At 35.6% G+C, this 287,310-nt stretch overlaps 8 protein-coding genes and 1 long non-coding RNA gene across 20 annotated transcripts; 7 read left to right on the top strand and 2 right to left on the bottom strand.

Moving 5' to 3' along the window:
• Positions 1–9,149: 9,149 nt before the first annotated feature.
• Positions 9,150–11,648, top strand: LOC123525145 (uncharacterized). The gene is made up of 4 exons (XM_045303932.2): positions 9,150–9,285; positions 9,674–9,736; positions 9,962–10,063; positions 11,483–11,648. Exons 1-4 carry the CDS (start codon positions 9,244–9,246, stop codon positions 11,606–11,608), a joined length of 333 nt encoding a protein of 110 aa, XP_045159867.2. The 5' UTR covers positions 9,150–9,243; the 3' UTR covers positions 11,609–11,648.
• Positions 11,649–19,634: 7,986 nt separating this feature from the next.
• Positions 19,635–21,361, top strand: LOC123523595 (uncharacterized). Its single transcript, XM_045301257.2, has 4 exons — positions 19,635–19,755; positions 20,079–20,141; positions 20,639–20,740; positions 21,195–21,361. The coding sequence occupies exons 1-4, from the start codon at positions 19,714–19,716 to the stop codon at positions 21,318–21,320; spliced, it is 333 nt and encodes a 110-aa protein (XP_045157192.1). The 5' UTR covers positions 19,635–19,713; the 3' UTR covers positions 21,321–21,361.
• Positions 21,362–22,613: 1,252 nt separating this feature from the next.
• LOC123525146 (patched domain-containing protein 3-like) lies at positions 22,614–55,269 on the top strand. 5 transcript variants are annotated; one of them, XM_045303936.2, is made up of 21 exons: positions 22,614–23,173; positions 26,137–26,347; positions 29,634–29,748; positions 30,785–30,916; positions 31,845–31,918; positions 32,557–32,676; positions 33,622–33,745; positions 34,888–34,988; positions 36,873–36,993; positions 41,629–41,752; positions 42,519–42,691; positions 43,068–43,319; positions 43,515–43,692; positions 44,465–44,647; positions 44,974–45,092; positions 48,971–49,132; positions 49,271–49,396; positions 49,758–49,902; positions 51,274–51,395; positions 51,712–52,074; positions 53,875–55,269. In XM_045303936.2, the coding sequence occupies exons 2-21, from the start codon at positions 26,160–26,162 to the stop codon at positions 53,971–53,973; spliced, it is 3,021 nt and encodes a 1,006-aa protein (XP_045159871.2). In that variant the 5' UTR covers positions 22,614–23,173; positions 26,137–26,159; the 3' UTR covers positions 53,974–55,269. The 5 variants fall into 5 exon arrangements, with proteins under 5 accessions (XP_045159871.2, XP_045159869.2, XP_045159868.2 ...); XM_045303934.2 differs by lacking the exons at positions 22,614–23,173; positions 36,873–36,993 and adding exons at positions 25,700–25,945; positions 39,199–39,319; XM_045303933.2 differs by lacking the exon at positions 22,614–23,173 and adding an exon at positions 25,701–25,945.
• A 23,720-nt stretch (positions 55,270–78,989) lies between these two features.
• On the top strand, positions 78,990–84,290 carry LOC128555872 (uncharacterized). The gene is made up of 2 exons (XM_053539652.1): positions 78,990–79,812; positions 82,903–84,290. The coding sequence occupies exons 1-2, from the start codon at positions 78,990–78,992 to the stop codon at positions 82,977–82,979; spliced, it is 900 nt and encodes a 299-aa protein (XP_053395627.1). The 3' UTR covers positions 82,980–84,290.
• An 11,871-nt stretch (positions 84,291–96,161) lies between these two features.
• LOC123525149 (calreticulin-like) lies at positions 96,162–102,187 on the top strand. The gene is made up of 8 exons (XM_045303941.2): positions 96,162–96,320; positions 96,626–96,727; positions 97,465–97,668; positions 98,068–98,162; positions 98,383–98,706; positions 100,063–100,206; positions 100,629–100,809; positions 101,251–102,187. Exons 1-8 carry the CDS (start codon positions 96,224–96,226, stop codon positions 101,322–101,324), a joined length of 1,221 nt encoding a protein of 406 aa, XP_045159876.2. The 5' UTR covers positions 96,162–96,223; the 3' UTR covers positions 101,325–102,187.
• Positions 102,188–110,628: 8,441 nt separating this feature from the next.
• On the bottom strand, positions 110,629–148,693 carry LOC123525150 (disabled homolog 1-like). Of its 7 annotated transcripts, none has more exons than XM_045303945.2 (14): positions 148,645–148,693; positions 140,465–140,663; positions 137,672–137,889; positions 137,068–137,202; positions 136,262–136,411; positions 135,208–135,219; positions 124,336–124,386; positions 123,884–123,964; positions 122,984–123,382; positions 121,508–121,669; positions 118,961–120,323; positions 118,149–118,171; positions 114,557–114,596; positions 110,629–114,349 (listed from the first exon to the last, which is right to left on the bottom strand). In XM_045303945.2, the coding sequence occupies exons 2-13, from the start codon at positions 140,616–140,618 to the stop codon at positions 114,558–114,560; spliced, it is 2,787 nt and encodes a 928-aa protein (XP_045159880.2). In that variant the 5' UTR covers positions 140,619–140,663; positions 148,645–148,693; the 3' UTR covers positions 110,629–114,349; position 114,557. The 7 variants fall into 7 exon arrangements, with proteins under 7 accessions (XP_045159880.2, XP_045159877.2, XP_045159878.2 ...); XM_045303942.2 differs by having other exon boundaries at positions 148,523–148,660; XM_045303943.2 differs by lacking the exon at positions 148,645–148,693 and adding an exon at positions 148,292–148,310.
• On the top strand, positions 125,120–133,515 carry LOC128555544 (uncharacterized). The gene is made up of 2 exons (XR_008370151.1): positions 125,120–125,498; positions 131,039–133,515. It is a non-coding gene; the product is annotated as an uncharacterized LOC128555544 (long non-coding RNA).
• Positions 148,694–153,356: 4,663 nt separating the features above from the next.
• LOC123525151 (glycine dehydrogenase (decarboxylating), mitochondrial-like) lies at positions 153,357–240,290 on the bottom strand. The gene is made up of 24 exons (XM_045303950.2): positions 239,890–240,290; positions 237,819–237,897; positions 223,595–223,730; positions 219,306–219,470; positions 210,782–210,859; positions 202,781–202,928; positions 195,232–195,428; positions 189,570–189,666; positions 189,127–189,232; positions 188,428–188,567; positions 188,043–188,123; positions 185,554–185,654; positions 183,407–183,533; positions 182,799–182,941; positions 181,970–182,045; positions 181,098–181,223; positions 174,468–174,547; positions 173,931–174,113; positions 168,982–169,241; positions 167,482–167,577; positions 166,694–166,801; positions 166,089–166,153; positions 165,472–165,552; positions 153,357–164,953 (listed from the first exon to the last, which is right to left on the bottom strand). Exons 1-24 carry the CDS (start codon positions 240,124–240,126, stop codon positions 164,792–164,794), a joined length of 3,072 nt encoding a protein of 1,023 aa, XP_045159885.1. The 5' UTR covers positions 240,127–240,290; the 3' UTR covers positions 153,357–164,791.
• Positions 240,291–248,553: 8,263 nt separating this feature from the next.
• LOC123525152 (FAS-associated factor 1-like) lies at positions 248,554–280,612 on the top strand. Of its 2 annotated transcripts, XM_053538137.1 has the most exons (19): positions 248,554–248,611; positions 255,439–255,507; positions 255,991–256,102; positions 257,964–258,167; positions 261,478–261,569; positions 261,957–262,054; positions 262,676–262,784; positions 263,103–263,186; positions 267,806–267,898; positions 268,219–268,351; positions 268,613–268,676; positions 270,791–270,872; positions 271,602–271,756; positions 272,152–272,288; positions 275,123–275,211; positions 276,019–276,099; positions 276,897–277,007; positions 278,200–278,415; positions 279,022–280,612. In XM_053538137.1, exons 1-19 carry the CDS (start codon positions 248,570–248,572, stop codon positions 279,103–279,105), a joined length of 2,055 nt encoding a protein of 684 aa, XP_053394112.1. In that variant the 5' UTR covers positions 248,554–248,569; the 3' UTR covers positions 279,106–280,612. The 2 variants fall into 2 exon arrangements, with proteins under 2 accessions (XP_053394112.1, XP_053394113.1); XM_053538138.1 differs by lacking the exon at positions 279,022–280,612 and having other exon boundaries at positions 276,019–276,098; positions 276,895–277,007; positions 278,200–278,337.
• Positions 280,613–287,310: the final 6,698 nt, after the last annotated feature.

Raw genomic sequence — 287,310 nt, 5'->3', positions numbered from 1 at the left:
ATGAAATGCTCTATAAAGATAATATTCCAAGTATACAGTATGACCTCAAGTAAAACACCTTTAAGGACAAAAACGGATCCTATTCTGTAATAACAGAGGTCTGTCATGGTTCCCTGCTATGCCGAGTCTCTGGAGAAAGACAGTGATGCCAACCTAAAAAGCAAATTACTTCTTTCTAACTTGTCCAATTTCATTGTTAATTAAGCCGTTCAGAGAAGCAATCTATGATAGCTGATTTCTGCCCTTTCGTGCTGGCATGTTGGCGCCGACAAAAACCGTACTTGTTGCATCGGCGCACTAATTTGTCGTTTGTGCGTGTTGGCGCGTTTGAAGAGCCAAATCAAAATGGCGAAGGGCCAAATCAAAATGGCGGAAATCAGCCACCATAACAACCTCTGTACACAAACTAAAGCTCAGCCTTCCGAGCAGAGTTAATTTCAGTTGCAGTCTAACTAAAACATGCAATTTTTGACATGTATATTTGAGTACCACTTTGTTGTTAAATACTTGTATGTCTGCTGGACGCTGATACAAGTTTACAAGTTTATTCAAATAAATTCCAGAATGTCTTAGACCCAAGAGAACATGGTGATACATAATATGGTGGTACATATAACACAATTGTACACATAAAATTTGACAAATATAAATTACTCTATATTATATCATTTTATGCCTTTAATATCCACAATAAAAAAAATATATTAAACAATCTCTGGAAATGACACTGGATATTGACAATGACCTATGATAATGAAATTTATATTCCCTTCGATCCTTCTCGAATTTACATTCACGTATACTGACTCAAATTGAGATCTTGCGTTTACCATATTTGTTCTGTTCAGGTCTGACTTATCTCGTCTATAAATATTTAACGTTTTATAAAATGCTAGGCTTTTTTCATACCATTCTTCTGTATACCATTTACAACTACGCCAGCCCTTCAATGATATTGGAAAATTCAGTTATACCTGCATTAATGTCATTCGAAGGATTAGCCATAATAACATGTTTCATCACAACAATACACTTCGTTTAAAACATCACCAGATGCCAATTTTTCAACAAATTCTTCTTTTCTATCACTGCTCCATACGTATTTAAAATTTTCGTCTTGGTGTGAACTAGTATTACCACACTTTTGCACACAATGCTTGTGAAAAACCAGTGAAAATCAATGAGACAATGATCTGATAATATATTTGGCTCTGAAATCTCAAACTTATCTATAAAATGAAACAACTTCTGAGTGCTAAGAACCTCTGTTACCAACAAAAGTAAAAGGCCATTTAAAATCCGTAGACCAGTTTGCTTACACATATCTAGTAATAGTTAATATGTATTAATATATTTTGACGTATCAAAACATTAACTGGTGTCATTTTATGCCTAGTTGTAAGATACAGAAGTTGTTAATGTAATAAGTCAGAGGGATTGTGGTTTATGATAATTTATTTTGCGAATATATTGAATAATAATGCCGTGTAATGAAGTATTTCGACCTCCATAGAATAATGACCCCCGGTCATTATTCTATAGAAAAAGTGACCCTCGGTCATAGTATTATGACCTCCAGATCATAGTCCTATGACTCCCCCACGTGAAGTAAACTGAACCTCACGAAGAATATTGACTCCCATAAAAAACGACCCCCGGTCATTTGGTCAAATTTAGTTATAACTCATGTATCTAAGGCCTAATTGCTGCATTTTATACCATCACTTGACACAGAAATCAGAGCATTCCGCCACGGGAAAAGGGATTCTATTTCTAGACGCTGTATCTTGGTGTATACATTTTTTCAGGAAAATAACAATTCACAATACGTTCACAAAACATACCAGTGTCAATAATCCCTGCAAACTTCGGTATGAAGTAATTCTTCAGAAGAAAACTGCACAAGAAACTGCTAGCATAGAACGTAGTATTAATAGAAGTTGCAATACTAAGCAGTGGCAGTAAAGTACGGTAGCGGCAACAATAGAAAAGTAGTAGTAGTAGTAGTAGTAGTAGTAGTAGTAGTAGTGGCAGTGGTAGTGGCAGTTGCAGCAGCAGCAGCAGCAGCAGCAGAGGAATAAGTGACAGCAACAACAGCAACAGGAGAAGAAGAGGTAGATGTACAAGACGTATTAGTGGAAGCAGGTATAGTAGTATCAGTAGTAGCAGTTGTAGTAGTAGTAGTAGAAGTAGTAGTAGTAGTAGTAGAAGAAGAAGAAGTACATGTAGTAATAGCAATAGAAGTTGCGGCACCAGTAGTAGTAGTACAATCAAAATATTAACTATTGGCAATGGAGGGTATTAGAGTTGTAGATCTAGTAAAATTGTCCTTTAGGTTTGGTGAGGATCACTTTTTTATAGATATTATCGTCGAAAGTCTTTTTAGGAGCCGGTGTTTTACACAAAAGAGTAACTTTTTTAAATAGAATAATGTCCGGGAATCGATATTGTATGAGAGTTCGAATGTAGTAATTTCGGCAGTGAGTATTTTACATGGAAGGAGTCACTTTTTCTATAGAATAATAACCGGGGTCGTTATTCTATGAGATTCGAAGGGAGTCGTCTTTAGGGAGTCAGTATTTTACTTGGAGGGGTCAGTTTTTCTATAGAATAATGACCGGGGGGTCGTTATTCTATAGAGTTTTCAAAGGGAGTCAGTGTTTTATAAGGGGAGTCAATATTTTACAGGAAAGGAGTCACATTTTCTATAGAATAATGACCGGGGGGTCGTTATTCTATGGGGGTCGAAATACTTCATTACACCGGCACATGTGCAATTTATAGATGTATTTCTTATGTGATATATTTAGTTCATATAAAATCAATGCTACGGTGAACAAATGTCCTTAGGTTTATGAAAAATGCTTCTGATAAACTTATTTGACTTAAATAATTGTCAAACTGCGAGTGGCAAATACTTTTGCCTTATAATTATGCATTGAAAAAATAATGAAAACACTACTGTATAATTAATCATGCATGCATCCGATGAAATTGAAATTAATCTCAGAGATTTATGTATTGAAACAAATGCTGGTCATTAACAGGCATTGGAAATTCTGTGATACCTCCCCTAAAATATTCACAGAGCATTTGCCATGTAGTTTAGAATAGCCGACGACCTTTGACTTTATTTTATCAAAGTCATGACTATACAAGTTCGATTTGTACTGTGATGTAGACATATTCAGAGTTAACTTGGTAATGTGAACATTTTGTGATTAAAGGTACTTCAACTTAAATTGATAAATGTTACAATGACCTTTCTCAAAATTGTTTAATCAGTGAATAGAAAGTATTTTACAGCTAGATTCTATGTATGTTACCGACGTCGATATATTTCAAGAATTTGTTTTCAAGTATTATCACAGTAATAAACCGATTAGTAACAGACTTCATTTTGATTTGCACCACTGCCTTTAAATTTTAATGTCAGTACAAGTGATAAGAACTGACCTCTAACAAATTTTACAAATTTCAGAAAATTTCATTCACAGAGTTCTTTGGTTTCACAAAAATGGTTGGCCTGTTTTCCCTTTGTCTTGCCCTGTCTCTTGCGGCAGATACTGTGTTGCTGGTATGTGCAGTTTATATTCTTTCATTACATTTTTTTTAAAAAGTAACGAAAATATAAACAACATTTTCTATTTTGTAAATATTTTGATTTTTGGTAATTTTTAATGCTGAAATATTTCCATAAGTATGATATATAAATGTAAAACATATTTATGACTTAAATGACTCAACAAATTATAGGTATGCAGCATTTCACTGGGAGAAATGAAATATATATTTGAAATGATGACATGTTAGAATTGCGAAGATGACCATCATCAAGTAAATTCCACCTTCTTCGTGATTGAAATATCTGCTCTGGGTTGCTTATGAAGCTCTGAAAATGCACCAGCCTATAAACTTCGTTACTAGTTCATAATCTTTTTTTCATTTTATATTAACAAATTTTAGTTATTGCGTAAATGTTGTCAATATATGCATACATGTACCATTTGTTACTATTTAAATTTTTTAATGCCATCTTTATGAGTGTTGCACAGAATTTATATACATTTCTCATACAGGTGGATGCTGAAACCACTCCATTACCAGGCAACCACACGCATCATCATCATGAGCAAACAGAAATAGAAAATTTCTCTTTCAGTTATGATGGAACCACAGTAAGTATAATGGCCCTCGCATATACAATAGTAACCCTTACACTGCTAAATTTCTATAATGAATTTGTCCATCTTTCAATTTGGACAGTACCATTAACTGTTAAAGGGGGTGCTTACTAAAAAGATACTGACTGAATTGCGAACAGTGCAGACCATGATCTTGGTCTGCGCTTGTCGCAAAGGCAGAGTAGGCTAATGGTTAAAATGAAACACAACTCCAATGATGACCTGTTCATAAAGCATCTTAAGTATAAGTTTTGACTTAAGTTGAAGATTTTACTTACGTTTATGGTGATTTCAGCTTAAGTCTAAGTAAAAACTTAAGTCCTATTCATAAAACAGCTTAAACTTAAGATACGGAAGAAATGACTTAAGTCAGAAAACAAAATGGCGTCGTAGTACGATTAAAGTGTTGTTTTTCAGATAAAAGCACTTTAAACATAATAGTGCATGTTGTATCTGTCTGGAATTAATGTTTTTTTTTTAATGTTTTCGTCCACAATAAAAGCCCAAAAATACTTATTAACTTGTTTTATGAATAACAAATATACTTAAGTAAAATAAATTTCTTACCTACGTAATACTGAAGTAAATAATCAATATCTTATACTTATACTTAAGATGCTTTTAGAATACGGTCCCAGAGTTGCATGTCCTCGACGTCTCAGTCCTGGTTTAGCTATAGCAATCGTTTTTTTTTTATTGTATACAACGATCTTGTTTACTGGAAAGATATGAACCGCGAATGGTTAAAAAGCGCAAAACGTTCCGTGACACTCTAGGACAAAGCTATGACGAACATTTAGCGTTTAAACTTCCAAAATGTGATAGTATGTATAAAATATTCTGCTCTAGTTAACAATAAGGTTCACTTTTTCAGCACATGATGATGGTTTTAGCCGACACCAAGTGTTATATTTGGTCACTGACTCACAAGCAACAACAAAACGTACATACAGACGATGGCCTCCGTGCTATTGAGGTTAGTGTTTTAAGTATTCGAAAGAAATAGCTTGGGAAGACTTTAGTCATATAATGAAGAATGGCCTTTTAGATCGCTTACTATTTGCTGATGAGCGAAGAAATCTATTAAGTTTGAGAAAAAAGTTGAAAAACAAGTATGGTGTAAGATAACACTACTTTGAAACAGAGGATTTCATATTTCCTCAATGTCTTTCATTTATACGGACTTTGCTTTGAAAGAAATGTCGTATAAATGTGTACATATCTGTTTTATCTAAACCAAAATATGTTCAAATGTGTATTTATATAATGTATTAATATGAAAGTTACTTTTTAAAAGTTTTTACACAGAAATTTACTACATTGTCGCAAGTTAATCCTGAAATGACTGGAAAGGATATTTCTTTTTCTAAACTTATTTTCAATGTTAAAATTTCAAAACATTATTAATATTACTACCAAATTCTAAAACTTGATTTATGCTGCAGTTGCAGGTATTGGGCGATATTGATAAGGCGATGTATACAGTCGTACCCAAGGCAATCTTGGCCAGCACCATACAGAGAGCATGCGGAAAACACACCAACACGTTCTACCTTGTTCACTAAATGATATTAGTGCCTAGCAAAATAAAATATCAAATATACCTTTGTCGCTATTTTTTACAACTGTCGTGCGGATATAGAAGGCATACAGGAATCGTTTAACGTGTAAGTCCAAACATAAGCATTAATAGTTCTATTGTATCAAGTAAGAGAAATCTTACAGTGTCAAACTGTAACTATGTATCGTTTGTGGTAAACGAACATATATCAAAACAGTTTGCTTCGAATTACTAGAAAAAAATCACCTTTAAGACTATGCCCTTGGGTCTAAGAATATATACATGTACAAACAAACATTGTAAATATCATGACTCTGTTAATTGCTCATTTCTCTCAAATATCGTTAATTCCAATGTTCAACGCTACGCTTTGTACAATCAGAATGAGTTTAGCTTTGAAAAGCTTGCACGACATAACTAAGTCATATTTTTCATTGAAGGCATACATGCATGCGGGTAAAGGTTGTTTTAACAACAAGCGAAAGTATCATGACTACCACATCAGACTGCATTTTTACAATTGCTGTTTCTACCAAGTCAAAGATGTCGCAAGGAAAGAGCGTATCTATACGGTATCATCAATGCATACAGCCGTTTGTGAGTCTAAAAATGTGATAGACTTTAAAATTCTTTTTGCTACGAAGTGTGCATAAATGTTTATATTGGTTGTTACCAGTTTTTACATAGCACTTATGTTGATTACTTTAAGTGGAGATTAGACTCTGTAACAGAAGATGAAATTATATGATTACATAATTATAAGGTAAACCATAACTTTGAAGATTCATGTCTTGATTAAATCTTTTTACTGAGGGAGAACTTGTGTTCTTTATCATGGAATACGCAATGACTAATTTCAAGATTTTTAAATATTATCTACTCTGTTATTCAAAATCACATTACAAATTATACTTCCAATGTTCAGTGCTCTCCAGAAACCAGCAAGCTACAAACATAATGTCCAAAAAGTTGTACTGCAAGGCTTTTCTGAAATACTTCCAAAGTTTCCGTTGCAAAGTCTAGACGGGTGTGTGGTCTGTGACTGTCAGCTAATTTGACTGCTCTCTATTTGTCCCTGAAATTTGTGACATAATGGTGAAGTGCCAGTGGAATGGTCGTGTTTTTTCATCAGATTAAAACATGACAAAGATTTTGGTCAGAGTTTTTATACTCTGGAATACTCCATGTTTTAAGGATATTCCAAATTTATCATGTTATAACTGCAAATTGCTATTTCATCGAACTCTATTGTAATATGAGGGTCAGTCTATCGTTAAACCAGGGGTCTGTTTCACTGTTACAAAACAGCAATATATTATGTTCTGGTGAGTTTTATTTTACAAAATTCTTCTGAAACTGACAAGTTAATATGACTAAATTCTGTGACAGACAGTTCAGTAACACGTTATAGAAACATTACCAGTCATAAATATCGCTACCTAAATATGAGATAAAGTGTATCTGCCTTTACTGAAATGTTATTAATGAAGATTCTTAATATTGTATTTGTTAAAATTAGAAATGGCTTTTCCAAAATAAGTGTTGACATGACAATCTCGAGACATTCAGCCCATTTACTAGTGATGTGCTTATCGATAATGCGTTGGCTCGTGAATAAATGAACCATTACGTCATTGTCGCGAACATTTTCATTGTAGACGAATTTGATGTCCTACTACGAGGGCCAGTCTAAAAATAATGACAATCTAGCCGGAATATGGTGCACAGTCTGTGTACAGATTTCAAATTTACTTTATCCCTTCAAAGTATTCACCATTGCGTTGCCTTAATTCCAGAATGACGTAATGCAATTTTTTGCAAAATCGAGATTTTAGTGTCATTAGGTACTAGTATGTCTCTATGACCTCTGTATGATGGTGAATTTGTAGCCTTGTAGAAATAACATAAACAGGCTAAATTTTAGATCAACAAGGCTGTACGTTGTTTAAAGTCACTGACACTCAAATCTTTAAACGTCGTTTCCCAAAACTATCAAATAGCTAGTTATAGCATTGTGGAAATAAGGTGATGAAATTTGGCTTCCACGCACTTCCGCAGCCAAGTGATCCAAGAGATGAACGCTGCAGAGTAGTCTCCCCTTGGTACGGTTTTAAGTAACTGGAAAACCCACTCCCAAGCGCTTTATTCGATAAATATTGCGCCTAGCTAGCATCTTTTTCAGGCTTAGAAAGAGGCAAAAGTCACCAGGACTTAGATTTTCATCTCTCAGAAACTTTTGAATGATGGTACATTTGTGAGCCGCAGCGTTGTCATCTTCAACTGGAGACCGCGAAGACCAGTCCTTTGGCGATTTTTTAAATTTTCTTTTAAAAGCTTTCTGTACTTTGTCTTTAAAATTTTTTTCCAGTGACTGGCTTTCTTGACATTTTAGGAATTTGTACAACAATATCCCTTTAGTTAAAGAAGATGAAATACAAAACCTTGTGACACTTTCAATTCTTTTTGCAGTTACTGGTCTAAGGTCACCATTTTGCGGCCACATACTGTTGTCAATGCGACTCTGGCTCACAAACGTATATCCAAGTCTCATCTCATGTTAGCAAATGTGACATTTTGCGATCATCTAAATTTAAGAATTTTATCTGCGTTTCTTTGGCACATTTGACCCTACTGGCCTTTTGCTTCTCGGCTAACTCACTTGGCCTGGGCACAAACCTTTCTTTAACCCAAGTGCTTGATGAGAATCTCATGACTACATGATAGCTTTGCCCTTTTTTCGAGTACATTATGGTTTGTTTTTTGGTTGACTTTTTAAACATTCATGAACACGAGCATTTCTGCGTTAAATGTATATATAGCTTTATTTCTATTGCATGTGTTAGGGATTCAGCTAAGCTTTAATTACGCTGTCCTGTGACCTGTAAGGTTGTGTACACATTGGCCAGTTTAATCTCCGGTGGTGCATTTACCTATGACCATTCCAAGGTGTTGTCACGTTGTCTGTAACTTTATATCGTGTTTATACTTTGTCTTCTTTAAATATTTTACTGGTCCGAAGTATTGGAAGCACGTCGTCGGGGTTAGTTATAATTAAATGAGAGAACTTTGAAAATTGGGGTAATGTTGAAAACTAAATTGGGTTAAATGATGGTGCTGTGATCAGCTTTCTGACAGAACTGTTTTCTACGAAACCTTTCAAGATGCATATTGAAAGACTTGATTCTGTGTAACCTAGAATGGCCTTGGTTCAAAATGGAACATTAAACAAAAAGAATTTAAACCATTTATTTCTGTGACTGAGCTGATATACCGATCCGTTTTTAACTAATTAACAAAGTCACGTTTGTTCATATGAAATATATTCAACTACTGTTAATTTATGATTAGTTGTATAAATACAAGATTTAATTTCAGAAAAAAATGCTGTTTCTAGTTTAGGCACTGAACTGCTTATCTCAATAATATCTAACGAAAATGTAACGATAGCTCTATATAGATTTCATCGTGTTCAGATCTACGAGTTCAATTTGAAGGAACATGAAGTGCCTAGCTCTGTTCTCGTTTTATGTACTTCTACAGGTAGGAATTGTTTTGTTATATATTATATAACTGTTTAACTAAGATGTAAAACCATTTCAAGAAATACATGAATAAAATAATATCTTTTTTTTAATTTCCTATGTTTACTTTGTAAAGTTATATTTTGTTGTATGTTAGAATTTCATCAGTAAATGAAATATTTCAGGTAATCTCTCATTAACAGAGAATAAAATACAAACTGTTCAATAAATATTATAATATGGTTTGTTTCCATGCAATGAACAATTAAAAATTTTGATGTAAAGCATCAATACATTTATATTATGTTCTATTCAAGAAAATGTTTCTAGCTTATAATACTTTTGGACAAGGAGATTGTGATGTATATTTGCATGTTGCGTTAATACATTGTTATCGCTCATTTCAGGGGTGCATGCTTCAAGAATCAGGGGAGACAGAGAATATACGATTCTGTTATGAACCTCATACGGTAAATGTATAAATATCCTCATAGATTTAGCTAATAGAACGAGACATACAAATTCAAAGAAATTGCATATTATTGAAATATGTGAGATCTAGAGTTACAGACATGCGAATTTCATTTCACACCCTTCAAGCAATATCTGTTATATGTAATAGTGTTCACTATTTTCCTTTCATATTCGGATTGTTAATTTAATACTTACATGTTAAAATGTTGTTCTGTTTGAAGCATATGATGGTTTTGACCAGACAAGCCACATGTTACATGTTCGTTCTTACTTCTGATGAAAAGGCAATGGTCCATACAGACACCCTCCTTCGTAAACTGGAAGTAAGCAGTCTTGAATTATATAATTCATATAAAAGAGACGAACAAAGTATTGAAACCGATGTAAAACTTCTAAAGAAGATAAATTTTGCCTTTAAACTTATTGTAGAATCTCATTATAGTCCTGAACAATAAGTAAAAATTAAATGTAGCATAGAAGCATATGCAGACAAAATAGTGCTGAAGCTTATGTAGAAAACAGAAAAAGTGTATAGGCTTATGCAGAAGACGAAATGGTGATGGGTATTATATAGAAAATATAAATAGTGCTGTGGATTATGTAGAAGATAAGAATAATGTTGATGATTATTTAAAGACAAAAATATTGTCACGATTTATGTAGAAGATGAAAATAATATTGAGTTTTATGTAGAAGACAAATCTTGTATTGAGGCTTATGTAGAGGACAAAAGTAGTACTGAAGATTATGTAGGATACTAAAATATTGTTGAAGTTAAAGACAAAAATAGTGTTGAGAACTTTGTAGAAGTTAAACAAAGAGCTGTATCTTATAATACGAATAATTACTAAAGTTTACGCAAACTAAATAAATTTAAAGTCGCCATTAGTAGATTAGTAGGCAATATGGGCGATTTCTCCAGAAGAATTTTAGTGATTTTATGGGTTTTCTTTTCTGGTGTGGAGGGGGGGGGGGGGGGGGGGGTACACGATATAGGTGATACCCGAATTCCAAAAGTTTATACTTGTTCCTAAATGTGTTAGCTATATAACAAACTACTTGAGACTTCTGTATAAGGTCATACCCGAAAGATTATTACTAATTTTATCTGAAAAGTCCGTTTTGGCTAGGATTGAACTCATGACCTTCCGCCTGTGAAGCCAACTGCTGAGCTATAGAGTATATGTTATGATTAATTGATAACTAGAATATCAAAGTTGAGGGCAATTATTGTATTGCAGCAAACATTATATTGTACATGCATAAATAGTATTTTACCTTATATAGAATACAGTTATAATACTGAAGGCAATGTAAGGCAAATATACACACATGTTGTAGAAGACAATTATAGTTTCATAACTTATGCAGAAAGTAGCTATAGTTCTGAAGCTTATGTTAGTGACACATATATTAAAGCTGATATAGTACTTATATCTCGAAAAGAAGACAAATACAATATTGACACTTCTCTAAAAGAAAGGGCTAGACTCCTATATGATATTGGAGATTATGTAAAAGGTAGATACTACCATTTAATCATGTAGAAGACATGTGCAATGCATGTTGCATGTTTTCTTATTTTTTTCTGGAATGGGAACATGTCAGGTTTGTACATAAACTGGATGTATTTTTGTTATATATTTCTAATCAAAAGCAATATTGTAAAACCTTTCAGAGTAAACAGAGAATGAAAATCATATCATTTTGCATGTTGTATACATTGTAAATTCATTGTTCAGTTGCAGCTGCTTGCAAGAGTAAACGATCCAGCCACACAACTAACTACTGTGCCACACTTCTCTCTACATCAAAATCTACATAAGCAGTGCGGCAAAAATATGGCACAATATTACATCATTCAGTGATTTGTTGCATTAATTAATACTAATAAAATGAAGTATCTGACCCTTGTGACTTAGATATTTTACAACTATTATTACAGAGGTAACCTTTCCAAATTGCCACAGAATATGTCCGTCACGTCAGACCTCATACGTTTGACATTCAAAACACTTTCGGAGAGACTTCGAGGATTCAACTAGTTAACTTGCCCGAGATATTATGGCCATAATCTCTGTGGCAAAATTTGGTGTTTATTGGATAGGAGCTTATTAAGTTAGAGAGCGGACAATTTTTATAGAAACGCCGCCGTACCGCCGTACCGTCTCTGTTCCCATAGTAAAAATACACCGTTTATCTATGGAACGCCGGAGCTGTCTAATGCTAGATGTTATCATGTGGACTTGCCATGCCATCATGTTTAATGTACGTACTATTTTGTCAGAGTGACGTATTATTATAAAACGACCATCCTGTTTTCTCAAAGTAACATGATATCATGTCCAGTGTGTATATTATCTTGTCAGAGTGACGTACTGTTTTCTTAAACGACCATCCTATTTTCTCAAAGTAACATGCTATCTTGTGAAAGTGACGTACTATTTTCTTAAAAGAGCATCCTATTTATCCTATTTTCTCAAAGTAACATGCATGTGAAAATAGGATGATCCGTTTAACAAAATGATACGTCACTCTGAGAAGATAGTAGTATGTTCACTGGACATGCTAGCATGTTGTTGCTTTAAGAACATAGACTGGCCGTTTATTAAATACTATGTCACGGTGACAAAATAGTACATACGTCAGACGACGTGATAGCATTGGAAGTCAACATGATAATACAGTAATTAACAAGACATAACAGCATCTTGAGAAGACACTGCTCTAAATAAAAAAGATACATCGCATTCATCTAACATAAGACAGCTCTGGCATTCCATACATATCAATGGAAATCTTTAGAGTAAAGTTGTTTCCTCTCGATAAATGATGCAAAATAATGGTTTGCTAAAATCAAACTTTACGTTTCGTTTTTGATGTAATTTTCAAAATTTTCTAGGTCCTTCTGAGAAGTGAGACTCTAATATTATTATACCACATTTGTATAGCACTCTATGCATATATACACGTTTAAAGGTCCTTTATATATTATTGTCATTGCCACTGATATTTCACTTGTAACCATTGCTTTTTTTTTATTTCGGTCGTCAATACGTCAGCTGGGCCAATGATTTATTATTATTTTGATGTCCTCTATCGTCAAAGGATCTTCTTTTTGACAATTACGTCAAAAACGAAATGTGTTGATGTATAAATCAACCATAAGATCACTGTTGAAAAGAATTTCAAAAACTAAAGACACTTACTCTTACATTAGTAAATAATTATTAAGTATGTATATCACATACCTTAACTATTACATATTTACAGTATTAAAAAGTAAAATCAGTAAAGTTCTGCAAGAGGTCTTCAATTATTACTTTTATAATTGAACACTAGAAATCTAACTTTATAAAATACATGCATTAATATTTCAAAATCTATGCATTGAACTGTTTACACCATTACAATATCTTATATCTTATATGTATACTTTGGTTCTAAAACTCTTAGTTTACCCGCGAAAACAGGTGACATATTAGAGAGCAGAGTGCTTGGGCTTTTGAAAATTAACCTTTCACATAACAATATGAAAAAGTGGTTATTGACTTCGAATATATCATTTCATTCAGCTGATGACCATATGTTATTCGTAATATTTAGAGTTATTGTGCAAAAGACTAAGTAACAGTGGAAATGAGAAAATGTTTCAAAACTGACGTACTACAGTAATACATACTGTTTTTGAGCCAATCGCTTGTATAATCTAAAAAATCAGTTTATCGACACCAATGAACCAATGACAGATACCAGACAAGTAAGGGATTCTCTGTAAGGGAGTAAAGCTCTGACAAATTGCAGAATTGATGAATTCAACACTGCACAAATTAACAGACGAAGTTCAACGGAAGTTCGTGGAAGCTGTATAAGTAAATGTACAATGGGTTATTTCAAATACTTTCTTGGACTTTTTTGTTTTGTTTAACGTCGCACCGACACAGTATAGGTCATATGGCGACTTTCCAGCTTTGATGATGGAGGAATACCTCAGGTGCCCAATCGTGCATTATTTCATTACGGGCGAGCATCTGGGTAGAACCACCGACCTTCTGTAAGCCAGCTGGATGGCTTCTTCACATGAAGAATTCAACGCTCTGAGTGAGGCTCGAACTTACATCACAGATGGGCAAGTGATTTGAAGTCAGCGACCTTAACCGCTCAGCCACGGAGGCCCCCTTTCTTGGACTTGGTGGAACTATGCTATATCGTAACGTGACAATGATCATGAGAAATGAAATTTCGTTAAGACTGGTTCTTTATTTCAAAACTAATTGCTTGTCCTGGAGTACCCTTTGTTGCCCATTAAATAGCAGAATACCCCTACTAGAAATTTATACTTTGCTGTCTTAAATAAAACGTTGCAATTATCTCGCTTTGATATGAAAGTTGTGTATCCATTTTGATTTAATATAGTTTCCATGTGTTAGATATCAGGATATTTTAACAAAAACGAACCAAAAATCAAGTTTTTAAAACTGCTTGTAGCTTCAATTAATTTAATACAAGTCTTTGAAGGCAAGAAAGAGTTAATTATAATTTATAAACTTGTATTTCTAATAAACTTCAGCTGTAAAATAGTCAATGCAAATCTTTGACATACGTAATAAAATTATTAATAAAATGGTATATTCAAACCATTCCTTATGCAAAGTATATTTATCACATATAGACTTACGTTATTCTATATTGGTTGGGTAATTAGAATAGAAAACTATCTGAATTTAAAAATATTTACAGTAAAAGTCAAACAAAAGCCCATTGGATATAAATAAATGTAAATAATCAAACGTAAACATTTGAACAAATCTATCACTTGACCAAAATCAGATTGATCAGTTTAATTTTTAAAATAAGGGTATAAACATAAGAAACGGCAGAAATAAGATTATAAGTATGTCCTTGTTATAGGTCCAGAAATGTGTGTTGCAATTATTGATACTAAGGTCTTTCGGAAGCATACATGCCTTTTCTTGCTAAAATCTATGTATGTTTCACTAGCTATTGAAAATAAATCCAATTTTCCAGAACGTATACTACATCAAATGGATATTTTTCTCGTAATCATTTATAGATCTTTCATTGTTCATGAAGTTGTAATATGGTATTATCATATATGTTCAGTGGAAATGCTAAAGAAGAAACTCGGGGCCCATATGACAGGGGTGGTAATGACACTGGCTTCTAATCACTTGCCGTTCGAAAACCTCTCTTGGGTGTAAAATTCATTCATTGATGCAGCAGTCCAGCTGGTTTGCGGATGGTTGATGGTTCCAACCAGTTGCCCACCCGTGCCTGCAGTAACGTCCGGGGATGTACCTGACATCAAAAACTGAAAATTCGCCATATAGCATATAATTTAGCCGATGTGACGTTAAACTTAACATATGATATAAAATACAAATAGTCGATTGCATTTTGAAAAGGTTTAAGTGACTGGTGCATTTGGCTTAAACTCTTTATGTAAATGATACTACATTTGATTTGATTTTAATCATTATTGTTTCTTTAGAAACTACACTGAATGCCTACAAAAAGTGTATGCAATTGTGGTAATGCAATAAATCATGCCGTTAATAAGTTGAATTTTCTTTTAAACCTGGTTTTCGTCGGTAATTTTATATAACATGTGAGGTAATCCTTAAGAGGCACTAGCACGCATGATCTGTCCTTAGTTCACTTTGGACCAAAAGCAGTTTCGACTTTACCCATTGTCCCGTGTAACCACTAACCAGTTGGAAATACCACAAAACCACATCAGTGCATATTACATTATCCCTACATCAGAGAATGGATATAAGGTAAGGCGTATTGATAACATAAAAAATGGTAAAACGATTATCTACATTAAAATATGAATATGTTTTTTTTCTCGATATAAAATTGGGGAATGACACGATGAACATCACCACTGATGAACATGTTACATTTAGGCCTACCATGAAAATTATTTTGCATCCATGTTCATAATTTACTTTATATATCTTCCCAACACGGTTTTAATGAATACCTTCTTAGTCACTTTCTACTAAACTGAGTGGACTTTTGCCATGAACTGAAATACAAAAATAAGTTATTTGATACATTGTTTATTCACTTTGAAACGCCATGGTTACAGACAAAGTTTCATTCATATTAAGATGTTGTTCAATTCAACATGTCCTACAATCTATTTTTGGATCGAAATAAAACATTAAACAGTTCTCGGTGTGTTTTTTTTTCTTGATGAACACAATTATAATTATAATTGTGAACAAAATAAGAGAACTATGTGAATCTTTTACAAAAGAAAAAAGAAAAGGAAAAACAGAAGAAAAATAACCCCGATTGTTTGTCGAAAAGTATTTCCCCTTAAATCTACCCGTAATTGCTGAAATAATTCCTTTGCCGTACCGCTTATTATGCAAAATCGATGTTACTTAATAAGCACCAACTATTATGTCTATCAATAAATGTCTGAAAGTGAAAGCAGACAAAGATGATGACTCTGTAAGCAGAAGCAGTATGATATCTTGTAAAATTATTTTCTTTTATCCATTACGCTCCTATTACATAAATGAGCCGTGCCATGAGAAAACCAACATAGTAGGTATGCGACCAGCATGGATCCAGACCAGCCTGCGCATCCGCGCAGTCTGGTCAGGCTCCATGCTGTTCGCTTTTAAAGCCTATTGGAATTGGAGAAACGATTAGCGAACAGCATGGATCCTGACCAGACTGCGCGGATGCGCAGGCTGGTCTGGATCCATGCTGGTCGCATACCCACTATGTTGGTTTTCCCATGGCACGGCTCAAATATTATCGTGTATATGAAATGATGCATCACGCGGAATCTTTAGTAAAATAAAACCACAATAAAACAAAGTAAAGGAAAACACGAGATAGCAAAGAAAAAATGTACTTGAGCGATCCTTTCCTATATAATAGGCCTTTCTTTTGCGGTTATAATGAACAGTTTTAAGTGTGTGGAAAAGTGCCATTCAAAATGACCTTTTGATGAAATATAAATTATTACGATACTATTAAAATACGAAAAAAAAAAAAAGAAACATAATGTAAACGAAGTGACAATTTTAAAAATTCCAGTCTTGAATTTTAATCATGCATTATAATGCATATAATTCTGACATTGAAACGATTTCCAAATATACTTGTTATTAATAACTTTTCTGGACCTTTGGGGTCATCGCGTACACTCATTTTTACTGTGATAGAATTCCTCTGGACATTAATATGTTTACTACCGTATTCTGTGATTATATTATCACCTTCAGGAACATGTATAGCAAGTTCTCGTGTTCTCTAAGCCTAAGTTGCGATAAACTTTAAGTTACATTTCTAAATAGGCTATAAGCATATGTGTTATGTTTTATGCTGAATAAATTTTTGTATTGTATTTGTAAATAAGGGTCTATGATCGCGTCTGTACTAAAGTTTACATTTGGATAAAGGCTTAACCTTCAAATTTCCTGTTTTTCGCCTTTAGTTTTTCCATACAAAATCTGTATTGAGACACAAAACGTTAACAAAAGCCACGTTTTTCACTTTTCCACAGGGCGGTTCAACTGAAGTCACTATTACAAAAATAAATGGGTGCGGTGTTCAGTAAGGTAATGTATTATGACGACTTAAATATTTTGAACATGATAAGTATTTGATAGAAAAATGACTTGACTGTGATTGACTTTGCAGTGAAGTTCATTGCATGTAGCCTAGGAAAAATGTCTCTCCGATAGTTATATTTCTCGTCGTTTAGAATCGCAGATCCCTTTCAATGTTCCGCTAAAGCTGGTGCTAGCGGATGTGAAGGGTGTTGCAAATTTCATTACCTCTCATTAATATACTCAGTTAAAACCGGGTCTTCGAATTATTTTACTCGATTGTGTGGGTCCTTTCATAGACTGCTTTGGAAGAGCAATTCGTCAAAGTTCGTCTTTAGCTCAGTTACATTAAAAGCAACCTGTAAATAAAGCACCTGTAACCAGCGTTAGTTTAAAGACCTATGTTTTCTTACTAACAGACATACACAGGGAAAATTCTAAAATTCTTTCTGTTATTCTCCGTTGAGGTTATACTGACATAAAAATATAAAGGACAAAACATTGTTATTGTAACAGGAAATATTGTAACAGGAAATATAGCACGTGATTTTCATAGTTTTCATGTTTTCAAATTCTTATACCTTTTGCTTTCCAAATAACCTTTTCGTGTTAGCATTGTCGAAGGCTAGAACGCATATTTGTTGCTAAGGAAATATTCGAGTTCAAAATAAATTTTAACATCACCTTTTCAATGCAAAAAATAGAACGATCAAAATTTGGAATAATTCTGAAATCATATCATGGTCTCTCATCCTACCAATATTATAAGACAAAGCAAGAAGATTACTTTAAAACAGCATGTGAAAACCTAACTTCGTGAAATAGTGTCAGGAAAACTTGGAAATTTATTATTATATCAGGATAAAGTAGAAATAAGGTAATCGCTGGAGTATACTTGTCAGCTGTTTAGTTTTTAAAATACCATCCCATACTCTGCAGGGGGGGGGGGGGGGGGGGGGGGCTCCGTGGCCGAGTGGTTAAGGTCGCTGACTTCAAATCACTTGCCCCTCATCGACGTGGGTTCGAGCCTCACTCGGGGCGTTGAATTCTTCATGTAAGGAAGCCATCCAGCTGGCTTACGGAAGGTCGGTGGTTCTACCCAGGTGCTTAGATAATGCACGGAGGGGTACCTGGGGTCTTTCTCCACCATCAAAGCTGGAAAGTCGTCATATGACCTATAATTGTGTCGGTGCGACGTTAAACCCAACAAAACAAATACTCTGAAGAAACATCTTTTACATTCTGTAAGTTGTGGAAAAAATGATGTAAAAGGGAAACTGGCTTCTCTCCTGTCATACCCTCGTGGCCATGGATTCCATCAGGAATGAGGTGTCGAGAGTGATTAATATAAGTTGTAAAACTTACTTGCTTCACAACCCCTCAGTAGGTAAGAGCGTTGGTCTACGGATCGCGGGATCGTGAGTTCGATCCTCGGGCGGGGCGTATGTTCTCCGTGACTATTTGATAAACGACATTGTGTCTGAAATCATTAGTCCTCCACCTCTGATTCATGTGGGGAAGTTGGCAGTTACTTGCGGAGAACAGGTTTGTACTGGTACAGAATCCAGGAACACTGGTTAGGTTAACTGCCCGCCGTTACATGACTGAAATACTGTTGAAAAACGGCGTTAAACCCAAAACAAACAAACAAACATCACAACCGACCTAAAAATGTTAGTATAAACTAACTGATGTAATGCTTTTACAATCTCGTGACTCAGGCGACATCTCAGTAACCATATGAATTAATTGACTACATTTTTAATCTATGGGGGTATTCTCCAGGAAGAGAGTTTTCAACAGCTTAATGCAAAACTCGCACAAGTAGATGTTCTGGATATACCACTGCAAAGTTGTAAGAACCATCAGATGAAGAAGCAAATGGTGCAGATCCGGCAGTTGATATTGATCCAGCTGCTCAGAATCAAGGACTTCTGGACGAAGTATTTGAGAGTCATGCATGACATGAGAGCCTGGAACCAGAGAAAACAGCTGTAACAGGTACCATTAGATTACCAAAGATATAACCTGCTCATATGTAAGTATAGTTTGAAAACCTATCAAATTCTAATTCAATTCGAGAGAGTGAAAGTATGAAATGACAGTACTCTGAAATAGGAAAGTTTGTTCAGCCTAGTTTAGTTATTCTAACATTTGTTTTAGAAAACCTGCAATTAAAGAAAGAGATGTTCACTGTCACCCTCGACATAAATGATAGAAGTCTAATGCATTAATACTTGAAAGTCTGCCTTTAATAATATGGACAAGACGAAAGGTTACATAAGAGCAATTTCTTATCTTAAGGAGTACGCAAAATGAGTTCAAAATACGAGTGATATACTACACGATAAGTATCTATATGAGGAGAAGACATGAAATGCTTAACTCTTTGTACGTTGTTGATAATATTAAAGGTAATTAAATATATTGTTTTTAATAATTCAATAGATATATGTCATTGTGAGATAAGACGGTCTGGTGCATGAAAAATATTGAAATAACTCCATTTACATAATACGTTTTTAAACATGCACTCCGTACAATTGCACTTGACAGCTATATTAATTAGTGTATTTTTATATTTCTCATTATTTTAGTAAAACGAAGATATTATCTGAAAGTTATCAGGTAACAGTAAATGTATCAAAGATCATTTGAATAATTCCAGATTCTCTCATAAAATATCGTACATACTTCTGATCTGTCTTTTAACTTTTTGCTGTATTTTTCATTTCAGGGATGTATGTTTCAAGAGTCCGGGGAGTCGGAGTATATAAAGTTTCACTATGAACCACATACGGTAAACCAATAAACATTATATGCGGGACATCAATAAAACAAATTCCTAGCAGAAGAAGTATTCAATACCGAGTTAACCCTCACCTAAAATACTATTCATTTGATTAAGAATGTACTTATTTATTTTTTTTTTTGGAAATATGTTTAGTGGTTTAACTGGTTAGTTTTCTAAATGTCTAAAATCATACCCTGCACACGGTGTCTTCTTCCGCCGGTAGCGGAAGCTGGAAAGACACAGATGTGATTTGGACTCTATAAGTAACGAATGTCGTATTGTTTAGTTTGTACTCGTTTTCTAATTATTTAACACCGTATGTACTTAAATGTACATAATTTATGTACACATTATACTACTGTAGTCTTTCGTTTTTAGTGGGCGGTGTCTTTTTAACTTGGCATGTATCGTTGGATAGTTGTCCTTGTTTTAAAACCGAATACAAGAAACGACTCTAACTGCATTGATGACTACTTAATAAAATTTATGAAAATATTTTAAAGCATATGATGATTGTAACAAGGCAATCCACGTGCTATATGTTTGTTCTGACGTCATCAGAAATGGCAATGGTTCATGAAGACAGTAGTCTCCGTACATTGGAGGTAAACTGCTCATAATAATGTCAAAATCCTAAACACAAATATTGTCTTGAAATGTTGCATGTATTGTACTGCAATTACTTTTCACATAGGACATAGAAAGAACATTTTGTTAAATCATCTTAACCCTAAAATAAAATAAATAATAATTCTCAAATATGCAGCGGTTAGGCTTTCTAGATCTATATGTAGATAAAGACATATAAGAGTTTATCAACTTAGTACTATTATATTTCTGGTCCTTTTGGACAGTGGATTCAATTTAATAAATATTCAGCCGTCGTTAGGCTTGAGGTTGTACCTCTCATGGACAGATTCAGTCTAACCGTGTCTGTTATTATTTTACTTGGTTGCATTCTATGTTTCAAAATGATCTACTTACTTATGGACTGTTCAACCATTAAAATTAGTTTCGTAAACAAGATGTATAATATTAACCTGTTTTTTCCAATTTTAGTTGCATTTGTTGGCAAAAATAAATGATCCATCCACACAGCTTACAACAGTGCCACATTTTTCTCTACATACGAACCTGCAAAGACAGTGTGGTAAAGATATGTTGCACCATTACATAATTCAATGATTTGTTACAGTTTGGAAAATAAATATTCACAAAGAAATGATTCACATATATATGTTCTATACTTTCCCTGTCTGGAAGATGTGTATGTAAATATTACCCATATACCAGTATACATTAAATACATATTTCAAGTATGTAGCTTCTTCTGTAAACATGACTGTGCTCCAAAGTCACTCCAAACACTTGCGGTTCAAAACAGTTAAGAGCGTAGAAAAGCTGATTTCTCAGTCTGTCTGTAATGTATTTGACACAAATAACTGCATGTTTTTCCTTAGCAATCTTGTAAAACATACGTAAAATTCAGCTAACGTGTTATAACCTAAGAGAACTAAGAGAAGAAAGTTCTAGATTAAGTGCTTGAAGCAATAACAGGTGTTTTAGCTAATCTAAATAAAACCTATAAATATATTTGTTATTTTGCTGCTGATGAAGTTGAATTATCTACCAATATTTGCAGTTATGATATATCTAAAAGATATTCCAAAAGATCTAAAAATTGTATCAATGATTTTTATATACTAATTTATATGTAACGTGATTTGCCACAAAGAATATACAGATACAGTTTGGGCAACGATTTTTAAACGCTTTAAATACAATAATTATTAGAGAATCTAATTTCAAACAAGATCTCTAAAGTTACGCTGACGGCACTTTTACCAGACAGACAAGGGCGGATATGTGACGCATACGTTAATTTCGTTTTGTTATTTGCAATTAAAAGCTAAAGGCTCATTATTAATGATTATAACTAACACTCGGGGTGCGATATTCATTATGTATATTGTAAATTTTCAACACATGCTATGGCGGACTTACAAGTATAAAAGCGAAATTTAATAGCATAACAAATGTTCTTCTTGCTTCCTTTGTAAGTCGTCATTGTAACTGATTAACTGATACCACAATGGCAATATTCCTATGAAACTGAAAGCTTAAAAGAGCAATCAAATTTTGCTCGTTCCGCTCGCAAATCTTAATTACATAACAACCACCTAGGATAAAAATCCATGCAACAAACAAAAACTTTCTGCTCACTACCATGATAATTATTCATGGGGATAGATATTCCTACGCAAATGAAACATTTTAACCTCGCTTCACTCGCATGTCTTGATTTAGTATTAATTTTACAACAATGAGTGGACAGGGCAAAAACTTTAAAAGTACCAGAAGTTCACGCCTGCTAACTCTGAATCCTGCATACGTCCCTTGGGCGGAAAAGGCTAATCATTTAATATAGTTCTCTAAATTCCGTTGATGGCATGTTTGAGGGTAGGGTTTGCTGGAATGGCATAGGGCGGGAGATGCGAATAATTTTATACGGTTCTCTAAAGTTCCGCTAACGGCACTTATACGGATACGGCTTGCCGGGACTGCATAGGGCGGGAGATGCAATACGGACTATTGTGGGTGATAGAAAATTCATCAACTCTTAATATTGTATTTTACATCATTCTTTCTCTCTTTTTTTTTCGTTTTTTCTTCTCTAAATTTTCTTCTCTCTTTTTTTAGTATTATCATTAGGACATATGACTTTGCATACGGTCTTCCTACCTATCGAACTCGTTCTCTGTGAGCCATTAGCACATGCTACTGTGCTTAAAATCGATTGGGAAACTGTATTGATCTGAGAATGTATACACTGCTTCATTCAGTAATGAGCCATGCTTATTTATACATATAACACTACGTGCAAAGACGTCGTTAAAAGGAGTTCTAGAAAGTGTCATTTCTAACAACTTGGTAGACAAGTTTAATCAATGAGTTTGTTTATGTTAATCGCAGTACTGGGGATAAATATGTGGAATTATCTGGTATATTCTAAACGGGAGTGCATCTTGCTTTAGTGCGTGAGTATAAATATAGATTAATGTAAGTGAAACATTACGTAATTCCAATGATTATACTGATGTAAAGGTTACTGGAATCATCAACCCAATGCACGTTAATCAGTCTGCTGAACAATGTTTCATATGGTATACGCTTTCAAGGCCAGTCTCGCGGGGTTATATAGCATTTTTACCTGCAAATATTGTCTGTTCATCATCAAAATAGAGGGATATCGGTTATGCATCGTTGATAAGATCATACTAGCAGTAATAATTGACTTTTTTAATGTAGGAAATCGGTAGAATATTGTTTACGGGTAAATGTTGAGAATACCACTCCTTTCATACTGTTATTGAATTTAATGTAGTACAAACATGGGTTCGATTGCCTGCGAATACTAATCTTCTCACCCGTAGAGTCGATGACGGTCGTGAAAATTAGATACAGTATTTTACACGGTTTTGATACATAGCTGCTGTACCGTACTTGAATAACAATATCATTCAAATGGTGTTTCTGTGTCAAGATGCCACAAGGTATATATGCCAATATACTAAATAAATAATTCATCAGGCAATGTCAATACAAGGGGCACTCGAGTGCAGTAAAAATTCGATTTCTCTTCCAACTGTTGAGTGCTCTTTCCGCACTAACAGACAGTTTGTTCAATATTGTCATTTCAATATATGATGTCATGTTTACAGTAATGATTGTTTAATTCTTCAGCGTAACTCTTTCAAGAGGCACCAGAGGCATGTGTTATTGCAAAGGTCCATTCGCATCACCTCTCGTCTTCCATAACATTTTAGTTGTCATTTTGGTCTGTGAAGCTGATGTCAGAACAATTTTGACAAATACCGAGCTGGAAATACTGAAATGAAATCATAAATGCCCCCCTCTCATCCCACACCCCCGCTCCGCAATATTTTTTATTTAAAAACCTGTACCAACAAATACTTTGAATATTGCTTGTTGACTTTATGTGTATATTAGTATATTTTCATTCAGTATGTCAATACCTTTTATTTGACAATGTCGATTTGTTAGAAGTCTTTTCACACTGCACTTATTTTCAGACATACACAATTCAGTCAACATTGCTCATGTTTTAATGGTTTTTGAGTTTCACTCATTTAAGTACAAACATAAGGAGAAACCGATAGGAGCTGGTTATTGGTTGAATGGCTGCTTGGTTGATTAATTATTTATTTAGCTAGTTGGTGTTGGTTGATTGTTTGGTCGGTCGGTCAGTTGGCTGTTTGGTTGGTTGATCGGTCGGTTGATTAGTTGGTTAGTTGCACGGTTGGTTCTTTGGCTAACTGGTTGGTTGATTGTTTGGTTGGTCAATCAGTTGGTTTGTTAGTTGGTTGGTTGATAACTCGGATTGTCCGACATCTAATATCCACTGATACCTAGGTATCTGAATATCCTGTCGCTATCAGGGAGTGTAGCAGGTTAGGTTTCAGCACTAGCGATATTGTTCGATTCCCGACCGCGGCTGATATCCTGACTGGTGTTCAGTGTGAACTGGCTCTTTTTTCCAGCAGTTTCGGTTTCAGCTTGGTGCTGGGTTGCTAAATATGACACCTGAAGTGGACTCGGCTGCAAATAAGTTGCCCGGGGAGGGGGCGGGGAACTATGTTGAATAAGACATTTTTATCACAACATAAAATTAATTAATAAACTTTATGACAAATGCAATGCTTTTCATTTCTATTGATTATTAATTTCACAATTGCTTAATAAGTTAAAAGCAATAGATCTAAATCTAAATGACAGCGACGCAGACATATTTCATATAAACAATGTGTACTTTTAAGAGAAAAAATTCAACGCACGAGAAGGTTTTCCTAGTTTTGCTGAGTTAATCAGATTAATCAAGTGCAACTCTACATTATGCCTCTGTATCAGATTAATAAACAAGTTTGTTAAGTGTTCCAGTGCAGCTATTTTTCATTCTTTGTACCCTACAAATATTCTCCCAATGGTGCTAAATTATTTACACCCGGAGTGTACTACCCATCCTCTCCCGCACCAGATGACATTCTATAACATTATTTTGTCAATGGGAAATCCATATGATGACTGTGTAAGTATTCAGCAGTAGCAGTTCTCTCCCACATTTAAAAGATATCAATCGATCCGATTGAGGTTAAAGCGATCTGTTCGTGTTTGAAAAAAAAACCGTTATTGCCTTTTTTTAAAGCAGTATTTTGCGAAGGTGGCCTTCAGCAAAATGTATTGTCGTTTCAGTTTTTTTAATTAATGTAAAACAATAAAATATTCATCTTTTATAAAGGCTCAGAATCATTACAACTTTTTTTAATCAATATTTAGGATGAAAATCACGATTATGCAGTAGTATTTACGCGTCTTTTGTACTTTTTATTTTTGTATGTACACTACATATTTCATATGAAGAGGTGGGTTAATGAGTACGTTTAAAAATCATTGTATCTGTGAGTAAGTAGCTTTAATATATGAAGTGCACTCTTCCCCTTTTAATGATGCGGCGGATTAAATTATAATTAGCAAGGATGAGAAAGTTGTGAAGTTTAACATCTATATAACCTCTGTGCGATTTCTCTCATATAATAACAAGCCTGTGACTAAACATAACTTTGCATGTTCATCTGGTTTGAATGTTAAATGATGTGGTGTGTTTAGTGTGCAATTTGCTTTTTATGACAAATGGATACATTTTTAACAGTCGATTCAACAATGAAAATCATACCTGCATTATGATTTGTTTGGATTGGAAGTGAATAGTTCGCTAAGCGCTGTTAAACAAAGTATGTGAAACGTTGAAAACCGAATTTTCATAGTGTACATAAAACACTGTTAAACAGACTAACTCGAATCTGAAACTTTCGTGACATTTACTTGACAAGGAAATTATTTTAAAATTGTTAAAAGTCAAAGTACAAAAAAGGACAAAAAACCATTAATTTCCGGATATAAATAATTTATTCTTTTTTTGTAGCGTAACTTTCCCTATGGTTAAAGATGTCAACGAACAAAGCTTTATTAAACGGAGGAATGGACGTAAAACGAGAGAACGGAGGACCAAATCATTTTTCCGCACACGGAACTACAGTGCACGAGAAAAATGATGACAAAGGATGTTGTGGTTGCACGTGCTTACAGAAAATAAGCAATTCCATTGTTGGTGGATTAGAAAAATCGTTTTACAGGTAAGGCTATAAGATAGTGGGTGTCTACTATCGATCGTTGATATATGTTTTGCAAATACTATCTTTATTAATGTTCTATCCATCAAATCCACTACAAAGGACGTATCGTATATTATGAATTGCAGCTGAAATATTTTGGTTTCTATAGTTACTTGAATATTAAATTATGACTGTTTTAAATTTATTGTAGAAATAGTTCCCAAATCATATCGACTGCTTTCAGAACTCCTGACCTGCACTGTCACAAAATATAGGGCTGAAAACCCCGGTCATATACCACCTCGGACGATATTTTGAACCATGGCTTTGCACCCAAAGTTTAGATGATTAACCCAAGCTCTGTATCAGAAATTGAAAGTTCCATAACATAAAGCTTGATATATAATCTGAGAAAACAATACCGACGTTAATAAAATGGCTTTTTTGCTGTCTCATCAACCGAACTACAAAAGAAATGTTTTAAATAAAACATATTGTACAGTAGTAATAGTATATAGTTGCACTAGTGATTTAAACAATTTACTCATCTTTGATATGTGAAGCGGAAAGACCAAGAAAACATAATTTGTAGTTTATTTAATTCCATATACAGACTGTTTGTGATTTATGGACAATCCCTACTTTGAAGTAATCATAACAGATAATTTAATAGGCATCTCACCTGCGACAAAAAGGTTTTCATTCGAAGTGAAGCCGAACGAAGTAACTTTATAAATAAATGCTACAATATTAGTTTTATTCATCTTAACGGAATATTTTATATACATAAATTGAAAGATCCATTAAATCTTATTATATTGAATAAAATTTTGCTTTTAGAGTCCTAAAATTTATATATTGAAGTATCAGCTATTAAGAAATATTAAGCCATTTCTCAAACAGGTCATTGATCCATATTTCGCAACAACTTGTTTAGTTAAGCTCTAAACTTATTTATACAGTACAAATAACGAAATTGAATTTATAATCGATATTCTAAAATCAATTTTGACAAAATTAATAAGATAAAAAACGGATTTAAAGACATCGTGGAGAAAAAAAAAACAATGACAAAATGAGGAAAGATAATTATAAAAAGAACGCGTTTATAAGATGATAATTAGCCTGCCTATGAGCGTTTAGTTTGATAAATGACTCTCTTATTAACTTCCACAACAATTTTTTGCATTATGCATGTGATATGAATAAATCATAATTATAATTATATGTATACGAGGGCTGTTCAAAAATAACGTAGACTTTTGCTGTCAAATACTGCTTATTTTGTAAATAATAATGTGAAATATATCGTTGTTAATCGGAATCTTTCTGTAATTTGGTCATATATTTTTTGTAACATTTTTGCTGATAGGCGAAGCGCGTCGAACGTTTTTATTACCATAGCTACGCACAACCGGCGCAGTCGCTTTTTGTTCTGTCGCGATTTGAATTCGATCGCTAATGTTCGCAGCTAAAAGTACATTTTTTTGCTAAGAAATACCACTAAGTGCAGCAACACGTCAGTGCGACATGTACTTAGAGTATGGCGTCATTCCGACGTGGGAGACGGAAGAAAACAGCGTTTGAACTAAGTGAGTATTACTGTTTATAATGCATGTAATGTCGTCATCGACTAACATGGATGAAAAGACAGTTGCTTAGTTATGGCAAACAGCAACTGCAAATCATAATTCAATGAAGCAGACGCAACAACAATGTTTAGTCATCTGTGTCTTTACCTTAAAGTGGTATAAACGATTCTCAAATGGTCCAGAATTGCTTAAAAACAGCGGAGATCGAGGGAGAAACGGAAAAACTGCGAATGGACGTTAACGCCAATGTATGACGCCGTAGATAAAGACCAAGTACTCACGTTGAGTACCCTGTCTGAGATACATGTTGTAAGTGTTCATACATATTTAGTATTGTTACCAAACAACTTGTTTTGACTTAAGTATTGCTCATGAAAATTTATGAAATAAATTTATAAATATGAATTAATGCAAACTTAATGAAAGCATCACAATGAAGGCACTACGTCGTTTACGTCGTTAAAATATGATCGCCGTGCGCCGGGTCCGTGTAAGTAACTGTTTTCGAGGAAGCGTAATTCCTGAATGCATGATCATAATCACGTCAAACTTGCAGTGCAGTTAGTAGAAAGACTGCAAATCATGATGGTATATTTCTTGTTTTGCGTCATTAAAGTATATAGATCTAAAAGCTAGAAAAAAAGTCTACGTTATTTTTGAAGAGCCCTCGTATATATAACTTTTTAACATACTCTACAAATGCACACACATTTATTAATTAATATTAAAACTCAAAAGTAGCATTGCATCATTAACTTTTTTTAAATTTGTACGACAGCTCATAATTTCTAATTAATAATTTAAAATGGATTAGTCAGAATGCATTAGCCGGCTGAGCGATAATAGAAACTATCTTTGTGGTTAAGTCCATTACTTATGCCAGACGAACGCACTGAACTAACCCCAAGGTCCCCGGTGCACCAATAAGCACATTTAATAAGCGTTTCTTTGTTTAATGAGAGTTATATGCAGATCGTTTGATGTTACGAGATCTTTATGATAAGATAAATAGATTTGCACTACACACACAGTCCCATCCACTTCTCCATAATTTCCTTATTTCAAGTGGTTCGTGCATTATATTGCATGTTCACCATGTGGACAACTATGAATTGTTGTATTCTAGTTATATATAAGACCTGTTTTTTGTTTTTTCCAACAAAAATCATAACAAAAAAAAAAACAAACAAAAAAAACACAACATGTTGATGTCATCTTTGTTGTATTTGTAAAATAGTTTGTTGAAAAAGCGGGGGCGGGGGGAGGGGGGGGGGGGGAAATAGAAAAGATATGATGATTATGTACTTTAAACCTAACCTGTTGAAACCGTCCTGGTAAATTTCAACAATAATGCGTTGCTGGCTAGAATTTTATTACTTTAGCAACGGTTATTTTGATGATGGAGCTGATGGTAGGAAGCTAGCAGTATATTCTCATACAGACAAAAATAAAACTTTTTCTTTTTCCACACATTAAAAATGACATTACTGGTATGCTTTGTCATCAAATGAGCTTAGAGATGCTTTGGCTGCCGACGTGTATAATTATATATGCCTGTTACATGAAGACATCTCATATTCTCACAACTTATACATGGCCGTTGCCATGTTTTGGCTAACATTGCCTTTTGCATGAAACAGTAATGTTTCTATAAAGCTCTTTCATGTTATGCCTATTGTAATGTATAATTAGGCACTTCTATTTTAACACTTTAGACTTGGGAAATTGGTTGCAAGGAATCCATGGAAGACAATTTTCGCATGCATGTTGGTGTGTGGTATTGCTGGGGTTGGGCTGATGAGATGGCACGAAGAGACAGAATATGTCAAGGTACGTTATCCATTTTTAAATGGTATAAGTGAAATAGTTATCTGTTATTATTGAGGTAGATAAGTACAGAAGTTGAAACGTTTTAGGAGTTAAGGAGTGCACAACATTTGACCAGCAGACTTCGTATCACTTGATCCACTTTCAATCGTTTGAACATTTCTCAGGGTTGGAAAAATATTTTACTCGCGGAATCTATCAAACTAGCTTCGTGGGAAGGTTTGGGTCTTTAAATGTCCGATAGTCACATTTTGGCCTTCTTTTACCGTAAGAGTGTAGATGTGATTCATAACAACCACAAAGTTATATTGAAATGTTGTTTACTGAAAAAAATTGATATAAAATAGCACTCCTTATCTCCGCTATGTAGGGACCATATTATTGCCTTTTCATTATAATCATAAAAGCAATAAATAATTTACCGAAAATATTTGAATCACAGGGGCAGTTTTATTTATCAGGTTAGGACTATGTTAATTCACTTTATAAAAAATATATTACCATCACAATATTTCGTTTTCAGAAGTTTTCTTAAATGAGTAATATTTTCTCTATTTGACAGTCGTACGCGAATTTATGAGATAACCAAAAGCATTATGTCATCCTAAAATTTACGACGCAAATTAGTGTTATTTTTCAGTATAACAATCCCACAAAAATTGTTATATTCAGTATGCAATCTCAATTTATCCGAAATGATAAACAATTTTTTCTAACAAGTAAAGTTGCATTGTCATGTAGAAGTGTTTGCTTGAGAAAATTATTTGATATAATGTTTGTTTTACCTTCGTATACCAAAAGACGTTTTCAGATACTACATCAAATGAGTACATAAGCAATCCCAAAAGTTCTAGAAAGTGCACTTATTGCCCTGTTGATGAACGTGTTTCTCGCACAATTTTGTGGCCTCATCAGGGGCAAACATTGCACACACATCATTTTCTGGATCTGTTATCCTCGTGTATGCGTGCAACGCCTGATACAACATAAAAGTAGTAATTATTCGCATATCAGTAATATGTCTTATCGTCTGCTTAAGGTATGGTTGCCACGTGGATCAAGAATGTATGAAGAAGATTTATGGGTGAAAGAGAATTTTCCAGAAAGAATACGGTATGAGGCTGTTATAGTGGAAGATGAAAATGTCCTGAGTCCTCAGACCCTGAACGCTGTAAGTACATGTAACATTCTATATATTTTGAGTTCTAAAGACTTCTAACTTTTAGTGAGTCTTCCCAAAGAATGGACTATATGTATTAGAAATACTGTGGCAGTGACATCTCTTTGTTCACTGTCCGTTGAGTATATACTAGTAAGTGGGAATGGTTGTGCCTAAAATATCAATGTAAAATAGATATTAAAGTGGGGAAATTGTGAAAATATAGCCACTTGATAACATTGTTAATACATATGCAAAATAAACGCTGAATATATTTTGTACGTTTTCTCATGAATGTAACTAAAGGAGAAAATACATCTTGAAATGAAAATTCAATTCTTAAGACGGTTTGCAAATGCATTTAATTTACTTTTCGACGTAGCATTCCACAGCTTTTACGACACAGTGGATGTATTTAGATTTCCCAACCGTATTCTATATGTAAATTACATTTTTAAGCAGATTGAAAATAAACAAATTGAGCATAGAAAATTTATTGCTATAATTATATATTACACAGCCATGCGATGAAAATCTTTTATGCTTTGTAGTTATGTTACATGCTTTTCTAAATCTGCATTTAGATCATATTTCAGACATTGTAATTTCTTTTTCGGTAAATTTAATTGTCAGTTGAACCAAACGTTATAAAGGCATTGACGCATTTGAGTAGTTTAATGTTTCAGTTTACAATTTTGAGACAAACTTAGAGTTTACTACCCGGGCCATGTTTATTTTATACATTTAGCGTATCTTCCTTGCAAAAATGTGTCAGTATCAGCATCAGTTTACGAACACCCGTTGATTTTAAAAGCATTGTTTCAAAGTTAAGTCTAATGCAACATTAACTTAAACCTTTACAGTTGACTTACTTACCAAACTGCTCGAATGCTACTGAACCAGACTGAAGAAATCAATCTCGAGTACTTTTCTTTTTCAGATGTATGATATATTTAAAACAGCTCAAAATTTTAAAAGTGATGATGACGCAACTTTGGATAATCTTTGTATAAAGTGAGTAGTTTAGTCCAGTTTTGTTTTCATCTGAAACACCTACTGAAATCACCTAGATCTACTAAAATCACCTACTAAAATATATGGTTTTCTGAGAATTCTAAAACGTTCCAGACTTCAAAACCTAATGTGTGTTGCATATTTAGTTACCTCTCACGAACAGATTATTTCCAGGAGAGTCTTGGCTGCGCTTTATGTTTCCAAAGGATCTTACATGAGCCGCACCATGAGAAAACCAACACAGTACATTTGCGACCAGCATGGATCCAGACCAGCCTGCGCAACCGCGCAGTCTGGTCAGGATCTGTGCTGTTCGATAACGGTTTCTCTAATTGCAATAGGCTTTGAAAGCGAACAGCATGGATCCTGACCAGACTGCGCAGATGCGCAGGCTGGTCTGGATCCATGCTGGTCGCAAATGCACTATGTTCGTTTTCTCATGGTGCGGCTCAATTATATTGATCTACCACATACAGAAAGATACCAATATGCCACATCAACAAGGACTGATATTTATTGAAATAAAATCAGAAAAAAAAATAAATGAAATGTTTTAATTAAGAAATATTACTTATAGAAAGCCATTTTGTCTTCAACATTCTTGACGTATTCAGTAAACAATCTTTTATGGATTACAGGGCAGGTCCTATATGCAGAGTAAACAGTATTTTAGAATTATGGGGCTACAACGAATCAGTAATAAGAAGTCTGACAGAGGAATCTATATACGGAACAGTGAACCAAGATGTTATACAAAGGTAATATGGTCAAACTAAAACTCGGATTACTGATCCTTTTAAAAACTATAAACATTTGATAATAGCAGACAAAAGAACACGTCTTTGCTGAGTCATATATATTGAAAGGTATTATAAGGAAATACAACCTTTTGCAAATCGCTTTATTACCCTTGAACTGTGGTTAAAGTAGATAATGTACGAAATAAATTTTTCTTGAACAAAGTTGTGGCTCGATGAGTTGTCTAGAATAAATAGTTTCCAAAAACAGATTGTATACAATTGGACAGGTGGCGGACTCTATGTTAGGCAGTTTACAAAGCTCACTAAGACTGGGCTGCTTTGATAATTGCAATTTTTATTGGCCCTTTATGGTGTTTCTTTTGTTGCTTATCCTTCCGAAGTGTCATTGAGTGCATGTGTATTTGCTTCGTTTCTTTTTCTGTTATACTGTTTCTATGGTTTAAATGTTGCCATTTTGTGTATTGGTGAGTTGGGGATGTAACTTATTAATAATGTCTTAAAAGTTTGGACCATGGTAGGCATTAAGAGTGAGGTGTTACAGTAAGCCAGTTTAGACTGCCAAGTGGTGCCTTCCATGTTTCGGACTGTGTTCCTTTCCTTGTCCGTTTATTGAGAGCTACAATTATGAAAACAGTATTATCTCTGTATTTCTACATTAACCACTGTATCAGTTTATACCATGTTCTTTCAGCAGTATTATAAACTCGTTTCTGAATTACTATATTGTAAAATCAGAAATTTTAGCTACTGTTTTATTTTCGTTATATTCGCTAAATGACACTATTAGCGAAAATAAATAATTGAAAAAGTGATGTTAAAGTTATAAAAACAATATATTTTACAAGTTTTGCTTGCCTGGTGGAATGTTCTACCTGAAGAACTTATTTTCAAAAATATGATATTTCATCATCGTGATAAAAACTGCTACATATCTGTTTACAGCCCTCTGTATCGTAATGTAATGGACCTGGACAAAATTCTGGGCGGGGTTCAACGCGACAACGAAAGTAGAATTACAGGTGCTCGTGCAACCACGTTCTTCTGGTTTCTCAAACGAAATGAATCTGTAAGTGTTTACTAGTATCTCTTCGCAATCCTCTTCAAAATAATGTAATTCTGCTTAGAGGGTGTCTGTTCCCGTTCAGCAAACAGCTTTATATAGCACTGATATGTGAAATTCACGCTGTTTGCCTAGATCGTGATTTGGGTTTTACTACTGTACAACATTGCAGAATAAAACACTTTTTATGAAAGTTTGCTTTTATTGTTACAACGTTGAAGAATACAGTAACATTCGCTTTCTTTTATATATCTATATAGGGTTGGCCTATTGCTGACTCTACAATCTCAATGTACAACACTTTATATCGAATAAGTTGTGACATAAGGTGCGTTTAGATAAATATACATTTAATGCAGATCTGATCTAAAATGTTAGGGTTATGATGTATGAAGAAAGTTAAATTTGGTTAATTTCAAAAGTTGCCATGTTCTAATTTTAGTGAATCAGAATACATGACTGATTTTAGTAGATCAGAATACAGGATTTTCTTCATTAAAAGATTCTAGAATTACACAACTTCACAATTTGCCAACATAATACTTTTTGAATTATACATGTATTACTTTTAATGTTTTTGCAACACTGGCTAACATTCCTTCTGTGAACGAACTTTTTAAGGGAACTGTGATTTATCCAAAGTAACAGTTAGTAAACGAAATAAACAGACACGAAATGAATTTGAGTCGCACATGAGAAAACCAACATAGTGCATTTGCGACCAGCGTGGATCCAGACCAGCCTGCACATCCGCGCAGTCTGGTCAGGATCCATACTGTTCGCTAACGGTTTTTCTAATTGCAATAGGGTTGAAAGCGAACAGTGGATCCTGACCAGACTGCGCGGATGCGCAGGCTGGTCTGGATCCATGCTGGTCGCAAATACACTATGTTGGTTTTCTCATGGTGCGGCTCAAATGGAATTTGGAATTCTATAAGCTAATAAATTTCAAAATAAACATGAAGCGTTTACGTTTTGGTAAGCATTGTATGTACTGTACGAAGAAATATGTAACTTGGACATGTAATACTTACTTTGTTGCTCAATATGAAGTGACAATAAAATATGTTATTGTAAAATTTATTGAATGAACGTTTGCTGAAATATTTATTTGTTCTCATTCTCGAACATTTACACTACTTTTTCAGTCAAGGGCTGCAGCTGAATCCTGGGAGAAGCAGCTAATAAATCTTATTAATGATGTCGGCCATAAACATATAGACAAACTTTATATATATACAGCTAGAACGTAAGTGGTTTTATATTTATTTGGCAACCACTTCCACATTTGGTAAGGGCATGATAATTTGAGCCGTGCCATGAGAAAACCAACATAGTGGGTGTGCGACCAGCATGGATCCAGACCAGCCTGCGCATCCGCGCAGTCTGGTCAGGATCCATGCTGTTCGCTTTTAAAGCCTATTTGAATTGGAGAAACTGTTAGCGAACAGCATGGATCCTGACCAGACTGCGCGGATGCGCAGGCTGGTCTGGATCCATGCTGGTCGCAAACCCACTATGTTGGTTTTCCCATGGCACGGCTCTTTTGTTTTTCATTTGAGAATTCTTACTTTTCACATTTCAAAAAAGATTTTGAAGACAAATACATTATTGCATTGCCAATCAGCATTACCTTCCGGTCAAGTTAGGATAACACAAAATATACCAATCTTCCTTTTTAATGTGACATAACTGTATCGTCGACTAGAATAACTTTCTTAAAATGGGACGTGTTGTAACAATGCGAGCCATATAGCAAGTTGTTTGTTAAAATAACTATTTTTATGTTTTGCTTTTAATAAATATTGTAGAACATTCGTATCATTATAAATAATTGAAAAAAAAACATGAAGAAAACTTCTACTCTCCTTACCAAAAGCGTCTATGGTTGTAATGTTATACACAGATCAAAGTCAAGCTTTCATCAGCTGAATCGTACTATATTTAAGCAGATAATTGAAATAATGTACATGAAATTCCACTGATATAGTTTAATATTTATCCTGCAGGCGGCAAGTGATTCTGCCGTTGCAACCAGTGCAGACCAAGATCAGCCTGCACGTCCGTGCAGGTTCATCATGGTTTGCATTAATTGCTATTCAGTCAGTAAACTTTCAGTGACCACCCCTTCGAATAATGAATGGTATTGCCCAAACTGAATTATGGACCAGTCCATTTTAGAAATTTAGCAGGCTAAAGGTTAATGTAGAAATGTGCTTATATGATATGGGTTATGTACCTTTGCCAATATATTACGAATATTCTGAATATGTACCAACTGGTTCTACGGTGAAAAGCGAGTCTCAATCTTCTAGCATCTAAATAGTTGTTCCTATAGCATCTGACTGGATCTTCTGTGGAAGCATTTTATTGGCTGTTCTATAGAAGCATCTGATTTTATGTTCTGTGGTAGTTTTTGACGGACTGTTTCATAGCAGTCTCTGACTGACTGTTTTCTTTAGCATAATTAGCCAGTAGGTGGTCTTTAAAATGATACTGAAAAGGTTTCTGTAATTGAAACTATCTTTTTTCAAACGCCACAATGCTATCTTAATATCGTTGATTTGATGTGTTTTGTTTTGTTTTCAGATCTTTTTCCATGTTAAGTTAGCAATAATCTTATCCATTAAGGGGAATCATTGTTTTAACATGGACGCATATTTTCTGCTTAGTCACACATTGGTTTTTAACTTCATATTCTCATAGCAAATATATTCACAGTTAGATCCTAGTCAGTTGTTTCCAGTGCTGTTTCACCAACGTGCGTGAAAATCGTATAATTGCTATTATTACGTGGCCCCTTACATAAAGTCGCTGGCCTATAGTTCGTGCTATCCTAGTTCAACACTTAATTTTGTTGGACTGAACTCAAAACTTGGACACAAAAACTAAGAAAATTTATTTCTGATGTCATGTAAGTGTATACTGTAAGTGATTACAAACCTTCTGTTTTTCTGGCAAGATGTAACATTGAATAGCTTGCTGGTCAATATTCAAAACTACTGACTGGTAAGCCATCAGTAAGTGTTTTTTTCTGACAATATGACACCTTTTGGAATAGTTGCACAGAGTACCATAGAGATAATGTCATAGAATATATTATCATCACACTGAGTGAATTTATGATTTTCAGTTTTGATGATGTTATTTCTGGAGCAGCATCACATGATGTGGGACTACTAACTATAGGCTTTGCCTTTGTTTATTTGTTTTTAACATTTAGCATCGGCAATTATAGCCTCCTAGAGCATAAGGTATCCATTTATCGGACAACTTCAAACGCTTTGAAACTAATGAAGATCACTGCTTATTGAATGGATTGAAAAAATGTAGTTATTTTGTAGTTATTTCTTCGAAACCTTATGTGTTGCTGTTTTGGATTTTTTAATCAGATTGTTTTTAATTATCTACAACAAAATAATTTATTTCAATGCAGTTACTCCAAGTACTCATGCTATACGTAACTGAATACATTAAGTATATTATCCATTCAATTTGCGATCAAATATCATATATATTCTAGGCTTTAACATATTGTTTTGTTATCATATTGCACAAGGCTTACGACTTTAGATACATCAACAACAAAAAATGTAGATCACCACTAACATGCATTGCAGTCAGGTAGGCAAATGACTGTGTTTTGATCTGTTTCCTCATGAATACCAGCTTGAATGTCATCAAAAACGTGTCTATACATATTTACTTGTGTGCATTAATGTTAACCTTAGCTGCTGCAGGGAATTTAACAGCCTTGCAAACAGCTTGGACCAATCAGACGCGATTAATCGGCGTCTGATAGGTCCAAGCTGTTTGTACTCTGACAATATTTCTTCATTTTGGAGCAAATGGAATGAACTTTACAATTTAGCGAACATTTCCAGCAGACGACAATTTATCTAGCATGCTAAAGGTTAAAGATATTAAGATTGGATGTGCGGACCCTAAGTTTTCGACCTTTGTTGACAGCATGCATTATATAACAGCTTCTGTATCAGTGTATATCTATGTGCTAACTTGACAATTAATGATATTTTACAGGACTAACTCAAATATATTTCTGTTAGCATTGAAAATGCGTTTGATTCTTTTGATAGTTATATAGTGCAGATGATTGCTGTAGTCTAAAATTACACATAACGCTTAGCTGTAAATTGCAAGTTGTTTTTGAAAGTAAGGTGTGTAATAATCAATGGAATTAAAGGAACATTTTTCTTTACTAAAACTTAAAATAATCATTGGAAACAATTGGTCAAATCCTTGCATTTTGGAGAAAAAATTCGATTTACAATACAAACTAAAAAAAAAGACTGTTAACTTTCGATCCTAATAGACATTACATTACACACCTTCTACTTTAATATATAGTCCTCAAAAACAATTCAGATAGTTATGAATTCTGTTCTAAGCCGAGCAATTTTAGGCACTGTCTGTCTAAATCTGGGCTACATAATATAGTGTCTGTATAATAATCTGAACCAAACCAGTCCAGAAAGTAATGGATTTTTGTTTTTATTTTTCTCTGAACACTTTTGAGGGCTGTATTCGATGTTTGAGGGAAACTAAATTGATGTCTTGAAAAACATAATCATGTTATCTCTATCTGCATACATCTATGATGTGTCCAGTGTGAATTTACGGTAGTAGCAAACTACTGTTTGATCATCCTAATCCGTATTGAGTATTTGGGTGGGTTCCGGTGTTATCCTACAAGATCAAGGTATAAAAGTCCGTCACTGTAAAGATCTCCAAGGATGGCAGTAGGATTTAAATTATTTTTAATAATGTCCAATAATGTTATGGCCAAAATGTATTTTCCCATTGTGAAATCAAACACAATCGCAATTTTAAAGACAACATGATTTAGAAATGTTACATTTTTACATAGAAGTATTGCTGTTATGCTAACTAAGATATCCTGAAATTTTTATAACAATCCATTTAAAAATAAATGAGCCGCGCCATGGGAAAATCAACATAGTGGCTTTGCGACCAGCATGGATCCAGACCAGCCTGCGCATCCGCGCAGGCTGGTCTGGATCCATGCTGGTCGCTAACAGTTTCTCTAATTGCAATAGGCTTTGAAAGCGAACAGCATGGATCCTGACCAGACTGCGCGGATGCGCAGGCTGGTCTGGATCCATGCTGGTCGCAAAGCCACTATGTTGGTTTTCTCATGGCGCGGCTCAAATTCATTATTGATCTCCTTTTTTTGTCAAAGTGGCTGAAACTTACTATGAAAACTACACCAAAATTATTTTTGATGATAGATTCAAAATAACAAGATGTTTTGAAAATTAAAAAAATATATATATATTACCAACCTTGAAGTTCTTTATTATGATGTCAATGGTTGTTTTAAACATTTGTATTTTAAGAGAATTAGTGAAATCATTGATACGGAAAAGGTGATCAAACAGTAGAACGAAGAAAAACAATAATTTACTTTTTGTTTGCAGCTTTGATGATGAAGCGATGGGTGCTCTTTCCAGCGATGTAAATGTTTTAACTGTTGGCTTCAGTCTTGTGTATCTTTATCTCGCATTTACAATGGGCAAATATAGCTGTATAGAGCAAAAGGTATCGTGCTGCCGTGACAGACACAGTTTCTGTACCTGTCAGTCACCTAGATATTTAGAGAGACGGTTAGTTTTTCAGGTCCTTCACATTTAACTGAAAACTTTATCAGGGTATATTCTTTTTCTGTCTTGATTTTTCAATTTTGTTTTCTGATTATCTGAAGTTTTGTTCATCAGTTGGTGGCACCTAGGTTCATGGTTAGGAATACAATCTTGTTTTGAAAGGAATGCTATTCTAGATTTGTTTTTTCCATTTTTATTTCAATCGTTTTAAGACTGTTCCAAATTTTCAAAAATATGATACATACTTCCAACGGGCCTGCTAAACAAATCGTTAAATAATAGATTTTATTGTACAGTACAGTGCTTTGTGTTTTTATGTTGGACAGTCTTTGCTTGGTTTAGAAACCAATTGCTCAGCACAATATCGTCACTTTGTCAATGTTTTTGCATGCTTTTGGTTTGAAACTCTTCTCTAAGACCTAAGTAATGTTCCTTTTCATGTTTCACAAATAATTGATGATATTAACGATATATACTTAGCTAAGTACTACCAATATTCAGTGGTAGAGTTAACGCAAACGACATTGCCTATCAAAGAAACTTGCTTTGGGCATATATATAGGCAGAGAGCATTCACAGGAACCACTCGCCCCATACCAATTACGGCAAAGCGCTAGCGTACATATCCCACGGCAAATCCACTAAAACAATTATATTAGTTTCGACACGCCCGAAACTGCACTACACATTTGTAATGATGCAACATTTGCATATGTACTCAAATCTCTGTTATCACGTCTCGCAAATCAGCAGTGACATTTCAGTCTTTTCCACTGATTGGGAGCAGTTAAGCAATACCTTCTTTGTCTGAAGTTAATATGTATGTATCTGTTGGAGTTAATTTCACATCAACACAATATTTAAGGATCATACGACGACTTTCAGCTTTTCATCGCGAGGTGCCTCTCCTGACATTATTCACGAGTTGGCACTTGGACAGAACAACCGACCTTTCATAAACCAGCCAAATTGCTTCCTCACATGAAATAATTCTATAACCCAAGCGAGATTTTGAAGCCATAGCTGTTAGGGTGAATTGTAGACAAATTTTCTGTTCTGGACAATATTAATATATTCGTAATTTAAATGGAAATTAATCAGAACGAACGAAGTTATGTATACAATTAACATGAAAATTTAATTGATTGAACAGGCATCACGGATATGGCATGACAAAGGTGACAAATTCGACATTTAAGCACAGCTTAGTGGATAAGAACTTAAATTAATCAAGATGACATTTAATTAAATACAACGATAGACCTTAACTGCGGATAAAATATTTATATATTTATATAGTATCTTGACAAATTTGGGCAAAATATTTATATTAAATCATGATACGCTGAATACATCAATTTGTAGTAGATGTCAAAGAAAAATGGCATAGAGCTACAGTTAATATGATAAACAAGATAAGATAGTGTGGACTCAAGAATGAAGTTGACATAGAACTAATTTTCTTACACAATAATAGTGGCAATTTGGACAAAATTTTAACAAATATATGAAATTGTCACTAAAGTACAGTTCTTGAATAATAAATACAGAATTTTGGAGAAAATTTGAACAAACATATGAAATTGACATTGAACTACAGTTATGATATGTTAAATAAATCAATTTGATAAAATTGGAACAAGAAATATAACGTTGAAATAGAAATATAGTATATGAAGATGAATATCAAAGTTTACAGAACGAAGAGAAATTCCTATGTTTACATTTATCCATTTAAAAGCCAGATAATGTTCACCTTAAACACATATTGAAATTAGAGCTTTCTATAACAAACTAACACACTTGTTAATCCATAACGTTTTATGTTTCTGCGAATATTAGAAATTAGCAGAAATAAGAAAAAAACTAAAATTAACTTGTATGATACTGCATGAATATTGCATGCTATGTTACTAATTTTCCTATGGGTTTTAATTCATATTTGTGCCTATTACATCTATTGCTGTTTTCTTTTATATCAAATACATACCATAATAGAATTATTTTTTGTTTAACATTCTTCATCCATATATTTGACTCTGCTGCTTATTATAAATCAACGCATTTACTTGCAGAAACCTAATTTATCTTCGAAAGTTTGTAAAAATATAATGAAAGTCTGGCTACACACATAAATATTCTGTATTACATGACCATGGATTAATAGTTTGTGGTGTTTCCTTTTTCGGTAACATATACAGCTTTAAAATTATATAATTATATATATAATTTTATTTTACTTTTCAGATATTTCTAGCAATGTCCGGGTTGTTAAGTATAGGGATGGCCATTATATTCACGTACGGTGTTGGTTTGGGAACCGGAATCATGTTCGGTCCAATCCATCAAATAACACCTTTCATGCTGCTAGGTATGTTAATGAATCAATCACTTAAATCAAAACAGTAAAATAATATTCTGCATTCTTCTATATGAGCCGTGCCATGAGAAAATCAACATAGTGGGTTTGCGACCAGTATGGATCCAGACCAGCCTGCGCATCCGCGCAGTCTGGTCAGGCTCCATGCTGTTCGCTTTTAAAGCCTATTGGAATTGGAGAAACTGTTAGCGAACAGCATGGATCCTGACCAGACTGCGCGGATGCGCAGGCTGGTCTGGATCCATGCTGGTCGCAAAGCCACTATGTTGGTTTTCTCATGGCACGGCTCATATGGAAATAATTATAATTATTCTAATGATATTTACATGTTTATGCATAACAAGTAGTTTGATACCATTGCCTTATACGTCAATGTTCCTTTCAGTTTGCCTTTTTAAAGATAAATTACAGTTTCATATAATTACCAGGTGCACATAATTTGTTCAAAGCAAATGTACAAAATGTCAAACTTATGTACAAACTATCAATACCTGCCTTTTTTCTTTGTCTGTTTTTTTCAAATCAGTTCAAACATATACTGAACTATTGTTCGAAGTGTTTAAATTTTCTCCGATATTGCAAATATTGCACGCCAACTCAAAGCAGTCGTGTATAAAGCCTTTTCAGCAGCTTCGAAACGAGAATTCTTACTTCTCTCGGATGTTTGGCAAATTTCGAAATAAAAGATGTTTGAAATATACCCAAATATACAGTAAGTAAATCGTCTAAAACTTATATACTTTAACATTTATTTTAGGGATTGGTGTAGATGACATGTTTGTGATTGTCGAATCTTTGCGACAACTCACGCCGAAAGAAAGACAATTGCCAGTACAAGAAAGGATTGGACTGACGCTAAAACACGCTGGAGTTTCTATTACCGTTACTTCAGTCACAGACATAGTGGCCTTTGGAATCGGCGGATCTACGGTAAGCCTCTTACAGTTGTTTATGGAACTTATTGGAGTTTCTGCATCTTCTTCATGCATGAATTTTTTCATGTTTGGTACCTAGTGGTATTTATACCACCAGTTCTATTAAAATCAATTTAGCAACGGTAGTAGCTGCTGGAAACGACGTTCTATCTGGTGATAGAGGCCTTGCTACTTGTGATCTAAGATGTTTTGGTAGCATTCAGTGATTCAGTTATATAAAATCATTATCTAAATGTTGTATTCCCTGCAGGAATAATTTGCATTTCTCTCCCGTATCCTTAAAACAACAGTATTTCCATACAACAAACGCTTTCTCTCATCATCTATGGACAATGGTACTTATTTCTAAAAATATTTCAAATTGTTTTCAGGTGATTCCATCACTAAGCACATTCTGTCTTTATGCAGCTATAGGCGTTTTAGCTTTATACATATTGCAAGCTACGTTCTTTGTGGCATGTGTAACGTTAGATGAGAAACGAATAGATTCAAAGAGGAATGCCTGTATTATGTGTTACAAACATGACGACAATTACAAACCTGGAAAATATTACAGCTTCAGCCTACAGTATGCATTTATGAGAAACATTTGGGGTCCACTTCTTACAAAGATTCCAGTGAAGGTAATTTCTTATTCAAGCTCAAAATGTACTTTCCAGTCTTAATCTTAATCACTCATAGCTTTATGACGCTCTCCTTTATTAACAAAATATGTAATTGTGATCAGCCTGTTTCTGGTTATTTGACGTTTGTAGAACTACGCGTTTAAGACATACAATGCAACGACCTTTTCTAGGTTGTTTTGTATCTTATTGCAGGTGATTGTCATATTGGCCGCGTTTGCCATGACTGGTGTAAATATTTGGAGTTTTATCAGAATAAAACACGACTTTGATCCTAGCATGTACCTGCCAAAAGATTCCTACTCCCAGAAATATGTAGAGGCAGACAGAAATTACTTCCCGAACGATGGAGCATTTGTGCAGATGTATTGTGGTAACTATCTGTTACTTGTGTCATAATGTCAGGGCGATAATCAGATATTTCCATACACTGATTATTGTCATGAGTTGTCATTCTTCACTTGATTGTTTTTATTATTATTATTTGTTTGTGTCCATGATTTGATTGTTTTCGTGCCTCTAGTTCCTCCCTATATTGTTTCCAAGACTTGTTACTGGCATGCGTTTTGGCAGGAAGCTGGGGATATAATTTTACTTGGTGCATTGTATAAAGTCATCCTTTGGAAGAATAGAAAGCAGCCAATCAAATTACAACCGAATTCCGTATTCGGTAGAGGTAATGAAATGTACGTCGTCACCCACAGTTCCTGTCACAAGATTAAGCAGAATTCTATTATCTTGAAATATAGCGTAGACCCGTTGGTTTAAAAGGGCCAGGAAAATCCAAAGAGACATTTTGTGGTCGACTTCCGAAGCTGAAATGCTACTGTTAAGATAGATAAAATCTTACGATATCATTTGGAAGCATTGAACGCAACCAAACAAACCCCGGGCTTGAATCAGGTTGATATTTATTTTACGTTTCTGAAACGGATTATCAAGGAGTTCCTTTACTTTTCTCTTTCTGCAGTGATCAGTCTTTTCACTAGATAACCTACTGATTAATGTATTAGGTTTGTGATAGAGATGAGACTGCTCTTTTAAAGGATTATTTCTTTTCGTTATCAAACATTTCAAGGGTATGCGTATAACTGCTTCTCTTGTAGTATACTGCAATGAAAAATCTATTTTGTATATTTTCACAGGAAAATTAGATTACAATCAGAATTTCGACCGATTGTTTGAACTGTACCATCTCATCAAGGACAAACCATCGGTCCAGTCAACAACAGTAGATTTCTGGTTGGCCAGTTTTGTGAAATGGCAAAATGAAACTTCTAATGTCGCAATTTCTCACGCAATGACAAACTTGTCACAAGATATATCAGGTTTGTGTTTACGTTAAAATGATAAAGTATGATTATATTGCCAGAGAAAAAGTGGAGAAAAGTGAAACATATAACTGAATAAAACATGGGATCAAATATGGAAAATACTAATCCCGATTAGCATTGTTCAATTAATGTAAAGAAAACACTTTTTACACCTACTGGTGCCTATTATTGACAAAACAAATGATTTAGAATGTCATATATCCCGTAGAAGAATATCTGCTTTTTATATTTTTCTATTGTACATTGGTAATATATTTGATCTATTCTGTTCGACATCGTTTATCATTTTGCACAAACCAGTTGTATTTACTGAATTTCAGTTGTACCTTACCAGCAGGATTGGTTAAGCCAGTTGATGCAATTCCTGATGACAAAGGATGGAAGAGTTTATTTGAGAAATATAAAGTTTGATAATGTTACTAGTCCTACAAAAATAACGGTAAGTTGTAGATAATTACTTATCACAATCAAAGCACTCAGAGCATTGATGGTTGTTGCAATTGTTGCTAATCAATTTGTAAATTACTTGAAAGAAAGTGACATCTTGGGAATTCAGAATATAAATTAGAAGAACAGATATTTTTTTCTTTCAAAATAAATATTTTTTTTCACTGCCTGTCATTGTTTACATACACACTGATTTAGTCTTTACTTGTCACTTTTGGTCTTCTTTATTATTTGTAATAAAAGCAATAATAAAACACCAGAGAGTTTTTGTATCGTGAATAAGAAGAAAAAAAATCCCAAGTTATTCAGCAGTTTAGATTTCTTTTGCCTTTGAACATTGCCTGTCATTGATTATATGCATACTGATTTAGTCCTTGTCAGATAGCTTTGGTTTTCATGAGATTATTGTGAAAGAAAGCACCATAAACATGCACCACAGTATATGCAATAGAACAAGTGATGATGCAAAATTATCACCCTATCTATTATAACCGAAATTCTACTATATATAAAAACTGACTTCTCGAATTTTCTGGACATACTGCCTGACATCCGGTCAGACAAATTTCATCTTACCCAGAAAAAAATCGAAGATTCGATACATTTATATATCTGTGACTCATAGGACATGGTCGTAAAATGTGCAAAATTATCAGACGGATTAAATTTACTATATTTTACATTTGCATTATAATTTTCTAAACGTATGGCAAGTTTGAGATTTGTATCTTGGATAGCGTTTATGATATTGGGGAAAAACTAAGCTTTAGAAGATTTGTTTATGCCATTTAGAATTTATTGACAAAGTGTGTTTAAAGCAACACGTAGGAATATTATCTCATTTTTAAACACAACGAAGTACATACTCCTTACTGTTACGTGATAAGTCCAAGCTTGCTATTATTTTTCTTGGTTACGTTCTATGCTTTCAAAATGATCCTCTTACTTATATATATATATATACTCATATATTCCTAGTATTATGTGTGGGAATGCCTCCGGACCAAAAATATGATTTTGTAAATGAACTTTGATTTGTCGTTGGTAGACTGACTAATGTATAAGACATTGCCAACATTTTGTCTCACGTTAAAGGTTATGTGAGTTTGATTTTACGGTGAATTGACATAAAACAGCCAAATGACGCTATCATGTCAAGGTTAAGTTAACTATAGGTCAAAAGATTTCTACAAATGTACTTGACAATCTGCGTCTGGAATACTTCATATTATCATCAACAGTTTCTTAATCAATAATTTTATCAGTTCATTTGGAGTGCCCCGCTCTCCGACATCGATAGCATTATCAGAACGGTTGTTGCAACAAGTAAAGTTTGGTGAAATCCTATATTATCATTCAGTTTTCTGAAAATGCTTTTACCTGTTTAGGCATCCATATAATCTAACGTCCATAGCGGACCGTCTTCTCTCTAGCTTCACTGTAATGTGCCATAATAGATGGTTTCACGAACATGCATCATTATATATTCTAAATATTGTTTTACTTTGTTTAAATTGTAAGAAACAAGCATGAAATATCTGTGTATTACCTTCTCTGCTTAAATTATACAACTGTTAGGCGTAAATTTTATTTTTTATTCATTTTGCGGTTTATATTCAAAATCCTTAAAGGGGCCTCTGTGGCCTAGTGGTTTGCTGATTTCAAATCATCGACGTTGGTTCGAAACCTAGCTTAGGTTGTAGAATTCGTTCATTTGAGGAAGGAATCTAGCTGACTTACGAAAAGTCGATGGTTCTACCCAGGTGGCTGCCTGTGAGGAAATAGTGTCCCATGTGGTACAAGGGGTCTTTCTCCACAATAAAAAAAACTGGAATGTCGGCATAATTATGGCCTATAAATGAGTCTGTGTTATATTAAGGCCGACCAAACTTAATAAATGAATGGCCAACTTCACTCCAAAAATGATTTTGATAGTTCTTTATCCCTGTAAATGATAATAGATTGTACTGTATGATCTTTACTCGACCATACGTGTTCATTTTACAACGTTTTTTTGTGCCTCCCCCCCCCCCAACCCTTCGAAGACGGAGGGAGATGTCGATCGGTCTGTCTGTCTGTCTGTCTGTCGGTCGGTCTGTATGTAGACCAATCTGTTTCCGGGTGATAACTCAAGAACGCTTAGGCCTAGGATCATGAAAGTTGATATGAAGGTTGGGCATCACCTGCAAATAACCCCTATTGATTTTGAGGTCAGTATGTCAAAGATCAAGGTCATAGTGACCCGGAACAGTTAAACGGTTTCCGGATGATAACTCAAGATTGCTTGGGCCTAGGATCGTAAAAGTTGATAGGGAGGTTGGCATGACCAGCAGATGACCCCTATTGATTTTGAGTTCAGCAGGTCAAAGATCAAGGTCACAGTGACTAGGAACAGTAAAACGGTTTCCGGGCGATAACTTAAGAACGCTTAGGCCTAGGATCAGGAAAACTGATAGGGAAGTTGATCATGACCAGCAGATGACTCCTATTGATTTTGAGGTCATTAAGCCAAAGTTCAAGGTCACATTGGCCAGGGACAGTTAAACGGTTTCTGGACGATAATTTGAGAACACTTAGGCCAAGGGTCATGAAAGATGGTAGAGAGGTATATCATGACCACCAGATGACGCCTATTGATTTTGACGTCAGTAGGTCAAAGGTCAAGGTTACAGTGACCCGGAACCGTTTAAACCGTTTCCAGACAATAACTTGAAAACGCTTGGGCCTAGGATCATGAAACTTGATAGAGAGGTTGGTCATGACCTGTAGATAACCTCTGTAGATTTTTAGGTCAGTAGGCTAAAGGTCAAGGTCACATTGACCCGGAACAGTTAAACCCTTTCCGGATGATACCTTGAGAACGCTTGGGCATAGGATCACTAAACTTAATAGGGAGGTTGATCATGACCAGCAGATGACCCCTGTTGATTTGAGGTCAATAGGTCAAAGGTCAATGTCACATCGAACCAGAACAGTAGAACTTTTGTTTACAGTGAGCAAATTATTTCTGTTCCTTGTGCAATTACTGAATGCATCAAGGGTGGCATTTCGTGTTCGACGAGCTCTTGTTCTCTCTGTATTTGTGTTTCTATGCGTTTCACGATCAATTTCATGTCAAAAGATTTATGAGAGATTCATTCCCGTCTGAAAACCCTATATAGTTTAACATTTTGATGACATAAATGTTTCAGTCCATTCGCTACTTTCATGATTGTGTTGATTCAGCGTACTAAGGCCCGATGAGAGTATGTACTGCTTAAAAATTTCTATAGAAATAAAGATGAAATTTTTTCCTTTTCCTGATTTTGATCTCTAACTGGATAAGTATACAGGACATTTGGAATTTAACGACCATATTCATTGTTGTCTTATAACAGCTTGAGGAATAAGAGGTCTCGTTCTGTTACATTAATTAAAATGAAAATAAATGCATATGTATTTCGTGAAGTCATCTAATTAATACATGTAGTCTTATATATCAATATTTCTCTCCGATAATGAGTATAATTCAGTCTCGCAGATAATGAGCATAATCCAGTCCCTCCCATAATGAGCATAATACTGTCTCGCAGATAATGAGCATAATCCAGTCCCTCAGGTAATGAGTATAATTCAGTCTCGCAGATAATGAGCATAATCAAGTCCCTCACATAATGAGCATAACTCAGTCTCGCAGATAATGAGCATAATCAAGACTCTCAGGTAATGAGTATAATTCAGTCTCGCAGATATTTCAAATAAGGAGCATAATCCAATCTCCCATATTATGAGCACCATTCAGTCAAAGCCGTGTCTGACATTTTATGTCAGAATTTGCTCTTTTGTAAGCTTTAACATGTGCGTGTAGGTATATGTCTTTCCATTATTCAGGGCTCTGTTTTAACATTCCGTCACGTGAAGTGTACCACATCTATCTGCAATATCAAAGCCATGGATGATATGAGAGACCTCGTGGATGGCTACAGCCTTCCTGGTGGGGGCACCTGTTTTGTCTACTCAAATCCGCAGTACATGTTCAACGAAACTAATAAGGTAATTGCTTGTTCCTTGTGATTTCAGAAGTAATTTATGTACGATACAGCATTTATATCTGGTAAGGCGAAAGTCTTAAAAAATCTACGTTTATTCTTGATAGTGTTACTCTAGAAAGTAATATTCATTTTTCTTCAGGTATTGAAGCTAGAGTTGTACCGGAACCTCGCCCTAGCCGCAGTTTGTGTATTTGTTGTGACCTTGATTCTAATCGCCAACTTCTGGACCAGTCTTCTTGTGTTCTTTTGTGTCGTCTGCACAGTTGTAAGTTTACCTGTTTACATTACAATTGTATCTCTATAGATACCTTTTGTTTGAATCAATCTTCTGAATCTGGTCTTATTGTTGACTAGACATTTCAGTCCGCCTCTACTGATTGTTTTATTTTTGTTGTATTTAGACTTTACTGATCGATTATTATCGATTGAAAGCCCTGCAGACAGATTCTTTTGAAGAATAGAACGCAACCAAATAAAACAATTGCAGGCTGAAGTTATTTTTCCATAAGGTCTCCCTTTCTTAATATTTATATGTTTTGCTGCATTTTTCTATGTTTTTTACATGAGTACTGCATTTTTTTATTGTCATTGATGTAAAATATTAACGACGCTGTTTGTTTCTGTAGATTGATGTCGCTGGCACCATGCAATTCTGGGATATTTCTGTTGATACAGCATCCAGTGTTCTGCTGATCCTTTGCTTTGGACTTGCTGTCGACTACTCAGCTCATATTGGACACTCGTTTATGACTCATACTGGAAATAAGAATGGTATTTAGAGATTTTATTATAGGATGTTAATGGGTTACTTTGTTGAAGATATGACAACTTTCTTTGAATGTGAATATGCCTGTCAAATATTTGTAATTACATTTCTAAACCTTGGTCATCAATATGTAAACGCATAGACATTTAAGATGCATTTTCTTATGTGCTTGCATGCTACTACATTTTTAATCCCCCGCCACAAGTGGTGGGGTCATAGGAATGGTCTCCGTCCGTCCTTCCGTCCTTCTGTCCTTCCCTCCTTCTGTAACATTTTGTGTCCGCTCTGTATCTCTTAAACCCCTTGAAGGATTTTCATGAAACTTGGGTCAAATGATCACCTTATCAAGACGATGTGCAGAACCCATGAGTCAGCCATGTCGGTTCAAGGTCAAGTTCACAACTCAAGGTCAAAGGTTTGAGCCTTCCATTTTGTGTCCGCTCTGTATCTCTTAAACCCCTTGAAGGATAATCATGAAACTTGAATCAAATGATCACCTCATCAAGACGATGTGCAGAACCTATAAGTCAGCAATGTCGGCTCAAGATCAAGGTCACAACTCAAGGTCAAAGATTTGAGCCTACCATTTCGTGTCCGCTCTATATCTCTTAAACCTCTTGAAGGATAATTATGAAATTTGGATTAAATGATCACCTCATCAAGACAATGTGGGAACTTATGAGTCAGCCATGTCAGCTTAAGGTCAAGGTCACAACTCAAGGTCAAAGGTTTGAGCCTTCCATTTTGTGTCCGCTCTGTATCTCCTAAACCCCTTGAAGGATTTACATTAAACTTGGGTCAAATGATCACCTCATCAAGAACTTCTGAGTCAGCCATGTCAACTCAAGGTCAAGGTCACAACTCAAAGTCGAAGGTTTGAGCTCTGTATCTCCTAAACCCCTTTTAGGATTTTCATGAAACTTGGGTCAAATGATCACCTCATCAAGATGATGTGCAGAATTGATGAGTCAGCCATGCCAGCTCAAGGTCAAGGTCTCAACTTAGAGCCAAAGGTTTGAGCCTTCCATTTTGTGTCCATTCTGTATCTCCTAAACCCCTTGAAGGATTTACATTAAACTTGGGTCAAATGATCACGTCATCAAGAACTCATGAATCAGCCATGTCAACTCAAGGTCCAGGTCACAACTCAATGTTAAAGGTTTGAGCTCTGTATCTCCTAAACCCCTTTTAGGATTTTCATGAAACTTGGGTCAAATGATCACCTCATCTAGACGATGTGCAGAATTTATGGGTCAGCCATGTCAGTTCAAGGTTAAGGTCACAGCTCAAGGTCAAAGGTTTATTCCTTTCACTATCCATACCGATGGCGGGGGATTTAGCTGTCTTTCAGACTGCCTTGTTATTATTTATTTCAGAGCGAACTCGGAAGACATTGGTAAGTATGGGACCAGCTGTGTTTAGTGGAGGATTTAGTACGTTCCTTGCCTTCTTACTTCTAGTCAACAGTATCAGCTATGGTTTCACACTTTTCTTTAGGGTAAGTAAACTACCACGCAACTACAGCTTTACAATTTATTTTCTTTCCTTTTTATTGCATCGATGTAATTTAGTTCAGGAACCATATAAGTATATTTTTACAATGTTTGTTTTGTTCGTTCGCTTTGTCATGAATAGAAAATAAATCGTACTTAAATTTAGCAATTACTTTGAAGGACAGAATAGGAAAGCATATTCATTTTACGAAAAGCATCTGATTGTTGAAAACTTGGATTTGTTGAAACCATTATATTTGAGATTATTAGCGCATTGTAAACATTGATATGATTTATTTATTTTTATTTATTCATTTTCAGATATTTACATCGGTTGTGATATTTGGTCTGTTTCATGGATTAGTTTTCCTTCCTGTGATACTCAGTTTGATAGGCCCTGAGCCATATAATACAAACTTCTTGTCAGAAACAGACAAATTAGAAGCCAAATATTTAGAAGCAGCTGACATAGCAATAAATGTACACAATAGTGATATGGGTGATATACAAATGACAGAACTGCATCCATTAAAGAAAACAGCAAATGGCAGTATAAAAGACGATAGTTTATTCTGGAAGGAGTTTGATAGCGCTCTTCCGGGAAACAACTATGACCAGTGCAATAGTTTACCTAACAGTCAAGGGGTATTAGACATTGCGGTTAACAACGAACATAACCCGAGGGTGAGTAATGGTATATAAGATTCCCATTTCATCTATAAGATGTAGACATTTTACATTGTATGCAATTACACATTTTCTGAACTACCTTGATCAAGAAATATGCTCGAGTATTTTTTTTAATTGTTCTCATATTGACAGTAATTGTACAAATACCTTAGAACCGAGTTGCTCAAAGCATTATCAAGTTCTTAAACTGAACATTTGCTGCAACATTCCCTAAATAAATACGTATTTTTATATGTTTTAATGGTTTTATAGCTGTGTTTCTACATTGGTATTAAATGATGTTGTAAATGTTCTCATTTGGTAAATAGTTTGTTTGTCACATGACAAATGTAGCAAAAGATTTGGAAAACAATTCAATTGGGTAAATTCTTTTGAAAACTTCATAAGTCAAAGAGTAATTGCTAATGTATACGACCTTTCAACTGGCCCACCTAATTACAACTTTAATACTGCTGCTGTAATACGGAAACAAGCACAAAGCTCCAACAGAAACAGCGAACAGCTAAGTTCAAAGAACGCACCCCTCTACTCTCTACTCGGAAACCCGTATTGATGTGTACATCTTGAAAATATGGACAAAGTAAAACCTATGACAAACGTGGACAAATCAAACATAAATATGAACACAGCGGATCACTGTCACAGAACGTTCAGTGGCAAAATCACCAATGGGGAGTTTCAAATTTACCGAACTGTGTTCTAATATGACTTATATATTTTAATTGACTGTCAACGTTGACCTTTTTCCTGTTCGGCACCAAGCTAAAGTGACCGGTTTATTATGACAGCTGAATGTTGTGACTTCCTACTGAAACTTTTAACTTGCACCTTCTTTTGGTAACTCTTGCTTCTTGTTTTGACAAGAGGTATCTATATGCAAAATAAGGAACAAAATGTATGTCTCATGCGTCCTGACAATATAAGAATATAAAATGCAGCAGGGACAAATATCCAAAGTAATATCCACATTCCAAGAATGTGTACTTATTGTTTTTGTTGTTTTTTTTGTTGTTTTTGTCTTTATGTAGTTATGAATTATTACATAATTAAATTGTGATTGTGTGTCTTTTGTCTGAACGTTGACATTTTGTTTCAAGGCTAACTGCACTGTACATGCATAAATGCATACGTTTTTCAGTTTGTTAGTCTTCATTTCTTTCTGTCCTATGTTTTGTAAATGCTATTTTTAAAACTTCCACATTCGTATATTTTATTACTGTTTTGCTCTTTAATAAAAGAATTCACATAATTATAAAAAATAAAATCATTAACATGACAGCTTATCTTCTAGATAAAGTTTTGAGCAACTCGGACCTGATCTTTCCTAACAAGTTATCTATCATAAAAATAGTACTTAGTAATTCTATTATTTTCACTATTTAAATTCGGATACAAAATTTAGCCTCACGAATTGTTTGTTACGTAATTTCCAGTGGTCGAACATTTGGCGCATATTAAATCAGTCGAAATATTTGTAAATTATAATAAGAAGTCCATAAACCACTAAAAAACGGACTGAAATACGGACAAATGCTTCTTATACTCAATTTAGCCAATGATAATCCATTTCCCTTTGATTTTCCCAAACTATTTAAGTACATTCTTAGAAGATGTAATATTTTGTAAACTTAACAACATCACAGTGTTTGTACCGCAAACCTCATCTTGAACATGGTAGAGTTTGTCCCTCATTCTGTTTCAATGAAATGATATACACTGTATTACAAAATTATGCAACAATCCGTTTGTTTACTTTGCGTCAATTTTATGCAGACACTGACTGTATATTTTCAGTACTCGGGGTCGTATTATGAACAAATGTCCAATGGCTCACTGGTGCAGATTCCATTTCCCGAGCCCCATGTACCATACACGAAGACTGACAATGTATAACAGCCTTCAGAGTTGAACTCATATTTTTGTTATTTATTAAATTGTGCAATCAAAATGCTGCAAGCATGCACAGCCCTTTGAACAATAAATACATACAAAAGCTGGTGCAATTACCAAGTTTCCTATTTGTTTAATGAGTATATGTAAATCTTGTTATCTTTTAGTTGAGCAACACTCCAAACTCGTGAAATGAGGTAATTAGAAACATGTAAACCTCGTGTTAAGGTAATTGTTCAAAGAGCATCTTGTAAATCTTGTTAACTGTTAATCGAGCAACTCCTACAAACTCGTAAAGTGAAGTAATTAGTAACGTGTAACAGTCATGTAATAAGATAATTGTTCAATGAGCAACATGTAATCATTGCTATCTTTTGATAGAGCAACACTCGTAAAGTGAAGTAATTAGTAACATGTAAAGTGCAAGTAATAAGACTTTTTTTTTTTCAGTGAGCAACATGGAAATCTTCTTAAGCTTCAATAAGCTTATCGTTATATTTACACACACACCACTCAAAACTTGTGTTGTAATGTCATTGAACAAGACATTCTAGACTAGAGTCATAATAAACTATATGTTCTGTTCTTTTCATTCATTATTTCAACTAAACTGTACGACGATCAGCATGTAAAATTTGCGAAATATGTTAAAGAAGCTCTTTGATCAGTGTAAAACACGTGAAACTCATGCACCTCTTTGTTCAACCAGCCAGTTGCAAAACTCTTGTGATAAATTTTGTTCATTTTTTTTGATGTTTTGCATAAAATAATATTCAATGCTGTACAAGTATTTTATTATTTACTGTGAATGTTACTCTTAAAGTGTTTCCTGTAAACGTTTTGATGATGCATGGCTGCATGCGGAGACTGTGGCCGCTGATCACGCCTCTCCACTGGGATACTACTGTGCAAAATTACACTACTTTTTGTCAATCGTCTGAGATTTTACTTTAACATTATATAACTTTCATATAAATTGTTCATCAACTTTTTATAGATGTAGCTAAAACGTAGATATTATATTTATTTTTCGTACTACTTAATCAACATGCAGAACCAATGCAAAGTATTGTGGATGCTATATAGGTGCATTCAGCATTTGTGAGAATATCACACATGACTTTCTTGGTGTTATGATTCTGTAATGATATAAATTAAAAGATTCATGAATGAATGATTAGATAATAATTGTGATATTGTACTATTTATTATGTATCGATTGTTACGTCTATTTTCAATGTTTTGAATTGTTATAAACTGTTGTATTTAAATACAAAATAAAATGAAAATACGAATTAGCATGTTCTTTTGTAAATTTGTACAGATTCAAGTGGTAATACGCTTTCGTTTTAGCTCACCTGAGCACGAAGTGCTCAATGTGAGCTTTTGTGATCGCCCTGTGTCTGTCGTTGTCCGTCGTCCGTCGTCAACAATTTGACTGTTAACACTCTAGAGGTCACAATTGTGGCCTAATCTTAATGAAACTTAGTCAGAATGTTACCCTCAATAAAATCCTGGACGAGTTTAACATTGAGTCATCTGGGGTCAAAAACTAGGTCACCAGGTCAAATCAAAGGAAAAGTTTGTTAACACTCTAGAGGCCACATTTATGATAATATCTCTATGTAACTTGGTCAGAATGTTAGTCTTGATGATCTTTAGGTCAAGTTCAAATCTGGTTATTGTGGGGATAAAAACTAGGTATCAAAGGAAAAGCTTGTTAACACTCTAGATGCCACATTTATGGCTATATCTTCATGAAACTTGGTCAGAATGTTAATCTTGATGACCTTTAGGTCAAATTTTAATCTGGGTTATGTGGGGTCAAAAACTAGGTCACCAGGTCAAATCAAAGGGAAAGCTATTAACACTCTAGATGCCACATTTATGACCGTATCTTAATGAAACTTGGTCAGAATGGTAATCTGGATGATCTTTAGGTCAAGTTTATATCTGGGTTAGGTGGAGTCAAAAACTAGGTCACCAGATCAAATAAAAAGTAAAGCTTGTTAACACTCTAGAGACCTAATTTTAAGTTTGAAACTCATGAAAATTTATCAGAATGTTTGTCTTGATGACCTCTAGATCAGCTTTGAATCTGGGTTATGTGGGGTCAAAAACTAGGTCACCAGGGCAAATCAAAGGAAAAGCTAGTTAACACTCTAGAGGTCACATTTATGACTGTATCTTCAAGAAACTTGGTCAGAATGTTAATCTTGATGATCTTTAGGTTAAATTGGAATCTGCGTCACGTGGGTCAAAAACTAGGTCACCAGGTCAATTCAAAGGAAAAGCTAGTTAACACTCTAGAGACCACATTTATTACCATATCTTAATGAAACTTGGTCAGAATGTTAATCTTAATGATCTTAAGATCAAGTTCTAATCTGGGTCACGTGGGGTCAAAAACTAGATCACCAGTTCAAATCAAATGTAAAGACTATGTCTTCATAAAACTAGGTCAGAATGTTAATCTTGATGATCTTTAGAACAATTTTGAATCTGGGTTATATGGGTTCAAAAACTAGGGCACTAGGTCAAATCAAAGGAAAAGCTAGTTAACACCTAGAAGCCACATTTATGACCATATCTTAATGAAACTTGGCCAGAATATTAATCTTGATTACCTTTAGGTCAAATTCCAATCTTGGTCAGGTGGGGTCAAAATCTAGGTCACCAGTTCAAATCAAATGTAAAGATTGTTAACACTCTTAAAGACCTAAGTTTAAGTTTAAAACTCATGAGAATTGATCAGAATGTTTGTCTTGATGACATCTAGGTCAAAGTTGAATCTGGGTCATGTGGGGTCAAAACCTAGGTCACCAGTTCAAATCAAACGAAAAGCTTGTTAACACTCTAGAAGCCACATTTATGAATATATCTTCAGGGAACTTAGTCAGAGTGGTATTCTTCATGATCTTTAGGTCAAGTTTGAATCTACATCATGATGGGTCAAAAACTAAGTCTCCAGGTCAAATCAAATGAAAAGCTTATTAACTCTCTATAATCCACATTTATGACCCTATCTTCATGAAACTTGGTCAGAATTTTTGTCTTGATGATCTTTAGGGTAAATTCGAATTTGGGTTATGTTGGGTAAAAAACTAGGTCATATGCTGAAATCACAGGAATAGTTTGTTAACAGTCTAAAGGCCACATTTATGATCCTATCTTCATGAAACTTGCCCAGAATGTTTATCTTGATAATCTTTGCGCCATGTTTGAATCTGGGTCATATGTAGTCCAAAACTAAGTCACCCGGCTTGAAATTTGGATGACGTGTACAGTTTTTCACACCAATCTTATAACTTACTTTTAGTGACCATGAATGTGACCTACTGACCTACTTTCTTGTTTTTTAAGATACACGCTTGAAATTTTTAATCGTGACTTACTGACCTACGTTCTTGTTTTTGAAGTTACAGAAATGAAATTTGGATCACGTGTATAATATTGATATCGTACTTTTCCAATTTAAAACAGCACCCTGCTTTTTTGAGCGCTAGAATAACACTCATATAAAACTCTAGAAGTCACATTTCACATTTTCTATTTGATCAGCCCCATGTGGTTCTGGGACGATCTGTGTATGAAAAGAATTGGAACCACTGCCTTACCCCTCGCATGATCGTAAGAGGCGACTAATTGGATCTTAACACTTGGTTTTGCTGTAACTCTGTGATTCCAGCAGGGATGCAAATTTTGATTCCATACCTCATGTTTTTATTTCGACGTAAATGAGATGTGAAACCAGAACTTGTAGTCCTGTTTGGTGCCATATGAGCGAGGCCCCCCTTGTTTGAAGTTGGCCCTACTCGTAAAGGAGTTTGAAGTTTCACATACCACTTGACTCTGATGAATCATCTTTGCTGATAAAATGGAGTCTTGATGCGTATTGTATTTGTGGATCAAGTATACACATGTATATGAAAGGTAGATAATTCTAAATTTTATATCAGTAAACAAATATGCTTTTTTACTCTGCAAGAGCTTGCAATTTCTATGTATTTAAGGGTGAGTACAGGCCCTTTCTAAATGAGGCATTTTGCATAAAGCAGTCGCACTTATCGTATCTATTTTGCAGTATAAAAGATAATAGAAAAAAGTGTGGTTGGATTATGAAAATACCTCCCAGTTTTCCACAAAGAGCGTTATTTTAAGCACATTCTTTTACATTCAGCATAGTTTCTTGCCTAGTCATTACTGTCATATTTTTTAAAAAGTTTATCTGCTGCTAGTTGTTGCTATTAGTCCTATTATTGACCCTGTGCATATGTATGTACAATTTAATAAAATATGGTTATTTTAACGTTACCTTGATCTGCATTGATGTATTCGGGTTGGGTGGATATTTGCAAGCAAGGATTCCACGTGGCGTTTGTGCGGAGTGTTATCCGGTGTGGAAAAATCGACTCGAGCCGAATGTATCATTGCTGATCAATGTTCTGCTTTAATGACCCTTTTATTATTTTTAGTGTTATATTAGCCAAAATTGACAATAATTTTTAAAAAAAATACGGTTACAAACTCGTTTTAAACGGAGAAATATTTGACGCATGGAAGGTCAAGTATCCGGTATCCCTATTTTGAACATGCTTGTTTTAGTACCGTTTTATATGTTATGTCTTTCGTCTTGTATTGTTTATTTATTTATTTTTTTTTTTGCATCTTTTACATTCTTTACTTGAGACTAGAAATGTTTCTTGTTGTCAGGTATTTGAAGCACTCCATTTGCTATATCTTTCCACTACAGTGCCGGTTGCCTTTATTGCACTGTCTGGCACCGGTTGCGTTTGCTGTGCTTCAAGAGATTTTACTGTCTTTTTTTCTACAAAGTTAGAGTACAGACTCTGTCATATCCAAGTTCTGTTCCACACTTGTTTAAATATATTTCTGAGATTTTATTCATTTTCAGGTTATGGTGTTTTTATCAACAATATAATATGTCAGATTTTTTTATTAACTGAGTACAATGATACAGTACGTACCATCAAAGTAAGTCAAGATGAGGTCATATGCTATGATTTTCTATCAACATCTTTAAAAAAACAGAACAGACAAATATAAATAGTAAGTTATATATTTCTCAATTAATTCGGTTTGCCAGAGCGTGTACTCATGTCAAGCATTTCAATGAACGTAACCAATATATTACAAGTAAACTTCTTCAGCAAGGCTACCGTTATTACAAATTGCGTAAATATTTTGCTAAATTTCACTATCGTAATTCTGATATAGTTTTAAAATTCAATAGTAATTTAAAGACACTTCTGCGAGAAGGTATTTCTAAACCCGTTTTTTATGGGGATGTGGTTTACAAACTCCGTAAGATCTTGGGTCATGGTAATTTTCCAAATGTATTTGGTAAAATTATAAAACGTTTTATTAAAAGAGGTTTCGACCCAACTGTTTTGAGACATACCGCATGTTTAGTGTTGAACCCGTTTACAGTTGGACACTACGCTTCCCTCTTTGATTGTGTCTGACGAAAGAGGGGGAGGACTCTATAATAAGCAGTATTTAAATCCTACCAGGACTGAACTGTTTTGATAGCTGTCTTCTGGCCTGTTTCGTCGGGCCCTTACGGGTGTTTCTCTTGTTGCTCTGTCTTCTGAAAAGGCATTGAGTACATACGTTTTTGGTTCTAGAGGTTTGCTTTTTATATATTTATACACGAGCATTTTTGTGTTTTACATGCCATGCCTTTTTGTTCCATTACGTGTGTTAGAGATTCACCTGGAGGGGATTACTTTTATTTACACTGTCCCGTGTCTTTGGAACATGGTGGGGGTAAGAGTGAGGTTGGGTGCGCACTATAAACCGGTTTAAGCTCCCCAGTGGTGTTTTTGCTACTGACCGTTCCAAGGCGGTGCCCCACAGTGTTCCTTTGTTTGTTCGTTTTGTCCTAATGTGTTGACTTTGTGTGTTTGCGCGTGTATGTGTGTGTGTGTGTATGTGTGTGTGTGTGTGTGCGTGTGTGCGTGTGTGTGGTTGCGTGTGTGTGTGTGTGTGTGCGTGCGCGCGCGCGTGTGTGTGAGTGTGTGTGTGTTTGTGGTCTGTGTGCTGTGGGTTTCGTTTGGGGGAGGCGGCGTTTTTGGTACGTGGCATTCCCTGTTTGATATTTGTCTTTGATTTTTTTACAGAAAGAACATCTGAATGTTAGAGATTCGATACCATTTTAGATATACACAGATATTAGTATTTTAACGGGCACTCCTCTTGTTTCCGCCTGAAATATAAATATAACGACAGGCTATATCAAGGATTCATATCAGCGACTCAATACTGAGAAGTAGTTTCATTTTGTGGTTTTCATGGAAACGCACCTTACATTCTGTAACGTGACTAAATAAATATTTGCAAAGGTTTTGAGCGTGAATAGAAAAACGATCAAAACAGGTTATCAATATGATAAGGATCCACTGATTCCAGTTCACTGGTGATAAAAGCCACACGATCTTGAACAGGAACTAAATATTGTTTGCATTTTTACAACTTCAATTGTTTTTGTTTCAAATGGGTTTATAAAAAGTTATGTAATCCCGTTAAGTCTATTTAACCAGTTTTCTTGGATTCAGTACTAGCTCTGACATGTTCTGATGAGTAACTGACAACTGCCAAACATGAAAAACACGTAGCACGAAAATATATTGTCAAGGATGTAACGTTCGCAACTCCCTGTATCTGTATGTGCAGGCCGTCTGCAGTGCATGCTGGATAACGATTTGAAAATTGCTCTTATCTCACGTTTGATAGGCTGGTACGAAGGTCACATTGAAACAGACTCAACTGAGAAATTAAATTCACTGTTTGAAAAAAGCAACAATACAAACTCACCCTTATCTATTACTCATTCCTCCTTCCGTTTATACCCGCCTCCACTAGGTATGACAGACAGGACAAACTCTGCTTAAATGATAACACCGGAGCAGCTGGGACATTCTGATTGCAAACATTGGTTTATAGTAACCGAGTATTTTAACAGTTACGGTGACAAACATGAGGTCTTGTAACATATTAGTTTTGGGTTTTTGGATTAATTTGATAATCGGTAAATATACATTTTCAATTAAAACTGTTATCTAAATAAACTAAAGAACTGATTTGTAATACACTCGAGGTGGAGATCCGAGTTAAGTCGAAGAGTGGATAGAAAATATATTTCTGCTTTAGGCCACACAAAACTGAGAAGTTGTTCATCGGTCATCGGATTTCTTTTCAAAACATATTGAAGCGTCTAGCAAAAAATATTTTTAACAGGAATGAGCGAAGAAATATATTTTTCTTGTTTAAACCCCCTTTTTGTCTAGAGAAAAACATAAACCAGAAAGTACAATCCTAACAATAACATAATGGGATTGGCTTCAAACCGACGTCAGGTGTACCCAGTCGCGATACTTTCTTACCGTGCCTTACCGATTATCGTTAGAATTTATGTGTACTTCCCCTTGTGTAAATACAATCACAATGTAAAAATTATACAATTTGACGTGGACGTATCTTCTTTTGCTGTTATATTTAGATATTGAAAATATCGATATCCTGACATATATTCTAATTTGCTGACACTCGTGGAAAGCAAACCAGTTACTGTTTGCTGTAAGAAAAATGAATGCAGCTTTTGTGCGTTTAGACGGGTATAAACCATATTGGACTTCTTGCAGATCATCGAAGAATCGCTAGCGCGATTCATAGATGTGCAGTCCCGAAATATAGTTAATACCCGTCTAAACGCACACAAAAAAGCAGCGTTCAATGCGGCTCAGTACCGGACTCAATAAGAATAGTAGCAATGTTAACGAAATTAATGAATATACAAAAAAAAATATCTAATTATACGGAAACGTTTATGGGCCTCGCAATGTCGTGTAAGATAACGCAAATATCAACATATTTTCGCGAGAAATCAACATACTATCACAACAAGGCGTTATATTTTATTGACATATTGCATTCATTTTTTCAATGTTTAATCATTTTTTTCTCGAGATCCGCGTAAGCTGTAATGATATCTCGACATTATGTCGATATAAACCATCCATTTCTTGATTTTCCCGACTATATGTATACATAGTCACTTCAATGACAGTGAGCAGGAGTGTAGGAAAGGTGTGTTTGGTTAGGATTCAGTATGTATGCGTGAATCAGGGGTCTCGTCAAGCAGATTATACGAATACACAATGAACATAAACATAAAATAAAAACGTGTAGTATCTCTAGAAAAAAATACGGATTCACGGTATAGGCAGTTTACGAGTACTTAGGCACCAAATTTTCACTCGGCGGATCATTTGCCTTTCTATAAAGAGACTCGACAGAGCCGCTAGTAATAGCAAGACTAAAATTTTATTTCTGGTTTACGGCAATTTGTAAGTGCCTTAATGCTATTCGTTGACAGATAGTATGAAGCAGAGAATAACTTCATACACAGTTTGGTTTGTCTGTGAACAAATAACATATCACTAGCACATAACACATTTGTATCAATCTTTTCTGAGTGCATTTCTTTAAAAAAAAAAAGCAACAACTAACAAATTAAACAGATGATAAAGAAAATTAGAAAAAAAACAGCCTCACAGTAAAATATCCACAGTTTTACTTTCACAACAGACGTCAGGTGTTGTGAAAGTGAAACAATTCTTCGATTTCTTTTTCTATTTTTATGGATTTCATAAATGAACACCAAGACACTTTTATATTAAATAACAAAAATGTTTTTCATAAAGGAGATCTAGGTTAAACATGGATTTCGTAATAAAAAGTAAATATTCAAATTAAAAAAAAAAATACAATGATTATGTTTTGTGAATGTACTTTATTAAAGAACGTTCGAAAATAACAACACTTTCTTAAACTAAAAATATTAACAAGTTTTAATATTTTTAGGAAGTACATCTAGAATACAGTCGGATTTCTTTAAAAAGGTGATTAAGGGAAATAAATAAATAAAATGTTGAGTTTTTTATAAAGTAGATTAAGACTGCTTGGGTTTTCTAAAATATCTGTTGCATTGCATTTGACGGACCAAAGTGTTTGTAAGACTATCTGCTATCTATGTCATCTCACATAGATTAGGAACTTACATACTATTTAGATGTGAAAATTATCTTTTATTAGACTTAAAAAGACACGAGAGATCCATGTTTGCTCAATTCAGGTGTGGAATTCTTCCACTAAGAGTAGAGACTGGTCGATATGTCGGAGAACCCGCAAATGAAAGACTATGTGCTATATGTAATAGTGGTGAAGTCGAAGATGAGAGACACTTCTTTCTAATATGTCCGTTATATGATGCTACCAGAAGCGTTTTGTTTAGAGACATTATAACAAGTGTAGAATATATTAACCATAATGATAAGTTCAAATATTTGATAAACAACTACCCAAGGAAAAGCGCAAAATTTGTTGTTAGAGCTTTCATGATAAGAAAAAGCGTGCTATATAAATAGCATAACTTGTACGTAAGGCTTATTCTGTAATATTAGTAGAAAGCACTTGTTTTGAAACACTTCAGATAACAAAATTATGAAATGCATTTACATATTCTTGTTATGTTCCCATGTTTATTATTTCATATATTAAGAAGATGATATAGCATGATATCATGTTATTAGATCTAAATACTTATAATATTATGTTTCTGTGTAAATCATATGACTATGTAAAAACATACAGGCAACAACATTTATACTATGCTTTCTTTGACTGACATCTCTACATTTTCATGTCAAATATATATATAAATGACGTACAATAGCTCACTAACAATTATTTGATCACTTTAAATTTGAAATATCCATGTTCATTATTTATTCTTTTAGGGTGTGTATCCGTGAAATATTGTTAAATAGTTCTTATAGGTGACATATAGGCCCGTTGGGCCGGGTGTTTATAATTCATATTGCTTTATATGTATATATCAATACTATACACATGTCACTATAATAAAAGATTATCTTATCTTACTATAAGTGGTCAGCTTGAATAATGTATACTTTTTCATCGATAATTTCTGCATGTTTTATTCATGACAGGAAAATGGAAGTTGTTTTTTTTTTTGTACATTCATATATCTTTTTTGTGTTGTCAGAATTCAAAGGAATTATGGTAACGTTACTGTTGTTTTTAGGAACCGCTTTTTTAACACATCGCGCTCCCAAAAATTGCAAACGAAGTGCTGATTTATAGTTGTAAAAGTACAGTCTAACCTGCCCTACGGTCACTTGATACTGGCGGTAAGCCAGGCTTCTAGGAACAGGGTCAGTGCAATAATTCCCGAAATAATTTCCAAAATTGCGTTTATTCTACTGATTAAACTTCCAGCTAGTTGATTTGTCTTACTGGCATGGTGTTGGAAATGTCCATCCAATATGAAAATACTTCGTACGGGCCTGTAAACCCAAATTTCATATTTCAAAAGAGAGCAATTACTATATATTACGAGAACTCACTTTAGTAAATCAAGAAAGGGTCGTTTCATATCGTCATAATATGTCGAAATATCTTTATAGCTTACGCGGATCTCGAGAAAAAATGATTAAACATTGGAAAAATGAATGCAATATGTCAATAAAATATATCGACTTGTTGTGATAATATGTTGATTTCTCGCGAAAATATGTTGATATTTGCGTTATCTAAAGCGACATTGCGAGGCCTATAAGTAGTATAGGGGCCGGTTTGATTGTAAACAAACGGGCGCCATCTTGGATGACCTAGTTACTATAAATAGTAACTCATTTGCATATAAGAAATAAATTCACTGCACATGCGCGGCGGCCATCTTATTTTAAGAATGACATCATCTTCCTATTTTAAGAATGACCTCACTCTACTATTTATATCTCCCGGAAGTATATAGAGCTGACTTATATACCTATCTAGGGCATGTTCGCGCACATTGAGGGTCAGGTGATCAGCCCTAGACGGGGAGATGAAAACAAAAACTATATATTAATAATGTTTAATTAATAATCTTATAGATTTATCTATAACGTAAATGAATAAATACATTATATGATAAACAAAGAACTTATTAAAAATAATTTAAAGCAAAATATTTATTATATCTGTAATTAAAAACATTAAGCTTTATTTAAGATAGCTACGTTAGAAATAACGTTAACTGAAAATTAAAGACTACTTTTTTGCTTACGATGTTTCCTCATTGGCGTCTACTGACAAAATGACTCCAATCATAAGCGTATTATCCCTAAATGCGCATGCTCGGACCTATTTTTCATAATGACTTCATAAGCTATATTTAGATAAGGTCATGTGTGCATCAAACGTGATCATGGTCAGAATGTCTAGCGTGTGTTGATTTAAGGCCGGATAGACGGACAATAAAAAGTAAACATGTCAAAGTTAATCCCTTTAAAGTCGCCACAATGTCTGGCGTGTATTTATTTAAGAGCGGATGCGTTAACAATAGCGTATTCAACTGTCAAAGTTAATCCCTTTAAAGTCGCCACAATGTCTGGCTTATGTTGATTTATGGACGGATGCATTAACAAAGGCCTATTGATCTGTCCAAGTTAATCCATGTATTGAGTACGGGAAGGGAGGTGACATCAGGTCTGGGTCGCATATGGACCGAAGTGCCTCTTTCATACCATCAATGATATGATGTTAAAGAACATTTTTCTTAAACAATTGCCAACATTTTTAATGACCATCCAGAGTTTTAGAACCAGTAAAGGACTTTTTAAGAAAGTTGCTAAAAATCATCAAAATAAGACGTTTTATGGTCCATTTTTACATTTTGGGTATCTGACATTTTTGAAAAGCCCAAAGGGTGCACTTTACCATAAACTAGGTGCCAACCGGAAATGAAGTCATTAAAATTTCAAAATCATCGTACAGGCTCGGGACCGGTACAGTTAGAAAGATCTCTTCGAGTAGGTTCAGAAAATATGTACAATTACGTGTCTGTCTCTATCCGTTTTCCAGATATTGAGGTTAAAACCAGAATCATTCATCCGGAAACACCCGGCTTCATGCCTTTATTATTAAAGATAACCTAGGCATGTTGGGTATCTAACCGAAGGTCTCGGCTAGTACTATAAGTTGGTACACTCAAACCGGAAATCAATCACGCGTAAAATTCACATTTTTTTCGCGCGTTCCTAGACTCGAACCTGGTCAAGTAAGGTACCATTGGAAAGGTCTATACAAGACAATTCCACACACACACACACACACACACACGCACACACACAAACACACACACATACACACGTACACACAAGTACACACACATACATACGTACACGTACACACACACACACACGCGCGAACACACACACGCACAGGCGCATACACACACACGCACACGCGCACACACACGCATACACACACACATACACGCACGCTCGCTCACACGTACGCGCCATTAAACAATATATGTAACATCATCAAAATATTCAAAATTATCAAAATCATTCGAGCCTATTACCCTAGTACACAGATTGTGTCTGCAACTTCATTAACAGGTATCACAATAATATCTTCCTTTGTAACTTTACATTTGTCATCTTTAGTTATTACAACAACATCATAGTCTCCGAAATTGAACATGCCAGTTCCACTACGGTGTAGATACTCCAACACATTACACAATATTTCATATATATGATTTGGAACATTTTTCCAGAATTTTGAATTAACAGAGTATACACTTCAATATAATCGTACAAGTCTATGCATGAAATTCAACCTTCAGCGGATTTTAAGTATTAATATTTCTTGACTTGAGACCGGCTTAAGATAATGTATGAAAGAGAACTGGCCAATGTTGACACTAATACTTTGAAAACTGTAAAAGCGGATTAAATTTCGGTCAATTTTATGACTTTTAGGAGAAACTTAAAGAAACGAGTATTTTGTGTTATAAAACTTTTATAGTCCTTTAGGATACTGTCTTAAGTACAGATAGGTTTTAGAAAGCCTATTTCGACCATTCTAGGAAATCGTCAAGATTTTCAATAAACATAAATACTGTTAACATTGAACAATCAGTTTTCCCCATTTCGTGACACACTTTCTATTCATCAATTCTGAGATGTTAATTTCATGTGATAGAATTCATAAAAATCTTTCATTTACATCCCCCATTCTCGATTCGATTTTCAACCGTTATCGAGTTATGACGTAACAGCGATTTTTAAACCTTTCTTAAACTTTCAAATAAACTCTTGAAACAGGTAGCATTGGAAAGATCTCGTCGCATAGGTTCAGAAAATGTATAGATATTTACCTCTATCTTGATCCGTTCCCAAGATATTGGCGTTTAAAGATTGAAGTGACGTCACCTTTTGGCGGTAAATTCAAATTTCGCAACCAAAATTTTCAAAATGTAATTTCTCCTCTATTTGTGGACCGATTTTAATGATCTTGGTGTCAAACCAAAACGCTTGGCGAGACCTAAGTGTTGGTAGCACACAACCGGAAATGAAATCACTCATGCGTAAAATATCGATTTTCTCCTTTATTACTCAACCGACTATACCCGTGTTTGGTATCCTACGAAAGGTTTTGACTAGTACTATTCCATTGTTTGCACTAAAAGAATATGGGGTCACTCACGCGTAAAATGCGTCAAAGTAAGCTTACCTGATCCTTTCACTTTGAGATCAAAAGTGACAATGAACGAATTCACAGGGTAAAGTAAAATAAATAGAGCCAAAGCAACGTTCTGATTAGTCAGTATAATTTATAGCAATGCTCTGATTGGCTAATGATATGACGCATTCTGATTGATCACTCAGGGATCACACGTCATATATAAGTCGTAAAGTAAATTTAACCATGATTGAAGGTGTTACGAGTTACTGTATATACCAACAACTCCTCCTCCACATCTCCTCCTCCTCCTCCTCCTCCTCCTCCTCCTCCTCCTCCTCCTCCTCCTCCTCCTCCTCCTCCTCCACACCTCCTCCTCCTCCTCCTCCTCCTCCTCCTCCTCCTCCTCCTCCTCCTCCTCCTCCTCCTCCTCCTCCCTCCTCCTCCTCCTCCACCTCCTCCTCCTCCTCCACTCCTCTCCTCCTTCTCTTCCTCTTCCTTCTCCTCTGACCCAAGAAAGCGTAAGAATGGCAAACAGAATAAAGCAGTGTCTTTTTGATAAAAAATACTTACATCGGTTTCACAAATGCATCAGTGTCCTGTTTGTCATCAGTCTTTCTCTCGGATTGACAACATGCGGAGACATCAACGTTATGTCCACGGAAATGACGAAGCCAATGACAGTTTTTCACCGCCATCACAAACATGGGACATCTCAAGAGTGACGACGTTTCAACATCCATTTTCTATGGTCGTTTCAGGACCAAGTGGTAGTGGAAAAACTGAATGGACAAGAAAACTGCTATCATCAAATCTTGTAAGACCTCAGCCTCAGCGTATCATATGGTGTTTTGGACAATGGCAGCCATTGATGAACTTCAGCGTGAAATCCCCGGTGTCGAATTTGTACACGGTATTCCAGACTACTTGAATGATTCCCAATATATAAATGTTAGTCAAAGGAACCTGCTGGTCTTTGACGACTTGATGACTGAAGCTAAATGCGATCAAAGAATTGCTGATCTCTTCACCAAGGGAAGTCACCACAGGAATATATCTGTCGTATATCTCACCCAAAATTTGTTTCCTCAAGGTAAAGCCTGCAGAGATATCGCTTTGAATACGCAGTATCTGGTGCTATTTAATAATCCTATTGATAGACAGCAAGTAGCTACATTAGCAAGAAGAATATATCCTTCGTCTAGTAACATCTTTATGAAACGGTTTGAACGAGCGACATCAAGACCTCACGGTTATTTGGTAATAGACTTAGAATCGAGCACCCCAGAACAACACCGTTTACGTGAAAACATTTTTGAGGCAACCACTCCAGAAAAGAGAAAACGAACAGATGATGAATATAAACAAGAAGACTATTTCAATGGTGAAGGATACTTATCTGATAAAAATGATGACAAGGTTGAAGATGAGGAGGAAGATTCTGATGACCATGATGATGATGATAGTGATATGAAACAGAAAATAGAAATAATGATACTTTTGTAAAGAAACGATCTTTGATCAAGGGACCTCTAGGTAAACGTAGAAAAGTTGAGATTATAGAAGAGCGATCACGCCGTGAGATATGGGATAAGCGTTTTCATGATCCTCTCAGACAATCTATTAAAGAACAATTTAAAGCTAAAGTTAACAACTATACAGAACAAGGGCTCTCTTTTAAAGAAGCGTACCGTCGCACTGCTAATGATGAATTCCCTCAATTAAGAAAGAGACTGAGACAAAATTATGCCCGATTTCTAATTGACTTTTATGAGCTACAAAACGACCCTACTCAGCAGCAGATTCTACAGTCGGCTAAAAAACTAAGAAGTCAACACGGCATGACTGTCAAAGAATCTGTTCGGCAAGCCATTGCCCTTAGAAAAGACCTATTTGATGAGTTGTGGCCCGATCATAAAAGCAAAGAAGAATATTCAATGGATGATAATAAAGAAAGTGATGACGGTCAAGAATCGGATGATAATGAATAAACGTTGTAAGAAGGATTGGCGTGCTTTACCTTTCATCATGTCAAAATGGGTTCCATAGAGGTATACGATTATAAACAAGAAAAATGGGTACCGGATAAACCGGACCCGGAAAAATGGATACCACACTTCAAAGACTTGAGGGACGGATATGTGTATCCTGATCATATGGGCCGTTACATCGTGGGTAGCGGTGCTCATCTTAGAAAAATGGCTGAACTAAAAGAGAAACAAGAAAGAGAAGCACAAGAACAAAAAAGGGAAGATCTTCCCGTAGTAAAACTTGTGACACCCGTAGCCCAAGCAGTTGATATTGCTAGGTCGGAAATAAGACGGTCACGAAAGCATAGTGATCTAAGGCGACATAGGGATACATTGGACACACCTATGAGTCGTGATTTAGACAGCCCACGACGTAAAAAATATCGCCAACATATGACCCAAGATACTCTGGATTGGAACACCTATACATTTTAAAATGAATAACTATGAACTCGAGGAAATGTTAAAAGAGTACCCTGTGACAATATGTGCTGCGGATCAACTTCAGATACGTAGAGGACAATACGTCATCTCAAATATAGACACGAGCCAGGGATCAGGAAAACATTGGGTGGCCTTTTATTTTCCAAAAAGGGGACACGACGAATTTTCGATTCACTAGTTAATAGACCAGAGCACTACAAAGTTCATTTTGAGCAAGTGTTAAAGAAGCGTTACTGGATGAACTTCAGTCAAATACAGGATACAGATTCAAACATATGCGGGCTGTATTGCGTATATTACATTATGAACCGATGTTCTGGACGAAAAATGAAGGACATTGTAAAACCGTTTGATGTGTATTGCAAGAAGTTGAATGATGACTTTATTTTGTCTTATTTTAGTTGATACATGTAACCTGTATTAGTGATAGAAGCTTTGGCAATAAAAGATTGAAAGAATAACATGTCTTTGTTATTTATAACCCATATGTTTGAATTTGATTTGAAAGAAAAGATGAAGCGTCAGTAGGTGTTGTGGTGTACACAAATAAAACAACATATTTCTTTATTGTATTTGATTTCTTCAACATCGCTTCGCAAATTGATATTATGCTTCGCAATAAGGGTCTCTAGCAGTTCTAAATGAAGAATTACATCAATAATATCTACAGATTTCGTAAGTAAAATAAGATTATGTTTATTATTCTTCACTTGGACTGGAAACCAATCGTATTGAAATTCTTGGCCACCACCTCGTATCGCATCGTTGACATAAAGCACTATTTCCTCGTTCTCAGGAATATGAGTCATCCAGTTACTTTCACTGATCGCCTCAATACTCAAATTCATCTTATGAAAACGAATCATGTCGACCAAAGTGTCTTTAAAAGATATAAAAGTGCTCTTTTGCTTTAACCACTGTTTTGTGCCTTCTTGGGGAAAATTTTGTGCTGTTATTTTACTAAGAACCATTCTATACGGCTCATAGTCCAACATGTAATATAACGGTATGTAGGGTCTTTCTACACAGTCGGAAAAATTTTTCTACAGAGATCCGATGGTTACACATCCATCCTTTATTCTTTATAAAACTGTTTCTTTAGTCTGTCCTTCATACACATTTTGATGAACACAAATCAGCAACGAATTCAAGTCTGACACGCTTTTAAATGCTTAGCTACCAATTTCTGTTTGCATGATGATCACAGAGCATAGTAAGTACATCTATGTAGATATTTTCGGGTCCTTCAGGTTCCGTACTAATGTTACAGGGGCAATAGGAATTTGGTTGCCAGCTATGTTCGCACCACTTGAGTTCTATTTTCGGATGATATTTGCTCATATAGTTTCGGAGCATGTACATCCATATGGAGTAATTCATATCGAATTCAATTCTCGTTTTTGTTATGTCCTTGTACTTAACATAGATACACCCTTTCGCTTCCAGAAAGTCGCGTAAAGCACACTCAATGTCTACCAAATAATGACCACCAGGCAAACTGTCCCACATCTCCCTTTATGGATCATCAGTGTGAATGATGGAGAAGTCTACATTTAAATTCGTCCTGTTTCTTATATAGGCTGTTAATAATTCTACAAAAGTGTCTGTGGAAATCCCAAGATGCACTTTACTGAAATGCGCTTCATAAATCCATACTTTGTGATGTACTGGACACACTTCCTTTAGGTCAGCAGCGAAGGAATTCATCCTATTCTCGAATACTCCCGAGCTATTTTCCATGATTTCAGTTCTGAGGTCAGAATGATTTTGTCTGATGAATGCTCTATTATATACTTATCATTGAGGTATTTTTAGTAAGAACGTCATTTATCTCAATTCTGATTGGTCAATTGAAAATAGTAATACCGGTTTAAACTAGTCAAACTTGAACCATCAAAGAATGGACAAGTTGGGAAAAGTAAAATTCCCTTTGTTAGAGGATTAAATCTTAATGTCAATACTTTTGTTGACAAAATCAATATCCATTATACTGCGTCCGGCCTTAAATCAATATAAGCCAGACACTACGGCGACTTTAAAGGAATTAACTTTGACATGTTTACTTTTTATTGTCCGTCTATCCGGCCTTAAATCAACACGAGCTAGACATTTTGACCATGATCACGTTTGATGCACTCATGATCTTATCTAAATATAGCTTATGAAGTCATTGTAAAAATAGGTCCGATCATGCGCATTTAGCAATAATACACTTATGATTGGAGTCATTTGGTCAGTAGACGTCAAGGAGGAAACATCGTCGACAAAAATGTAATATTTTATTTTCAGTTATAATGTATTTATTTTAAAAAATGTTTTATGTTTTAGTTTAAATGAAATAAATATTTCGTTTTAAATGATTATTTATTTGTGCATCAGTATAGTTCTTTTTTTATATAAAATGTATAAATTCAATTAGTTGATAGATAAATCTATATGATATTTAAATAGTATTCATATATAGTTCTTTTTAATTTCTCTATTATTTAATTAGACATGTTACAATTATTTTGTTTTAAAGTATTTTTTTTTCATTTTTTACTAATACTGTTAAACTATTATTTATTCGTTCTTTATTTACTAATGCTGTTCGTTTTATTATCAAATGTATTTATTCATTAAGGCCATGGATAAATCTATATATTTTTTCAGGGTATCTCCCCGTCTAGGGCTGAGCACCTGACCCTCAATGTGCGCGAACATGCCCTAGATAGGTATATAAGTCAGCTCTATATACTTCCGGGAGATATAAATAGTAGAGTGAGGTCATTCTTAAAATAGGAAGATGATGTCATTCTTAAAATAAGATGGCCGCCGCGCATGGGCAGTGAATTTATTTCTTATATGCAAATGAGTTACTATTTATAGTAACTAGGTCATCCAAGATGGCGCCCGTTTGTTTACAATCAAACCGGCCCCTATACTACTCCAATAAACGTTTCCGTATAATTATGATGCCATAAAGCAGACAAATGGGTCACAAGAGTAACGAGTTTGTTGCAAATTAGTATGGAGGGTGGATAGATAATCAAACTTCAGACAGGTAATATACCTTACTTTTAAGAATCATATGCTATTTGTTTGCGTTTATTTGGGTATGAATCACATGGAGTCTTCTTGCAAATTTATATATCGCGTTAGCGATTCTTGGATGATTTGCAATAAGTTCCAATATGGTTTATACAAAAATGACATTCAATTCTTATATTAACATTTTTACGGTAGCTTGATACAAAAAAAGAGTGGTTTGCTACGGAAACGTTTATGGGCCTCGCAATGTCGCGTTAGATAACGCAAATATCGACATATTTTCGCGAGAAATCAACATATTATCACAACAAGTCGATATATTTTATTGACTTATTGCATTCAGTTTTTCAATGTTTAATAATTTTTCTCGAGATCCGCGTAAGCTATAAAGATATCTCGACATAGTATGACGATATAAAACGCCCCTTTCTTGATTTACTAAAGTGGGTTCTCGTAATATATTCTAGCATAAAACTGCTGTTCTTGTCACTTTTTGGGGGTGTTTTAAGAAGACGTGTGTTAACAGAGAGATTTTCGCGCTCACGTGCTGTTATAACACCTTTTAATATATGCGCGTTACGTGGCAAAGCGTAAACGTATTACGGCTTCAAACGAATAATTCAAATAGAAATGACGTCAACGTGAAAAAACAACTCGGATATTCCCGCGCATTTCATGAAAATTTAATGACGTTGAGGGATAATGTATTCATTTATGAATGTTTCTCATTGCAGAGTTGGTGCAGCCGTTCGGCGCATGCGCGGAATTATTATCAAATGGAACGCACGGCAAAAATACTCATTTTTTGCATGTCCGCATGCATTTAGTGTATAATGTGCATAATATATTGACTAAAGGTTAGGGTTAGAATCACCATAGTTACAAAATATATACATTTAAGGTATTTTTGTTCAAATTTAGTTAATCCGGTATATACCGGAGTCTGTAATATATCACGGGCGCACCAACTCCGTATTTAGTCACAGCCTTCATTTATTAGGTTTTTCCCGCGTTTTATGCTAGAATAGCGTTAGCGCATGTTCATTTCGTGTTATAAAATCTTCAGAAACCCTCGGGATACGTTGGTACCCTCGCCCTACGGGCTCAGGCACCAAAGTATCCCTAGGTATTCTGCAAACGTTATAACACGAAAAACATGCGTTATCCCTACATAGTAATTGCTCTCTTTAGAAATATGAAATTTGGGTTTACAGGCCCGTAGGAAGTATTTTCATATTGGGGTGGGGGGTACATTTTCAATACCATGCTAGTAAGACAAATCAAATAGCTGGAAGTTTAATTAGTAGAATCAACGCAATTTTGGAAATTATTTTGGGAATTGTAGCACAATATAAATTGACCGTAGGGCAGTTTAAACTGTACTTTAACAATTACAGCACTTAGTTTGCAATTTTTGGGAGCGCAATGTCCTAAGAAGCGGTTCCTAAAAACCACAGTGACGTTACCATGATTCCCTTGAATTCTGACAACACACAAAAGATATATTTTCGGACGTTTTTTACTGAAATCCATTCATAAAACAATCATTGTATTTTCTTTTAATTTGAATATTTACTTTTTCTTATGAAATCCATGTTGAACCTAGATCTGCTTTATGAAAAACATCATTTTTGTTATATAATACAAAGGTTTCTTGGTGTTCATTTATGAAATCCATAAAAATAGAAAAAATAATTTTCAAAGAATTGCTTCTCTTTCACAACATCTGACGGACGTCTGTTGTGAAAGTAAAACTATGGATATTTTACTGTGAGGTTGTTTTCTTTTTTAATTTTCTTTATCTGTTTAATTTGTTTGCTGTTGCTGTTTTGGAAAAAAATATGCAATCAGAAAATATTTATAAAATGTGTTATGTGCTAGTGATATGTTATTTGTTCATATATATAGCATGCAGAACCAATGCAAAGTATTGTGGATGCTATATAGGTGCATTCAGCATTTGTGAGAATATCACACATGACTTCCATGTTGTTATGATTCTGTAATGATATAAATTAAAAGATTCATGAATGAATTATTAGAAACTGATAATTGTGATATTGTACTATTTATTATGTATCGATTGTTACGTCTATTTTCAATGTTTTGAATTGTTATAAACTGTTGTATTTAAGTACAAAATAAAATGAAAATATGAATAAGCATGTTCTTTTGTTCAATTGTACACACTCGAGTAGTAACATGATTCTTTTTCGAAGTTGATCCTACTCGTAAAGGAGTTTGAAGTTTCACATAGTACTTGACAATGATGAATATGTTATCGTTGTTGATAAAATGGAGTTTGTTTATAGTGGTTTTGTCAGGTTCAGTGCAGGAAATTTCTAAATGTGACATTTTGCATGAAGATCACACACTCGTATCTACTGGTAGTATAAAATTTAGAAAAAAAAAACAGACAAAGTGACTCCATTATGAAAATACCCCCCAATCTTCCGCCAAATTCGTTATTTCAGGCACACTTGTTTTACATTATAAAGAATTTATATCAGTAAAGTTTCTTGCCTAGTCATGCTTTTAAAAGTTATAACTTAATTAGTCAGAACGTTACGCAACATGACTGTCAGAGCAATTATAATTAGTGTATTGTCATCTAAAATGAGTTTGCCTATAATCTGAAAAAAGGCTGCATTTCAGTCAATAAAACGCAAAACACAGGAAATAACCAATTATCTGAAATACATATCAATAAAATTTATGATCCTGTGACATAGACTACATGTCAAGTCTCCATGGGTTTTATGGACCTTATCAGACTGGACCAAACAGGATCCTGTTTATTGGGGATTAAAATGTCTGGCATTTAGGGGGTGGGGTCATTATATAGGAGATTTTCTTTGCCTTTAACTTCAGATGATACACGTAAGTTATTGAGTTCACTGGTGCACTGCAACTGCAGTCAAAGTTTCTTCGTCACATAGACATGCTGCCGTTTGATAGAGTAGCCGAATTCACTTCTCCATGTTATGATCTACTGCTACTGGTATTAACCCTATATCTGTGTTTAAGTTTATACAATTGCCACTTACTGGCCACTGATGTTAGAGCTTAGTTCAATGAGAATTGGAACCCGACTCGTCTAAATGGCTGAATTTATGGTTAAATGTGATGTTGGCTAGCCATATTCCCCTTCCGTAATGATAGGGAACGATTACCTGATATTGTCAATCATAACTGACTAACTGACAAAATTCAATACACCTAGTTAACGTAAGTGAATATGTGGATGGAAGTAATGGGCACCAACAGGCAATTTTGTCCTGTTAAGATACTTATGTGGATAGCATGCAGTTTCGTCACTTGCCAGATAATAACTGAAGAAGTGACATTTTTACGAAAATATTTCGAGATAAATAAGTGGATATGTGGTTGGCAGAAATATGCCAGCATAATCATTACCTGTATTAACAGTAGTATTTAGTAGGTCGTGGACGGATGCTGTTTGCTTTGTATACATGATCTTGTTTTCCTTCAAGAGATTTTCCGAAAGAATGGAAGAGAAAATACGACTTCAAATTTCCATACACTGCCCCTGATAATAAGAATAAGTTAATGAGCCAAGATAATTATACACGAAAACACAGAAAAACATGATAGAATTATCTGTATGATGAAATTTAAAGCAATAGATCCATTTTATTAGAGCCACCCGACAGGGAAAACAAGTCAGTTGTCAGCGGATTGTCACGCTGCCCTACGGGCGGCATGACAAGTACCCACCGACAATCTACACTTGTTTTCCTTCAAGGGATTTTCCCGAAGAATAGAAGATAAAATCCGTCTACAAATTTCCACACACTGTACGGACAGCGTGTCAAGTACCCACCGACAGCCTACTCTTTCGACACGCACGCGCAGTCCTATGTATTCACACTTGTTGTAACGCATATACGTACAAGTGTTGTCACATGCTCCTTAAAAATTAATTTTCTCAGTTTTAACAGTGCTTAGTAATGTATGGTATACCATTTGGGTCGAAAGTCTGCTTTGCGTTCGCGCATATTTCAAAATAGACGTGCACGTATGTGTGCACGCATAAATATATACGTCCGCGTATATATGTTATACATGCATGCGTAAAAAGGTAGGTGCACGCTTATATAGACCTGCGCGTGTAAATATACGTGCACTTGTCAGTGTGCATGCACGTATAATATTTCGCGTGCATGCGTAATTCTGGATGCTCGTGTACATGTATACGCTTGTGCACCTACATATTTACCATTGTACGCGTATGATTTTATGCGTGTATGCTTGAGTCTGGGTGCTTGTATATGTACAAATATGCATGCATGCCTAAAGTTATACCTACACTTGAAATTATAGGTACACGTAGAAATACTCCCTATTCTATATAGAGAATGTGTATCTTTTAGCGTCAAAGGTTTGTAACTTTTAGCAAGCCTAAATATTTATATGTTGTATCATTTAGCGTAAGTTTTTAACATTTAGCGAGCCTCGACTCTGTATCATGTAGTGTTGGTTACATGTCATTTACTGTCAGTTATATCATTTAGCGAAGTTGTATCTTTTAGCGTTCCCCTGTTAGACCTAAGTCGATTGCGCCTGAAAGCTGCACGTACCTCTATACGACCGTACATAGAACTGTCCGTATATTTATGAAATTCAGAAATTCGACGCTTCCATCCAATTAGCAAGATTATTGCACATATCTTTTGTATATCTAAAAAGACATGTAAAATATTATCAAGAGCAACTTAATCACGTTGCATAGGCCTTTGCAGGTCATGTGACGGCTGCGTTCAAGATGGTCCGTGAAGCTCACTTGTGCATATAGTGTGCGTTTGTTGCATCTATCATTGCATAGGATTTGCGTTAATTCTTAAAAGTGTTCTTGGAGCCAGTAGGGATAAGCTTCTTGGAGTATTTCTCGTCAAATCTAGTTGAATTTTTTATCAAGTATAGTTCAGAAGAAGTTGTTAGCCAGTTTACTTATGCATGTAAATACTTTGGGTGACAACACCTTGTGTGAATTCTATTTACGTATTTAAGTTAGCGAGAAATGGTTTTTAAAAAATGAACGTCTACACACAAGAGACATTGCTTTTAAATTCAGTTAGAATCACGACGGTTAAATGATTTGCAAGGCCTAATTTTAGTTAGTTCTGAAAAGGAGTCGTTTATAACATATGAGCCGCGCCATGAGAAAACCAACATAATGGCTTTGCGACCAGCATGGATCCAGAACAGCCATGCTGCGCATCCGCGCAGTCTGGTCAGGATCCATGCTGTTCGCTTTCAAAGCCTATTGCAATTAGAGAAACTGTTAGCAAACAGCATGGATCCTGACCAGACTGCGCGGATGCGCAAGCTGGTCTGGATCCATGCTGGTCGCAAAGCCACTATGTTGGTTTTCTCATGGTGCGGCTCATAACGGTTGTCCTCAGAGCAGCTAATGTCTTCAGATCATAATTCTAGAGAATGCCACCATCGAATTGGGTTAAATTTTACTCTTTAGACTATGTAAATATTATAAGTCAGCCCAAATACATTTTACGGGCTCGCAGTCCTACCTTCAATGGTCCAAGCCTTATTTGTCCGAATTAGATTTTCTACTAGTACTCTCCAAGGTGAACACATCCGAAATCCGTCAACTGGTCCAAGATAAAAATAAGTTTTAGAAATCTTCCGGTAAAATTTGGCTAGCGTCATTTAATAGAAATGTTGACGGACGGACGGACAGTCGTGCGGAAAACAAGTACAATATAGTCGCTCTTTTGAGCTTAAATTATAATTTTTTACATTTGATTATTTTCTATGACAACAACGATATATATGAAGTAAAAAAAACTATGAAATGAATTGTTAGGCTACATAGACAAGTGATATAAACCGTGACTATCTTAAACAAAATATGCAACATGAAAACGTTTATTCTCTTATCTTTCTTACTGTAAAACATGCTACATAAAAATGTCATTTATTCTCTTATCTGTTAAAGGTTTTTCAACAACAAGACAAACAAAAGCTAATACGACGAGTTCAGTAACAGCACCACCACCACCAACAACAACAACAACGACAACAACATCACCACCAGTCAGTACAACAACAACAACACAACAGTCAGTCTCAACAATTTTTTCTACGGCAAAAACTATAAATCAAACATGTGATAAGGTGAATTTAACTTCAATAACATTACCAACATTAACAACAGACAATACGCATGCATCCTCACCATCTTATTCAGCAGTAACAAATTCGAAACATGAGACCACAGACAAGACGCATGCATCCTCACCATCTTATTCAGCAGTAACGAATTCGAAACACGAGACCACAGACAATACGCATGCATCCTCACCATCTTATTCAGCAGTAACGAATTCGAAACACGAGACCACAGACAAGACGCATGCATCCTCACCATCTTATTCAGCAGTAACGAATTCGAAACACGAGACCACAGACAAGACGCATGCATCCTCACCATCTTATTCAGCAGTAACGAATTCGAAACACGAGACCACAGACAAGACGCATGCATCCTCACCATCTTATTCAGCAGTAACGAATTCGAAACACGAGACCACAGACAAGACGCATGCATCCTCACCATCTTATTCAGCAGTAACGAATTCGAAACACGAGACCACAGACAAGACGCATGCATCCTCACCATCTTATTCAGCAGTAACGAATTCGAAACACGAGACCACAGGCAAGACGCATGCATCCTCACCATCTTATTCAGCAGCAACAACGGAAAGATCAAGATCGAACAAACTATCCGGTTTGTATAAATTTATTTTTACAAAATACTTATCCAATTTCTACAGTTCACCTATTTCCGAAGCATGGTATTCTAGTCAGTCTCTTTTTATAAGTATGTTAAAACTTTATGCAAATTTTAATATTATACACTTAACAAATCTTCTACCGCAACCTTTGATTTTTTGCCAACATCATTTTAATTGAGTGATCAATATTTAAGAAAAGTTTATTTACTTAATTCGAATACGATTTATTTCTCCATCTCATGTTACATTCTGGTCTTAATATGACCGAAAATATACCGTGCGCAGAACAAAAACCATCAATTAAAAAATCAGTTAAAATAGACTTGAGTTCCACAAAAATAGACATCAGGGTCTAACGACAGATAAAGAATGTGAGTGTAGAACACCCCACCCCTATCCGAACCCCAGCCCCCTCTCTGCTAAATTTGACCGCTGTGGTCACTACCCCCACCTGTTTGATATTGTTAAAAGATACGACAATTTTGAGATGATAATTATTTATTTGTATACGGAATAAACTGATCGCCTTTTGGATATAATTGGATAACAATCGAAAATCTTTAGTATTGAAATTCTGAAAGTACATGAACGGAAATAAAATACTCATTTTTAAAGTCGACTTTTAATGATATATTCATGTAAGGTAATTGCGATCGGTTGTAAGTTCTGTCAGATCATATTATGAAATGTTCATAAAAACATAAGCTTTAAATTGATGGATATTATCATTTTTCCATTTTTTAACCTTAATTTGTCCAAATGAAAGCCAGTATAGCTGGAAAATAGTTTATTGAATCCCTAATCATCAGTTGTAAAGCGCATTCGTCAAAGTTGTTTATTTTGAGTGTCGAAGTTTTTCATTTTAAGCAAGGTAGTTGTGGATTTGCAAATGAAATAATTACATATATCTTTCTTTGTCCTGTACTAGTAATTTATCAAAATACAGACTCATATTGACCAGATTGATTGCAATATGATATAACTTTAATCTAGTCATGTCTTTGGTCCTACCACGAAATATTACTTCCGTTACTACAGAAAGGAGCAGAGTATAAACAAGTAAAATTTTGATGCAGAACATCAAGTCGTCGGAGAACTGAATTTATTTTGCATAACACGGAGTGCAACGCGAGTTACTTGTGCTGCTACTGTTATAAATCTTTTTTTGCTAGTTTAACAATGAAAGGCTGAAAACGTTGCATCCTTGATGAAAGTTAGCCCAAAACCCTCTTACCATCTCGATCTTTTTTCTTTCTTTACAAAACACACGCTAAGCTTCGTTCCCATGCGCCCAGCATCCTATCGATTAAAAACGGAAATCTACGACGGCATATTATATTTTTCACATTTTCAAACAATAAATGCAATAAAAATTCTTATAACCGAAACATTTCAACAATCAAAAGGCCCATAGTTTGACAATAAAGTAAACAAAACATCACCCTTGTAGCGGGAAATTTCCTGCCGAAGTTTTCTGGCATATATGACGATGTTACTATAACGTTTTAGTGTCATATACTGGCATCCACACGGACAGACACGCACAAATCCCGTCGGTGAAAAGCTAGCTCATCACCAAAGGTGATTTATTGCGCATATATACTGTCATTTTACTCCAATGACAATTGACAGGTTTACAAATTTGCATATTAATGGAATTACTTCCCTTTATGCATTAAGTAATCGTTACATTATATACAGACCTACAAGGCCACCAATAAATTTCGTTTAATTGAAAATACATAAAGTTTAACCATGTATTAACAATGTTTGAAACTTTTGTTTTGTTCAAATTAAATAGTGATCCAATTTCGTAGTCACCTTTGTTCTGACGCAATTTCATTAAAGTTACAAACAGCCGATCGCATGGCTTTAGTTTGCATTTCTTATTAAGGTGGTCAACTGCAGGTCCTATGTATGAAACATCATAAAGTGCTCGTAATCGTCAAAACCAGTGTAATATTTCATAGCAGTTGGATTCTTTCTAAAGTCTACTGGCAGTTCACATTGAATGGCAACATTTATTGTTGCGGGGCTCAAAACTTCCTCTATTATTGTTTCACTGGACACTTCTACTTCTATCTGAACATCCGGTATTTTCAATGAATCCGGATTTTGGTGTGAACATTCTGCAAATTATTTGGTACATATAACGCATAAAGGCCTGACTATATATTCTTAAGGAACGAGTGCGGGAGCCATCTGGTCTAGTCGCGTAATTTATCAGTTGTGGTAGCCACAACGGTCTAATCTAAAGCAGTTTTTTTTTTATTTAAATTTCATTTTGGTTGTATTTTTGACATTTTGGTAGACAAAAATGGGAGAGAAGGTTGTATGTGGTGAAGTAAAAGTCAATTTTAGTATGTTTAGTATGACTAATACTACTATGTCACAGCAGTGTGATTTTGATGCGAGTAAGCAAATGTGACAACAGAAATCTCTTTCAGAAGATATCTGACCCCTACTTTTGTCTTCATTTTATATCAGCTTTATTATAATTCTTAAAAAATGAGGTAGGATTTGTTCTCTGAAATGGATCTATAGCTAAGTATGGCAGATCTGTGAAAATTGTCAGTTTTATATAGAATATATAGGTATACTATTTAAGCGTGTGTGACCAAAATACGTTATATGTGTCCAAAAGGTATCCTACTAAAACTGATTATAAATGATATATCTATGTTGTCAAAATCTTTAACTGTGGATCTTTTCGAACAAATGGTTTCTTTTGCACTTTATCTCAGTTTCTGAGATAGATCGACCAAGTCATAACCTACGTCGAATATGTTCTGAGTTCACCTAGCTCGGCATACGGCTGACATATGGCCGGCAAGAAAAAAAAATCACCCCGCCTTTTGAACAATCGAAATCTTCGGCGCAAGTCTGCCATAGGAAGAACAAGTGGTAGGCTGGTGCTCCTATGCCAATAGCCAAATGTATAAAATCATGATTATATTGTTACTGGAAATCGTACGGCCAACATATTGAACTCGTTGCCTACATGTTGATCAAGTGGTGACAAAAGTTAATGAAATGTTAACGATTTTGCCCATTGGCTTACTTGGATTTCTCTTTCATTTCAGAATCATTACTTTGTCAGTGCGTAATTTTGTGTGTGGTTGCTGTCACTACCCGATTTTGGAATCTTAAAGTGTGCTGAACAGTGCATTCATGGAATTTCCGGAAGCCATTACGCCATTGAAACAGATTTGTATGAAGTATACACTTAACAAATCTTCTAAAGCAACATTCGGCCAATATCTTTTAAATTACTTAATCAACACTTCTGGAATTTATACACATTTTTAAAGATTAATTGTTAATAATATGTCAAGCCCCATGTGGTTCTGGGACGATCTGTGTATGAAAAGAATTGGAACCACTGCCTTACCCTTGCATGATTGTAAGAGGCGACTAATTGGGTCTTAACACTTGGTTTTGCTGTAACTCTGTGATTCCAGCAGGTATGTAAATTTTGATTCCATACCTCATGTTTTTATTTCGATGTAAATGAGATGTGGAACCAAAATTTATAGTCCTGTTTGGCGCCATATAACCTATACTGTGTTGGTGCGCCGTAAAACCCAAATAAATAAATAAATAAATAATATGTCAAAGTTTAACCCTTACCCTGCTGAATTTCTATAATGAACTTATCAATCTTTCAGTTTGGACAGTACCATTAACTGGAGTGTTTACCAAAAAGATACCGACTGAATAGCGAACAGTGCAGATCTTGATCAGACTGCACGGATGTGCAGGCTGATCATGATCTGCACTGGTTGCAAAGACAGAACCAATCGTGTCCAGCATGCTAAGGGTTAAGGAAAATGGAATGATGCAGTTACATAATTTTATTTATCTTAATATCTCTACATTTTGAAAAAGTTGCAACATACGAAATAATAAAAAGCATTGCATTTATTTAGGTGAATCACTCATATATCTTTTATGGTAAATTATACAGAAAACGAATTTCACTTCGTTTAAGAACGTCCATCTTATAACCAGTACAGACTACAGAAATGTATATATTCCAAGATTGTTTAGAACATGCACAAGTATGTCTAATGCATTGCATTGCTTAATTTAGATCAAGAAGTGTTTTGCATTAAATGTTTCAAAAATAAGCAATGTATATTGTTGATGTATACATAGAGAATATTTGTTTATTTCAGTGTAAGATCGAAATATATTTCACCATTTTACTTAAAAGCGTCAATAATTGTAGGTTATTAGATTTGTATCGAGAAATATGCACGTGTTCCATTGAAACTTAACAGAGTTTTAAAATGGGTATGTAATAAATATCGATAACTGACTCCGTTAAAAGGTGATCACTCCCAAGTTCCTTAATTGCAGATATAAATGTATGAAGTTGTAAATAGATTTAGTATGACATGAAGTATAATGTTTTGTAAAATTGTGACAGTCATGTTACGTTTAATGTTCTGATGATGAGATGTATAAAACATTTGTCTGTTCTGTTTTGTTCTGCTTCTTACCGCACCTGAGCACTAAGTGCTCGGGATGAACTATTGTGATCATTAACCGTCAGTCGTCCATCCGTCTGTCGATACTTTTCTTCCGATGACATTACATCTGAAACTGCTGGTCAGAAAATTGCACCAAACGTGGTCAACAGCACCTCTATATCATGTTTAAAAATTTAATGACTTCTTCTAATGAACCGTTTGATGGATCTTCATCAAACTAGGTCCGTAGCGTCATTATGAAGTCTTCTACCAAGTTTTTCTTTTCAAATGGGGGCGCTTAGTCCATTTCAGAGGCCGTTAATTAGAGCTAAAGCAAGAAATAACTTTAAAACACTTCTATTTATGAACCGATTGATGGATCTTCATCAGACTTGATATGTACCGTCATTATAAGGTCCTCTCCCAATTTTGTTCGGATGATGACACTTGACTCCTTTTAGGGACAAGCAGTGGTAAAAATAGAAATACCTTTAAACAGCTGGTTTAATCTTCAGACTTGATTGTAGCATCATTGTTTCTCTCCCTTTATTCAAATGGGGGAGCGTGGTCCCTTTTAAGGGCCACTAGAGCTACAGACAGAAATACCATTAACCACAACTTCTTCTCATGAACCGTTTGGTGGATCTTTATCATTGGCATGTGGCATAATCATAAGGTCCTTTCCCATTTGTTCAAATGGGACATCTTGTCCCTTTCAAGGGACGTTAGAGTTAAAACTGGAAATATCTTTAAACTTCTTCTCATAAACCGCTAGATGAATCTTCATCCGACTTAAGCTGAACTGTCTCATTATTTTGTAATTTACTATCATGAATATTGACAGTTCTATTACACCCAAAATTGTCTGTTATATTTATGCTTAATTAAATTCATATTCGTATTTAGTACAATTTTGAATTCGATTTTGATTTATCTGTAAAATCACCTGGCTTTTTCATAATCCGTTATCGTAGAAACTCGCATGCTATGTCGTTAAATCACTTAAACATTGGAAAAGTAACAGCATTTAGACTTAATTGGTCCCCGATATAACCAAGATGATTTGCACTGGTTAGTCATCAAGGCAAGAATTAACTTTAAGATTCTAACTTATATGTACAACTGTTCTGTTGGAAATGCCCCTCAATACCTGACTGATCTTTTGTCTAGTAAAGTCCAAAAACGCACACTGCAATCTTTCAGAATCATCAGTTCCTTACAACAAGAGAAAGACCTTCAGTGACAGAAGTTTCAGCACTGTCGGACATAAGCTCTTGAATGAACTGCCTTTGAACTTAACTTGTAGTCATAGAAGAGCAATGACATTGACATGAATCCATAACGGTTTTTTTTTGTGTTTTTTTTGGTCGATAAATTTGATTTGATGTCTGTCTATTTTTAAATATCACTGGCATAAGGATAATGAATTTCTGTAAATAATGTACTATAATATAATGTTGTGCATTTTAGCTTTGACGACTGATTATTTGAGGCTTGCATGTGTATCAATGTTATAATTCTTGCTTTATTATCGTTTAACTGTTAACTGTTTATTATTATACAACGCCGCTGAATATGTTTATAAAAAAAAGTTTCAGGTTTCAAGATAAACTATTCATCATTGTCTCTGTATGCATTTATAATTTAGTTACCTCCCTTAGTTTGAACAAGAAATCATAACGCGTTCAGATTATAACAAATTCGAGTTCAGGAAAAAAATAGAAGACAAAACAAAGTTCTTGGCTCAAAGTAAAATACAAGTCTACTACACCCGCTACTACCCCCTTGATCTCTAAGTAGGTTTGTAGTGACTTTGTTTCCCTTTTAATGGAGATGCAATAGAGAGTAATATTTGTTTGTTATAAGTGGTGTTTTTTTTATAGTTGCCACCGGTAACCCATATGCCACGGGCGACTCCTCTAAGAGACTTTTATCAAATCGTCACGGAGAACATACAGCCCGCCCAGGGATCGAACTCGCGACCCCACGATCCGTAGATATAGGCGCTCTCCCTATTGAGCTAAGCGGGCGGGTTGCCTTATATCTGTAAGTAATATATTTCGTGGAAAGCGTTCATGAACCTTCAAGGCTGACTAGATTGTAAGGGTTTATGAAGATTTTGAACCTAAATTAGTTATTCTAAGGACAGCATCTCTTTGATCAAACGTTTTTATAAATGAATGATAAAAAGATTAAATAAGAATGTGTATCAGTTTGTGTCGTGATGACACGTATCTATCTGCCTAGTGCCTACACGTGTACATCTGATATTGAAAAAAAAACACCACCACATGTCACCAATAGATCTACATCACCATCATAATTATATTTGTCATTGATTGGGTTATTACTACGAAACAATACTTGAAACACTTTCACAAAACATAAGCATAATACACGGCAAAGTTCTTTTTATGCGATCATTGATATTTTGAGCTCTATATAAAAAGTCTCATAATGCCTGCTGCCACATGTTTCGTAATGAACATAAAAGATATTAATTTCTTGTAAAATTCTAATTCATATAACTGTTTTCTCTAATATTTATCAAAGATTTAAATACTGATTAACATCTGGTTGTAAAGGTTTATAGTATTAATCTCTCTTTATGTATCTAACTATAAAATATTAAATGCAGTATTTTGTGATTATGTAATTACGCATAACATCTACTTGGACAGCTGTTTTAATTGTTTAAGTCTTACTATATAAGTATCCCCACCGCCAAATCCCCAAATCCAATAAACAACTGTATTATTATTATTATTATTATTGTTATTATTATTATTATCATTATCATCATCATCATCATCATCATTATTATTATAGTAAAAATATAATAATAATGGTAAAGTGAAAACTTGAAGTAATTTCTTTGTATTTGCAAACAATATCTGCCAATATCATAATAATGAAAAAGGTCATAGCTGCGTAAGTGATCTTACCATTTTATATATATGCTTAGATATTGGACAAATTTACTTAAACAGTCTTACTTACTTCTCAAGTCTGATGCAGATACTGATCGCACTTACTGCAACAAAAATTGGGCATTTTCTATAAAGGGTATTTTGTCATGTCATGGTTTTATGTACATCTGGGATTATCAGTTTAACAAAAGAATAATAGACACATTTTTGTAAAAGATGGTATACTGAGATTAACAAAGTGTATCAAGAAGTGATAAGGGAAACGGTGTATTTTATTTAATGAATATGTGATAACTGTAAAAGTCATACCTATTTTTGGCATTTTTTATTAAAAGAAAAAATGTTTGTCGACCAAACATAATAATCAAACAAGAGGGCCATGATGGTCCTATATCGCTCACTTTAGTTAGTTGCTTGCTTGAACAAAATTTTTTGCTAAAGCTTCAAAAACAAAAAAAAGTAGGTGAGTAGGTCATGGTAAAGATTATTCAAGATAAGTACTGAAATCTGTTAAAAAGTTATACAGGTAGTCCAAATCTCTTTGCTGTAGCTTCAAAAACAAGAAAGTAGGTCAGTAGGTCAGGGTTAACAATCTTACAGATGAGTATTGAAATCTGTAAATAAGTTACACATGAGGTCCAAATTTCTACGCTGTACCTTCAAAAACAAGATCAGTAGGTCAAGATTAAAATTATTCAAGATCAGTATTGAAATCTGTATCAAAAATTATACAGGTGGTCCAAATTTCTATCTTGTAATCTTGTAACTTCAAAGGTTTTTCGCTATACAAGTCTATTTAAACCATGTCCCCCACCCCCACCCCCAGGTGGGCCCAGTTTGAAACAGGGGACAATTTGAGCAATCTTGGTAAAGGACTACTATACAATGCTACATACCAAATATCAAAGCTCTAGATCATGTGGTTTTGTACAAGAAGATTTTCAAAGTTTTCTTATATAAGTCTATATAAACCATGTGACACCAGGGCATATGTACAAAATATCAAAGTCCTATGCCCTGTGGTTTTGGGCAAATAGATTTTCAAACTTTTTCCCTATGTAAGTCTATATAAAAAACAAATAAAAATATCAAACAGGGAATGCCACGCACCAAAAACGTAGCCTCCTCAAAACGAAACCCCCAGCACGCAGACGCGTGCAACACACACACATACACACACCCAAAGCCAACACATAAGGACAAAACGAACAACACACACGCACACAAAGCCAACACATAAGACGAAACGAACAAACAAAGGAACACAGTGGGGCACCGCCTTGGAACGGTCAGTGGCAAAAACACCACTGGGGAGCTTAAACCGGTTTATGGTGCACCTAACCTCACTCTTACCCCCACCATGTTCCAAAGACATGGGACAGTGTAAATAAAAGTAATCCCTTCCAGGTGAATCTCTTACACACGTAATGGAAACAAAAAGGCATGGCATGTAAAACACAAAAATGCTCGTGTATAAATATATAAAAAACAAACCTTAAGAACCAAAAACGTATGTACTCAATGCCTTTTCAGAAGACAGAGCAACAAGAGAAACACCCTTAAGGGCCCGACGAAACAGGCCAGAAGACAAATATCAAAACAGATCAGTCCTATATATAAACCATGTGGCCCCGAGGGCAGGGCCATATTTGACCTTAGGGGGATAATTTGAAAAAACAATATTGGTATAGGACTACTAGATGATGCTACATATCAAATATCAAAGCCCTAGGCCCTGTGGTTTTGAACACAAAGATTTTTAAAGTTTTTCCCTATATAAGTCTATATAAACCAGGTGACCCCCAAGGCAGTGCCATATTTGACCCTAGGAGAATAATCTGAACAATCTTGGTAGAAGACCACTAGATGATGCTACATACTAAATATCAAAGCCCTAGAACCTGTGATTTTGGACAAGATTTTCAAAGTTTTCCCTATATAAGTCTATGTAAACCATGTGACCCCCAGGGCGGGCCATATTTGATCCTAGGGGGGATAATTTGTACAATCTTGACAGAGGACCACTAGATGATACTAGATACCAGATTTCAAAGCCCTAGGACCTGTGGTTTTGGACAAGAATATTTTTAAAGTTTTTCCTATCGGATGCCATGGCAAACAGAGTTTTGTATGGAATTCATTTTTTTTTTAATAAACTAGAAGACAATCAAAGGAACATCCCTGTGAAGTTCCATCAAATTTGGCCTTGTGGTTTAGGAGGATATGTTGTTTAAAGGAAAATGTTGACGGACGACGGACGACGCACGACGAACGACGGACTACAAATGACCACAACAGCTCACCCTCGAGCACATTTTTAGGAATATATTACAAATTTCATTATGTTTTTAGGGAAAAAAGCGAAGTTTTTCAAGTTCTGTCTGAAGATATGCACAAGATATGCACAAATTCAAATTTGATATTTAGAAAAAAATGTTATATTCACTCATTTAAAAGTTTTGTCCAAGATTGAAATCCCAATGTGCATTTCAGTGTTATAAAATGATGATGATCATGATGATGATGATGATTATTATTATTATCATTATTCCACATTCACTGAAGGAAAATTGATTTCTTTCAACTCCAAATCTTCATGATGTGATGGGGACCCCTGCTGTGCTAATTACCCTCTAATTAGCTACTGTTACATAATCACTGATAAGCAGTAGATAAGACGGGAGATGTTTATTGGATTTGATGGGGTGGGGTGGGGGAGGGGCACTTACATAAAAGTGGATCTAGGCCTCTAAACATAGGTAGATGTTTGATACACTCTCAACTACATCCAAATGGGGAAGTTTAAGACGTCAAGGAATACAATGGTAGATTTGCATTTTAAAGATCCGAGGGAAAGTAACTAAAATGATGAACTGAATCCTTTATATGTGGAATGTTTAAAGTCTTGTTTCACGGAGCTTCATAGAATAGCTGTTAACTGGAATCTACATTCCATACGCACACAAAACAATTCTGAAACACCGGATGGAAAGCCTGATTTAATTTACTTAATTCCCGAAGTATTTGTTGGTCATGGTTTCAGCAAGAAAGTTGACTAAGAAGATATCAATATATACTGTGAAATGTAAGGTTCCTGTTGAAAGATGTGTAGTCGAGACTTTGAATGTCTAGCAAGATTGCTCAAACCTAATGTTTAAATTTCCATAAATGTACAAGATGCTATACAGAGAGCTATTAACACTTTTTGAAGGAAACTTTAATTGATATCACTTGTTGACATAAATTGAAAGATCTCTCTTTTCGTCATGTTATTTTTCATTGCATGACAATGATGACTGTGACGCACAGGTTTCGTAACTGTGGTATTAAGATGTTACAAGTGTTATTTTTCTTTCAACCGAAAAGTACGGAAGACCATTAGTGCCAAGGGCGTTTTATTTATTGCCTTTATATTTCGAGATACTACCTCAAAATTTCGAGTTATTAAGTTGAAATTTCGAGTTACATAACCCGAAATTTCGACTTACGTAACTCGAAATTTCAACATAATAACTCGAAATTTCGGGTTAGAACGGACCGACCGGCCGACCCACAGACCGACCGACAAGCTCACTCCTATATATAATGATTTCACAGTATGTTCTAGCCTATCTGAGGTACCCCAGTTACTAAGGTCTAGTATGTGGTGAACTTGGCCTTTGACCTAATGACAGAGGAAGTCATCTATTGAGCACAGAATATCAAATGTGTGTGTGTTGTGTGTTGTTTTTTTTTTTGGTTGAGTTGAACATCACAACCACACATTTATAGGTCACTGGTGACTTTCCAGTTTTTCATGGTTGAGAAAGACCCCCAGGTGCCCCTTCGTGCATAATTTCGGACATGGACAGGCACATTGGTAGAACTGCTGACATTCCACAAGCCATGCTTCCTCACATGAAAAAATTCTACTCCCAAAATGACATTTCAAGTCCACATCAGCGAGGTGTATGTGACTTGAAGCCAGCAACCTGAACCATCGGCCACTGAAGCCTCTAAAGATTTTATTTACAGTTTCATTTATGCAAGTCCAAGAAATCTCAAATAACTGACAGAAGAACCGTCTTAAACCCAAAGGCTATTGTACGAGTTAGATTTAGAAAAGAGCTCTTGGTAGTGTTTGAAGTAGTTAAAGTGTGTATAATGCCCTACTCGATTTGTGATAATAGTATATTAGAAGGGACATTACCAGAATGACTTAAGAAGCTGTTCAGAGTGTCGGAGATAAATGTTTAAAGTTTGATGTAATTGCCACTTGTATAAACCTTTTTAATCGTTTTTTCTTTTTTATCATTTTTGTAAAATGGGCATACATCTGTCAAAGTAAAGACAAGACTTATGTTGTGGCAAATGTTCGGATGGGGAAACACTTATGTAACGTTTCATAACATCAGTCACTAAATCAACATTTTTAATTTGAAAAGGGCATAAATCTGTGAAAATGAAGACAAAAATTTGCAGGTACTATTGGATAAGATGCATATTTGGTTTGGGGACATGTTTATGAAGTTTGAACCAATTTCTTTGCCTTAAAATGGAGATACAAAGAAACTGAATATGAATTTAATCCGGGATTCCGGGTTTAAACGAAACATTGATTTATAGCAACAATCACACCATTGATAATGGTGAAGTTATACATACACTGGAAGAAGCTCAGGTGCTTAGTGCGGCGCGAAATTCGACTTCCTACTAACATTTTATTTATAAGATACATATAATACGTAATTTCGCATTAGGTATTATACGGAAGCCGTAGTGTCCACTTTTGTGTTTTGGCCAAAGAGCTACAATTTTTATGCTTCTTTGTTTTGACTTAAAAGCGTTTTTGACTAATAACTTTTACTTATGACTTTTACAATATGACTTATGGCGTTTGGCTTATTTCTGAGCATATTTAAGCACGTGTTCTAGAAGCCTAACATTTTCAGCAAAAAGGCAACTTCGTTGATCTCAGGTATGTAATAAATGTTTTAAAATGAGCTGTTTGGTGAGGGTGGAGAAAAAACTATAAGATCTATAAGGATACACACCATGTACACAATTGCAATATTGTTACCTCCCTAACCCACTAAGATGAAAATGGTAGATCACAGAGTCACGAAGTTACGATGGTAAAAACGCAATATAAATTCGTCTTCAAGTTAACAACATTCGTCAACCATCTTCGTGGTTTCGACTTTCATCTTCGTGGTTTCGGCTTTCACCATCATAGTTTTGATTTTCGTCATCTTGTTTCGTGATTCCGACTTCTAGTGGCGTGATGTCGGTTCGTATCCAACAACAGAAACACGAAACGCGAAGATCAAAACGGAACACAGGTTCGTATATTTTGATCATACGTATCCCCTGGCCCCGAGACTCCCAGAAAAGGTCTAAGCCTAAAAGAACTATGTAGGTTTACAGAAGCTTTGTTTTCCCTTTGAAACAAGATACGACTTGTAGACTTTCGGAGACCCTATCCACATTTTTAATTGTCATTTTCACATTCATATTTCTTCGGTTGTCAATGTGTCAACATTTTTTCCATGTCTAATATCTACAAGTAATATATTTAGTTCCTGTACTGAATGAATGATAAAAAGATTAGATATGAATTTGATCAGTATGTGTCGTGAAGGCAGGTGATGACAGGTTTCTTTCTGCCTGGGCTTACAGGTGTACGTTTCTAGAAAACACATGTCATCAATAGATTTACATCACCATCATAATTATATTGTTTGTCATTGATTTAGCGACTACTACGAAACAACTGTTTTTTGTGCGTTTGTGAATAGTGTGAGATTGATCGATATAATTAATGCTCATAATGCCTGCTAATATTGATTTCTTGTTAAATTCTAATTCAGATAGTTGTTTTCTCTAATATTTATCAACGGTTTAAATACTGATTAAAAGGGAATCTTTATGTCTCTAACTGTAAAAGTTCGTATGCAGTATTAAATGCAGTGTTTTGTGACTATGCAATTACGCATAAAATCTACTTGGACAGCTGTTTCTATGGAACTTATGGAGAATTAAAAGAAACGGGGCAGTTCAAATCCACAGTTTTCTTAAAGCTGCAATATTGCGTATGCTAATTTTAAAGGTTTTCTTCATCTGCTGAATGTTATGCTTACCTGTATTTTGAAAATCGGAGGCTTCTTTTATCGTTTTATATCATCGTTTCAACATACATTCAACTGAAAAATTGCTTACAATCTTTCAACAAAAATATCCAAGTACACATAATAACTTCTTAATACCACTCTGAACTAAATAACAGCTAAACGACATATATGGCCCATTTTCTGTCCAGTTTGCCAGGAACATACATATAGCAGAAGAGGTAGAGGACCTGAAAAGGGCTAAGTTCCCGGCCTTTCGTAGTAAGGATTGTGCGGTAAGAATGTAATTTTGTAAGTGGCGAAATTGGAAAAATATGAAATTTTATCATGGATCACAAAACAAGGGGAATATAAGGGGAAGATGGGTGGTAGGAGGGGTGGAAAGGGGCTTTCGTAGTAAGAATAATTTTGTAGGAATGTAATTTTGTAAAAGGCGAAATTTGAAAAATGTGAAATTTTATCATGCATCATAAAAGAAGGGCAATATACAGAAAAGACGGGGGTTTGTAATAGATGAAAAGGCTCGAGGTAGTCCCCGGCATTTTTGCAGTCAGAATTGTTTTATAAGTGTTAGAATGTAATTGATTATTGCTCACACTAGGGGAAGATGAAAACAGGGAGATTCAATGTGGTACATGTCTCTATCGTATGTACAGACAGACTCGAAATGTTAAGTCTGGACTTGGATACCGATTCAGACTCGAGACGGATGGGCTTTTACAACTTGTCATTATTGGTTTTTTTTTTTTTTTTTTTTTGTTTGTTTGTTTTAAAGTCCATTGTAAGTAATTCTTACAATATGCGGTCTTCTGGCGAACTGTACAGATAATGAGACACATGAAACGAGCAGTAAAGTCAGACACCTATGACATTCCATCTCAGCCGGCGTAGAGTTCAGGTAGGCCTATTATAGGTCTGTTGTTGTGTGTGCGTCACAGTGTGCTCGCGCGCGCGTGTGTGTGCGTGTGTGTGTGTGTGGCGGGGGGGGGGGAGTGGATTCTTTATCCCGTAACGTTCTCCCTTTCTTCATTGAACTGTTTATCCCGAAACGGGTTCCAATGTTCTACAGTATACTATTTTTTTTATCAAAAATACTTATAGCTTTATCCTTATCCTGGGGCACACTGACCTGCGGATTTTGACTAAAATGATCCCTCTTTAAAGGGAATTCCTATAGTTTTTATGCGACACTTTCTATGGAATACTGACTCAGTATTCCATAGAAAGTGTCGCATAAAAAACTATGTGACTGAAGTCAACATCTGCTGAAACATGTTACAGACAATCTTAAATATGACATATCTTGAATGAAATAACATTTTTGATAAGTTTTATTTATCAGTAATCAAATGTTGATACTGGTTTATGTTGTATTGACAAGTATCATGCCTGACAGGTATTTTGCTAGTTTTGTGGTTGTGTTTTCACATCGCATTTTAGTACAAAGACAGTGTTGTTCATAAAATGTAAGATAACTGACTTAGTACTGATAAGACAATATCACCTTTCAGATTATTTAGCATTCAATTATAGAAAGAATTAAGAATTTTAAACTTTTTTTTAACTTCTAGCAGACATACATGTAATCAATTTGGCCAGGTTCGCGCCATTTTCCGTCCGAACAGGTGTTGTATTCTAGCGGTCTTAACATAAAATTTAGCCTGGTGACCCATACATTTTAAGCCATTTTTATGCTCACAATACAATTATCTATACACAAAAAAAAAACAGGAAAAAATTCTATGAAAGAGTTTTTTTCAAAATTTAAAAAAAAATATTCTTCACTATGGGTATTTTTCATTGAAAAAAGTTCACAAAAGTAAATATGAAACAACATTTTTTTTTTTCATTTTTACCCATTATTGTAAGGATAGAGTATTACAAATATGACTATGATATCAAATAAGTATATAATAAAATCAGTAAAAAGAAAAAGGCCGTATTGTGCTGTCATGATGTATATTTTGGTTGGTATTTATAAAAAAAAAAGCAGAAAATGTTGAAAATGTTGAAAAATCGCTGGCAGTTTCAGCAACAGTGGGTGTGTTCAAAACAATTTTTCACAAAAACAAGCCTGGTGACCTATTGTTTTTATTTGTTCATTGTTTTCAGCACAAATTTTCATATCATATAATATGTGAATTTAAAAAAATTCTGTGAAAGGAAAAAAACTATAGGAATTCTCTTTAACAAAGTAGTTTGGTCATATTATGAACATTAGAACAAGAGTGTGTTTTCCTTAACTATCATAGAAATGCTAAAATCAAGAGAGTCGGGAATTTAACCGGGCAGCCTCGACAATATTTTTTTCCCCTCCACACCAAGGAGGTATCTTGTAAAGCTTTATAAGTAAGGCAGTTTACCACCGGTACCCCGTTACAAACGCTTTTCAATTCTGCATGGAAACATTAGTAAAAACAACTAAATCTTATGTTTCCTTAACATATAATCTGTCAGTAAAAAGGGCCTTTAGAAGCATCTAAAAATGTTCTCTTTTTCGTTTTTTTTTTTTTTTTTTCTTTTTGTTCTGGACTGGAGGCCAATTACTCGAACCGGTTGTATGACGAATCCTCAGCTCAAACACCCCGCTTGCTTAAATGTTTTATACATTGACAAGGGATTCGTGCATGGGTATATACCAGAGATAAGTGATAAGTTATTCAGATCAAACCGAAAGTACACGCCCACCGCTTACATTTCGGAATTTAACGGAAACAACCGAACTCTACAAATTACCCGGATGAAGGATTTTCTTCTCGCTGGGAAACTCCAATCGCTGCGCGTGGTGAGATTTCATTGGTCCACTTCATACCCCTTAAACCAATGAAAAGTTTCCATCTGTCTAATCACGTGGTATTTACCGGCATATTGCAGTTGACATCTCTCCAGTAAATGGTAAACATCAAGATGAAAATTCTGTGTTTTTTTGCCGTTCTCGGCTTTGCATTTGCCGAACCAACAACTTATTTTGAAGAGAAATTTGATGAAGGTACGTTATTTATTATTTTTACTGAAATCGCAATTTTACTTTTGTTTTCTCAGACTCGGAAAATTTGGTCATTTCCATCATGAGTGACGACGAAGGGTCCTGTCAAAACGGGCCTCAAAACGTTAGGTTGTGATACTTGAAACATTAATTTGTTGCATTTTAGAATTTACAGAAAATCCGCCATGGTTGTTCTTTGTTCCTGCGGAAAAAGATAGCTGACGGTGCAAAAGTTGTTGAATGCAAAGATGAGCATGTACACGTAAAATTTTTCACCTTTACTTACGCATATATTTCTCAATTTGTAGGATGGGAAGGCCGATGGGTAGAGTCTACACACAAAGGCAGTGAAGCTGGAAAATTTGTGTTGTCAGCTGGCAAATTTTATGGAGATGCAGAAAAAGATAAAGGTAAATGTTGGTTCTAAAAAGCTTAAGTAGATCTAGTAATAATGTAAAATGAAATGTCAGAATGTTGAATGTCAAACTTAAATGACAACTTTTTCATGTCTCATTGTAAATATAAACATGTTTGAAGGTACTGTCTTAAGATAGGTTTTGACAATAGGTAAGCTTTTAAGTGAATTCATTGAAAATGGTAATTAACATGAAATAAGCAGCAATGTATAACTTCAGTTGATATTTGGCAAAATGTGAAAAAATGAGCACCAAAATATATACGCATATAGGTAAATCTACTGCTCTGAAAACTTTTATTAAAATTTAAAACGTAGCAGTATATAAATTTCATCAAATGCCCATATTGAAATTTTACCTAAGGACAATATAAATTTTAAATGGTTGGAAAAAAAATCGAGCAAATCTTATTGTTGAATTTACTTTGGATACAATGATGCATAGAAAATAAATGGTTTGATAAAATTCTACATAGTAGAGCATTTGTTTCGGCATGTAAAATTAAGTTCTTTCTTGTGTTTGTATACTTATATTATTTTCAAGCTTCTTGCATGAAAATTATCTGTAAAACGTACAGTATTAACTTTGTGTACATGTCAAAGATTTTTATATGTATTCACCAGTTGTTAGCTAAGCAATTTTGATGGAGTAGAGTGTACTGCCAAAACTAAAGTAATTCAATTTCATTTTGTTATATGAATTTAAAATATATTGTGTATTCTCTTAAACAGGTATACAGACCAGCCAGGATGCAAAGTTTTATGCTTTGTCTGCAAAGTTTGACAAGTTTAGCAATAAAGACAAAACCCTCGTCATTCAGTTCACTGTAAAACATGAGCAGAACATTGACTGTGGTGGTGGATATGTCAAAGTTTTCCCAAGTGATTTGGACCAGAAAGATATGCACGGAGACTCTCCATACAATATTATGTTTGGTAAGGAATTTATGTACAGAATATACAAAACTGGTTTAAAAGTCTTTATCAGAATATGATGACATAATTTTTGCATTAATTCACTTTAAACTTACATCATGATCATTTTATATTGAATTCCTGTCACCTTGTTAATTTTTTTCGAGTTGAGGCAACAGCAAAAAGGACCTACCTCATGTAACAATATTAATGCTGCACAGTAGTTTATAATGTATATATGAAAACAATTGACTTACATTAATATGAAAACAACTTGGTACAAAATATTTTCAGTATATACAGCATCAATAGGGGATGAAATAGTTTGTCTTCTCATTGAGCAACTGTGGGATTGAATGTAGAATGAGTAAATCAAATGACAAGAATGATGTACTTATTTGATATATGACAATATTTCAGGTCCAGACATTTGTGGACCAGGTACCAAAAAGGTTCATGTTATCTTCAACTATAAAGGAAAGAACCTTCTCACTAAGAAAGACATCAGGTGCAAGGTAGGTCTATTGTTAAATCAAGCAGGTTAAGGGCTATTTTCTGCAGTGTTAGGCTTCTAGTTTTTTCTGCGAAATGTTTTAAATAACTCTTCAGTCAGAAGCATAATTGTTTTTTTGAATTTGCAATTAAAATACTTTAAAGCAGGTTTTGGCTATTAACTGTGTGGCTTCAATTGCCTTGAATAGCAGTAGTTGTATTATTACCTGTACATTTTAACAGGATGATGTATTCACCCACTTGTACACATTGATTGTGAACCCAGACAACACATACGAGGTCAAGATCGATAATAAGAAAGTCGAGAGCGGCTCACTAGAGGACGACTGGGATTTTCTCCCTCCCAAAAAGATCAAGGATCCTGAGGCTAAGAAACCAGAAGACTGGGATGATCGTGAGAAGATCGATGATCCTGAAGACAGCAAACCAGAAGACTGGGAGAAGCCAGAGCACATTCCCGACCCAGATGCCAAGAAACCTGATGACTGGGATGATGAAATGGACGGAGAGTGGGAACCACCAATGATTGATAACCCAGAATACAAGGTATTTTCCAGATTTTTTGATAATTAGCATCCTGGTTTTGTTTTTAGCTCATCTGATTTTTTGAAAAAAAATGATGAGTTATTGTCATCACTTGAGCGGTTGTCGGCGTCGGCGTCTGCGTCGGCGTTGCCTGGTTAAGTTTTATGTTTAGGTCAGCTTTTCTCCTAAACTATCAAAGCTATTGCTTTGAAACTTGGAATACTTGTTCACCATCATAAGCTGACCCTGTATAGCAAGAAACATAACTCCATCTTGATTTTTGCAAGATTTATGGCCCCTTTTGTACTTAGAAAATATCAGATTTCTTGGTTAAGTTTTATGTTTAGGTCAACTTTTCTCCTAAACTATCAAAGCTATTGCTTTGAAACTTGGAATACTTGTTCACCATCATAAGCAGACCCTGTACATCAAGAAACATAATTCCATCTTGCTTTTTGCAAGAATTATTGCCCCTTTTGGACTTAGAAAATCAGTTTTCTTGGTTAAGTTTATGTTTAGGTCAGCTTTTCTCCTAAACTGTCAAAGCTATTGCTTTAAAACTTGCAACACTTGTTCACCATCATAAGTGACCCTGTACAGCAAGAAACATAACTCCCTCCTGCTTTTTTGCAAGATTTATGGCCCTTTTGGACTTAGAAAATATCAGATTTCTTGGTTAAGTTTTATGTTTAGGTCAACTTTTTCTCTTAAACTATCAAAGCTATTGCTTTGAAACTTGCAACACTTGTTCACCATCATAAGCTGACCCTGTACAGCAAGCAACATAACTCCATCCTGCTTTTTGCAATAATTATTGCCCCTTTTGGACTTAGAAAATCATTTTCTTGCTTGAGTATTATGTTTAAGTCCACTTTTCTCATAAACTATCAAACCTATTGCTTTAAAATTTGCAACAGTTTTTCACCATCATATGTGGACACTGAACATCAAGAAACATAACTCTATCCTGCTTTTTGCAAGAATGATGCCCCTTTTTAGACTTAGAAAATCATGGGTAGGACAATATTTCTATTACACAAAAAAAAATCAGATGAGCGTCAGCACCCGCAAGGCGGTGCTCTTGTTTTTATTTATAGCAGTTGATTCTTTTCAATGATCATTTTGTCGATACACATTACAGTTGTTCAGCAAACAGTTGCGCTGACAGTGAAAATACTTAAAAAAAATCATTGCAAGCAATGCATCATCTACAGCAGTGATGAGAGGTGTAATGCTTGTCAAAATGGTGCTCTGTCAGTTTTGGATGAAACAACTTGTCAGCAATTTTTTTTCTGGCATTTATAATAATTACAGCCAACCACCTAAATATAACACAAATAAAGACTTTGTTCTCAAGTATTGTTCAATCATTTCCAGGGTGAATGGAAGCCAAAACAGATTGATAACCCAGCATACAAAGGAAAATGGATTCACCCAGAAATTGATAACCCAGAATATGCAGCAGATGATGCATTATACAAATATGATGATATTGGTGTTATTGGTTTTGATTTATGGCAGGTAAGTGGACCAGAAATTTTAAAATTCTCTTGTTATATTAATTTGCCTACTTCCTCACACTTCCTTTATGAAAGAAATATTGGGACTATGCTGATCATTTGTTAAATACAGATCAGCTAGATTTGTTACTGTTAGAATTTTATTTAGAAGTGACTCCATTAGCATGTCCTTAACATTTTAAATATATTTACTATTTAGAAATAAAGTGGGATCCCCAGGCCATTGCATTGTGAGGCTTAATTATAATTAGTAAAAAGTAATAAAAACAAACCTTTGAAAAACTTCTACTCGTTTTATGGACAGATTTGTCATTCTGTCCTATGGATTTCAGTGCATAGAATGAATACTGTCAAGTTGTGTGCATTTTGCAGTTTTGTGCTTATAAAACTTATTCACAAGACAGATATTTTTTACCTCTTCAGGTCAAATCTGGAACTATTTTTGACAACGTCCTCATCACAGATGATGCAGCTTATGCAGAAAAAGTTGGCGAAGAGACATGGGGTCAGACAAAAGATGCTGAGAAAAAGATGAAGGATGAGCAAGATGAAGAGGAAAAGAAACAGAGAGATGAAGAAGAAGCAAAGAGAAAGGAAGAAGAAGGTACATAAGTGTCTGTTTATACGATTCGATTGTAGGAAATCTGCTAACCCTGTTCTAATATGAATGCTATCACGTAGATTAAATGTTGGCTGCAGTGAATTAATGTGTTATTTAGATAAGCCAGCATTTTTAGTCTCGAGGGTGCCTGCTTTCATTGACACATTCTTTAAATAGAATTTCTAAAACTCTCCTAGTTTAAGGCTGCATAGCTTTAGTTACCTTTCTGGGAAACACAGCTTAAAATCCAAATAGTAAGTTAGGTTTATTCTTTTGTCACAAGATTCACAATTCTTTTACTGCAGTTAAGTGTATTTTGGGCTGAAGCAATGACTGTGAGAAATGAGGCACTCTTTAATTTTGTTTTCTTCTGTAAATCTGCTGCAGATTTCATGTGAAATGTCTTGTTAGCCGTGTTAATCTCTACATTAAATGATATTCCAGGTGACAAAGATGATGAGGGAGATGAAGAAGAGGAGGAGGAGGAGGAGGAGGAAGGACTCCATGACGAGTTGTAACCACGCCCATCATTTTTAGACCATGTCCATCATAGAAGCCATTATCCAGTCATTGCTCACCACCCATCTATCAAAACTAATCACATGTGAGAGCGTGTATTGATTTGATTGAAGCATTTACTCATGACATTGTTTAAACCATTCTTGCATTCTCCGTTAATATTAGAGAAGTGCATTTACATTAAAATTCTAAAACACTTACAAAGAAATTATAAGGATGGTGTATACTTGTAAATCCAAAGTTGACTCGATGTCTTACATAAAGAAGAATATCTGAAGACACTTTAGAAACATATAACTTGGTCCTAATATTTTTTAGGAATATGTTAGATATGACATTAATTTGAAAAATAGATATTTTCACTTGGATAGTGAATACCATGTTTGGATTTGTTTTTACTGTGATAGTACATCAGAAATGTAGAACTCGCCATATTCTCGGGAATTCTGTTCAAACATAAACCAAAAAGTATCCTGTATGCTTGTGAATACAATGTACATTTGTGTATATTTATGTTTTGTACAGTTGTTATGGATGGATTAGGGACTAATTAAGTTAAAATTATGTTTAATTGTTGTCATGGTGACAACAAGCAATGTTCATGATCAGTTCTGTTGCTCAAAATGGCATAGGTAATGTTTAGTAATATTTTATTTGAATTTGTTAGTGATATTGTTCATATGGCATCTTCATGTGTAAATGAAGTTTGAATTTGTTATGAATGTGTTTTATGTTGTTGCTTGTAGTTTTGTGTAAACAAAGGACTGATCTGAATATTGCCAAATGTTTTAACAAGTGTTTATGCCGTTTAAGGGATATTGTTGGTATTATAACTTGAATGGTATAAAAGTTTTATATAAAATATCTGTTACATTTTTCGTTTTTCTTACGTGGCCCTGAAACAATGTGTTGTGGGATAATCTGCAGCGGGCAGGCTGCATGCAGCATCCACGGAAGTTGTCCTGTCTCTAACTTGAGCAGTTATTATCCAATAATATCTCAACCATGTTTAATAAATAAAGGGCTTCGCCATCTGGCTAACGTGAATAGGCATATTATCTTGTGCCAAGTTTGATAACCAGCTGTGATGTCCTAGTTGCTTGAATAATGATGGCCCTGGAAAAAATAATGGCAGGATCATTTTCTGAAAACAAGTTATTTGAGCAAATAAAATACTTGGTAAAAATAGAGGCAACTTTACTGAAATTTTATTATATGCATAGGTGGTTAGGTACATCTCTCCTTCAAACTATGCAATATTTAGCTTACCTGAGTGTGTCTGTCAATGATATTTCTGTCGTCCACACTTTCTTCAAATGACGTCTCTGAAACCATTTGATGGAAGTTGATGAAACTTTGTCTTTATGTTCCATGGGTAAACCCCTACCAGAGTTGTTCAAAAAAGTTCCATCCATGGCAACAAAAAAGGAAATCAATCTTTAAAGCCATATGCCCAGTTAACACAAATATTCCTTGGTTGACCCTCTACAAAGGTTTTTTCCTCAAATGTTGGAATATTTTAGGGCTGATCACTTTTTCATATATGTACATAGTGGAAACTTTAAAAATCTTGTCAAAGACTGCTGGCCAGATTTTGAAATGATGTTCCTGGGGTGACCGTCTACCAAGATCATTCCACTTTGTCAAAAAACGTCCGTCTAGGGATGTGATCACATTTCCTTTCATGTGTATCTTGTCAGAAACCTCATGCTCAATTTCGAAATAATTTCACACAAATATACCTGGGTATTGTTAAGACTGTTTTAATTCATCCAAAAAAAAACATGGTCGAACTTCGGTGACCCTCTACAAGATTTTTCAAAACAGATTTGTAAAAAGCATTGCAGCCAGATCGAGCCGTCTCTTCCTTCTAAAAATCTCAGAAACTGCTGGTCTGATGTTGCAATAATTTCACATAAGTGTATTTTGGGTGATTCTTGATCGTAACTATTTGATTCTCTATTCTGCTGGCGGCAAGTGTTTCTGCCTTTTTGACCAGTGCAGACCAAGATCAGCCTGTACATTACATCAGTGCAGGCTGATCATAGTCTGAGCTGTTCGCTATTGTCTGTAAATTTTCAGTGAACACCCTTTTGAATAACAAATAGTACTGCCCAGACTGAGTGATAGACCAGTCCATTTTAGAAATTTAGCAGGGTAAAGGTTAAATAACGTAGCTAGAGCTGCAATATAAAAATTGTCAAACAAAATCTAAACAACTTTGTCAAATTTTAAGATAATTTCATACATATGTTCCTTTGGTGACCTTAAATCATTTAAACCAACTTGATTTGTCGAAAAAGCAAGGCTGCAGCTGAATATGCAGGCCAGTTTTTAGCTCACCTGAGCACAAAGTGCTCATGGTGAGCTGTTGTGATCACGCTGTGTCCAGCATCCATCAAGTCGTCCGTCCGTCGTAGACATTTGTGTTTAAAACATCTCCTCCAAAACCAATGAATGGATTTTGATGAAACTTGGCCATAACGTTCCATGGGTGGTTCTCTACCAAATTTATTCAAACTATTCTGCTTGGTTGCACATAGGGGCTGCCAGAGCTAAAAATTGAAAAAAACTTCAAACGACATCTCCTCCTAAACCGATGGTCCGATTTTAGAATAATTCCATTTTGAGGTGTATTTTGACCTATTATGGGAACGGTCACAGAGATCAAAGGTCAAATTCAAGAATGACTTTGTCCGGAGCATATCTTCTTCATGTATGGAGGGATTTTGATTTACTTGGCACAATTGTTCATCATGAGACGGAGTGTCATGTGCAAGAACCAGGTCCCTAGGTCTAAGGTCAAGGTCACAGAGGTCAAAGGATACAAGAATGAAAACTTTGTCCGGAGCATTTCTTCTTCATGCATGGAGGGATTTTGATGTAACTTGGCACAATTGTACACCATCATGATACAAAGTGTCATGTGCAGGTCCCTTCTTTAGAATTACTTCCCTTTGTTATAACTATAAATAGCTTATATTGTAACGTTTTCATTACTAGTCGTAGGGCAAAATCGAGACCACTTTTCTGTAGTACAACATGCATGTTACATCTAATTTTGAGGTGTATTTTGACCTATCTCTACCTGGTAAGGATTTTTGTGTGGACTTACAATTTTTTTTTTTGATTTTTAGCTCACCTGTCACAAAGTGACAAGGTGAGCTTTTGTGATCGCGCGGTGTCCGTCGTCCGTCCGTGCGTGCGTGCGTCCGTAAACTTTTGCTTGTGACCACTCTAGAGGTCACATTTTTCATGGGATCTTTATGAAAATTGGTCAGAATGTTCATCTTGATGATATCTAGGTCAAGTTCGAAACTGGGTCATGTGCCATCAAAAACTAGGTCAGTAGGTCTAAAAATAGAAAAACCTTGTGACCTCTCTAGAGGCCATATATTTCACAAGATCTTCATGAAAATTGGTCAGATTGTTCACCTTGATGATCTCTAGGTCAAGTTCGAAACTGGGTCACGTGCCTTCAAAAACTAGGTCAATAGGTCTAAAAATAGAAAAACCTTGTGACCTCTCTAGAGGCCATATATTTCACAAGATCTTCATGAAAATTGGTCAGAACATTCACCTTGATAATATCTAGGTCAAGTTTGAAACTGGGTCACGTGCGGTCAAAAACTAGGTCAGTAGGTCAAATAATAGAAAAACCTTGTGACCTCCCTAAGGGCAATATTTTTCATGGGATATGTATGAAAGTTGGTCTGAACATTCGTCTTGATGATATATAGGTCAAGTTTGAAACTGTGTCATGTGCGGTCAAAAACTAGGTCAGTAGGTCTAAAAATAGAAAAACCTTGTGACCTCTCTAGAGGCCTTATATTTCATGAGATCTTCATGAAAATTGGTCAGAATGTTCACCTTGATGATATCTAGGTCAAGTTTGAAACTGGGTCACGTGCGGTCAAAAACTAGGTCACTAGGTCTAAAAATAGAAAAACCTTGTGACCTCTCTTGAGGCCATATATTTCATGAGATCTTCATGAAAGTTGGTCAGAATGTTCACCTTGATGATATCTAGGTCAAGTTCGAAAGTGGGTCACGTGCCTTCAAAAACTAGGTCAGTAGGTCAAATAATAGAAAAACCTTCTGACCTCTCTAAAGGCCATATTTTTCATGGGATCTGTATGAAAATTGGTCTGAATGTTCATCTTGATGATATCTAGGTCAAGTTCGAAACAGGGTCATATGCGGTCAAAAACTAGGTCAGTAGGTCTAAAAATAGAAAAACCTTGTGACCTCTCTAGAGGCCATACTTGTGAATGGATCTCCATAAAAATTGGTCAGAATGTTCACCTTGATGATATCTAGGTCAAATTTGAAAGTGGGTCACATGCCTTAAAAAAACTAGGTCAGTAGGTCAAATAATAAAAAAACCTTGTGACCTCTCTAGAGGCCATACTTTTCATGGGATCTGTATGAAAGTTGGTCTGAATGTTCATCTTGATGATATCTAGGTCAGGTTTGAAACTGGGTCAACTGCGGTCAAAAACTAGGTCTAAAAATAGAAAAACCTTGTGACCTCTCTAGAGGCCATATTTTTCATGAGATCTTCATGAAAATTGATCTGAATGTTTACCTTGATGATATCTAGGTCAGTTTCGAAACTGGGTCACGTGCGGTCAAAAACTAGGCCAGTAGGTATAAAAATAGAAAAACCTTGTGACCTCTCTAGAGGCCATATTTTTCATGAGATCTTCATGAAAATTAGTGAGAATGTTCACCTTGATGATATCTAGGTAAAGTTCAAAACAGGGTCACGTACCTTCGAAAACTAGGTCAATAGGTCAGATAATAGAAAAACCTTGTGACCTCTTTAGAGACCATATTTTTCAATGGATCTTCATGAAAATTGGTCAGAATATTCATCTTGATAATATCTAATTGAAGTTCAAAACTGGGTCACATGAGCTCAAAAACTAGGTCACTATATCAAATAATAGAAAAAACAACGTCATACTCAAAACTGGGTCATGTGGGAAGAGGTGAGCGATTCAGGACCATCATGGTCCTCTTGTTTATTTTTTTTTAAAGAATAACTTCCCTTTGTTGTTACTATAAATAACTTATATTGTAACTTTTTTATAATTGACCGTAGGGAAAAACCAAGACCACTTTTCTGTGGTACAACATAGATGTTACTTTCAAATTTTAGGTGTATTTTAAGGTAACTCTACCTGGTAAGGAGTTTTTATGTGGATTCAGAAAAACAGAAGAATTACAATAATTACTAACAACCACAAAATTAAAATTCCATTTGCAAATACAGATGCTAGTGTAAAGAAATTTGCTGTGACGGGCGTATATTGTGACATTCTTGCACTATTGTTTGAAATATGTTGATAAAGCTACTGGTCTGCTGCATGTATATTGATGCATTAAAGTATGGGACATATGTTAAGAAATATGAAAAAGTCAATGAAAACAATTTGAGGACTATTAGATGTGTAATTGTCTTATTGGCATTTGCAGGTTACATAGATGGATTACTTTTCTAATTGCACTGAAATAGGATTAAGGTAGGATTAAGGTTGCCATATGGTGTTCATTCTCAGTTTACTTTCTATAATCAATTATTTCCCTTGAGTAATGAAGGTGTTGACAAAAGGGATTGTTCAGAAAATGCAAGTACTATTGCAGCAGGGAAGTGGAATAAGATCACAAATTTAACCTTTATTTTTACCCAAAAGTGCCCCAAGATAACCTTTATTTTTACAAAAACAACCTGAAGAAAAAAAACCTTTATTTACATCATATCCTGTTGGGAGGCCTGCAATAGGCATATGCACTTTTCTTACTTGTCTTTATGTTTAAATCGTGTTTAGAATTGAGCATGGCAGTCAGTGAGGGGACTTTTTCTGCAGAGCAAATTACTGGAAGTTTTCATTTAAACATGCAAAAAGAAATTGTTAACGCGAGTTTAGTAGATACAGGTTTTCCATAACGTCCTTTTGGCTCTTGGGGCACCAGGCGTTGCGACTGTCTTGTCTTTGTAAATTTTCACATACAGTTGAATATCGTTACCTCGATATCGGTTAGCTCGATACTCCGGTTAGCACGATGTGTTTTAGTCGGTCCCGATTTTTCCCTATATATTTTAATGTAATTATTTATCATTACCTCGATATGATTAGCTCGATATTTTGTTTAGCTCGATGAGATTTTTCAGTCCCGTCACTTTACCTGTACTGTTTTTACACCTGGTTTTGTCGATGTCACCACAGCTTGTCAAAAAATATCCATGTTATGTGTAAGGTGTGAAAATCAACCTATTGTTGTCCGGCGATGTATTAATCATAATCAAGTTAGTTTGTGCGTTTGTTTTGTTTGTTATTTAATCTTTAATTCAATTTAAATGTCAGGAAGTTTGCATTTAATTCCCAATATATACATATATACCCTTATAAAACAGCGTGCAAGCGGGCAAACTGTTTTCCAATATAACAACTAATTTTGATGAAATATTTTTCAGTTTGACGGAATAAAAATCTGCCATGTAGGATTGAGTAACAATATGCGTATTTAACTGGCAAATTTTCGTTATCGAAGAACAGTCAAAATGACTGATCATCTAGGAACATTACCGCTGCATTCAGACTTGTTTAGGAAAGGAATAAAAATTCTAATGTTTACACATATATTTTGAAAAATTAAAAAGTTTTATGTATGTATATATGTATGATTTAATTAAGATGTTTTATTTGTCAATAAAATTAAAATCGTATTCATGTTTTATATTGTTTCTTTCCCCTTTCAAACCCTTTGAAAATGCATTTGATATAATAACAATATAGACGTCTGACATAAGTAAAAAGTAGTCCCGGATAGTTGATATTGTTACGTCGAACTTCGGATACGTCGATGCAATTTTTACAGTCCCTTGAATATCGAGGTAACGGTATTCGACTGTATTTGCAAACTACTAAAATTGCAACATAATGGCTATGTAAACAGAAGCTGTCATAATAGTTGGATTGGAAACAGACCTGGTTTAGTTTAACTAAGATTTCGAAGAAAAAACAACCTTTTGCTCAAGATGTGTGACCATTATTGCATTGCCATTGTTAGTTCTGGCAATTTTGATTGAACATAACTAATATTTGTAGCACCTACACTTTACTATTGCTTAAGAAAATGCATTTTCATCAATTTGAGGTTTGTAATTGTCTTATGAACCAAGGTAGGACTCAGGTTTGTCAGAATAGTGTTAAATCAACATGGAAATTGCGACCATATTCAGGGACCATAATTCTTGATGCTACTTTAGCATTTCCTCGTTATTTAAACTGACTGTGATCTCTAGACCATTACACACTTGGAGTGTATCATGAAAAACATGTTTGAAAATAAGAGCTATTGCTATACAGTGCTAATAATTTAGAAAAACTTTGCAGTAGAGTAAATATTAAAATATAAACATGTTTATTATTCATAATTTATATGTATGAACATATCTATCATTCCTACAAAGATCTTTCAGTAAATAAAATGATGGCATTTTCTTGGTAGGTAATAAACATGTTTATATCAAACTGCTCAAATGCCACATTTCACGAGATAAAATATACAATACAATTTTAATAGTTTTATTGGGGCTCAGAAATCATGAATAGTGCAACCATAACCAACAAAACTAATCCTACACTTTCATTGAAATTCTGTTTGTAACTCAACTCAAGTAAAGGTGACAGAATAGATAAAATCTTAACTAGTAGTTTTACAGGACCTAGTGTAGTCTTTGGTGACAAATCAAAACATACAGGTAAACAAATGTACAGAAGATGAAACTGAAGCTAGTTTAGTATTCAAGGGAAATCCAGTTTTGACTTCAGCTCATACCAATAACCACAAAGCCAGCCAAGTTATATTGGCTAAATAACAGAGTTAGCTGTTCCATGTATATGTATACTCCTGTAAAAACATTATTATTCCTGGGAGACTTGCATTCATAGTCGTGTCAATAGTAAACATAATATTTCAACAAAGAAAATTTCCATTAATTTCAGTGACATCTTTAAAACTTCAAATACACCGTTACATATCCCTACAAAATATTTGGCCTAGTCCGACACAACATGAAATTATATTTCCACAAAATGTTATGATTTAGAGTACATAATTATGACATACCATTTAATGTATGAATATCCACCCAGTTTTTGTAGAGAATGCACAAGATATTGTCTTAAATGTGAAACCCTTCTTAACCCTACAAATGTTACAGTCTACTCAGTGTTGATGGAACTTTTCTACAACTTGACATACTAAATAATGTCTGACCAAAGATGACTGTTGGTTTGAACATGGCCTAGATGATATAAAGGCAAACATTCTGACCAAGTTTCATGTAGATCAGGTAGAAAATGGGGCATTTTCTGGTGTATATGATCTAGTTACCAAATCAAAAGAATAAAAGGTTAGAAAATGTGAACAAGAGGGTCATGATGGCCCCAGACCACAGCTCCTTTGGTTGTATAGTTATGATTCAACTATTATGGTAGAGGGTCATCGAAGAAAAGATTGAGTGAAATTATTCTGACATAGAACAGTTTTGAGTGTCCTCTATATACTGGTACTATCAGCCCAGCAGATATAAATAATGGGACAACTATCTCTGGTAGAAGTTCACCGAAGGCACATTAGAAAATACAAGACTTCCTTCATAAACTGGATTGCGCTCTGGCATGTTAACTGTATTAACCTTTCACACAGAGAATTTCATTAGACCATTATTTTCATAGAAAAAAAAATACGTTAAATTTTCAAGATCAGATAAACTGTTTTTGGACTACACCATCAATCAATTTTCAATACAATGTGCTACCAAGGTTAATTAAAAAAATATTTTTTGTTTTGTATTGATTTTCAATTATTTTTACTAAATCAAGGGGGGAAAACTCTGCTTTTAAAAGGTCAAGGGGCAAAGGTCATGTACAAATTAATTATTATATGAGGTTTGGTGATTCTAACTACAATACTTTTTGAATTAGAAACATTTTCAATATCGGATGGAAGCACATAAAGATGGACATTCCTACAAATGGGTATTTACCGGTATATAGCTCTCTATTGTTCTTTCAGCCATGTAATAGAAAAATAGCCACATAAAAGCTTATTGAATGAATGACATCAAAGAAAATGTAAAGTTACCTTTTGTTCTATAGCCACCTAAGTATAAAAATGTGGGCTCGTACAAACAGCCAGACAGACAACACCAAAACAATTCTGTACTCTTCCTGTGTGGAGGTAATAAAGAATTCTATTCTATATAAAGACAACACTCACAACAAAGCCTAAAAATCAATATGATTTATTTGTCATTAACAGAATTAAAATATAAATAAGTCAATCATGAAATAAAATCTAGCAATGTAATAAGCACACTTAACAACATAATTCTGATCACACATTCAACTGTAATTATAGATGTAACATAAATAATACGTCAAAATAATACTTAGTATTGCTATAAATATACACTAGCAGCTAGAACCTAAAAAATGAGCATTTTGTAAGTTGGGTTTTATTTAACTGATCTATTGCACGTAAAAATGCCATCTTTGTTTTAGGCCATCAAAAGTACATGTACATATTATACTAAACTGAAAATACATATATGACTAAATAAGGATATAAAATTGAAGACAAAAATAATGTAAGAGTACATAACGGAAATATGTAAGGTCTGAGAGTATTTTCAACATCAACTGTAAAATTGTGGGAAAGTTTCTCAGCAGTTTGTTGAAAACTTAAAATACCTAAATGTCTTTGCAGTTACACAACTTAGGTATTGAATAACATTATAAATTTCATTTTGATCATAATTGAAAAAAAAGCCATTTCTTCTACACCAAATAAGCGGCAAAACTGGTGGAAAAAAATGCAACTGTAACTGTTATCTGAAAACAGTCCCATCTCTTTATGGAATATATGTTCCCATCTCTTTATGGAATATATGGTCCCATCTCTTTATGGAATATATGGTCCCATCTCTTTATGGAATATATGTTTCCATCTCTTTATGTTTCCATCTCTTTATGGAATATATGTTCCCATCTCTTTATGGAATATATGTTCCCATCTCTTTATGGAATCTACGAAAATAATGATGGGAGTTAAGGTTTAGGAGTATATCACCAAAACACAGAAATATTTTATAAACGAATAACATCGTTACCAATATTTTACCTGACCATTACATGTTCTGCCGTACTGTCCCGTACTGAAAATATTCTGAAAAAGTTGTCCCCCTTTGAAAATGAATGCCATTTGTAAAGAAATAAAAATAAACAATTGCTGAAAACTGTGTTCCACTTAATTATGTGAAATTTCAACACTCGCATCCGACTGCAAATGAATCAAAACTAACATGTGTAACAGTTCTTTGAAAATGGTGAATTTTTGAAGGCGTTTCACTGCCCGGAAGTGGGTCCCATTTAGACAGTCGTTTTTTCGGAATTTAATGTTTATATTAGTATACCGACACTTGTGTTGTTGTTTTTGTAATGATAGCGTGTATATTACTTATATTACTCTACAAAACAAGTGTCAATATACTGATATAAGCATTGAATTCCGAAAAAAAGAACTGTTTAAACAGGCCCCACTTCCTGACAGTCAAGCGCTTTTAAAAACTCACCATTTTCAAGGAACTGTTACACATGTTTGTTTTGATGCATTTGTAATACCGTGCGAGTGTTGAAATTTCACATAACTAGGTGGAACACAGTTTTCAGCGATTGTTTATTTTTATTTCTTTACAAATGGCATTCATTTTCAAAGGGGGACAACTTTTTCAGAATATTTTCAGTACGGGACAGTACGGCAGAACATGTAATGGTCAGGTAAAATATTGATAACGATGTTATTCGTTTATAAAATATTTCTGTGTTTTGGTGATATACTCCTAAACCTTAATAAACACGAGTTTTAGTAATCTACCTAAATGGTGCAAGTTTATAAACTGATCAGGACAACATTCAATTGTGTTATAATTTTATACTGCATATAAGCACAAGTACTGAGCAGTATTTTCTTCATTATAAAGCTGTAACATTGTATGTAACAATACCAACAGGTGTGTACCAACAAACATCTACATCTACAAATAAGATTTGGTTTTCTGATAAAAATACCCAAGTCACTAACAAACCCCTAACAATATTGCAACTAATGGAAGACTAAACAAAAACATTAACAATTTTTGGCCATTAACTATTTATACATAAAACGTCAACTTCTACATTCAAACCAGAACGGCTGGAAACACAATATAACGTGTAGCAGTAAAATCAGAAACATGTATTTACAACCTTAATTTTTGCTACAAATGTAAGTTCAGACATTTTTGATAATTTTGCAAAAAAACTATGATTTCAATTACATATATGGGGAAAAATTTAAGGTTTACATGAAGATGTAACCTGGCTTAATATGACTGTTTTACTTTTCACAAATTGTGAACACACAAAAATATACAATACATAGAGTGAGAATGAAAAATCAAATGTGTTAATATGTACCACCTTAAGAAAATCACCATTTTGAGTCCACAAATATCTTTTATGATTTCGCAACCCACCCCACTAACCTGAATATCAAAAAACGTTAATAATTTCACAACTGATCTCTTTCTATTATGAATATAGTATCAATTAGTAGCCTGTAAAGCAATATTTACAGTTTTAGCAAGCAGTGCCTAGAAAGCAGAAATGGGTACCCTAACAGCACTTTGACAGATAAGAAACACAAGATACATTGTATAGTACTTATATGATATACCTTTTATAAAAGAGTACCGGTACCAAACATATAGAATACAAGGCAGTCAGAATATTCTGACGGTTACAAAATACATATATATTTATAGATATAATTACAAAACTGAAATTCACAAGTAAACACATTCCTGAAAGTACTGACTAAACAAAGATATTAGATTTTTTATAATATGCCACAAGGTTAATAAAAATTCATGTACAAGCTTATAAATGATCTGGATATTAATTCCAAAGCACCAAAGCATACATACAACAGTAATGGAAGACTAAATGGTTTGCCCTGGACAGTCCAACACTGAACTCGGGGTAATATATAAATCCTGATATGATATAAGAAAAGCTTTTGAAATGTTAACTAAGCTGCCTTGAAAATGAAGTTGTGCCGCTAGTAAATATCACTAGTCACAAAAATGTCTGGTCTCAAAAACATTCTTTTAATGGTGAAATTTCAATAACTAAGTCTGTCTTAAAACTTCCAGGTCACTTTCTTACTTCAAATTTGTTAGAATACCAATAATATGTTCAGTAAATCCTTGACAGAGATCCTAATATTATATATGTGGATAATAGTATATGACAGGTTAACAGTTGAAAATCATCACATTGTTAAATATGCATCAGAAATATAAGTTTTAGACTGCACTACAATACCACTATGTAGATGTCCATAATAGTCAAGTTCCAATACACCATAAACATGTAGAAAAATGCTCACTTTATCAAATAAAGTGTATTTATTACTTTTTATGTCGGAAGGTTGTTGGTGTAAGGAGTTTCATTTATTACTTTCTATGTAGAGAGTCTAAAGCCCCGTTAATGACCTATCAGTAGGTGCTTAGTTGAGAGTGTATCAAACATCTATGTTTAAAATTTCTGTTAAGATACTCTACCCTACTACAGTATTACAAGCTGTCTATCGGTCTAGAGTTACAAAGTTTTTTTAGTCCAAGTTATACTAAAAACAACCACAATGATGTTCCCTCCATATAGTAATGAACTCGGTTGTTACAAGCCATATTTTCAAAATTTCTGTAGAGAATCTGTATAAGGGTCATGTTTCAAGTTCCAATTTCTATCTAAATTTATATCATTAATCACATGGTATGAAATGCTTCAAAGAAAATCCAATCCATACTGTATTTTAGAAATAATCACTCCAGTTGTTTCACCAAGCTGTAACGTTGTAAACAAGTCTTGTACATCTTTGGCCATGTCGTTCATTGAAGATCATTTGTCTAGAAGATAAAACAGTTATACATTACATACATTACTGATACTCATATTCAGATAGCTTTATAGGTAAAACACAAGACTATGAATCAAATACAGAAGGTCAAAAGTTGTCTTTTTATCTTGTTTGTTCAAGTAAGAAAAGATAACCTAACTAAACATTAAAAGTGTGTACGTGTTACATCACAGGGACTCCTATTTCTTGAACGTACCTCATTTAAAAGCTTGTGGCATACCAAATGGATCATTGGCCTGAAACAGGAAGTACAAAATTGGTAAAATACATGTAAAATAGTGCATCTTATCAGGGCATACTTCCACATGTACATAATATAGAAAACTTTGAAAGTATTAAAAACTGTAAATAATGAAACTGCAATGTCTACTCAACATCAAAAATCATGAAAGCCAATATTTATTTAAGTTGATATTTTAGTACAGGTGGATCCCTTCTACTTTTCAACACATCTTACTTAATGAAGAAACAGTACAGAGCTTCTTGTAATTATCAGTATTTAACAGACTAAAACTGACTTTATAAACTAGAGGACCATGACGGTACTGAGTTGCTCACCTGACCTTGACTGTTTGACATTAAATATATGTCACAATAGCCTGTATTATGGAAGATAACATCTGTATTTACTATTTAGTAAAAACTTGATGGACAGTTTTATGACAATTTATTCAAATATGTGATTTCTAAATTAATGGACTATGTTTTTCTATTTTAACCTAGTGAACATTATTAATGCCAATTTGACCCACTTTTGCAATTGCCATTGATTTCATTAACCAGATTTCAAGTTAACGAAATAGAAAATATGGTCTGTTGGCTCTTAAAGTATTTTTCTTCAAGAATCAAAATTCACGCTAGACTCAGATACTGTAACGACACTCTTTCTTGCCAAGTTTCATCCAAACTAGACCAAAAGAAAAATGACCAAATCTTTTCTATGTTAAGTTCTAGTAAACATGTTTTTAACCTCAGACAACCCATTCTCCAATTCCACCTAGAATTCATAGACAAGTAACCTAAGTATAACACTTTGGTGACCTTGACCTTATGTATAATGGGCCCAACCCCTGCAAATACTTTGTATGCTGGACAATGTTTATGTGAAGTTACAGTAAGATATAAGCAATAGTAACAAAGATATGACAGAAAAACAAAGGTTGCCAAAAAACTTTAACCTTAAAAATAACCTAAGTATAACACCTTGGTGACCTTAACCTTGGGTATAATGGGCCCAGCCCCTGCACATACTTTGTTTGCATGCTGAACAATGTTAATGTAAAGTTACAGTAAGATGTAAGCAACAGTAACAAAGAAGAACAAAGGTTGCCAAAAAACTTTAACCAAGAAAGCTCACGCTGACACTGGGCGAGTAGAAAAGCACCCCTGTTCTCCAAATAGTGGAGCTAAAAATAAAACAGTCTGGCCAAGTTTTATTCAGATCTGGTACAAAAACTGTATTTAATGTGTTAACAAAGTTTTTCTATAATTTGACCTAGTGATGTAGTTTTTGACCCAAGAATCTTGGCCTAGACTTGTACAGTGTTAACATGGCTTTTCTATGATAATGACTCAGGTTTTGATCCCAGACAGTCCATTTTCAAACTCCTCCAAGCTCCAAGATTTTACCAAGACGACATTCTGACCAAGTTTCATTAAAGACTTGGCCAAAACTGTTACTTCTCTAGTGTTAACAAACTAACTATGGTCACTGGATCACCCACCTATACCAATACCTCACACTGAACTTTTTGGTTCAGTTGAGCTGATTCAGAAGCCAATGACTCACTTCACTGTTACTTTTTATATTTACAATAACGAAGCAAATTAATCAATACTGAAAATATCTGCCAATAATGGAAGTGTGGCATTTAATTTACTCTAAATGAATACCATTTGCTGTATTACAAATGGTTTTAGATAAAAGACAAAGAGATAAAAGTCACAGACTAATGTCACTCATACCATAAAAGAAAAGTATATTTAGACAAAATGAATTGATATTTTCTACCCTAAACCAAATATGTTATCTTTTAATAAGTGTTTTCTTTTCACATTGGCATAACTGGTAAATGTGTATAATAAAATTATGGTACTTCTTTTTTAAAACTGGAAAGTAGCATGGTACAGGATTTACACATGGTGATTACTGTTCCGTTATTTAACACTGTTCTGTACAAAATGGCAATATATTTCTAGACATTTACCCATTTGAAAAAATATACTGGAAATACCTACTGGTATGAGTCCAAACATATCACATACTGTACAAGACAATGTAAAATAATCTTTTCATTCTATGCTTATTTTTCTTTCACTGATGCCAAATTTCATGAGGATACTTTTATCAATCAACAGCTTTTTATCTTTTAGTTCATATGGAATCCATGTGCTGGATACATTATCCAATATGGTGAGTAGAATATACTGTATCCAAAATGGAAATGTACTCGATGGTTATGTGGTACAAATGCAAATTACTGATTGAAAGAGAAAAATAAGTATAGAATATATGACAAGTACAATAGGAAGGTACTAGTATATCAAGTATATAAACACATTACATATTTTTCATTTCGTGGCTCTGGAAGCAGAAAATATAATTAATTTGGAAAAAAATGATGAAATCTAAAACCTGTAAATGTAATATATCAAAGGTACAAGATAACTGGTAGGAAGTAATGGCTTTGATTATCTTTCCCTATCTATACTGTCTAAAAGAATGGGTTTTAAGTCCTTAAGCATAATGTAACCATACCAACACCGACATCAGAAAACAAAGAAATTCACAAAAGCAAAACAAGAGCACTGCTTGTGGAGCAAAATACGCCAGAAGCAAAGTGTGCCTATAAAGTTTGTGAAATGATTGGTCAAGGCAATCTGAAGTTATTGAGCAGAAACTAGTTATTGAGCAGAAACTAAATTGCAAACAGACAGATAAATGATGACTTCCATCACAGACTATGTCCACATGATCATTTTACAAGACCTTTGAGAAACTTCAATATCAAATTGGATCCAAAATAAAATGTTCTTTTTATACCAACATTCAACTTGATTAATCTTAGATCAACTAACCTCAAATTCATTTTATAGGCCATTCAATTTCCATAAGTAATCTGCCTGCTAAGTTTAGGGGAAGGTCAAGCCAGTTTCAAGATGCTAAGAAGGAACACTTTTTGTTACTGTCACTGTGACCTTGACTTCTGACCCACTGACCTTAAAATCAATGGGAGTCATCTACTGGTAACTGGAAATAAGACTACCAAGTTTGAGGGTCATAGGTCAAATCACTCTCAAATTATTAAGCAGAAATGGTTTTAGTACAGACAGTCACTGTAAGCCTATTAACTATCAATTGAGGGCATGCACTGCCAATGGGAAATGTGCCTGTCAAGTTTGAGAATTGTAGGTCAAGAATTCAGTTGAAATACCATTACATGAAGTTTTAGTTATTAATCGTTGGAAATCACCTAAAGTCTCAAGATCAATGTGACCTTAACCTCTAAAATGCAGACCTCAAAATTAATAGAGGTCATCCAAGGTCCATGAGCAATGTTCAAATTAAGTTTGACGATCATATGTCAAAGCTATGTTAATGCAGCGGAAATGAAATTGCAAACAGACGGTCGGACGCCCTGCGCCATCTCAAAATACTTCCCTTCAGGCAAATAAGAAGCATTCACACTCAATGCATAAATACATCAACTGCAGCAAAACAACTGGCTATGTTTCAACTTTCAAGAAATTAACAAAATAATTGAAAAATAAAATTACAGAATATTTACTTTTAACCAAGATTGCTTCTTTCCTGAAAGATTGATTTACATTTTGTTTGCAAATACATGTAGATGAATACCAGACATTAGAAAAGTGCGAAATAAAAAAGAAATCGTTTTAGTACAAAATTTCAATGTTTTATTTTTATAATAGATTTATGATGATGCTTTGGAATGTCGTCTTGTTTCCCCTTCAAAGAGTTATGATTCAATCGTGAAAAGTCCTTTGTGAAAAGAAAGAGCCTGTTAATTAATGAAAATATATGCATTTACATTAAATTATTATCTCCTCAGTTTTTCATTAACAACTACATCCTTTGAAATAGAAATCAGCTTTTCCTTAGTTTACTCTGGACCAGAAGGTAACAGGGCTGGACACAATATCAGAAAACTATGCCATTTGGCCTAATGTTTAAAGTTAATAAATATTTACATTAATATCAGAGTATAATGTCCATAAAATTGTGAGAGAACGAATAATGTTGCAAAGGGCGTAAATGTTATGCAATTTCAAAAGAAAACTTGCAGGCCAAATAATTTACACATAAAAAAAGTGGTAACAAGACTACCCTAGTGCTGAGTAAGTAGTTTTAGTATTAACTTATAATTAATACATACACAAAAAAACATTCCAGTAAGAACAATTCTCTGGATTCTAGTTCAATTACAGGTCACTTCGTGCCATTCAGATGCACCCTACATTTACAGTCCAATAAAAACAACATATTCCAACAAAAAAGCATAATGGGAACCTGTGTGTCCAGACCCTTTACTATCTGGCACAGAGAGAAGAATGAATAAACAGATATTACTCAACTTACCAGAAATCTTTACTTTCCCTTTTTTCGATGAAGATCTTTCAAATTTAAAAGCTGAATCATTTGACAAAGTGTTGTCGAACACAGAAAATGGATCAGCCTCAGTGTGTGCGTGTGGACTGGTGACTACAGTGGTAAAAGGATCATCTTTGCTAGCAGGTTGTGTATTGTCTGCAAAAGGATCTGATGCAAACGGGTCATTTGCAAAAGGGTCAGATTGCATAAATGGGTCTTCTGAAGCAAAAGGGTCTGTAGATATAAAAGGGTCTGCCACAGTAGAAGAAGTTCTATGCATAATCTCTGGAGTATCTGAAGTCACATTTTTATGAGATTCTTTCTGTACAGTTTTGTCTTTAATGGCACTTTGTGAGATTTTTTGTTTTTGTTCAATGTTTTTATCACTATCATTTGATTTAACACAGTTAACTGCATTTTCATTAATTGAGTCACTTTCTCTGTTTATCACAGTTTTTGTTGGTTTCACAGTTTGAGCTTTATCAGTATGAGTATTGTCAGATTTTGTTAAAGACAAAGTTGCCGCGTTAGGCGAATTTTTCAATAATGAAGCTCTAGGTCTTGGCCTAGGCACAACCTTTGTGTCAATGTTTGATTTTGGCCTTGGTGGAAGAGGGGGTGTTGACTGTTGACTCACATTTTGAGGTTCTGTTAATGAATTCAAACTGCTAGTACTTTTAGTGCTATCAGAGCTTGTTGATTTTGGGCGTGGAGGTAGGGGTGGATTATGAACAGGCAGAGGGGGTGTATCCACAGAAGGTCTAGGAGGTGGAAGAGGTCCAGATGAGGGGTTAAGGTTCAGGTTTTGACTAGCAATATTTTCAGGAAGAGGTGGAGGTGGTCCCTGCGGAAGGGGTATATTAAATGCATCATCATCATCATTAGCATCACCAAAAAAGTTGCCGCCAAATAAAGCATCTTGATGCGTGCTGGGTTGTGCAGTAGGTTGACTTGTTCCAATACTATTGCTGGCAAAGGGATCATTTGCAAAAGGATCGGACGTGCCAAAGGGATTTTCCGTATTTCCAAAGGGGTCAGGTGCAGCGGATGCAGGATCCCCACTTGCCTGAAACCCGACAGGTGAGGCCGGCTTGGGTGATGGAGATTTATCAACTTTCAGCTCATTCAATGACTTCTTCTCAGGTGCCGCTAGTTCTGCAAACATATCCTTTGGTGTTGATGCTTTAGTTTTCCCGCCAATATTGACAAGGTCTCCAAACACATCAACCTTCCCAGAATTGGTGACCTGTGACTCTTCTTTCATAGTTTCTAGCCTTGCTGGCTCAAGAACACCCTCTTCAAATGCACTGTTGCTGGCAAATGGGTCACTTCCAAATGGATCATTTGCTGGCTGTAAAATATAACTGCATCTTTAGTCACTTCTGACATAATGATATTTAAACTACCTTGATTTGCAACTTAAGTACAGACCAATCATTTGAATCTTTCAAGTAACGATAAATCATCATAGACTACGTAAATTTTGCTAAAATTTAACCATAAAATAATTTCTTTTTTCCTCAATCATTACAAAAATAGGTACAAGTTTTCAGATTCATACAAAGCAATTGTCAGTGAGTAGGAAACACTGAGTATTAAGTCCATACTATTTACATTAAAATGTAGAATAAACAAGTGACTGAGTGTGCAGTGGCAATACAGAAGTCCCCTACCAGTGGAAAACTTTGTTAGTGTTCGTCACTTGTGGTTGTTGGCAACAGTGTTAGGACTTAAAATGCTTCAAGCCATTAAGGAGCTATGAAACAAAAGCTATTTTTACTTAAATTACAATAATGACCTTGACCTACAAACATAGATCATGTAGGCCACACATTGTCTCTTCATGGAGAACATTTGTGTGCAGTACTAAGATAATCCATCAACGCACATAAAAGTGGAAACAATTTTACTTGACCTTCAATAGTGACCTTAACCTTTGACCAACAACCATGGTTCAAATGAGTGACACATAGTCTAATCACTGGGAAAACTTCTGTGTAGTAGTAAAAAAATCTTTCAATGCAATTAAAAGTTATGGAACAAAAAAACTATTTTTACTTTAATTTCAATAATGACCTTGACCTCTGACCACTAAGCATGGGTCATGTATGCAACATACTGTCTGAAACATTTGCTTGTAGTGGTAAGAAAATCCTTCTATGCATATAAAAGTTAAGGAGTGAAAACAAATTTTGTCAAGTCACCATGGCCTTTAACCGACAAGCATAGATCATGTGTTGACATACTGTCTCATAGGGAACGTTTCTGTGTAGCACTAAGATAATCTATCAATGCATATAAAAGTTATGGTCATGTATATGCATAATGTACATATTGCCCTCTATTGACATACAAAATTTTATGAACCTAGCTTGAATAATTTCTGACTTTCTGAGTAATTGCAGGATCCTGATTTGTGGATGGACAGTCAGACAGCATTCATATAGTGTTCCAACAGTAGGGGACTAATAATTTGAAATCTATATGAAATTAGAAAAGATTTCTCAGAGGAAGCAGAAAAATAATCATACTTACAGTAATAGAAACAGCAGGCTGGGCACCAGGCCTAGGTGGGACACCAGGGAAAGCTGGTCCTTGTTGCTGGGTACCAGGGAACGGAGTAGGAGGAAAGTTTCCTGTACCTGGGAAGTTCCCTCCAGGAAATCCCATACCTGTTCTAGGTGGAACACTTGGGAGCTGTGAATAAAACAAAATCATGAAGTACAGGTGCTGAACATCAGACAAGTCAAACAAGGGCAATAACTTGGCAAGACTGACATAACTAAGCATTTGATAACCATTCATTAGAAATGAAAATCTTATTACAGCTATGTAAAAACGTCAACCAAATTTTCTCTTTATTATATAATGTCAAAAAGGCTACAATTTGAATAAAATGTTTCATTCAAAAGTTTTGTTACTTAGTTTAGAATGGATGTCTGCTGAGAAAGATAGCATGTGAAATACACCTAGATATTTAGTTACATGCAAAACGTTAAACTTTCTAAGTCAAAAAAGGTCCAGGATTTGAGTTAAATTAAAACAAGAGTTGTCAAACTTGATTATTTTAGAATGTTTAATGACTGGGAAACATTGTGTGAAGTTTTAATCCAATGTGTATAGCTGTTACTGAGATTCAGCTTCATAGGTGCATGCAAAACTTCAACCCAAATTTCTTAAGTCGTAAAGGCCAAAATTTGAACTGAATTATTTAGCTTGATTATTTTAGTAGGTTCGATGACTAGGAAGTGTTGTGTAAAATTTCAGTCCAATATATGCAAAGATATAAACTTGCATGCGAAACTTTAACCAAGGTATGAAGGTAACACTGAAGCAGACAACAATGACAATGTTCAGGTGAGTACAATAGCTCTCACTATTCCTTGAGAAGGCATGCTAACAATTTGATCCGAAGTTTCAATTTTTTGTCAACAGTATTACAGGTAATCCTAAATTCTACTGAACCAATCAATAAAAGTCTATCAGTACCATATATACTTCCTGTGTATGACACTGATAACAGAAAGATTAGCTGTATACTTTCAAAAGAGTCAGAAACTGACAGCAAAGGATTATCTTTTTAAACAAATTATCTAATTGTTTTTGTCATTTTACAGAGAACTTTTCTAAATAAGCATTATCAACTGGTAGTAACTTTTTACTGACGTTATGTTTGTGTACTTTATAAATGTCAGTATGGCAAGGCAGATGTTTACTGGTAACCATGCAGTTGACAAGATTTCAGGCAAAAACTAAAGCAGTCATTTTATACAGCATTTACTTCAAGACAGGTTATAGTCATGTCTATTTTACATTGTACAGCACCTTATCTTAACACGCTAGCAAAAAAAGTAAAATTTAGTACCATTTATAACAAGCATAGGTGAAAATAAATGTTTGTACCTCCTTACTGACAAAAACTTTCATCTAGAAATCATGTATGCTATTTATCTTACAAAGATGACAAAAGAACTTAAGTTTCGCAGTCTGCAACTGAGGTTATTAAATTACCTGGAAAGGATTTGGCTGACCAAATGGTGCTGGTTGTTGCTGTGGAACTGCTCCAAACTGCCCAGCAGGCTGACCTCCAAATGGCTGACCTGCAGCAGCAGGCTGACCTCCAAATGGTTGACCTGCAGCTCCAAATGGTTGGCCTCCCTGACCAAATGGTTGGCCACCTCCTGGAAGAGCACTGGAAGTAGGTGGGAAGGGCTGACCAGGGAAAGCTGCTCCTCCAACAGAGAACATGGGCTGAGTTTGAGTCTGGGGCATACCCTGAGACAGTGAAGCCAGGTCTGAGGCCCAGGCACTGCCACCAGATGCTGGGACTGCTGGGGTAGTTTGACTAGTAGTTGGTGGGGCTTCCAGCTCCTTGAATAATTCCTCCATTGTATCTATCTGCTCTATACGCTGTAGAAATTAAATACAAGCATCCCCAATGATTGAGAAATGTTTGTGAGTAAACAGAACTTCAAGTGAAACATAATTACAAGAACAGTAAATTGTTATTAGGTAACTTGCACATTTTAAACACAAGCACAACTTAAAATTTTCTTTGGTTATGGCCATTCTTGCTAAACAATGTATACATGTATAATGAGAAAAATACTGGAATTTTGTTATGCATGAATCTGTAACAACATGCTGTTTTCACCTCAAAGATCAGTAAATTAATGTTTACTTTTATATGGGCAAATACATGTATGTCTCATAAAACCACAAACCCTAATACAGTATTCTGTGAAATAACTACTAATTCCTATTGTCAATCCATGGAATTAAATTCAAATGAACAAGTAAATTTCCCATTCATTTCATATTCAAAATCTGAAATCCACAAATCTGTATCCAAGTGAAAGCCACTTGGGTCTTGAAATTTTGCACAGGAATAACATAATTAACAGTACTTACCCTTTCTATTGTCTCCAATTCTGTCTCCATCTGCAGCAGGTCTGGGCCCTCTGACTGTACTGGCTGATTATTGCTTGGTACCTATATAGTATAATAAACAACCATACAAGCACAGAAACATTAAAGAAACTCTGTGTAATGGATTCTTAGTTCTAACCAAAGCACAAACAACCAATGTATACGAGTATGCTAGAAAAAAATCATACGAAAAGCACCAAACAATTGCTGTGGGAAACATTCTTATTTTTTGAGATTAAATGTCTTAGTTTTTTTTAGGAGAAACCAACTTGTCCCAATCCATCTGACATTCTAACAATGTCTTTTCTCCTTCTGTCTTTCATATTTCACATGGAAACCCCAATAATATAGAGCAATAACACTTATTAATGTAAGAAAAACAAAGCTCTTTGCTGTCACACTGTAGTCTATCCTATATTTTAAAATTTTCTCACCTGATAGGTTGGATCTGTGCCATTTTCTACAGGCTTGCCATTCCGTGGTACCTAATAATGAAATTGCATCACTATCACACAAGTTAAAATGAATCACTCACACCATGGCATTATAAATAACATATTTATTCTATGCTTGTCAATTCCACAGTATTGAAATACATGTGTATCACTACTAATTAACTACTGGCAGATGTGTGCTAGCAATACGATAATAAAACAAAGTTAGGAATGTAACACCAGTAATTAAATTGAAGAATAAGTATTTATTTTAAAACATAGATGAATGAAACAAGTGAATGAAGTATTGCCATGCAATACAAAGTCCCCTACTGGAAGGCACCTAATTTTTTCTACTGCAGTATAACATAATGAACTGATATCTGTCAATGATGTATAAACAATATTGTACTACATATACAATATGTTATAACATTATAACAACACACTTGGATTAAAATGTGCATATATAAAAACCCACAGTTGTTTTCATATTGAATTTTTTTGGCTGATTATAAAAATGTTATCATGTAAGTTATCTATAGTAACAACAAAGGGAAATTAATCTTTAAAAAAAAAAAAAAAAAAAAAAAAAAAAAAAAAAAATTAATAATATAAGTCCACAAGAAACTCTTTACCAGGTAGAGATAGGTCAAAATACACCTAAAAATTGGATGTAACATGCATGCTGTACCACAGAAAAGTGGTCTCGATTTTTCTCTACTGCCAGTAATAAAAAAGTTACAATAATAAAAATTATTTTGCCTAAAAATAATTGCATTTATTTTCTCACGAAATGAATGGATATCTTGTTGCTAGGTGTGTAAACTAGAAACTATCCTTGTTGTCAAGTAATCTGGTTTTGTGATTTATTGGTTACCTGTCTAAACACAATAGAGTAATGATGAACGCCTTAGCGTCTGGGAACCACTCAAGCGTTATATTAACTTCGGATCACGTGCAATATTCACAGTTGAATTTAAGGTGTACTGGCTAGCGTTTCAGATCGATGTTAAATTGAATAGCTAGATTTACATGCCACGTGGACGATACAGAGCGCGCCAGGAACGTAGAGGCAAACCAGCTTGTTTGGAGGATGTCCAAGGAAAGCAAACAAAAGACGGTGGATTTGCCAATAAATCTCATGCATCAAACAAATGCTGGTAGGTTTTTTGCTATTGATTTGAAACACGCAAATAATTTTATAGTCTAATAATTACCGTTCTTCTGTTGAGAATCTAAATATGGGGTGTGGCGGCCCTAATTCTTATGATTTGCAGATTCGAACCAAACCATTAGAGTTTCTCGTTTAACAACTGTAAAATTTGTTTTTCTGGTACTTCCAAAACACGAGATTCACAAATAGCATTTCCGCTAACTATTCGCAATGTGCTCGTAGAGCAAGTTAGTGACGTCACGTTGCATAGGACGAGGATACTTTGCACATTTATTTCTAGCAATTAAATAGCATATTTGCAGAGGGTCTTACATTAATTTCGCCTTGGAATCTAAAAGGGACCGTTGAATTGTCTAAATAGTGAATGGCCCAGTATCATGAGTATGCGGGTTAAGTTTGGACGAGTTTATCAGAACTGGGCAGAAAGATTGTAAGGAAAAACTAATCTAGCGTCTTAGATAGTAGATAAATTTGTTTTATTTTTTATACTAGCAGCTTTATGTCAATTGATGTTCAAGTAAGTTTTTACCATACATGCGCTTACAATCACCGGCTGTCATCCTGCGATAAGTAGCACAGGACCGGGAGAATCCGCCGGCATGCGTGAAACGTAGGCACCTGCACAAGTCTGACCAGGTTACACAACATAGTTCTATCGGGATCTTAAAATCAGCAAATTCACTAGTCAAAATTTATGATTTAGAAGTACTTACAAATTTGCCCCTGAATGATCTCATTAATGTATACGAGTCCACGTGCATTCAAATAATAAGAATTTAAGATCCACTGTTTAATTTCAGATTGGATAAAATCTAACAAAAATAAAGAGGTCGAATTTGTTAGGGTTGCATGTCGACCTTTGAAATGTTTTTCTTTGTAATACAGGTAATATACAGCTATACAAAGTTGTCAGGTGTAAATTTAGGCTGTTCCTGGATAAATTGGTTTGCGCAATGTTATTTGCAAACTTGGTTTATACAATATCTTTTCAGCATAGTTTTTAAGGGATAGATGAAAAATTGCCTAATATTGCAGAAACAAAGAGTGATTGAAATGTAACCAAATACATGGATGTAGATTTACATCCATATTGCTATATTAATTCAATAAAATGTTATGACATTAAACACATTGTCTTGGCCTACAATATGTCACGGTCAATTTCAAATTAAATTCTTGTGTACCTCTTATTTTTCATGCAAATCGTGTATAGTTACCGTCATTGAATACAAACGAATACAGTTCTTTAATATATAGTTATAAATAGAAAATGATAACGCTATTAGAACAGTTGATTATGCTTTTCTTTTCTTTATATTAAATCTGGGTTTTCTTTACAGTCAGTCAGTACGATTCAAAAGTAGTACAACTGTTTTGTAATGGATAATTGTTTCAATATTAGATTCCCCTTTTATCAAAGATATCGTTACAAAAAATCTTACTTTATCTTTTTATTCATATCGACGTCAAATGCTCACAAGAGGTTTTAAAACAAAATGCATGAGATCTTTTGTGTTAAGAAGTTGAAATGTATTTAGCAATTTCTTTTTGTTTGGTGTTTTGGACCCATCCGATACCGGAGAATGTTGCATTACTGCGTTTTTGTTTTGGAGTTGGAGAGGAATTTTTGTCAAAGCTCGAACTTTCGTACATGACCATTAGCTACATGAAATGTTTGAGAGGCTGTTTTGCATTTCCTGTAATACATATAGTTAAAAGTAAACAACGCTCAATTGGTCTTAAGCATTTCTTTTTAAAAAAAAAAAAAAAAAAAAAAAAAATCTGGGGCGGACCGAGTTAGTAATATTATGAACTTGTGGTCCAGCCCAACTATTTCATTATTCTTAGAAAGTTTTGTTTTGTATATACAGTACATGTATTTGTTTTTAAAAAAGGAAGGAAGGTTTAATTGAATTAAGTCAAATCACCTTAATTATATTAATTAATATAGTTTGGGATTATATCGGTATGACCATGAGAATATTAGAGTAAAATAAATAAATAAATATATATATATATATAAATAATGTGGTTAGCTTTTCTACAAAATTTAAGGATTGTCATTAATTCTTGATAGACATTTGTTTCGAATTCTAACATACAGCTGTTATATATTTATTTTGAAGGGCTTTACTTCTAAGGTTACTTGTGTCAGGTAACATGTTATTTTGGATGGTATTCACGGGGGATAACAGCAGATATAACTGTTTTTTTTTCAATTGTTCCCCATTGACAGTGTCACTGTTTGTTTTGTAATTAAAGATTATAATAGAATATCATAGTTGTAAATATAAGATAAGCTGGTATGTTTTAGGCCAATTCCAACATCGCGTATCATATTGTTCTTAACATTTCTTTTAAATTATCAAATTCTATTACAACATACTTGGCTGTTCAGGACAAGTTTATCATTTGTGTAGCGAATTTAGAAGGTTGTCACAGGAACGGGTAATACTGGGTTTAGTTGATCATACCAGTTGTCCGCTAAGTTATATATTTAAAAACAAAAAAATCGTCTTATTTTTGGTCTGGTCTGAGTAGGCGAACTGTCAACACCAAATCATTTTCGAATAGATCATATAACACATGTCAACGATATAAATTTGTATCACGATAATCGGTATTCGATGTTTGTAAGTCACATCAGACATCAAAAGAGCAAACCAGTTTTAAGCTTCTGCTTTATAAAGGTCAATTGTAGCCGCAGTCTAAAACTTCTGGAATTCTTTTAGAAATGCGACACAACATTGTGTAAGTGTTGGCAGGGTCAAAACGGGTTTTTAAATCAGTGTATGTAGAATTTACAAATTAGTCAAAATTATTCCATGTTCAGATTCTTTATATTTATGACGGGGCAATCTTAGCGAGTAGGGATATTGTCCATTATGAAACCTTATCTCAATAATTCCGTGGATCGCGCAAAATTTGTTGGATTAAGATCATCATTACCGAATTTGCTATATAAACAATTTAAGTCTAAATACATTAAATATTTCTTTGGAATTGACAAAACTAAACTGATACTTTTACTAAAGACAGACATGTCAACGTCATTTATAGGCATTGGATTGAATTCGTATTCGTGTGCGTGTTAAGATTTTGAAACACCATATAAGTTTCAAGTTTATTCATAAGTTCTCAGTTTATATACATACAAAAATACGAGATAAATACAAGTTTTTCAAAGAAAACATTTCATTTAGTCACGCAAATATGAAGGCAACACATTGACTTTGTTTTGAGGAAACTATTTATAGATATTCAAACACGATTACAAGGTTAAAATTAGGTAAGATTATGTCAGTCAGAGAAGTGTGTCGCTAACCGAAGCGAAGTGTAATATTGAAATAGACACGTGCTTGCCTGACCATTTATTCGTAATGGGACTTCAGTGCGATTGTGCAATCTATTTATAGAATGGTTTGTTGGTGCTACTGGACCGAGGAAATCTTATTGTATGTACTATTAAGATTTGTATAGAAGTGAATTGTATTATATCGTCATGTCTAATACGACTAATTTCCGAACTCGTTGAAAGGAGACAGTTTTTATCGCCTAAATTAATGGGGTAAGAGGTTGGATTCAGATTTTAAATAGATTGATTGGGACATAATTATTTAACTCAAATTTGTATTCAAAGCAAATAAATTGTACATAATCTATTACTTATTTCGTTTAAAGGTTGAACCTGAGTTGTATTATACACCATTATCACGAAAACAACGATTTGGTTAAAATTTCTTTCTAGATAAAAATGTCTTATACACAGGTTTAACGTAATTTCATTTAATCTGCACGTGATGTTGGCAAGATTTTGCCGTGCATGTCATGTCTGTTAAGTTGCCAGTTTATTTATATTTAAAGTTACATGGTTCAATTAGGTTCGTTTATAGAACAAATATAATTGTGATAAAAGTACAATATTTGATTTGCCCGCCCGCTTAGCTCAGTAGGTAAGAGCGTTGGTCTACGGATCGCGGGGTCGCGAGTTCGATCCTCGGGCAGGGCTGATGTTCTCCGTGGCTATTTGATAAACGACATTGTGTCTGAAATCATTAGTCCTCCACCTCTGATCATTCATGTGGGGAAGTTGGCAGTTACTTGCGGAGAACAGGTTTGTACTGGTACAGAATCCAGGAACACTGGTTAGGTTAACTGCCCGCCGTTACATGACTGAAATACTGTTGAAAAATGGCGTTAAACCCAAAACAAACAAACAAAAAACAATATTTGATTTAAGAAATCTAACTCAGAATTTTTGGGGGATAAATTTTGGCAAATTTATTGTGGCCGAGAAAAATTCTGTCGACCGCGGGGGCGATCGGGCGTGCTTACGAACGTTGTCATAGTATGGATGTTACTGTGTAAAAGGTATTGCTCTAGTGCTTTGGCAATATCTGACTAGCCTTGCTTAAATGTGTCATAGCCTTGCTTATGTCATAGCCTTGCTCATTATAGTATAGTTGCCTTGCTTAGAATTACAGTACGTTGCCTTGCTCCGTTGGTCCGCTAAATATTCCTTCATTACTTTGGCAGCCAACCGTCGAGTTATGGGGAATGTTTAATTTACTGTGGTGTACTGTAGCCTTGCTCCGTTGGTCCGCTAAATATTGTGGTGTACTGTAGCCTTGCTCGCTTTGCTTAGAATCACAGTACGTTGCCTTGCTCCGTTGGTCCGCTAAATATTGTGGTGTACTGTAGCCTTGCTCGCTTTGCTTAGAATCACAGTACGTTGCCTGGCTCCGTTGGTACGCTAAATATTCCTCATTACTTTGACAGCCAACCGTCGATTTATGGGGGTGTTTGGTTTACTTAGTGTACTGTGGTATCCCTTGCGTTCGTGTGGTGCTGACTGTTGCTTCCACAGCAAACCGTGGAGTAATGGTGTGGTGCTTTACAGGCGCGTCTGGTTTCCTCCCGGTCGACAGGGTTACTACAAACAATGGAGTGGCCAAACTTTGCCATACTATTTATAATAACTTTCATATATAAGTATGAATTACATAATTAAAGTTGTTGCTTGTAGTATCATATGCACCTATAATCAGTATAGCCTATGTGAATGTCATAATACCTAAATGTACAAATAAACATGTAGTAAACTGTGAATATTGCAGTTGTTTCTTGTGTAGAATTTCGGGTAGTAAAATAATAAAAATTATTTTGCCTAAAAATAATTGCATTTATTTTCTCACGAAATGAATGGATATCTTGTTGCTAGGTGTGTAAACTAGAAACTATCCTTGTTGTCAAGTAATCTGGTTTTGTGATTTATTGGTTACCTGTCTAAACACAATAGAGTAATGATGAACGCCTTAGCGTCTGGGAACCACTCAAGCGTTATATTAACTTCGGATCACGTGCAATATTCACAGTTGAATTTAAGGTGTACTGGCTAGCGTTTCAGATCGATGTTAAATTGCCCACCCGCCACACCCCAATAATAAAAATTTCTGTTGTTATGCTAAAACTAATTATATTATCGCATTTTAAATTCTGCTATGGCAATCTGACTGTTCTGTGAAGTACTTATGTTACAGATGATATGCTGCCATTTGGATGTTAACATCGGAAGTGAACAGAATGCAGGCACCTTACACAGATACAAAATTGAACAGATTCCTGGGCTACAAATCAATCGTGAAACAGACAAATCCAATTTGGTATTAACTTTTTCCAGATGGCTGATGATGAGAAACCTAGATGACAATTTACCAAGTTATGCATTGAGGACCAAAAGAAAAAAGAAAAAATATAGACATTTTAGTTATACTGATAAGAATTTATTTAAAGTGAATCTAAAACTCAAATTAATCTTCTTTATCGTTATACTGATGTCACTCCTAATATATTAAGGGCCGAGAAAAATTCTGTCGACCGCGGGGGCGATCGGGCGTGCTTACGAACGTTGTCATAGTATGGATGTTACTGTGTAAAAGGTATTGCTCTAGTGCTTTGGCAATATCTGACTAGCCTTGCTTAAATGTGTCATAGCCTTGCTTATGTCATAGCCTTGCTCATTATAGTATAGTTGCCTTGCTTAGAATTACAGTACGTTGCCTTGCTCCGTTGGTCCGCTAAATATTCCTTCATTACTTTGGCAGCCAACCGTCGAGTTATGGGGAATGTTTAATTTACTGTGGTGTACTGTAGCCTTGCTCCGTTGGTCCGCTAAATATTGTGGTGTACTGTAGCCTTGCTCGCTTTGCTTAGAATCACAGTACGTTGCCTTGCTCCGTTGGTCCGCTAAATATTGTGGTGTACTGTAGCCTTGCTCGCTTTGCTTAGAATCACAGTACGTTGCCTGGCTCCGTTGGTACGCTAAATATTCCTCATTACTTTGACAGCCAACCGTCGATTTATGGGGGTGTTTGGTTTACTTAGGTGTACTGTGGTATCCCTTGCGTTCGTGTGGTGCTGACTGTTGCTTCCACAGCAAACCGTGGAGTAATGGTGTGGTGCTTTACAGGCGCGTCTGGTTTCCTCCCGGTCGACAGGGTTACTACAAACAATGGAGTGGCCAAACTTTGCCATACTATTTATAATAACTTTCATATATAAGTATGAATTACATAATTAAAGTTGTTGCTTGTAGTATCATATGCACCTATAATCAGTATAGCCTATGTGAATGTCATAATACCTAAATGTACAAATAAACATGTAGTAAACTGTGAATATTGCAGTTGTTTCTTGTGTAGAATTTCGGGTAGTAAAATAAAATCTATTTATAGTAACAACAAAGGGATGTAATTCTAAAAACAAGGGTGCCTCATGGTGGTGAACATTTGGTCCAAGTTACATCAAAATCCCTCCATGCATGAAGAAGAAATGTTCCATACAAAGTCATTCTTGAATTTGACCTTTGACTTCTAAATATGACCTTGACCTTAGACCTAGGGACCTGGTTCTTGCGCATGGCATGTTGTCTCATCCAGGGGAATATTTGTGCCAACTGATATCTAAATCCTGCTTTGCATGACAAAGTTATAGACCGGACAGGAAAAAAATCCTCTTGACCTTTGATCTCAAAGTGTGACCTTGACCTTTAAGCTAGGGTACTGGGTGTTGCACATGACATGTCGTCTCATCATGGGAAACATTTGTGCCAAGTAATATTAAAATCCCTTCATGGATGGGAGAGTTATGGACGGGACAGGAAAAAAACTCTGTTGACCTTTGACCCCCAATTGTGACCTTGACCTTTGAGCTAGGGGTCCGGGATTTGCGCATGACACGTCGTCTCATCATGGGGAACACTTGTGCTAAGTAATATTAAAATCCCTTAATGAATGTCAGAGTTATGGACCGGACACGAAACAGACCCTGTTCATGCTATGTTAACATTTGACTGCTAAGTGTGACCTTGACCTTTGAGCTAGGGGTCTGAAAGTTGTGCATGGCATATCGTCTTATTATGAGGTACATTTGTGCCAAGTAATATTAAAATCCCTTCATAGATGGGAGAGTTATGGACCGGACAGGAAAAAAACCTTGTTGACCTTTGACCTCCAATTGTGACCTTGACCTTTAAGCTAGGGGTCCAGGTTTTGCGCATGACACGTCGTCTCCTCATGGGGAACATTTGTGCCAAGTAATATTAAAATCTCTTCATGGATGGGAGAGTTATGGACCGGACAGGAAAAAAGCCCTGTTGACCTTTGACCTCCAATTGTGACCTTGACCTTTGAGCTAGGGGTCCGGGATTTGCGCACGACACATCATCTCATCATGGGGAACATTTGTGCCAAGCAATACTAAAATCCCTTCAAGGATGGGAGAGTTGTGGACCGGACAGGAAAAAAGCCCTGTTGACCTTTGACCTCCTATTGTGGCCTTGACCTTTGAGCTAGGGGTCTGGGTTTTGCGCATGACACGTCGTCTCATCATGGGGAACATTTGTGCCAAGTAATATTAAAATCCCTTCATGGATGACAGAGTTATGGACCGGACACGAAATTGTGGACGGACGGAATGACGGAATGACGGAAAGACGGAATGACGGAAAAGAGCATTCCTATAGTCCCCAAAACTGGTTTTCAACCAGTAGGGGACTAATAATGACACATTATTTACTTCCTTTCTCGTGCAATTAAGAGTTTTGAGTATTTTTTAAATTTTTTTCACATTTCTACTATTCCATTTCAATAGATATAGTAGCAGTATCTTATTTCAACATGTGACAGAGGAGTGACTACATGACAAATAATCCTTCTGTTTCTTTTGTATAACATCATTATGCTGGGCTAAATGTTGAAAGAGATATAACTCAGCATTAAATTAAATAGAAGGAAACTTCAGTGATAAAATATGAGAGAAGACCATGTCAAGATTTGTTTGTAAATTTTAGTTTTAAGCCACACTGGCACAATTTAGGTCATACAGTAACTGTCCAGCTTCAACGATGGAACAAGACCCTAGGTGCTTCTCCAGGTATTTTTTCGGGTACAGGTTCAGACGCTTGATACGCTGATTTTGTTTGGTTTAACATCAAACTGATTCAATTATAGATCATAATTATTATGACTTTCCAGCTTTGGGTGGTGTTGGGACACACAAGAAGCCTCTCCTGGAACTTGTTTAGTCACAAGCAGGTACCTGTGTAGAACTAACAACCTTCCCTAGGCCAGCTGTATGACTTCCTTACAAGACATATTTTTACACCCAAAGCAAGGTTTCGAACCAACATCAGTGAGGGACAAGTGACGCAGAGCCAGTAACCTCAACCACCTTGGCCCTTTGATACACTGAACACAAACACAACTAATCATAAGCATGCTATTACGCAGCCTCCATCCCAGAAAAGTTTTATCCCAGATCCATATAATCATGCAAGAACTGTGCAATTATCCACAAATGAACATTTAGGTCATGCTGTTTACAATTACCAGGTAAAATAGAAGTAACAAATCATCTTGCACAAAATCTGCATTTCAAAAGCCCTAGCAACTCAACTTGTATTCATACCATGTAAGTGCATTCTGCTAACAAAGTTTCCTTTGCTTAATTTTCCCTAATCTAACTTTGTTTCACAATACACAAATCATGTTTTTACAAAAACGATTTGGTACTTTAATTAACACATCAATTATTCTTTTTTCCCATATTTCTACAAATTTTTTATGTCTACATGTCTGATTAATTATTTAATCATAACCCTTATCATGCTGGGCACGAATGATTCTGCCTTTGCGACCAGTGTAGATCATGATCAGCCTGCAAATCTGTGCAGTCTGATCATGACCTTCACTATTTGCCATTTGGTCAGTATATTTTTGGTAAGCATCCCTTTTAACAGTTCATGGTACTGTCCAAATTGAAAGATGGACAAGTTCATTATAGAAATTTAGCAGGGTAAAGGTTAAAATTTCTGTTTTTATTTGGTCACATATCTGGTCAGTTCTTTCTATCAAAATTCAGCATTGGTCAGAATTACAACAAAAGCTTCTGAACAGCATTTTATTATCACAGATTCATTGATAGATATCACTATCAAGTAAAATAATACTGCCAGTTTCAAGAGAGATGCAGTTGCAAAATGCTTGAAAATTCACTTTTTTAAACAAAAAAAGATTTCCAATGACTTAAAGATGTCAAAAGAGCATTAGGACTTGTAGCAGAGTTCAGTTAAAACGAGAAACTACACCTAACACCAGAAGTGAAGTACCAACTTCAACTAAACATTCTATATTTACCACTTCAATCTCCTATTACCAAAAAACACAAAATTTACATATATATATATATATATATATATTCTTTCAATTCTTTTTCACTGCATATATGTAAATGTAAATGTGTTTCAAACAATCAGAAAGTTAAAATAATCAATACTTTTAAACACTGAAACCATTTTAACAAACTGATTCAGAAATTTAAAGCTTTATTAGTTTGAAGTCACATAGACTCAATTTAGGCCTTACATTGATAGTCCAAATATAAGATGAGGAAGTACAGTGTTCCGTTTGGACCATCAATATTTTTACTTCTGAATCCCATATCACGAAAGTCAAGATCATGAAACTACAATGATGAAAGTCAGAATCACGATGTTGAGAACTCAAAATCACAAAACCATGATGATGAAAATGCGGTTTCATTTCACGTTTTCACCATCGTCTTTTTATCGTAGTTTCAACCTTCATCATAGTGGTTTGGACTTTCACCATGGAAAGTCGACAGTCAAAAGCACGATGATGGAAGTCGAAAGCACAATGATGAAAGTAGATAGTTCAATGGTGAAAGTCGAAACATGATGAAAACAAGAAACCGTAATGGAGAAAATGTGAAATGATACCGTGTTTTCATCATCGCGGTCTCATGATTCTGACTTTCACCATTGCAGTTTCTTGTTTTCTCCATCATGGTTTCGACTTTCATCATATTTTCGTGATTTTGACTTTCGAGGTATGGGGCTCAGGAATAAAAATCTCGATGGTCCAAAACGAACAACATAAGGAAGGCCATGGCCAACCCTTCAAACATTTCATGCACTATTTCCAACAGAACCACAGACCTTTAATTAAGCTGGATGACTTATTGACATGAAAGATTTGACCTATTGTGCCTCAATCCCAAAGCTAAGATAAACAAGTAATACAAAATCTTTTCCACTCCCACATGGATGCTACTCATGAACAATTTAAGCATTACTCTTAACCTATATAATTAAATGGTTTTCAAAGCTGTTGATTAAAGTACAAAAGCATAGTTGTAAATGCAAATTTCATCAAAACAAGTGTATGTTACCTGGTAAACTGGCTCCTGGTTTTCTTTAACTTCTGTTGTAGTTTCTGGAGCTGGTTCCTCTATCTTATGTTTAGCATCTTCCACCTCTTGTTTCTTCAGCTCATAGACAACTTGAAACAAATCTCTCAGCGTCAGAACCAGAGCTTCAGCCTAGAATTTCAAGTCAAATGAATAATACAATTATTAGACATACAGATCTGCGATGTCCTGCTCACAGGTAAGCCCTTGGAAGAAAATGATGTAATTGTTAACTCACCACAACAAATCAATACCAGGTTAAATCCAGGCAGAGGTAGATAGCTTTGAAGGCAGAGCCTAACAGAGAGTTAACCTTCAAAGTAAAGCAGTGAAATAGCTGGAGTGTGCAGTATATCTGAGATATATGTAGACTTAAGAGCAAGTGAACTGACATGGTAAACCAAAATTTCAATTGGCTATTGGGGCAACAAATGATTGACAGTGCCACTAGTGTTTCCAGCTCCTCCACACTCATGCTGCATCTGTAAACTGGTTGTTGCAGACAGATCAGGTTACACTTAATTACCCTCAAATATATTTCTTTGGACTAATCACAGCCTCCCACATTCTGAATGATTTCCCCTCTCTTAACATACTACTTTATGTCAGGTCAATATGATTAAACTTTTGTCCAAAATTTCAATTGTTCAGCACTGACAAGTGATATAAAAGAATGTAGGTTTTTAAATATTCTTGTTGTAATTTTATCCTTTACCGAGTACTCTAGAAAATCATTATATATGGGGAAAGCCTGAAACTGGTCAAAACAAATTCATCTGGATACAAACCGCTTTCTCTGTTTTGATTGCAAAGAATTTGTGTTTTCCCTCTCCTGCTCCATAGACATATCCAAATGCCCGCGCATCTGTTATATCTCGAGAAATAAATGAGATCCTGTGAACTGGGTGGGTGTGGTTGGTAGCCTGAAATATATATCATGTATAAACACCTATCTGAAATATCTACAACTGATATTCATAGATTTATGAGCCATTTTCAGTCTTACTCAACTTATAATATGAAGATATAAAATAGATATGTCACAAAAATAGAAAATATTTTTCTATAAGAATGTCCTCAGGTTTACAAGGACTTCAGAGAAAAAGAATGCAGCATAACTTATTTGCTAAATTTATATCTAATGGTTCGAATTTCCTTACATAGCCAGAAGTCATTCCAGTTTCAAAAGCAAATACTTACTGCTCACATGCTAAATTTGTTTTAGCCATAACTGGCAAATTATTTGCAACTTCTAACAGGTTCTTCATAACAGAACACAGATTAACAGCTGTTGAATATTAGCAATTTAGCTTCATTAATATCACCAAGAACTTTGCACAGTTCATAGTCTCGTTAACTGCTCCTATTAAATTAGTAAATAAAGCTACTTACATGAGTTCTGACATCAATAATTCTAATTCCATCTAGGGAAACATTGACTATAACTTTCTGTTTATGCTGTCCTGACTGTTTTACAGCAACCTTGAGACGATACATGGCTTCCTGACACATCTTGTCTCCCCTTGCATTTGCAACATCATCTATACCAATCAACTTTGCATTGAAATTCACCCCTGGTGGATCAAATCTACTTGGATCATTTTTGAGATCTGCAAAAAAGAAAACAAAACTGAAGTATCTCAAGTTTTAGTGAGGAAAATATGCAAGTGAATGCATACTAAAATTCTAAATCAAGAGGCCTAGAAATTTTTACACATTCTTGACAAAAATCCCCCATATTTTTTTTAAACTTTGGTCACAAAAATGTCTATCCCGCACCCTCCCCACACAACTTACACAAAACAAGAGGACCATGATGGTCCTGAATCGCTAACCTCTTCCCACATGATCCAGTTTTGAGTATGACATCTTTTTTTCTATTATCTGACATAGTGACCTAGTTTTTGAGCTCATGTGACCCAGTTTTGAACTTGACCTAGATATTATCAAGATAAAAATTCTGACCAATTTTCATGAAGATCCATTGAAAAATATGGTCTCTAGAGAGGTCACAAGGTTTTTCTATTATTTGACCTATTGACCTAGTTTTTTAAGTCATGTGACCCAGTTTCAAACTTGACCTAGACATCATCAAGATGAACATTCTGACCAATTTTCATGAAGATCCATTCAAGGGTATGGCCTCTAGAGAGGTCACAAGGTTTTTCTATTTCAAGACCTACTGACCTAGTTTTTGATCGCAGTTGACCCAGTTTAAATTTGACCTAGATATCATCAAGATAAACATTCAGACCAACTTTCATACAGATCCCATGAAAAATATGGCCTCTAGAGAGGTCACAACGTTTTTTCATTATTTGACCTACTGACCTAATTTTTTGATGGCACATGACCCACTTGACGAACTTGACCTAGATATCATTAAGATGAACATTCTGACCAATTTTATGGAGATCCATTCACAAGTATGGCCTCTAGAGAGGTCACAAGGTTTTTCTATTTCAAGACCTACTGACCTAGTTTTTGACCGCACATGACCCTGTTTCGAACTTGACCTAGATATCATCAAGATGAACATTCAGACCAACTTTCATGAAGATCCATTGAAAAATATGGCCTTTAGAGAGGTCACAAGGTTTTTCTATTATTTGACCTACTGACCTAGTTTTTGATGGCACGTGACCCACTTTCAAACTTGACCTAGATATCATCAAGGTGAACATTCAGACCAACTTTCATACAGATCCCATGGAAAAAAATGGCCTGTAGAGAGGTCACAAGGTTTTTCTATTTTTAGACCTACTGACCTAGTTTTTGAAGGCACGTGACCCAGTTTCGAACTTGACCTAGATATCATCAAGGTGAACGTTCTGACCAATTTTCATGAAGATCTTGTGAAATATATGGCCTCTAGAAAGGTCACAAGGTTTTTCTATTTTTAGAACTACTGACCTAGTTTTTGACGGCACATGACCCAGTTTCGAACCTGACCTAGATATCATCAAGGTGAACATTCTGACCAATTTTCATGAAGATGTTGTTAAATATATGGCCTCTAGAGAGGTCACAAGGTTTTTCTAATTTTAGACCTCCTGACCTAGATTTTGACGGCACATGACCCAGTTTTGAACTTGACCTAGATATCATCAAGATGAACATTCTGACCAATTTTCATGAAGATTTTATGAAATATATGGCCTCTAGAGAGGTCACAAGGTTTTTCTATTTTTAGACCTACTGACCTAGTTTTTGAAGCCACGTGACCCAGTTTCGAACTTGACCTAGATATCATCAAGGTGAACATTCTGACCAATTTTCATGAAGATCCATTGAAAATTATGGCCTCTAGAGAGGTCACAAGGTTTTTCTATTTTTAGATCTACTGACCTAGTTTTTGACGGCACGTGACCCAGTTTCGAACTTGACCTAGAATTTACCAAGATGAACATTCTGACCCATTTTCATAAAGATCCCATGAAAAATGTGACCTCTAGAGATGTCACAAGGAAAAGTTTAACGGACGCACGACAGACACCGCGCGATCACAAAAGCTCACCTTGTCACTTTGTGACAGGTGAGCTAAAAACACAAGAGGTCCAAATGGGCCTAAGTTGCTCACCTGAAGAAGACTTTGACCATCTGACTGCTTCTAACCAGGTTTTGTGAAAGTCCTTAAGAAGTGCATTTAAAATGTTATTAAAAGGATTTTTTATATTTTGTTGTGAAACCCAAAAAATGCGTAACAATTAGAACAAACTTCATGACACAAAGTTTTTTGGGGTTTTTTTTATATGTATTTTAGCTCTGGAATCCCCTAAAAGGAACCTTAGAAGAACCATTACCATGATACTACAGACCAAGTTTGATGGAGATCCGTCAAACTGTTCTTGAGAATAAGTCATTAAAAGGTTAATCTATTTTTTAACTCTAATGGCCCCTGAAAAAAAGAGGCCAAGTGCCAAAATTTGAACAAACTTGGGAAAGGGACCTTACAATGATGCTAAAGGCCAAGTCTGATGAAGATCCATTGAGTGGTTCATGAGAAGTTAAAAGGTATTTCTATTTTTAGCCCTTTACGGCCCCTAAAAAGCTCCTCTCTCAAGTTTAGTTCAGGTCAGCTAAAAATACTGGCTCATTACCATGGGACCAAACCCAAAACATCTGGAATAACAGTATTAGAAAGTAATTAACATTTAGGAAGAAAACAAAATTAATTTTGCATACCTTTCTTGCTTTTGACCTTTTTGATTGGTTTGTTGTTATTCTGGTTGGCAGAGTCAACAGAGTCTTTGGCTGTTTCAGTCTTTGTGTTGCTTTCATCTGCTGATTTATTTTCTGTAGTTGCCTCTACTGCAGGTTCTTCAGCTGGTGCAGACATTTTTTTTTGAGGATTAATCTGTGCTTTACAAGTATCAACAGGGGTCTGAAATGAAAAATGCAGTTCTAAATACACCAAATGTTAAACCATTCTGAATATCTTGCGAAGTTTAAAGTTCAGCCTCTAGCATAATATGACCAAAACTAAACAATTACTGTCATGAGAGCTCTAGATGTTGTAATCAGAAAGCAGCTTCTTATCATTTCTGTCAATCCCGACGACTACATCAAATTCTGAGTATAATAAGTTTTCTACAGTGTCAATAATGGAAAACTACACCCCACTGCCCTCATCACAAACAAAAGACAACTGGGTAAGATAACACTTGAAAGGGGGGTGTGACAGTAACAATAGACAGAGAACATGATGTGTATTTTGGCCTAAGCTAGGGTAGATCTTAAAATCTGCTGGTCTCCACTAATAACTAAGTTTCAATGTCCGAAGGATTGGTATTTTGTTTGCTTTTCCAAATAATTCTTATATCTGTAATAAAAGCTCATTCAGACTGTTCAGTGATCAATATTATATTTTTATAATACAAGTATTTATAACATGATTACTCATCCATACTTGCTCAGGGTTGTCAATAAGTTTTTGCTTAACAGGCTGAAATAGAAATGTAGGCGGCTTGCTAGGGGGTTCCGGGGGCATGCTCCCCCTGAAAATTTTGTAATTCAGCGCTTCATTTCCTGCATTCTGGGAGCATTTAAGAACATCTTTTCCACTGCATTTTTAAATACAATATACCACTTATTTTCACATTTTTATGAACTCACCTGGTAAATTTGGAGAAAATGATAAAAATGAATTTACATGTTCATGAATGCATTTTTCAAGTCCTGAAATGCTAATATCTAACTTGTCACCACACTTTAACTCTTTATTGTACTTCTTTGCAAAATTAAATAGTTATTGCACTATTGTATATCTAAATTCAAAACTCTACTGAGAATTAAACCTGTACCTGTATTTCTTTTGTGGGGAACAAGACTCCCCAGATGAATTTTTACAATTTGGCATGACAAAAAATGTCACTGTTAGAACCATCAAAACAAAATGTACAGAGTTAGAAATAATATAAGCTTAGGCAATAGAAAATTTACTGTTTGATTCTCATCCCTGCCTATCCGTATCCAAAACCCCTAGCCTCGATTTTTTTTATTGATCAAAATCCAGATATCCAAAATTGTATGTCCGGATACTGTTACCCTTTTGTAAACATTGAATAAATCTCCAGTTTAAAGGACGTGTTTGACAAATTATTATGGTGCACAGACAGTTTAACAGCATTTTCAAATTTACCATATTTCCTCTTATAAAAATGATTTAAGAGAAATATTTATCAAAAATCGGCCGGCTGATACCGTGACATTACTACTTAACCTTTGATTTTGAAAACTTATAGAAAAAGGTAAGAGCCAATATATTTTCTGATCTAAATTTGATTGTGATTAATATTTTTTGATAGAAATTAAATATCTGTCTCAGTTGTCACACATTATAATCAACACCTGGCTTTGTTATATAATGCAACAAGAGCCATTTTACACATGGCTAATCCCCCCGCCGGGCATATTATAACTGAAGGCTAAAGTTCCTGGCAAGTTAGTGTCTGAAAGTATTAATTTTGGGGAAAGCTTTGAAGAACCGTTTAGTTGAGGTCAGGGGTTTTAAAGATGTGGAAGAAAGAATAAGTCAGTAGTGAGGTGGTTTACTGCTAAATTTTATTAATTTTCATGAAGAGTATAGCTATGATGTTTTTCTATATGGCTACTGTAAAAAGAAGGAATGGAAAGCTAACAGGGAACAAGAGTGCCAGAATGTCACAATATATGCCCGTCGCAGCAATTTCTTTACTCTAGCAGCTGTATTTGCAAATGGAATGTTAATTTTGTGGTTGTTTAGTAATCATTGTAAGTCTTTTGTTTTTTTAAGTCCACAAAAAAACTCCTTACCAGGTAGAGATACCTTATATATAATAAAATACACCTATATTTGGAGAGTAACATCTATGTTGTACCACAGAAAAGTGGTCTTGTTTTTTCCCTACGGTCAAAGGTTAATCTTAAAAAAAAAAAAAAAAAATTGCAAGTCCATACAAAAATCTTTATCAGGTAGAGATTGGTAAAAATACATCTCAAAATTGGATAAAGCATGCATGTTGTACTACAGAAAAGTGGTCTCGAGTTTTCCCTACAACTAGTAATGAAAAAGTTACAATAAAAGCTATTTAAAGTAACAACAAAGGGAAGTTATTCTAAAGAAGGGAACTGCACATGACACTTCGTCTCATGATGGTGTATAATTGTGCCAAATTACATCAAAATCCCTCCATACATGAAGGAGAAATGCTTCGGACAAAGTCATTCTTGTATCTGACCTTTGGCCTCTAAGTGTGACCTTGACCTTAGACCTAGTGACCTGGTTCTTGCGCATGACACTCCGTCTCATGGTGGTGAACATTTGTGCCAAGTTATATCAAAATCCCTCTATGCATGAAGAAGAAATGCTCCGGACAAGGTTTTCATTCTTGTATCCTTTGACCTCTAAGTGTGACCTTGACCTTAGACCTAGGGACCTGGTTCGTGCACATGACACTTCGCCTCATGGTGGTAAACATTTGTGCTAAGATATATCAAAATCCCTCCATGCATGAAGAAGATATGCTCCGGACAAATTTTTTAAAGAAAATATGATAAAGGGGAATAACTCAAAAAATAAGCAAGGTGGAGTTATTGTTCTTGCACATTGCACTTCCTCCCAATGTGTTCTATCAGTGTATGAAGTTTGAAGAAAATCCCTCCAGTACTTTTAGAGTTATGCTCTGGACAAATTTTTTTAAGAAAATATGATAAAGGGGAATAACTCAAAAAATAGGCAAGGTAGAGTTATTGTTCTTGCACACTGCACTTCCTCGCAATGTGTTCTATCAGTGAATGACGTTTGAAGAAAATCCCTCCAGTACTTTTGGAGTTATGCTCCGGACAAAATTTTTTAAGAAAATATGATAAAGGGGAATAACGCAACAAGAGGACCATGATGGTCCTAAATCGCTCACCTCTTCCCACATGATCCAGTTTTGAGTATGACGTCGTTTTTTCTATTATTTGACATAGTGACCTAGTTTTTGAGCTCATGTGACCCAGTTTTGAACTTGACCTAGATATTATAAAGATAAAAATTCTGACCAAATTTCATGAAGATCCATTGAAAAATATGGTCTCTAGAGAGGTCACAAGGTTTTTCTATTATTTGACCTATTGACCTAGTTTTTTAAGGCACGTGACCCAGTTTCAAACTTGACCTAGATATCATCAAGGTGAACATTCTGACCAATTTCATGAAGATCCATTCAAGGGTATGGCCTCTGGAGAGGTCACAAGGTTTTTCTATTTCAAGACCTACTGACCTAGTTTTTGATCGCAGCTGACCCAGTTTCAAACTTGACCTAGATATCATCAAGGTGAACAGTCTGACAAATTTTCATGAAAATTTCATGAAATATATGGCCTCTAGAGAGGTCACAAGGTTTTTCTATTTTTAGACCTACTGACCTAGTTTTTGACTGCACGTGACCCAGTTTCGAACTTGACCTAGATATCATCAAGATGAACATTCAGACCAACTTTCACACAGATCCCATGGAAAATATGGCCTCTAGAGACGTCACAAGGTTTTTCTATTATTTGACCTACTGACCTAGTTTTTGAAGGTACGTGACCCAGTTTCGAACTTGACCTAGATATCATCAAGGTGAACGTTCTGACCAATTTTCATGAAGATCTTGTGAAATATATGGCCTCTAGAAAGGTCACAAGGTTTTTCTATTTTTAGACCTACTGACCTAGTTTTTGATGGCACGTGACCCAGTTTCGAACTTGACCTAGATATCATCAAAATGAACATTCAGACCAACATTTTTATACAGATCCCATGAAAAATATGGCCTTTAGAGAGGTCACAAGGTTTTTCTATTATTTGACCTACTGACCTAGTTTTTGACGGCACGTGACCCAGTTTCGAACTTGACCCAGATATCATCAAGGTGAACGTTCTGACCAACTTTCATGAAGATCTTGTAAAATATATGGCCTCTAGAGAGGTCGCAAGGTTTTTCTATTTTTAGACCTACTGACCTAGTTTTTGACGGCACGTGACCCAGTTTCGAACTTGACCTAGATATCATCAAGATGAACATTCGGACCAATTTTCATGAAGATCCATTGAAAATTATGGCCTCTAGAGAGGTCACAAGGTTTTTCTATTTTTAGACCTACTGACCTAGTTTTTGACGGCACGTGACCCAGTTTCGAACTTGACCTAGGTATCATCAAGATGAACATTCTGACCAACTTTCATAAAGATCCCATGAAAAATGTGACCTCTAGAGTGGTCACAAGCAAAAGTTTACGGACGCACGCACGGATGGACGGACGACGGACACCGCGCGATCACAAAAGCTCACCTTGTCACTTTGTGACAGGTGAGCTAAAAAATAGGCAAGGTAGAGTTATTGTTCTTGCACACTGCACTTCCTCCCAATGTGTTCTATCAGTGTATGAAGTTTGAAGAAAATCTCTCCAGTACTTTTGGAGTCATGCTCTGGACAAAGATCGTTGCGGACGGACGGACGCACGGACAGACGGAGAGCATTTCTAATATCCAATTTGCCTTTGGAGGGGGGATAAATAAACAGCACTCGACAGGGGTAAATAGGTGTGAAAATATCCGAAAATTGTTGTTTACAGATTAGTTATAAGCGATGCTGGATTATTAAATATAAAGGAACTTGTGGACAATTTCTTTGCTTTGTTTTTTTTGTTGTTGTTTCTTTTAAATCGTGACTGTCACTCATGATTTCAAAATTCTTGGAAATTATCACGGATGTCCCGTATTATCGCGGATGTCCCGTCACTCTTTCATCATTCCGAAGTTTTTGCTACAAAATTAACTTTGACACTACGATAACTGATAAATATTTTTCATGTAGACCTCTAATATTTATTCAGTCCTCATTCTTTGACGTTAGCTTGGTACATAAATCATCATTTGTAAAGGCGGAGCTTAAATAATTTTGCCGATAAAATACGTCACGCGTTCTACATCCAAAGCTGTCATTAGCTTATCGCATGTTTTAACTCAAGTCAAAGATCGACAGGCACGTGACAGTGTATGAAACACACTGTCTATGTATAAATATGACATGTCGCTCGGCAATTAAGGTGATGACACGCTGTGTATTATGAATGGAAACGGCTGCGGGTAATATCAATTTTCAGACGGGGGGTGGAGAGTTCGATCTTTATACAAATTATATTTTCGTGAAAGAATCATGAAAACAACATTTAAAATACTGTGGTCGGCGGGTTTAGCTTTTCAGGCCAGATTTTTTTTTTTTTTTTGCGAATCTGAACCGGCCCAAATGCCATTTGAACCGTCCATTTCGGCCGGTTCTTATTGACAACCCTGAGTTACTTGCTGAACGTAATATCTGGACATCATCCTTATCTACTCCGGTATTTAATATGAATACTGAGAATGGTATTTACAAAGAGGAGACTATATTTTATCTTTAAAAACCGGGAGATAATTTCAAAAGTTTTCTCTTGTAGTTTTCTCGTCGTTTTGAATACATTGTAAGTGAAAGAAATCAGAAGTATTTATAATTCTTTAATCCCGAGAAAAATACAATCGCTAATTCAATAAACAATAAATAGCAATTTGTATGCCGTAATCAGAAGCTTTTATCAAGTTCTTGTTTTTTTCGGGACTGATGAATTAAAATAATTAATAGTAGTTAGGACATGGATTGTGCTCCTAATTGCTGAATTTGTTTTACTGCTTGAGGAAATAAATAACAGCGACTACCGGAAATCGCTGTTCAAATTTCATATTCACTTGATATGCCTCTAACCCGAGTGAGAGCTAATTATAAATAAACTAGAGGTGCTTTTGAGAAAAGCGCATGTCTCCCACAACTGCCTAATCATCTGAAGAGTAAGTCTGTCTTTGTATACTGTTTGTGGCCTATTGGTATTCACATGTTGGGAGTAACCTGTCTACAATGCTGTGTCGGTAGTTGTAATTGGTCTACAATGCTGCACCGGTAGTTGTTGGTAATTATGTTCAAGGGCCATAATTCCGAAGTGTCTTTGCCGATTTGGCTAGTTATCAAACTTGGCCGAGGTCTTATGGTCAAACACATTTTGTTCAAGTTTGGTGAAGATCAGATGAGAAATGTTCTACTTAGAGTATGGACAAGCTTTGTGACAGACAGACAGACAGGAGTAAATCAATATGTCTCCCACACCACTGTGTGGTGGGAGACATAAATATATACAAAAAAGTAGGCAGTGGCTAGCGAACCGGAATCGGTTCCCTAGATTGCGAACTTATTCGTCCGGAACTGGTTCTCTAAGCAAAATACCGTGCATAGGCTAGGGAACCGGAATTTTATTTCTATGCATAATACTGCCGAAATCCACTTTGTTTCTTTTGGTAAGTATCATGTGCATGTTCTTATCTTAATAAGTTAATTAACTTTTACCATTTCAGCAAGCTATGCCCTTTTATTTATTTGTGTTTACTGTGTCTCCAGAAGTGTACTCGCAGCATACTGTCCGCCATATTGGAATGATAAAATAAACTAGCTAAGTACGAATGAATGCGAAATCGTCGACACTGGACCCGAAATAAACTTGAAATTTAAACTTAAAAGGTATAAGACAATAAAAGAAACGATTAAAACAAAATAAGTAATTTCAGTATTGATTACATATCTTTGAACGTGAAATGCCGAGGTGTTACAAACCAGTATTCAAAGTGATCAAAGAATATGTATGAAGTTTTAAGGGCAATTAAATTAGTTTGTTCATCTATAAACATGTAATGACGCAAATACAAACCAATATTATTTTAAATTTAAAACATAGTACAAGTTTAAAGCAAATAACATTTAAAAACTGCAAAGTAGTTTTCACGCATTCATTCGTACTAGTTTATATCACTGAATACGGCAGACACGGTATATATGCGGCGGGTACACTCTGGGAGACAGTAAACGCAGAAAAATGCAAGGGCATGGTAAAATTAATTAAGATAATAATATGCATGACATTTACCAAGAAACAAAGTGGATTTCGGCAGTATTATGCATAGAAATAAAATTCCGGTTCCCTAGCCTATGCACAGAATTTTGCTTAGAGAACCGGTTCTGGGCGAATAAGTTCGCAGTCTAGGGAACCGATTTCGGTTCTCTAGCCACTGCCAAAAAAGTAATAAACGGAACTTTATTACATCTAATCATAACTTTTACCAGTAATAACATTATACACTGGTAATACAGTACATAATAGTACATGTATAATGATTACCAGACCTCTAGACTCTGGATCTAGAGGCCCAGTTACCAGACCCCTTGCCACTTCCTACTAAATATCCCCCAAGACCATACAATTCATTATGGTCAGTTTTTGGAAATGCCTAGTATGTCAACAAAGTAAATCATTATTAAATATATTCCAATACATTTGATGTAAGTAAGTGTGTGTAAATGTTGTCTTAATACTAAGTATGAGAAAATTAACACAACTGTCCAAACTCCTTTTGCTTTTCACTATAAATTTGGGGGCGTAACTTTCGTAACGAAATCAACTTCCGGTTTTTTTGTTTACCTCGTTTTCTCCCCGTTCTGTTATGTTATCGCTAAATATGTGGTATTACGACGTAGTTATAACCTTAACATTACCGAACGCCATGTTGACTCATCATAAAATGTAACTAAATTATGTCACCTGAGGCTGAACCATGCCTCTCAGCACCAGACACCTCCTCCTAGGTTTTTTATCAGTCGCAAACACATTTGTTGCTGAAAATAAATTGCAATTATCATGTGTTATACTTACTCAGTGATATTTTTCACCTTCTTGCCTAAAACATTGTCTGAATATACTATTAAAATACCAATTAAACTCGCTGGAAACTTTGTAAACTTTGACACTTCTCCAAAAAAAATGTACCCCTGTACCTGATTTCCAGCTTTTTTGCGTGAAGTCCATAAGTAGATTAATCGAACAGGGAACCAAATGACTACGTCAACTGATTGGCTATCCCGATATTTGTTTACTGTGCGGCGGGCCGAGAATATTTACAGTCCTGTGTTTATACTACATATTATTCTCTGTATTGCTAAAGAGATCAGTGGAACAGACTCTGTATTGGTAGACAGATCAGTTGAACAGACTAATTAAATGAAATAATGCAGAATAGGAAGAGAATCATGACCCAATTTCACGAGAAAACTTGCTTAGCTAAGTTTGTTTTTTCAAATGCTTGTGCTGTTTGCCCTATATACGTCTTCAATGTTGACTTTTTCATCTATATCAGAACCGTATATGACTTCATAGATCAATACACAACAATTCTGAATTTACAGAAACAGGAAGTCTTGAAATAAGAAATATACTCAAGCAAATAGATCTACTTAAGTTTGTTATATCGTGCTTAATTGAAATATCATCATAGTATTTGCGTGACTGAACTTAAGCAATAACACGATTTTATGATAACAGTTTTTTCGTGAAATTCGGGCCAGATGTATTTAACAGTAACAAAATTATGAAATTTTGTCTCAGTCTCGCTCCCTCTAATGTAAATAATCCTTGACTCAATATGTACCAGTCTTATACCTACGATTGTCCCATGCTGTATCGATCTGTTAGTACCTGCAGTCTGTGGTGAGGTGTACGCGCGCTATCACATTATCACGTGCGCTACAGTCATGGGCCGATTTCTCACGCAACCGCCATCGCCAGATTTATAAGCTTTTTTGCGTTAACTAGCCTTAGACTTGACAATAATATTTCTTAGATATGCTGGGATCCGGGCATATGCTGCTAATCCCAAACAATGAAAATCTGCCGGGGAATTTACCCCACCCTACCCCTACACGCACCATACCCCGCTCCAAGAGAGTATTTCTGAAATGGACATTTATGTCTTGGTGGAACTTAGAAAATATTTTTCTAACTGCAGTTAACAATGTCTTTGCCTTATTACATGTCGAGTTAAAAGTTCGAGTCTTATTAAATTGTTTTGTTTTATCCGCACTACGCTTCGTACCCATATCTGTTGCCAGCCTTTACTTATCAAGACTGGATTTCAAACTGAACCTGATGTTCGGGTTGATGACTGGATACCATCAAAGTATATTGTTTACTGTAGCTTTAATTCAAAGTCCGTGCGGGTTTTGCCATGTTTTAGAACCCGTGCGCAAATTTATTTTAATGTTAATAGGCTATGCCTTTCCTTACACCTGAATGCTGGGCTGAACATCGTCTCATATTATCATGAAATGAGTGGCAAAAATGTCCTACATTCGCTCGAGATCAGTGGTACGTACTGAATATGGTATGACGGTTCTTCGAAGACTAATGTATTGAACATTATACACAAAAAATAAAAATGCATTCTGCCCAGGCCAGTGTGCATTTTCAATTTACGAGATCAAATAACAAGAGGACCATGATGGTCCTGAATCGCTCACCTGTTCCCATATGACCAAGTTTCGAGTATGACGTCGTTTTTTCTATTATTTGACATAGTGACCTAGTTTTTGAGCTCGTGTGACCCAGTTTTGAACTTGACCTAGATATCATCAAGATAAAAATTCTGACCAATTTTCATGAAGATCCATTGAAAAATATGGCCTCTAGAGAGGTCACAAGGTTTTTCTATTATTTGACCTATTGACCTAGTTTTCAAAGGTACATGACCCTGTTTTGAACTTGACCTAGATATCATCACAGTAAAAATTCTCACTAATTTTCATGAAGATCTATTAAAAATATGGCCTCTAGAGATGACACAAGGTTTTTCTATTTTTATACCTAGTAGTTCTTGACCGCACAAGTGACATGACCCAGTTTAGAAACTGACCTAGATATCATCAAGGTGAACATTCAGACCAATTTTCATGAAGATCCATTGAAAAATATGGCCTCTAGAGAGGTCAAAAGATTTTTCTAATTTTAGACCTACTGACCTAGTTTTTGACCGCAGTTGACCCAATTTCAAATTTGACCTAGATATCATCAAGATGAACATTCAGAACAACTTTCATACAGATCCCATGAAAACTATGGCCTCTATAGAGGTCAAAAGGTTTTTTTATTATTTGACCTACTGACCTAGTTTTTGATGGCACGTGGCCCAGTTTCAAGACTAACCTAGATATCATCAAGGTGAACATTCTGACCAATTTTCATGAAGATCCATTCAAAGGTATGGCCTCTAGGGAGGTCACAAGTGTTTTCTATTTTAAGACCTACTGACCTAGTTTTTGATTGCAGTTGACCCAGTTTCAAACTTGACCTATATATCATCAAGATAAACATTCAGACCAACTTTCATACAGATCCCATGAAAAATATGGCCTCTAGAGAGGTTACAAGGTTTTTTCATTATTTGACCTACTGACCTACTCTTTGAAAGCACGTGACCCACTTTCTAACTTGACCTAGATATCATCAAAATGAACATTCTGACAAATTTTTATGAAGATCCATTCACAATTGTGGCCTCTAGAGAGGTCACAAGGTTTTTCTATTTTTAGACCTACTGGCCTAGTTTTTGATGGCACATGACCCAGTTTCAAACTAGACCTAGATATCATCAATATGAACATTCAGACCAACTTTCATACAGATCCCATGAAAAATATGGCCTTTAGAAAGGTCACAAGGTTTTTCTATTATTTGACCTCCTGACCTAGTTTTTGATGGCACATGACCCAGTTTCGAACTTGACCTAGATATCATCAAGGTGAACATTCTGACCAATTTTCATGAAGATCATGTGAAATATATGGCCTCTAGAGAGGTCACAAGGTTTTTCTATTTTAAGACCTACTGACCTAGTTTTTGACCGCACGTGACCCAGTTTCTAACTTGACCTTGATATCATCAAGGTGAACATTCTAACCAATTTTCATGAAGATCTTATGAAAAATATGGCCTCTAGTGAGGTCACAAGGTTTTTCTATTTTTAGACCTACTGACCTAGTTTTTGATGGCACGTGACCCAGTTTCGAACTTGACCTAGATATCATCAAGGTGAACATTCTGACCAATTTTCATGAAGATCATGTGAAATATATGGCCTCTAGAGAGGTCACAAGGTTTTTCTATTTTTAGACCTACTGACCTAGTTTTTGACCGCACGTGACCCAGTTTCAAACTTGACCTAGATATCATTAAGATGAACATTCTGACCAATTTTCATGAAGATCTTATGAAAAATATGGCTTCTAGAGAGGTCACAAGGTTTTTCTATTTTTAGACCTACTGACCTAGTTTTTGATGGCACGTGACCCAGTTTCGAACTTGACCTAGATATCATCAAGGTGAACATTCTGACCAACTTTCATAAAGATCCCATGAAAAATGTGACCTCTAGAGTGGTCACAAGCAAAAGTTTACGCACTAACGGACGCACGGACGGACGACGGACGCTGCGCGATCACAAAAGTTCACCTTGTCACTTTGTGACAGGTGAGCTAAAAACTGACATGCAACAACATATTGCCAAAACTTTTTTTATGCCAAAAACACGGGGTGGTGTCCTCAATACATTTTCTTATATTTCACAGCGTTTTAATTTCAGAAATATTGTCAGTATGTTGTGTTATTGAACTGAAATCATAATGGGCAATCGTGTGTATATTTAAAAGTTGCGGACGTAATAAGAATTTATAACTGTATTGTACACTTGCCTCGTCAATTTTGAACAATGTGTATGGACACGTACAATAGAAAGTGAATATTACAATAGTGGTACATCAGCCAATCTGGTAGGGGTTCACTGCGGGTCTACAGAGTTGATGTTATCATTATCATGTACTATAGCAAAGATTTATATTCTGGGTTTAGGATTATGGAATGTCTGGTAGCAGCTGTCAGTGTATAAAATACAGACATGGTAACAGGATGTGCACAAATACTTTCTCCACCAAACACGGTTATGGAACTTGTCAATGTAAAACGTTGCATGCCAATATCGTAATTCGACAGAGATGTCTCGTGCCAAGCGGGAACGTATGGTGCATGTTTAAGAACGGGCGTTCGAAGTCCGCACTGACTTATTATTCAGCTGATTTCCGAGGGATCCCAGCTATACGGGAATGGATCAGTCAAATTCAAACTGCAAAGGAACCATAATTGAGAGATTAATGACTTGTGGAAAATTGATGGTTCTACCAAGGTACCCGCCAGACACAATGGCAGGAGAGGCACCACAGATCTTCTGTCACCATCAAAAGCTGTAGAAGTCGCCATTCGACCTACATGGGTTCGTGTGATTCTAAACTTAACAAATACAAAACAAAACTGACAGCCACAGGCCAAAAGGTTCTCCAGTTATTGACAGAAAGCACTAATGGTCTACCAACCAAACTTACCTGTAACAGCCTTCCAAAATATTTGCAATCGAGTCCCAGGCTCAATATTTGACGAGCAATTGGCTAGTTCCTTATCCAGAAGTATTTTTATTCTTCTTAATTAACACTTTATATTTGTTCAACATTTTAACTATCCCTATAACTTGTAAAAAGATCACCATTGTACTGGAGTACCTCACACAAGCAAACGACCAGCAACGCTCATTAACAATTCATCCCGAATTTCAGTTTTACCTGGGTATCAACCCAACAAAATTGCTGGTTTAGCATTAACAACAACAAAATTATGACAAGATTATAAACTGTTCATATATTTTGTATCTTTCCCTTAACACATATGCAACTAATACATTTGACTTAACCTATGAAATATCTTACAGATATTATTACATAGCATGAAACTTAGCTGTAAGGTAACAACAAAATAACTGAAAACCATGGTAACTAAAAATAACCAAGCTCAGATCCAAGTATACAAATTTTTTCCAGATCTTGCACACACCAGGCAACAAATATTTGTGTAAAGATAAAATACCAGCAAATTAAATGATACAGTTATTTCAAAAGGTATACCATTAAAGTTGTAATGTCATGTGACATTCAATCTATAACTAAAGCTTCAAAATCACCCTTAATAATAGTGAGACATGATACATTATAATAAACAAGAGGACCATGATGGTCCTGAATCGCTCACCTATCCCCACATGACCCAGTGTTGAACTGAGTATGACGTCGTTATTTCTATTATTTGACAAACTGACCTAGTTTTTGAGCACATGTGACCTAGATATCATCAAGATAAAAAATTCTGACCAATTTTCATGAAGATCCATTGAAAAATATGGCCTCTAGAGAGGTCACAAGGTTTTTCTATTATTTGACCTAATGACCTAGTTTTTGAAGGCACGTGACCCACTTTTAAACTTGACCTAGATATCATCAAGGTGAACATTCTCACCAATTTTCATGAAGATCTCGTGAAAAATATGGCCTCTAGAGAGGTCACAAGGTTTTTCTATTTTTCGACGTACTGACCTAGTTTTTGACGGCACATGACCCAGTTACGAACCTGACCTAGATATCATCAAGCTGAACATTCTCACCAATTTTCTTGAAGATCCATAGAGAAATATGGCCTCTAGAGAGGTCACAAGGTTTTTCTATTTTTAGACCTACTGACCTAGTTTTTGACCCCACGTGACCCAGTTTCGAACCTGACCTAGATATCATCAAGGTGAACCTTCTGACCAATTTTCATGAAAATCCATTGAAAAATATGGCCTCTAGAGAGGTCACAAGGTTTTTCTATTTTTAGACCTACTGACCTAGTTTTTGACCGCACATGACCCAGTTTCGAACTTGACCTAGATATCATCAAGGTAAACATTCTCACCAATTTTCATGAAGATCCATTGAGAAATATGGCCTCTAGAGAGGTCACAAGGTTTTTCTATTTTTAGACCTACTGACCTAGTTTTTGATCCCACATGACCCAGTATGGAACTTGACCTAGATATCATCAAGGTGAACATTCTGGCCAATATTCATGAAGATCTCATGAAAAATATGGCCTCTAGAGAGGTCACAAGGTTTATCTATTTTTAGATCTACTGACCTAGTTTTTACCCCCACGTGACCCAGTTTCGAACTTGACCTAGATATCATCAAGATGAACATTCTGACCAATTTTCATGAAGATCCATTGAGAAATATGGCCTCTAGAGAGCTCACAAGGTTTTTCTATTTTTAGACCTAATGACCTAGTTTTTGACCCCATGTGACCCAGTTTCGAACTTGACCTAGATATCATCAAGGTGAACATTCTGACCAATATTCATGAAGATCTCATGAAAAATATGGCCTCTAGAGAGGTCACAAGGTTTTTCTATTTTTAGACCTACTGACCTAGTTTTTGACCCCACATGACCCAGTTTCGAACTTGACCTAGATATCATCAAGGTGAACATTCTGACCAATATTCATGAAGATCTCATGAAAAATATGGCTTCTAGAGAGGTCACAAGGTTTTTCTATTTTTAGACCTACTGACCTAGTTTTTGACCCCACGTGACCCAGTTTCGAACTTGACCTAGATATCATCAAGATGAACATTCTGACCAATTTTCATGAAGATCTTGTGAAATATATGGCCTCTAGAGAGGTCACAAGGTTTTTCTATTTTTAGACCTACTGACCTAGTTTTTAATGGCACGTGACCCAGTTTCGAACTTGACCTAGATATCATCAAGGTGAACATTCTGACCAATTTTCATAAAGATCCCATGAAAAATGTGACCTCTAGAGTGGTCACAAGCAAAAGTTTACGGACGGACGGACGGACGACGGACGACGGACGCCGCACGATCACAAAAGCTCACCTTGTCACTTTGTGACAGGTGAGCTAAAAAAACCAAAGCATAACACAATCTACTTGATATTGATTATAGTAAAAGCACATGTGTCTCCCTACTGCTTCATTTAAATTGGTATACAATATCAGGCCATATCACAAAGATGGTTAATGATACAGATTTTTTTAAATATAGAAATGGAAATGGCAAAAATTATATAATATATTGTATGCAACCATATTTTTCTGCAAAAACTAAAACAGCTGTTTGTAAAACATATGCCCCACATGATGGCCCCTCAAAGGAGTCTGAAAAAAGTTAACTTGACTTTAACAATTCATTTAACAGGAAAATTCTAACACATAACCAAAAATAGCCTTGCCTAAAATTTTTATAACAATTTATATTGAATATTCATTCATATTTTGACTCAAAACGTATTTTAATACCTGGATATGTTAAGCAATAGTAATTCTAACTTTTTGTAATTATATTTGTCCCTTTAATGATGAATATATCAAACTTCAATGGTTGTTTATTGGATAGAAAGACCACAACACAACTACGTGATACAAGAGGGCCATGATGGCCCTATATCGCTCACCTGTTATCATTGCACTCGAGGACAAGAAGGTCCTCAGAAAAAATATCTAAGTCCAAAAAACAGGAACAACAATGGGAAGAAATTTAACCAAAAAAGAAAAAAAAATCTTACAAGGTATAGATATGTTAGAATACACCTATAAATTGGAGGTACCATCCATGCTGTACCACAGAAAACTGGTCTCTTGTTTTCCCTACGGCCAATAATAAAAAAGTTATTAAAAATATGCTATTTATAGTAACGTAAAAAGGAAGTAATTAAAAAAAAAATATTGTAAGTGGACAAAAGAAGGATCTGCCAAATAAATCTGTTGACATAAATGAAATTTCAGATCAGTATCTTCAGTAGTTATGGAGATATAACAATTTTAATTTAAAATAAAGGGAGGTAATTTAACATAAAATCAGTCCATAGTTGTCTACCCTGATTGTCTCAGTCCAACTAATAACAATAATGAAATTTCAAATAAGTCCTGTAAGTACTTACTGATATAAATCCATTTTGATTTCAATCAGGGGAGGTAATCAGATATAAAATAACTCTGGAACCTATGATTGGATCTGATTTGTCATGGAATCCAAGATTTATTGTTGTTGAAGATATTTTGGAAGTTTGTATCAAAAAAAACCATAAATGAAGTCTCGATATGGCTGCAAAAGCCAAAATAGCCAATTTTGGACCTTTAAGGGGCCATAACTCTGGAACCCAGGACGGAATCTGGCCAGTTAAACAAGGAAGCAAGATCTTGTGGTGATACAAGTTCTGTGCAAGTTTGGTTAAAATCAAATCATAAATGAAGCTGCTATTGTGCAGACAAGGTCAAAATAGCTAATTTTGGCCCTTTCAGGGGCCATAACTCTGGAACCCATTAAGGGATCTAGCCGGTTCAAGAAAGGAACCTAGATCTTACGGTGACACAAGTTTTGTGCAAGTTTGATTAAATTCAAATCATAAATGAAGCTGCTATTGTGCAGACAAGGTCAAAATAGCTGATCTGGCCCTTTCAGGGGCCATCACTCTGGCATTCATAATGGAATCTCGCCAGTTCAAGAAAGGAACCGAGATCTTATGGTGATACAAGTTGTGTGCAAGTTTGGTTAAAATAAAATCATAAATGAAGCTGCTATTGTGCAGACAAGGTCAAAATAGCTAATTCTGGCCCTTTCAGGGGCCATAACTCTGGAACCCATAATGGAATCTGGCCAGTTCAAGAAAGGAACCAAGATCTCATGGTGATACAAGTTGTATGCCAGTTTGGTAAAAATCAAATCATAAATGAAGCTGCTATTGTGCAGACAAGGTCAAAATAGCTAATTTTGGCCCTTTCAGGGGCCATAACTCTGGGACCCATAGTGGGATCTGGCCAGTTCAAGAAAGGGACCGTGATCTTATGGTGATACAAGTTGTATGCAAGTTTGGTTAAAATAAAATCATAAATGAAACCACTATCGTGCAGACAAGAAATTGTTGACGGACGGACGGATGGACGACGGACGAAGCGTAATCACAAAAGCTCACCTTGTCACTATGTGACAGGTGAGCTAATAAAACGCCAATGAATAATTGTAAACAGGTGTAAAAAATACTTCATTAAATTCATAAAATTAGATCAATAGTCTTTAAGTGACAATAACTTTACCAAAACCATTTTAACTCGAAAACTCTGATAACAAAAAGTAGCCATGGTACTGAGCATCCTTACAAAGTTTGGTTGAAATCCCACTAGTAGTTTCACAGTAGTAGTCTATGCAAACTCTTATGACAGATGGTAAAACAGATAAGACTGATGGACAAGACAAGATCAATATATCTCCCCATATATGGGGAAATACAAATGTCCTTCAAAGCAAATATAACAAACACTTTTATGATAATCAGTGACTTTTAAGTCCATTTACATGTGCAGAATCTCTGGTATAACGTACATCTTATATTTATCCATTGAATGTCCAGCATCCAATGCTTTAATCTCAGTAAATCTTTCTTATAATCTAGCTGAAGTAAACATAATAGCTTAAAATATAACAATTATAATCCTAGAATTGATCAGATCAAATTGAACTAATATCTATATACTGCAGTAAAACCTAGAGCTATCATTAAGAGATAAATACCCTTGCAATACCGCTTGATTGCCGACTTCAAATCACTTGCCCCTCACGGATGTGAATCTGAATCCTCACTTTTGGTGTAGTATTTTTAATGTGTGTAAAAAGTCAGTGGTTCCACCTAGATACACGTCCAGGACTGAAACAATGCTTGGATGGACAACCTGGATCTTCGAAAAAACTGCCACATGGCCTCAAATGACCGAAAAGTAAGGACATTGCTCCTCACCACCCTTGCAATCTTCAATTTAAACATTGTCATTCCTATTTCACTGTGATCAGTGTATGAAGCTTAAAAACTGATGAAGTAGTTTGGGCTACAAGTCTTTTCCAATGCACTGACAGACAGTATGACCATGAGGTGACATATATATCTGACATAAAACATTGTTTGCCAGGGTATATAGATATTTTTAGCTCAATGCAAAATTTCCAGTTCATGTTGAATTAAAATTTAGAAGCAATTGCAAAAATGTGTTACATATTCCTTTGTCTTGATTAAATATGTTTTAAATGTTGATTAAATCAATTTTAAGCATCTTGAATGAAAAATACATGAAACATCACAGATACTAACTGAAACAAAAACAATGCACAGTATTTGTGGAGAAAAATAAAACAAGATCAATGCCATATGGTTTCAACAGTAAAAGAATACACCATGCAACAGGTCAAAAAATATTAATGCCAAACATATTGCAATACCTTTTAAAATCAACACTGTATTTCAGTAAGAGGAATTTTCATTTAATACTGCAAACAAACAATTTCTAACATTTCACACGTTCTGTTATTGCAAGTTCAAATCAAAGAGGACTTGGCAATGAAACTTGATAAAACAAACTCTTACAGAAAAGTAAATGAAAATTTTACACACATCTATTAATGCTATAAAACTAGCTCAACTTCAATTAATTACAGTCATTATTATATAACATAGTTAAAAAAATTCTTAGAATGTGAAATTATTTAATTTCAGAGGCACAAATTTTCATGGCTTTTGGCCAAAATGGCTTTTTTTGTGGGGATGACAAGTCCTGTATTTTACATTAAAAAAATTAATAAAATTGTCAGCTTGTGCTTTAATGTAAATGTACATTTTGTCATAAAGCACTGCCACAGATATCAAACTTTGCAGCAGGTGATTAATGAGTGATCATGCCTAATTATCATTCATATAATCTCATATTTATGACTCCAAATTTGCCAAAAATAGTCATACTGTAAGACAATGAATAAGTTGACACCAATTAAAAAGTAAAATTTATGTTGGCACTTGCACAATCAACATCATAATCAGAGCTAAATTAAATGTTTCTTTTTTTTCATCATCAACTCAAGTAACATTTGAAAACGTTTTAAATTATTGTCTCCCCTTTGCCAGCCATATAAAATGTTAGTATCCAGCATGTTTCAAGTTAAGAAAGTCTTATAACAATTCCATTTAACACCATGGTTTTGAGAGTTTAAGTACATGTATATATTATGTTTGCCGCAGTAATTATGTGCTGAAATATGTTAACTTTTAGTTATTGCAGCCAATGGTCCTGTTTCAAAATAAATTTTCATAATGAAATCTGTAAAATTTAGTGGGTCAAGGCATCCACTTATTCCATGAAAACTTGTCAAGCATGAACAATAATGATTTCACAGTATTGTAAGAATATATCCAGGCAATTTCATTTTCATCTATGTTTATCTATTCAGCTATTAACAATAAACAAAACCAGAGGAGATTCCCCTATTCATTTTAGACATGTGGTTTTAGCACACAAAGCTAATGTCACTCCCTATATACATTGTATATATATGTATCATAATACAACAATAAACAATAAATACAGTCATCTATGACATTTCATATCATATGTCACTTCCTATAATGATTCCTTTTCACACTTTGCAGTGGAAAAATAAATAGAAACATAAATGGTTCACAGGGACAAGGGGTATGGTTTGTCCAATAGAAAATAGTTAAACAAGAGCCATGTTAGACATGGCTAATCCCCCTGCCGGGTATATTATAATTGAAGGCTAAAGTTCCTGGCAAGTTAGTGTCTGAAAGTATTAATTTTGGGGAAAGCTTTGAAGAACCGTTTAGATGTGGTCCGCATCAGGGGTTTTAAAGATGTGGCAGAAAGAATAAGTCAGTAGTGAGGTGGTTTACTGCTAAATTTTATTAATTTTCATGAACAGTATAGCTATGATGTTTTTCTATATGGCTACTGTAAAAAGAAGGAATGGAAAGCTAACAGGGAACAAGAGTGCCAGAATGTCACAGATATATGCCCGTCACAGCAAGCTTATTATGTGATTTAAAACAATGCTATCTGTCTTTCCTCTCCTTATTTGTAGAGTAGAACATAGTTTTTTTATTTACAATTTCGTCAAAAATGTTGATCTGATTTACTGATAAGGGAGATTACTCTGTAAGTCAAGTTTTCTATTTCTATTCTTAGCATGACCTACTTACCTATCTCATTTTCTATAAATAGAACACACCGCAGATATACCATACTGCAACGCGTGAATCGCCTGGACATGGGAGCGTTCGTGTATTTTACAATAATCTTGCAGTAAACTTCGAAGAGAATATTAAAAAAAAATTATGGAAATACAACTTGCCTGCATAAGAATTCCTTGGAAAAAAACGTATTTACAAAGTAAACTAGAAAATGCTTTTGTAAAAAAGCGCATGTCTCCCCCAATGCAAAGTCCTATAGGCAAGAAGTCAATAGGGGTCAGGAGCGAAAGTCAAAGAGACACTGATGGTTGGCTGCAATAGGGATCATCTACTTGGCATGTCCAATCATCCCGCTAAATTACAACACTCTTGGCCTAGTGGTTCTCAAGTCACTGTTCAGGCTTCTGTGACCTTGACCTTTGATCAAGTGACCTCAAAATAAATAGGGGTCATCTACTCTGCATGTCCAATCATCCTATTAAGTTTCAACATTGTAGGTCAAGTGGTTCTAAAGTTATTTCCAAAAAATGATTTTACATGAACAGGCCACTGTGACCTTGACCTTTAATAGACTGACCCCAAAATCAATAGGGGTCATCTACTCTGCATGTTCAATCATCCTATGAAGTTTCAACATTCTGGGTCAAGTGGTTCTCTAGTTACTGACCGGAAATGGTTTTCAATGTTCAGGCCCCTGTGACCTTGACCTTTAATGGAGTGACCCCAAAATCAATAGGGGTCATCTACTTTGCATGTACAATCATCCTATGAAGTTTCAACATTCTGGGTCAAGTGGTTCTCTAGTTATTGATCGGAACTGGTTTTCCATGTTCAGGCCCCTGTGACCTTGACCTTTGTTGGAGTGACCCCAAAATCAATAGGGGTCATCTACTCTTCATGATCAATCATCCTATGAAGTTTCAACATTCTGGGTCAAGTGGTTCTCAAGTTACTGACCGGAAATGGTTTTCAATGTTCGGGCCCCTGTGACCTTGACCTTTAATGGAGTGACCCCAAAATCAATAGGGGTCATCTACTCTGCATGACCAATCATCCTATGAAGTTTCAACATTCTGGGTCAAGTGGTTCTCTAGTTATTGATCGGAAATGGTTTTCAATGTTTGGGCCCCTGTGACCTTGACCTTTGATGGAGTGACCCCAAAAACAATAGGGGTCGTCTACTCCAGCAGCCCTACAACCCTATGAAGTTTGAAGGTTCTAGGTCAAATGGTTCTCCAGCTATTGCTCGGAAATGAAGTGTGACGTACGGACGGACAGGGCAAAAACAATATGTCTCCCCCCAGGAGACATAATAAATGAATCAATAAGCATAGATATGTTGAGATGAACGAAGGAAGTGCAGCTGTTAACTTATTTTTAACCTTTTGTCTTACTTTCTTTGTTGATAGGTACAGTGATGTAATTTCAGAATGCGCATACTTTTGCAAATTTCTATTTCTATTTGTTTTGTGGTTGTTTAGTAATCATTGTAAGTCTTTTGTTTTTCTAAGTCCACAAGAAACCTCCTTACCAGGTAGAGATATCTTAACATACACCTAAAATTGAAAAGCAACATCTATGTTGTACCACAGAAAAGTAGTCTTGTTTTTTCCCTATGGTCAATTATAAAAATATTACAATATAAGTTATCTATAGTAACAACTAAGGGAAGTAAAAAAAAAAAAAAAAAAAAAAAAATTTAAGTCCACACAAAAATCTTTACCAGGTTAGAGATTGGCCAAAATACACCTCAAAATTGGATGTAGCATGCATGTTGTGCTACAGAAAAGTGGTCTTGATTTTTCCCTACGACTAGTAATGAAAAAGTTACAATAAAAGCTATTTAAAGTAACAACAAAGGGAAGTAATTCTAAAGAAGGGAACTGCGCATGACACTTCGTCTCATGATGGTGTATAATTGTACCAAGTTACATCAAAATCCCTCCATGCATGAAGAAGAAATGCTTTGGACAGTCATTCTTGTATCTGACCTTTGGCCTCTAAGTGTGACCTTGACCTTAGACCTAGGGACTTGGATCTTGCGCATGACATTCTGTCTCGTGGTGGTGAACATTTGTGCCAAGTTATATCAAAATCCCTCTATGCATGAAGAAGAAATGCTCCGGACAAGGTTTTCATTTTTGTATCCTTTGACCTCTAAGTGTGACCTTGACCTTAGACCTAGGGACCTGGTTCTTGCGCTTGACACTCCGCCTCGTGGTGGTGAACATTTGTGCCAAGATATATCAAAATCCCTCCATGCATGAAAAAGATATGCGCCGGACAAATGTTTTTAAGAAAATATGATAAAGGGGAATAACTCAAAACAAGAGGACCATGATGGTCCTGAATCGCTCACCTGTTCCCACATGACCCAGTTTCGAGTATGACGTCGTTTTTTCCATTATTTGACATAGTGACCTAGTTTTTGATGGCATGTGGCCAAGTTTCAAACCTGACCTAGATATCATCAAGGTGAACATTCTGACCAATTTTCATGAAGATCCATTCAAGGGTATGGCCTCTAGAGAGGTCACAAGGTTTTTCTATTTTAAGACCTACTGACCTAGTTTTTGACTGCAGTTGACCCAGTTTCAAACTTGACCTATATATCATCAAGATAAACATTCAGACCAACTTTCATACAGATCCCATGAAAAATATGGCCTCTAAAGAGGTTACAAGGTTTTTTCATTATTTGACCTACTGACCTACTTTTTGAAAGCACTTGACCCACTTTCTAACTTGACCTAGATATTATCAAAATGAACATTCTGACAAATTTTTATGAAGATCCATTCACAAGTATGGCCTCTAGAGACGTCACAAGGTTTTTCTATTTTTAGACCTACTGACCTAGTTTTTGATTGCAAATGACCCAGTTTCGAACCTGACCTAGATATCATCAATATGAACATTCAGACCAACTTTCATACAGATCCCATGAAAAATATGGCCTTTAGAGAGGTCACAAGGTTTTTCTATTATTTGACCTCCTGACCTAGTTTTTGACCGCACATGACCCAGTTTCGAACTTGACCTAGATATCATCAAGGTGAACATTCTGACCAATTTTCATGAAGATCTTTGAAATATATGGCCTCTAGAGAGGTCACAAGGTTTTTCTATTTTTAGACCTACTGACCTAGTTTTTGACCACACATGACCAAGTTTCGAACTTGACCTAGATATCATCAAGGTGAACATTCTGACCAATTTTCATGAAGATCTTGTGAAATATATGGCCTTTAGAGAGGTCACAAGGTTTTTTTATTATTTGATCTCCTGACCTAGTTTTTGACGGCACATGACCCAGTTTCGAACTTGACCTAGATATCATCAAGGTGAACATTCTGACCAATTTTCATGAAGATCTTGTGAAATATATGGCCTTTAGAGAGGTCACAAGGTTTTTCTATTTTTAGACCTACTGACCTAGTTTTTGACCACACATGACCCAGTTTCGAACTTGACCTAGATATCATCAAGGTGAACATTCTGATCAATTTTCATGAAGATCTTGTTAAAAATATGGCCTCTAGAGAGGTCACAAGGTTCGTCTATCTTTAGACCTACTGACCTAGTTTTTGACTGCATGTGACCCAGTTTCGAACTTGACCTAGATATCATCAAGGTGAACATTCTGACCAACTTTCATAAAGATCCCATGAAAAATGTGACCTCTAGAGTGGTCACAAGCAAAAGTTTACGCACGCACGCACGCACGACAGACACTGCGCAATCACAAAAGCTCACCTTGTCACTTTGTGACAGGTGAGCTAAAAAAGGCAAGGCGAGTTATTGTTCTTGAACACTGCATTTCCTCCCAGTGTATGAAGTTTGAAGAAAATTCCTCCAGTACTTTTGGAGTTATGCTCCGGACAAATTTTTTTAAGAAAATAAGATAAAGGGGAATAACTCAAAAAATAGGCAAGGAAGAGTTATTGTTCTTGCACATTGCACTTCCTTCCAATGTGTTCTATCAGTGTATGAAGTTTGAAGAAAATCCCTCCAGTACTTTTGGAGTTATGCTCCGGACAAAGATCGTTGCGGACGCACGGACGGACGCATGCACGGACGGAGAGCATTTCTAATATCCCCTTCGCCTTTGGCGGGGGGATAAATAACAAAGTTCAATGGGGTTTCAAGCAGCAGAAAGAGAACAGTGTAATTGTCTTCTTCTCTAATATCAATTAGTTTTCTGTGACGCTTGGATCGTACACACATCCTCTACAAATGGAGATTCATATGTGGACATTGGAGGGCAGGTACACACTAAGTTCTGGTCACCATAAATGTCATCAATACGTCCCACTGTGGGCCAGAACTTTGTAGCTGGCATAACAAAGTCCTGTAAAAATGATAACACAAATACAAAATGTATGTTGTGTTGGATTACTGGAACACATCATGTTGTCAGAGATTACATATTTACACATATTGCCATTTTGAAACAGTATCTTTCAAACATAAATACAATACTGTATATGACATTAAAACTGTGTTTATGTGAAATCAAATGAAAATATCCAGAGCTTACTTACATATGTCAGTCAAATCCTTTGGAAGCAAAAGGAACAGAACAGCAGACACAATATGACCGAGTCTCTTCGTAACAGGTAATGAAAATATGCAACAGTCCTAAAGTCCCCTACTCTAATTCTTGTGCCTTTTTATCTTCCTGAGCAAATATGTCTCAGTAAAAATCTGTTATTTTTTTACCATTTGAACTTCTACATCGGCCTTGAATTCATACAGACAGCAAGATGGACCATTACTATGTAATTCATAGTTTTACCACAATTTAAATCTGGATTTCACTGATAAAAGAATATCAAGCACATCAACAATACATTACAGTATACTTACAGCTGGATACACAGCTGTTTTCCTGTCATATGGTCTGTCCCATGTTTCTGCAATAACATCCTCCTGACAATGTGGCGCCATCTGTAATTGAGAGAATTTAATGATACCTAAGCTGAAAGTAGATGTGTCTACTTTGGCTTTCATACATCTCTACACAAGCCAATACATCTGTAAACCAAGACAGAAATCAACAGGTTGTATAAAGATTGTCTATTTATGGCCTCTTACTTATATTTCTTGCATACTGATTAATCTTAACCTGAATGTGAAGGAAGCATAAAACTTGTTGGCTAGAGAAGAAAAAGTGTCTCAAAAGGTGCCACAGATATGGCCCAATGGTGTTTTAATTCCACATCTTGCATTTATTATTAGTGGCTAACACCTTAACTATAATACCATTTCTGTGAATACCATACACTTTGCCAGTTTTATCTATGGTGAAATGTTAGTTGAAACCCTTTTGGGAAAATTAAGATTGTTAAAGCCTAGCCTTATGAAAAAAGCATAAAAGATATTTAACAAATTCAAGTTCCCCTAACATTGTTTGGCACTAAAGAAATAATAACTTTCAAAAATACATTATATTTACAAGATATCCTCAATATAATTAAATGTACCTTGAGTGGATTGATCTTTCTGTCTATTTTTCCATCTTCTATGTCCTGTATTTCATGTCTTATTGCTGTAAAAATACAACAGATATGTTAAAATTTTACACCCTACATACTGATCACATATTCACATCACAAATATTCTACAAAACAAAGTTTCATGCTTACAGTGTTCTTATTTATATTTTTTACATCATATAAATATTTTGTAAAATCCTGGCTCTATTTCACAAATAAATATAAACAGACACACATCAAAATCCATTAAATGCACTACACAGAAATCAGATTCCTTATTTTTTCCTGTGCCCAACTACTTTCACGACCCAGTAAATAGTTAGTAAAATTAAAGATTCTTCATCACAAAAACTGCTTTAACAAGAAGGTCTTTGCCTTTTACAGATTGCAGGCCGAATCAACTAGCTGTGTGTGATCTATACTTCGTAAATTCATCTCTAGCTGATATCTACATCCCAGATCAAGCTATTATAATAATACTACATTCTCTTTAACAGGATTGTTTAACAGAGTTTAACCATGATTTAAAGAAAATATAATTCTGTTTACTATATTTTTTCTACTAAACATTATAGCATTAGAGCATAATTTACCAATGAGAGCATCACAGAATCTGTCAAGTTCTTCTCGATCTTCTGATTCTGTAGGTTCAACCATTAATGTTCCTACTACTGGCCATGATGTGGTTGGTGCGTGAAAACCTAAAATTGTCAATGAAATAGTAGGACATTCTAATGAAAGCTTTAAAGGTTCTATAGTTCTCATTTGGACAAAGACCAACATCTGGCAGTGATGCATTAACTACCATTTAATTTTTAATAATACATAAGATAAAATTGGCAAACATCTATAACAAAAACGTGTACTTTAAAAGCCATAGAAAGCTAGCAATATAACTAATCCCCAGTTTAAATTGTCAGGTAACACATATAATCAATATTACTAAATATAAAATAAATACACACAATGAGTTTTTCTGCAGACAGCATTTCACTACTGCATGTCATACACTCACAGTTAATACTGTGAAATGTCAGATTACTATAGTGAACAAGTGTGTGATGTTTCTATCTATTCAAGAGGGTACTGAAATATTAGCTTACATACAAACACTTAACCAAAAATTGTTTGTTGAAAAGCAGCATAATTTTGTGAAGAAGTAGTGTTCTAGTAACCTGTGCACTGCATGTCAATTCATCAAACTGAACAAGAGTATTAAGTTTCAATCCGTTCCCACCAGTAGATACTGGGAAACAAGCTTATATATAAAACTTAACCAAATCCTGATGCTGGTGAGGACACTGATGCTGAGAAACGAGTGACTGTAATAGGTCATATTAAAATCAAAGTAAATGGAATACAAACTGTAAGTATTACTAACCATAATCTTGAAGTCTTTTTGCAACATCTGTCACCTCAATGTTTGCAGTTTTCTTAAAATCTCTGCAGTCAATGATGAATTCATGGGCAACAAAACCTGACAATTATATATTGATAAATAAGTAGGCTATGCATACTCAGACGTAAGCAACTCCATGACCTAGTCATTAAGCAAACTAACTTTGAATCACAGTCCTCTTACAAACAGTAATAGAACAAATCTGATTTTGACAACAAACTATCTGTGAATGCTGAAAATTCAAAAATGATACCAAAGTTACATAAGCAAGAAGTCAAAGTCTTAAAATGTATCAGCAATATGCTAATCTTGAACAAATATTTCTGTATGGATGGGTGCCATCGCTCGTCTGCAAGTGCTGGTCAGTATGTAAGGAAAGTGTTACAGTTCAGAAATTTTAAGTATAACAAGGAGCTGCGTTCAATAAACGCTTGATGCCCCCGGTGGCATCCTTGTTGATACAAAGCAACGTAAGTCCAAAACGAGGTCAAGGTCAAGGTCAAACTGAGGTCAGGTGATGTTTGAAGATGAGGAATGGTCACAGGTTACATCTGTATAAGTATCAATTCATTCTTGTAAGCAGTATTGATGCTAGACGAAATGGTCCCATTTGGTTAACCAAGAGATGGCCGATATAAAGCAAGCTAAGTCCAAAATGAGGTCAAGGTCAAGGTCAAACTGAGGTCAAGTGATGTCTGACGATGTGGAATGGTCACAGGTAACATCTGCATTAGTATCAAGTCATTCTAGTAAGGGGTATTGATACTAGACAAAACGGTCCCATTTGGTTAACCTCGTACGGACGAACGAACGGACGGACAGGACAGGACAATCACTATATGCCTCCCGCATCAGTAGATGCCGGGGGCATAAAAAGGCCCATATTTCTGACAAAATGCCGGTTAGAGTAAAGGTTCTTGGCCTACATAGTAACCTAATGATGGTAAACAAGTGTGCAAAGTTTCAAAAATGTAGCTGATATAGTTTTTGAGAAAAGGCGGACCTAAACAAAAATTTTAACCAAGAATCAAATTTTCTAAGTACAAAAAAGGCCATAATTCCGACAAAATGCATATCAGAGTTATGGTTCTTGGCAAACACATTAACCTTAAACCTTAAATGACAAACAAGTATGCAAAGTTTCAAAGCTGTAGTTGTTATGGTTTTTGAGCAAAGAAGGACCTAAACAAAAATTTTAACCAAAAACGACAAGCTAACAGTGTAACTTCATTACTTATTCAGCCAGATTTTATTTCACTGAGGCATGAGTTCAGTTATTAAATAATTAAGAGATGTAAGCATGTTTGTGTGTGTGGAGGGGAGCAGTGAGGGGAGTAACTCAGTATCTGGGAAAAAGGGGGGGTGGGGGGGAGGGGGAAAGGGGAAAACCCCGATCTGAAAAACATTTTCTGATGTCAGAAGACAGCTGTAAATGACACTTGGTACAGAAGGTAAAATACCCTGACAGCAGTGTACACTTACCCTGTTCATTTCTGTACAGTGTTTTATAATAACCATCAAGACGCCTGCTCATGTAGTTTGCATTCAGTATTGCCACCTCAGATGCCTCTCTCAACCCTTTAGCCCCCATCATTTTGATATATGCCCATGATATGGGGAGAATTGCACTAGAGCCATATGGCGCTGCAGAAACAACACCAAATGCTTTGGCCTCTGGGTTATCTGTTCCGTATGGTGGTATCACAGGATGTGTTGGGAGGTATGGAGCAAGATGGGCTTTCCTGTAATCCAAGCAAATAAACATGTCAATTGTAGATTAAGGATAACAGGAATATCAAAAACAAAGACATTTCATTTATATGTAAATACAACAGATAGCAACTCTGACTTGCCTTGTTTCTATTACATATTTGATAAAAATATTCAAGAAATGATATTATAGCGGAACCATATTTCAACATATCGAAACTGTCGATTATGTTATACGCTTGTGGAATAATTTCACAAGGGTTTAGCCCATGTGAATTATACACCCTGCGTATAACCAATTTGTAATGTTGAGATATGTTAAAACACTGCTCTACTACATATTATTTCGATTCTAATGTCTTTTAATAAGTAAATGAAATAGGGAAGTACTTTTTAATGGTGCATGTATGGCACCAAATATAGTAGGTCGACATGACGTTAACGTGTAACTGTGTTTTAAAAATGTTAACATACTGGAAATAACACATCCAGTGAATTACTAATAGGAATGCCTAGACCTCTCACATGTTATTTTTCGTGCCAAATAACCTATGCAATGTGTATTAATTAACACTATTTTGTTGTATCATTTTGATTCTGAAACATCTTTTATATAACACAGTAGATCAAATGTAACAGCACTCTTTATCAGTAACTGTATGGCACCAAACATTCTATTTCCATTTTTTTGACAGAAATGTGCAAGGACTTTTCATATCAGAATGTAAAATACTGCATCTTCAGTAACATAAAGTTAATCATTGAAAAACAAGTGAATGAAGTATGGCCATGCAATACAAAGTCCCCTACTGAAAGGCACCTAATTTTTTCTACTGCAGTATAACATAATGAACTGATATCTGTCTATGATGTATAAACAATATTGTACTATATATACAATATAATATAACAAAGCACTTGGATTAAAATTTGCAGATATAAAAACGTACAGTTGTTTTCATTTAGATTTTTTTTTGGCCGATTATACAAAAAGTTAACATAAAAGTTATTTATAGTAACAACAAAGTGAAATTAATCCTAAAAAAAAAAAAAAAAAAAAAAATCTATAAAATATAAGTCCACATAAAAATCTTTACCAGGTAGAGATAGATCAAAATACACCTAAATATTGGATGTAACATGCATGTTGTACCACAGAAAAGTGGTCTCGATTTTTCCCTACGGCCAGTAATAAAAAAGTTACAATGTAATCTATTTATAGTAACAACAAAGGGACGTAATTCTAAAAAAGTGTGCCTCATGGTGGTGAACATCTGTGCCAAGTTACATCAAAATCTCTCAATGCATGAAGAAATGCTCCGGACAAAGTCATTCTTGAATTTGACCTTTGACCTCTATGTATGACCTTGACCTTAGACCTAGCGAGCTGGTTCTGGCACAAGACAATTCGTCTCATGGTGGTGAACATTTGTGCCAAGTTACATTAAAATCCCTCCACGCATAAAGAAGAAATGCTCCAGACAAAGTCATTATTGAATTAGACCTTTGACCTCTAAGTATGACCTTGACCTTTGAGCAAGGGCTCCGGGATTTGCGCATGACACGTTGTCTCATCATAGAGAACATCTGTGCCAAGTAAAACTGAAATCCCTTAATGAATGACAGAGTTATGGACCGGACACGAAACAGACCCTGTTCATGCCATGTTAACATTTGACTACTAAGTGTGACCGTGACCTTTGAGCTAGGGGTCTGAAAGTTGGCATGACACATCGTCTTATTATGACGTACAATTTTGCCAATTGATATTAAAATCCCTTCATTTATGAGAGAGTTATGGACCGGACAGGAAAAAAACCCTGTTGACCTTTGACCTCCCATTGTGACCTAGACCTTTGAGTTAGGGGTGCGGGTTTTGCGCACGACACGTCGTCACATCATGGGGAACATTTGTGTCAAGTAATATTAAAATCCCTTCATGGATGAAAGAATTATGGACCGGACATGAAACAGACCCTGTTCATTCCATGTTAACATTTGACTACTAAGTGTGACCTTGATCTTTGAGCTAGGGGTCTGAAAGTTGTGCATGACACATCGTCTTATTATGAGGTACAATTCTGCCAAGCGATATTAAAATCCCTTCATGGATGGGAGAGTTATGAACCAGACAGGAAAAAAGCCCTGTTGACCTTTGACCTCCAATTGTGACCTTGAACTTTAAGCTAGGGGTCCGGGTTTTGCACATGACACGTCGTCTCATCATGGGGAACATTTTTGCCAAGTAATAATAAAATCCCTTCACGGATAAAAGAGTTATGGACCGGACATGAAATTGCGGACGGACGGAATGACAGAAAAGCGCATTCCTATAGTCCCCGAAACTGGTTTTCAACCAGTAGGGGACTAATAAAACACTGAGAAGCTTTCTTTCAATATTGTTCTACCAAAACAACAATATTCTATTTTCTTCATTGTTAATGTCATGATATGAATTTCTGTCTGCTTCTTACTTTGATACAATCAGAACACAAGAGGACCATGATGGTCCTGAATCGCTCACCTCTTCCCACATGACCCAGTTTTGAGTATGACGTCGTTTTTTCTATTATTTGACATAGTGACCAAGTTTTTGAGCTCATGTGACCCAGTTTTGAACTTGACCTAGATATTATCAAGATAAAAATTCTGACCAATTTTCATGAAGATCCATTGAAAAATATGGTCTCTAGAGAGGTCACAAGGTTTTTCTATTATTTGACCTATTGACCTAGTTTTCGAAGGTACGTGACCCTGTTTTGAACTTGACCTAGATATCATCAAGGTGAACATTTTCACTAATTTTCATGAAGATCTCATTAAAAATATGGCCTCTAGAGAGGTCACAAGGTTTTTTTATTTTTATACCTACTGGCCTAGTTTTTGACCGCACGTGACCCAGTTTTCGAAACTGACCTAGATATCATCAAGGTGAACATTCAGATCAATTTTCATGAAGATCCATTGAAAAATATGGCCTCTAGAGAGGTCAAAAGATTTTAATAATTTTAGACCTACTGACCTAGTTTTTGACCGCAGTTGACCCAGTTTCAAACTTGACCTAGATATCATCAAGATGAACATTCAGACCAACTTTCATACAGATCCCATGAAAAGTATGGCCTCTAGAGAGGTCACAAGGTTTTTTTATTATTTGACCTACTGACCTAGTTTTTTAAGGCACGTGACCCAGTTTCAAACTTGACCTAGATATCATCAAGGTGAACATTCTGACCAATTTTTATGGAGATCCATTCACAAGTATGGCCTCTAGAGAGGTCACAAGGTTTTTCTATTTTTAGACCTACTGACCTAGTTTTTGACCACAGTTGACCCAGTTTCAAACTTGACCTAGATATCATCAAGATGAACATTCAGACCAACTTTCATACAGATCCCATGAAAAGTATGGCCTCTAGAGAGGTCACAAGGTTTTTTTATTATTTGACCTACTGACCTAGTTTTTTAAGGCACGTGACCCAGTTTCAAACTTGACCTAGATATCATCAAGGTGAACATTCTGACCAATTTTTATGGAGATCCATTCACAAGTATGGCCTCTAGAGAGGTCACAAGGTTTTTCTATTTTAAGACCTACTGACCTAGTTTTTGACCGCACATGACCCAGTTTCGAACTTGACCTAGTATCATCAAGATGAACATTCAGACCAATTTTCATACAGATCCCATAAAAAATATGGCCTTTAGAGAGGTCACAAGGTTTTTCTATTATTTGACCTACTGACCTAGTTTTTGAAGGCACATGACCCACTTTCGAACTTGACCTAGATATCATCAAGATGAACATTCAGACCAACTTTCATACAGATCCCATGAAAAATATGGCCTCTAGAGAGGTCACAAGGTTTTTCTATTATTAGACCTACTGACCTAGTTTTTGACGGCACGTGACCCATTTTCGAACTTGACCTAGATATCATCAAGGTGAACATTCTGACCAATTTTCATGAAGATCTCGTGAAATATATGGCCTCTAGAGAGGTCACAAGGTTTTTCTATTTTTAGACCTACTGACCTAGTTTTTGACCGCACGTGACCCAGTTTCGAATTTGACCTAGATATCATCAAGATGAACATTCAGACCAACTTTCATACAGATCCCATGAAAAATATGGCCTTTAGAGAGGACACAAGGTTTTTCTATTATTTGACCTACTGACCTAGTTTTTGAAGGCACGTGACCCAGTTTCGAACTTGACCTAGATATCATCAAGGTGAACATTCTGACCAATTTTCATGAAGATCTTGTGAAATATATGGCCTCTAGAAAGGTCACAAGGTTTTTCTATTTTTAGACCTACTGACCTAGTTTTTGAAGGCACGTGACCCAGTTTCGAACTTGACCTAGATATCATCAAGGTGAACATTCTGACCAATTTTCATGAAGATCTCGTGAAATATATGGCCTCTAGAGAGGTCACAAGGTTTTTCTATTTTTAGACCTACTGACCTAGTTTTTGACGGCACGTGACCCAGTTTCGAACTTGACCTAGATATCATCAAGATGAACATTCTGACCAACTTTCATAAAGATCCCATGAAAAATGTGACCTCTAGAGTGGTCACAAGCAAAAGTTTACGGACGCACGCACGCACGCACAGACGGACGACGGACACCGCGCGATCACAAAAGCTCACCTTGTCACTTTGTGACAGGTGAGCTAAAAAAACATTTATGTCTTTAAAATTAGAAATCTCACACTCCAATAGGTCCCATCCCTGGTCCACCACCCCCATGCGGAATACAGAAGGTCTTGTGTAGGTTGAGATGTGACACATCAGAGCCATAATCACCAGGGCGACAAATTCCAACTTGAGCATTCATGTTAGCGCCATCTAGATATACCTGCCCTCCATGGCTATGTACAGTATCACAGATTTCTCTGAAATATACCATAAAATATTTACATTGAAGCTTTTACATATTTCATACTTAAATTGAAAACCTCCTATTTTTTGTAGAATAACTAAAAGGTTCTTTTTATAAACTGGAAACGTGATTCTGGTTAGAAATGTCCAAATATTTTGAAGTGTTTCATTTCTGGAGTTGATACATATATGTATATATAGCATTTATACCAACTAGTAGGCAACTACTATCACTGAAGTTCCGTTTGAGCAGAAAATTACTTAACTGTTGTCCTGAAACAGTCATATTAGTTCAAAGGGCAAATTTTATTCTCTAGAAATGAAAAGAAATATCAAACATGACAGTGAGTAGTAAGATGTAGACAAACCTTATAGTTTTGTCAAAAACACCATTTGTTGATGGATATGTTATCATCAGACATGCAAGAGTATCCTTAAACTTCTCCACCTATAAAACAATAAAAAACATCAATAATTGCTTTACTTTGAAAGTTTTGATACCCCACTGAAAGACACTACATAATTGAATGCAAGAATATGTGTGTAAAAAGAATTTTACAAGACTTGTAGATCTGACTTAAAGGCTCATAATGCCTTTGTTTAAAATGTGGCTTCCATGATTTTTGTTGTGAACCTAAAAAATGTCTGGGTTTTTTTTGTTAAATCCTATTTTCCATAATTGTTTTCTCATATATTTGACAAAGGTTTAAATTTCAATTAACATAGTTGAAAGTTGTCTAGGATTACCTCCCTTTATGACTCTAACTTCATAAGTTCATGTGCAATATTGAAACAAGAGGGCCATGAAGGCCCTGTATCGCTCACCTGACCTACTGACCTAAAGACCATCAAGATTAACATTCTGACCAAGTTTCATTAAGATATGGCATAAATGTGGCCTCTAAAGTGTAAACTAGCTTTTCTTTTAATTTGACCTAGTGACCTATTTTTTGACATGACATGACCCAGATTCAAACTGGACCTTGAAATCATCAAGATTACCATTCTGACCAAGTTTCATGAAGATATAGTCATAAATTTGGCCTCTAGAGTGTTAACAAGCCTTTTCCTTTGATTTGACCTAGTGACCTAGTCTTTGACCCCACCTGACCCAGATATGAATTTGACCTATAGATCATCAAGATTAACATTCCGACCTAGTTTCATTAAGATATGGTCATAAATGTGGCCTCTACTGTGTAAACTAGCTTTTCCTTTGATTTGACCTGGTGACCTAGTTTTTGACCCTACATGACCCAGATTCAAACAAATGAATGAAGCATTGCCATGCAATACAAATTCCCCTACTGGAAGGCACCTAATTTTCTCTACTGCAGTATAACATAATGAACTGATATCTGTCAATGATGTATAAACAATATTGTACTATATATACAATATAATATAACAAAGCACTTGGATTAAAATTTGCAGATATAAAAACGTACAGTTGTTTTCATTTGGATTTTTTTTGGTTGATTATACAAAAAATTATCATAAAAGTTATTTCTAGTAACAACAAAGTGAAATAAACCCTAAAAAAAAAAAAAAAAAAAAAAAAAAAAAAATCTATAAAATTTAAGTCCACATGAAACTCTTTACCAGGTAGAGACAGATCAAAATACACCTAAAATTTGGATGTACCGTGCATGTTGTACTACAGAAAAGTGGTCTCAATTTTTCCCTACGGCCGGTAATAAAAACGTTACAATATAATCTATTTATAGTAACAACAAAGGGACATAATTCTAAAAAAAGTGTGCCTCATAGTGGTGAACATTTCTACCAAGTTACATCAAAATCCCTCCATGCATGAAGAAGAAATGCTCCACACAAACTCATTCTTGAATTTGACTTTTAACCTCTAAGTATGACCTTGACCTTAGACCTAGGGACCTGGTTCTGGTGTGCGACAATTCGTCACATGGTGGTGAACATTTGTGCCAAGTTACATTACAATCCCTCAATGCATAAAGAAGAAATGCTCCAGACAAAGTCATTCTTGAATTTGACCTTTGACCTCTAAGTATGACCTTGACCTTAGAGCCGGGCTTTGCGCACAACATGTCTTATCCAGGGAAATGTTTGTGCCAACTGATATTTAAATCTTGTTTTGCATGACAAAGTTATAGACCGGACAGGAAAAAATCTTATTGACCTTTGATCTCAAAGTGTGACCTTGACCTTTAAGCTAGGGTTCTGGGTGTTGCGCATGACACGTCGTCTCATCATGGGGAACATTTATGCCAAGTAATATTGTAATCCTTTGATGAATGAAAAAGTTCTGGACCGGACAGGAAAAAAACCCTATTGACCTTTGGCCTCCAATTGTTACCTTGACCTTTGAGCTAGGGGTCCGGGTTTTGCGCATGACATGTTGCCTCATAATGGGGAACATTTGTGCCAAGTAATATCACAAGAGCTGTCACAGGAGACAGCGCGCTCGACTATTTCGATGTTGGATAGTGAAACTGGGCACATCTGAGGAAACTAGAGCTGTCACTGGAGTGTTTAATGACTCCAATTGTGGATGAAGATATTACACAATAGCCTGATCTATGTCAAAAATATCAACTTAAAGTAATAAGAGAGGTAAAAATAAAATCTATCAAAACACTATATAAGTATATCCTACGCAAAAAGGGGCATAATTCATTAAATATTGTGCCAGAGTTATGTACCTTTGTGTCATATGGTGTGGGTGATATGTTGAACAACTATTTTAAGTTGATCAAAATTGCCTCAGTATAACAGCGTCTGATTGACGTGACCTCAATATTTAAACCTAAAATTCTAAAAACAAAGGGGAATAAATTCATGAAACAAATTATGAGCCAGATTTTGCATCTTGAGTATACATATAAATGTGCTGTCATGATGTATAAACAAATTGACTATATTAAAGTATTGAATCAAAGCCATTAACAGTAATAACGTAAGTGTTTATTGGAAGGGTGACCAAAAACTTATAAAAATTCAAAGTAACAAAAAGTGAATAACCCTAAAAAAAAAAAAAAAAAAAAAATTATAAAACTTTAAGTCAATGAAATCTTCGGTAGAGAGATCAAACCAAATTTGATTACCTAGTTGAATCAGAACCAATTCATAATTTACCCTACGGGGAATATAAAACGTTAACCTAAATCTAATGTAACAACAAAGGGAATAATTCATGAAAAAATGTGCCCATAGTGTGAACATTCTAGTTACATCAAATCTCATGATGAAAATGATGCTCAACAAACTATTTTAATTTGAATTTAACAATATACCACTTAGACCTAGACCGTTCTGTTGCACAATTCGTCAAGGTGGTGAACATTGTGCCAGTACATAAACTCCTCAATCATAAAGAAATGCTCAAGACAAAGTCACTAATTGACTGGACACAAGATGACCTGCCTTGCCGGGCTTGCGCAAACTCTATCCAGAATTTTTGTGATATTTAAATCTTGTTTCATGACCAAGATTATAACGACAGGAAAAACATCTTATTGACCTTGTCCAAAGGTGACCTGACTTAAGTCTAGGTTCTGGTGTTGCGCATGACATGTCCTTATATGGGTGAAAATTTTGCCAAGTATATAAATGAATGCCTTTGATGAATGAAAAAGTCTGGACTGTAAAAAAAACTATTGCCCTTGCCTCCAATGACTATTAGTATGGTTTTCGCTAATGCCCAAAATGGGGAATTAATATATTGTCAAAACAGCGGATCGATATTATGTTGGATATGAAACTGGATCAGGAACTAGAGCTGTATGATGTTAAGACTCAAGTGTGTGAAGTATTAAACAATAGCTATTATGCAAAAATATCATTAAAGTAATAAGAGTGACTAAAAATAAAATCTATAAACACAAAATAATATTCCTAAGTCCAAAAGGGGCATAAATCATTAAATATTGTGCAGAGTTATGTACTTGGCATATAAGTGTGATATGATTGAACAACAGTTTAAGTTTAAACAATACCATTCAGTTAATAACAAGAGACAGATAAATCATCAAAACTTAACCTAAAAATTTCTAAGTAAAAAGGGGAATAATCATGAAAAATGCAGAGTATGCATCTTGTTCATATGATGTGGGTGATGATGTGAACAATATTTAAGTTTAAATCAATCATTCAGTATACGATAGTTAGAGAAAGTGCAACAAAACTTTAACCATGAAATTTCTAAGTAAAAAGGGGAATAATCTAAAAAAATGAAGAGTTATGCACTTGTTCATAGAGTGGTGTATGATGTTGAACAATTGTTTCAAGTTTAAAATCAGATCATTCAGTTATAGCAGATGAAAGGCTAAACTTAACTAAATTCTATAAAAAGGATATTCATGAAATGTCCAGGTAGCATCTGCAGATGGGTATGCTGAACAACTATTAGTTGAAAAACCTCAGTAAACAAGTAGAGTGAAATGCACCAAACTTTATAATTCTAAGTAAAAAAATATATGAGCAAAAATGGTGCCAGAGTTATGCACCTTGTGTCATATGATGTGGGTGATGATGTTGAACAACTATTTTAAGTTTGAATCAAATCCATTCAGTAATAACAGAGATAGAGTGAAAGTGCATCAAAACTTTAACCTGAAAATCTAAGTGAAAAGGGGGGATAATTCATGAAATATTGGTGCCAGAATTATGTCCCTTATGTCAGATGATGTGGATGATGATGAGGAATAAGTATTTCAAGTTTGAATCAAATCCATCAAGTAATTACAGAGATAAGTTGAAAAAAGAGAAAGTGCACCAAAACTTTAACCAAGGTGGGGACGCGGAAAGACGCCGACGCCGACGCCGGGGCGAGTAGGATAGCTCTCCTTATACTTCGTATAGTCGAGCTAATAATCCCTTCATGGATGACAGAGTTATAGACCGGACAGGAAACAGACCCTGTTCATGTCATGTTAACATTTGACTGCTAAGTGTGACCTTGACCTTTGAGCTAGGGGTCTGAAAGTTGGCACGACACATCGTCTTATTATGAGGTACAATTACGCCAACTGATATTAAAATCCCTTCATAGATGGGAGAGTTATGGACCGGACAGGAAAAAAGCCCTGTTGACCTTTGACCTCAAATTGTGACCTTGACCTTTGAGCTAGGGGTGCGGGTTTTGCGCATGACACATCGCCTCATCATGGGGAACATTTTTTCCAAGTAATATTAAAATCCCTTCATGGATGAAAGAGTTATGGACTGGACACGAAACAGACCCTGTTCATGCCATGTTAACATTTGACTGCTAAGTGTGACCTTGACCTTTGAGCTAGGGGTCTGAAAGTTGTGCATGACACATCATCTTATCATGAGGTACAATTGTGCCATGTGATATTAAAATCCCTTCATGGATGGGAGAGTTATGAACCGGACAGGAAAAAAGCCCTGTTGACCTTTGACCTCCAATTGTGACCTTGACCTTTAAGCTAGGGGTCCGGGTTTTGCACATGACACGTCATCTCATCGTGGGGAACATTTGTGCCAAGTAATATTAAAATCCCTTCATGGATAAAAGAGTTATGGACCAGACACGAAATTGCGGACGGACGGAATGACAGAATGACGGAATGACGGAAAAGCACATTCCTATAGTCCCCGAAACTGGTTTTCAACAAGACCTTGAGAATATCAAGACTTCCATTTTGACCAAGTTTCATAAAGATCAGTCATAAATGTGGCCTCTACAGTGTTAACAAGCTCTACCTTTGATTTGACCTGGTGACCTAGTTTTTGACCTGACCCAGGTTCGAAATTGACCTAAAGATTATCAAGATTAACGTTCTGACTAAGTTTCATAAAGATACAGTCACAAATGTGGCCTCTAGAGTGTTAACAATCTTTTCCTTTGATCTGACCTAGTGACCTAGTTTTTGACCCCACCTGACCCAGATTAAAACTTGACCTAAACAGCCTCAAGACTAACATTCTGACCAAGTTTCATTAAGATATGGTCATAAATGTTGCCTCTACAGTGTAAACTAGTTTTTCCTTTGATTTGACCTAGTGACCTAGTTTTTGATCCCACATGACCAAGATTCAAACTGGACCTTGAGATCATCAAGATTAACATTCTGACCAAGTTTCATGAAGATAGAGTCATAAATGTGGCCTCTCCAGTGTTAACAAGCTTTACCTTTGATTTGACCTGGTGACCTAGTTTTTGACACCAGATGACCAAATATCAAACTCATCCAAGACTTTATTGAGGGTAACATTCTGACCAAGTTTTATTAAAATTGGGCTCAAATTGAGACCTCTAGGGTGTTAACAAGGTTTTTCTTTGATTTGACCTGGTGACCTAGTTTTTGACCCCAGATGACCCAATATCGAACTCGTCCAAGATTTTATTGAGGGTTACATTCTGACCAAGTTTCATTAAGATTGGGCCAAAAATGTGGCCTCTACAGTGTTAACAAGCTTTTCCTTTGATTTGACCTGGTGACCTAGTTTTTAACCCCAAATGACCCAATATCAAACTCGTCCAAGATTTTATTGAGGGTAACATTCTGACTAAGTTTCATTAAGATCGGGCCAAAACTGTGACCTCTAGAGTGTTAACAAGGTTTTCCTTTGATTTGACCTGGTGACCTAGTTTTTGACCCAAGATGACCCAATATCTAACTCATCCAAGATTTCATTGAAGGTAACATTCTGACCAAGTTTCATTAAGATTGGCTCAAATTTGTGACCTCTAGAGTGTTAACAGTCAAATTGTTGACGCAGATGCCGAGGACAACGGACGACAGACACAGAGTGATCACAAAAGCTCACCTTTGAGCACTTCGTGCTCAGGTGAGCTAAAAAGTGACTTACTAACCATGTAATTATGCATAACATTTAAAAGGACAACTGCTTCATTATTTTTTTAACATAAAATTAAAAGCCTAATGGAACTTTAAGCTAACAAAAACACAACAGAAATTAATCCAAAAGATCCATTCATTTTAAAGAAATGGTATTGACGATGTGTATCAGAGACAAGGTAATGAGCTTACATTTTTAGCGAGATGTTTCATGTCAATGGCTCCATTCTTGTCTACATTGATAGGTTGTATCTTCATACCCGCCATCTGGGCACTTGCTGGATTAGTACCATGTGCTGATGTTGGTATCAAACATACCTGTTTACAAATAGAAACTGGCATGTTATCTATCTTGGATATCTTTAACGCTATACATCTTTTAAACAAGTCAGTGGCATTAAGATGACTTACAATATAAAATTCAGGCATCATGTTCACAAAACATTTTCAGACTCAGCTAAGTTTGATAATTAAACTTCATTGTCAGTTATATCTAAATTGCATATCTAAAATCAAACGTTAGGTTAATAACTATTTTCAGGTAACTGTTCAGTACTGATGGTAAGTCCCAACTGGAATTTAATATTTTAAGTTCTAGCAAAATTTGCTATCAAAATATCAATCTCAAACCGAAACCGAAAAAAAGTTTTGTGAATGTGGGGCTAGGACTATTTTAATACAACCAAATCAGGGAAAAGACTGTGTCAATCCATTTCTTTTCTCTCCAAAGAATAGGAATAAAACCACTTTTAACACTTCTCAACTCTTTCCATAACAAACCCAAAATTATACAATTTGCTTGGTTTGTTTTGGGTTAAGTGTCATTTTCAACAGTATTTTAGTTATGTAATGGGCAGCAGTTAACCTGGCCAGTTTTCCTAGATTCTGCACCAGTACTAACCTGTTCTCTGCTAGTAACTGCCAATTCCCCGTTTTATAGAACTGTGAATAAACTTGGGCAAAATGAAAATTCAAAATGGTATAGTAGGAGGAAATATTCAAACAGACGATCAATTTTGATTTATATAAACTGTATAAATGGCACTCAACAAGTGTTACATTACCTTTCTCTGTGTTTCTTCAATAGCATGGAGATATGCCATTATTGCTCTTAGTCCAGCATACTCGCCTTGGGCACCACTGTAATAAAGTTTCTATAGTTAGTTCTACTTTCAGTCAAAACAAAGATGTTCTGTCTCATGATAAATATACCTTGCAAAACGCAGATTTTGTATGCAGTCAATAAATGCACAGAGTTGGTTAAGTTAAATTATTGATGAAGATGAATACAGTACATCTTTTCTCTATCATTACAAACTTCTTTCAAAACTCCAACACAGAATACCTTCAATTCAGTTATTGTTGCATCACCCACTCCTATGAAATGTTCTAAAGTTTTAGACATCAATATTTAGTTCAAGCATTGTTTCTTATTGGGTTTAGAGTCACACAAACACAATACTGGTCCTATGGCTATTTTTAAAACTGTTGATAGTTGAGGAAGACCAAATGTGCCCCTCCTGGCATTATAAAAGGCATGGGCAGGCATCTGGGTAGAACTATCAACCTTTCATAAACAAGCTGAATGGCTTCCTTTGAAAAACTCTACACCATCAGCAAGGTTTCAAACCAGAATCAGTGAGGAGCAAGTCAAGTCTGTGGCCTTAACCACTTAAAGGGAAGACCCTTTAACCCTTACACTGCTAAATTTCTATAATGAACTTCTCCATCTTTCAATTTGGACAGTACCAAAAAGATACTGACTGAATAGCGAACAGTGCAGATCATGATCTACACCGGTCGCAAAGGCAAACCAATTGTGTCCAGCATGTTAAGGGTTAAGCATTTTTATTCATATGTTTATTTTCAAGGAAAACAAAATTTTAACCTTACCTATTTGGTTGAAATGAGATTTTATCATAGCCGGTAATCTCACAAAGATCACTCTCTAACTCATGAAACATTTCCTGGTAACCCTGAGCCTGATTTACTGGAATAAAGGGATGTAAACTTGAAAACTCCTTCCATGACACCGGCTGAAAAAAAGCAAAACAAAAATTGCAAGATCAGTCTTAACAGATACTGCAAAACATTAACAGCCTCTCATGTAGCACTGATATGTATCAACTAACCTTAAAGTGCAACCACTACAATAAACCTAGTATAATTGTCACAAAGCATCTTTATTCTCCTGCTGGTATAAGACAATAGGTCAGAAACATATATTGTTTGGAAAAAGTTAAGTTAATTGTGGAGAAAAATATGGCTTACTACAAAACACTTCAACACCATGCAAAATTTATTTCTCAAATTACACCAATTTGTCCTGTTTAATTATTCACAAAATGCTGAACTTCTGACAATGTGAAAATTGAAAGTGGAAAAGCCTCTGAATATACCATGTACATGTATAAGCCGACACAAACTTGAATATTTTTCCTCAAAAACCTTCAATTTGCTGGGGATATTCACAAAGCAAAATAAAATGGGAAATGTGTTACCATCATTTCTGTAGTACTGTTTAGTTTCATGGTACATGATCCAAGAGGTATCATGGAATGTACAAGCGACAGATCTTTGTTCTCAAGCTGTTTCATATACCGTACAATATCAGTCTCTGACTGGTACCTGCAATATAAACAATTAATGAAATTATGACTTTACAAGCCAAGTATTTCAGAGTTCGTAACTAAAAATCTTGATTGGTCTTCTTTAGGTAGATGTCAACATAGATGCGAGATTTTTGTCTTTGTTGGATTTAGAGTCAAACCAACACAATTTAAGTCAGACTTTTGTAATATATCACAGGTTGTCATAAAAAATTTCTTCAGAAATATGTATTTCTGTGTGATTTTATATCAATTATACAAAACAGATGATGGAAGTTTATGTTAAAACTGTTTGACACTTCATGCCCCTTGAAGAGCTGGTACCTGGGCAGAACCATCAGCTTTCTGCAAGTCAGCATGATTTCCTCACATCAAAACATACTACATCCCAAGTGGGGTTTCCAACCCACAACAGTGAGGAGCAAGTGAGTAGATCAGCAACCTTCACCACTCAGCAACGAAGGCCTCTGATATGATTTAACACAATTGTTCATCTATATACATGCTGATCATTCCCATTTCTCCTCTAATTCCCAGAGAATTTAAATGGTTAGTACCAGGGCTTCGGAAATTTGCCGGTTTGTCGGTTTTGGACCGATTTTTGACTTTTCAGACCGATTTGTGAAGTGAAAAAACGAAAAAAATCGGTCCCGTAAAAATGGAGAAAAGTATAAATTTCGGTCTGATATCTCAATACACGATCACCTGCCAAGCAGGAAATTGTTGGTCGCACTCTCAGATAATCAATAAACGTGTCAAACGGTCTGATTGTCACTTTGATAATCGGTCCGTAATTAGCACATGACGCAATCAGTGCTCGCGCGGCACATCCTTTAATGTTTGCAGACAGCCGACTGCAATGTATTAAACATTTTTGACTGGTTTCCAAATGTTTCTGACTGGATCCAAATCATTTCGACGGGGATCCACTTCTTTTATCTAGAATCCGATGGATGGTTTATTACAAAAGGCTATGTTTGATTGCGGTAAAAAACAAAGGGTCACTGCATTTAATCAAGGAGTTATAATTGTGCATTATAGGTATTTGATTTAATGAGACATCACACGGAAAACCGATAAAAATAATTTTTATAATTGATTTATTTGAAAAAATTACATGATTCATTTGTTGGGGCTCCAGTTGAAACAAGTGTGGAAAATCTTCTTTGCAACCCGACTGTACAAAAAAAGAAAATGAAAACAACAAATGATAGAGAGAACCGGAGTGGCGCTGTTTATCAAATCGGTCTTTAAAAAACGTTTCAAAATGAAATTTTGTTTACATCAGAAGAGAACATAACTTTATAAAATGTAGTTGCTTATTGAAGTACAACGTAAGTGAAATGAAATATCAGTGGCCAACCCGCGTGACATTTTGGTACTATGCATGCGGGAAATTCGATCTCAGCGTTCACATAACGTACACATTCGGTCCGCGGCAGAGTATTCTTAAAATACTGAGGCTGTTTAGCAGAGAATATGTATCGTATAATTCACTTTGACGTATTGTATTTTATAGAATTCCGTCAAAGTATGAGGAAACATCACAAAGTATCTGCCGTGTGTACGGTACCGAAGTCACGTGCGTTGGCTTTTAGACTAGTTACGTACGCGTTGTCAATGCCTCGGCAATTTTATCCTTGCAAGTGTTTTCTTGGAAAAACATTGAAATTTAAACAAAGTAACGATCACACATAACACTGAATAACTGTCTTCATTGTATGGTAACTCGCAGTGACCGGTAACTCAGTTTTAATGCATGACATGCTTATTTCTTTACTCTATCACGTTTCACAAAATATGTTATATTGGGAATGCGGTGGGTGGGGTAGCGCCGATGTCAGGATTTTCGTTTCGGACCGATTGAGTTATCAAAATTTCCGGAGCCCTGGTTAGTAACAAACTGTCATAAACTATTGCGCTACACAACATAATACGTGAAAATTCAAAAACACATTTCAGCTAAGTGATTCTTGTCTGTTTTATCTAGTAAGGATCTAAATAAATTTCCTATATCGCAGACTTAAAATGTACTGTACCTATTAAATACCGCATGTGTCAAAATATCATTGGTCCTTCTGAACATGGTGTTCTCTATACTTTCAAGTGGTTCTGAACCAAGATCCTCTGCTATTTTCTCCTGAATGAACAGTAACAATAATCATGTAAGCACAAAATTTAGAAATAGACTGAAACATACAGGACCAACATTGCAATAAAAAGAATCCACTTTGCAAGACTTTTTTGTCCTGTTCAAATTCTATTTGTTAATGACACTTGCAACAGCACTGGTATATTAACAGCTCGCCTTAAATTGACAACATCGCTGTATACAACAAGAGGACCATGATGGTCCTGAATCGCTCACCTGCCCCCACATGAACTGAGTATGACGTCGTTTTTTTCTATTATTTGAGCTCATGTGACCTACTTCTGAACTTGACCTAGATATCCTCAAGATAAAAAATTCTGACCAATTTTCATGAAGATCCATTGACAAATATGGTCTCTAGAGAGGTCACAAGGTTTTTTTTATTATTTGACATAATAACCTAGTTTTTGAAGGCATGTGACCCAGTTTTGTACTTGACCTACATATCATCAAGGTGAACATTCTCACCAATTTTCATGAAGATCTCATGAAAAATATGGCCTCCAGAGAGGTCACAAGGTTTTTCTATTTTTAGACATACTGACCTAGTTTTGATCGCATGTGACCCAGTTTCGAACTTGACCTAGATATCATAAAGGTGAACATTCTCACCAATTTTCATGAAGATCCATTCAAAAATATGGCCTCTAGAGAGGTCAAAAGGTCTTTCTATGTTGAGACCTAGTGACCTAGTTTTTGACTGCAGTTGACCCGGTTTCAAACCTGACCTAGATATCATCAAGATGAACATTCAGACCAACTTTCATACAGATCCCATGAAAACTATGGCCTCTAAAGTGGTCACAAGGTTTTTCTATTATTTGACCTACTGACCTAATTTTTGACCGCATGTAATCCAGTTTCAAACTTGACCTAGATATCATCAAGATGAACATTCTGACCAATTTTCATGCAGATCCCATGAAAAATATGGCCTCTACAGAGGTCACAAGGTTTTTCTATTATTTGACTTACAGACCTGGTTTTTGACCGCACGTGACCCAGTTTCAAACTTGACCTACATATCATAAAGCTGAACATTCTGACCAATTTTCATACAGATCCCATGAAAAATATGACCTCCAGAGATGTCACAAGGTTTTTCTATTATTTGACCTGATGACCTAGTTTTGGACCGCACGTGACCCAGTTTCAATCTTGACCTGGATATCATCAAAGTGAACATTCTGATCAATTTTCATGAAGATCCCATGAAAAATATGGCCTCTAGGGAGGTCAAAAGAATTTTCTATTTTTAGACCTACTGACATAGTTATGGACCGCAGTTGACCCAATTTCAAACCTGACCTAGAAATCACCAAGATGAACATTCTGACCAATTTTCATGCAGATCCCATGAAAAATATGTCCTCTACAGAGGTCACAAGGTTTTTCTATTATTTGACCTACTGACCTAGTTTTGGATCGGACGTGACACAGTTTCGAACCTGACCTAAATATCATCAAGATGAACATTCTGACCAATTTTCATACAGATCCCATGAAAAATATGACCTCTAGAGAGGTCACAAGGATTTTCTATTATTTGACCCACTGACCTAGTTTTTGACCGCAGTTGACCCGGTTTCAAACTTGACCTAGATATCATCAAGATGAACATTCTGATCAATTTTCATATAGATCCAATGAAAAATACGGCCTCTACAGAGGTCACAAGGTTTTTCTATTATTTGATCTACTGACCTAGTTTTGGACCGGATGTGACCCAGTTTCGAACTTGACCTAGATATCATCAAGATGAACATTCTGACCAATTTTCATGCAGATCCCATGATAAATATGACCATCAGAGAGGTCACAAGGATTTTCTATTATTTGACCTACTGACCTAGTTTTTGAAGGCACGTGACCCAGTTTCGAACTTGACCTAGATATCATCAAGATGAACATTCTGACCAATTTTTATGAAGATCCATTGAAAAATATGGCCTGTAGGGAGGTCACAACGTTTTCCTATTTTTAGACCTACTGACCTAGTTTTGGACTGCACATGACCCAGTTTCGAATTCAACCTAGATATCATCAAGATGAACATTCTGACCAATATTCATAAAGATCCCATAAAAAATGTGACCTCTAGAGTGGTCACAAGCAAAAGTTTACGCATGCACGCACGCACGGACTGACGGACGGACGCTGCGTGATCACAAAAGCTCACCTTGTCACTTTGTGACAGGTGAGCTAAAAACAAAACTAGAAGGATATATGTATATAATTTAAAACACAAAATTGATCACTACATTCATATTTAAATTTCAGCTATAAAAAATATCTTTAAAATACAGGATACTTTTAAAAATATTTTCAAATAGCAAAAATAACTATGAGTCATTGTCTGACAAGTTTTAAACTTACCATAGAATCTGGGGAATCAAATATTTCTAACAGATCCTTCAAATCCTCCCGCTCCACTGTTTCATCCAACGACAATCCAATCTGAACAAAATATAAATGCAAATCTTTATCCCCATAGAAAATGAAAACTAACTAACAAAATACAGTATTTAATGTTTAGAAATGACACACATAGAACATCAAATATCTGTGTACCCGAGTATCTATGGCTGCTGCCATTTGCTAAAATTCTTACTGCAGAGATTCATACCTTATCATTTTGCTTTGAAAATAATGTCAGTCTCCTTTAAAAAAGCCTTATTTGGTGAATTATGTATATGTAATATATACATTATATCAGAATTTGAGTTATATTGTGTCCTGGCATCTGAAGAATCAGACTTACATCTCCATCTCCAAAATATCGGAGGTTTATCATCTTTTTGTCTGCCTTTGAATGAATATCTGACTGTTTACATGCTGGTGTAATCTTCAGTGTGTCAAAATACAATGTGTTGTGAACATTGTGTCCGGCCCTTCGTATTCCTTAAATAAATCAAACTGGAGCTGCATAACATTCATATTACTTTTAAACAAAAGAATTTCAGAACTGTGCTCTTAGAATAAAAGCTTTTTGTGCCAAATGGTACATAATTACTCTCCTAACAGTTTGAGTGGGGCCTCAGGGTAGGTGTGTTTGAGGTCACAGACTTTAAATCACTTGTTTCTTATCACTGTGGCTTCAAAACCCAACAAGGGATGTAGAATTCTTTCAAGTGAAAAAACCACTGGTTTTACAGGAAGTTGGTGCTTCTACAAAGGTACAGACTCATGTATGAAATAATGCACACAGAGGCACCTAGGTTCTTCCCCTAGCATTACATGCTGAGAAGTTGCCACATGACCTGAACTGTTTTGGTGTTCTAGAATCCAACAGAACTGACCAACAAATGTAACGGCTCGAAACAAAGAAAGTATGTGAACACATTCCTGTTTCTCTTTTTAGAGCAATCACTTTGACAATTAGCAGAAAGTGGAAAATATTGCTTTTTTGTAAAATGTAACATTGTTTTTGCAATATTGTAATACTGAACACTCTCGGTACCTTCTGCAAGTATAAGTGTTCCATTATGTACCCTTTTGCCAATGTGTTTGAGCCCATCTGGACCATGGTATATTGCATACATTGCTGCCATATTTGCAAGTAATGCCTGAAACATTCACACACATAATAAGTATAATTCCATATTATTTGAAATAATTTCTACCTATCTGGAAAAGACTGTGAAACTCCAAATAGAACTATTGCTGAAATGGTTATGTAACAGTGATTCACTAGAATTAAAAAATGTTAAGTGGCAATTAATCAGTTCTAAAATAGATCTGTTAAACCAATGGAAATGCATCACTGACTTTGGGTAAATAAATGTATAGAATGCATTAAATTGCTATCCCTGATGGCTACTGATCATTTTAGGATTGAAAAGTAAATAACACACCTTTTATTAATGTGATGAATTTTTTTCAGGGGATTTTCTAAAGGTATACCTGAGCTGTACAGATATTGCTAGTGGCCTTGTCACGTCTGATATGTTGTTCTCTTGTCTGTAAGGCCAATCTATATGCCTCTCTTCCTGCTGCATCTCTGTTTAACAAATAAATGTGCTAGTCAGATGTTTCAGCATTTGTCGACTTTAACGGCATAAAGTTTCATAATTTCAAACCAAAACAGGTATTTCATGAGGACATAATTTTGTGGATTAAATTTTTTTAAATATGAGAACCTATTTCATCATCAGACATCAATGTTCAAAGATATGCAACCTTAAAATCCATGAAAATCAACTTCATAAATAGAAATATCAAAGAATTTACCTATAGAACAGATACTTATTTTTTGAAAACTGAAAATACATAAAATGTATATCATTTTTTATCAGAATTCAAGAGATAAATACAAGAAACAAGAGGGCCATGATGGCCCTATATCGCTCACCTGTTATCACTGCACTTGAGGACAAGAAGGTCCTCAGAAAAAATATCTAAGTCCAAAGGACAGGAACAACAAAGGGAAGAAATTTAATCAAAAAGAAAAAAAAATCTTACAAGGTACTGGTTGGGAACCATTTTCCGGACACATTTTCATATTTCGGCTACATTATTCCCTAAAAAATTTGTTGACATAAATGAAGCCCATACTGCACAAACTTCAGCTCCTTCCACATCCGATGTTGTTATCAGTATCGCGTTGTGATGTAAAATATGGGTTCCATTGGACCTCAAATGAGGTCATTAAAATGATTTATTTTTCCCGTCAGGTAAACCAGTTTCCGGACAAATATTTTGACAGTGTTTTGTTGTTAATTTGATATCAAAATAAGTAATTAAACTATTTCTACACATTTCTTTATCATTCATCTCTTCAAAATTGCACATGAAACATAACGCGACTTTCAATAGCAGCTACGAAAGCAAAGCGAGGTTGACTATAAAAAACTCGAATTTCGTCTTATACGAATTTTTGATAATTCCAATAGATATAGAATGAAATTAGTGCAAAAATCGACAGCCCTGCATCTTACGTAACTTTTAGCGTGAAACTAAAAGTAGAACATGTTATCAGCAGACAATCATTATGTAGTTTGATTTTTTCTTCCGCACTTGATACCTCGGCATGTGTGAACTACTGCGCATGCGCAATGCTATCTTCATGCCCCGTTAAGGCAGAAAGTTGTTTTGTAAACGCAGGTGAGTATCATCAAAAACCCAAACATTACACAGCCTTATAAAATAATGGTTTGTTGTAGACATGAAGAACAAACATCTAAATGATCTAGATGAAACAATTACATGAATAACAAAGAAATAAAGCGGATATTACACGTGTCCGGAAACTGGTCTTGTCCGGAAAATGGTTCCCAACCAGTACAGATATGTCAAAATACACCTAAAAATTGGAGGTAACATCCATGTTGTACCACAGAAAAGTGGTCTCGGTTTTTCCCTACGGCCAATAATAAAAAAGTTACTAAAAATAAGCTATTTATAATAACGTAAAAGGGAAGTAATTATAAAAAAAATATTGTAAGTGAACAAAAGAAGGATCTGCCAAATACTTCTGTTGACATAAATGAAATTTCAGATCAGTATCTTCATTAGTTACGGAAATATACTCATTTAAGTTTGAAATGAAGGGAGGTAATTTGACATAAAATCAGTCCATAGTTATCTACCCTGATTGGCTCAATCCAACTAATGACAATAATGAAATTTCAAATAAGTCCTATAAGTACTTACTGATATAAATCCATTTTGATTACAATCAGGGGAGGTAATCAAGATATAAAATAACTCTGTTTGGAACCTACGATTGGATCTGATTTGTCATGGAATCCAAGATTTATTGTCGTTGAACATAATTTGGAAGTTTGTATCAAATAAAACCATAAATGAAGTCTCTATATGGCTGCAAAAGCCAAAATAGCCAATTTTGGACCTTTAAGAGGCCATAACTCTGGAACCCATGAGGGAATCTGGCCAGTTCAAGAAAGGAACCAAGATCTTGTGGTGATACAAGTTGTGTGCAAGTTTGGTTAAAATCAAATCATAAATGAAGTTGCTATTGTGCAGACAAGGTCAAAATAGCTAATTTTGGCCCTTTCAGGGGCCATAACTCTGGAACCCATTACGGGATCTGGCCAGTTCAAAAAAGGAACTGAGATCTTATGGCAACACAAATTTTGTGCAAGTTTGATTAAATTCAAATCATAAATGAAGCTGCTATTGTGCAGACAAGGTCAAAATAGCTAATTCTGACCCTTTCAGGGGCCATAACTCTGGAACCCATATCGAAATCTACCCAGTTCAAGAAAGGAACCAAGATCTTATAGTGATACAAGTTGTGTGCAAGTTTGGTTAAAATCAAATCATAAATGAAGCTGCTATTGTGCAGACAAGGTCAAAATAGCTAATTCTGGCCCTTTCAGGGGCCATAACTCTGGAACCCATAATGGGATCTGGCCAGTTCAAGAAAGGAACCAAGATCTTATGGTGATACAAGTTGTGTGCCAGTTTGGTAAAAATCAAATCATAAATAAAGCTGCTATTGTGCAGACAAGGTCAAAATAGCTGATTTTGGCCCTTTCAGGGGCCATAATTCTGGAACCCATAACGGGATCTGGCCAGTTCAAGAAAGGAACCGAGATCTTATGGTGATACGAGTTGTGTGCAAGTTTGGTTAAAATAAAATCATAAATGAAACCACTATCGTGCAGACAAGAAATTGTTGACGGACGCACGGACGACGGACGAAGGGTGATCACAAAAGCTCACCTTGTCACTATGTGACAGGTGAGCTAAAAATGCTTTTGTAAAAAAGCGCATGTCTCCCCCAATGCAAAGTCCTATAGGCAAGAAGTCAATAGGGGTCAGGAGCGAAAGTCAAAGAGACACTGATGGTTGGCTGCAATAGGGATCATCTATTTGGCATGTCCAGTCATCCCGCTAAATTACAACACTCTTGGCCTAGTGGTTCTCAAGTCACTGTTCAGGCTCCTGTGACCTTGACCTTGTATCAAGTGACCTCAAAATAAATAGGGGTCATCTACTCTGCATGTCCAATCATCCAATGAAGTTTCAACATTGTAGGTCAAGTGGTTCTCAAGTTATTTCCAAAAAATGATTTTACATGAACAGGCCACTGTGACCTTGACCTTAATAGACTGACCCCAAAATCAATAGGGGTCATCTACTCTGCATGTTCAACCATCCTATGAAGTTTCAACATTCTGGGTAAAGTGGTTCTCAAGATATTGATCGGAACTGGTTATCAATGTTCAGGCCCCTGTGACCTTGACCTTTAACGGAGTGACCCCAAATACAATAGGGGTCATTTACTTTGCATGAACAATCATCCTATGAAGTGTCAACATTCTGGGTCGAGAGGTTCTCAAGTTATTAATTGGAAATGGTTTTCCATGTTCAGGCCCCTGTGGCCTTGACCTTTAACAGAGTGACCCTAAAACTGTTAGGGGTCATCTACTCTGCATGACCAATCATCCTATGAAGTTTCATCATTCCGGGTCAAGTGGTTCTCAAGTTACTGACCGGAAATGGTTTTCAATGTTCAGGTCCCTGTGACCTTGACCTTTCACAGAGTGACCCCAAAATCGTTAGGGGTCATCTACTCTGCATGACCAATCATCCTATTAAGTTTCAACATTCGGGGTCAAGTGGTTCTCAAGTTACAGACCGCAAATGGTTTTCAATGTTCAGGCCCCTGTGACCTTGACCTTTAATGGAGTGACCCCAAAATAGATAGGGGTCATCTACTTTGCATGTACAATCATCCAATGAAGTTTCAACATTCTGGGTCAAGTGGTTCTCTAGTTATTGATCGGAAATGGTTTTCCATGTTCAGGCCCCTGTGACCTTGACCTTTGAGGGAGTGACCCCAAAAACAATAGGGGTCATCTACTCTTTATGACCAATCATCCTATGAAGTTTCAACATTCTGGGTCAAGTGGTTCCTCTAGTTATTGATCGGAAATGGTTTTCAATGTTCAGGCCCCTGTGACCTTGACCTTTGACGGAGTGACCCCAAAATCAATAGGGGTCATCTACTCTTCATGACCAATCATCCTATGAAGTTTCAACATTCTGGGTTAAGTGGTTCTCTAGTTATTGATCGGAAATGATTTTCAATGTTCAGGCCCCTGTGACCTTGACCTTTGACAGAGTGACCCCAAAATCAATAGGGGTCATCTACTCTTCATGACCAATCATCCTATTAAGTTTCAACATTCGGGGTCAAGTGGTTCTCAAGTTACAGACCGCAAATGGTTTTCAATGTTCAGGCCCCTGTGACCTTGACCTTTAATGGAGTGACCCCAAAATAGATAGGGGTCATCTACTTTGCATGTACAATCATCCAATGAAGTTTCAACATTCTGGGTCAAGTGGTTCTCTAGTTATTAATCGGAAATGGTTTTCAATGTTCAGGCCCCTGTGACCTTGACCTTTAATGGAGTGACCCCAAAAACAATAGGGGTCATCTACTCTTTATGACCAATCATCCTATGAAGTTTCAACATTCTGGGTCAAGTGGTTCCTCTAGTTATTGATCGGAAATGGTTTTCAATGTTCAGGCCCCTGTGACCTTGACCTTTGACGGAGTGACCCCAAAATCAATAGGGGTCATCTACTCTTCATGACCAATCATCCTATGAAGTTTCAACATTCTGGGTTAAGTGGTTCTCTAGTTATTGATCGGAAATGATTTTCAATGTTCAGGCCCCTGTGACCTTGACCTTTGACAGAGTGACCCCAAAATCAATAGGGGTCATCTACTCTTCATGACCAATCATCCTATGAAGTTTCAACATTCTGGGTCAAGTGGTTCTCTAGTTATTGATCGGAAATGGTTTTCAATGTTCAGGCCCCTGTGACCTTGACCTTTGACGGAGTGACCCCAAAAACAATAGGGGTCATCTACTCCAGCAGCCCTACAACCCTATGAAGTTTGAAGGTTCTAGGTCAAATGGTTCTCCAGTTATTGCTCGGAAATGAAGTGTGACGTACGGATGGACGGACAGGGCAAAAACAATATGTCTCCTGGGGAAGACATAATAAAGCTGCTATTGTGCAGACAAGGTCAAAATAGCTAATTTTAGCCCTTTCTGGGGCCATAACTCTGGAACCCATAATGGGATCTGGCCAGTTCAAGAAAGGAACCGATATCTTATGGTGATAGAAGTTGTGTGCAAGTTTGGTTAAAATAAAATCATAAATGAAACCACTATCGTGCAGACACAAAATTGTTGACGCACTGACGGACGGACGGACTGACGACTGACGAAGGGTGATCACAAAAGCTCACCTTGTCACTATGTGACAGGTGAGCTAATAAAATACTAGCTCCTTTTTTCATTTACTATTCGACTTTCAACATGGGACACCTACAGTGCATCAGCTGTTTATTTTATCAACTGGCAATCTTTTCAGTTCCAGAACAAGTCAAAACCGAGTTTAACAAGACAAAACAAGTTGTTTATTTGAAAGTTGTTCTACACTGAACTACAAATATCTACAGAACTCTTGAGCAGACAATCTAACAGATAGTTATGCTTTTTCAAATGGACATACAGATAGATATGCAAGTTAATTTATTCTGTTATTTGCAGACAGTTTCTGAATTTAATCCTATGCATACCTGGTAACTCCTATCACTCTGCCTGGCATCAGCCTAGCAAATTCATCTTTTGTTGAGAAGAAGCCTGCATGAGGACCACCATAACCCAGCGGTATACCAAATCTCTGACTCGAACCCACAGCAATGTCAAAACCATACGCACCTGGTGGTCGTAATATTGTCAGGGCTAATAGATCTGTCGCACATACTGCCAACGTCTGAAATCACAAAATCGCAACTAATTTATATCTGGCACTTTTCAATATATCAGTAACTTCACCACATAACTGTTGGCCTGGACTACAGCAAAAATGTATGCTTTGTCCACACCTAACATACAAGCACATGAAAGCCAACACACAACTTTTCAGGATTAAATGCTTTTATTTGAATTTCTAACATCATATTAATGATACTACTGTTTGCAGATCAAACTGCCCTTTCACATTTTTTGAAGTCGATAACTAGTTATATGTTTATGTCACAAACGCGACAAAGCTGAAGCTATTTTAAAAGTAATCCTGACAGGTTAACCCTGCCTCATTCGCTAGCTTTTTACCGTATTCACCTTGTCGCCATAAAGAGTTGAATGCATCCTTTCTTTATCTATGACACACTTGTACACAAAAGCATGCGCTCTGACTCTACAACATGTCTAAAAGTAGGCCCAGTATCCCCGTCCTTGTATACGTTGTAACTTTGGTACAAAAACGTGAATATAATCATATCCGGGATAGTGGATGCGTTGTTTAAAAAGTAAAATACTCCTATTTCAACTACGTCCAAATGGGAACAGCGCTTTTTGTTTGTTTTGACAATTATTATCGACGAGGGAAAAATATTTGCGTCTTTAGTAATTTACGGCCACGACGTAGTTTTTGTTTTAATAATTTGTAAGTGACCTTACAACGGAGATTCATTGAGCCTTGCTACATGTGAAATATCTAAGCTCTAGGCCTTCTGGTTTATTTTAAGAAAATTTTTGAAGATTTTCCTATGTAAAATCAAGTGACCCCTGGGGCAGGTAATTGTGATATCCATAAAAATCTTATTCTGCAGAATGCATCATAAAATCCTGGATATCGCTCAATGCTTAGTCAGTATATATTGTATCTGCCAGAGAGGTTGATAGATTCATTGTAACAATGTTCCATAATTTAACTATCGCAAATCTAAGTCCATTATATTTTTTTTAGTTCAGGCCTAGACTGTTTGTGTATGTGTATGTGTGGGGTGGTGGTGAGCGGGGACTTCAGTCTGATCCTTTATAATTTATGTATGTGTGAATTTATCTACTATAAATTTATTTGAAGGGTTTAATGCCCGTAGTTTAAACACTATCTCAGTTATTTACAGACAGGCAGTTGATAAGCCTTGTCTTCGTTCTTGAGAAGAATCTTTTCTAGACTCACATATTCCGTAAGAAATTACCAACCTTTTCAACTAAAGACCTTCAATCAATGATAGGTTACAGCGACCACGAGTCAGTTGCGTTACACAAGATACATTATCTGAAATTTAGGCAGGACAATGCCTATAATGTATTAGAGGGTTTTCGTTTTTATTTTCACATCCACCCGACCTAAATGTAGTCAGTGACATAACTTATGTCCCTGATGTAGTGTGCATTCATTTAAGATTTTACCTTGTAAAATTCTCGGTCATGCGGCCAATGTAAATAAGTTCATTCAGTGTATGCGTAAATTAATCTTACCTCGTATCAGAAAAAAGTTTACTGAAAGGGCGGAGTTATTTGAGTGTATAGATGAGGACCAAAAATACCTTCAGTATCGTCGTTCTATCGATTTAAACAAGAGGGCCATGATGGCCCTATATCGGTCACCTGAGTTTAGTTGCTTGCTTAAACAAATTTCTTTGCTAAAGTTTCACTAACAACAAGAGGGTCATGATGACCCTGGATCGCTCACCTGAGTAATATGAGCTACATGTTTCAAACTTATGATTTTTAGAAATTTTTTGGAAGATTTTCAGATGTACAATCAAGTAACCCCTGGGGCGGGGCTAATTTTACACCGGGGGTCATGATTTGAACAAAGTTTGTAGAAGTCTACTAGGCAATGTTACATATCAAATATCTAAGATCTAGGCCTTCTGGTTTATTTTTAGCAAATTTATGAAGATTTCTCTATGTACAATCAAGTAACCCATTGAGCTGGGTCAATTTGACCCTGGGGGGGTCAAGATTTGAACACATTTTGTACACTGAGGTCCACTAAGCAATGCTACATGTCAAATATCTAAGCTCTATGCCTTCTGGTTTATTTTTAGAAAATTTTGAAGGTTTTTCTATGTACATTCAAGTAACTCCATGGGGCGGGATCAATTTGACCCCGGGGGTCATGATTTGAACAAATTTTGTAGAAGTCTACTAGGCAATGCTACATGTAAAATACCTAAGATCTAGACCTTCTGGTTTATTTTTAAAGATTTTCCTATGTAAAATCAAGTGACCCCTGGGGCAGGGTCAATTTTGATTTGGGGAACATGATTTGAATAAATTTTGTAGAGGTCCACTAGACAATGCTACAAGTGAAATATCTAAGCTCTAGACCTTCTGGTTTATTTTTAAAGATTTTCCTATGTAAATTCAAGTGACCCCTGGGGCGGGGTCAATTTTGACCCCGGGGGTCATGATCTGAACAAATTTTGTAGAAGTCCACTAGGCCTTACTTCATGTGAAATATCTAAGCTCTAGGCCTTCTGGTTTATTTTAAGAAAATTTTTGAAGATTTTCCTATGTAAAATCAAGTGACCCCTGGGGCAGGTCCTCTTTTGACCCCGGGGTCATGATTTGAATAATTTTAGTAGAGGTCCACTAGGCAATGCTACATGTCAAATATCTAAGCTCTAGGGCTTCTGGTTTTTGAGAAAAAGATTTTTTAAAGATTTTCCTATGTAAAATCAAGTGACCCCTGGGGCCGGGTCAATTTTGACCCCATGGTCATGATTTGAACAAACTTGGTAGAGGTCCACTAGGCAATGCTTCACACCAAATATCTAAGCTCTAGGGCTTCTGGTTTTTGAGAAGAAGATTTTTAAAGTTTTTCCTTTTGGTTGCCATGGCAACCAGAATTCTGTATGGAATTCAATTCTTTGAATAATTTTTAAAGATGACCATCCAAGGAACATCCTTGTGAAGTTTCATCAGAATTGGCCTGTTGGTTTAGGAGGAGATGTTGTTTAAAGGAAAGTGTGGACGGACGACAGACAGACGGACGCGGGACGGTGAGCGATCACAATACCTCACCCTTTGTGCTCAGGTGAGCTAAAAACCTGGTGAGTAGGTCATGGTAAAGATTATTCCAGATAACTACTGAAATCTGTTTAAAAATTAAACTGGTGGTCCAAATTTCTTTGCTTTAGCTTCAGAAACAAGAACGTAGGTCAGTAGTTCAGGGATAAGAATATTAAAGATGAGTATTGAAATCAGTATTGAAAGTTATAGATGTGGTCCAAATTTCTATGCTGTACCTTCAAAAACAAGAGAGTGCGGTCAGTAGGTCATGATTAAGACAATTCAAGATGAATATTGAAATCTGTATCAAACATTATGCATGTGGTCCAAATTTCTTTGCCCTGCTTCAAAAACAAGTAAGTCTATGTAAAACAAGGGACCACCCGGGTGTCGTCAATATTGACCCCAGGGTCATAATTTAAACAATCTTGGTAGAGAACCACTAGAGCATAACACATACTAAAAAATATATAAGATCTGGGCCTTATGGTTTAAGACAAGAATTTTTTAAAGGTTTTTCCCTGTACAAGTCTATTCAAACTACGTGCCCTCCGGGGCGGGGCCATAGTTGACTCCAAGGGGATAATTTGAACAATCTTGGTAGTGGACACTATATGATGCTACATACCAAATATCAAAGCCCTAAGCCATGTGGTTTTGGACAAGAAGATTTTCAAAGTTTTTCCCTATGTAAGTCTATATAAACTATGTGACCCCGGGGCGGGGCCATATTTGACCCTAGGGGGATAATTTGAACAAACTTGGTAGAGGACCATTAGATGATGCTACATACCAAATATCAAAGCCCTAAGCCATGTGGTTTTGGACAAGAAGATTTTCAACGTTTTTCCCTACATAAGTCTATATAAACCATGTGAGTCCATACATGTGATAAGTTCAGAATCCCAAAACTGGAGGTTTGCCATTTTTCAGCATAAATTAGGCGCGTGGACACATAACTTAGAGGCAAAATCAACATTTTTGGCCACACAATAATGTATATAAGTCTACACCAGAAGGAACAATCCTCATAACTCTTGATTTGAATTTTGACAGAGTTATGCCACGTTTTAACTTCATTTTTTTGTGTTAAAGTTTTATGTGTTGTCTAATATCTCTGTTACATTCAAAGCTATTGACTATTATGCCCCTTTTACTGGCAAAGCTTTAATTCGGAGTCAATCACTGAGAAAAGTCGAGCATGCTATCTTACAGAAGTTTCCTCTTGTTCTAACTTTAAACTTTCTTAACAGATTAAATTTGTAGAAATAAAGTCTCAATTTAGGTCTGAAATGAAGGTGAACATGCATTAACATTATTCTACTCGATGACTTAAAAAAAACGAAGCTCTAAATTGGTCTGAACACAACTCATAAATTATGTAAATTCCTTATCCCACCCACTTTCGTATAAAAATACTGATGATTTTGACAAGAAAAATAGAAAACAGAAATGCATCAACATGTATTTACCCTTAAATAATGTAGATTGATGTTATCAAATAAATGAGTGTGTGTTTTCATCCAATTTTCAATGACATATGTCCGATTTAGTAGCAAATTAATTTGGTAAACATTGGAAGGAAATGGCGTAACTCCATAAGGGGAAATAACACTCCTGTTCTAAAAATAGTAATGGGTTGGTTTTTCCAACAATTATTTATGTGATTTTATTACCGAGCAAAATTTTTCTTTGAATAATCAAAATTCATTTCAGTTGGGAATTATTTCTTATGACTGGGAGTTTTTTTGCTTCAAATTGGTAAAATATGGAGCTTAATTGGCATTGAGAATGGGCAGATATTCGGCCCCGTGAGACACGTGGAAAAGGCCCTGCTTGTCTAATTTCTTATCAAAACAAACAATTAAACCTGTGAAAAACATCTCTTTCCTCCAGCTACATGTGTGTCAAACATGTATAATACACAACAGTCGGTGACACTTTGATTTACTGCACTCCTCGGTAATTATCAACCCAGTCATAATACTGATTTTTTTTTTTTTTTTTTGTGGAAAAGCGGGAGAAATATGGTTTTGGTCGGGAGACGGGAGGCAAGGTGAAAAATACGGGATTTTGACCCTCCCGCGCGGGAGATCACATGTATGCATGTGACCCCCAGGGTGAGGCCATATTTGACCCTAGGGGATAATTTGAACAATCTTGGAAGAGGACCACTAGATGATGCTACATACCAAATATCAAAGCCCTAGGACCTGTGGTTTTAGACAAGAAGATTTTCAAAGTTTTCCCTATATAAGTTTATATTAACCATGTGACCCCCAGGGCCGGGCCATATTTGAACCTAGGAGGATAATTTAAACAATCCTGGTAGAGGACCCCTAGATGATGCTACATACCAGATATCAAAGCCCTAGGCCCTGTGGTTTTGGACAAGAAGATTTTTTAAGCTTTTCCTTTCGGTTACCATGGCAACCAGAGTTCTGTATGGAATTCAATTCTTTGAACAAGTTTTAAAGAAGACCATCCAAGGAACATCCCTCTGAATTTTTATCAAAATTGGCCTGGTGGTTTAGGAGGAGATGTTGTTAAAAGGAAAGTGTGGAGGGATGGACAACAGATGACGGACGGACACTGGACAGTGAGCGATCACAATAGCTCACCCTGAGCCTTTGGCTCAGGTGAGCTAAACAAGAGGGCCATGATGGCCCTAATTTGCTCACCTGAGTTAAGTTGGGCCCACTACTTGATGCTGCATACCAAAGACATTAAATTTTATCATATACTAGTTACTGCTTGTAGATGACCAGTTAAACACATTTAACTTAATAATAACAACAATTTTTGTGTATCTCACTTTTAATGTTTTTGTGATGGCTTGTCATTAAGTAGGTCAGTAGGTCATGATTAAGACTTTTCAAGATGAGTATTGAAATCTATATCAAACATTATACATGTGGTCCAAATTTCTTTGCTGTAACTTCAAAAACAAGAAAGTAGGCCAGTAGGTCACAATTTAAAATATTAAGAAAGTAGGTCAGTAGGTCACATTCATGGTCACTGAAAGGCAGTGTTAAGATCGGTGTGCAAAACTGTATATGTCATCCAAATTTCAAGGCTGTATCTTAAAAAACAAGAAAGTAGGTCAGTAGGTCAAGGCCACAGTCAAGTAACCCCTAATTACTTGGGGCCATCAGGTAATTATAATTAAACAGTCTAGGCAATATGATCAGATAATTTTTGAAGTATTTTTTGCTATATAACTCATACACAAGTGACCCCCCAGGGTGGGGCCTCTTTTCTGCCCAGGGGCATAATTTGAACAATCTTGTTAGAGAACCACTAGGCAATGCTACATACCACATATCAAAGGCCTAGGCCTTGAACTTTCAGACAAGAAGATTTTTTAAAGTTTTTTCCTATATAAGTCTATATAAAACTTGGGACACCCAGGGCAGGGCCTCTTTTCATCCCAGGGGCATAATTTGAACAATTTTGGTAGAGGACCACTAGGCAATGCAACCTACCAAATATCAAAAGCCTAGGCCTTGCAGTTTCAGGCAAGAAGATTTTTAAAGTTTTTTCCTAAATAAGTCTATGTAAAACTTGGGACCCCGGGGCGGGCCTCTTTTCACCCCAGGGTAATAATTTGAACAATCTTGGTAGAGGACAACAAGGCAATGCTACATACCACTTATCAAAGGCCTAGGTCTTGTGGTTTCAGACAAGAAGATTTTTTAAGTTTTTTCCTATATAAGTCTATGTAAAACTTGGGACCCCCGGGGCGGGGCCTCTTTTCACCCCAGGGGCACAATTTGAACAAACTTCATAGAGGACCATTAGATGATGCCACATGCCAAATATCGAGGCTCTACACCTTGTGGTTTTGGACAAGAAGATTTTTTAAGTTTTTCCTTTCGGTTGTCATGGTAACCAGAGTTCAGTATGGAATTCAATTCTTTGAACAATTTTTAAAGAGGACCATCCATGGAACATCCCTGTGAAGTTTCATCAGAATTGGCCTGGTGGTTTAGGAGATGTTGTTTAAAGGAAAGTGTGGGCGGACGGACGGACGCCGGACGGTGAGCGATCACAATAGCTCACCCCAAGCACTTTGTGCTCAGGTGAGCTAAAAAGGCGAAAGTGCAATTTGATCTGCAAACAGTAGTAAGGGAAATTAAAAAGACTTTCATGTAACTGCAAAATATCAACCTAAAAACCACCTCAAAAGCATGTTATATCATGTGACTGACACAAAAAGCTCAATCAGCTTTTTAAATAGTACATTTCAATTCAAAATATGCTATACTCAATGAACATTCTTATCTGAAAACCTGTGAAGATTTGTATACTTACTCCATTTGCATGGGCATCATCGACAAGGTGGGTAAAATCTTCAATATTTCCCTCCGTATCAGGATACTGTACAAGAATACCAGAAATATCACGATTTGAAAGAACAACCTCCCTCCAATCTCCACGTTCTATTTCAATACCAAGAGCACTGAAAACAAGGAAAACTACAAATATGACAACACTTAACAAGAATTTGTAACAGAGTTACCAACGTCCCCCGCCTAAAGACATTTTTCACAAAACTTACTGCATGCCAATACAGCATCTTGGCATGAACGAAAAATCACAAGAGTGCCAGAATGTTGCAATATATGCCCGTCATGTAGATGATATAGTAAAACATATTCTGTATAAGTTTGGTAGACAGCAAGCCAAAACAATGACATATCCAATTGTAACAACCAGGTTAAAAAGTTTCAAGAATAAGCTATTTGTAGTAGCAACAAATTGAAGTAAGTTTCGTTTTTCTCAGACCACAAAAAAACTCCTTACCAGGAAGAGATACCTTAAAATACACCTAAAATTTGAAAGTAACATCTATGTTGTACCACAGAAAAGTCGTCTTGATTTTTCCCTACGGTCAATTATAAAAAAGTTACAATACTGTGAAATCATTAATATTTGTGGGGGACAAATTTTCGTGGATTTCGTGGTCGAGTCAATCCGCGAAATTTAATCCCAATGAAGAAGTAAAATTCCCATTCATTTTATGTTCAAAAGTTGAAATCCACGAATTCATATCCCCACGAAATTGCCATTTTGACCAAAACCTCGAAATTTCATGCCCACGAAATTAAATGATTTTACAGTATAAGTTCTTTATAGTCACAACAAAGGGAAGTTGATCATGAAAAAAAAAAAAAAAAAAAAAAAAATTCGAAATCCACACAATAATCCTTACTAGGTAGTGATAGGTCAAAAAACACCTAAAAATTGGATGTAACAGGCATGTTTTACTACAGAAAAGTGGTCTCGATTTTTCCCTGCCGCCAACAATAACAAGAGCTGTCTCCATAGGATGACACATGCCCCCGATGGCACTTTGAATGAATAGTTATGGCCAATGTTAGAGTTTAGGACCTTTGACCTACGGACCTGGGTCTTGCGCGCGACACGTCGTCTTACTGTGGTACACATCCATGCCCAATATTTTTAAAATCCAAGCATGAATGACAAAGATATGGACCGGACACGCCCATCAATGCACTATGTTGAAATATGACCTTTAACGTCTAAGTGTGACCTTGACCTTTGAGCTACGGACCTGGGTCTTGCGCATGACACGTCGTCTTACTGTGGTACACATTTATGCCAAGTTATTTGAAAATCCATCCATGGATGACAAAGATATGGACCGGACACGAATGCACTATCATGAAAAATGACCTTTAACGTCTAAGTGTGACCTTGACCTTTGAGCTACAGACCTGGGTCTTGCACGCGACATGTCGTCTTACTGTGGTACACATTCATGCAAAGTTATTTGAAAATCCATCCATGGATGACAAAGATATGGACCGGACACGCCCAACTATCATGAAAAATGACCTTTAACGTCTAAGTGTGACCTTGACCTTTGAGCTACAGACCTGGGTCTTTCGCGCGACTCGTCATCTTACTGTGGTACACATTCATGCCAAGTTATTTGAAAATCCATCCATCGATGACAAAGATATGGACCGGACACGAAAATTGCGGACAGACTGACAGACCGACAGACTGACAGACGGTTCAAAAACTATATGCCTCCCTTCGGGGGCATAAAAAAGTTACAATATAAGCTATTTATAGTAACAACAAAAGGGAAGTAATTCTAAATTAGAGACCTGGTTCTTGCACATGACACTCCATCTCATGATGGTGAACAATTGTGCCAAGTTACATCAAAATCCCTTCATGCATGAAGAAGAAATGCTCCGGATAAAGTCATTTTTGTATCTGACCTTTGACCTCTAAGTGTGACCTTGACCTTAGAGCTAGGGTTCTGGATCTTGCGCATGACACGTCGTCTCATTATGGGGAACATTGAACCAAGTAATTTCAAAATCTCTTGATGAATGGCAGAGTTATGAACCGGACACGAAACAGACCCTGTTAACCTTTGACCTCTAAGTGTGACCTTGACCTTGGAGCTAGGGGTCTGGGTCTTGTGCATGACATGTCGTCTCATATGGTGAACATTTATGCCAAGTTATTTCAAAATCCCTTCACGGATGGCAGAGTTATGGTGTTAACCTTTGACCTCTAAGTGTGACCTTGACCTTGAAGCTAGGGGTCTGGGTCTTGCACTTGACACGTCGTCTTGTTATGAGGAACATTTATGCCATGTTTAGGGCTGTCATCGATAGAAACGATATCGATGTATCAACGATAATTTTTTGTTCGATCGATTATCGATTCCCATTTTCAAAAATCGATATTTTACAGAGAGAAAAATCTACCCAAATAAACACTCAGACCCTAAAAAACAACTAAAGTTCATAAATTTGTAAATTTGGATAAATGCAAAAAAGGAGTGAAGGCAAAATAAAAATGAAAGATGTTATTAATTTTTATGTATTTCTTTTATTTCATAAATACAAATACAACACAATCAAACAGAAATATGGAAAGTAGGCAATAAAACTTGAAATAGCATTTACAGGAAGGTATATAGTATGCATATGAACAAATAGGTCGTTAATCTAACTTAATAATCAATATATCGATGTATCGTCGATATTTGTCTTCTGATATATCGGTATCGTCGATACGCCTAAGACCCAATCAATGACAGCCCTAGCCATGTTATTTCAAAATCCCTTCATGGATGGCAGAGTTATGGACCAGACACGAAGTGTGAGGGACGGAAGGAAGGACGGATGGACGCAGCCTACTTCTATAATAATATAAACTAGAAAATGCTTTTGTAAAAAAGCGCATGTCTCCCCCAATGCAAAGTCCTATAGGCAAGAAGTCAATAGGGGTCAGGAGCGAAAGTCAAAGAGACACTGATGGTTGGCTGCAATATGGATCATCTACTTGGCATGTCCAGTCATCCCGCTAAATTTCAACACTCTTGGCCTAGTGGTTCTCAAGTCACTGTTCAGGCTCCTGTGACATTGACCTTTGATCAAGTGACCTCAAAATAAATAGGGGTCATCTACTCTGCATGTCCAATCATCCTATTAAGTTTCAACATTGTAGGTCAAGTGGTTCTCAAGTTATTTCCAAAAAATGATTTTACATGAACAGGCCACTGTGACCTTGACCTTTAATAGACTGACCCCAAAATCAATAGGGGTCATCTACTCTGCATGTTCAATCATCCTACGAAGTTTCAACATTCTGGGTCAAGTGGTTCTCAAGTTATTGATTGGAAATGGTTTTCCATGTTCAGGCTCCTGTGGTCTTGACCTTTAACAGAGTGACCCTAAAATCGTTAGGGGTCATCTACTCTGCATGACCAATCATCCTATGAAGTTTCATCATTCTGGGTTAAGTGGTTCTCAAGTTACTGACCGGAAATGGTTTTCAATGTTCAGGCCCCTGTGACCTTGACCTTTCACAGAGTGACCCCAAAATCGTTAGGGGTCATCTACTCTGCATGACCAATCATCCTATTAAGTTTCAACATTCTGGGTCAAGTGGTTCTCAAGTTACTGACCGGAAATGGTTTTCAATGTTCAGGCCCTGTGACCTTGACCTTTAATGGAGTGACCCCAAAACCGATAGGGGTCATCTACTTTGCATGTACAATCATCCTATGAAGTTTCAACATTCTGGGTCAAGTGGTTCTCTAGTTATTGATCGGAAATGGTTTTCCATGTTCAGACCCCTGTGACCTTGACCTCTGATGGAGAGACCCCAAAATCAATAGGGGTTATCTACTGTTTATGACCAATCATCCTATGAAGTTTCAACATTCTGGGTCAAGTGGTTCTCTAGTTATTGATCGGAAATGGTTTTCAATGTTCAGGCCCCTGTGACCTTGACCTTTGACGGAGTGACCCGAAAAACAATAGGGGTCGTCTACTCCAGCAGCCCTACAACCCTATGAAGTTTGAAGGTTCTAGGTCAAATGGTTCTCCAGTTATTGCTTGGAAATGAAGTGTGACGTACGGACGGACGGAAGGACGGATGGACGGACGGACAGGGCAAAAACAATATGTCTCCTGGGGGAGACATAATTATATACACTTAAGTTTCTCATTGGTCACTTTTAACTTGCAATATCTATCTCTTAGGTTACTTTTTTGTATGTTTATCTCTGGAGACTGTAAAATTAGCACTTGCAGACTAGGATATTATGACATTTAAGAGTTATCACTTGTGTTATAACTGTAAAATAGTCCTTATATCTGCATGCTTGTTTCATAATATTGGATTTCCAGCGAGATAAATTAGATAATAGACAGAGTTATGGACCAGACACAAAACAGACCCTGATAACCTTTGACCTCTCAGTGTGACCTTGACCTTGGAGCTAGGGGTCTGGGTCTTGCGCAAGACACATCATCTCATTATGGTGAACATTTATGCCAAGTTATTTCAAAATCCCTTAATGGATGGCAGTGTTACAGCCCGGACAAGAATTTACACGAACGCATGGACGGATGGACGAACAGTGTGATTTTAATATGTCCATCTTCGTGGGCATAAAAATATAACATTACTTGGACTTCTGAAAGTAAAATATCCTGACTAACTCCCTTTTAAAACTTTAACAAGTTTCTATCCAAATCTAAATCTAATAAATATTCTATTTTAGTGAAAAGTAATGCAATAGCATTAACTAACACATACATGAGAAACGTCCCGGAAATTACATACTCGTCCCGGTGTCCCTGACAGGGTTGAAAAGTCCCGGAAAAAATAAAAATATAGGAACAAATAAAAATAATCCAAAAAAAACTTGTTTTTTTGTCTATAAATTGTTCAATTTTACACAATAAACAGTCCGCGGTGTCACATTGTTTATTCCTAATCAGTTTCATGCCCTCGAGCGGGACACGTGTTGATTAAGCTCGCTTTGATCACGCGACGATCTTTTGATGACACTGATTAAGTTACAGTCAGCTATTATGATGACCCTGAATAAGAACTGACAGGATTATGCAATCAATAACTGTTTTATGATACTTAAATTAGGAAGAAAAGTCATAAATCTCTTTGTTTTTAGCACGTTGGCGGCAAAGCTACATATGTAGCCTTTATGGAAGAGATTATTGAAAATGGTCAATTAAATGATAATTATTTTAAAAGGTTGTAATCATTTAAGATCTAGATCGATTGTCACACATATTTTAAATTAAAATCAAAGAGCTATACTTCTTTGTTAAAATGTTGAATGCCTTTGCCGACCGACCGATGAAAATTGACCCGACTCCATATATTTTATATTGTGGATTTTTATCTATAAAATTGAATTTATTCCTTTAAGGATTCAATTTAATTATTAGATAAATAGATAAATGTTTAAGCTATAGAATAATACCAAATTAGCTAGAATCTAAATCAGGATGACCTGGTTGATACTTATAATCTACGTATATAGTAGTTCACCTCGGGAACGCAATAAATTCACGTGCCGAACTATAGATGTGTATTACCTGTACATGTATTTACCTCCCTTAGAAAGCTAGACGACATTTGCAGCAAATAAATACAAGCGAGTGAACATTGTTTATCTCTGAAAACTACACGTAATAGTATGATATTTTTGCATGAAACAGACGAATACCAATGTCACGGTGTATGTCCCGGACAAAAGGTAAAAATCCCGGAAATTTTAACTCAGAATCCCGGAAACGTTCTGAAAAATTATGGCATGTATGACTAACATAAGTATGACTATGCTGAATTTGGAACGGTATAATTTGAAAATACCCTTTTGCATTCTATTTGCTAAGATATATCGACAAGTTGCATATTAGTGCCAAAAATGTATATTAATTAAATTTGTTTGATTATAATACCATTTTGTTGGGTTTTCTGTTCTGAGTGCAACTCTCTCTTTGAAGTCTGTAATTCTCTCAATACCACAAAAAAAAACTGCAATTAAATTTCCAATGTTATTTAGAAAACCTCATGCAATATATTTTGCTCAGTGTATGTTACCGAGATTGCAGCTTCTGCTTCACCCTTCACTAACTTTATATTAATTTATTTTGGGTTGATCAATAGCTCTCACCACCATATTTCTGGTAGAGTCCATAGTCGCCTGGGTGTGAGAATATAAGCCAGTTTCCCTTTTAATGAACCCCAAGCCAGGGAGCTACTGGTTCCATCTTTTACATGTGGTATGACACAGTCAGGTTTTGAACCCAGGACCTCTCACACTCAATGCAAAACTCTACCTCTAGGCTACTGAGGCGGAACCACACACAATCCAAATAGTGATCCTTTTCATCAATAACCCAAGTAACTCTTAAATCATGATGTAAGAAGTCCAAGGCCGTAAAACCTGGATTAATGCTTCACAAAGACTCTCTGTTACATAAAAATATTATGACACTCGGAAATCAATTGCCTTCTTGTCAGATCAGGAAACCCTTGGTCATGATTACACATATTTACTTAACAGTACAAAGTTTAATTAATCAAAGTGCTACACATTACAACTACAAAACAACTTAATAAATACTTATCACATGTATGAATATAGTGTTAAACACTATATTCATACAAGTCATGTGATATGTTCAGAATCCCAAAATTGGAGGTTTACTGTTTTTCAGCTGGAGTCGGGGTCTGAAAACTGGAGGTTTTTATCGACATAAATTAAGCGAGCGAACAAACAACTTAGACACAAAATCCAAAGCGATACAATATTGTATTTTAACAACTTTTAACAAGTAACACATTAACTTTTCAAGTTTTTTTGGTAAACATTGAAATGAATGACAAATTTAAAGTATCCCCTAGTGAAATTTAGAGAATTTAATTTTCAGGATTTTTTTCTAAGTTGCTGATTGGTGACAGTCCTTGCAAAAATAGAATAACTCTTAATTTATCATATTTAAACTTTTGTTTACACTTATCTAGAACATTTTCACCACAGTTACAACTATATTGTCCAAAAAGTATGTGTGTGTTCAGGTGAAAAAATCAGGTCGCGAAAATATGTGACATTTGAGTACAAGTACATAGTACAAGAACTGTCAACAATGTTTTGGTACTTTATTCAATAAATGTTGATGTATTTATGCATTTTGCGTGGTTTTTACAGACAAAACATGCAATTTTCTGGCAGAATTGTACATTTAAATTTTATCAAGGTGCAGACGAAAGACATAACAGGTTGTTTTTTTTAACAAAACTTTTATTTGAATAATCAAAAATTCATTTCAGTTGTGAATTCTTTCTTATGATTAGGATTTGGATTTTTTTTTTTTTTTGCTTCAAATTGGTAAAAATGGAGCATTGGCATTAGGAATGGACCAATATTCGGCCCCGTAAGACAGGTGGAAAAAACACCCTGCTGGTCAAATCCCTTATCAAAACAATCATGTTATCAAAAGTCACCTGTGAAAAACAACTCTTCCCTCCAGCTACACGTGTGTCACACATGTATAATACACAGTTGGTGAAGCTTTGATTTACAGTGTAAACATGTTTGGCGGGCCTCGGTAATCATCGATCCAATAATAATAGTAGTGCCTCCAGGAAAAAAGTCTAAAACTGAATTTTTTTTTGAAAAGTGGGAGAATTATGGTTTTGGTCGGGAGATCGAAGGCAAGGTGATAAAATCGGGATTTTGACCCTCCCGCTCGGGAAATCACGTATGCTTTATTAGACCTAGCCATGGTTCATGTCTGTAGACTTTTCATGTGCTTGTGTTTGGCAAATCAACAAGATTATATCAGAAACTTTAAACAGCTAGTATTTTTAGAGGAGTAGTAATAACAACATTCTCATACAGGAATAGACCTTATTTTATATCAAACCAAATAATCCCAAGCTGGATAAGACCATTTGCTGTATTATTTAAATGTTTTACAATCTGTGATCAATACATACCTTGCTCTTGTTTCTACAACACCTATACTCTGAGGATGACACCTTCTGTCAATAAAAAACTTCCTTCTCTTGTTGTGTCTGAAAAACAGAAATCCCATATCATCATTGCCTGAATACAACCATCTCAATACTGTAGATACCCATGTATAATGCGCAGCTTTCTGACCCCCGGGACCACCCCCGAATCGTGGGTGCGCATAATACACAGGTACAGACAATTTTCCAACTTCAAAACAAGTTTGTTACCGATGTTCGCCATTTTGGTAAAGGGAAACTACTCCCTGCGCTTACTGTCACTGCTAAAATCTAAGATTGCCGTTACATTCCGTAAAAGATCGAATGGTTTATTTTTCTTACAAACAAAATTAATTTCATATAAATTTAGAAGTATTTTGATGAAAGAAATGTTAATAAATCACAAAAAATATGATACTAATTAAAGATCCAGAATTATCTTTAACCGAGATCAAACTGTGAACAACATAATTGACATGAGGTGACATGTTAATTGCCGGTAATTACTGGCTATTTGATCGTGACAAAAAGACTATCACACCTTTTTTTATTGGTTTGAACTGAGAAGCTCATGTCATTTTGAAAGATACCATTACGAAATATTGAATCAGCTGCTGTTTATTTATTCAAAATAGTTAATTAAAAAGGTAAAACAACAAATAAAACAATATTTTACTGGTTTTATTTTCGAGAAAACAAAAATCGATAGTACCGCGAGACCGATGCTGTTCTCCGCCGCGGAAATAAAATTTATTACCGGTGTCGATGTAAACTCTACTTTCCTTTTCCATCCACCTCAAAATTGACCAAAAATGTTTTTTTCCCAGGATTTTGGGCCAAAATCGGGGTTGCGCATTATACACGGGTGCGCATTATACATGGGTATCTACGGTAAACTAATTATTGGAAAAACACCATATACCAGTAAAACAGATTTGGTTCAGAATTTTTATTTTTTAATTTTGTGCTAAGAAGGTAACTACGACAAATCAAGGACCATAACTACACTGAAAATCATTAAACAATAGTAAGGATTGGCCTTGATCACTTGTAACATTTGGTCGAGATCTGCTCAATAATATAAGAGAAGTGGCCAAAACATCATAAAATTCCACAAATCAAGGGCCATAACTCCACTGAAAATTACCAAATCAGAACATGCCAATGATATGCACACTAGGCTTGCTAATTATCACTTCTATGAAATTTGGTGAGTGATGTCAGAGAAATTGCACAGACAATGTAAACTTACTAGACAAATCAAGGGCCATTATTCAATTGAAGATCACTGAACCTGAGTATGGCCATAATATGCACAACTAGACTTGGCACTGATCACTCCTGTAAGGGTTGGTGGAAATCAACTTAATAATATAAGAGAAGCACATTATAAAACTTGACAAATCAAGGGCTATAACTCCACACAAAATCAATGAACTTGAACATGCCCATAATATGCATAACTAAGCTTAGCACTGATCATTCCTATAAAGTTTTGTAGAAATCTGCTCAATAATATGGCGGTGTCAGAGGAGTTTCATGGACAAACTTGAGGCACGAACAGGCTGACGCATTAAATCAGTGTCTCCCCCACTACATGTGGGAAATAAATATGAAATGTATCATACTTTATTTGAACTGTCTAATAAGTAACCTTAATTTTACTTTAGATATCATATTTTTTACTACTTATTTAAAATGAATGAACAAATAAATGTTGGGAGTTTTTCAATTATGGGTCATAAGCACCCAATAACATGCTTTGCATTCCTAAATTCCAACACAGCTAGTTTTTTCACAAGTCAAGTAAACAACTATCTGTTGCCAATTAAGTCAAGCATTACATCTATGTATGATTTCTCTTTGATTTTTTTTTTTTTTTTTTTTTTTTTTGCTAACTGAGCCTTGATTTCAGCAAAACAATACATGCCAAATATTTCCTTGAATCATTAAGTAGCAGGGCTCCGGAAATTTTGATAACTCAATCGGTCCGAAACAAAAATCCTGACATCGGTGCTACCCCACCCACCGCATTCCCAATATTACATATTTTGTAAAACGTGATAGAGTAAAGAAATAAGCATGTCATGCATTAAAACTGAGTTACCAGTCACCGCGAGTTACCATACAATGAAGACAGTTATTCAGTGTTATGTGTGATCGTTACTTTGTTTAAATTTCGATGTTTTTCCAAGAAAATACTTGCAAGGATAAAATTGCCGAGGCATTGACAACGCGTACGTAACTAGTCTAAAAGCCAACGCACGTGACTTCGGTACCGTACACACGGCAGATACTTTGTGATGTTTCCTCATTCTTTGACGGAATTCTATAAAATACAATGCGTCAAAGTGAATTACACGATACATATTCTCTGCTAAACAGCCTCAGTATTTTAAGAATACTCTGCCGCGGACCGAATGTGTACGTTATGTGAACGCTGAGATCGAATTTCCCGCATGCAGAGTACCAAAATGTCACGCAGGTTGGCCACTGATATTTCATTTCACTTACGTTGTACTTCAATAAGCAACTACATTTTATAAAGTTATATTCTCTTCTGATGTAAACAAAATTTCATTTTGAAACGTTTTTAAAGACCGATTTGATAAACAGCGCCACTCCGGTTCTCTCTATCATTCGTGTTTGCCAGTCCATTGTTTTCATTTTCTTTTTTTGTACAGTCAGGTTGCAAAGAAGATTTTCCACACTTGTTTCAACTGGAGCCCCAACAAATGAGTCATGTAATTTTTTCAAATAAATTAATTATAAAAATTATTTTTATCGGTTTTCCGTGTGATGTCTCGTTAAATCAAAGACCTATAATGCACAATTATAACTCTTTGATTAAAGGCCTAGATTTTGGCAGTGGGCCAAGGGATTTTTGTCTTCACCAGCACAGTTGGGGGCTAATGACCATCACAGTATGGCTCCAATAAACAAGGGTCATTGTTTATTGGAAAGTCAGTCTACCTTACAGGTGTATCTATTAGTGAGAAGGGGAAACAGATGTAATTTATTTCAAATTAATGAATAATTATTATCATTATTATAACATTAAAGTAATAGTTATTATCATCTACATAATATCAAAATAATAATTATTATTATCATTCCACATTTACTGAAGAAAAATTAATTTCTTTCAACTCCACTGCACACATCTTCATGGTCTAGTTGGGGTTCCTGCTGTGCTAACTGCCCTCTAATCAGTTGCTATTACATAATCGCTGATAAGCAGCAGATAAGATGGGAGTTGTATATTGGATTTGGGGGGGGGACACTTATATAGTAGTGAATCTAGGCCTTTAAATGCAGTGACCCTTTGTTTTTTACCACGATCAAACATAGCCTTTTGTAATAAACCATCCATCGGATTCTAGATAAAAGAAGTGGATCCCCGTCGAAATGATTTGGATCCAGTCAGAAACATTTGGAAACCAGTCAAAAATGTTTAATACATTGCAGTCGGCCGTCTGCAAACATTAAAGGATGTGCGCGCAAGCACTGATTGCGTCACGTGCTAATTACGGACCGATTATCAAAGTGACAATCAGACTGTTTGACACGTTTATTGATTATCTGAGGGTGCGACCAACAATTTCCTGCTTGGCTGGTGATCGTGTATTGAGATATCAGATATACTTTTCTCCATTTTTACGGGACCGATTTTTTTCGTTTTTTCACTTCACGAATCGGTCTGAAAAGTCAAAAATCGGTCCAAAACCGACAAACCGGCAAATTTCCGAAGCCCTGTTAAGTAGTCACAATGACTTATACTGTGCTTTTCAATAACTCGACAGTGACAGCACATGGTACTGCTATGTTTAATAAACAAAATACTAAGGAAAACAAGTGTATCAAATCAATAAGTGTATAGTCTAATATTTGATCACAAATTAACAAAAGCCCCCACAGCATGGTGGTAACAAGCTGTGCCTGTCACTGAAGTTTAACATTTTGGATGTAGGTTCCAATCTGACATCTGTCATTTCTTTTTTATGTCTGCATTTTAATTTTGCTTTTCCTTTTCAGGGCCTCCTCTGTTATTTGCTAATGTAGCCAAATGCTACAAATTCAAAGAACTGGCTACAGATTTTTGAAAGTGACTACAGAAATTTTATTAAAATGTGGCCAAATTTCAGCAATTTAGATTCAATTTAGCACTTTCTCTCAAAAAGTGGCTACAACTTTATAAGGCCCAGGGGAGGCCCTGCTTTTAACATGATGTAAAAGCTGATTTTCCATCAGAAGTAAACAAATCATCTCATGCATTATTTTGAGACTATAATTATGCTGGGTTTCCTGAAATATTTCTTCGTCATTTACAAAGGAAATTAAGGGTCAAAGAACAAGATTGACCAGCAGGTCAAAGAACAAGATTGACCAGCAACATGCAAAATTGTTCTGGACAACTCTGACAGATACGAAGTTACAGAAAACATGAGGTTAAAATCAAGATTTGAAATTAAAAGAAAAACAATCATTATTTGAGCATATGGCAATATTTACACAAGAGCTGTCACAGGAGACAGCACGCTCGACTTTTTCGATGCTGGATAGTGAAACTGGGCACATCTGAGGAAACTAGAGATGTCACTGGAGTGTTTAATGACTCCAATTGTGGATCAAGATATTGCACAATAGCCTGAGTCTATGTCAAAAATATCAACTTAAAGTAATAAGAGAGATAAAGATAAAATGTATCAAAACACTATATAAGTATATCCTAAGCAAAAAGGGGCATAATTCATTAAATATTGCTTCCACAGTTATGCAGCTTGTGTCATATAGTGTAGGTGATGATGTTGAACAACTATTTTAAGTTTGAATCAAATCCATTCAGTAATAACAGAGACAGGGTGAAAGTGCATCAAAACTTTAACCTAAAATTCTAAGTAACAAGAGCTGTCTCCATAGGATGACACATGCCCCCGATGGCACTTTGAATGAATAGTTATGGCCGATGTTAGAGTTTATGACCTTTGACCTACGGACCTGGGTCTTGTGCGCGACACGTCATCTTACTGTGGTACACATTCATGCCTAATAATTCTAAAATCCATGCATGAATGACAAAGATATGGACCGGACATGCCCATCAATGCACTTACATGAAATATGACCTTTAACGTCTAAGTGTGACCTTGACCTTTGAGCTACGGACCTGGGTCTTGCGCGCGACACATCGTCTTACTGTGGTTCACATTCATGCCAAGTTATTTGAAAATCCATCGATGGATGACAAAGATATGGACTGGACACGAATGCACTATCATGAAAAATGACCTTTAACGTCTAAGTGTGACCTTGACCTTTGAGCTACGCACCTGGGTCTTGCACGCGACACGTTGTCTTACTGTGGTACACATTCATGCCAAGTTATTTGAAAATCCATTCATGGATGACAAAGATATGGACCAGACACGAATGCACTACCATGAAAAATGACCTTTAACGTCTAAGTGTGACCTTGACCTTTGAGCTACGGACCTGGGTCTTGCACACGACACGTCGTCTTACTGTGGTACACATTTATGCCAAGTTATTTGAAAATCCATCCATCGATGACAAAGATATGGACTGGACACAAATGCACTATCATGAAAAATGACCTTTAACGTCTAAGTGTGACCTTGACCTTTGAGCTACGGACCTGGGTCTTGCACGCGACACGTCGTCTTACAGTGGTAGTCGTCTTACTGTGGTACACATTCATGCCAAGTTATTTGAAAATCCATCCATCAATGACAAAGATATGGACCGGACACGAATGCACTATCATGAAAAATGACCTTTAACGTCTAAGTGTGACCTTGACCTTTGAGCTACGGACCTGGGTCTTGCACGCGACACGTCGTCTTAAATTGCGGACAGACCGACAGACTGACTGACCGACAGACTGACAGAATGACAGACGGTTCAAAAACTATATGCCTCCCTTCAGGGGCATAAAAAGGGGGAATAATTAATGAAAAATTGGTGCCAGAGTTATGCACCTTGCGTCATACGGTGTGGGTGATGATGTTGAACAACTATTTTAAGTTTGAATCAAATCCATACAGTAATAACAGAGACAGAGTGAAAGTGCATCAAAACTTTAACCTAAAATTCTAAGTAAAAAGGGGAAATAATTCATGAAAAATTGGTCCCATAAATATGCACCTTGTGTCATATGATAAGGGTAATGATGTTGAACAATTGTTTAAGTTTGAATCAGATCCATTCAGTAATAACAGAGATGGAGTGAAAGTGCATAAAACTTTAACCTGAAAATCTAAGTAAAAAGGGGAATAAATCCGAATAATTCATGAAAAATCATGCCAGAGTTATGCATCTTGTGTCATATGACGTGGGTGATGATGCTGAACAACTATTTTAAGTTTGAATCAAATCCATTCAGTAATAACAGAGGTAGAGTGAAAGTGGACCAAAACTTTAACCTGAAATTCTAAGTAAAAAGGGGGAATAATTCATGAAACAAGAGCTGTCCATAAGACAGCCAAGCTCGACTATTCGAAATATTGTCACAGAAGCTGGAAATTATTACCCAAAATGTTAAATATCAAAAGAGTTTTAAGTTCAAAAGGGGACATATCAGAGTTATGGGACTTGATGCTATCAACTAGTTTTATAACCCCGAAGAAACATGTTAAGTTTCAATTCAATATCTGCATTAGTTTTGGGGATAGTAAGTTGCATGTAAAACTTTAACCAGAATTTTCTAAGTCCAAAAGGGGGCATAATTTGCTCAAAATACATGTTAAGAGTTATGGAACTTGACCCAGTGAGGTAGGTAATTGATCTAGAAAAAGAATAAATAAGTTCCAAATCTATATGCCTTTTAGTAATAGCTGTATGTACTTGCACGCAAAACTTTAACCAGAATTTTCTAAGTCCAAAAGGGGGCATAATTTGGCCAAAATACATGCCAGAGTTATGGGACTTGACCCAGTGAGGTAGGTAATTGATCTAGAAAAAGAAAAAATAAGTTTCAAATCTATATGCCTTTTAGTAATAGCTGTATGTACTTGCACGCAAAACTTTAACCAGAATTTTCTAAGTCCAAAAGGGGGCATAATTTGGCCAAAATACATGCCAGAGTTATGGGACTTGACCCAGTGAGGTAGGTAATTGATCTAGAAAAAGAAAAAATAAGTTTCAAATCTATATGCCTTTTAGTAATAGCTGTATGTACTTGCACGCAAAACTTAAACCAGAATTTTTTAAGTCCAAAAGGGGGCATAATTTGGCCAAAATGAAGGTCAGAGTTATGGGACTTGGTGCTATCAACTAGTTTTATAACCCCGAAGACACATGTGAAGTTTCAATTCAATATCTGCATTAGTTTTGGAGATAGTAACTTGCATGTAAAACTTTAACCAGAATTTTCTAAGTCCAAAAGGGGGCATAATTTGCTCAAAATACATGTTAGAGTTATGGAACTTGACCCAGTGAGGTTGGTAATTGACCTAGAAAAAGAATAAATAAGTTTCAAAGCTATATGCCTTTAAATGATAGCTGTATGTACTTGCATGCAAAAACTTAACCAAGGTGTGACGCCGACGCCGACGCCGACGCCGATGCCAGGGTGAGTAGAATAGCTAGACTATTCTTCGAATAGTCGAGCTAAAAATGGTGCCAGCTTTAAGCACCTTGTGTCATATGATGTGGGTGATGATGTTGAACAACTATTTTAAGTTTGAATCAAATCCATTCAGTAATAACAGAGATAGAGTGAAAGTGCATCAAAACTTTAACCTGAAAATCTAAGTGAAAAGGGGGGATAATTCATGAAATATTGGTGCCAGAGTTATGGCCCTTATGTAAGATGATGTGGATGATGATGAGGAATAAGTATTTCAAGTTTGAATTAAATCCATCAAGTAATTACAGAGATAAGTTGAAAAAAGAGAAAGTGCACCAAAACTTTAACCAAGGTGGGGACGCGGAAGGACAGCTTTACCATACTTCATTATTTTCAAATATGTAAATTGTCTTAAAAATTCTTGAAGATATTAAACATGTTAGACATTAGTTACCTTTAAGAATAAGTTTTTAAGTCATACCTGATGACGCACATTCAAGTTATCATAAAAGTACAGTACCACAAATGTCATATAATGTAAGCACTGGCGAAATAATGCCAAGTTAATTCTAATGATCCATTTGTTTTTTGAACACTGGCAGGGTATCTTGGTGCCTGGAGTACTGAAATATTTCTGCATGGAAGTATAGACTATAAATTAATGCCCGTTTTTAAAGCTGACCTTAATAGCAGGGTGTCTTTAGTAGTGAAGTGCCTGAAAGGCTGAGTTTTACTGTATAAGAATAGCAGAGGTATGTTTCAATAAACTAAACCATTCCATTTCAGTTACAGGCCACATATCAACAATTCACTTGTGTTACACTCTCATGAAAAAATTTCATCGAAATAAGAAACTATTTGCATAATTCAAATTAAATAAAAATCATTTCTTTATCTAAAATATTTGTACTCTACACATACCTGTAGCACATGCCCATGGCCTCAGCTGCAGCTGTAGCCTCATCAAGCAGAGAGGCATTGGCAACTGGTAACATGGTCATATCTGATATCATTGTCTGGTAGTTGAGCAGACTGTTTAGACGTCCCTGTGCAAGTTCTGCTTGATACGGCGTATACTGGGTTGTCCTAAAATATGTAGAAAAGGGTACTTTTTAAACTAGAGTTGTGGAACCTGATACTGTCATAATTTCAAAATGAATGATCTTAAAATCAATAGGGGTCATCTGCTGGTCATGACCAACCTCCCTATCAACTTTCATGATCCTAGGCCAAAGGGTTCTTGAGTTATCATCTGGAAACGGATTGGTCTATGGATAGACCGACCGGCCGACATCTGCAAAACAATATACCCCACCTTCTTCGAAGGTGGGCATAATAATAAAGTTAACCAAATCGAACAAAATCATTTGAAAAACAGCGGCAACTTCCAAATTTCCGAAGCACAATGTGCGTGTCAGTACTTGATTGCTAAGTAAGAAGATGTCTTGAAGATTTGACAAAAAAAAAGATATTGAAATTTATGTTGCCGGGAGTCGTCTATGGCAGAAATGTGTGCATTTTTTGGCTGAACGAGTTTTATAAGACGTTTACTTCTTCAACGGGATTTGTTTTTGTTATATTTATTTTTCTTCTGTAGACTATTTCTTTCCTAAATAAAACATATAAAGTTAAAAATACAAACTAAAGTTTTGTTCGACGACTATTTCAGTTCATTGATAAGTATAAAATGGAGGTAATGCATTCAACCAATTGTTAATTTTTTACGTGAAAATAAGTTGTTTTAAAAAAAATTGTCTCCGTTTTTTAAATCTTTATCTACTGATTAATGCAAACAATGTTTCAATGAAAGCTAAAGAATTTGATAAACTCTACACTTTGTCAAATTAAAGGAAGTATATAAAACAAGAGCTGTCTCCGTAGGATGACACATGCCCCCGATGGCACTTTGAATGAATAGTTATGGCCGATGTTATGAGTTTAGGACCTTTGACCTACGGAGCTGAGTCTTGCGCGTGACACATCGTCTTACTGTGTCACACATTCATGCATAGTTATTTTAAAATCCATGCATGAATGACAAAGATATGGACCGGACATGCCCATCAATGCACTATCATGAAAAATGATCTTTAACATCTAAGTGTGACCTTGACCTTTCAGCTACGAACCTGGGTCTTGCACATGACACGTCGTCTTACTGTGGTACACATTTATGCCAAGTTATTTGAAAATCCATCCATCGATGACAAAGATATGGACTGGACACGCCCATCAATGCACTATCCTTTAACGTCTAAGTGTGACCTTGACCTTTGAGCTACGGACCTGGGTCTTGCGCACTGCACGTCGTCTTACTGTGGTACACATTCATGCCAAGTTATTTGAAAATCCATCCATCGATGACAAAGATATGGACCGAACACGCCCATCAATGCACTATCCTTTAACGTCTAAGTGTGACCTTGACCTCTGAGCTACGGACCTGGGTCTTGCGCACTGCACGTCGTCTTACTGTGGTACACATTCATTCCAAGTTATTTGAAAATCCATCCATCGATGACAAAGATATGGACCGGACACGAAAATTGCGGACGGACCGACAGACTGACAGACAGACGGTTCAAAAACTATATGCCTCCCTTCGGGGGCATAAGAAATTTCGTGTCTAGGTTAATGAAAAACATACTTTTGGCCGCTCCCAAACCTAAACAATGACACCTTGAATAGGTTGATGAAGGCCATCTTTGAAAGACCATAAAACATACAGTATAGAAAGCTTTTGCCCAGAGGAGGAAGAAATCCAGGAAATATTAAGTACAGGGTGCTTGAAGTTGTTAATAATTACCTATGTACTGTTGAAGCACTGCACTGTTTTTACCTATATTTCATAAACAGATTAACTTAAAATGAAATTGAATAAAGAATGTCATTGTTATTTATGTGTGTAAGCAATGTTCTGTCTCATGTTTGCCAAACTTCTACCTAAATTTCAAAACTTCTCCCTATTTCTCTGACTTCTCCCTAATTTTCCAGGCTAAGGTAGTCCCTGATAGAATGTCAAAATTGCACAAGTAGAATAAAACAAGTGAATGAAGTATTGCCATGCAATACAAAGTCCCATACTGGAAAGCAACTAATTTTCTCTACTGCAGTGTTTCAAAATGATCTGATATCTGTTAATGATGTATAAACAAAGTGCTATATATACAATATGTGATAACACATTTAAATTAAAATTTGCATTATAAACAAAAATATACAGTTGTTGACTGCTTATAACATCTATAATTATTATTAAATATAAAAAATATTTAATTTCAATTATGATTAACATTTTATACTGAAATTGGCAGGAAAATATGAGAAAACAAGGGTGCCATAGTCACAAAATACGCGAGAGCTTGTTAGAAGATCAGATTTTGCCACCCCTGTAAGTGTGACCTTGACCTTAGACCTAGGAACCAAGTTCTTGCGCATGACACACCGTCTCATGGTGATGAACATTTGAGCCAAGTTACATCAAAATCCCTCCATGCATGAAGAAGAATTGCTCTGGACAAAGTCTTTCTTGTATCTGACCTTTGGCCTCAAAGTGTGACCTTGACCTCAGACTTGGTTCTTGCGCATGCCATTCCTTCTCATGATGGTGAACATTTGTGCCAAGTTAAATCAAAATCCCTCAATGCATGAAGAAACAAGAGCTGTCCGTAAGACAGCGCACTCGACTTTTCTCAGTGCTTGACTCTGAATTAGAGCTTTGCCAGTAAAAAACAAGAAGCTGCGTTCAATAAACGCTTGATGCCCCCGGTGGCATCCTTGTCGATACAAAGCAACCTAAGTCCAAAACGAGGTCAGGTTCAAGGTCAAACTGAGGTCAGGTGATGTCTGAAGATGAGGAATGGTCACAGGTTACATCTGCATTAGTATCAAGTCATTCTAGTAAGGGGTATTGATGCTAGACGAAACGGTCCCATTTGGTTAACCAAGATGTGGCCCATACAAAGCAACCTAAGTCCAAAATGAGGTCAAGGTCAAGGTCAAACTGAGGTCAGGTAATGTCTGAAGATGAGGAATGGTCACAGGTTACATCTGCATTAGTATCAAGTCATTCTAGTAAGGGGTATTGATGCTAGACGAAATGGTCCCATTTGGTTAACCTCATACGGACGCACAAACGGACGGACAGGACAATCACTATATGCCTCCCGCATCAGTAGATGTCAGGGGAATAAAAATCCAAGTAAAAAAGGGACATAACTCAAAAATTCAAATCAGAGTTATGGGAATTGTGTCTCCTGGTGTAGACTTTGATAGCAAATAACTGCTTTGAATTTCAAGTCAAAAGCTTTAATAGTAACAGAGATATTTGACTTTATAAAAAATTTAACAAAAATTCTAAGTTAAAAAGGGGCATAATTCTCTCAAAATGCAAACAGAGTTATGGGGATTGTTTCTCCTGGTGTAGACTTCGATGGTAAATAAGTATTTTAAGTTTCAAGTCAAAAGCTTTGATAGTAACAGAGATATTTGACTTTTATCAAAAACTTTAACCAAAAATTCCAAATTATAAAGGGGCATAATTCTGTCAAAATTCAAATCAGAGTTATGGGAATTGTGTCTCCTGGAGTAGACTTTGATAGTAAATACCCTCTTTGAGTTTCAAGTCAAAAGCTTTAATAGTAACAGAGACAACTGACTTTATCAAAAATTTAAACAAAAAATTCTAAGTTAAAAAGGGGCATAATCATGTCAAAATTCAAATCAGAGTTATGGGGATTGTTTCTCCTGGTGTAGACTTTGATGATAAATAAATATTTTAAGTTTCAAGTCAAAAGCTTTGATAGTCACAGAGAAATTTGACTTTATCAAAACTTTAACCAAAAATTCTAAGTTAAAAGGGGCATAATTCTGTCAAAATTCAATCAGAGTTATGGGGCTTATTTCTCCTGGTGTAGACTTTGATAGTAAATAACTATTTTAAGTTTCAAGGAAATAGCTTTGATAGTAACAGAGATATTTGACTTTATAAAAAACTTAAACCGTATAAAAATGAAAGAATTCATCATATTAAAGGGAAGTTATTTTAAAGAAAATAAACCAACAATTTTTTTTAATTGGGTCCATAATTATGACACATGAGCTTATATTAAAATATTTTACAGACTGAACAGGAAAAGAGCAATGTTGACTTCTCAGAATTTATATTTAATTCAAAGTACTCTAAGAAAATTAATATATGGTAAACATACCATCCTGGATTTTCCAGCATATTGCGTAGAATTGTGTGTGGTGTGTACGTGTTGTAGTAACCTATCCCTATGTAACTGCGGTACATTTTGTTCTTATTCGCCATACTGTACAGTCGTTCCAACAGCTCATACTCGCCTGAAAATTAAATACACAAAAAACATTTACCAGTAGATATATGATCATTTCTTACAGAGTATTTCTTTCGTATATGTTGTATAAAAGGATGAAATTAAATAATACAATTTAAACTGTCTTCAGAATTATCATTTTGTTGAACTATAGTTGCGGCACTTGTCATATCACAACTTCAAAAAATATTTGACCAGCATTGTCAAATAAAAACTTTTGGGGCGCAGCATTTTTAGCGGGTAGGTAGGGAGACAGCAAACAAACATATTTTTAATTTTGGCCTCATCAACTCCATTTTATGTGTTACACGTGACCTCTGCAAAAATAGCAATGTTGGTAACTAAATGAAATGCTGTTGGAGATATTTGCATTAACAGCAGAAATAACAGACCAAAGAAGTTACCAAGAACATAACAAAAATCAATATCATATTTTTAAAGTCTGTTCAATTGTTTCTCAGGAAATTTTAATATCTCACAGGTAAAATGCTATTTTTTATGTGTTTCTTTTGAATTCATATTGAACTAGAGCACTAACCTGTCACAATATTATGTTCGTAAATTGATTTTAAACTTTGTAATACCCTTCTTATTGCGTGGACAATGTCAACTTTTACAATTTTGACTAATTCAAGGGCAGCAACTTTAAAGATATTTATCCAAACGTGTTGGTTATCTGAACTGGCCTAAATTTTGAAAACAGAGAAAAAATGCACTGGTAACTGACAGGACACTATAAAATTCACAATTTTGATAAATGCAAAGGCCTTAACGATGGAGGTACTTGTCAGATCTGGCTGATAAATAAATTTAGACTTAACACTTTAGTTCCAAGAAGAAATATTCTATAAGTAATTAAGCAAACATGCCAATTTTTGCAGTTTTCAGTAAATCAAGTGCAATAACTCTTACTGGGACTATTCTGCTGGTTATCAAACAGTCCATAGACATCTTCTGTATAGCAGACATAAATTTTTTTTTTACACCACTGAGCAAACACTGTCAATTTTGACAGATTCAAGGGCCATAACTCTAAATATTCTGGTCCAGTTTGACTGGTTATTGAACTCAGCCTACATTTTAGAGATAGTAGTTTGTATAAGTTTGTTAAGGTTCTGAACAAATATAAATAAGCAAATGGGCAGGTATCAATAGTTCATTAGTTTTTACTTATTCAGGGGCCATAATTCCTTTGATAATATTCCAAACATGCTATCAAATTCTGTTTTCAAAGAAAAACTAGAAAATGCTTTTGTAAAAAAGTGCATGTCTCCCCCAATGCAAAGTCTTATAGGCAAGAAGTCAATAGGGGTCAGGAGCGAAAGTCAAAGAGACACTGATGGTTGGCTGCAATAGGGAACATCTACTTGGCATGTCCAATCATCCTGCTAAATTTCATCACTCTTGGCCTAGTGGTTCTCAAGTCACTGTTCAGGCTTTTGTGACCTTGACCTTTGATCAAGTGACCTCAAAATAAATAGGGGTAATCTACTCTGCATGTCCAATCATCCTATTAAGTTTCAACATTGTAGGTCAAGTGGTTCTCAAGTTATTTCCCAAAAAATGATTTTACATAAACAGGCCAATGTGACCTTGACCTTTAATAGACTGACCCCAAAATCAATAGGGGTCATCTACTCTGCATGTTCAATCATCCTATGAAGTTTCAACATTCTGGGTCAAGTGGTTCTCAAGTTATTGATCGGAACTGGTTATCAATGTTCAGGCCCCTGTGACCTTGACCTTTAACGGAGTGATCCCAAAAACAATAGGGGTCATCTACTCTGCATGAACAATCATCCTATGAAGTTTCAACATTCTGGGTCGAGAGGTTCTCAAGTTATTGATTGGAAATGGTTTTCCATGTTCAGGCCCCTGTGGCCTTGACCTTTAACAGAGTGACCCTAAAATCGTTAGGGGTCATCTACTCCGCATGACCAATCATCCTATGAAGTTTCATCATTCTGGGTCAAGTGGTTCTCAAGTTACTGACCGGAAATGGCTTTCAATGTTCAGGCCCCTGTGACCTTGACCTTTGACAGAGTGACCCCAAAATCGTTAGGGGTCATCTTCTCGGCATGACCAATCATCTTATTAAGTTTCAACATTCTGGGTCAAGTGGTTCTCAAGTTACTGACCGGAAATGGTTTTCAATGTTCAGGCTCCTGTGACCTTGACCTTTGACAGAGTGACCCAAAAATCAATAGAGGTCATCTACTCTTCATGACCAATCATCCTATGAAATTTCAACGTTATGGGTCAAGCGGTTCTCAAGTTACAGACCGGAAATGGTTTTCAATGTTCGGGCCCCTGTGACCTTGACCTTTAATAGACTGACCCCAAAATCGATAGGGGTCATCTACTTTGCATGTACAATCATCCTATGAAGTTTCAACATTCTGGGTCAAGTGGTTCTTTAGTTATTGATCGGAAATGGTTTTCCATGTTCAGGCCCCTGTGACCTTGACCTTTGATGGAGTGACCCCAAAATCAATAGGGGTCATCTACTCTTTATGTCCAATCATCCTATGAAGTTTCAACATTCTGGGTCAAGTGGTTCTCTAGTTATTGATCGGAAATGGTTTTCAATGTTCAGGCCCCTGTGACCTTGACCTTTGACGGAGTGACCCCAAAAACAATAGGGGTTGTCTACTCCAGCAGCCCTATAACCCTATGAAGTTTGAAGGTTCTAGGTCAAATGGTTCTCCAGTTATTGCTCGGAAATGAAGTGTGACGTACGGACGGACGGACGGAAGGACGGACGGACGGACAGGGCAAAAACAATATGTCTCCTGGGGGAGACATAATTACTACATGTATCATGTGAACACTGTCAATTTTTACCAATTCAAGGGCAACAACTGAGGAAGTACTGGTCCAAACTCACTGGGTTTGGAACTTGACCATAGATTTTATAGAGACACAATTTCATCAACAATTTCATCATCCCACCCTCCTGTTAAAGGACAAGGAAAGCCTGAAAATAAGTTAATTTCATATGAAAGCCAGCTGAAAGAATTTTTAGAATCGGAACATCCAATATTGAAAAAGATATGGCAGTTTGAAATATAGAAAAAATGCTGATCATGGAGGCAGCCATTTTGTGTGTTTATGATGTCATTTACACACTGCTGAATTCTTTATTCAGCAATTAACCTTTTATTGGATTAATTTCATACATTTCTTGAGTGTAAGATGTAAAACATGGTAATTTCTTTCATTATAGCTTGAAAAAAATAGAGAAATTATTTTACAGAAATAAGTAAATACAATTTAAATATGTGTCTAGAAATTTAATAAATCTGCCATTTTATTTTTTGTTGCCATGGAAACAAAATGGCTACTATTTTGATCAAATATTTAAATGCTCATAACTTTCTTATTTTTAAGTAGATTTTGAAAATTATTTCACTTCTTTAAATGATTAAAGAAATCCCTGCAGATGGAATTAACATTAAAACAACATTGCCTTTCCATTTAAGACTGAAAATGTACAACCCATTTTTCGAATACTGGCATATAAAAATAAGAGCTGTCCGTAAGACAGCCAATGCTCGACTATTCGAATTGTTGTCCCAGAAGCAGGAATATAACACTAAATGTTAAAATATCTATAGTTTCAAACCAATATCTGCATTAGTTCTGAAGACAGTAAGTTGCATGCAAAATTTTAACCAGGATTTTCTTAATCCAAAAGGGGGCGTAATTTGGCCAAAATGCATGTCAGACTAACGGGACTTGATGCTATCACCTGGTTTTATAACCCCGAAGACACAATCATGTGAAGTTTCAATTCAACATCTGCATTCTGGAGATAGTAACTTGCATGTAAAACTTTAGCCAGGATTTTCTATTTCCAAAAGGGGGCATAGTTTGGCAAAAATACATGTCGAGTTATGGGGCTCGACCTAGTGAGGTTGATAATTGACCTCCAAAAGGAAAAAATAAGTTTCAAAGCTATATATGCCTTTAAATGATAGCCATAATGTACTTGCATGCAAAACTTTAACCCAGGTGTGACACTGATGCTGACACTGACACCGAAGCCAGGGGGAGTAGAATAGCTAGACTATTCTTTGAATAGTTGATCTCATAATAACAAGCCCATAGATTGCACTTTATATGTAAAACAAAAGGCCCAAATGGGCCTAAGTTGCTCACCTGATTGAAGAGGACCTTGACCATCTGCAGTGTTTTTTAGGCCACTTTTGGGACCGAAATTCAACCCCATTCCCCTGTCAAAAAAGAATGTTTTTTCCCCTTTTTCTGAAAAAAAATTCCCCTCAACCAAAAAAAGATAAAAAATAAACAAGAGCACCGCCTTGCGGGTGCTGACGCTCATCTGATTTTTTTTGTATAATAGAAATATTGTCCTACCCATGATTTTCTAAGTCTAAAAAGGGCCATCATTCTTGCAAAAAGCAGGATAGAGTTATGTTTCTTGATGTACAGTGTCCACTTATGATTGTGAAAAACTGTTGCAAGTTTTAAAGCAATAGCTTTGATAGTTTATGAGAAAAGTTGCCTTAAACATAATACTCAACCAAGAAAATGATTTTCTAAGTCCAAAAGGGGCAATAATTATTGCAAAAAGCAGGATGGAGTTATGTTGCTTGCTGTACAGGGTCAGCTTATGATGGTGAACAAGTGTTGCAAGTTTCAAAGCAATAGCTTTGATAGTTAAAGAGAAAAAGTTGACCTAAACATAAAACTTAACCAAGAAATCTGATATTTTCTAAGTCCAAAAGGGGCCATAAATCTTGCAAAAAGCAGGATGGAGTTATGTTTCTTGCTGTACAGGGTCAGCTTATGATGGTGAACAAGTGTTGCAAGTTTTAAAGCAATAGCTTTGATAGTTTAGGATAAAAGCTGACCTAAACATAAAACTTAACCAAGAAAACTGATTTTCTAAGTCCAAAAGGGGCAATAATTCTTGCAAAAAGCAAGATGGAGTTATGTTTCTTGATGTACAGGGTCTGCTTATGATGGTGAACAAGTATTCCAAGTATCAAAGCAATAGCTTTGATAGTTTAGGAGAAAAGTTGACCTAAACATAAAACTTAACCAAGAAATCTGATATTTTCTAAGTACAAAAGGGGCCATAAATCTTGCAAAAAGCAAGATGGAGTTATGTTTCTTGCTATACAGGGTCAGCTTATGATGGTGAACAAGTCTTCCAAGTTTCAAAGCAATAGCTTTGATAGTTTAGGAGAAAAGCTGACCTAAACATAAAACTTAACCAGGCAACGCCGACGCCGACACCGACGCCGACGCCGACAACCGCTCAAGTGATGACAATAACTCATCATTTTTTTTCAAAAAATCAGATGAGCTAAAAATATTTTTTTCACATACATTTCCCCATATCTCAACCAACCAACATAACCCTAGATGTACATGATAAAGTAAACTGTACCATTTAAAACATGATACAATGTGTTTTTAAATCATTTTCTTTTTAATTCTAACATATTTATGAAAAACACTGCTTTTAACATGATGCAATGTGGTAACAACGCAATTTTCCCCTCCTTACAAGCCCCGCCACCATTCCCCCAAAGCTTAAACAAGAGGACCATGATGGTCCTGAATTGCTCACCTCTTCCCACATGATCCAGTTTTGAGTATGACGTCGTTTTTTCTATTATTTGACACAGTGACCTAGTTTTTGAGCTCATGTGACCCAGTTTTGAACTTGACCTAGATATTATCAAGATAAAAATTCTGACAAATTTTCATGAAGATCCATTGAAAAATATGGTCTCTAGAGAGGTCACAAGGTTTTTCAATTATTTGACCTATTGACCTAGTTTTTTAAGGCAAATGATCCAGTTTCAAACCTGACCTAGATATCATCAAGGTGAACATTCTGACCAATTTTCATGAAGATCCATTCAAGGGTATGACCTCTAGAGAGGTCACAAGGTTTTTCTATTTCAAGACCTACTGACCTAGTTTTTGATCGCAGTTGACCCAGTTTCAAACTTGACCTAGATATCATCAAGATAAACATTCAGACCAACTTTCATACAGATCCCATGAAAAATATGGCCTCTAGAGAGGTCACAATGTTTTTTCATTATTTGACCTACTGACCTACTTTTTGAAGGCACGTGACCCACTTTCGAACTTGACCTAGATTTCATCAAGATGAGCATTCTGACCAAATTTTATGGAGATCCATTCACAAGTATGGCCTCTAGAGAGGTCATAAGGTTTTTCTAGTTTTACACCTACTGACCTAGTTTTTGACCACACATGACCCTGTTTCGAACTTGACCTAGATATCATCAAGATGAACATTCAGACCAACTTTCATGAAGATCCATTGAGAAATATGGCCTTTAGAGAGGTCACAAGGTTTTTCTATTATTTGACCTACTGACTTAGTTTTTGATGGCAAGTGACCCACTTTAGAACTTGACCTAGATATCATCAAGATGAACGTTCAGACCAACTTTCATACAGATCCCATGGAAAATATGGCCTCTAGAGAGGTCACAAGGTTTTTCTATTATTTGACCTACTGACCTAGTTTTTGAAGGTACATGACCCACTTTCAAATTTGACTTAGATATCATCAAGGTGAACATTGTGACCAATTTTCATGAAGATTTCATGAAATATATGGCCTCTACAGAGGTCACAATGTTTTTCTATTTTTAGACCTACTGACCCAGTTTTTGACCTCACGTGACCCAGTTTTGAACTTGACCTAGATATCATCTAGATGAACATTCAGACCAACTTTCATACAGATCCCATGAAAAAATGGCCTCTAGAGAGGTCACAAGGTTTTTCTATTATTTGACCTACTGACCTAGTTAGTGATGGCACCTGACCCAGTTTCGAACTTGACCTAGATATCATCAAGGTGAACGTGCTGACCAATTTTCATGAAGATCTTGTGAAATATATGGCCTCTAGAAAGGTCACAAGGTTTTTCTATTTTTAGATCTACTGACCTTTGTTTTGACCGCACGTGACCCGGTTTCGAACTTGACCTAGATATCATCAAGGTGAACATTCTGACCAATTTTCATGAAGATCCATTGAAAATTATGGCCTCTAGAGAGGTCACAATGTTTTTCTATTTTTAGAACTACTGACCTAGTTTTTGATGGCACGTGACCCAGTTTCAACTTGACCTAGATATCATCAAGATGAACATTCTGACCCATTTTCATAAAGATCCCATGAAAAATGTGACCTCTAGAGATGTCACAAGGAAAAGTTTACGGACGCACGGACAGACTCACGGACGACGGACACCGCGCGATCACAAAAGCTCACCTTGTCACTTTGTGACAGGTGAGCTAAAAAAACACTGATCTAAAAGGGGCCAAACACTCCAAACTGAAAATTTTATGAGAGGACCTTATATTGATTCCAAAGACCCGGTTTGATGATGAAGATCCACTAAGTGGTTCACCATAAGTAGTATTTAAAATGTATTTTTACTTTTAGTTCTAGCAACCCCTAAAAGGGGCCAACTGCCCCCATTTGAACTTTGAGAGAGGACCTTATAATGATCCTACAAACCAAGTCTAATGAAAATCCATCAAGTCATTTATTCGAAGAAGTTGTTTAAAGGTATTTCTAGTTTTAGCTCTAGCAGCCCCTAAAAGGGGCTTGGTTTTCCCAATTGAAAAAATTTGGTAAAGGACGTTATAATAATGCTACAAATCTAGTTTGATGAAGACCCATCAAGCAGTTCATGAGAATAAGTCTTTTGAAGACATTTACATTTTTGTTCTAGTGGCCCCTAAAAGGGGAACCAACTGCATCAATTTGTTAAAATTTGGGAGAGGATTCATAATGATACTACATACCAAGTTTTATGAAGATGCATCAAGCGGTTCATGAGTAGAAGTCTTTTAAAGTCATTTCCTTTTCTAGTTCTAATGGCCCCTAAAAGGAGCCAAGTGCCCCCATTTGAACAAAGTTGGGATAGGGCCTTATGATAATGCCACATACCAACTTTTGATGGAGAACCTTCTAGCGGTTCATGAGAGGTATTTCTACTTTTGGCTCAAGTGGCCCCTAAAAAATTGGGAGAGGACCTTATAAATAAATGCTACAAATCAAATATTATGAAGATCCATTCAAGTGGCTCATGAGAAGAAGTCTTTTAAAGGCATTTATATCTTTAGTTCTAGGGTTCCCTAAAAGGGGCCATTTGATAAAATTTGGGAGAGGACCTTATAATAATGCTACAGACAAACTTTGATGAAGATCCTTCTAGCGGTTCATGAGAACAACGTAATTAAGTCATTTGAAGATATTTCTAGTTTCTGGCTCAAGCAGTGCCCCATTTGAACAAATTTGGGAGAAGACCTTATAATGATTCTGCAGACCAAGTTTGAAGAAAATCCTTCAAGCAGTTCATGAGAAGAAGTCGTTTAAAGGTATTTCAAATTTTGGTTCTAGCGACCCCTGAAAGGTGCTAGGTACGTGCCCCTATTTGAACAAACTTGTGAAAGGACCTTATAATGATGCTACAGACCAAGTTTTAATGAACATCCTTCAAGCAGTTCATGAGATGAAGTTGTTTAAAGGTATTTCTAATTTTGGCTCTAGCGGCCCCTAAAAGGGGCCAAGTGACCTAATTTGAACAAACTTGTGACAGAACCTTATAATGACGCAACAGAGTCTACAGACCAAGTTTGATGAAGATCCATCACGCAGTTCATGAGAAGGTTTTTCTATTTTAAGCTCTGGCAGCCTCTAAAAGGGGTCAAGGTTAACCATTTGAACAAACTTGATAGGGGGCCATGCCAGGATCTACTGACCAAGTTTGGTGTAATTCTGACCAGTAGTTTCAGAGGAGAAGATACTTAAGTAAAAATGCGGACGCTGGACCATTCACCTATAGATACTAATAGCTCACCCTGAACCTTTGGTTCAAGTGACGGACGGTTCAAGTGAGATAAAAAAGTTAAATAACATATTTTCATCTATGATAGTTGCTTAAGTTAATGCAAAATGCTTGTTTTCCACCTTTCTTTTGACCCTGCACTTAACTTACAAATAAAATGTTGAAGCCAATTATATACGTTTACATAATAATGATCAAAAACCTGTATTATTCTAGGAATTTAAATTACTAGAACATGGGATTACCATATTTTCAACTCCTTACAAATAAAATTTTGCAGCCAATTATATACGTTTATATAATAAAGATCAAAAACCTGTATTATTCTAGGAATTTAAATTACTAGAACATGGGATTACCATATTTTCAACTTCTAACCTTGAACTTGTTGTATAATCTACAACAAAAACCACTACGCCTTCATACGGAAAAAACAATTCAAATGATTATAGGACCAATGATCTGTACTGTTCTTGGAATTTAAGATTAAATTATTAGAAGAAGAGTTTACCGCATTTGTCAACTTCTGACCTTAACATTAAAATATACCTGTACAAATAAATCTTTTCTGTATTAATCATAACATGGGATTACCACAATTGTTAACTCCTTGTTAAAGTGAACCAAGTTGCATCAATAAGGTATAGAGAGTTATTGACTTTTTGAACAACAAAAAATAATAATCTGAATACTGTTTTCATGTAAAACTGACTTTCTCTATAATTATGATTTTAGTAATGTGTTCAAAACAAGACATGTCCTGTATCGAGGGCAACCTCTTTTACAATACACAGCCTTTACATCAGTGTATGAACAGGTAAGCACCTGTATCTACTGACTGAATGCTTTGTGGCTCATATATACTTACCTTAATTTGAACAGTATCTGCATTCACTTCAATGAAAGACCAGGGAAATGACAGATATATTAAAAGTAAAAAGTTAATTAACTCCTGGGCCAGTTAAAAATGATCTGTGATTTCAATTTAGAGATTTTCTTTCATATAAATTTACACAGATCTAGCTTCTTTTTTCTTAACAAGAGGGCCATGATGCCCTATATCCCTCACCTGAGTTGCTTGCTTGACCAGTTAAAAGTTAAATAAATACAGGCAGGCAATAAGTATGTGTGTTTATTTCCATACCCCCACCCCCGGATGGAGCTAGTTTTAACCCCTGGGGATAATTTGAGCAATCTTGGAAAAGGACTACTACACAGTGCTATATACCAAATATCAAAGCTCCAGGCCATGTGGCTTTGTACAAGAAGATTTTTAAAGTTTTCCCTATATAAGTCTATATAAAACATGTGACCCCGAAGGGGTCATATCTCACCCTAGGGGAATAATTTAAACAATCTTGCTAGAGGACCATTAGATGATGCTACGTACAAAATATCAAAGCCCTGTGGTTTTGAACAAGAAAAGCCTATATAAACCATGTGACCCCGAGGGCGGGGCCATATTTGAACCTAGTGGGATAATTTGAACAATTTTGGTTGAGGCCTACCAGATGATGCTACCTACCAAATATCAAAGCCCTAAGCCCTGTGGTTTTGGACAAGAAGATTTTCCCTATATAAGTCATGTGACCCCCAGGACGCGCCATATTTGACGCTATGGGGATAATTTGAAAAATCTTGGTAGAGGCCCATTAGATGATGCTACACATACCAAATATCAAAGCCCTAGGCCCTGTGGTTTTGTACAGGAAGATTTTCAAAGTTTTTCTTTAATAAAAGTCTATATAAACCATGTGACCCCCAGGCAGGGCGGGACCATATTTGAACCTAGGACCTGTGGTTTTGGACACAAAGATTTTTAAAGTTTTTCATTCGGTTGCCATGGCAACCAGAGTTTTGTATGGAATTCAATTCTTTGAACAATTTTTAAAGAAGACCATCCAAGAAACATTCCTGTGAAGTTTCATCATAATTGGGCTGGTGGTTTAGGAGATGTACGGCAGACTGACGCCGGACGTACATCTCCTAAACCACCAGCCCAATCACAATAGTTCACCCTGAAGTGAGCTAAACAATATTTAAATTTTGAAGTCTTAAATGTCAAAACACACAGTATAGAACAAATACCAACCTTTTTCTCGATAACAGTCTACACATCAAGTTTGGTAAAAATTTGTCTATCCAAACTAAAGATATTGAGTGAAAATTGTTTCCTAGTTTTACCTAAGTGACACCAAATACAGTCCCAGCCTTTCGTCTGATAAAAGCTATCTACAAAGTAAGTTTGCTAACAATATTCTAAAAAGTATCGAAATAAATATCATTAATAGTGACATATGTTCCATGATCAGTATGACTTTGAACTACTAACTCCAAATCATTAGGGGAAATCTACTTCATAAACCCAATCATGCTATCAAGTTTGACGATACTGGGTCTAGTGGTTCTCAAGTTATTGAGCGGAAACAGTCTTCAAGGTTCAGGCCCCTGTGACCTTGACCGATTACTTACTGACCTTCCAAAAATAGTTTCAATGTTCAGGTCCCTATGACCTTGACCTTTGACATATTGACCCCATAAACAAATGGGATCATCTACTTCATAAGCCTAAGCATGCTATCAAGTTTGAAGACTCTAGGTAAAGTGGTTCACTAGTTATTGGGCAAAAGCCATTTTCAAGATTCCTTGTCACCTTGAACTTAAGACTTCCTAACCCTAAAAACAATAGGGATCATCCATTTAATAAGCCCAATCAAGTTTACGCTATCAAATTTAAACATTCTGCATAGTGGTTCTAAAGTTACTGAGTGGAAGCAGGACCCTGTTACCTTGACCTTTGACTTACTGACCCCAAAAACAGAGGTCCAATCATGCTATCAAGTTTGCAGGTTCTGGGTTAAGTGGTTGTCAATTTTCTATGTAAATAATGCAGATGACAACTGAATGAAACCTATCAGTAATAAACTTCTGTTGAAATCACATAGACTACACCATTTTCTAAATATGACTGGCATTTATATAAGATCAGATTTAACCTTTTAGCAGCTAGGTAAATGTCGTTGCTGAAATTCTCTGCTAAATATGTAAAGTTCATTCATTGCTCAAGTTGGAAAATATTGTAAGTACAAAGCTGAACTGATAGCGCGATTTAGGGTTGATCTGGTTCCAAGCTGTTTGAAAATGTAATCGCTCAGCAGCTAGGTTTAAACTAACTTTTTAAAAATAAAGTGTTTATGTTCCTCATGAAAAGACTTGTACACACTTTTTATCAAATGACTGAATAATTGATGATCTACCGATAGTTACTTATAAATGTGAATGTGTTAAAACAATACTGACGGCCAAATCCTTTCAAGAGTACACAGTTGCTGTCAAAATAAAGGGTTTTGCAAAAATATTTGGAGAAACCAAACTCATTTCTAGTTTATGTTTGATGAGTGATTGTAAGTATAAATGTGTATTTGATTTATATTTCAATTTCATTTTATGAACAGCAGCAATCATGAAAATCAGTACTCAACTAACCTGAATGACTTAACTGTATTAAACAAGAGGACCATGATGGTCCTGAATCGCTCACCTATCCCCACATGACCCAGTTTTGAACTGAGTATGACGTTGTTTTTTCTATTATTTGACATAGTGACCTAGTTTTTGAGCTCATGTGACCCAGTTTTGAACCTGACCTAGATATCATCAAGATAAAAATTCTGACCACTTTTCATGAAGATCCATTGAAAAATATGGCCTCTAGAGATCACAAGATTTTTCTATTATTTGACCTAATGACCTAGTTTTTGAACTTGACCTAGATATCATCAAGGTGAACATTCTCACCAATTTTCATGAAGATCTCATGAAAAATATGTCCTCAAGAGAGGTCACAAGGTTTTTCAATTTCTAAACCTACTGACCTAGTTTTTGACCGCATGTGACCAAGTTTCGAACTTGACCTAGATATCACCAATGTGAACATTCTGACCAATTTTCATGAAGATCAATTGAAAAATATGGCCTTTAGGGAGGTCACAAGGTTTTTCTATTTTTAGACCTACTGACCTAGTTTTTGACCGCAGTTGACCCAGTTTCAAAATGACCTAGATATCATCAAGATGAACATTCATACCAACTTTCATACAGATCCCATGATAAATATCGCCTCTAGAGAGGTCACAATGTTTTCTATTATTTGACCTAATGACCTAGTTTTTGATGGTACGTGACCAGTTCAAACTGAAACTAGTATACACAAGGTGAATATTTGACCAATTTTCATGAAGATCCATGCAAATGGCCCTCTAGAGAGGTCACAAGGTTTCTCTATTTTAGACCTACTGACCTAGTTTTTGATCGCACATGACCCAGTTTCGATCTTGACCTAGATATCATCAAGTACCATCTGACAATTTTCATGAAGATCCATTGAAAAATATGGCCTTAGAGAGTCAAAAGTTTTTCTATTTTTGACCTACTGACCTAGTTTTGGCATGTGACCATTTCAACTTGACCTAGATATCATCAAGATGAACATTCACCACCTTTCATACAGATCCATGAAAAATATGGCCTGTAGAGAGGTCACAAGGTTTTTCATCATTTGACCTAATGACCTAGTTTTTGAGCATGTTACCCAGTTTCTAACTTGAACTAGATATCATCAAGGTGAACATTCTGACCAATTTTCATGAAGATCCATTGAAAAATATGGCCTTTAGGGAGGTCACAAGGTTTTTCTATTTTTAGACCTACTGACCTAGTTTTTGACCGCAGTTGACCCAGTTTCAAACATGACCTAGATATCATCAAGATGAATATTCAGACCAACTTTCATACAGATCCCATGATAAATATCGCCTCTAGAGAGGTCACAAGGTTTTTCTATTATTTGACCTAATGACCTAGTTTTTGAAGGCACATGACCTAGTTTCGAACTTGAACTAGATATCATCAAGGTGAATACTTTGACCAATTTTCATGAAGATCCATTGAAAAAAATGGCCTCTAGAGAGGTCACAAGGTTTCTCTATTTTTAGACGTACTAACCTAGTTTTGGACCGCACGTAACCCAGTTTCGAACTTGACCTAGATATCATCAAGATGAACATTCTGACCAAATTTCATAAAGATCCCATGAAAAATGTGACCTCTAGAGTGGTCACAAGCAAAAGTTTATGCACGCATGCACAGACGCCGCGCGATCACAAAAGCTCACCTTGTCACTTTGTGACAGGTGAGCTAAAAATAAATATATTCTACCTTTTGCTTCACCAATGTGGAGTTCTCTGTTTAACCTTATGTTTGCTGGAACAGCTTTTGAAACCAACTCTTCCATGTTCTGTAAAAATAAACCCAGATAATATTTGTAAGCTTTTATCAGACCAAACACAGACTTAAACAAGAGCTGTCACCATTAGTGACAAATGTCCCCCGAAGCCTGCCCAAGAATGTTACAGTTGTCTGACAATAACATCATTTTGTGACCTTGACCTTGACCTGAGATACCCGGGTCATAAGCACAACACACCTCAATATGGTTAACCTTTGTGTCAAATTATTTTCAAATCCCTTGATAAATGACAGAGCTATGGACCAGAAAAGAAACACCTTTGACTTTTGAGTGTGACCTTGACCTTGGAGCTAGGGGTCTGGGTCTTGGGCATGACATGTCATCTCAATATAGGGAACATTTATGCCAAGTAATTTTAAAATCCTATTCATCGATAGCAGAGTTATGGACCGGACAAGAAACAGACCATGTTAACCTTTAACCTCTAAGTGTGACCTTGACCTCTGAGCTAGGGGTCTGGATCTTGTGCATGGCATGTCATCTCATAATGGGGAACAAAATCCCGAACATTTATGCCAAGTAATTTCAAAATTCCTTGATGAATGGCAGAGTTATGAACCGGACACAAAACAGATCCTGTTAACCTTTGACTACTAAGTGTGACCTTGACCTTGGAGCTAGGGGTCTGGGTCTTGCCCATGACAAATCGTCGCATTATGGTTAACATTTAAGCCAAGTTATTTCAAAATCCTTTCACGGATGGCAGAGTTATGGACCGGACATGAAACAGACCCTGATAACCTTTGACCTCTATGTGTGACCTTGACCTTGAAGCTAGGGGTCTGGGTCTTATGCATGACACATCGGCTCATTGTGGTGAACATTAAATTTATACTAAATCCCTTAATGGATGGCAGAGTTACACGGACGTGCCACCAAAATGAAGGAGGGGGATGTTTTTTTTGTTATTTTCTTTTGTTATATAGGGGGCCCTGGCCCTATAATCTACTGTTTACGGATTGAAGCTATTGTTCTCTTTACAGTTAGATGGCCCTCTCTTTTAAGTTGCTCGGACGCACGCATGGACAGACAGACAGTGCAATTTTAATATGCCCACCTCCGGGGGCATAAAAATGGTACTACAAGTAAATTAGTAATAGAAGTTCAGCTTAATGGGATAGCATAATCATTTATGATCTATTTTCATAGAACTTGGCCAACTTATAGGTAGAATTCAGGCAACCAATATAACAAGAGCTGTCCATAAGACAGCCAATGCTCGACTACTGGAATTGTTGTCCCAGAGGCAGGAATATTACCCTAAATGTCAAAATATCTAATGGAGTTTCAATCCAGTATCTGCATTAGTTTTGGAGATAGTAACTTTCATGCAAAACTTTAACCAGGATTTTCTAAGTCCAAAAAAGGGGCATAATTTGGCCAAAATGCATGTCAGAGTTATGGGACTTAATGCTATCACCTAGTTTTATAACCCTGAAGACATATGTGAAGTTTCAATTCAATATCTGTGTTAGTATTGGAGACAGCAACTTGCATGCAAAACTTTAACCAGGAGTGTACCGACCTTGGTATTTTCTCTCCCAGGGTTTACTTTAGGATTTTCCAAGTCCAAAAGGGGACACAATTTGGCCAAATTACAAGTCAGAGTTATGGGACTTGAGCCAGTGAGGTTGTAAATTGACCTAGAAAAAGAAAAGGTAAGTCTCAAAGCTATAATATGCCTTTATATATATACTAATTTAGCCAGGATTTTCTAATTCCAAAAGAGGGGCATAATTAGGCCAAAATGCATGTCAGAGTTATAGGACTTGATGCTATCACCCTGAAACACATTCAATATCTGCATAAGTTTTAGAGATAGTAACTTGCACACAAAACTTTAACCAGGATTTTCTAAGTCCAAAAGGGGGCATAATTTGGATGGCTAAAAACCCTTGTCAGTGATCTTTGGCATATGAGTCATTTATTTATAATATTATGACAGTGAACAGACAGAACCATGAATGGCATGATGCATACCTCAACTCCAACAAATTCCAGCATAGACTTTTTTTCGTCTTCATTTGGTCCAATGTGTCTGTCTGCAAATACATGATGTGGCGGGAACAATTTATCCACAGCCCCGGACTGGTGTCTGCAGTGAACTGTCGGAGAGCCTTTACCATATCCATTGAGCGAAACCAGTTTGGTCTGGTACGACTCCAGTGTGTACAACAAACATTTGCTTCTCTTTGTAACTTGACATACACGATGCATTCCGTCTAATATTACACTATTACAAATAAAACAATTTTTGTACTAACTAAGCCACTTAGTGTAATGTAACAACGTTAGTTTGTTTTATAACTTTGTAGCAAATGTTCAACGACCATTCAAGATATAAACAACTTTTACAGAAACTTGGGTCAAGGACGCAGTTCTACACTGTTTCGTTACCACTTCCTGTCGAGTCAATACGGTAGTTATTTATATATTTACTTATTTTAATAATTTATTGGCGTGGACATAAATCGATACCAGTTTCAATACCAGTTTTACTTGTATATATAGAGTATAGAGTAAAACTTCTTTTTAAGCTGCCTGTCATATGTAATTTAATACCATATACTGTATAATCCGCAGAATAGCGGCATAGGACGAAATGAATTTTTCCCGCCTTTTCAGAAAACCAATTAATTTTGGGGGTGTGTTCTTATGAATATTTATTAGCTTTGGCACACAATTATTAATAGCTATACTAGCTATAATATATATACTAGCTTTTTGTGGTGAAAGAAAACCCGATGTACCCTTTTTGAAATTATTTCTGGCACAAAACGGGCACATGGGTAGAACAACCGACATTACTTGATGGTTAGTCCAACTCGTCATGAAATTATCACTTTCACTTTCATTTTGAACAGTCTGATATTACACGTAAGCTGAATGGCTTCCACAGTGTCTTGGGTCTCGTAGTGTTTTTTATTTAGCCCCAGATCGACTAGCTGGTACCAACTATCGACAAAATTACATTTTTCTTTATTAACGCTATATACATACAAACTGAAACATGTTAACAGTTAGGGCACCCGTCCGAATTCACGCGGTGCCAAACATCTAGCCTCGTTTTCAGCAGTGCAGAGAACAATCTCCGAAAAGTATCAGGAGATTTTGACGTGTTCAACAAAAGACTGAATTTCATAAGGTCAATTGTCAACTTTAGGCAATAATAGTAAGTCAACATGTCTGAAGCTAATCCTAATGCACTGAATCTATCTTGCATTTTTTAAAAGCTAATAGGTTAGCCTTTATTTGTAATCTTCTTTCATACTTTATTAGAGAAATGTTTTTACACTTGCACTAAAGACAACATATAAGAAATTGTAATAATGATATAAAACGCATTTGACGAAGATAAATACCAGCCGAAAACAAAACTAGAACGTTGAGTAATTTCATAGACTTCTCAAAGTCCTTCGAAGTACACGCAATATAAGACAAAATTTGTTATGCTAAACTGAACAACCTCTCTTGCAAACCTTTTTACTTGTTCTGAACAGTTTGGCAAGCAATGACCTATGAACCTATGAATTCACTATTCAACCGAGTTGAGGGAGTGCATGGGGCCTTTAAAACACTTTACAAGAAAGTATGAGTCAAAGTAGATAATGTCATGACAGTAGATATGTGAAATCATGGCCTGCCTGACAGCACTGTCATAGCACTCTCCGTTAATGCACGATCGAGCGGGCTCTGATAAATTCAAGCCAGCGAAAAACAACTTAAAATGTAAGACAGTGTAACTACGGGGTTTTGAAAAGTGACATTATGATATCACGATCAAAATATATAGAAATCTCTCTGAAAATATAAAACTTTAGTAGAAATTCGGGGGAAACAGCAAAGAAAGGATCGAAAGGAACCATGGGTTTATGTGCGAAACCAGTAACACAAGTGGTCTAGCAACCACGGGTGTAAATACAATAAACAGTGATGAAAATCTCAGATTCTTATTTTACCGAAATGAAACTGAAAGAATCATTTGCTTCAAATATATATGTAAAATTGACTTTTGTGTATTAATTAATTGATCAATTTCCTGAAATGCTGTAGCAACGAATAAGCTGCCAAAAATTCGCACGCAGTAAACGTTTGTTATTCCTTCCTATAAACAAACTTGTAATATAATATTCCATCAAAGTGTATATAAATATATCTCCTTTATTGAACTATTGACCACAAAATAAGTCAGTTAGAGTTAATACTACACATACATACATGTGATAAATCTGTTATTGCATTTTTATATAACTTTATAGTACAAGCATACAGCGAACAACACAAACGTATAAACTGAGATTAAACTTACAATATATCTGTATACTGCTCAAGCTTTCAAATAGAAATGAAAGTATTAGTCCGTTTAAAGCGTCTTATCAGGTGAGGTCACGTGACAAAGGAGATAAAACTTGCGCTTCCCAACTATAAGAATTTGTTTTGTTTGTTTTGGGTTAAACGCCGTTTTTCAACAGTATTTCAGTTATGTAATGGCGGGCAGTTAACCTGTTGCTGTACCAGTTTCAAACCTGTTCTCAGCAAGTAACTGCCAACTTCCCCACATGAATCAGAGGTGGAGGACGAATGATTTCAGACAAAATGTCTTTTATCAAATCGTCATGGAGAACATGCGACTTGCCCGGGGATCGAACTCACAACCCCGCGATCCGTAGATCTGTGCTCTCATTATTGAGCTAAGCGGGCGGACTGAACTAATAAATAAACTCAAACACATGCAAATTTAGTCCGCCGAATAGGTGCTTTTGGGAATGCGGGGACTATATTTTGAAATATTTTAAATTTTTGGAGACACACAAGTTATGTATAACAGAACTATGCCATGGTTTATTGGTTCCTACTTCTTACCAAATCAAGGGATAAACTCTGCCCTGTAGTGATCTATATTTGTATTAAGTTTCATGAAGATCCATCAAAAGGTTACTTTAATTACGGCTTATACCGCTGGTTACTGAAGTGATCCTGACAAAAGTTGTATGTGCGCCACCGCCCTATAGTGATCTATATTTGTGTAAAGTTTCATGAAGATCCATCAAAAGGTTATTTGGATATAATATTTCATTCTTTTGACCATATATATATATATTCCGACATAGTTCGAGGCCCTACCACCTGAACATACTATACATGTAAATGAAGGTATATATCCTAGATACAGTTTGAAATCTGGAGTAGCTCTAGAGGCTATGGTAGGTCATACATTAATGTATGGTAGTATATTATGTTCAAGGCGCTACAAGTTGGGTGCAGTATATGGGTGTGTAGATAGATGATTTCACTTTAAAGAGTCAGAAGTCGCCCATTACATTTTTGGCCTTTGACAGACGGATAGACGTTAAAATTTTGCGGATAAAAGGGCAAGATATAGAGTCGAAATTTCGTGTTATTAACTCGAAATTTCGAGTTACAATTCGAAATTCTCGAAATTTCAAATTAAGTAACTCGAAAACTAAGTCGAAATTTCGAGTGAGTATCTCGAAATTTCGAATTAATAAAATAAAATGCACCTGGCACTTATTAATACTCTTCAGTAGATTATGGTCAAAGTCACGAGAAATTTTATTTCTGAAATAGATCTATATCCAGTACAGGGAAAATTAATTTTCTTTTTCGGAGTTTTATCAACATTACGATAAACTTAATTTTGCTAATTACAACACAAATATCTATAAAATAGTTATAATTTCTTTGGTAAAGTGTATAATACTATACATTTACATTTTACTTATCATTCCAACCGATTTCCACATGAAGTGAATTCTTCTAATTATTTTTTTTTTGGGGGGGGTGGGGGGTGGATTTAACGTCGCACCGACACATGATAGGTCATATGGCGACTTTCCAGCTTTAATGGTGGAGGAAGACCCCCAGGTGACACTCCGTGCATTATTTCATCACGAGCGGGCAGCAGGGTAGAACCACCGACCTTCCGTAAGCCAGCTGGATGGCTCTTCTAATTATAATTTTTAAAACAGAAAACCAGATTCGTCTCTAGAAATTCAGATTTTTTGTTGAAACTCTAGGATTAGTGCTATCAAATAAAATGCATCCACACTTAATATTGCTTTAGTATAGCGCCAAACCGTATAGGTCTACCATTGTTGAATTCTGCATGGACATTTAAATAGTAGTAAATATCACCATAATTTGTGAACTGGTGAAAAGCCTTAAACATCTGTTTACTAAATTCAACAGAAATAAATAAATAAATTTCAATGGAAACTAGACTTGCAATAAACAAATTTAATCTAATTTTCCAAAATATCAGTGTGCACGTGCAAAGCATCATCATAGTTCTTTAAGATGCTATCTCAACACTATTTTATGAATTATGTCACTCGCTTCCCAATGCTACAAAATGAGCTCACAACATGAGTTGTATTTCTTTTTAGCTTTTGTGTGAGCCTCACAGGGTGCCAAATTCAGATTTAAAAACTGATATAACATTTTTTTATTGAATATTGAAGAATACAATCATGCATACATCACTGCATGCTATTCATTGACAAGAGGTGATGGTAACGGGCGTGTACTGTTTGCCTGGTAACAAGTACTTTGTCTACGACGCACTTACAAATTGCACGATCTGTTTGTGATAAAGCGAATACCAATTCAAATTCAATTCAAATAGTTTATTTACGTCTCATCATATGTATGACACACTAAAACGTAATAAAATCTTATTAAAATACATATGCCATTCTTAACAATATTATAGCTGTTATTTACATTATACAGGTCATTTTATTTCTAAATAAAACAAAAAAAAAGATGTTGTGAACCGATCATTATCTTGACAACTGGAAAAGGGTATTTATAAACTGAGATCCGAGAGGCGTTACCTTGGCTTTGCTTTTATAAAACTGTTAACACACACACATCAACAAGGGAAAAAAATCAAAACTATTGCGTCTGGTTCTTGGCCTGCTTGCTCATTTTGTGATTGTACGCTAGCATTAATTTTCAAAGGCAAATTTCTCAAAGCTGATATAAACAAAATTCAGAACCAACGCCAAAGCTCAAATGTCAACCGTCTCTCGTAGATTTTCATTGTTTCCCCTCCTAAGATCAGACAAGCTAACAACAATTAAAATAATTCTTCTAAAATAATTTAAAACAAATTCATCCTGTCAAATCGAATTTGATATAAGATGTCAGATTCACAACATCCTTTTAGTACAATGTATATATAAGATATGATAGTCTTACTATAAAATATACTTATTATCCACAGTAGACTAAACTTCTTCTATGTTTTAGAATATTAAAGCAGGTTTTGGTTTGCAAAGATAGTATATAGTTTCTCATCATCAGATAAATTATCAAAATTATTAACAATAGTTTTGATAGATGCATACAACTCTTCCCTGTAGATTGCATATAGAGTGAACAGTGTAACAAGACTTTTTCATCTTCAACGAGATCAGTACAGTTAAAACAGGTTCTTTCTTGTATAGGTATGTTTTCATACCCCCTAGCTGAATTGGAGCTACACCACACATAAATAAAGCCATTGCTTTACGATAATGAAATGGTAAACACTGTTTTACATAATTTTCAGTCTCAAAGACGGGCTTAAAGATTCTTTAAGTTTTTAACTTATTTCTACCCTTTACTGTAACTGAAGATACTCTGTCTAAAGATTGTTTACTTGATCTCGTTTTCACAAACGAAGAAGACATGATACAAAAAATAGTATATAGGGAAAGTTTGGGTAAAAGTGATCACCTTATCCTACAATTTCAGTATAATATATGTACAAAAGACATCAAAACAAACAATATACCAAAACTGGACTACAATAAAGCAAATTTCACAAATATTAACCAAGAAATAACAATATCTGACTGGTCAGTGAACGAAGATCCCTACATTGATCGTAAAACTGCTAGTGCTATAAAAGAAAAAAGAACAAAATGGATAAAATACAAGTACTGTAAAAATCACATTACTTTTAACAACTACAAAGCAGCAAGAAATAAAGTTTGCAATCACCTGAAAAGATTAAAATATAAGTACAAACAAATTTTTTTGTGAATAAATATTTAAGATTGACTTATAATCGTCTCAAAAAAATCACTGCATTTTCAGCTGATAAAACCGAAGTTTGCAGAACATATGGGGAAGATCGGAGACAGTATGAGATGAAAGGAGCCAAGTCCCCGGCCTTTTCGTACTTAGAATTATTTTGTAAGAATGTAATTTTGAAAGTGGCGAAATTTGAAAAATATGAAATTTTATCATAGATCATATAAGTAGGCGAACATACGGGGAAGATCGGAGATAGTAAGAATTGAAAGGAGCTAAGTCCCCGGTCTTTTCGTACTTAGAATTATTTTGTAAGAATGTAATTTTGTAAGTGGCGAAATTTGAAAAATATGAAATTTTGTCATAGATCATACAAGTAGGCGAACGTACGTGGAAGATCGGAGATAGTAAGAGATGAATGGAGCGAAATCCCCGGTCTTTTCTACTTAGAATTATTTTGTAAGAATGTAATTTTGTAATTAGCGAAATTGTAAAATATGAAATTTTATCTTAGATCAAATAGAAGTAGGGGAGCATACAGGGACGATGATAGGAGCCAAGTCCTCGGCCTTTTCGTACTTAGAGTTATTTTGTAAGAATGTAATTTTGTAAGTGGCGAAATTTGTAAAATATGAAATTTTATCATAGATCATAGAAGTAAGCGAACATACGGGGAAGATCGGAGATAGTAAGAGATGAAAGGAGCTAAGTCCCCGGCCTTTTCGTACTTAGAATTATTTTGTAAGAATGTAAGTTTGTAAGTGGCGAGATTTGAAAAAGATGAAATTTTATCTTAGATAATGGAAGTAGGGGATCATACAGGGAAGATCGGAGATTTTAAGCGATAAAAGGGGCTGAGTTCGCAGCCTTTTCCTACTTGAAATTATTTAGTAAGATTGTAATTTTGTAAGTGGCGAAATTTATAAAGATGAAATTTTCATCAAAGATCATAAAACAAGGGGTCGGCGATAGTAAGAGATGAAAGGGAGTAGGTGCCCTGCATTTTAGGTGCGTAGGGGAACATACAGTGAAGATCGGAGATAGTAAGAAGTCCCCGGCCTCTTCGTACTTGGAATCATATTGTAAGAATGTAATTTTGTAAGTGGCGAAATTTAAAAAAAATACGAAATTTTATCTTAGGTCATAGAAGTAGCTGAACATAGGGGAAGGTCGGAGATAGTTATAGATGAAATGAGCTAAGTCCCCGGTATTTTCATACTTGGAATTATTTTGTAAGAATGTAATTTTCCGGCATTGTGGCACTCAGAATTGTTTTATAAGTATCGGTCATTGCTCACACTAGGAGAAGATAAAAACAGGGAGATTCAATGTGGTGCATGTCTCCATTTGTCTCCATCGTATGTATAGACAGACTTAAAATGCTATACCGATTCAGACTCGTGACAGATGGGCTTTTACAACTAGCCATTATTATTTCTAATTTTAATGTCCATTGTAAGTAATTCTTACAACATGTGCGCTTCTGGCGAACTGGACAGAAAATGAGACATATCTATAAATACACATCAGCAACAGCATCACTTAACATTCTCTAACATTATCACTAAATATTGAAGACCATTGATATTTGTGACATGAATTGTTAAGGTCATTTAAAACATAGAAAAAAGAATCGGTGATAAGTTTTCACCTTGTCTTACTCCGGTAGAGCTTGAAAAAAAGTCTTACAAATTATTATTCACTCTTACACATGACTTGATATTGGAATACATACTGTGTATTATTTCAAAACATTTACCATCAATATTTGAATTAAGAAGTTTTTGCCAAAGAGCTAATTTTTTACAGATTCGAAAGCTTTTCGATAGTCTACAAAAGCACAGAATAGTTTCTTGTTTTTACTCAAATACAAATCTATTATACATTTTTAAGAAAATATATGATCAACTGTACTATAGCCTTTTCTAAATCCAGCTTGTTCTTCGCATAAAATATTCGAAGATTCGAGGAAAGTATTAATTCTAGCATTGAGTAAGGCAGTAAACAATTTACCAAAACAACTAAGTATTGAGACAAATTCCCTTTAGGTCAGAGACCATCAATTCAAAAAAGTACAGGGAACTTACTAGGAATGAGGTAAGTGTATACCTGGGAATGAGGTAACGTCTGTGCGTTCTGATTTGTCAGTCATGTAAACAAACCCAGGAAGTGATTATTTTTTCAAAATTGATATTTTTTCACTGCATTTACAGTATTTTATTATACATTTTGACAAAATTTGCTACATTTTATGTGTATTGAAAAAAAGTTTTATCAAACGAATTTCTCCCGTCATGTCAATGATGTAAACAGGGGGTCATCTCATTCACACGAAAATTACTTAAATAAAGTATCACTATTCATATGTTATTCGTCCGATATTTTGGTAGAACTAAGATAGTTCTTGAAAAACTTGTAATTAGATAACATGTTTCGATGTATGGAAGGCCGTACACGCCATAATGTTACAATGTAAGTCTATGGGAAAACATTTGGTGGTCTCTAACCTATACTATCCGCGTGTCATGTCCGACGACTAATACACATTTATGACGTAATAAAATATACATGTTCATCCGTTTCCGTTTATCGGGACATGCGCATTCGCAAGTCAACAATGGCATCGGGAGAAAGAGAGCAAATCTTAGCAGATTTTCAAGTACGGTTTATTCAGCGAAATAATTTTCAGTCGTTTTAATTTTTAGCAGTATTAATTCCATACATTGTCGCTTTCGTTCTAACCGAAAGGTTACCTTGATGATAGTACAAAAAAGCCATTTTTGTAACAAATGACAGACACTGTACAGGCTTGTTTCTGTTTTGTCAGGTGTTACGTGACTGTGCGTATTTAGTCATTTCTAGTGCATGTAACTTAATCATAAAGGTGTCAAACGTGATAAATGTTGTTTCTGGTTTCTTATTAAAATCATGGAAATGTTTGTGTGTTTTGAATACTTATGAAGAACAAAATATTTGTTTTTCATTTTGTCTGCCTGCATATGATAATTTCTGTTGTGTTTGGTGCTCCAGCCAGCACAGCAACACGTTATTTAATGTCGCATATAATCCAACATACAACAAAAGCTACAAAGCTCTTGCGTGACAAACTAGTTATCCAGTAACAGATACTTACCTGGGCTTATTTTACCTGGTACAACCCTTTCAGTGTACTTTTTTCCTAACATCAAGATTTTTGATTCCTATATGATTGTGATGTTATGCCCAGATATAAGTAATTTTTCCCATGGTTGACAAAAAACAGATTTTCGTTGAATTCAAGGAACTCTATTCTATAATTTTCTGTGTCTTTAAAATTCTTTATTTCAATACTTTTTTTAATGAAAACATCCTAGATGGTCCAAAATTGATCTATGATAATGCTGTGACTGTCATTGCCTAGCAACAGTTATTATACACTTTTCCTGAGACAATTATTCTTCGGATGTTTCCGTGACGTTACAAAATTGCAAAATAAAACAAAAGATTATACATGTTTCAGTGTCCTTATTCAGAAACTTGATATTTAAGTATTTCTTTAATTTAAGAATTAATTTCCGCATTTTAAGCATTTAACAAATCTAGATTTTTGAATTTCCATTGATTAAGTTTTATTTCCTGACATTCAGGGTGGAACCAAAGTTGGTATTTTATACATTCAAAGATAAACCCAGACTCCAACAGTCTATAAGTATGTTTGATCAGTATTGCATATGTGTGTGTGTAGTCAGTGCTATGCTTAACATTTGTATGCTGGAACTCTTGTCATGTATCAGTTCTGGATATTCAACAACAGATATTTGCCAAATTTTACTGCTATTATCATGATTATAAACATATTGAATCCTGACAGGATCATTTTTATGTGCCAAGGAAACTGCAAACACTAAAAAAAATTAAATGCATAATTATTATAGATAGTAATTGTAATGTGTACAATTTGATTGTGAATAATTATTTTTCAAACAGCATGTGATTGAAAATTGATTCTGTTCTAGTGTCTTTAGTTGATTTACAATGACCTTCCAAAACACCCTCAGCCTGCTCTAAACATCATTTTGTTTTTTAGCTCAACTTTTCGAAGAATAAGTAGAGCTATTGCACTCGTGTCGGCGTCTCTGTTGGTTAAAGTTTTTGATAAAGTCAAATATCTCTGTTACTATCAAAACTATTGACTTGAAACTTAAAAACTATCAAACTCTGCATCAGGAGAAACAATCCCCATAACTCTGACTTGAATTTTGACAGAGTTATGCCCTGTTTTAACTTGAATTTTTAGCTAACCAGAGCACAAAGTGCTAAAACTGAGCTTTTGTGATTGCCCTGTGTCCGTCGTCATCAACAATTTGACTGTTAACACTCTAGAGGTCAGAATGTTACCCTCAATTAAATCTTGGACAAATTTGGTATTGGGTCATCTGGGGTCAAAAACTAGGTCACCAGGTCAAATCAAAGGAAAAGCTTGTTGACACTCTAGAGGCCACATTTATGACCATATCTTAATGAAAATTGGTCAGAATGTTAATCTTGATGATCTGTCCGTCCGTCGTCAACAATTTGACTGTTAACACTCTAGAGGTCACAGTTTTGGCCCAATTTTAATGAAACTTGGTCAGAATGTTACCCTCTATAAAATCTTGGACGAGTTCGATATTGGGTCAAAAACTAGGCCACCAGGTCAAATCAAAGGAAAAGCTTGTTAACACTCTAGAGGTCACAATTTTGGCCCAATCTTAATGAAACTTGGTCAAAATGTTACCCTCAATAAAATCTTGGACGAGTTCGATATTGGGTCATCTGGGGTCAAAAACTAGGTCACCAGGTCAAATCAAAGGAAAAGCTTGTTTACACTCTAGAGGTCACAATTTTGGCCCAATCTTAATGAAACTTGGTCAGAATGTTACCCTCAATAAAATCTTGGACGAGTTCGATATTGGGTCATCTTGGATCAAAAACTAGGTCATCAGGTCAAATCAAAGGAAAAGCTTGTTAACACTCTAGAGGTCACAATTTTGGCCCAATCTTAATGAAACTTGGTCAGAATGTTATCCTCAATAAAATCTTGGACGTTTTCAGTATTGGGTTATCTGGGGTCAAAAACTAGGTCACTAGGTCAAATCAAAGGAAACGCTTTTTAACACTGTAGAGGCCACATTTATGACTGTATCTTCATGAATCTTGGTCAGAATGTTAATCTTGATGGTCTCAAGGTCCAGTGTAAATCTAGGTCATGTAGGTTCAAAAACTAGGTCACCAGGTCAAATCAGAGGAAAGCTAGTTTAGTAGTTAACACTGTAGAGGCCACATTTATGACCATATCTTAATGAAACTTGGTCAGAATGTTGATCTTGATGATCTATAGCTCAAGTTCAAATCTGGATCTGGTGGGGTCAAAAAATAGGTCACTAGGTCAAATCAAATGAAAAGCTTGTCAACACTCTAGAGGCCACATTTATGACTGTATCTTCATGAAATATGGTCAGAATGTTAATCTTGATGATCTTTAGGTCAAGTTCGAATCTGGGTCATGTGGGGTCAAAAACTAGGGCACCTGGTCAGATCAAAGGAAAAGTGAGTTAACACTTTAGAGATCACATTTATGACCATATCTTTATGAAACTTGGTCAGACTGTTAATCTTGATGATCTTCAGGTCAATAGGTCAGAATGTAATATTTTCACTTGGTTAGTAGATGCAAAGTCTAGGCCACATTTCTACCTCATCTTCATAAAACTTTGTGAGAATGATTATCTTTACCGGTAATATGAAGTCTAGGTCAGGTTTGAAACTGGTTCCATGAGGTCCTAAACTAGGACACTTGGTCAAAACATTGTTAACACTGTAGAGGCTACATTTGCGACTTGATTATCATAAATCTTTGTCAGAATGTTTATCTCCTCGAATTCTAGAAAAAATTGGCCTACCTGAGGTCCAAAACTAGGTCATTAGGTCAAATCTTAGACAAACCTTGTTATCACTTTAGGGCAGGGGAAACATTTTTGACTTGGATCTTCATGAAACTTTCAGAATGTTTGCCTCTGTGAATTCTGGGTTAAGTTCAAAACTGTTTACCTGAGGTCAAAAGCTAGGACACAGTGTCAAATCATAGAAAAACCTTGTTAACACTGTAGAGGTCATTTTTCCATTTGATCTTTATAAACAAAATGTCAGGTCAAATCATAGAAAATCTTGTTAACTTTCTAGGGACCACATTTTCATCTTGATCTTCATAAACTTTGTCAGAATGTTTGTCTCTATGAAATAAAGGTTGAATTTAAAACTGGGTTATCTGACATCTTAAACTAGGTCACTAGGTTAAATCCAAGAAAAAGCTTGTTAACTCTGTAAGAGACCATTTTTTTAGTGACAAGGTGAGCTTTTGTGATCGCGCGGTGTCCGTCTTCCGTCCGTGCGTGCGTCTGTAAACTTTTGCTTGTGACCACTCTAGAGGTCACATTTTTCATGGGATCTTTATGAAAGTTGGTCAGAATGTTCACCTTGATAATATTTAGGTCAAGTTCGAAACTGGGTCATGTGTCGTCAAAAACTAGGTCAGTAGGTCTAAAAATAGAAAAACCTTGTGACCTCTTTAGAGGCCATAATTTTCAATGGATCTTCATGAAAATTGGTCAGAATGTTCATCTTGATGATATCTAGGTCAAGTTCGAAACTGGGTCACATGCGGTCAAAAACTAGGTCAGTAGGTCTAAAAATAGAAAAACCTTGTGACCTCTCTAGAGGCCATATATTTCGCAAGATCTTCATGAAAGTTGGTCAGAACGTTCATCTTGATGATATCTAGGTCAAGTTCGAAACTGGGTCACGTGCCGTCAAAATCTAGGTCAGTAGGTCAAATAATAGAAAAACCTTGTGACCTCTCTAAAGGCCATATTTTTTATGGGATCTGTATGAAAGTTGGTCTGAATGTTCATCTTAATGATATCTAGGTCAAGTTCGAAACTGGGTCACGTGCCGTCAAAAACTAGGTCAGTAGGTCTAAAAATAGAAAAACCTCGTGACCTTTCTAGAGGCCATATAATTCACAAGATCTTCATGAAAATTGGTCAGAACGTTCACCTTGATGATATCTAGGTCAAGTTCGAAACTGGGTCAAGTGCCTTTCTAGAGGCCATTCTTTTCAATGGATCTTCATGAAAGTTGGTCAGAATGTTCACCTTGATGATATCTTGGTCAAATTCGAAACTGGGTCATGTGCCTTCTAAAACTAGGTCAGTAGGTCAAATAATAAAAAAAAACCTTGTGACCTCTCTAGAGGCCATATTTTTCATGGGATCTGTATGAAAGTTGGTCTGAATGTTCATCTTGATGATATCTAGGTCAAGTTCGAAACTGAGTCACGTGCAGTCCAAAACTAGGTCAGTAGGTCTAAAAACCTTGTGACCTCTCTAGAGGTCATACTTTTCAATGGATCTTCATGAAAGTTGGTCAGTATGTTCACCTTGATGATATCTAGGTCAAGTTCGAAACTGGGTCATGTGCTTTCAAAAACTAGGTCAGTAGGTCAAATAATAAAAAAAACATAGTGACCTCTCTTGAGGCCATATTTTTCATGGGCTCTGTATGAAAGTTGGTCTGAATGTTCATCTTGATGATATCTATGTCAAGTTCGAAACTGGGTCAACTATGGTCAAAAACTAGGTCAGTAGGTCTAAAAATAGAAAAACCTTGTGACCTCTCTAGAGGTCATACTTTTCAATGGATCTTCATGAAAGTTGGTCAGTATGTTCACCTTGATGATATCTAGGTCAAGTTCGAAACTGAGTCACGTGCAGTCCAAAACTAGGTCAGTAGGTCTAAAAATAGAAAAACCTTGTGACCTCTCTAGAGGTCATACTTTTCAATGGATCTTCATGAAAGTTGGTCAGTATGTTCACCTTGATGATATCTAGGTCAAGTTCGAAACTGGGTCATGTGCTTTCAAAAACTAGGTCAGTAGGTCAAATAATAAAAAAACATAGTGACCTCTCTTGAGGCCATATTTTTCATGGGCTCTGTATGAAAGTTGGTCTGAATGTTCATCTTGATGATATCTATGTCAAGTTCGAAACTGGGTCAACTATGGTCAAAAACTAGGTCAGTAGGTCTAAAAATAGAAAAACCTTGTGACCTCTCTAGAGGCCATAATTTTGAATGGATCTTCATGAAAATTGGTCAGAATATTCATCTTGATGATATCTAGGTCAAGTTTGAAACTGGGTCAACTGCTGTCAAAAACTAGGTCAGTAGGTCTAAAAATAGAAAAACCTTGTGACCTCTCTAGATGCCATACTTTTGAATGGATCTTCATGAAAATTGGTCAGAATGTTCATCTTGATGATATCTAGGTCAAATTCGAAACTGGGTCACGTGCTATCAATAACTAGGTCAGTAAGTCAAATAATAAAAAACATTGTGACCTCTCTAGAGGCCATATTTTTCAATGGATCTTCATGAAAATAGGTCAGAATTTTTATCTTGATGATATCTAGGTCAGATTCAAAACTGGGTCACATGAGCTCAAAAACTAGGTCACTATGTCAAATAATAGAAAATATGACGTCATACTCAGTTCAAAACTGGGTCATGTGGGGACAGGTGAGCGATTCAGGACCATCATTGTCCTCTTGTCTATTACTGAAGTGTGATGGGTAGATGCCTTAAAAAATCCCTATTTTTAGGAAGATATCAGCTACTTCTTATGAAAAAATCAGTGCTGTAAACACCAGGTACTTTCTATGAACAAAATTAGTACTTTAAACACCAGGTACTTCAGATGAACAAATTAGTACTGTAAACACCAGTTACGACCAAATTAGTACTGTAAAAACAAGCTTTGAACAAAAAAGTACTGTAAATACCAGCTATGAACAAATTAGTCATGTAAACACAATGTATGAACACATTAGTAATTAGTCGTGTAAACACCAGCAATGAACAAATGAGTACTGTAAATACCAACTATGAACAAATTACTGGTAGTCATGCAAACACCAGCTATGAACAAATAAGTCATGTAAACACGAGCTATGAACAAGTTATTCAAGATATCAGCTACTTCTTATGAAAAAATTAGTGCTGTAAACACCAGATACTTTCTGTGAACAAATTAATACTTTAAACACCAGTTATGAACAAATTAGTACTGTTATCACCAATTTTGAACAAATTAGTACTGTAAAATTAGTCATGTAAACACAAGGTATGAACAAATTAGTACTATAAATACCAACTATGAACAAATTAGTTGTGTAAACACCAGCTATATAGAAATTAGTCATGTAAACACAAGGTACAAACAAATTAGAGGTTAATTGTTTGCTATTTCATTTCTGCTGCAATTAAATTTCAGTTTAAGTCTACCCTCCTGCACTCCCGAGAAATAACCAGTCAAACAGAGGCTTTCTTTTTAAAATACAGATGTTTCACAGTTGTTTTGTGTACGTTTATGAAATCAGTTATTGCAGGAAGAGTTTTGTTTTGTACTTTCAGGCTTGTACGCAGCTTGATGACATAGAGACATGCATTGCAATTCTTGATCAGCATGACTGGAATCTTATGGTAAATACATGTGTATATGGATAATAAGCCAAAGGAATGTTCAGGTTACTTCCCAGGTGCTTGCCCATGATGAAGTAATGCAAGGAGATGCACCTGGGGTCTTCACCCACCATCAAAATTGGACCATATGACCTATGATTTTGTCGGTGTGATGTTAAACCCTACAAAAAAAATGTTTGCTCATTCATTAATAACTTGGGTACTCAGGTTCAATCTAGGGATTTATGTAGAGCTGTTTTCCTGATATTTTCTGTGTTCTAATCACTCAAAGTTTTGAACCTTTTTCTTTCCTCAACTCATTGCGAATTTCCTCATCTCATTGTGAATTTCAAGTGATCAGTGTTTTATTGAATTACTCTGTAAGATACATAATATTTGAAGCATCAAAGGAAAATTTCTCCTTATTCGTAACTAAAATAAAGGCCCGATTTTTTGTAACATGTTTATTTATTTGGTAATGTTTGAACTGTATACAATATTTAGCAAGCAGTACAGAGTGTTATGAGTCAGACAGATTCACCAACAGGGTCAGTACCTCAGCCTATGGAGACAGCCATGTTGGACAGACCTTTGGGGGATGAATACTTCAGTTCAGGTAGAAATTGATTTTTAGCAAATCTAGTAATGTTAATATAAAATATTGACTCTTTTTTTGGATAAGAAAATTTCATAATCACTTTATTAACAGATTATGACTCTTGTGATGTCACTTTGTTAATAATAGTAGAATATATAGTAAAGCTTTTTCTCTTTTATTATGTCAGATGGTTGATGATACTTTAGTGAATGCCGGTGCACGACACTTGGTCGAAAGACACTTGGTCGAATATGACACTTCGTCGAAGATGAAACATGGCCGAATCCGACACTTAGCCGAATACGACACTTGGTCTAATTTTCATATAAAGTACGACACTTGGTCGAAATTGTTACCTTTGACAAAGGCCTTTATGATGAAAATTGATTGTATTATCGGCTTACGTTTACCGTTTACTCAATGGGTAAATAACCATAATTGATTAGAAACGTGTTATTTGGTGAATAAAGTTCTTATGAATTGGACCGGAGAAGAGTAATATAGCATAATAACATATAACATAAGACAAGAAATAGCATATAACATAAGATACTGAATAAAGAGACTGTAAAGAGACTGTAACTTGATTAATCTACCTGATCGATTTTGTTATAAATCAAGCACAGTTTAATAAAAGTGTTTCCGCTTTCTTTTCTTGTTCAGTTTGTAAGTACTCCTTTTCCGATTTTTTTTTTCAAAGTTGTAAGTACTCCTTTTCCGATTTTTTTAGACCAACTTTCGACCAAATTCGACGAGTATGTAACTTCGACTATGTGTCGTATTCGGCAAAGTGTCGGATTCGACAAAGTGTCAAGTTCGGCAAAGTGTCGTATTCGACGAGGTGTCTTTCGGCGAAGTGTCGTGGATCCAGTGAATGCATGGTTACTACATACATAATAGAACAGGTTTCTAATTGATAAAGTTTGATTGACTTAAACGCAGTTGAAAAGAAATTGACAGAAAAAGGTTCTGAGCCCATGCTTTTTGTCTACTTACTAATATGTGTATTCATCTTCATTCCTTTTTCTCTGCTGATGTAATTTTCTACCTGAAATAAATTATAATTTTAGACACTACCGTAGATACCCATGTATAATGCGCTGTTTTTTTACCCCTGGGACCACCCCCAAATTGTGGGTGCACATAATACACAGGTATAGACAATTTTCCAACTTCAAAACAAGTTTGTTACCGATGTTCGCCATTTTGGTAAAGGGAAACTACTCCCCGCGCTTACTGTCACTGCTAAAATCTAAGATTGCCGTTACGTTCCGTAAAAGATCGAATGGTTTATTTTTCTTTCAAACAAAATTAATTTCATATAAATTTAAAAGTATTTTCATGAAGGAAATGTTAATAAATCACAAAAATTATGATACTAATTAAAGATCGAGAATTATCGTCAACCAAGATCAAACTGTGAACAACATAATTGACACGAAGTGACACGTTAATTGCCAATAATTACTGGCTATTTGATCGTGACAAAAAGACTATCACACCTTTTGTTATCGGTTTGAATTGAGAAGCTCATGTCATTTTGAAAGATACCATTCTGAAATATTGCATCAGCTGCTATTTATTTATTCAAAATAGTTAATTAAAAAAGGTAAAACAACAAATACAACAATATTTTACTGGTTTTATTTTCGAGAAAACAAAAATCGATAGTACCGCGAGACCGATGCTGCTCTCCGCCGTGGAGATAAAATTTATTACCGGTGTTAATGTAAACTCTACTTTCGTTTTCCATCCATCTCAAAATTGACCAAAAATGTTTTTTTCCCAGGATTTTGGGCTAAAATCGGGGGTGCGCATTATACACGGGTGCGCATTATACATGGGTATCTACGGTAACTTTTATTACTGTAATATACAGGTATCCTTAGCGACCCTGTACCGTGGAGGTCAGATGCAAACGTGATTGATGCAGCCACAAATTTTGATCCAGGGTCTGCATCCGGGGCCATGCCGGGGACTTCAGGCGCTGGTCTCGGCTCCCACAACAAACGAATGTTACATTTCAATGTGGAATACAGAAACAGAAATGTGGATGTGTTTATAGATGATAGTTGTACTGTTGGTAAGTAGTTGACTTAAAAAATCAAGTCATTTTGTGTGACAGTATCACATGCAATATTGTCAATTTCATGAGAATGTTTGATAATAAATTAATGAGACTTTTTACCATTACTTTTTCATCTTGGAAGCATTTTATGGTAAAACAGTTTTGTGTTTAAAATTTGGAAGGGCAATCATTAGAATGTATTAAGTTGATCAGAAAGACAAAAACATACTGGTATTAAAATGAACTTGTAATTTGTCATATGATAATGTCAAATATAGATGCAAAACAAACAACCACTTATTTATGACCATGTTGAATGCAAGAACAGTTCATGAATCTTGAAATAGAGATATTGTGATATTGTTTTTAGCTCACCTGAGCCAAAGGCTCATGGTGAGCTTTTGTGACCGCTCAATGTCTGTCGTGCGTCCGTCAACAATTTCTAAAAAAATCTTCTTGAAAACCACTGGGCAGAATTACACCAAACTTCACAGGAATGATCCTTGGGTGGCCCCCTTTCAAAATTGTTTAAAGAATTGAATTCCATATAGAACTCTGGTTGCCATGGCAACCGAAAGGAAAAACTTTAAAAATCTTCTTGTCTAAAACCACAAGACCTAGGCCTTTGATATTTGGTATATAGCATTGCCTTATGGTCCTCTACCAAAGTTGTTCAGATTATAACCCTGGGGTGAAAAGAGGCCCCTCCCCGGGGGTCACAAATTTTACATAGACATATAGGAAAAAACTTTAAAAATATTCTTGTTAAAAACCACAAGACGTAGGCCTTTGATATTTGGTATGTAGCATTGCTTTGTGGTCCTCTACCAAAATTGTTCAAATTATAACCCTGGGGTGAAAAGAGGCCCAGCCCCGGGGGGTCTCAAGATTTACGTAGACTTATTTAGGAAAAAACTTTAAAAATCTTCTTGTCTTAAACTGCAAGGCCTAGGCTTTTGATATTTGGTATGTTGCATTGCCTTATGGTCCTCTACCAAAATTGTTCAAATTATGCCACTGGGGTGAAAAGAGCCCTGCCCTGGGGGTCCCAGATTTAACATAGACTTACTTAGAGAAGAAAAAAAAATCTTCTTGTCTGAAAGTTCAAGGCTTAGGCCTTTGATATTTGATATGTAGCATTGCCTAGTGGATTTCTAACAAGATTGTTCAAATTATGCCCCTCGGGTGAAAAGAGGCCCCGCCCTGGGGGGTCACTTGTTTTATGAGTTATAAAGGAATGAATAATATGAGCTTATAATTTTTTTAATTACCTGATGACCACAAGCGATTAGGGGTCACTTGACTGTGACCTTGACCTACTGACCTACTTTCTTGTTTTTTAAGATACAGCCTTGAAATTTGTATGACATGTACAGTTTTGCACACCGATCTTAAAACTGACTTTCAGTGACCATGAATGTGACCTACTTTCTAATATTTTAGCATCAGTTTGCCATTTTAAACATGTGGCTCGTATAACTCGGGTGAGCGATTGAGGGTCATCATGACCCTCTTGTTTTCTTTTTTAGCTCACCTGTCACAAAGTGACAAGGTGAGCTTTTGTGATCGCGCAGTGTCCGTCGTCCGTCCGTGCGTCAGTGCGTCCGTGCGTCCGTAAACTTTTGCTTGTGACCACTCTAGAGGTCACATTTTTCATGGGATCTTTATGAAAGTTGGTCAGAATGTTCATCTTGATGATATCTAGGTCAAGTTCGAAACTGGGTCACGTGCCATCAAAAACTAGGTCAGTAGGTCTAAAAATAGAAAAACCTTGTGACCTCTCTAGAGGCCATATATTTCACAAGATCTTCATGAAAATTGGTCAGAATGTTCACCTTGATGATATCTAGGTCAAGTTTGAAACTGGGTCACGTGGGGTCAAAAACTAGGTCAGTAGGTCTAAAAATAGAAAAACCTTGTGACCTCTCTAGAGGCCATATTTTTCATGAGATCTTCATGAATATTGGTCAGAATGTTTATCTTGATGATATCTAGGTCGAGTTCGAAACTGGGTCACATAGGGTCAAAAACTAGGTCATTAAGTCTAAAAATAGAAAAACCTTGTGACCTCTCTAGAGGCCATATTTCTCAATGCATCTTCATGAAAATTGGTCAGAATGTTCATCTTGATGATATCTAGGTCAAGTTCGAAACTGGGTCATGTGGGGTTAAAAACTAGGTCAGTAGATCTAAAAATAGAAAAACCTTGTGACCTCTCTAGAGGTCATATTTTTCATGAGATCTTCATGAATATTAGTCAGAATGTTCACCTTGATGATATCTAGGTCAAGTTCGAAACTGGGTCATGTGGGGTCAAAAACTAGGTCAGTAGATCTAAAAATAGAAAAACCTTGTGACCTCTCTAGAGGCCATATTTCTCAATGGATCTTCATGAATATTGGTCAGAATGTTCACCTTGATGATATCTAGGTCGAGTTCAAAACTGGGTCATGTGCAGTCAAAAACTAGGTCAGTAGGTCTAAAATAGGAAAACCTTGTGACCTCTCTAGAGGTGATATTTTTCAATGGATCTTCATGAAAATTGGTCATAATGTTTACCTTGAAGATATCTAGGTCAAGTTCGAAACTGGGTCACATAGGGTTAAAAACTAGGTCAGTAGATCTAAAAATAGAAAAACCTTGTGACCTCTGTAGAGGCCATATTTTTCATGGGATCTTTATGAAAGTTGGTCAGAATGTTCACCTTGATGATATCTAGGTCAAGAACGAAACTAGGTTACATGCGGTCAAAAACTAGGTCAGTAGGTCTAAAAATAGAAAAAACCTTGTGACCTCTCTAGAGGCCATATTTCTCAATGGATCTTCATGAAAATTGGTGAGAATGTTCAGCTTGATGTTATCTAGGTCAGGTTCATAACTGGGTCATGTGCGGTCAAAAACTAGGTCAGTAGGTCGAAAAATAGAAAAACCTTGTGACCTCTCTAGAGGCCATATTTTTCACGAGATCTTCATGAAAATTGGTGAGAATGTTCACCTTGATGATATCTAGGTCAAGTTTAAAAGTGGGTCACGTGCCTTCAAAAACTAGGTCATTAGGTCAAGTAATAGAAAAACCTTGTGACCTCTCTAGAGGCCATGTTTTTCAATGGATCTTCATGAAAATTGGTCAGAATTTTTTTTCTTGATGATATCTAGGTCACATGTGCTCAAAAACTAGGTCACTATGTCAAATAATAGAAATAACGATGTCATACTCAGTTGAACACTGGGTCATGTGGAGATAGGTGAGCGATTCAGGACCATCATGGTCCTCTTGTTTAAAGATAGTCTGTAACAAATCTTTATTTTATTTTTTGACTTTCAGCACAAATAAAGGAACAGTTAAGTGTTGACCTAGGCATACCTATCAGTAAACAGGAATTGAAAGGATGGGCAAACAGAAAGGTTACAGATAATGTAAGTGGAAGTTTTGTGTTATGAGAAAGGACACGTACATGTATTAATGTAAGAGCCTGTGTTACAGATGATATTGCCAAAGGTTATTCACAAGATTAAATCAAATATAGCGGATTAATAGAAAGATGGACTTAACATCTTACGAAATTTTCTTTGGCTTTAAAAGTAGTTTATCATTAAAAGCAATGATCTGTGATTTTTTTTCAATCTGCATGACATAATTGTGTTTAATTAGTTATGTGCATATGACATAGTCAGAAAATTTCAAATAAAATATTGGAAAGAAAATTTGAACTGATCTGTAGGTGAAGTGATTAGAATGTTTCAAGGTTATGCAATCATAGAGGTTTTTACTGTATTACCTGCTAAAGTTGCTTCTACTTCCAGGCTTTGCTTAGAGATTTACATTTACCAAAGGAGAATACACTATTTCTGTTAACACCAGATTTCCACCAAATAGAGCCGACGGCTACCACTTCATCCAGGTACTCTACAGTCTTCTCTCTTATCTGTCTGGCTAAATCCTAACAAGAGTAAAATTCAAGATTTCTTTGCTCGGAGGTTGGCTTGAAAAGTCACCAATAGATCGAAACTGTGATGGTGTTACTCAGTCCAACAAAAAAAAAGATAATTATTCAGATATTTTATACAATGGTTAAATACATCGGTTTGTTTCCTAAGTGTTTTACTGGAGATAATTGAAGCATAATTTTCAAGTGGGTATTCATGTTTGACAACAGAATTGCACCAAAAATTTTGTAGATAAAACTGATGTCTTTTTCATGAAAAATGTTTCACAATCTGTGTACCTGTCACATGATTGTACGGCTGAAAGACAGGACAAAGTACTTTCGCTAACTGTGAATATTGATTTGATGTTAACTACTGTGAAATCATTAATATTCATGAGGGACTAATTGTCATGGTTGAATCAATCCACGAAATTTAATCCCAATGAACAAGTAAAATTCCCATTCATTTTATGTTCAAAAGTTGAAATCTACTAATTCATATCCCCACGAAATTGCTGTTTTGACCAAAACCACGAACTTTCATGCCCACAAAATTCAATGATTTTACAGTATCATGATATTTCTTTGTTCCAGTGTAATAGACAACTTGAGTAGAAACTACAACTTGAAGATAACATGTAAGGAAAACAGTAAATATCACCAGTTCAACCTCAACTTTCCCGGGACAAAAACTGTGGAAGAGGTTAGTACAGTTACCATGCTTTATCTACTGTTACTGAACTATACTCTGTTTTCTCTTATTTACATTCCATTTGAATTGCAAAATTTAACAAAATGCTACATTGTACAAATATTACATTCAGTTGACTGCTTGTTAAAACAGATAAAATATATTATCAATAAGAGTGAGCTATATCATAAGAAAAACTAGACACTTATTAAGAACTAAACACAGAATTATCTGACATTATAAAGTTTATTTTATCAGATTTCAGCACTTTAAACTTCCTGAAATATTTGGGATGAACATTTACTTAATTTCGGTGTAAATTTTACACAGGTGAAGAGGGACACGTACAATGTATCAGATATTCCTGTAAGACACCAGATCTGGACAGGCTGGCCAGAGGCTGCTGAAGATTCTGTAAGTTTTACTCCATTGTGTATATTGAAAAATTCATGTTATCTGTTGTTTGACCTTTAGCCTGCTCACTTTCTAAGATGGACTGGTCCATCATTCAATTTGGGTAATACCATTTGTTATTTGAAGGGGTGTTCAATGAAAATGTGCTGACTGAATAGCGAACAGTGCAGACCATGATCAGTCTGCACGGACGCAAAGGCAGAATCACTTGCCGACAGAAAGCTAAAGGTTAAAGCATATTGGGCTATTAAGTAAGTGTGGAGAAAATCAATCTGGGCTGAGAGTTTAATCCTGAGGCAAGGGAGAACTTGTAAAAAGATTTTTAAGAGTTTCTGTGTAGACAGGCTAAGGAAAAAAGCTTTAAAAGAAGTTGTAATACTGTGACAGAAAGGTATTTTTCCTCACGGCTGCATGGTACTTGTTTGTTAGAGATGTTGCAGGTTTTGGTACTAACATTAATGTTTTAATGAGGGATGTCCCAGTCATTACACACAATATTTTCTCTTCCTACATTTTATTTCTGTTGTTAAATTGATGTCAAAATATTGTTAATGTTCATTTATTGCTTATAAATCTGAATTACAGTTAAACATGAAATGAACTGTATACAAGATTTTCCAATTTGTACAAATTCAACCTGTAATTGATTAAGTATGTTAAAATATTTGCTGATAAGTTATGAATTTACTTTCAACATTAGAGGGTGTTTCATATCAAACAGTTAGTGATAATTGAAACTGGACAAGTCAGAGATTCCCAGTAGTTGTCTTGATAATCATGGCATCTCTTTAGCTTTAAGGATTGTTGTATGTCTGTCCATCCGTCATCCATAGATTCTTTAAAGAAAGTCTCCTCATTAACACAGTTGCAGCCAAACTTCTCAGGAATGTTCCTTTGGTGGACTCATTCAGATTCCTTCAAATTAAGGTCATCCATGCAGAATTCTGGTAGCCATGGCAACCAAAAGGAAAAACTTTAAAGATGTTCTCTTCAGAAACCGCTGTCCTGATTTTGAAATAATTTCACAGAAATGTTCCTTAGGTGACCCTCTTCCAAAGCCCTTCAGATAATTATGTTTTGTAAAAAGAAAAACATGGCCTTCAGGATGCGGTACTAGTTTTCCCTATATGATTGTTTGGTAAACTTTGAAAATCTTTTCTGAAACTGCTGACAAAATTCAAAATAATTTGACAGCCATGTTCATTGGGTAGCCTGCAGCTGAATTCCTTTAGATCAGTCTGTTTCATTAAAAACATGGCTGCCAGGGGGAAGGACAAGTTTTCCCTGTAATTCTGTATGGAAAAGTTTGAAATTCTTCTGCTCTGAAACTGCTGGTCCAATTTCAAAATAATTTCACAGCAATTGTCCTTGGGTGACCATCTATCAAATTTCCTCGAGTTGTTCTTTTTCATTAAAAAACATAGCCTCATTTGGGTTGGGCTAGTTTTCCCTATATAACTTCATTGAGAACTTTGAAAATTTTCTCACCTGAAACTGCTGGCTTGATATCAAAATAGTTTAAAAGCAATGTTCTTTGAATGACCCTTTACTAAATTCCCTTAGATCTATTTCATTTGAAAAAGAATGACCACCAGGGGGCAGTTTGTAAGTTTTAAGCTCACCTGAGCACGAAGTGCTCAAAGGCGAGCTTTAGTGATCGCCCTGTGTCCGTCGTTCATCCGTCGTCGTCAACAATTTGACTGTTAACACTCTAGAGGTCACAATTTTGGCCCAGTCTTAATGAAACTTGGTCAGAATGTTACTCACAATAAAATCTTGTTTGAGTTCGATATTGAGTCATCTGGGTTCAAAAACTAGGTCACCAGGTCAAATCAAAGGAAAAGCTTGTTAACACTCTAGAGGTCACAATTTTGGCCCAATCTTAATGAAACTTGATCAGAATGTTACCCTCAATAAAATCTTGGATGAGTTCGATATTGGGTCATCTGGGTTCAAAAACTAGGTCACCAGGTCAAATCAAAGGAAAAGCTTGTTAACACTCTAGTGGTCACAATTTTGGCCCAATCTTAATGAAACTTGGTCAGAATGTTACCCTCAGTAAAATCTTTGACAAGTTTGAGATTGGGTCATCTGGGGTTAAAAACTAGGTCACCAGGTCAGATCAAAGTAAAAGCTTACTACCACTCTAGAGGTCACAATTTTGACCCAATCTTAATGAAACTTGGTCAGAATGTTACCCTCAATAAAATCTTGGCCACATTTATGACTGTAGCTTCATGAAACATGGTCAGAATTTTAATCTTGATGATCTCAAGGTCCAGTAAGAATCTGGGTCATGTAGGATCAAAAACTAGGTCACCAGGTCAAATCAAAGGAAAAGCTAGTTAACACTGTAGAGGCCACAGTTATGACCATATCTTAATGAAACTTGGTCAGAATGTTAATCTTGATGATCTATAGATCACGTTAAAATCTGGGTCAGGTGGGATAAAAAACTAGGTCACTAGGTCAAATCAAAGAAAAAGCTTGTTAACACTATAAAGGTTACCTTTATGACTGTATTTTTAGCTCACCTGAGCACGAAGTGCTCAAGGTGAGCTTTTGTGATCACCCTGTGTCCGTCGTCGTCCATTGGCGTCAACAATTTGACTGTTAACACTCTAGAGGTCACAATTTTGGCCCAATCTTAATGAAACTTGGTCAGAATGTTACCCTCAATAAAATCTTGGATGAATTTGATATTGGGTCATCTGGGGTTAAAAACTAGATCACCAGGTCAAATCAAAGGAAAAGCTTGTTAACACTCTAGAGGTCACAATTTTGGCCCAATCTTAATGAAACTTGGTCAAAATGTTACCCTCAATAAAATCTTGGACGAGTTTGATATTGGGTCATCTAGGGTCAAAAACTAGGTCACCAGGTCAAACCAAAGGAAAAGCTTGTTAACATTCTAGACGTCACAATTTTGTCCCAATCTTAATGAAACTTGGTCAGAATGTTACCCTCAATAAAGTTTTGGACGAGTTCGATATTGGGTCATCTGGGGTCAAAAACTAGGTCACAAGGTCAAATTAAAGGAAAAGCTTGTTAACACTGTAGAGGCCACATTTACGACAGTATCTTCATGAAACTTGATCAGAATGTTAGCCTTGATGATCTTTAGGTCCAGTTTGAATGTGGGTCAGGTTGGGTCTAAAACTAGGTCACTTGGTCAGATCAAAGGAAAAGCTTGTTAACACTCTAGAGGCCACATTTATGACTTTATTTTCATGAAACTTAGTCAGAATATTAATCTTGATGATCTTTTGGTCAAGTTTGAATCTGGGTCTTGTGGGGTCAAAAACTAGGTCACAGGGTCAAATCAAAGGAAAAGTTAGTTAGCACTTTAGAGGCCATATTTTTGACTGAATCTTAATGAAACTTGGTCAGAATGTTAATGTTGATGATCTTTAGGTCAAGTTTAAATCTGGGTCAGGTGAGGTCAAAAAGGTCACCAGGTCAAATCAAAGGAAAAGCTTGTTAACACTCTAGAGGCCATATTTATGACTATATCTTCATGAAACTTGGTCAGAATGTTAACCTTGATAATCTTTAGGTCAGGTTCGAATCTGGGTCATGTGGGGTCAAAAACTAAGTCACCAGGTCAAATCAAAGGAAAAGCTAGTTAACACCCTAGAGGCCACATTTATGACCATATCTTAATGAAACTTAGTGAGAATGTTAATCTTGATGATCTTTAGGTCAATAGGTCAGGTGAGTGATACCGGGCCTTCATGGCCCTCTTGTCATGAAACTTGGTCAGAATGTTAATCTTGATGATCTTTAGATCAAGTTCGAATCTGGGTCATGTGGGGTTAAAAACTAGGTCACCGGGTCAAATCAAAGGAATAGCTTGTTAACACTCTAGAGGCCACATTTATAACTGTATCATCATGAAACTTAGTCAGAATGTTAATCTTGATGATCTTTAGGTCAAATTTGAATCTGGGTCATGTGGGATCAAAAACTAGGTCACTGGGTCAAATCAAAGGAAAAGCTAGTTAACACTTTAGAGGCCACATTTATGACCATATCTTAATTAAACTTGGTCAGAGTGTTAATCTTGATGATCTTTAGGTCAATAGGTCAGGTGATCGATACAGGGCCTTCATGGCCCTCTTGTTTTCTATATGACTATATGGAATATGGACTGTATGGAAAATTTTAGAAATCTCCTTTCAAACTGCTAATACAATGTTAAATTAATTTGATAGCAATGTTCCTTTGATGACCCTGTACCCTGTACCAAATTACTTCAAGCTATGTTGATTTGTTAAGAATCATGTCTGCATCAGGTCAAGGCTGGTTTCTCTATATGACTATTATGGAAAGCTTTAAAAATCTTCTCCTCTGAAACTGCTGACTTTATTTGAAAACAGTTTCAAGCATTCCTTTGGTGACTGTTACTAACTTCCTTCACCAGGAAGTGGAGCTTGTTTACCCTATATGCCTACTTAGAAAATTTCCATGGGAACTACTGGCCTGATTTAAAAGTAATTTCTCAGCATTCTTCCAAAATTATTCAGTCTGGCTGTGCATTTTCAAGAGAGCGATCTAAGGCCATCATGGCTTCTTGTTTTAATTCTATCAATATAAAACATTTTATTCTTGTTTTTCAGAAAGCTATAGGTTGTATAGGTCTGTCATATCCCAGTCATATGTTGGAGCTGACAAGATCAAATCTGAGTAGCACTAGTAGGAAAACTGTGCAGGTAAATTTGGATTTAATCTCCATTTGTTTAGAAAGTTTGTATTTGTAGAGTCTTAACAGTTATATAATAATAGTTGGGGGAACACGTGTCTTTGCTGGGGACTCTGTGGTAGAATGGCTGATTTTGCTGACATCGAATCACTCGCCCTTCATTAAGTCTTTGACATGCATTGAGGAATCTTGTTTATATTTGGCATGAATGTTTAACTCCTTGTGACGGACTCTATCTCAAATGTCAAGGTCACAGTTAAGGGTCAAAGGGCGGGCTTGTCATGTTGCCCGTGGGCATCTAGTTTAAGATTTGAATTCATTATTATCCAGGAAGCAGTTCATGAAATCGAGATAAGTGAAGATGAAGATGAGGAATATTTTCAAGACAGTCAGGTGTACGATGATTCAGAACTATTTTCACATGATGACCATACTGGTGGTAGAAGAAAACAAGATCCTCTAAGTATGTTGTAGTCTAAGTAATAAACTTTAACTTTTAGCCATATAGAATTACTTCATGTAAAAGTTTATGCAGATAGATGCAAACTGTTATGAGATCATTAATTTCTTAGACATACAATATGTTGATTTCAGTGGAAATGGCTTAGTTGATCACAATTTCTAAAGCTAGTTTAAATGTGGAATGTATTTGTTCATTTTGATTGACATGATGTCTGCATTTCTATCCAAGTTTCAAATATGCAATCTTACATTTTCTGTATAGTGCCAGAATCAGTGAAGGATGAAACTGAGGCTCTTGAACACTTCACACGAGAATTCAGAGAAAGGTTAGTTTGTTTCTCTACATGTTCTTCTCTCACTTCTGTTAAAGAGTTTTTTTGATTTGAACTGTCACTGAAAGATACAAAAAATACTATAATCATATTACCTATTCATTTACACATTACAGACATAGATTTTATTTATATGAAAACAATTGTAAAAATAACCTTAAGATTCCAGTCATGAAAGTGTTTGTTTTAGCTCACCTGTCACAAAGTGACAAGGTGAGCTTTTGTGATCGCACTGCGCCCGTCTGTGCGTGCGTGCGTCCGTCCGTAAACTTTTGCTTGTGACCACTCTAGAGGTCACATTTTTAATGGGATCTTTATGAAAGTTGGTCAGAATGTTCACCTTGATGATATCTAGGTCAAGTTCGAAACTGGGTCACGTGCCATCAAAAACTAGGTCAGTAGGTCTAAAAATAGAAAAACCTTGTGACCTCTCTAGAGGCCATATTTTTTGCAAAAGATCTTCATGAAAGTTGGTCTGAATGTTCACCTTGATGATATCTAGGTCAAGTTCGAAACTGGGTCACATGCCTTCAAAAACTAGGTCAGTAGATCAAATAATAGAAAATCCTTGTGACCTCTCTGGAGGTCAAATTTTCATAGGATCTGCATGAAAATTGGTCAGAATGTTCATCTTGATAATATCTAGGTCAAGTTCAAAACTGGGTCACGTCTGGTCCAAAACTAGGTCAGTAGGTCAAATAATAGAAAAACCTTGTGACCTCTGTAGAGGCCGTATTTTTCATTGGATCTGCATGAAAATTGATCAGAATGTTCATCTTGATGATATCTAGGTCAAGTTTGAAACCGGGTCAACTGCAGTCAAAAACTAGGTCAGTAGGTCAAGTAATAGAAAATCCTTGTGACCTCTCTAGAGGTCATATTTTTCATAGGATCTGCATGAAAATTGGTCAGAATGTTCATCTTGATGATATAGGTCAAGTTCGAAACTGGGTCACGTCCGATCCAAAACTAGGATAGTAGGTCAAATAATAGAAAAACCTTGTGACCACTTTAGAGGCCATAGTTTTCATGGGATCTGCATGAAAGTTGGTCTGAATGTTCATCTTGATGATATCTAGGTCAAGTTCGAAACTGGGTCAACTGCGGTCCAAAACTAGGTCAGTAGGTCTAAAAATAGAAAATTCTTGTGACCTCCCTGGAGGTCATATTTTTCATGGGATCTGTTTGAAAATTGGTCAGAATATTGATCTTGATGATATGTAGGTCAAGTTCGAAACTGGGTCACGTGCGATCAAAAACTAGGTTACTAGGTCAAATAATAGAAAAACCTTGTGACCACTCTAGAGGCCATATTTTTCATGGGATCTGCATGAAAATTGGTCAGAATGTTCATCTTGATGATATCTAGGTCAAGTTTGAAACCGGGTCAGCTGCGGTCAAAAACTAGGTCACTAGGTCTCAACATAGAAAGACCTTTTGACCTCTCTAGAGGCCATATTTTTCAATGGATCTTCATGAAAATTGGTCAGAATTTTTATCTTGATGATATCTAGGTCAGGTTCAGAAGTAGGTCACATGAGCTCAAAAACTAGGTCACTATGTTAAATAATAGAAAAAAACGATGTCATACTCAGTTCATGTGGGGGCAGGTGAGCGATTCAGGACCATCATGGTCCGCTTGTTTAACAGACTTGTCAGGCTTAATCTTTTGCTGTGAAGTATTGTTACTACTAAATGATTAGCCAGCTAGAAGGAATACAGTGCTACTTTGCCACCAATTCAAAAAGGTCATTGTATATCCCTGAGATCTTCATGGCAATGTCTTCATATTACTTATGCTTCATCTCTCTGAGTTCAAGCCCTGTTTAGGTTGTCAAATAAAAAAGTTGTGAAGTTCAGTGGTTCTACTGCTATGCTTGCCTGTGGTTTGAATGATGCTGGTATAGGTACCTGGGGTGTTCCTCAACCATTGAAATCTGGAAAGTCACCACATGACCTCAGTTGTTTTTGTGTGTGTGTTAAAACAGACAAATACTGTATATCCCATTTTATGTTGTAAATATATGGTAAGATAAGATCATATAAGTTTTCAAGTAATAAGTAAAAGAAAGTAATGAAAGTAAAAGTTTGCAATTCAAATTTTTCAGATATGGTGAAACCCATCCAGTATTTTATGTTGGTTCTTTAGATAATGCCATCAAAGATGCACTAGTTGTTAGTGCAAGAGAGGTAATGTAGCTGTTGGACTGTATGTTTGTGCTTATATTATCTAGTAATTTTACCATGTTTGTATTTTGCTGTATCTATATAGAAGTGTTGAATATTGTTAGAGCTTCAGAATTAAATTCCTTGCATGTCCTTAAGTACTGAAACTTGTTTAAGCCATAGAGAAAATAAAGTGAGTTGGATATTTAAATAATTGTATAAAGTAGCTATCATGGAATATAAATGTTTGTATAAACGTTTTAAAATGACTTGCATAGTCTGAAAATTTCACTTTAAGTAAAATAATGTCCAAAGAGTTGGTTTCAAGGGCTGAAAAGCATTAAGAATATCAGTTGACAGTGTCTGCTAATATCTAGGTGTAGATACAGTTTTGAAGAATGGCAGAACAGATGTGACAGTCTACTATCCTTAAACACTTGAAGTTCAGTTCTTTGAAAAGGAAAATAAAGAGCCAAACAATATTCAGATTAGAACTGTAGATTTCAAAAAATGTTCTCCGGGTACCCCTAGAATGGCTTTTATCAAAAATAAGTTTTAACAGCTGGAAGTGTTCAAGCTGGCAGAAGCAAAATTTTGTGTTTGTTTCTTTTTACAGTATGCTAAAAATACATGATGAGATTAAATGGAGAAATATTTTTTCCATGATGTTTGAAATAGATGTAATGTTTTCATGTCATTGTAGGTTATTGCAATAAATCCTGTTTTACCAATATATGTATGTAAATGTTACAGAGGAAGTTGTTAGCAATCTACCTACATCATGACAGCAGTATTCTTGCCAATGTGTTCTGTTCTCAGATATTCTGTAATGTGGGTATAGTCAACTATCTCACAACTAACTTCCTCACCTGGGCCTGGGATATGACCCTAGAAACAAACTCTGCAAGGTAACTTTTTTATAACAGCTTGAGTAGAATTGTTCATTATGTGATTTTAAATTTCAGTTTGATCTTAAAAATTGTTCTCACATTCTTTCAGTTGAATTGGTTTTTGAAAGGTTGATCATTCTCTCCATGTGTCTTCCTCTGTCTTGAATGATGTTTAAAGCGGCACCTGAGGTCATACTTCATCAGTTAAGTTGGGAAGTCATAGATGATTCGAGTTAATTTTAAATTGTTAGAAATGGATAAAAAGAAAACAGAATAAAAACAGTCTTACCAGAAGTGAAAAAGAAAGCTTTTTTACAATATTATTCAAGCTAGATTGACATGGCCAAGCAATAACTGAAATAAATAAGTTATTGTCTTATTTATGGTATTAATTTATGTAGCAATTGTTGCAGGCTAATCACTATGGCAACAAGACATTTCGGCAGTGTAGCAGCCAATCAGATAAGGAGTTACAAACCAGACAATCTGCCAGTGTTGTTAATTATATCAAGGTCAAGGGCAACAAATGAAGTCGTAGATGTCATTAGAGGTAAATATACTTGAAGTAACTTTTGTAAAATGCATAGTATGTTTGAGATTGGTTCAGTAAAACATTCAAGTTTCTACTAGTTGGATTTTCAGGTTGTAAGGGTATTTATGCACATGAAGATTTTGTGAGGTATAATTATTGATGTTAAAGGAGCATACCTCTAGGCTTATATAAGATTTTTATACGCCCGAAGGGACGTATTATGTTATGACGCTGGTGTCCGTCTGTCCGTCCGTCTGTCCGTTAGCAATTTCGTGTCCGCGCTGTAACTCTTGAACCCCTTGAAGGATTTCAAGGAAACTTGACACAAATGTTCACCACACCCAGATGACGTGCAGAGCGCATGTTCCGGATGTCTCACTTCAAGGTCAAGGTCACACTTAAGGGTCAAAGGTCATATATGACTTTGCTTTGTGTATATTGCTCTGCATTGCAGTGCTCTTGTTTTTATTTGGCAGATCTCTTTTTTAGCTCATCTGATTTTTTGGAAAAAAATGATGAGTTATTGTCATCGCTTGAGCGGTTGTCGGCGTTGCCTGGTTAAGTTTTATGTTTAGGTCAGCTTTTCTCCTAAACTATCAAAGCTATTGCTTTGAAACTTGGAATACTTGTTCACCATCATAAGCTGATCCTGTATAGCAAGAAACATAACTCCATCTTGCTTTTTGCAAGATTTATGGCCCCTTTTGTACTTAGAAAATATCAGATTTCTTTGTTAAGTTTTATGTTTAGGTCAACTTTTCTCCTAAACTATCAAAGCTATTGCTTTGAAACTTGGAATACTTGTTCACCATCATAAGTTGACCCTGTACATCAAGAAACATAACTCCATCTTGCTTTTTGCAAGATTTATTGCCCCTTTTGGACTTAGAAAATCAGTTTTCTTTGTTAAGTTTTATGTTTAGGTCAGCTTTTATCCTAAACTATCAAAGCTATTGCTTTAAAACTTGCAACACTTGTTCACCATCATAAGTTAACCCTGTACAGCAAGAAACATAACTCCATCCTGCTTTTTGCAAGATTTATGGCCCCTTTTGGACTTAGAAAATCAGTTTTCTTGGTTAAGTTTTATGTTTAGGTCAGCTTTTATCCTAAACTATCAAAGCTATTGCTTTAAAACTTGCAACACTTGTTCACCATCATAAGTTGACCCTGTACAGCAAGAAACATAACTCCATCCTGCTTTTTGCAAGATTTATGGCCCCTTTTGGACTTAGAAAATATCAGATTTCTTGGTTAAGTTTTATGTTTAGGTCACTTTTTCTCTTAAACTATCAAAGCTATTGCTTTGAAACTTGCAACACTTGTTGACCATCATAAGCTGACCCTGTACAGCAAGCAACATAACTCCATCCTGCTTTTTGCAATAATTATTGCCCCTTTTGGACTTAGAAAATCATTTTCTTGGTTGAGTATTATGTTTAAGTCAACTTTTCTCATAAACTATCAAAGCTATTGCTTTTAAACTTGCAACAGTTTTTCACCATCATAAGTGGACACTGAACATCAAGAAACATAACTCTATCCTGCTTTTTGCAAGAATGATAGCCCTTTTTAGACTTAGAAAATCATGGGTAGGACAAAATTTCTATTACACAAAAAAAATCAGATGAGCGTCAGCACCCGCAAGGCGGTGCTCTTGTTTGTACTTACAGTAATTTTTTTTTGAATTACTTCCCTTTTATGTTACTATAAATAGCTTATTTTGAAACTTTTTTATTATTGGCCGTAGGGAAAAACCGAGACCACTTTTCTGTGGTACAACATGGATGGTACCTCCAATTTTAAGGTGTATTTTTACATATCTGTACCTGATAAGGATTTTTTTGTAGACTTTGAATTTTTTTTTGTGGACTTAGATTTGTTTTTTGAAGTTTCCCTTTTGTTGTTCCAGTCCTTTGGGGCTTCAACAGTCAAGTTCTTAAAATTTTGCTCCCAACCTATGATGTAAGCCTTCGGGCGTATATTGCCCCGCTTGGCGGCGCTCTTGTTGGAATTAGAAAAAGAGTACTTTGTATAAGAAGTAGTAAATAACAAGTAAAAACAGCAGTATTTCGAAAGGATTAACACAGTATAAATGAATAAAACATCTGTAGAGTTTGTAAACTACAATATAACACACTGATAGCTAGAAGTTGCAAGGGGAAGAGTAAAATGTTTGAGTTGGCTCTTGTGCACAATTCAGCGATGCTTGAGTAGTGTTTCACTGAAAGTAGAAAAGCTAATTCTTGCATTAGCTAGACTGTAAAAGTTTTATTTCTAGAAGAAGGAATTTAGTTGTAATCATGAATTATCAATGTAGATGATGATTTTGTTCTGCCTGTTATTTTAAAACTAGAAGGTCATGGAGATGCAGACATCAGTGGAGTTGTGACTTCATACAACCTCGAATGACTTCGTTACTGGTTTATCCCAGGAAGCCAACTTCAGGTTACTGTAAGCTTTCATTACAGTCAAGCTAAAATAAATTTGTGTTAACTGAACTAAACACAGTGTATCAGTAGAGGCCTCCGTGGCTGGGTGATTAAGGTTGCTGACTTAGAATCTCTTGCCCCTCGCCAACTTTGGTTCGAGCCTCACTCGGGTTGTTGAATTCTTCATTTGAGGAAGCTATCCAGCAGGCTTACGGAAGATTGGTTAGTCTAGCCAGGTGCCCACCCGTGATGAAATAATGCACGGAGGAGCACCTGGGGTCTTCCTCCACCATCAAAAGCTGGAAAGTTGCCATATGACCTATACTTGTGTCGGTGTGACTTTAAACCCAACAAAATCAGTGTATAAGTAAAACTTGTGGTTGTGTAATCTCAGTATGAAATGCTTGTCACATTTAATAGGTGATGTAACTGTTGATGAACTGATGTCAAAGTTGTTACAGGATCAGGAGGTGTTTTCACAGCAACAACAGAGAGATATTGCAGAAGAGGTTAGTATATTGTGATTTAGAAGTTAACATTAGCCTTTAGCCTGCTGGCAGCAAGTGATTCTGCTTTTGCAACCAGTGCAGACCAAGATCGGCCTGCACATCTATTCAGTCAGTAAATTTAAAGTTAACACCCCTTTGAATAATAATTGGTACTGACCAAATTCAGTGTTGGACCAGTCCATTTTAGAAATTTTGCAGGCATGTAGTGGAATTTGCTCAAAACGTGTAGCCTGAGAACCAAAGTACAAGTTGACTTGTTTGAAATTTATAACAGTTACATTCAGTAGAAAGATCTTATTTGAGGCCAAGATGATTGTATGATGTGTCCACTTGTCAGGAATTCCATTATAATACGGTATTCTCTTTAACAGAGTAGTTAGGACCTTTCATCAGTGTTTTTTGGTCATTATTTAATGTACTGAAAACCAACCCTTCCTTAAGTAAGGTAAACAAGTAGAATTTATATTCAGTATCAGGTTTACTTTATCAAGAAAAAAAAGGCTGTTAGATTTTTTCAAGCACGTAAAAAGGAAAGAAGAAAGTATTTAAAATACTATGCTGCAGAGGGGATGATCTTGTACATTGAGACATGGTTCTAGTATACATTTTTCCTTAAGTAAAAGGAAAAGCACAGAGTGTTGCTATGTAATGAATCTACTTTTTGTATCAAAATGGGATACTAAATATTTTATAACTAAGATGTAAACATCCCTAAAAAAATCAAATATTTTCTGTAAATAAATAATGTTGTTTTATTGTGAAATGATAACTCAATGTGTTTTCAGTAACTTTGTTTTTCACATTCAGGCTGAAAGAGAAGCTAGAGAAAATATCAGAACTGAGCAAGATGCTGCATACCAAGAATCATTGGAAGCTGATAGAAAAAAGGTTTGTTTCTTCCTTACATATTTCATGAAAGATAATACCTTTGATGAAAACTGGTAGGTGAACAAACTGAAACAAATTTAAAAAAACAACAACAACAACAAAAAACACTAATTGGCAGAAGTTTCATATAATATCTGAGACTGACATGAGCGAAGTTATAGAAGTCGTGAAAATAATGCATGTAAATGTCGAACCGGCATGAATTAGCTGAGACTGTTAGCTGTTTTCTCAACCTCCAGGACAGCATGGATGAAAAACCATTTTAACGCTTTGTTTTTCATTCCACACTGTCCCTTATATAGGGAAAACAATGTCTTGAACAGGCAGACATTTAAGATTGTCATAAAAGCTGTGGCCTGTTAACTCTGGTTTGCTTTTTCACATAGTTATGCCCCTTTCTTTTTGGTGAATTATCCCATTTGTACTTGTTCACATCTATGGTTTCATTACTAGTATGTTTGCTTTTTAGTGACTACACTTTTAAATAGTCAGATCTGGGATTTTTCAGGACTGGTCCTGATTTTAAGCTTTTGTTTGCCAGAATTTCCCTTTATAACTCTATTGAAAATGGAGATTTAAGGCTTGAGAATGTAGATTTTCAGTTTTTTTTTATTTTTGACTGAAGTCCAGGCCATATTAGTCCATATTACTGCCCTCCGACAGCTCTATTTAGTTTTACTTTGGTATTAATTTTCTTCTCTATTTGGAAGTAAGAATGAATTGTGGAGCTTACTGTCCTGGCAGCTCTTGTAAAACTATGATATTTTTGCTGTATGTTCACTTTATATCTGTGATAGAGAGAAGCAAGATTGGCAGAGGAAAGAAAACAACAGGAGATAGAAAGAAGAGAACAAATGAAAAAGGCCGAAGAGGAGAGAAAGAAAATGGAGGATGAAGCTATGAAACAGGTAAACTTTGTAAATTTGAAGTTACCAATGTGGGTAGCAGTTGCAAAGGATATTCAATGATAATGTCATTCAAGTTAGTCTGCTTTCAGACCAAAAAATGTCAAATTTTGATTTATTGTCGGTAGTAATGGTGCTATCGTAAATACCCATAGTTTCTTTACGCCTGGGATAGGAACATAGGTATAGACAGTTTTCCAACTTCAGAATAAGTGTAAACCAGCCTGCTTAGTGTGATAGGGAAAGTACAGATCTATAGATTGCCAGGCAGTGAGTTTGATACTTGAGCAAAGTGTATGTGTTCTCTATGACAATTTGATAACAGACAGTAGGTCTGAAAGTATTTGTCCTCCACTTCTGGTTTATTAAGAGAAGTTTGCAGTTACTTGCAGAGAACAGGTTAGTCAGGAATACCTGTTTAAATACTGTTGAAAAAAATGCAAATAAACAAAATTAGTTTGTAATGGGAATAATCTTGTAATAATCTCTGTGCTTAAACTGACTAGGCTAAGAATTAAAATTGCCATTCTATTCTGTAATAGATAAAAGTAGATTATTTTTTAAACACACTTGTGTAAATTTAATAGTATTTTGAAGAAAGAAGTAATAAAAGTCATTATGATATTAATTGAAGATTAAGTATTACTTTTAACCGAGATCAAAACTGTCTACACCAGAACTGATACAAGGTGATACAGTAGGATATCCTGCTGATTGTCAATATTTACTGGCTATTTGATCTTTAACAGATCAGAACAAAAGACAGTCAGTTTGAACTAAGAAGCTTAATATCCACACAAATGTCTATTTCACTTTGTACAAATAAAATTTGACTGAAATTCTGTTGAGATCCATCAGACACATTTTATGTTTCCCTTATTAAATAAAAATTTAATTTTTATTGTAATCATTTTACCTGAATTTACTGATGGATAATGGCGCAAAACACCATCAACTCTGATGGTTAACCATTCTAAATATTGGCACACTTATACTTGGGGTATTTTTGCTATAGGCAGTTTTGGACAGATGACCTAGGATAAATTTTGTTACACCAATTGGAGTTAAATAAAATATTGTAAAATTTTGTTGAAGAGGTAGCATGTACACTTTATTGGCCAGATGAAGTAAACATGCCATAACTCAAAGTGAAAGTTACTAATTTGAATGAGTCATTTAAATGTATAATTTCCAGGCAATAGAAGCATCCCTGGCCAAAGAAGTTCCAGAAGAACCACCTCAGGGTTGCACAGAGGTCACATGTACTCTGCGTATTCGAACTCCAGACAGACAAATGCTGTTGCGCAAGTTTTACGGAAGCAACAAATTACAAGCAGTTATAAACTATATTACTTCCAAAGGCTTTCATCTCACAGATTATAAACTGTTGCAAACTTATCCACGAAAAGATGTAAGTACTGGTCATAGCATACTTCTTTTACAGTAATTAAGAAACTTGTTATCAACTTGTTTGAGATTAAATATGAGGGAATTCAAAACCTAAATGAGCCGCGCCATGAGAAAACCAACATAGTGGCTTTGCGACCAGCATGGATCCAGACCAGCCTGCGCAGTCTGGTCAGGATCCATGCTGTTCGCTAACAGTTTCTCTAATTCCCATAGGCTTTAAAAGCAAACAGCATGGATCCTGACGAGACTGCGCGGATGCGCAGGCTGGTCTGGATCCATGCTGGTCAAAAAGCCACTATGTTGGTTTTCCCATGGCACGGCTCAAATTGTTTTGTATGTCATGCTACAATATTAAAAAAGCTACATAAGGAAAACATGTAAAAATTAACAAAAATTTCTTGAAGGATTTAATTTTTTGTTTAACTGTTACCTATACTATTTGTATGAAAAAATAGTAAACGTTTCTTTAACATGTCTAAAGTTCAGAATATTTGAATAACCATTATTAATAAAGCTATGTTGAGACAAAAGGAGGTATGGTGGAAAGAAGATTTTTTATAGACCAGAGCAGTAAGAATGTGTGGTAAATGTGCGTTTTGTATTTCAGTTATCAAATGAAGATACAAATCAGACTTTAGAAGCCTTAAAATTGTGTCCACAAGAAACTTTGATTCTTGAAGAACGCACTTAGATACAAGATAAAAGTGCCATAACAGATCTGCTTTCATTCTTGGAATCGTGGGACGATTTAGTGTAAATATACCTGTATATTTATGTAGGCAACGTGGAAAAAGCCTTCGAACATAAACCCCCTGTGGTATAGCTAAAGCATAACCCCTCCTCAGAAAATTTGAAGCTCAACGTTAACTCACTGTGCTCGTGTAGTTACGTACGTGTACATGGTCCTTGGACAAAAAAGTGATGGAAATGCGCTGTTCTCTTGTTACGTGTAATATATTGTGAACTTGAGTTAAGGCACAGCCTTGAAATATTAACTTTCAGTTTTAGTTTTTATGTATTTATGTCACAGAAATAGAGCCAGTAACATCATTTAACTATCAAAGATTGAAGTTTACTATATAGTGCAAGTATTTATGAATCTAATGTTGTTAAAATCAAACAGCAAAATTAAATCTCTGATACACATTGTTTATAAAACATTTTTTTTTTTTGTCACAGTTTAGATAATGAAAATAGTGAGAAATCACACATAACTCTGTGCAATTGTGTCTAATTTCCATTTAAAAAATATATATTTTAGGACAAATAATAGAAATGACATCTCAATTCTGAAAGCTTTTATTTTTTTTCATAGAAATTGATGTTCGGTTTTTCTATGATTTTTTCCAAATCTCTGGACTAAGAATATACTGTAAAATCATTTGATTTCGTGGGCATGAAGTTAGTCCCCCACGAACATTTAATGATTTCACAGTATGTTGGGAAAACACTATATTATGTCATACAGGAAGATTTTTTAGTTACAAATATCTGAAATCTTACTTTGAGGAAAAATGTCTGTGTATTGGTGAAGTTATAACTTCAGTGAATTATACATTTGTGAAAAAAAATCATGTTTATAACTCTGAAAATAAAAAATAGACAAAGTTTACTGTTCCTAGAATCACTGTTGAAATCTTGTAGAATTCCTTCATATCAGGAAGCTATCCAGCTGGCTTACAAGAAGTTGTTTGTTCTAATAGGTACTAGTATGTGATGAAATATTGCAGGGAGGTGCACCTGGGGTATTTGGCCACCATGAAAAGCTGGAAAGTCTCCATATGATCTATAATTGAGTCAATGCAACATTAAATCTTGTGAAACTTTTTCCATTGATGTACAGTAAGTGAATATGGACAATAGAAAAAGACAGTAACAGGCATATTGTTTTACAAAATGATAAACTTTCTTGCTTTATAATACTAGTAAATATGTAATGGGTATATCACATTTTAATACAATTTTTGTTGGTTTCCCATTTCTTATTTGTTTCCAAGTATCAGTTTTATTTTTGTTTACATATCGTCTATAGTATTTGTATTGTTTACAATTTTCTAATGAAAATATTGAATACTCCTTTATCAGCGCTCTTGAGTATTGTAAACAAAAAAATGCATATTTGGTGCTCTTGATGTATGTTTTATTTGTTTTAGATTACTGTCATATTTATGGGTATAAAGTTATTTCTTAAAATACGTGCTATTTGTTAGTCCTGCTTGTTCCCAGTTATTTCTTAACTTAGAGATTTGGGGTTTATTTCAACTACCTTTGTTTAAATTAGTGGACCCGTAATTGTTTCTTCACAATGATTAGAAATTTCCATCTGATACCATCTTTAAAGTACACAATTTCAACTTTCCTTGGTTGATGTGGAATGTCATGCTTGTAGAAACTACAATAACAAAGAAAGCATATACAGTTATGTGCCGATTAAACTTCACAAAACAATTGTCTCCAAAGTTCCATATTTTTAGCTCGACTGTTCGAAGAATATGGAGAGCTATACTACTCACCCCGGCGTCGGCGTTGGTTAAAGTTTTTATGAAATGGTAATATTTTGTATACCGTCAAAGATATTTAGTTCAAACTTGGAACACTTGTTTATTATAACAGTCTCTTCTGGTAGGCAAGAGTACATACCGTAGATACCCGTGTATAATGCGCACCCGTGTATAATGCGCACCCCCGATCTTAGTCCAAAATCCTGGGGAAAAAAAAAAAAAAAAAAAAAAAATTTGGTCAATTTTGAGGTGGATGGAAAACGAAAGTAGAGTTTACATCGACACCGGTAATAAATTTTATCTCCACGGCGGAGAGCAGCATCGGTCTCGCGGTACTATCGATTTTTGTTTTCTCGAAAATAAAACCAGTAAATTATTGTTATATTTGTTGTTTTACCTTTTTTAATTCACTATTTTGAATAAATAAATAGCAGCTAATTCAATATTTCGGAATGGTATCTTTCAAAATGACATGAGCTTCTCAATTTAAACTGATAACAAAAGGTGTGATAGTGTTTTTGTCACGATCATAAAGCCAGTAATTACCGGCAATCAACGTGTCACCTCGTGTCAATTATGTTGTTCACAGTTTGATCTCGGTTAAAGATAATTCTCGATCTTTAATTAGTAACATAATTTTTGTGATTTATAAACATTTCTTTCGTCAAAATACTTTTAAATTTATATGAAATTAATTTTGTTTGAAAGAAAAATAAACAATTCGATCTTTTACGGAACGTAACGGCAATCTTAGATTTTAGCGGAGACAGTAAGCGCGGGGAGTAGTTTCCCTTTACCAAAATGGCGAACATCGGTAACAAACTTGTTTTGAAGTTGGAAAATTGTCTATACCTGTGTATTATGCGCACCCACGATTCGGGGGTGGTCCCGGGGGTCAAAAAACTGCGCATTATACATGGGTATCTACGGTAACTCTGTCAAATATTTTGGCTGAATTATGGCCCTTTTTGGACTTGGAGATTGGTTCAGATTACGTACAAGTCCATGTTTTGTAAAAACTATTTGACAAATCGCTTCAAAACTTTGAACACTTGTGTATTATATTAGTCTCTACCTGTAGGCAAGAGTACATAACTCTGTCAAGTACTTTGGCTGAATTGTGGCCCTTTTTGGACTTGGAAATTTTTTTGGTTCAGTTTTCGTACAATTACATGTTTTGTTAAAACTATTTGACATGTGGCTTTGAAACTTTGAACACTTGCTTATCCTCATGATTTCCATCTGTAGGGAAGAGTACATAACTCTGTCAACTATTTTGGCTGAATTATGGGCCCTTTTTGGACTTGGGAAATTGGTTCAGTTTTTGTCAAAACTGTTTGACATGTGGCTTTGAAACTTGAATAAAGTGTTCATCGTCATGATCTCCATCTGTAGGCAAGAGTGCATAAATCTGTCGGCTATTTAGGCTGAATTATGGCCCTTTTTGGACTTGGAAATCAGTTGAATTTTTCATACCAGTCATTATTTTGCCTAACCTGTTTGTCATATGGTTTTGAAACTTTGACCACTTGTTTACCACCATAGTCTACAAATGTAGGCAAGATTACATAACTAGGACAAGGACTGGGAACAAGGACTTTAGCTCAGTTATGACCCTTTTCTGACTGAAATTAGTTATTCCATATTTCGTCTATACTGTTCCATTTATGGCTTTGAAACTTTGAACACTTGCTTACCATCATTCCCATCACACATTGCCATAGTGTGTAAGACTTATCTAAGCCCACAAATACAGGTACATAGTTTGTCTTATCTGTTTTTCTTCTTTTGTCTGAAAATGGCTGGTAATATTTTGACCCCATACTTCCACCAATTCTTCACATAGTCGAGTGTGCTGTCAACCGACATCTCTTTTCTTTTTCAAATGCATGTAGTACAATGAAAGAAAACTAAAAAGTGTTTGAATAGAACAAACTGAAGGCAGTGTTCTGCAACTTCATGGAACTGTTCCTAAAACTTGCAAAATATTTTGATAATCCTGTTTCTTTCATATGTTGGTAAATTACTGTCTGAAAATGTAGTAAAGTTCAACCTTTAAATGAAATGTACATTAAACAGGGTTTTAAAGAGTGGCAGAGCTGTAATTGAGATTCAACTCAAACCTTTCATGTGTTGGAGCGAAAAGGTGTAATATATGCTTTTAAATAGTTGTTGAAACCAAATGACCAAATGGGATATGGTTTGAGAATTTCATCCATGCTTGTTTGAGGAATCCTGGGTAGAACAATGCCTTCTAGATAGAGATTTTGTTAGGCCTAGACGACATGTGTAAGCCCAGGGAGGTATTCAGGTGGTCTGGGTTAGAGTGAATGAAGTTGGATTGTTTAGTTTCTTTGTTTATGAAGGGATTAATATGAAATTTTCATGAAATATATTGTCTTGATACAATAGTAGTTTACTAGTCAAAGGGTTCATATGCAAGAAAATCATTTATAACGGAAGGGTTGATATTTCAGTATATATATAAACACACTGGTACTTTCAGTAAATCTTTACACATTGTGACAAGGGTCTGCTGAAACTTGTCTGATAGGTAAATTGAGTAGCTTTTTACATTAAAATCAGACTTTTCCAATTTTTTCACTTCTAAATCTTATAAATATTCATTTGTCTTGCATTTTAACATCACAGAGGTGTTTTGAAATATACAAGGATTTCTTAACATATGCGTATAGTTGTTCTTGTATGAAATTTCAGCCTTGGTATCATGTACAATAATACTGGTAGAAATAGTTACTTTGATCTTTTTGATAATGATGTGATAATGTACATTGTATTTATATTTTTATTGTATTTTTTGTTTATGCTTTCCCCAATACAGTTGTTACTAGTTATGTTTTTTTCCTTAACTCTTCTTGTTCTAAAGTCCTAGCCCCACCCCCACTTGCCGTCGTTCGTTTTTTATAATAGATAAAACTTTTATGATTAGTTTTGCCAAAAGTCTCTAATAAGATGAAAATAATCGTATGTTGTTAGATATGGTCACATGTTTGTTTATGAAAATGTATAGAGATGTTTTAAATGAACTTGGTATGACAAAGTTATTGCTGTAGTACATCTGCATTTTAATGAGTTACTGCTAAGTCATTTCATTTCATTGGCACATAGTTTTCAGGTTTCTGCAAAAGCGTTCATACTTATTTGAATTAGTGAGTCTCAAATTTTTAACCCTTAGCCTGCTGGCGGCAGATGATTCTGCCTTTGCGACCAGTGCAGACCAAGATCAGCCTGCACATCTGTGCAGTCTGATCATGGTCTGCACTGTTCGCTATTCAGTCAGTACATTTTCAGTGAAAACCCCTTTGAGTAATAAGTGGTACTGTCCAAATTGAAAGATGGACCAGTCCATTATAGAAATATAGCAGGGTAAGGGTTAAGAAAAGGGAATATTGTACGTTTGGTTTTAATTTTAGGGATTAATGAAAGCATGGAATCAAAGATAAAGTATTTCCTCAAGAAATAGACTGTTTCATTTATAGACTACTGGTAGCATTATCAATGTAATTTACTTTTATCAGTGAAATGAATAATTGAGCCGTGCCATGGGAAAACCAACATAGTGGGTTTGCGACCAGCATGGATCCAGACCAGCCTGCGCATCCGCGTAGTCTGGTCAGGATCCATGCTGTTCGCTTTCAAAGACTATTATTGTTAGAGAAACCATTAGCGAACAGCATGGATCCTGACCAGACTGCGCGGATGCGCAGGCTGGTCTGGATCCATGCTGGTCGCACACCCACTATGTTGGTTTTCCCATGGCACGGCTCAATTTGGATTTAGTGAAAGTATAGATCTTATCTCCAAAACTACATACAGGCAGTTAAGTTGGTATAACCGTAATTTCAGTTGTCAGATATTTGTCAGATCTGTGAATGTGATTTCATTATTCTCCTGGTACAGATTTATACAGTTATGTTTGTGGCTAAAAGAATGCTGAAATAACAATAGTAGTACGGTAATCTATTGGAAATTGTTGATATTTTGATATTCATCTTTAACAGTTCTTACAGGATGGTGTTTGGTATCTACAATATTTGAAAGCTTAGTAAGTTAACTGTTAAAGACACTGCTTTGTGATGGATGTTAATGAAGGCATCAAAGTTATGAAAAATATATATGTATATGCAGCTCAATATTTGTCCTTGCCCTTTTATAAAGCTGGAGATAGACCTTTTTCTGTTGACAGTGTGATCATGGTTACATGTCCTATTCTATTCAAATATGAGAATCATAGAAAAGATGTAATATTGTGTAGGCCATAGTTCTTTTGTGTCCTGATCAGTTGAAATTATTAATTGTTTGAAATTCAAAATACTTCACTCAACAATAGAAATACAGGGTTGGCAGTAAAATAGGGAGTAAATAATTCAAATTGTTGCCAAAGTAATTTTAATTATCGAAACTCGAAACAGCTTCTTAATGAAAGATTGATTTAGAAAACAGTAAATTGATTTTGAATTTGATAATAAAATCATTAAAGTAAGTAACTTTTGGTTATTGAATTTTCATTATTCTTTTACATCAGTTGTAATTTTGTTATTAAGTATATTAAGTGTCAGATTGGCTTGCAATTCCAGAAATGCATGTTGTATTAACCTTTAGCCTGCTGGTGGCAAGTGATTTTGCCTTTGCGACCAGTGTATATCAAGATCAACCTGCACATCCATGCAGTCTGATCATGGTCTTCGCTGTTTGCTATTCCTCAGTAAATTTTCAATGAGCATCTCATTGAATAATAAGTGGTACTGCCCAAATTGAATGATGGACCAGACCATTTTAGAAATTTCGCAGGCTAAAGGTTAAAAACCTTTGAATGATATAAATTGATCATGTGTCATTTTGCTTGTTTCAGTATAAATTCCTGTCCATTTACATCTTAAATTTGAGAATACAACGCTATAATAAAATGATAAAAATGTTTTTGTCGTTTTTGTCTTTTAACTTCATTTTATGCAGAAAGGTATTGCATGAAAGGGCATTGAGTAAATGTTTCTTGTTTACAGTTGGAAGAACTTTATAAAGAATAGTGATGTTGTTGTAAAAAAAATATATATTTGATATTATAAAGTAACATACAAAGTGAAAAGTAGTACATTATTTCTGACAAAGTTTGTTGAATCAATTTCTCAATTTTTTTCAGAAGTCTTTTTAACATGCCCATCCTTTCAAAACATTTTTTTTAGCACACTGTCTGTTGTCTGTCCATCCGTTCACATTTTTTTTTCAAACAATATTTCTGAAACAATTCAAATTGATAAAATTTTAGGATGGGTGCTCTACCAAAGTTGTTCAAACCTATCTAGGATGCACCTAGAAGTCTTTAGAACTAAAATAGATCTTCAAAAGACACCTCCTAAGGCTAAACTGCTGGTCAGATATGAAAAAATAATTTTCTGTAAATGTTCTTCAGGTGACCCTTTTCCACATTTGTTAGCATAATTTCCATTCATCAAAATTTCCTGGTATATATTGGAAACTGAAACTGCTGCTCCAATTTTGAAATAATTTAACACAAAAGATGCTTGGATGAGCCCTTCCAAAGTTTTGAGAATTTAGAGTACAATTATTCAAAATAAAATGAAAAGGTGTGTGCTTTTTAGCTCACCTGAGCAGTGCTCAGGTGAGTTTTTGTGATCGCTCGATGTCCGGCGTCTGTCGTCTGTCAACATTTAGCTTGTGTATGCAATAGAGGCTGTATTTTTCAACTGATCTTCATGAAATTTTGTCAGAATGATTGCATTGATGAAGTCTAGGCCAGGTTAGAATATGGGTCATCTGTGGTCAAAAACTAGGTCATTAGGTCAAATTAAAGAAAAACCTCATGTATGCAATAGAGCGACTGTATTTTTCAATTCATCTTCATGAATTTTGGTCAGAATGATAGCCTTGATGAAGTTAAATTGGTCAGAATGATTGCCTTAATCAAATCTAGGTCAAGTTCAAATGTAGGTCATCTTGGCTCAAAAACTAGGTCACTGGGTCAAATTGAAGAAAATACTTGTTTACACTTAAGAGACCACATTTTTGGTCCAATCTTAATGAAAATTGGTCAGAATATTTGTTTCCATGAAATCACTAGGTCAAACATGTTTACACTGTCAGGTGAGTGACCTAGGGCCATCTTGGCCCTCTTGTTTAGCTCACCTGAGCCAAAGGCTCATGGTGAGCTTTTGTGACTGCTGAATGTCCGTTGTCCGTCGTGCATCTGTCAACATTTTCTAAAAAAATCTTCTTGAAAACCACTGAGCAGAATTAAATCAAACTTCACAGGAATGATCCTTGGGTGGTCCCCTTTTAAAAAATTTCCAAAGAATTGAATTCCATGCAGAAAAAACTTTAAAAATCTTGATGTCCAAAACTGCAAGCCTTGATAT

This window comes from Mercenaria mercenaria, chromosome 3 (genome assembly GCF_021730395.1).
Source record: "Mercenaria mercenaria strain notata chromosome 3, MADL_Memer_1, whole genome shotgun sequence".
Classification (NCBI taxonomy): domain Eukaryota; kingdom Metazoa; phylum Mollusca; class Bivalvia; order Venerida; family Veneridae; genus Mercenaria; species Mercenaria mercenaria.
Note: the sequence above shows the minus strand (reverse complement) of the source record. Positions and strands in the feature narration are given on the sequence as shown.

Bases quoted from the DNA above. Each gene is read 5' to 3' on its own strand.
- LOC123525151 (XM_045303950.2), bottom strand. From the start codon at position 240,126: ATGCATCGTGTATGTCAAGTTACAAAGAGAAGCAAATGTTTGTTGTAC. The intron at 202,929-210,781 runs GTATGTATTGAT...CCTTGTTTTCAG, and splicing joins GTTGTAGAAACAAGAGCAAG to TGCTCTTGGTATTGAAATAG. The intron at 195,429-202,780 runs GTAAGTATACAA...TTGTGATTTCAG, and splicing joins ATGATGCCCATGCAAATGGA to ACGTTGGCAGTATGTGCGAC.
- LOC123525152 (XM_053538137.1), top strand. From the start codon at position 248,570: ATGGCATCGGGAGAAAGAGAGCAAATCTTAGCAGATTTTCAA. The intron at 256,103-257,963 runs GTAGAAATTGAT...TGTAATATACAG, and splicing joins GGATGAATACTTCAGTTCAG to GTATCCTTAGCGACCCTGTA. The intron at 275,212-276,018 runs GTTAGTATATTG...TTTCACATTCAG, and splicing joins AGAGAGATATTGCAGAAGAG to GCTGAAAGAGAAGCTAGAGA.
- LOC123525145 (XM_045303932.2), top strand. From the start codon at position 9,244: ATGAAGTGCCTAGCTCTGTTCTCGTTTTATGTACTTCTACAG. The intron at 9,737-9,961 runs GTAAATGTATAA...TTCTGTTTGAAG, and splicing joins TCTGTTATGAACCTCATACG to CATATGATGGTTTTGACCAG. The intron at 10,064-11,482 runs GTAAGCAGTCTT...TTCATTGTTCAG, and splicing joins CCCTCCTTCGTAAACTGGAA to TTGCAGCTGCTTGCAAGAGT.
- LOC123525146 (XM_045303936.2), top strand. From the start codon at position 26,160: ATGTCAACGAACAAAGCTTTATTAAACGGAGGAATGGACGTAAAACGA. The intron at 29,749-30,784 runs GTACGTTATCCA...CGTCTGCTTAAG, and splicing joins AAGAGACAGAATATGTCAAG to GTATGGTTGCCACGTGGATC. The intron at 49,397-49,757 runs GTAAGTTTACCT...TTGTTTCTGTAG, and splicing joins TTTGTGTCGTCTGCACAGTT to ATTGATGTCGCTGGCACCAT.
- LOC123525149 (XM_045303941.2), top strand. From the start codon at position 96,224: ATGGTAAACATCAAGATGAAAATTCTGTGTTTTTTTGCCGTTCTCGGC. The intron at 96,321-96,625 runs GTACGTTATTTA...CTCAATTTGTAG, and splicing joins TGAAGAGAAATTTGATGAAG to GATGGGAAGGCCGATGGGTA. The intron at 100,810-101,250 runs GTACATAAGTGT...ATGATATTCCAG, and splicing joins AAAGAGAAAGGAAGAAGAAG to GTGACAAAGATGATGAGGGA.
- LOC128555872 (XM_053539652.1), top strand. From the start codon at position 78,990: ATGTCATTTATTCTCTTATCTGTTAAAGGTTTTTCAACAACAAGACAA. The intron at 79,813-82,902 runs GTTTGTATAAAT...CTTTCATTTCAG, and splicing joins AAGATCGAACAAACTATCCG to AATCATTACTTTGTCAGTGC.
- LOC123523595 (XM_045301257.2), top strand. From the start codon at position 19,714: ATGAAATGCTTAACTCTTTGTACGTTGTTGATAATATTAAAG. The intron at 19,756-20,078 runs GTAATTAAATAT...TTTTCATTTCAG, and splicing joins CGTTGTTGATAATATTAAAG to GGATGTATGTTTCAAGAGTC. The intron at 20,142-20,638 runs GTAAACCAATAA...AATATTTTAAAG, and splicing joins TTCACTATGAACCACATACG to CATATGATGATTGTAACAAG.
- LOC123525150 (XM_053538140.1), bottom strand. The intron at 137,203-137,671 runs GTAAGTAGCTTT...TATATATTTCAG, and splicing joins TTATTGATGTCAGAACTCAT to GCTACCAACCACACCCACCC. The intron at 121,670-122,983 runs GTAATTTAATAA...TTTTATTCACAG, and splicing joins GTCAGCCAAATCCTTTCCAG to CTCCCAAGTGTTCCACCTAG.